At 40.7% G+C, this 232276-nt stretch overlaps 1 protein-coding gene across 1 annotated transcript; it reads right to left on the reverse strand.

Moving 5' to 3' along the window:
- Positions 1-4908: 4908 nt before the first annotated feature.
- LOC133441472 (chloride channel protein 2-like) lies at positions 4909-176859 on the reverse strand. Its single transcript, XM_061718798.1, is given in 28 exon segments — positions 4909-8167; positions 8169-8270; positions 13095-13181; positions 17824-17928; positions 20076-20114; positions 28391-28417; positions 31571-31645; positions 32137-32207; positions 35600-35714; positions 37927-38117; positions 41925-42058; positions 54833-55046; positions 59224-59334; positions 60202-60271; positions 69387-69542; positions 73835-73919; positions 76040-76141; positions 78976-79060; positions 80185-80310; positions 80586-80664; positions 83740-83763; positions 89084-89161; positions 93118-93251; positions 96946-97074; positions 97291-97422; positions 108253-108303; positions 123104-123254; positions 176593-176859. Coding segments are annotated over 28 exon segments (3009 nt in total). The 5' UTR covers positions 176644-176859; the 3' UTR covers positions 4909-7882.
- Positions 176860-232276: the final 55417 nt, after the last annotated feature.

A 232276-nucleotide genomic window follows, 5' to 3' on the forward strand; every position in this document is an offset into this window, starting at 1 on the left:
TGGAACTTATCCCAGCTCATAACAGGGGAAAGGCAGGGATATCCATCCTGGACAGGTCGCCAGTCTATCGCAGGGCCACATATATAGACAACCATACACACAAACACCTTGGGACAATTTAGAATTGTCAATCAACCTAAAATATATGTTTTTGGACTGTGCGAGGAAGCCGGAGGACCCGGGGAAAATCCACACAAGCACGAGGAGAACATGCAAACTCCACACAGAGAGTCTTTCCGGGCCAGGAAGTCGAACCAGAATCACTGTGCTCCCACGTTCAGTAAATCATTATTCATAATGACTTTTGTCAGTTACTTCAGAGATTATTGCGGGTTCTGGCAGCAACAAATGTGTTTGTCTGACACATATAACTAGCAAAGTAACATCTCTACTGATAAAAACCACATTGCACTATGTATATGTCTGACTTTCTGTGAATAAAATACAAGGACCAGTTATAAATGGCATTATTATTTGAATGTTTATTTTTCTGATGTTAGTAGTGGTCTGGTTGGATTCTGAAATTGGGGTTGGGGAGGATGCTCAATGTTTGAGTGATTTCTACGGTGGCCGACAAGGGCAAACGCATATGGGCTCAAATTAATGCCATAAGTATTTTGTATCTGTAAATAAACTTTGTACTTGTAGAAATATTTTGTGCGTGTGCAAAAAATATTTGTACTTGCAAAAAATATTTGTACTTGTAAAAATATTTTGTGCGTGTGAAAAAAATATTTGTACTTGTAGAAATATTTTGTGCATGTGCAAAAAATATTTGTACTTGCAAAACATATTTGTACTTCTAGATACAAAGCTACAAACCTTTTAAAAAGCTACAAACTTTTTTTACAAAGCTACAAACTTTTTTTACGAAAGCTACAAACTTTTTTTCAAAAGCTACAAACTTTTTTTACAAAGCTACAAACTTTTTTTTACAACTACGAGTTTTGGCACTGTTTTGACGTGCCAAAACTAACAGCCAATCAGCGATCTTTGGCACGGGTTTCAAAGGGTTTCTGGAGAGCCAATAAGATCATTGCATCGCCTACTGACGTCGCCGCCATATTGGATGTGGCAAGACTGGGCTGCAAACTAATACAAGTAAATTGACTTATTTTCATAAAGCGCCTTTCTACAAAGAAATGTACGTTTTACGTCTCATTTATTCATTCACACACGCACTAATATACTTGGGAAACAGTTAGACACCAAATATAATATATTTAATTTTCTCAGATGGCAAAAATAAGAACTTTATTGATCCCACACAGGAGTAATTCATGTTATATCAGCTATAGAGAACAAGGTAGTGCCGAAAAACAATATATATATCCCCCCTCACAAAAATAGAGACATATTTTTTTATCAACAAAACGAATAAAAAAAAATTCAAATAACAAAATAACATATTTGAACCATTTTTCAGACAATAAAATAACAATAACATAAAATGTAATGTAATGTATAAAGATGTAAAATATGCTTTGTTAATGAGAGAATATGTTTCTGTATTTTTCTTATTTTTGTGAGGGGGGATATATATTGTTTTTCGGCACTACCTTGTTCTCTATAGCTGATATAACATGAATTACTCCTATGTGGGATCAATAAAGTTCTTATTTTTGCCGTCTGAGAAAATTAAATATATTATATTTGGTGCCTAATTGTTTCCCAAGTATATTAGTGCGTGTGTGAATGAATAAATGAGACGTAAAACGTAAATTTCTTTGTAGAAAGGTGCTTTATGAAAATAAGTCCATTTACTTGTATTAGTTTACAGCGCAGTCTTTCCACATCCAATATGGCGGCGACGTCAGTAGGCGATGCAATGATCTGATTGGCTTTCCAGAAACCCTTTGAAACCCGTGCCAAAGATCGCTGATTGGCTGTTAGTTTTGGCACGTCAAAACAGTGCCAAAACTCGTAGTTGTAAAAAAAGTTTGTAGCTTTGTAAAAAAAGTTTGTAGCTTTGTAGAAAAAGTTTGTAGCTTTTGTAAAAAAAGTTTGTAGCTTTGTATCTACAAGTACAAATTTTTTTTGCAAGTGCAAATATTTTTTGCAGGTACAAATATTTTTTGCACACGCACAAAATATTTCTACAAGTACAAATATTTTTTGCAAGTACAAATATTTTTTGCACACGCACAAAATATTTCTACAAGTACAAATATTTTTTGCAAGTACAAATATTTTTTGCACACGCACAAAATATTTCTACAAGTACAAAGTTTATTTACAGATACAAAATACTTATGGCATTAATTTGAGCCCATAAATGCGTCTCAATTAAGGAAAACGGCTTCAAGTACAGAAACGATTCAAATTCACAAACTCAAAATGAGGTACAAAAAGAGGAACGTGGTGCAAATGAAAAAACGTGCTGCAAAAAACAAAGACAAATGCAGCATCATCAAACGCGCTGCAAATAGAGAAACGATGCAAAGCACAAAACAATATAAAACAAGAAACCATCTTCAAAAGAAAAACGCTTCATAACCGGTCACTACAACCGGAAGTGCTCCAAACCTGCAGGGGGCACTCTTGGTTTTTTGCAGCACGTTTTTTAATTTTCACCACGTACCTCTTTTTGAGTTTGTGAATTTGAATCGTTTCTGTACTTGAAGCCGTTTTCCTTAACTGGGACACATTAGGCCGTTGCAGTGCGTTTGGCCCTTGTCGGCCACCGTAGATTTCCAACATCAGGGGGTTCTCCAAAACAAAAGTAACCTCTTGCACATACCTAATAGTTATAAAGTATTATTTACTTCTCTCCTAAGCTACAACTCTTGGTACTTTTTTTTTCCACACTGGGTGCTAAATGCGAGTGCTGACACAAATCAAAGAAGCATTTTTTTTTAGCTCGGATTCATGTGTGATAATGTGAGAAAAATTACACCATGTCCTGGGCTGCGTGTGTAGTACTTTCAAGTCATCTTTGGAAATGGTAAAATCCAGCTTGGAGCTCAGCTTTACCAACACATTAATCTTGCTCGGAGTACAAGTCTTTGGAGAAGTTGGTTCATGGGAGCCGTCGGCCATTGCTGCTGAGGCTGAGTGAGTGAGGGAGGCTGCATTTTAATAACTATTCTGGCAGTGACACAGTAGCGGGGGTGTTGCCGTTTCCGTGTACTGCGTATTTATGCGTTTGTGGGTTCAGTGCTGAACTGAAGCTGACGCCTGAAGCAACCAACCAGCTGTTCATATGGATCCCGGGGAAGCCAATAAATAATGCAGTGGAACGCATTACTGGTCCTGGAAATGTTGCTTTTGACTCTTCAATGGCTCTCTACAGTAGTTCTGTGTTGGTAAACAAGTTGCTTCGTTTTAACATTTCTTTTTTTCCATAATCAAAAAAAATAATGCATCAAAAACAAGAAGATACCATCTTGTCTTTATTCCTTTGATTGTAGTTTTTTTTCCTCTGTTTTACAGAATATCAGCTGGGTTTCTCTTGAGCTGGATTCTGTTGAAGAGTCCGCAGCACTAAAATCAATTAAGAAATTAGTGGGGAAAAAAACTCAGCCTCAGCACTGGTTTATGCCACCCGTCAGCAAAGTTTTTAACAGAGTGCTTGTTTGAAGCATGATTAGTCACTACTGAGCGATTTGTGATGCTCCAGTGTTTTCATCTTTAACAAGCCCTGAAGGCTCAGAGCTGCACTGAACAGATCTTTATCGTCATTGTTGCTGAACAATCAACATGATCATCATTTGGTCCTTAAGTCTAAAAATCAGAGTAGTATAACCTCAGATGCACAAGACATGACATACTGGTGATTTATTAAAAGCAACAAAAAGGAACTTCTGTCATTTTTAGCTCAGCAGTTTACACTATAGGAGTGGAAACTAACAACGCTAACATGTGTTTGGGCTCTTGTTTGATAACCCTCTTTTTTCCTCTTCAGTAAATACTTCTTACTCTATTACCGGTAGTTGCTTCTGTCTTGTCATCTGTGAGCCAGTTTCATGGCTGTTGATGTGTGATTTAGTGCCGTAAAGTGATAACCAGTCATTGCATGAGATGACCAGGATCGGAGAACAAAGTTACTTTGGGTGGTTTTTCGCCGATAGCTGGGACCGAAGACCGCACAAGTAAAACACTTCTTACAAATTAGCAAATATTAAACATTAATATTCTCGTAACATCGTTTTTTGTGGCGCTTTTGTTGTGGAGGAGTTTTGGCTCACTGTTCTTTAGACTATTGCTTGTCTATTGAAGTAGATATGAGTTTAACATGGCTCTCTTGTTGAGGTCTGGACTTTAACAGCCCATTGCAACACCTTGATTCTTCTCTTCCAGACATTTTGGCTTAGTATTTATGAAATAAGGACAAATGGTGCAACAGTTCGTCTGTGGTTATATATACAACCTCCAATTCCCAAAAAAGTTTGAACAACTTTTCTAAATAAAATAGGAGTAAGTAAATGACTGCTTTATTTTTATGTACATTTTACACATTGTCCCAACTTTTTTGGGAATTAGGGTTTTTACCCAATTTTATCACCTGAAAAAGATCAGATAATTTTGTTATACCTGGTATGTACAGGACATCCTTATAACTGAAAAACATACTTTTTTGATGAGTGTAAATGTTGGGGAAATGTAGTGAAATGTGGAGTCTTCCCTCTTGTGCAGCCTGGTTCGAGTCAATGTTAAGAAGGAACTTAAAGTGATTTGTTTCTGGATGTATTCGGGATGTATTCTGGATGTTTCTGGATAATTTAGGTTAAAATGAATTAATCTGAGTGTTGTTGTGGCAGTTCTGTGTGCATCTATCCACAGGGAAAACCAGTTAAAAACAACACAACTGCCTGGGTTCTTGGTTTCCGTCACTGAAAGGAAACACAGGAGAGAAGTCCAACTGTGGAACGACCGAACACCTCAGATAGAAAACACTCTGAAACAAAGTTCTTGTTAAAATTTTATTCATCAATGGTGTACAAAAACAATGTTTTGATTTTTGAAGTGAAAAATAACTGGGTCTTGTTCGACTCGCTTGGGTTTGCAGACATGTGCAGTCCATAAGGAGTGGATAAAAGATACAACTCAACAGCTGATTTGAGGATCTGTTCTAATCAAAAGGTCCTCTGAATCAGGAAGAGGACAGAAGGAAGCATAAAACTGACTGTGTATAAGGGGAGGGAGGTTTGTACGAGAAGGCCAGCTACAGTCCATGCAACACATTCACCACAGAGCCTTTTAAGAAAGTGTCCCACAAGCTAAAATAAGGAGTCATTTTTTCCTCATGAACAAATAAGAGTGCAAAAAGTGTTGCATTTTTTAATGCTTATTCTAGTGAGCTTTTATGGAGGCATTTTGAAGACATTTGGAGTTATTCAATTTATCAGTCACGACTGTAGCTCCTGAGTGAGCTCCTACTTCCCCTCATATACATACATCTTTTTACTCTTTTCAGGTTTCTTTACAAAAATAAGGTAATCTTGCATTCATGTTGGAAATAAAAACACGATTACAAAGTGAGATGAACAACTGTTATTGCACAAAACGATTACCCACAAGAAGATCATCAATAAGAAGACATAAAAAATGTATCAAGTCTCATTCTAATTAATACGGACTGATAAAGATGCATCTACGTCACGCTGTCTGGGAATGGATGAGATGAAACGATGTGAAATGTCGGTGGCGAGTGGAAAGGATCTGGCAAAACAATGAAAATCAATGAAAAGCACAAACAAATGAACAGGACTGAATCAGTGGATAACGTTCTGTACAGAGGCTGAGCAGATATGGCGGTTGCTATGGTGACAAATACACACCACTATTCATCCACTTACAGATGTGTGTGTGTGTGTGTGTGTGTGTGTGTGTGTGTGTGTGTGTGTGTGTGTGTAAAGCGCCTCATCTGCGTGGATATGAGCAGAAAACCAGTCCCAGACACTTGGGTGTCGATCACTAATAAAAACGAGGCACTTGTGGATTGATCAAGTCAATAACTGACCACAAACTGGTGCCTTCAGGATTTACTTCCCTTACATCACCCTTTACATTTCTCTTGTTTTGGCATCAGCTAGCCAACTGAAGCAGTTACTTTTAGTGTTATTTGCATTTTATTAATAGTAAAAACATTTCAACAACATGAACCATCGACTTCTAAATCATCAAATGCGACAAAAATAGAACACATTTTATAAAATAAACCTCAAATCTAGTTCGGAAAAAGGACAGGATTGCGTAATACATTAAATTAGGATGATTTTATATTGCAGCAATAGTATTAAATATATTAATCTGTTAAAGTTTTTGAACTAAAGACCCCGTTCCCAGTTTATAAATCAAGCAAAGAATCAAGATCACTGGTACGTGAAATATGTCCCAGAATGTCAGAAAATATAGGCACAAAATAGCAAACATATGTCAACTTTGTTCATTTAGGCCATATTTATGTCATTTATCTGCTCCATGTGGTGCATTTTTATCATAAACAAATGCCACATTAAGACTGCGGTGCACATTCTCCGTGCTTAATTCTCTCATAAATGGAAAGGAGTGACCAAAAATAGGTGTTTAGTCAAAATAGGTACAAAAAAAAAGTGTTAAGGACCAGAAAAGATGGAGGGCTGGAAGAAAAGGAAAACAGACCAATGTTTTGCTGTCAATAAGCAGAGAATGTGCTGATGAGCCAGGAGCATCATGGGAGACATGAATACAGTCATTTGTGTGATCGATCATGTCAGAAATCAGAAACCACACTGCTGTTTAAAACAATGCCTCAAGATTCCGGTTAACTTGGTTGATGATGTTGGGCTGCAGCAAGGATTTAAAATGCTGCAGAGGGTTTTATTTGATAAAACCTCTTCAGTCTTCGCTCACTGTTCTATCATTTCTTAATTTCCTTAATTTGGTGGAAATCTGACTGGTTTATACTTCAGTTAAGCCAAATCATTGGTCTACATTTATCTGTTTGCATGTCATGATTCAGAACTGTACATATAATTGATGTGGCCTCTTGCACCGTCCCGTTATAACAGTATCTGTTTGAGTTGCATCTCTGAAACAGGCTAGTGAAGGTTAGCTACCATGGCGATTAAAAGCTGGACCCAGAGGAGCTGGTTAGGGACTGATGTCTTCATTCTTTCAGCCATCTCTGGAACACGGATGGAGCGCTATATGTAGATGTGCAGGAAACCTCCACTTTTGTAGTGCGTCACTGCTGTACTTGTGTGCATTTATATGTGTTGCCTTGCATTGCACATGGTTGTAGGTAGCTACAGTATTAAAGTAGTGCACATTATGAAAAGAAAACGGCATATCTGATGTTGCTGAAAGGCATGTCTGCTTGCATAGGCTGCACTTTCAAACTGACCATTAAGACTTACAGTAAAAGAATGAGCTTATGAAGAAAAACAGACATGGAGAAAATTACACTGAACTTAAATATCTGTCCCCTTACAACTCAAATGTTGTTAGTGGGACAAAATGTGTCATTTCCAGTCAAACCTGACCACCTGGTCAGGTTTCAGATTAGTCACATATGAAAAAGAAGATTGAAATTTGTTCTAAAGACAAGAAAAACATCCTATTAGTAATGTGCTACCCTCTTCTGTTAACACACACTCACATGTTCACAGTTCATACATTCACACTTCCATTACATGCATACACTAAACGTGTTACGTCTCAACTCTAAACATACGCAGGCAAAAGAAAGGCTACATAAAAACATCCCTTTTAAAAGAAAAAAAAGAAACCCAATCCCAGTTTTGGACTCAACTATTGGACTTGGACTCCTGTCCTTGAATCCTAAAGGTAAATGACAGACAGCAGGGCACTGGTTGTGCTCCGTCCTCCGTCCTCCGTGAGGAGTCTCTGGCTGGGTCAGTGCAAGAGTCTGGGAGAAAGCACTGGGTGGGCTGTTTAATCAAGGGAAGTGAAGTTGAAGAAGGTGGAGGAGCAGATGAAGAGGTGAAGAGGAGGAGGAGGAGGAGGAGGGTGTAGCAGTAGAACTCTTCAAAATCATATCAATCCTTAACCCTGAGGATGTTTGCATGTTGTGGCTTTGGAGATTAAAAACCTCAGTTTCCTCTTCCTCTTCCTCCATCTGCAACTTTCCCTCACTGGGACTTCTCGTCCGACTCTGACGGGGTGTGTTCCCGCGGCAGCGACACGTTCTTGTGTCGGTCCCACAGCTTGTGGAGCTCGGTGGCCTCGTTCTCGCTGCTGCTGGTGCCGCTGTCCCTGAAGCTGGCCAGAGGCGGACGCACCTTCACGCCCTTCACCGTCACCGAGCCCTCGATGGCTTTGCGGAGCTGGATGGAGAGAGACAAGGCATTTGAGAAAGAAGATACTATTAACACGACTGCAAAGCTCATTGGGCTCCTGCACATTTTAGAATTGCATGCAAACTACACTTGCTCAGGACTACTACATCACCTCAGATGAAGACGGAGGCATTTACTTGCTGTGACTGCTTAGATTGCTAAGTCTTCATTAGGAGGAAGCACTTTATTGATATAGCCAGTGCTTTAAGTGGACAAAAATAAGTGCCGGTACTCCCCTTATTCAACTGATGTCAGGTAAATTAGGCGGTGGGTAACAGCAGATGATTAAGTGATATATTTAAATACTAGGACATTATCCTGATTTTTAAAAAGAAAATTGTTTTATTGAAGTTTCAAAACAAAGATTCCAAACAAGATTTTATCATATGGGGACAGATAATTTGTGCTGAGTACAAATAATATAATATATTACAAATAATAGCACTGACCAAAACAGCTGCAGAAATACTGCAGGAATGACATAGCAGCAGTTAAATGCAGCCTTCTGTAAGCTTTAAATATCCACTGGGCTTACATCAAATACATCAAAACACAACAATAAAAAACACTTTTCTGAACTTATCAATATGCCTCTGTCCTTCACAGGATAAGTAAAATGGATCACTGCAAAAACAAAAAATCTTAACAAGAATATTTGTCTTATTTCTAGTTAAAAATGTCTTATTTTAGTAAAAAAAAAATCTCATTGGACTTAAAACAAGACTCATCACTGGAAAAAACATCAATTTTCACTTGTTTCAAGTAGATTCTCACTTAAAATAAGTAGAAAAATCTGCCAGTGGAACAAGATTTTTTTGCTTGCAATAAGAAGATAAATCTTCCCAATGGCAGATTTTTCTACTTTATTACAAGTGAAAATTTACTTGAAACAGATGAAAATTGTCAAATAAGTTATTTATCTGGTGTTATTTTTCTGGTGATGACTCTAAATGCTGAAATAGCAGTAAAACCACATTCATTTTTATTTCAGGGGGGATGATTTTGACCGTTTTTATTTCAGGAGGGGGGGGGGGGGGGGCTTTCTGGCACACTCTCGACTCCCGGGACCTCCGTAAACTGATTTATGGTTCTGCGTTACACCAACGCAGAACCTACGCCGTATGGTACGCGGCGTCGCGCACGTACGTTGCGCGTCGCCGCGTACCATACGGCGTAGGCTCTGCGGCGATTTAGCGCGGAACCATAAATCAGGCTTTACGAGTGAACGCTGCGTACCGGCCCACTGAAAGCACTGGATATAGCCATATACATTCCTCTACAATGTTTTATTTTGAAATATCAAAGCAAAATCTGGAACAGTAAGAACAGCTACAGTTATTGTTATGTGTGCTTACCACACCATCTTCATTTATAAAGCACCTTGGGCTACCAACTACCTCCTCGCACTGCTGTAAATACTTCCACACTCATGTGAATGCTGCAATCACCCATGTACATACTGTAATTCAAATCTGTGTAAATCATATAATCACATCTCATCTGTTCGTGATATATATATTGTCATTCATCCATATCTGACCTGCACCTTGTAACAACAGTTATTTATTAATCAGCACTGTGTACATATACATATGCCCTGTACTTTTGACATGTGCAATGACAATAAAGTTGAATCTAATCTAATATAATCTACGGTGGATCAAAGTGCTGTACAGTTAAGTCAATAAAGAAGTATAAAAATCAAAACATAATTATTGAAAATAACAACAATCAAAAGTCAGTGCTTGAATAAGAATTTACCAACAGGGTGGTCAACCGAGACATCCCAGCAGTATCTGGCAGCAATCTGCAACATTCTGATTTCTGGTTTTTGTTTGTCACCATTTTTCTTTTTTTGCCTCTGTAGTTGAAGATTTATGGTGAGAGGCAGCACTTTGGCCCAGGAAGTTGCATAAATGAAGAGGCAAACAGGCACACAAACTACAAGCTTGACACTTAAGATGATCTACATTTTGGACACATTAAATGAAAACTATCTGTTTGTATTTTGCCAACCAGGCAAAAAACCACCAAACAAAACCTCTCAACTCTCTTATCTTCTTATATTGTACATAGTCTACAAATCAAAAACTGCTACTACTGTAAGTATTTCACTTCATGTCGCCTGTTTTTGCAAACTAATATTTGTGTGCTAGTTTTGCCGAATGTAGAAAGTGTGGTATGCAGTATACGTACAACTGCAAAATCAGGTGTGTAAAAACACCTGGAGGGTTTTCAATGCAAATTCAAGTATGTAACAGTCCACTCTGCTTTTCCATACTGTATCCTAGATAACCAGCGTGCAGCAATCCAAATCTAGATGACAGTTCTCCACATAATGATTTACTTAATGTTTCCAAAGCCAGAAGCTAACCATGAATGCCATAGAAAACCACACATTACGTTACTTCTTATAGTGACATACTATGTACTAATCGGGAATACACAGCTTGCATGATAAGGGATTTCAAAAATGGCCATAAATACATGCACTTAATACCTAATTCAATTAAAATCCCTCCTTAATGGCCGCTCGGTGGCGCAGTGGGTTAAGCAGCGGGCCATATACTGACGCTACAGTCCTCCTCCTGCAGCGGTCGCGGGTTCGAATCCAGCCCGTGCACCTTTGCTGCGTGTCTTCCCCATTCTCTCTCTCTACCCCTTTCCAGTCTGCATCTCCAATAAAGGGCCACTAGAGCCCCAAAAAAACCTTTAAAAAAAAAAAAAAAAATCCCTCCTTAATTTAAGTGGATATGAACCCTCATGTGCATGTATGCCATATCCAACAGTAGACTACAAAACTGTTCGATAGTGTCACTCAATAAATGCTTAAAATTGCTAATGGCAGATTTATTTTGTTGTTTGTTTTGTTTATTGTCCATGTCTTTGACATCCAGCCCTGTGAAAAGATGTCATGATGTGATTTATGCACATAGCATCTTAATTTGCCTTTATCGCTCTTATAACTGGAATCACTGCCTGTATCACCAGCAGTGCTGTCATTTCACTACAGACACACACACACCACCAAAAGACCTTTCATTTGTCATTAATGATTCGCCTTCCCTATTCCTGCGATGCACAGTGACAGACAAAAGGCTGTTGAAAATTGCCGTCTCTATCTTTTGCTCCGGCCTGCTCTCTGCCCCGGCTCCTTCTCCTTCGCTCCGTTCTGCATCATCAACAACTCAAAACCATTCACCCTTGGTGAATTGCCCAGGAAGCAAAGAGGGGCATTGTTGCTGAGTGCAGTTCTCTGCCTCCCTCTGACATTTAGGCTTTTTTGTTCTGTGCTCTACAAGCAGACGCACACAACAAAAGCAGATAAAGCCCAGCTTCTCCTAATCTGCCTGTCACACAGACACTGTTGTATTACAGCAATCATTTTTGCACTGCCTTCTTTCTCGCCCATAACAGGTAGGCCGATTTTTTTCATTGCTGCCACAAGATCTGCCATGCCATAAGCTTTCACACCATTCGGGGAAATTACTATTTTGAATTGTGACCAGTCCCTCAGTAATTCTGCCTACATGGAGAGCAGAGTGAGAGGGGAGGACGGACACTTGAAGGAGTTTTGACACAGTTTGATACTGCTGCATGTTGCACGCAAGTTACTGCATGATGGGTCATTACATTCATCAAATTTAGAGTTAGCATTTTTAAGATTAAACATATTTCAGTGTGAAGGTCATATATATAGTAAAAATAAATAAATAAAACAATATTGGCACCAGTAATTTAAAAGAATTACATAAAAGGAATCCTCCCCCGTACAAACTCCCTGTTATATCATGACTTGAGGCAGATTTGAGTGACCTCGACAACATGCAGAGATGATGTTTCCTTTGTCTTGGTTGCTCCAACACAGTTTTAATACTCTGAAAATCCAGATAACTTCCTGTACTCGCTCATCAAAACCTTAGTCTGAGGTATTTTTAATCAACCACATCCCTCCGACTATGTGGGTATTATTTGTTCCCGACAGCCACGTTGATGTCCTGTCATAAATGCTCTATTTTCCTAAATAAGGCACCGTGCTGTACATTGCGTACTAAGGCAGAATTGAACCTTTTTCTCTCATTACTGCAGTGTCCAGGTGGCATAGAGGCTTCAGAGCTTAATGAACTTACAATCCTATTTCTGGGTTCGTGTTTCTGCTAACGGACGAGAAGTCCAAGTCACTCCGACCTTATTTTCGAGTGCACTATTTTCTTTACCTCAATCTCATTTCAGAAAATGAATCCTAGTCTGAAATAGAAAATGCTTTGTGCGTCTTTGCACTGGATTGCGAATTAAAAAAAAAAAAAATCCCACCGTAATGCCACACACGGGCCTGAGCAATCTAAGTCATCATTAATCCATTCTTATTTTATGTATCTAAGTCTTTCAGGCTAAGAAGAGTTCCTAGCCTTTTTATTTAATAATTATGTACTTATTTGGGAATAAAGTAATCCAATGCTGTGTTCACGTGTTCAGCCATCTGAAGAGGTCCCATAAACGTGCTTCCTAGATGGATTCTAGATTACATCCAGCCTTCCCTTAAATCAAAACTGGGTCTCAGTTAAAAGCTCGGCCTGCTGTAGCAGGAACAGGACAGAGGCGCAAAAAAACCTCATCATTCCAGAGACGTACCACATTTAAAAAATAATCAATTTATTGACATAATCGTTCAGTCTTTTAACAGTTTCTGTATTTGATTAAGAGACATGAAACTGATAATGTTCTGTATGATAAGATACGGTAGTGAAATACCTCCCCATCCCACCAACAACATAATATCAAAAAAACAATGAAAAAACAAGAGGCTCGTACCTCTTTGAGGGAAACTACCCCGATGAGACGGCCGATGCTGGTGACGTAGGCGTGGTCCAGGCCCAGCAGGGAGAAGATGGTGTGAGTCTGTGGGACAACATCATGTTGGGATTAATTGGAACATTGAATGGGGTTCTGACTTGAAAGAGAAAATTAAGCTTTGTGAGTAAAATGCACCATTGACTTTAATTATCCATCATTAAAAGGTTAATTCAAAAGTTATTCACTGAATTAGACACATTTTCATCAGAACAGGTCACAGTGGGAAATGTGGCACAGGAACATAGAATATTCCTATTTAAAAAGAAACATATCCAACCAGAATTTGTGAAGACCTGCTGAAAATGTGTGTTACAAAACTCAAAATGTGAAACTCCAGATAGAAAACTGAATGAGTGGTCCACACGGCAACGGCTTGAAAGCCAAGAAAATTCATTTTTTTCCCATCAACTTCATTGTATTTGTCAAAAAACTTCTCATTTAGAATTGTGGGCCTCTAAAACAATAAAAATGATATGCCATATTGTAATGCTGCCACTCCTTTTCATAACACACACATCTTTTTATAAGACAGGTCAGAGCTGCTGGTAGGCAGTCCTGCACCGGCATCCTCTTCTTTCTCAACTATTATTTTGTATGTAGAACATATTCTTAGATCTTATAATTGGAAAAGAAATGCATGTAAAAGATGTTACCTTGAAGCATGCGTTGGTCTAAAATCTAAGGTACTGCATTATTGATGCCATCATAAAAAAGTAACTTGACCTTTGCCAAGGCAAAGTTGCAGTTGTATCAGTGCACATCTCCAACTGATTGGTGGAAACAGTTTGGATGGACTTAACGTCTCTGCACATGGCATCAATTTCTTTGAAAAAAAAAACAAGAAAAAGGTGTGGGACTCACGCATCTTATCACAGTAAACAGTTTAACAATATCGTAGCCCGTCACAGTGAATTCAGAGGCCAGAGGCCACAAGGCTGTCTCTGGACAGTTATCATAGGATCTCAGATTTCAATTCAATTCAATTTTATTTATATCGTTTATTACAACAGAAGTTGTCTCCAGAGACCCAGAACATGACCCCCGATCAATTATGACATAAACTATGGCAGGTAAAAACTGCCCTAGTGGGAGAAAAACCTTCAGCCAAACAGTGGCAAGAAAAACTCCCCTTTAGGAGGAAGAAACCTGGACCAGGACCTGGATCATAAGGGGGGGCCTCCTGCTGAAGACCAGCTGGGCAGAGAGAACAAACAGACAGAAAGAAGAACAGAGAAAGGAGAGACACAGCTAATGGCTAACTGGTGCACTAGGAGGATGACAAAATTTGCATAGTAAGAGCTTAAAGGGGACCTATTATGGCATCTAATACCTATTTTAAACAGGCCTTGAATGTCTAAAAACCAGCTTTTGATTGTTTTTGCTAAATAAATTAGAAATTCAGCCTCTGAACCATGTCTTTATCTTCCCAGTCTCTAACCTCATTATCTATGCAGGATTCTGAGTGGGCGGGGCTATGATAATGAGGCTCTGTGCTGATTGGCTGCCTGAATGACGCGATACACCGCTACGAAAAAATGGAGGAAGCTCCGGCCGGCGGAGTTAGTTGTGGGAGTGATTTCACGCATCGTTCCTGTCGTTACATAACGACAGGAACAGAATCTGAACGGCTCGTAGATCCACATCACACTGGACGGCTCATCCGGGCGGCTGTACAGACACTGCAGAATTTGGTTGCTTTCCTCCTTCTCTGAGTTGGCAGGCTGAGGGGAGACCACTTTATATATGTTAAAGCAAGAAAAAACCTGTTTTTCATAATAGGTCCCGTTTAAGTGCCAATCGTCAATATAGCTCTGTATTGCAGTACTTGTCTAGAATGCAATCCTTTGTCTATGTGCTGATGTATCAGCTATTGATGAATGATTGCCCTTCATGCAGTGCCATCGGAGGGATGATTTTCTCCCAGGTTTATTGACAAAGTAGAGTTACTCTGCCAAACTTTGTTCTTCAAAGACTCTTCTGGTGTTGCACTTTTTTTCCCTTTTGCATCCTTATCACCACTAATTCCTAATTGCCAACTAATATGTCCCAACTTTGTTTTAAATATGTGCCAAGCAAGCTCAAAATGCAAAACTGTATGTACGTTGATAAAATAAATGTAGTTGACAAAATAAAACATGAGGGAGAAAATAAAAAGATTGCGCACATTTGTTTCTGTGATTTTCTATATTTGCAATTTTAGCCCCATCAGTAGCCTACTGTATTTACTTCTGCATTAATTCCACGAAGGTCAAATACATTACATTTAATCTGATCTACAGGGATAGAATAACAGTTGAGGAGAGAGACTGTGCAGCTGGAGTGAAAGTGAATAAAGGGAGAGTCCATAACTTTGGTGCTGCCTCAGAGAAAATGTCATGGTTGATGCCAACTGGGCTTTCGATTTAAAACCCTTTTAGTGTTTGGCGAGACCTTCTCCATTTGGGACATTTCAAATTGATCCATGGTGCCAAGTAAACAGAAGCATTGCCAAGGAAAAGATTGTTCAGCGTTAGGCCATGGCCAACTGTAATGTAATTTGTCAAAGAGGTTCCCAACACACGGATGCAACTGCTTATCTGAGGACGTTCACGTCTTTAAAAAATGTGTCCATTGATTGAAGAAGCTGCAAACAGAAATATACAATCATCTAATCAGTGTTTTAAATCATCAGCATCCATAGTGCCACATGGTTGTAACTGGTGTTGTCTATTTTAATCAGAGTGTAGAACTTGGCACAACAGAATGGAGATCTTGGGAAACTTGGTCCTCATCTGACAAAGCACTGCCAGTATGTCAGCAACAGGTGCCAAAAACATTATGAGACATAATGGCAGTTTGTCACATCTGTTTCCATCTTCCATTAATACTACTACTCACGCCACAGTTTTTCAAATTCCTGTGGGGTTAATGTCTGGATTACACGGTCAAAATGCCACAAATATCCAGTCCAGCTGCTCCTTTTCCGACCATGTCTTCACAGCTCTTTACACAGCGGCTGGCTGTGAAGGGAAGAGTTAGACACTGTGGCTCTTTTAACATCAGTTACACAGGTTTATGCAAACCACTTCTGAGTTACAGCAAATGTGGAATGATAGGAAGTTCAGCAGAGATAAAGATTAGCAAACATGCTCTGATGTTTAACCTTGCAGCAAGAGGAAAGCTATGACAACAGTTTCACAAGGTTTTTTTTTCTATGATGTTATCCTGAAAGTGAGAGTTTCCCTGAGCCCTGTTAGCCACTGCTTAACAAAAAAAGTCCCTGTCAGCAGTGACTGGAGGAAGGTACTGTTGCGTAAATATAACCAGACAGATTTGTCCTTTGCTAACGGACCTGCAGACATCGACAAAATTCCTGATCATAAATAGTAGCTAAGGAGAGAACATTTCCATGAGCACACATGCCTGCGTGCAGCAGTAGAGGCCGCGGGTTGAAAGGGCTGAAGGAGATTGTGCGTGGCATCGGTTTTTGGCAGTGTGCAGCGGCGGGAGGGGAGTGAGATGGATCGGTGCAGGATCCCTCTCTTAAATGTTTAAAGAGCATTCACACAGAGCCCGGAGGAGGCTGGAGAGAAGACGCCGCGTTATGAATGGAGGACATTAGGTGCTGCCATAGCCGCTGGCGAGTCACCGTTCTTTGTGGGTTTCTGGTTGGGCAGAAGTGAGTCTCAACAGAGAACAGAACCTCCTCCAGGGTGTAAAAATGTGCTGCAGTAAGAAAACTAATCAACGCAACGCGACGACCTAAAACTCCTTTCTTCGTGCTGTACTTTCTCTTTCTCCTTCACTCTACAGAAACAAGTGTGTGTGTGTGTGTGTGTGTGTGTGTGTGTGTGTGTGTGTGTGTGTGTGTGTGTGTGTATGGTTGTTTTCATTTCCATTGTTTAGATGCTATTTAATGTCTCTTCACCCCACAAAAGCGATGACAGTATATGGAGTATTATGATGTTGAGTCAGTATTGGGGCAATGACACTGGCCTCAAGTAATATTAAATCTTATTTGAGAGAATTCGTGCTAATCATTTTCTCCATCTCTGAGCCACTTTCATTACAGGACACTTCCATTTACAAGTATAAGGCTCAAATGCATAAACAGTATAGATACAACACACAACTGCATGCAGCCAGTAACTCGTGGGTGATGTTTTCATCAGATTCCACTAAAGTGATTAAATAGCTTAGAACTGTCGACATAGTTAAACGCTAATGCCACTGGATTGTTGAAAAACTGAACTTGCTCCACTTCAACCTGGACACAGAAGATGAGATCTGGTTAAGTTTGATCAGAGCTCGAACTTTGTCAGAAAAAAGGTGAATTTAAGCACACCAACACAGATAATAAAGATGTCTGTTTAGACAAAAATACCACAATAAAAAAACTCAAACCAATTAGAAAACAACATGCCAGTAGCGTGGAGGTCTATTCCTCAGCTCTGTTGGCATCTTTCCACAACACACATCCAGTCACGACCGACTGAACGAACAAAGTTGACTCCAGTTCTGTGGACACATCTTCTCCAGCGCAGATCGAACTATACTTGAACTTACCACCATCTGTAACCTGCACAAACTTGGATCCTTGACTGTGTACAATACATACACACAATGTGTTGTGCAACACTGTCCAGCAATGACAAGGCACATTTGTACAGACACAGACGTTAGGCTTCAGCTGGATCTCTGATCAGACCTTATGCAGTGACGTGCGCTCCACCAGCTGGAATGGCGCAGGGTCTATCTTGCAGTTGTTGAAGTTGACCTGCTCATCAAGCTGCTTCTCTTCCCACTCTGCGATCTGCAAATCACACAGATTTTGGGGATGACTGGTCATTTGCAAGAAAAACAGGGAACAAAAGCAAAAAGGCTTTGACTACCAGGGAGGTCTGACAGGGCAGTGTGAGTCACTCAGAGGAGAAAGTATTCAATATTTCAAACAATGATGTGAAAAGGAAAAACAGAAAAAGAAAAAAAACATCATATCCCTTTACGAGCAACAGATGGTCCGAGGAAAACAGGACGACACCTTTGAAGACATGAATGAAGCCAAACAGTGATAAAGGAAAGGTGAAGGGGAATGAGGGAGAGAGACATCAACAGCAGAGACATGGCAGATGTACAAAAGCTGAAAAAAAAAAAAAAAAAGGAGTTGGAAGGGGAAAGTGTGAGGAATTTATGGATGACAGAGAGGAAATGAGAGGTGCTTTTGACAGATGAATTAGGAATGATGTCATATCCCAAAATACAAGAGTACAGAGTAATCGACCTATCTGGCCTCACTGAGAAACCTGAAACGTCGAAGCTATCGGACTGTAACGTTATCAAGTGCAAACTGAGATTCCAAGAAGACAAATGTAGGTCTCAAGGCCCATCGGATTGAACATATACAGCTGAATGAACCCTACTAAAAGGTATTTTTAGTGAATCCAGCATGAATGAATTGTTTTCTGTGCTTCAACAAACTGCAAAACTGCTCAAATCTGGCAAAATTAAATCTGTAATATTTCTATCACCTTTTAAGTGAGGACTGAACGTGGATGAATTAGCTCTTTTAACAACCTCCATAAAGGTTTGTTAAGGTTAAAGGCACAGGTATCGTGATACACTCATGGTACCAGGGTGTTTTTCTTTCTTTTTTAATTGTATTGATAGAAAAAAGATGAAACTTGAAAAAGACGAAAAAAATAAAAACAAAAAACCCCATTAAAATAGATGTTTGGACTATGAAACCTGCATGACATTTTTAAAGGGGGTGAAGTCATAGAAAACTTGAAGCAACAGAATCAATAATACAATACCCATGATGCAACTGGAGAGCATCCTTTTAGAGTCTCTCTGCCGTGGGAGCACTCATGAGATGAGAATCCATTTGTGAATGGATGAAGTGAACCCCCCTCCCTCCCAAAACCACTACCTCATGTCAAATCGCTTTTGTTTTGTTGCACAGAAGAAAGAAACCCTCTACTGTCATCAATTAGTTAAAACCTGTTATGCAAGAAAGCAGGTACAAGTTTGAGATTGGCAAATATGCAAAAGATTTCTGAGGGGACAGCTGCTGCAGGGAATTGCACTCATGCTGACAAACCTGACTAAGTACAAGAGATGTTACGTCATTAACACTGTTATACAATATTATTTATTTACTTACTTTATAAGGAGGTTTCGATTTATAAAACATACTTTTTGATTTACACTGAAGTACATTTTAAGATTATTCCAGACTGAGTGCTTATGCCACAGTCTACTGCATCAATTACTTTTACCATAGAAACGTTTGGGCTCAACCTACGGAAGAGTCTTAGGGCCATGCAGGAGAAAAAAGATTTGTGAGGGGAAGATTTTTTTTTATTGTGCACACAAAAATGTCGAAATGTCGAGATTAATGTTGAAATACAATTTCAAGAATAAAATCGAAATTTCAAGAATAAAATCGAAATACAATTTGGTGAATAAAGTGGAAATGTCTCCTCTGGTCCATCAAATCCAGTTAGCAGAGCGACTGACAGCTATGCAGCAGCAGCCGTAACTAACTAACTAACTACATCCTTGGAGTGGAACGTTAAGGGTACGTTTCTGAAGTTATGCAACTGCATATGTGTTTCAAATCAATATCGTCATTCAATTTTGACTTTTTTCCTCAACATTTCGACTTTTTTCTCGAAATTGTACTTTTTTTTTTTTCTCGAAGTGCATAATAAATAAAAAGTCTTCCTCCTATAAAATATTTTTATTTTTCTCCTGCCTGGCCCTAATACTCTTCTGTACTCAACCAGTGTATAACTGAAGCTTCCTGCAATAAAGTATTTGAGTCCGTATTTAAATATCCTTGATGACATTACTATGATCATCATCTCAGCGTGCCTTTTTTTTTAAAATGCCTGGCTAAATAGGAGCTTGCACTCTTGTAGCTTGTGTTGTGCTCTCAGGTGTAGCGTTATGTCATACCTCTCTGATGGTCATGTCGTCCTCCACATCTCCATCATCCTGTTGATGAAAAGCAATATGAGAACAGTAGGTACTCGAAGCAGTGATTCAGTGAAGATGCCACAAAAAAATTGAAAGTAAATGGTTGTCAAGCAACAGCACTCACCGAGTTATTCTCTTAAATTTATTTTTGTAATTTCAACAATACCTCCACACTACATCTGTTCACAGAAGGCAAACTCACACACAATTGCCCATGCATCACATTATAAGTGTTATGCTGTTTTACCGTTTCCAGACAGATGGACAGGAATGGGATGGGCGACTAAAGGAGCGACTACAGTACGTGTAATGAGTGTGTGGGATGTGATGTACGAGATGTCAGAGCAGATGATCATTATGATGATGAATCTGTGGCAAGCTCTGAGTTCACGGCTCATAAGTGACAGACTGGCGCCACAGACACCGTTTCATGAGCTGGTTTCAAACCAGCAACCTTGTGTTTTGCAGAGGGGCACAGGCACAAGGATGAGGACGTTACTACAGCATGTGTGGTGAAATGAAGCTTCAGAACATTTGGTTACATGCTCGAGTACCGGTGTAACACAAGTGAATGCAGGAGAACATGTGATTGAGAGAGTGAGTGGAGGGCTGATGGGAGCCCAGGGCTAAAATATACTCATCGCTGTGGCAGCTGACCTGTCGGTAACCCTAGCAACTGTTGCTGTAGGACACCGAGAGATGCCCCTCTGAAGCGTTACGCAAGCACAAGCCAGATGTGCCGGGAGTTTATTAGACGCAGCGAACACGTATAGTCAAACGTTCACACAAACAAGCACTTTGTTTCTGCCGTCTCGCCGATTATTCCGGCTGACGCACAACACAAGGGCACCCTGAACGTTCACGTGGCTGTTCCCGGCTCAGACGGACAGCAGAGGGCAGGACGATGGGGAGGGTTGCTGTGTGGGACGTGTTTGTGTCAGTTTTTACAGAACAAGCCATTCTTTTTGTGGAGAAACACAGAAAAGTGAGACTGTGAATGCAAAATAAGTGTTTGTTAAGGAGTTCGTGTTCCTTAATAAGAGTGTGTGTGTGTGTGTGTGTGTGTGTGTGTGTGTGTGTGTCAATAAAGTCAAATTGCTTCAGAACATTAAAATGGGGTTTGCATGATTCTCTAAGTGCATGCTTGTGTGTGTGTTGTTATGGAGAAGTTGACCTAGAAAGTTTCAACAGCGTAACTGGACAGATTCTACTGCATTGACAGCATCAGTACAGTAAATAAAAGTGCTGTTAGTCTCTGAGTCTTCCTCACCCACTGCTTTTTCATGTGTGAGCAGGTTTTACTTGGTCACAGAATGGGGGGATGGCCCTCATATATATATATATATATATATATATATATATATATATATATATATATATATATATATATATATATATATATATATCAGTCTCTCCTTTGTCACACCTTGTCTGGTCTAACTCTGGTCTAACTCTGGTAGTGGAAAAAAGTGGGGATCAGATTTTATGCCTTTCCGGAAAGTGGCTCTTACATACAGTCATCGTGACCAGCAAAACGGGGAAATCGTCTCACATAAATACATCCATGCACCGATGGCAGAATGATATAGTAAAACCCACCAGAGCAGCCGCCTCCCTCACGGTTCTGCAGGCTTTGACACGATCACTTGGGCCTTTATTGTTGTAAAGAGTTACTGCTTTGTTTGGTGACTGACCACAGTCTCATAACTCTTTGGCTCAAACATCGTCATGTCTGAACTGCATTCAGTGGGAAATGGAAAGTTTCACTTTATGATTTCCAGCTACGTAGTAAAACAAACAAACAAACAAACAAACAAACAAACAAACAAACAAACAAAAAATCTTTAAAAAGCTGTAAGTAATCTGTAAGTAATATGATAAATAGTGAACTCATTACACTGGAAAAATGATATTAATAATCAGGTTAACATAAATAAACAGTATTCTCTGAATACAAAGTTTTACACCTTCTACTTTTAATGAATAAATTCCCTCTCCTCAGATATTTGTTGGCGTCAACATCAATATATTTCTCCTATACAGTAGTTGTAGTATTAGTAGTAGTAGTAGTTTAGAGGTTCACGAGTACTGGCTAATCTAATTCTATTGCTCAGCTCCACACTTCCAATAGTATACCTCATCTAGGGATGGATAAACGGATATTTTACCACTCGATTTAACACAGATCAGTCATTTTATGAAATTAGTGTTCATATTAAAAGTGTAAAATGACAGTTTAAAATAGATAAAATGTATCCATCTTCAGCTATCTAAAAAAACAAAATTCAAAATGATTGTTTATCCTGTTGGTGTTGATTCTTTCTCTCATTTGATTCATTGTGGCTATGGCAATCCTAAAATGCTTGAAAAAAAAGGAAATGGACATATTTTCTTGTTATTTAAAAGAAAAAACAAAATAAAAACAAGAAAAGAAGTCCACATTGAAGGTTTTCAGGATTGATTCTTACACATTATTTCCAAAAAGTTCGGAAATAATTTTAAGGTATAGGTTCCCTCTCCCTTGGCACCACATTGTTAATATCCATCTTCCTCTATTTAAATGTTAATAGTTTTTCCTTAGTTGCTAATCAGTCAACATTTGCAACAAATAACCCCAAATCAACATCTAATCCAAGCACCAAGTTCTGCACTTCCTGTGGCATGCATCGGTTCAAAAAGCTGGTAGCCATAGTTAACTTTGATTGACATAAGGGGGGTATGTTCCAGTCCCGGGAGACTTGATGCTGCACAATATGAGACAAAAGAGGCTTCAAAGAGGATAGAAACCTATGGATGATGTTATGGATGGGATGTCTAGATATTTCTACAGTCCATGATTGGATCTCCCATTTACTTGTATGGTACAGTTTAGTATTTTAGTTAAGCCATGCGCAACTTTCCATCAACTACAATACATAAGCAGGAAATAACTTTCATGCCAGTATTTTGAAACTTGATTCATTATGTTTTAGCTATTATTAAATCCCTCTCTAGGAAACAATTTTCAATAACTGATAACAGATTGAAAAAATTCTGGCAAGGATTTGATTTGGTATTAAATGTATTAATGGGGAAAGATGCATCTCAGAGCTGGTAGTATTTACAGTAAAATAAATGACTGAGGCATATCTTAACGACCTGATCTAACGTTTTATTTAATTAAGCTAAAATATTAAAAATGACATGTTATAGTAAATGTCAATGTCAGCTTTATTTATAGAGCACATATAAAAGCGTATGGCCAACCAAAGTGCTTTACAGTAAAGAAAATCCTCATCAATAAAAACAACAAACATTAAAATAAGACAAATACAATCCAGTAGGGGTGGCTGCTCAGCCAAACGCCAAGGTGAACAAATGGGTTTTAAGACGTGTTTTAAAAATGGAGAGGCTATTGGCAGACGGCGCAGCGAGGGGCGATGTGCTCCACAGCGTGGGGGCCACAACTGCAAAAGCTGGATTTCCTCTGGTCTGCAATGAGGGATGGATGGACGTCCAGGACCATCTGGTCAGCTGACCTATGGGCTCTGGAGGGTTGGTGCACCTTAACAAGGTCAGATGAATAATCAAGGGCCAGTCCGTTAAAAGACTTCAAAGACTTTTTTTTAAAATTATCGTAAAGTGCTTTGGTTGGCCATAGCCTTTTATATGTGCTATATAAATAAAGCTGACATTGAAAAATAAAACAGATCTTAAAATCAATCCTTCACCTAACCTGAAGCCAGTGAAGTGAAGAAAACACTGTGTGCGCGTTTCTTCATCCCAGTTAGGAGACAAACTGCTGCATTCTGAACAAGCTGCCGACAGTTGAGTTCAGACTGGTTGATGTCGACGTACAAGGAGTTACAATAATCCCAGCGCGATGTGATAAAGGCATGGATAACCTGTTCCAGATCAGCCGGCCTAAGATAAGGTTTAACTTTGGCTAGAAGCTGAAGCTGCAAGAAGCTACTGTAGCCTTGACCACAGAGCTGATCCGTTTGTCTAATTTAAACGCCCCATTGGTAATAAAACCAAGATTCCTTGCCTGTGATTGTATATAAGGTACTAGTGGGCCAAGGGGAGCTGGTAAGAACCTGGACCATGTCAGGGTGACCAAACAGGACAATGTAAGTTTTGCTTTCATTTATTCTTAAGAAATGTAAGTCCATCCATGTCTTAATATCCCTCATGCAATGTATCCGTCCCCTTCACTCCCGTCCTGGTCAATATGCTTGAGTGATTAAATAGATATTAGGCCTCAAAAATATGTATATACACTACTTCAGGTTTTTGCTATGGCATTGATATAAAGCTCTACCTCTTACCCACATATGCTCACATCCGACTCCAGAAAAGTCAAGATGCCAGGGGTGTAATGCTGAACACAAGATCTAATCAAAATGGCAATTACCAAACAATTTACTACAGTCATCATGGTTGAATCCATTTTTTATAGAGTCAATCCTAGTAGAGTAGACTGGAGACATTAGAAAATGGCTCATTACATTGTCAGGATGACACATTCCTCCACAAACACATCAGAGGAAAGAAGTTCACACATTCAAGAATGATCTCAAGGAAACACAAAATCACTCCAAGCAGTAAAGAGGAAGGACTGAAGTGGCAAAAAAATAAATAAAAATAAATTAAAAAAAATAGCCCACAAGCCATCATAAATAAAGCATGGAGGACGCAAGGGTGGGGGGAAATAATGAGAAAAACAGTAAGGAGGGGCTGGGCAGCATCAATTTTCTGCAACACACTACTGATGTAATTTACCCATCATCAATATTTCACAGCCTGGGTAGAAGGATGGAAAGGAGGGAGGAGTATGTGTGGACAGATGATGGAGACATAAAAAGGAGGAGGATCTTAGAGATCTAGTAAAGATGGATGTGAAAGTGATAAACCTATCTGAAAAAAAAAACTACAAAACAATCATCCTGCTGTCAAAGGATGAAAGAGCAGAAGAAAGGGGTGAACAGAAGTAATAAACTTGAGCTATTTTTTTTGCTGCAAGGGTATAACTTCAAAACCAAGTGGGATACAAAAAAAGAAAGATGTGTTGGTCAATATTCTAGCTTGGTCCCAAAGAGCCTCCACTAATTCACAGCAGACCTGTGAACAACAAAGCTGTCAGACTTCTGCTCTAGTGCTGTGAAATGTTAATGCCTGATTACAAAAGGAAACAACCCCATGAACTAAGTTTACTATAAACTAACACTTTTAAATGTGGGTTTATTTACTAATTAGCTATTTGCAAGGCAAGTACTAACAGGTTTATTGATCCATGTAACACATACAAAAATGAACTGCTCCCTCTGTCCTAGTGTATTTGACATGACCACACCTAACTCATCACTGGACTTTTATTCATAACTTATTCTGGCAAATTAGAAATCTTCATTGCCATCTCCTAAACGTTTTAGACAACAGTCGGTAAGGCACAAACACGTCATTCACAACATTTTTCAGTAAGTTCTGTAAATTGATACATATGATATGTTTTCCACCAGCTTCACATTTTAGTTAAATAGTTTGGTTTTATTGGAAGGTATTCAGAAGTCTCAATGAGGATAACTGCTTTGGTTTTAGATGTGGGTTGACACATCTTATCTTTGCCTCAAATGACCTAATTAAATGTGCAGATGTCAATCAGAGATAGTATAGTGTCTATTGTGCACTGACTTTATTGACTATCCTATGACATTTTAACTGAACTAGGCAAGTTTCTTCAAGCTGTCAATACATTGGAGAAACTACATGTATTTTAGTTAACTTAAAAACTTTAAACTTTTTGGTGAATACGAGCAATCAGAGAAAATATAATTGATCAAATAGTGATTCCAGTTAGATGGACATGGTTTAAATTAATTAATTAAAGAACAAATCTGGTGATGTGTTGTGCATTTTTGACTTCAAATGCTGGATTTTCCGCTGATGGGGATAACATAAACCCTTTTTTAAAGATGTTTAGATGTCCCTTGGTTCTATAATCAATGAACAGGCCTAAAGACAAAATGTCATTTTTCCAAATACATTCAAACACACCGTGGTGAATCAATACTGAGATTCTAATTTCAGTAAACTGAAAGCAGCAGCGTACGTAGCAGTGATGGCTTTTAGAGGTTTGCATGAGTGTGACCATCGATGCAGCAGCCCATCCGGAATATCCCTGCTTTTAAAGCAGAAGATGTGATGCACTCTAAGCAACAACTGCCTCAAAGACAGACAGACCATGTAATGTTCAGCTCTTCAGCAGCTGATGTATGACATATGCATTTTGTTGTGATTAATCAGTTTCATTACGACATTCGAAAAAATTTGTTTCATCATTCATCTCAAGCTGAAGTTAATCCTGCGTGTCACAGTCTCTGTGGTACTTGGGTACCACACTACTCACTAGAGCACACTGATATCACGTCTCAGCACTCACAGTTTAGACCACATGTGTCAAACTCAAGGCCCGCAGGCCAAACCCGGCCTGCCATAACTATTTATGTGGCCCTCTAGAGATTTAAAGTCATGATTGTCTAATCAAAGCAGCAGCTCTCCATCATGCAGCGACCTTAAGCACCGCCACAACCGGCCCTTTCAGGTCCTTCATGATCTTGATGTGGCACAAAATGAAAATGATTTTAACACCCCTGGTTTACATCCTACAACAACTGAAGGGGAAGTGCTACTGTAAGAACAGTGTTAGGATACAGAAATGTCCCTGCTCTGTTTATCATTTACCAAAATCTATGTCATTTCAGAGCATGGCTGGATATTAGAAAATTGACAGTAGATTTAATGGTAGGTTTGAGTATAGTTTCAGGGGAGCTGTGAATGATCAACAACATTTCTGCTGCAGACATACCCTTGGGGGGATACGTGAAAAAATGTATGACATGGCTGTTTTTTTGAGTGACTGGAAATAAATATATAATTGGGTTAATGGAGACCTTTCATTGCTTCAAGTCTAAACCCAGTAGTCCGAGCAGAATTACAGACAATAAGAGCTGAGAATCTGCAGCAAGGTGTTGTGGGATTGTTCTTTGTTTCAAATCAAAGTGATGGTGATGACAAATGACGCCTTCCTTCAGTTTCTGTGGTTAACTTGCCATAGATCAGCTATTTTAGCTGACATTTGAGATCATCTTTTGATTTTCCTACTTTCTTACTAAACATTGAATTTAATTCATATTTTGACTGAAAGTGGCGTAAAAGTCCAAATTCACAAGTACACACAGAAACTGGATATAGAGTTTACAATAACATGTAGGCTGTTCTGAGAAACTACAAAACTACTCTGGGGTTTCCCGGGTGTAAACAGTAAAGCTTTCGCTTCACTGTTTTGTGGTGTAACTTGCAACTACAAGAGTGAATCCAATGACAAGAACAGCTTATAAATAGCATCCGTGGTGCAAGTAACAGCATCGTTACATAAAATGTCACCATTTCCTATCATATTTGGGAAGGAGACCGGTTTTGTTCGCTCCTCTGTGTTCCTTTTCTCTGACTCAGGGTTTTAAACAAAGTGTCTCCATTATACTTTTTGAGTTTTCAAGTTCATTTATTCATTTTATTGAAAGTATATTTTTATCCCTCAGATTTTTTTCCCCATTTCTATCACCCTGTGCTGCTACTTAAGTCAGTCCTGGGCATTGCTCCCCTTTACCAACCCCTGCAATGAGCTCAAGTCTTCCTTGTAACATCTTTTCACCAGACAGGGTGGGGCTTCTCTGGCCGGACGTAGCACGTGGAAGGATCACGTTATTCCGGCCAGATCCTCCCCACCCCATCTGGCGCCCCGGCTGGTCAGAGGGGGCATGTGTAGCCCAGGACTGTGTGCATGTTTTTGTGAGTGTAGCTCACATTAGCTACCCAAGGGAACACGGGGAGAACATGCAAACTCCACACAGAAAGGCCCTTTCACCAACCCAACCCAGTTCCACAGTTTCCCCAGGGAGAATTGAACCCAGGACCTTCTAGCATGTTTAAGTTATTTGGATTTAGTTCATTACCAAAGAACAGTTAAGTCAACTACTTGCCGCTACAGTATTTTAAAAGGGTGCGTTTAGTGTAGTTTGGTAGTTTGTCTGCGATGACTAAACTATCTGAAAACATTCAAATTCACCCTAGTAGTGAATTAAATAAGCCTTTGTGTTATCCTCAATAATGCAATGATCACACTAGAACTTCTGTTTGTCATGAGTGACTGATAAAGTGGCTTCAAATACTCAAAACATGTTAAAAAATAGGACGGTAACAAAGCCACACATTTGCAGTTCATGTGTTCATTGTGTTGGAGAAATAAATGTGCTCACCCAAGAGAAACTCTTTAGGCCAGGTTCCTATTGAATGAAATGAGATTATATGTGGTGAGTGTAAAACAAAAGAAATCAGACTATTTTATCAAATATTAATGGTAACAAATGGAATAATATGAATGTTTTCATGAAAAAATAAAGTAGACTACCACCTCTAAGGTTTAACGTATCAGGACAAAGTATCATCTAGTCCTCACCAGGTCTTAAAGTAATCAAAACTTTAGATGAACAACCACAAACATCTCCGTACACTGTGTCATGATAGCAGACTTAAGTTACATTGACCGCAGGCTGTGTTGCAATTCAATCCATCTGCGGTCAAGGAAATGTAGAAATGTGACATGGTTAACAAAAGTCTGGCCCAAAACTTCAATGGCAGGTAAGACACTAAATACTCAAAAGTACTTCACACAGGTCTGTCTTTTTATTCTTCTCAAGCAAAGAAACAAAACAAAAATACATCCCATTAAAATCCCACCAACTATGTCATTGAGGTATAAATCTGGACTTTGAACAAGCCATTCCAACTCACTGATTTTTGACTTTTTCTCTTAGACTATTCTGTTGTATATTTGCTGGTGTGCTGGACATCCATGTCTTTTTTTGGTAATCCAGTTTTTGGCCAAGCTTTTTCTGATGAACTTTGGCCTCACATTTGACAGAGTTCATGTTCAACTCAGTCAGTACGGTTACATGCACGTCTAAATCGAGTTATTGGATACAATTTAGCCAAGGATTAAACTGGAGCTTCAGAGAAATCCAAGTACACATGCACGAGAAGACAAACGGATTATAGAGTGAGGTGCGTTCGACTCGTACTTTCGTGTTGGCATTCTTCCGGTTCAATTAGTAAACAAGCACGAAGGAGGACAACAAAATGTGAAAATATGGAGGCTAACAATGCAGCAGTTCTGTAAACTTCGTACATACAAAGCCTGATCATGTTGCAGGTAAGATGCAGCAAAGTCTCCCTCTTCTTCTTCTGTTACTGTGTTGTTGTCATGCTGTGACTGTTATTATTCCCGCTCCCTTCTGGAAGGGGGGGGTCCCTAGTCACTAGCTCGGTTCAGCGTGGTTTGCGTATACATGCTGGAATAACTCGGATTAGGACGCATTATCTGGCACTAAAAGCTCGATCTCCAGAGTTCGCCTTCAGTTCGGCCCGGCTAAGGTGTAAACATGGCTTTTAAAAATTCGAAATCGGTCGGATTAAGGCAACAGTTTGACTTTCTGTTAGTGCATGTAAACGTACTAAGTGCTCCAAGATGCTCCAGTCCTGTAACATGAACATCCTTCCCGACTGTGCTTGACAGTGTTTGTGCTGATAAACTGTGTTTAGTTTTCACTGACCCGTGCTCAACATTACAGACAAACATCCAGTCCAAACTATTCCCTGTGTTTCAGTCATATGCACATTTCAAAACCAAACCCATGCCTTTATGTTCTTTTTAGAGGAACAGGCATCCTCCTGACAACCCCTACAGAGACACTCAACACTCTTCAACACTCAACATACTTACTAAAGTCTGTTGCTGTAGCTGTAGGGTTGTTTTTGCTATGCTTTTGAACGCCGCACAGTCTGACCCCTATGCGTGGGAAAGATTGGCAGCTTGCTTTAAAGTATTTTTTCTTGTGAATAATCTTTCTTACTTTGAAATGAAAAACTTCACATGGTTCATTAGAAACCCTTCCTTCAGCAACCACTGCTAATAAGGAGTCCTAGCTTGTGTCGGCCCTCCCTGCATCCTGAACAGTCCACAATAGAAAACACAGTCTCTCTGCATGTTGCTTAGTCTTTGTTAAATAACATGGTTGAATATGTCATGGGTTGTTGTCCATCTTAAGTTGTAATTACCACATTTTAAGACCTGGTTGTGAACAGGTAACTTTTTAAATTATCTTTGTGATTATTTTTATTAATAATAATAATAATAATATGCCCTGATACTTGAAACATCAGAACTGATAGACTTTATTTTTTCTAATTCCTGCATTTACATATAATGCATGATCATACTGATACTGATTTTCAGTAACTGATGTTTGGTGATGCCTCATTTTTCATGCATAGCTGGGTGATCTGGTGTCGTGGAATCATTTTTCTTAATTTGTATTCATCTTTGCTTGATTCCCTGATTGGCATGCATCAGTGATTGTGTAATTGACGGCAGACTAATTCTAAATTTTTAATGATATTTTACAATCTTCCGGACACTCATGCATCATGCTTTCACCTGAGCTAGCTGCAGAACGCTGTCGTTCAAATACCATCCTGATCCTAATGAAGAGATATCATGTTCCCATTCTGGTAGTCAGTGATGCATGTACAGAGGGATTCACCCCAACATGGCTCTTCTCTTCCCCTTCCTCTCCTGAATCATTCATTATCTGAGCAATTACAGCAGCTGAAATGGGATTTTTGGATCACTCCGGAATAAGGCGGTGCCTGCTCCGGAAGGAGATCACTGATTGGACACGTTCAGTTACATGGCTGATGATGGAAAGAAACAACATGCTTGATTGAACCATTTCATTTCTGCAGAACACTTGACCACAGCTCAACCACACCTCGGGTTATTTGATGAACCAATTGACCTTTACTTCATATAACAGTCCTCAAATCATGGCTGTTTTAGGTATTTCATAGAGAAAAAATAGTTTGAACAATCTGGATCATTAGAAAGGTGAAGCGTGGTATCTGATGCTGTGCAAACTGTTGCCAGCATTGTTTTTTTTTTTTTTTTCAGTTCAGTTACTCCATTAAAATGTTCAAGGAATCCAAAAGATGCATTTTTCAACCAATAATGCAAGTGCATTTTGTGGCACTGGCATAAGTGCTGGTATTTCAGTGGTCAAGGGTTCTCTATAACCTCTACTGGCTGACAGACCAGTGGAAACAGGACAAGCTGAAGGGAGCTGGGCTTCATCTGATCATGTCAGCGAGTAGGGACATGAAAGGTCAGTGGTCAGGTAAGAGGTAAGACAAGGAAGAAAGCGTTCTACGGCTTTTTGGCACGATGACACAGACGGGGCGAGCCTGGCCCTGATCACAGTCCATCGGCAAGTGGAATTAACCTTGGAATGGAATGACGACGTGACAGCTGATTGATTGGCTGATGAACCTGTTGCAGGGAGTGGATTCCAGGCATTCAGATAACCTGGATCCGTGACTCTTACCACGACGGATATCCGGACTCGTTTGGACGACCTCCTGAACTCAGGAGACACGGGACTGTCCAGATTGTTGTTTTTCTTCCAGGTTGACCAGAGACAAGCATACAATGTTAACAATCTCACTGTCAGCTTGACTTTTCAAAAAAAAAATAAAATGACATTCGAAAACCTTAAAATCCAACTGGACCAAAGTTCACTGTAGTGGTGGGAAAAAACATTTGAAATGTTTTTTTCCCTTGATGAATCAACCTATTAGCAAAATGATACAGGATACAAGGCTGAGATAGAGTGGAAGAGGATAAATACTGAGGGTGCTTGAGCTGTGTGTGTGTGTGTGTGTGTGTGTGTGTGTGTGTGTGTGTGTGTGTGTGTGTGTGTGTGTGTGTGTGTGTGTGTGGGAGGTGCTGTACTCTACAGTGTGAAGGACTGTATGTGAGAGATAGCATCGGACTGCGTGGGTGCACAGAATGTGTGAATGACAGGCGGCGAGTCACTTTGTGTACGTGTGTGATTAGTGTGTGTGACAGTGCTGTTGTTGTCGGTTACAGTCGAGGAACCGGCTCACTCACCTCCGGGGTTTCTGTGTCTGGACTGGCACAGAACAGGTCTTTTAATGCAATGCTTGAGTGATCTTGTGGACCTGGAGGAGAGACGGGTGGAAACATTCAAAATCAGTGTTACATACTCTTCTCTAGGTGCTTACATTCTGGTGTTTCTTTGGGGAACATTTCCCCCTTTCTGCTGGTCACAGTGCCTTTATGTAAGAGCCGCTTTCCAGAAAGGCAAACAATCTGCTCATCTTTTTTGGGGTAAATAAGGAGAGTCTGCTCACGTATGTTCCATAGCCGAGGGAGAGGTGTGGGAATTAACCGGTAACAACGCTGGCCACGGTTACATGTTTTTTTAATTCAGAATTAATTATTCCGAATTAAATAATTCAGAATTAAACTATTTTCCTTCGAGTTTACATGGAAATAGTAATTCCGAATTAAGGTTTACTTGGAAAACACGTTTGATCGTCTTTATCCAATTCCTCTACAAGTCTGGGGGTTGGGAAGGTTCTGATTGGATAGGGGGACGGACCAGAAGTTACGTCTACCGGAAGAAAAACAAACTTAGCCGCTTAGCCGCTACAACTTTGAAAAGCTCACAATTTTTATGTTTCCTGTTTCCATCTGTTCTTTTAATTATTTCCAGGTCCTCCAAGCTATTTATTAAATAAATGGTCTCTGCTCTTGACCAGCGTTTACTGCTGCTGCATCTTGAAACTTTGTTTGGAAAACCAGCCCAGCGTGGAATATAAGCGTCATGGAGACAGACGGGCGAGGGAACGAGCAGAAAGAAAGACTGGAATTAATTTAAAGAGGAATGAGTGTAAACATGATCGCGGAATTATTCTATTTGGATTTAAAATCGGAATAAACCAGCCACTTACTTCGGAATTAAGTTTAATTCGGAATTAGGTGTTTACATGGTAATTTTTACTCATTTTAAATCGGATTTAATTTTAATTGTGAATTAAAGAGGAATTAAACTTCCCATGTAAATGCACTCATTCTACGTTTGCTGACCGCAGTCATAAGCACAGAGGAGCCGCACTTTGCTCCAGGAATGAGCAGAGTTGGAAGTTAAAGCCCGCTCACCAACGCAACAGCAGCTGGTGAGGAAGACCTGGACACGTCCAGCTGGAGGAGCCAGTCTTTTCATTTACGGAGTGACTATTTGCACCAGGGTACAAATAGCAAGCCCCACCACCAGCTGAGCTATTCACACCCTGCTGACAAATGAAAACAAATGCGTTGCCCATGCGCATGTGCACCAACGTGTCTGCAACAGAAGGCGCCTTTCTTCTTTTTTTTTTTTTCACTTGCCCATGTGCATGTGCACCACTCTCAAATTGGAACCATGCCAAATAATAGAGCCATACAGCATACATTGATATTGGTAGCAGGGTGTAAATAGCCTAAGCCTTTTATTTATTGTACTGATGCTGTACATGCAGCTGAATCCGTCTCGTTACACTGTTCAAACCTACATTTTCTAAACTGGTTTTATTACTTGTTTTATACTTTTATTGTATATTGTGTTCTAGCGTGTTTTATAGTTTTAAAAACGGTTTTATGTGGTGTGTTCAGCACTTTGTTTCAGCTGTTTTTCTGTTAAAGTGCTCTACAAATAAACTTGAGTTGAGTTCCAGGTCAACTTCTCCACGGATCAGCACGTCGCTCACACACACCGTCACTGTCCTGCCCATGCGCATGCATGCCTGCACACGCTCTGCCCGTTAAAAGGACGTGTCACTCTTATAATATTCAAAGAATTGACAGTGTCATCTCCTCCACTATGATTTTTTAAATTATTTATCTACCATGAACGCAATGAATGTGACAGTACACGAGGTCTGGTCACAGTTTCTATCCGGAAAGGTTTTGTTATTATAAGGACACGTTCGCAGGATTATTCCCTTTTACTTGGGCCAGTATGTTAAAGCCAATGGAGTAAAATTGGTAGCCCAGTTTTTACGGAAATGTTGCAGAACACTAGTACGTAAACGCCTTCTTCTTAGGAGTAATTTTACATGTTCCAGTCAACATGTTCCTACTTTTCCAGTATTTGAACTTCCTTTGCGGCATGTTTCCAGTTACCATAAATGAAGTGTGTCATTTGTAATTATAGTTTTTTGGAGTGATTGACCCTCTTAAATGACCACATTAACTAAATATGCTGTTTATTTCACTCTTAATACAGTGGTATCAATTTGCATTAATTTTGCAACATACATGTACATTCAAAAATAAAAATATAAAAAAAATCAGGAATTTGAACACAACTACCACCAAACAGACCTGTTGTATATCAGAGATGATACAATAAGGCGATTGACCAGCTGGTCAATTTATATGATTGCATAAAGTATGAATGATTAGTGAATTGCTTTTTTGTTGCCTTTTTGTCCAAAATAAATAAATAAAATATAATTTACTGGTTCAAGGGCTCCATTTTTTTCCTTTGTAATCAAAAGGTGGTGCCCCAACAAGTTTATTAAATTAAGTAGGAACGCTACACTAATAATGGGACAATGAAAGATTTGTTTTGTCCACACATTTTCCCCCCTGGCCTGGCAAATTTTTGCGAGAAAATAATCCCACAGGATTACCTGTTGGCCTCATTATCCACTTATTCTCACAAACTGGTGGGGCAATTTGGGTATTTTAGGAAAAAGACAATATGTCTGTAATCCTGGGGTCATTGCTGCTCAAGACTATTGATTTGAAGACATTTTATATTATTCTTTTAAATACACAGAAACAGGTAAAGTACATTTTATTGGTGGCAGAATGGTGTTGTGATTTGCACTCTTATTTCAGCAAGAAGCTTTGCAGTTTGAATGTCAGCTGAGGGCCTTTCTGTGTCGAGTTAGTCTGTTTTATTGCTGTCTGTGTGGGTTTTCTCCTGGTACTCCAAACCCATAAACACACCCGTCAGGTTGACTGGCGATTCTAAATTTACCGTAGTAGTGAGTGTGCAAGGTTATTTATCTTGTTGCTCTCCGTAGAGCACTGTGATGGACTGGTGACCTGTCCATGCCTGATAAATACAAAGGCCACTTATGCTTAGTGTAGTTATTCCATTTCTTTTTTTATTAATTTTTTGGACTGAATTCTATGCATATTGAAAGCTTTGCTAAAACTGATTCGGTAAAACCATACACACGTGCATCAGGTTTATTATCGCTGTATTAATTTTCCCCTAGTAATGGCTGTTTGATGGACAGAGCAAGGTGGACTGCACAAGACAAAGCAGAGTTGGGAACTAAAATAGCTTTGACATCATCCGTCTTGCAGAAAGAGAGAAAGCAAGGAAGAAGAGACCATGGGGTGCTATATTATTGGTGACATGGAAGTTTGAAGACAAAGGGGCCATTACTTATGCTCCTCCTTGAACTATTAAATTTCCTTTTCCTTTAATTGCCTCATCTATCTATTGCCATGAAACTCTTGTCTACATGCTTTTTGCAGATATGTTACTCACTGGTGGGGAGTTCGCTGGGTCTCTCCACCACACTAGCTGGTCTTTTCAGTGCAGGTTTGAGAGGCTTCTGAGAGGGTTGACGAGTCGGACTGAAGGAAGACTCATCTGTCGAGATCTGTACACACACATAACAGACAGACAATTAAAACATAGCTTACAAAACTAACTTTTGCTAAAAAGATCAACTTCTCAGCCACCAACAATATTTCATGTATAAGGGCATTCAAAAATGATCTAGTTTAATAAGTACAACAAGAATTGGCATATTACAATGCTTTATTTGTTTGTTTTGTGTGCTTGGAAATATTGTCCTGTTACAAGATTTAATTGTGTCTGACTTTCAGCCATCAGACAGATGACATCACAATTGGCTCTAGACCACTTTTATTCACAGAGAATTCGATGGCACTGTGGCTGTAAAATAAGCCAAGTCCAAAGCACAAATCAAATGTGGTGAAGAAGAAGAATGAACTCAAATATGTAAACAAAGAATGTAAAAGGAGGCCAGTGGGAAATGAGAGAACAAAAAAATTATCTAATGTTGACCTTGATGAGCAATGCCATTACATCAGTAACTTTCCTGGCTGGTGTTGCCATGAAACGCAAGTGGGAGAAAATTCAACTATCAAATATCACTGATACATAATTCTTACTGGTTTGTGAAACTAGTTGGAAAACATTCAGCAACATACATATAACCTTGTGTATTTAAAAGTGTCTTAAAATTCCTGATATGGTGACATTTATTCCTTTCAATTTAAAGTGTAATTGCACTATAGATACAGTGGTGTTTCTGTGGTGTCATGCTAAATATCAAAGCAGGTAAACTTCTGTTTTCCTACCAGTGACTGACGGGTACAAATTTAATGTATTGCAGTTTTAGCCTTTCAAATAATTAGATGAAACAGAGTGAGAAAGCAAGAGGTAAGAAGTGAAGAATAAAAGAATAAGGCAATACAGACAAATGATCCTCCCCTCAGCTCTTTGCTTGTGGGTATTTTATTTATTCATTACAAATTGATGAAAACTAAATTAAATAAATCAAGTTAAATAGCGAAGAAACTGGGCAAATCAATAGTTTGAACTGGAATCTTACATTAAATGTGGTTGTTAAACACACTGTTACGGCCGCTGCCCTTTCCTCCTTTATGTTATGTATTAATCTTGTTTTCTCCCGCTGCCTCTGCCAAGCTGCACAGCTCCTCCCTCGTTGCCTTGATTGGTGCGGCCTCCCGGCTCCTGGCAGTCCATCCCTCCGATCACCTGGGTCCCTGATTGGTGCGGCGTGTCTGGGGCTGGCCAATCCCAGCCGCCCAATCAGGAGGTGAACACCTGAAAAGCTCCGTTTGGGACAGCTCGCCTCTGTGTGTTGTGCAGAACTTTGTGCTAAAGATAAACTTTGTCTAGCAGCTACTGTGTGGTCCTTTGTGGCTGGGTTTTTTTTGTTTAACCTGTGAAGTGTGGCCAGGGTTTAGTTTGTGTTTTGTGTTGTGACTGATTTTGAGTTCCCACACCTAGTAACCTTTATGTTAGAAGCTCTAGGTGCAGGGGTGCTGTTTTTGTTGTAGTTTGGTTTTAGTAAGTGTAGACAGCCTTTGTTTTCCTTTTTGGTTTTTGAGTTAGTTGGGGTTATCCATTTTAACTCCTAGAGAGTCCTCTTTTGGTTATATTTGTTTTTTGATTTAAACAGCACCCAGCGGCCCTCTTCCTTGGTTTGTTTTTTCCTTTTGTTAACCGGTATTCCAGCATTTCTGAGTAGTAAATAAACTACCTTCCCTTATACCAACTGGGTTTTGTGTTGCTTCCCTTTTCCCCTGCGAGCCGGGTTGTAACACCACCTACAGTAGCATTGTCTTTCTTCACCTTTGTTTGTGATGGATATTTACATAAGAGCTATTTTCCCTAAAAGCATTATCTTCTCAAGTCTCTTCAAGAGTAACAGAAAAATAATTGAAACAAGTTTGGCCAGACGGAGAGTTTCACAGAGAATCCAGTATGTTATAGTTTACAAAGACTCGCTTGATGATCAATGGATCAGTCATACTGCTCATATTTACCTGTGCAAAATACTGCTCTACACTCTTATAATGACATGTCTAATCCCAACATTTCAGGCCACTTCTTTGCACAGCTTTTCAAACTAGGAAGAAGCTATTGGTTTGGTGGGGTGAAATCATCTCTGGCAGCTGATGACATTTGACCACCACAGCTATTAGGGCACTCTTCTGTTAACATAGTGTACAGTATTAATGATTCATTTGGTCTTGGACGCAACATATAAATGGTTCAGAGGGAATTTCCAGTTACGTATACAGCACTTTGCTCACCTGGAAGCGGACCTCCTGGCTGCCCCGGTGGCCGTCATCCTCGCTGCCTGTATTTGACACAACGGACAGGCGTTTCTTCTCCGTGACGGCTCGATCCCTGATGTACTGCAGCCGCTTGGGGCGACCGAGTTGCAGGGAGAGCAGCGACTGGAGCTGAGTACGCTCGATTGAGCCCAACAGGATCATTGACTCTGGGAAAGGCGTCAAAGAGAGAAGGGTAGAGGTCAGCACAGGAGGAACAACAAGAGGATAAAAAGGGTGAGGATGAGGGCACATTTGTGGAGCAAGACTGAACAAGAGAAGGAAACAGGGTTGGAAAAGGAGAAGGTGAGGAGAGCATACAAATCTGTTTTAGGAAAGAGGAATGAGTGAACACGTGTAGGAGCACTGCAGAGTGCTCAGTGGTGTTAGATAACAGAGCCCAGAACGCAGAGGAGGTTCAGGGATAGGAACGTGTGTGTGTGTGTGTGTGTATGAAGTTGCTTGTTTTAATTGCTTTTGTGACAGTTCATGCTGATTAGGTGTTTTGATAAAAGCCACAGCTAATTGTTCCTGTACAATGACGTTATTGAGAGAGTACATCATTTGCACGTCAGTGAGGTGGCCGATGCCGTCGCCGAGCTGTACCTATGTAGGTCTGTCAATCCATCTCTCTACTGAGCACCACCAAGGTTGGCAGAATTGGTGTTTGCTTCCAACTGAAGGAAGGGACACTTAGTCCAACAAAACCAAGTGAAGACATTATCGACACAGACACCATTTTTACATCAGTGATGGATGTGTCTTTTTCAACTAATCAGCGAGAAATTCAACTCTTAAAGCTGCTGTTTGATGTTTTCTGACAAAACTACTCTCACAGGTGTCGGGAGAATTCCGCATCACATTGCATAGTTTAGGACCATGGACAGTGTTTGTTTTGTTTTATTTTGGATCCCCATCAGCAGACGCAAAACACCAGCTAATCTTCCTGGGGTCCATGAAGATTAAAAGTATATTCACATAAAAGTACATTTACGTCATATAATACTTTACACTTTAAATATATGAATACATAAATAAATACAATTATATCACTCCATTAACCCCCCCCCCCCCCAAACATTGTGTATGTTTTTACCCAAAAGGAACCTTTTTAGTTGCTTTTTAAAACCCTTCAGTTTCAATTTTATTTGTATATTTTTAGTAAGTATTGTGTAGCTCACTCCCACCCTACTACCAGCAAAAACTAGCCAAAGTAAAGGCCCTGTCACACTTTGGCGGTTTAGCCAACGTACCACGATGTATGAAAAACTTGGTGAATATGCTGGCATAGGTATGGCCTAAGAGCACGATAAAGCACTCTGGCATACACAGTACTACGGGGGTGTACTGGAAACCTTTAGTGCATACACAACAGTTCCTGAAGTGTACCAGGTAATTGCTCATAAGTCCTGCATATGCTGGCCATAAGCCACACATGCTCACACACGTTACTTGTAAGTTACTAATAAGTCTACATACGTTGAGATCATTTCTAGCCTACCCAGAACTTATTGTTATCCTGTGAGTAATGTGCTCTGAACCTATACGTAACTTACATCGAACTTATCTTCAACACATATTGGCATATATTGATGCATTTGACGTGTCCATCCAGCTCACTAACTAACTCAGAATAAAGCAAAAACGCCAGTAATTTCTGCAATCCCCCTTTATTCTGTTAAACACACTTAAACTACCATTGTCTGTCTAAACCTTTGTTTGTTGTAACTGATATTAGTTTGGCCAAAAGGACAATTTCAGAGAAAGCAGTATGTTTTATATATATATATATATATATATATATATATATATATATATATATATATATACACACACATATATATATATATATTCACATACATACATACATACATACATATATATATACACATATATATACACACATACACACATATATATAAAAAGTAGGAAGAATAGGGTTGTGCTTTTGTATCCAGCTCACTCTCTGAACTGATCTCAGAATAAAGCAGAAACTCCTCCATCATCTTTGCAAGATTACATCCCAACTACACAGAGTCACAAAAGACTCTGATATGCCCATCTTTGGCTTGAGTTGAATCATTGAAAAATGTATTTGGATGCATCCTTGAATCAGTTTGCACTGCCTCAATTAAATTAACTGTACATCTCACTGTGCCTTCACTCAAGATGATTTCAGAACTTGTTGTTTTGAAGATCGAAAGCCAAGTGTTAAATCTCATTTTTAAGTTGATATAGATGAGCGGATATAAAGTTGTTGAGCATGAATTACTGTATATCTCAGGATTTAACATTTTTTAAATAAAGGCAAATTTTACGATAGAATGTGTGAATGCATTTAGAATTGGTGTATGAGCAGAAAATATGACACATTGACACAAACACTGTGTTCTTTTCAAAACAAGTGAGCTTGGATTTGAACTTTTTTTTAAATGAAAAAGAATGTAGAGGAGAGGTCGAACCATAGATACAACACGTGGGGTTGCTGGTCAGGTGTTTCACAGATCTTGAAAGAAAGCAGGGGCAGGTAGAGTCTGATGTAGGTTTTCCTTGAGAGTCCTCACTTGGCACATCTTCACTTAACTTAAGCACATATCGACTCTTTAAAGGTATTGTGACATCATTTTTAACATGCTTTTAACACTATTAAAAGTCTTGGCCAACATCCCTCAAATGTGTCTAAAAGAGTGTAACAAGAAAAACTTCAATCTAGTACTCTTTTCCTGGCTTTTTATTAGTGTTTTTTTGCGCCGTGAAAAACGCTTCCTTTCCCCCCTTTCCTGTCAATCATTGCTCCGCTCCTCCTCCAAACCTCCTCCTCCTCCAGCCATACGCTCACAGCGGCGTCAGAGAGTTAAGCCGAGAGCGACAGGCGAAGCATGCACGGAAAAGCAGCAGGGCGAACCACAGCAAACAATCATAAAAATAAAGGCATGTAAATAAAGTGTCCCCTTATCTTAAGTCCAGTCAGTGGCCGCGGGTCTTCTTAGCAGTTTTCCTCCGGTGATTAGAACAAAAGAGGCTCTAAACTGCTCCGTGTTAAGCCTGATTTATGGTTCCGCGTTAAATCGACGCAGACCCTACGCCGTAGTGTTCAGCGTACGGTGCGCGTCGCCGCGTAACCCTACGCCGTAGGCTCTGCGTCGGTGTAACGCGGAACCATAAATCGGCCTTTATGGTGCGCTGGAGAGGAGAGGAGGCAGGGAGCTGGGTGGAGGGGGCGGTGATTTAGCGGGCCGTTACGTAACGGCCCGCCAGCAAACCAGGTGCGCCGTTTTTGCATAGTTATGCGGAAAATCCCAGAAAGCACACAATACACTGAATGTTAAAAGTTCGTTGTTTTTTGGGTGTAATTGATGTCAAGACACCCAACAAAACACAAAAAATCAAGAAAAATGTGTTTTTCATGTCACAATCCCTTTAAAGACATCGGATAAAATAAAGCCAGTGACGGCTCCGTAAAGTCTTATTCCCAATCCAAGCCTAGTGAGGAAAAAAAAAAAGACTACCACTTTTAAATGATACCTCAGGATGAGGACCGACGATTATTTTAGCCATGAGTGAACCGGTCTCATTGCTGTAAACATACAGTAAATACTGCAGTGACACTGGTGCATAATTCTGCATGATGGATGCGCCGACACTGCTGGAAGTGAGCTATTAGCAGGGGAGGAGAGTTCAGAGACCATAAAGCTTTCTTGGTTTGTAACAAACTCGCTTTCTGCATCAGAAGAATATCTTTCTCGGTTTGCCTCTCAGTTGTTGTCGTATTTCACTATAAAAAGCAACAGATCATCACATTTGCTTCCGTGCATCAACATTTATGAGGTGTACAGCGCAGTAATGTGTGGCCTCTTGTACAGAGGTGCTGCTGGAGAGATAAACAATTAGGCAACAGTTATGTTGGCTAATTTTCTTTTTCACATATGTATAAATGTCTGCTTTAAACAAGTATGATGGGTGAACTTGTGCCTCACCGGCTGATTCCACTAGTGCTAGAGTCTTCAGGTTCCCCGTCAGCAGGACGTTATGCAGGTCTCTGTAGCTGCAGCTCAGAGTTATGTACCGTACGTTCCGCACCATAATGTCCTCCACTCGAATGTTGTACTTCCTAACATAAAGAGACAAAAAAAAGCGGTCAATGAAAGTTATCATGGAAATTACAGAAGCTGATGACTTGAATGAATGAATGAATGAATTAATCTTTATTTCGGCTTGTACAGAACAAGATGAAAAGGAAGAGAAAAAAAAAAAATAAAAATCAACATTTCTTTTGCCGAAAAGGTGTAGGCTGAAGCCGTAGCTTATAGTGCCTACCCTTTTTTCTTTTGATCAGCAAAAAATATGAGACATTATCTTTTACTCAGTGAAAACAAACAATACATAAAGAAGAAAAAAAATAAATAAATAAGTAAGACAAAATATAAAATTGACATTTCACATCCTAGAATGTTTTTGATAGTATACTTTATAATTATAGTGTTTTATATTTATTTACAATATTTTCTTTAAACAATTTCTTAAACTTGACGATAGAGCGACACATTTTTAGGTTGTTATTACAACTATTCCAAATTTCTTTTGCCTTAACTGATGTACATCTCTTTTTAATATTTGTTCTTGCTGTCGTCAACTCAAACATGAGTTTCCCCCTCAGATCATAACAGGTTTCTTTTATCTGGAACAGGTCCTGAATGCAGTTTGGAAGCAGTTTCTGCTGGGCTTTAAAGGCAAATAAAACAGTTTTCTGCTCTACTATATCATGGAATTTTAAGATATTATATTTAATAAAAAGATTATTTGTTGGTTCATAATAGTCGGTTTTATTAATTATCCTTAACGCTCTTTTCTGTAATAGAAAAATAGGGTTTGTATTTGTTTTGTAGGTGTTACCCCATATCTCCACACAATAAGTCATGTATGGAACTATGAGTGAGTTATACATTAAAAACTGTGCTCTTTGACAGAAAAAATAATTTGTTTTATTTACTATTGCTAGGGTTTTAGACATTCTTGATTTTACACTATTTATGTGTGATTTCCAGTTAAGTTTATCATCAATTATTACCCCCAGGAACTTATTTTCATATACTCTTTCTATTTCCATACCACTAATTTTAATTGTTATATGATTATTTTTTTTTCTAGTGCCAAAAATGATGAACTTAGTTTTAGTTAGGTTTAATGATAACTTATTGATATCAAACCATGCCTTCACATTTTTCAGTTCTCCTTCCACCACATTCAGCAGCTGTTCCAAATTCTTCCCTGAACAATAAAGGTTTGTATCATCAGCAAACAAGACATAATTTATTATTTTAGACACTTTACAAATATCATTTATATATAATATGAACAATTTAGGACCTAGCACTGAACCTTGTGGGACACCGAAGGTGACTCTTTCTAGTTCTGATTTATCATTATTTAACTCAACATATTGAAATCTGTCATCAAGATAACTCTCTATCCATGAATTGGCAATCCCTCTGACACCATATCTCTCTAATTTATTTAATAAAAGTTTATGATCTATGGTGTCAAATGCTTTCTTCAGGTCAATAAACACCCCCACTGTATATTCCCCTTTCTCAATAGCAGTTGAAATTTCCTCTACTAGTTTCATCACAGCCATTGAGGTGGACCTGTTACCTCTGAACCCATATTGATTATTGCTCAGCAGATTGTGTTTTTCTATGAATTTATCGAGTCTATTGACAAACAATTTTTCTATTATTTTTGAGAATTGAGATAATAACGAAATTGGTCTGTAATTATTAAAAAGGTGTCTATCTCCGTTTTTGAAGATGGGTATTACTTTGGCGGTTTTCATTTTATTAGGGAAGATTCCAGTTTGAAATGATAGGTTACATATATAGGTCAGTGGTTTTACTATGTTTACTATAATATTTTTAACTAAAGACATATCTATATCTGTCCAATCAGCAGACCTTTTATCTTTGAATTTATGCACAATATCAAGTATGTCTATTTCTTTAACTTCACTTATATAAATTGTATAATAATTTCGTTCAACTAGATCTACTAAGCCTTCCTTATTTGCCGGCTCCACAATCTCATTTGCCAGGTTATAACCCACATTTGAGAAGTATGTATTAAATTCATTGACTATTTCCTTTGGATTATTTACTGTTGTTTTTTTATCCTTCGTAAAATAATTGGGATAGTCTGCTTTGCCCTTACCTTTCCTAATTACACTATTTATTACCTTCCATGTCCCCTGTGTATTACTCCGATATTGTTGCAGTAATTTATAATAATGCTCTTTCTTCTGAATTCTTATAATTTTTAATAATTTATTTTTATAAGTTTTGTATCTATTTTCGGTTTCTTTCGTTCTATGTTTTAAAAAGTTTTTATATAATAGATTTTTCTTTTTGCATGCATTTTCAATCCCCCTTGTTATCCAGGGGTTATTTTTGTTCTTGGGCTTTGCAGCTTGTTTTCTTAAGGGACAGTTCTTGTCATAAAGGTCCAGTAATGTGGCTAGGAAAGCATCATATGCTTTGTTGGGGTCTTTGTTAACATAGACCTCCTGCCAGTCCTGCTCACTAAGGTCCACATTAAGGGCTGCTATAGTTTCCAGTGTTTTCAATCTTGAAAGGTTATAGATGTTTTGCTTGGGTTCTTTTTTGGCCTTGAAGAAATTATGTAAGATGGCAAAAACGGGAAGATGGTCACTGATATCATTCAACAGCAGTCCCCCTGTTATTTCAATATCAATTTCATTAGTAAATATATTATCTATCAAAGTTGCTGAGTCTATTGTGATTCTGGTTGGTTTTAGTATTATAGGAAAGAGGCTACTGCTATACATTTGATTTATAAAGTCTATTGTTTTATTATTTCCATGTGGATTTAGAATATCTATATTAAAATCCCCACAAACTATATTCACTTTGTTATTATTTATATTACTAAACATATCAGCTATTTTATTATTAAATCTATCTAAACAAGTACCAGGAGTTCTATATATGCAGCTGATCATTATATTTTTAGCTTTTTCGTTAATAATTTCAATAGTTAAGTATTCTATAAGATTTTCTATTTTATTTGACATGCTTTTGACCATTTTACATTTTAAAGCAGTATCAACATATATTGCAACACCTCCTCCTTTTTTACTGTCTCTATTTGTTGTAAACATCTCATAGCCATCAAGATCCATATCGTAGCCTTTGTTGTCATCAAGCCAAGTCTCTGAAATTGCTATAATGTTAAATTTCTTAAACTTCCCAAGATATTTTTTAATTTCTGTGAAGTTTCTGTATAGGCTTCTGCTGTTGAAATGCACTAGTGACAGGGCACCTTCCATGTTGACATTACTAATAAATTGTTCATCTGTATAGTATTCACAGTTATTACTCATAGTATTATAGAAATTATTGTCTGGATCAAGATTTTGGTCAATACCATAAAGTTTGTGCTCATTGCGATCAAAGGTTTTAAAATTCAAATTTTCATATTTACTATATAAACTGTTCACATTTCCCTCTAAGCATGATGTATCTGTGTCTGTGTCTATGATTTCTCCATCCTCCACTCCTCCAAACGGAAACAAATAATCCTCAACACAAAACGCCATAATTACTTTGTATGGGCAACAATTGCTCTCCGCACACACAGCCTTGCAGTTTGTTCCTTTTGTTCACAAGCAAGCACACACATACGCACACACCAGAATCAAATAACCGAATGGACAAAATCAACGCACACACGCAAACATGCTCACACACACACATACCAGAATCCAGAATCCCCCCACAAAATAAACGAAAAAACAAAATCAACAAACGGCTTTCCTTAAACTTAAAGTCTGAGCCGCCATAAATCAAACACAGCCATGAATGCATGTCATTGTCCTCTGAGAAGAAAAAATATAGAAAAAGCATCCACTTCAGTTCGATACAAAAACATATCCATAAACAACAAAAACAGCACTGTCTTTCAGTTACTGTCCGTGCCATCAAGGCCAAGGTCCTTAAAATAAGGATAGGAAGCCCAAAACATTGTCTAGAAAGCCATTTGCGAGACCGGTCAAGTGGCAACGCAAGAATAAACCCGCTCCAAGCAGGGCGGGAATAATCCATGCAAAATATATTAAAAATCCAAGGAAAAAATACTCCATACAAAAAATGAATGCAATCCATGTCATGAGCATCTTCTCTTTCGAGTGGTAACTCAAAAGAAAAAATAGATAGAAAAACTAAAAGAGTGGAAAAAGGATCAAATAAACTTAAGTGGAGTTTCACCATATTAAACTCTAACCTTTGAGTCACGGTATAAATCTGGTTCCTCATTTGAACCGGGCTAGATCTTGCAGCTCTCTTACCGTGATCACCTTGCTTTCTTCGGGTGTAGATCCCTTTGTTTTAATAAAAACTTTGCAGTTTCTTACCCACGTAGCTTGGATTTTTTTCTGTTTCCACAGGTAGCGGGCCTCTCGGGCGATCTCAGCGTTCTTTTTTGTCAGATGTTCGTTGATGTACACCGCGGTCCCCTTCAGCAGCTTGCCCTGGCGTAGCAGCTCTATTTTGTGTTTCCTACTTACAAAGCGTATGATTATTGCCGGTTTGGCTTTGCTGTCCTTCCTGGGGAGTGTATGGCATGTCGCGATGCTATCCTTCTGGATGGTCATATTTTTCCCTTCAAAGAAGTTTATTATTTCGGTTTCCAGCGTGTCCTGCTCTTCTGGACGCAGCTCCTCGCCTTCTTTGGCTCCTGGGAGCGTAGCTGCTGTTCTTGCGTAGGATCGATGCTTTGTCTCCAGCCCGCTTATAATCAGATCCTCCATTCTGGAATATTGTTCCAATTCATCAACTCTTCGTTCCAGACCATTGATTATTTTGTCCTTTTCTTTCAACTGAGTTTTTAGCTGCCTGACTTCACTCACGAGCTCCAGCAGCGTAACTTGCTGTTTAGCTACTGAGCTCATCTCTTGGGTCAGGTAATTCAGAGATTTTTTTATTTCCTCCATATCGTCTTCAATTGTGCTCGTGACGGTAACTGATTGACTTGATGCTTTCTTTGGTGGCATCTTGTGTTCTTATTTTCGTTGCTTTTTAATTAACTTTTTACCAGTAGTTCGCTCCGTCCACGGCGGGTTTTGATCTCCGAAAACAGCTGATCCGTCCAACAGCTGATCCGTGTGACGTCAGCCTTAAACCACCTGCAGCCCGTCAGCTCTCCGGAGAAGTTACAGAGCGGCTGCGAGTTGCTTAAAAAAGAAGATGCATCCACCAAACTATTAAACAGCATTTCCATGAATAGTCTGACTAAATTCTGCTACAGCAATGTTCATTTTATTTTATTCCCTGAGGAACTGTCAACTAGGGCTGAAACGATTCCTTGAATAATTCGAGTAATTCTATTACAAAAAATGATCGAGGACTTTTCTTTGCGTCGAGGAATCGTTTAATTTTGCCAGCTCAAAGCAGGTATTTCGCCCAGACTACGTTTAATGCGGCACAACGCGCTGACGTAAAGGAAGAAGAAAGAGGAGGCGGATACGTTTGATTTTAACTAAAAGAAAAGGCAGAAAATGTCAAAAGTGTGGGAGCATTTCCAGCTGGACTCCAAGGCAACACTGTTGCATGTCTCACTGTAAGAGCGCTAGCAGACCACAACAGTACTGTACGTCCTCAACGCTGCAGCATCTCCACCAACACCCTGTTTACTCCCGGCACGGCCAAATTAAGTTAATGTAGCACTAATTAATGATATTAACGTTACGGTACCTTGCTAACGTCAGCCCTGTGGAGAGCTAGGTTTCTATTAATTATGACGACTGTCGATGCGTGACTAACTAATCTGTAAAAACAGTACACAGAGCTGTAGAGTGATGAGGGTGAAAAATAAAAACGTAATAAAGCTAACTGGGTAGTTTTCAATTTTAGCTCTGTAGTCATTGATGGATAAAACATCAAGTAGCGCTGGGGCCTAATGTGTTTCCAATACAGCAGGTCTCAGAATTTTATTTTGAACACTGCCAAAACTCAAAATCTTATCAAGACTTTAACTTAAAACTTAACTAGAACTTAAAATTTGCTTGACACAAATGAAAGTTCAATTGAAACACGTGGGAAAAACACCTAACCTTTTAAGTTATGTGTTATCAGGTGTAATGGCATTTTTAGGTTAGAAATAAGAACATTTCTTGGTAAGATCCTTAGTTTTTTGAGTGAAGGCAGTGAATTTGGTCGGCTAGTGTAAGTTCAGGGTTTTTAAATGCACAGCAATGAACCTACTGTATTATATAATTTAGTCTTAGTGATGTCAATTAACATCTAATGTATATTTATAATTGCTCTTTAACTAAACAAAAATATGTTTTATCCGATTACTCGATTTATCGATGGAATTTTCAGTAGAATACTCGATTACTAAAATATTCGATAGCTGCAGCCCTACTGTCAACTAAAGTTATTCTAAGTCTCATAAAAATGTCATACTGTAGATCGATAACTTCTTCCCCTTTTCAGACAACAGTGACAGCGCTTCCTTCATTTCAGCTGACCGGTCACTGTTGGTGCGTCATCCGGATGTCGGCGCGTTGACGCCACGGCCATGTGTACCTTAACTGTATGTGGGTGACATTGTGTGAGCAGCTCTTGCCTCAGCAGAACTGTACGCCCCAGTACACCAGTCGTAAACACTCAGATTTCTCTCTTCCTGCTGGACCTTGCCAAAACCTGCAAACATGACAGCAGCCGCTCGATGGTTTCCGCTGCCAAGCCCGCACCTGTGCCAAGACACGGGATCCGGCCAACCCTCCACTCTTCCTTACGGCGACGACGACTTAATACACTGACCTCTCTTGAAATACAAAGGTAAATTGATGACCATTCTTCCCAGGGTCCGACTCAATACATATAATGCAGTAGGCTGGTCCAGGATGCCTCTTAGGGAAATGAATGCTTCCTATAAATATAGTTCTGTACAACAAACTACTGGAAAATGAATTGAATCTTCCTCAGCAGTGAAGGGACAGATCACCCATATGATTAAGCAGAAGTATCACCTTATATTCAGTGACATTGAAACTGTCCAACTGTCCAAAAATTACTTAATTGGATATTTTGCAAATTAGATATGAAGACAGTTGGGTTTATTTGTTTGAGTTTTGAGACATTATATAGAAAAGTAGCATAAAATTCTGTTAGTGGCGCTTCTCTTTGACACCAGCTTTAATCTTTTACTTGGATAAGCTCACGAAAGAAAGAGGAAAAAAAGAAAAACGTAAAAAAACAACCTTGAAATGGGTTCGTAGCAAGGTACTTAGGACTATCAAAAATCCTGATCCTGGAACAAAATTTTGCTGGTGAATATTTAAAATTTTAGTTTTGAATACTGTGATTAAAGTAAACTAAATTCCACTGGTCACTGTAAAAAAAAAAGAAAAAAAAAAAGCAGTGAAATTCTTGGGCCATTCAACTTAGGCTAATTAACTATGCAAACAATAAACTTTCATCATTATCACCACTTCCTTTAAGCCTGTGATAGAAAGAAAAAAAGCAGGAGTGATAAAGACATTTAAAAAAGCCAGCATTGGCAGCCTAACCTTTAACGTGCTATTGAATCTGAGAAAGTGATGTATATGAAAGACTGTGAAACGGCCACACCAACGCCCAAGGAGAATTTCTGTTGAGACGATGAAATCCGATTGGTTGAATCCTAACTGAACCTTTTCTCCCTGTAATTGCTGGACAAAACATCTGTGCAAAGACTACGCCTAATTTGTGTAAAAGTGAGCTGAGGCCTCAGTGGTCTGGGCCCGTTGTTCCAACATATGAGCTGGATCAGGTTGATATCAGAGTCTTCCTCAAACTGGTCAAATTTTTTGTTCAAACTATTTTTTGGAGTGAGGAATTGCAAGTGTTTATGTGCAGCAGGTGACACATGTGAAAGTAATATCTGTGAATGCAAGGAGGATGAAAACAGAAGAAGGGAGAAAGAATGTAACAAAAGAGTTAATGTGAGTAATGAATCCCATCTGACTAAAATAGAGGATGAAAGGGGAGGAAACGGTTTCATAAATGCTGCTGTAGATAGATACAGAAATATGACCTGCGTGTATGTTCATATAGTATCTGCAAATGTTGCACATAAATAAAAGATTCAAAATCAACCTGTACTCAGGTCTGTGTGGGTGAATGTCTGAACAAATGTACTGACCATTATGCGAGTGTGTTGCAATGTAGGCATGACGCAAGTGTCCATACATGTGTGTGGGGAAGGTTGCGTGGGTGGGAGATGGATCTTTTCCAGCGTTCAACGTGGATGGGGGGGCGTTCCTACCTACAGAGCCTTATTCCTGCCCCTGGCCCATGCACACATCCTCCTCTTTCACTCTCACGTGCTACAGTATTAAAACACACACACCACATGCACACACTTATGCCGACTGATGAAGAGTGAAGTGACAGAACTGCAGAGAAGGGATGGAGGAGAGAAGGAGCTTTGTGTGTATCAACTCAAGTTTGTGGTGAAGCCGATGTATTAAAGATGAATGTTTCAGACTGATCATGACTATTTACATGATGCAAGTTGAATGTTTAATTCAAAAGAAAATCTCTATCAAATACACAGAACCTTCTGACCATTATTTTTAAATCACATTTATGCTTCAGCATATTCTACCATTTTGAAAAAAGTCATAATGTGATCTGTGAGGACAAATGAGCATGTACTTGTAGAGTAAAAGTCAAAGAGTAACGGATTAACCCTAGTATTGTATTGATTTGATCTATTATGAAGTGCTTGTATAATAATTAGGGCCCGAGCACTGATAGTGCGAAGGCCCTCTATTGTATCTGTAGGAATTTTTTTTTTCTCGTTTTTCTTCCGACGAAAGGAGGGCCTTTTTGCCCCCCTAAACGTGCCCCAAAAGTCACCAAATTTTGCACGCAAGCCAGGCCTGGTGAAAAATGTGATATTTCATGGTTTGCATTAATGGGCGTGGTGTAATGGCTCAACAGCGCCCCCTAGAAAACTTTGTGCCTCAAGCCCCACAATACGGTTTGACGTACATGCACGAAAATCGGTACACACCTGTATCATGTCACAACTTAAAGAAAAGTCTCTTGGCGCCATGGCCGAAACCAAACAGGAAGTCGGACATTTTGAATTAATCGTGTAATTTTGGCGCAATTTATGCCATTCCCTCGGCAGTTAATACGGCCCGAACCGTAACGTGCACCCAGGTGTGTTATACATCAAAATGTGCGTCTCCATCCTGCGACGACGCGCATTACTTTTCTCAGTCAAAAGCGTTACCGTGGCGACGCTAGACGCCAAAAAGTGCGCCCCCCCCTCATTCGATTGGTCCATATTTGATAGTTTCTATTTTCTGCCATAACATTTGAATGGTTGGACATAAAGACTCGTGGCTGGTGTCATCCGCTAAATGTCCAGGCCTGAAGAATCTACATGCAAGTCATACAAGCGCTTCCACTGCAGCACGCCTGAACGTGCGAGGGCCCGTTCATCGCTGCTTGCAGCTTTAATTATGAATTACTATTACTAATTTACTGCAGTTTTTGGAGGTCAGGGACAGGGACATGAAATGTCAATCCCTCATAGAGCAAGAAAACTATTAATATAGCCTCTGTTATATACACACTTCTCCAGAATTCAATATAATTAACAGAGAAGATGACAGATGGACAACTTAAAGGGGACCTATTATGGCATCTAATACCTATTTTAAACAGGCCTTGAATGTCTGAAAAACAAGCTTTTGATTGTTTTTGCTAAAAAAATGAAAAATTCAGCCTCTGAGCCATGTTTTTATCTTCCATTCTCTAACCTCATTATCTATGCAGGATTCTGAGTGGGCGGGGCTATGATAATGAGGCTCTGTGCTGATTGGCTGCCTGAATGATGCGATACACCGCTACGAAAAAATGGCAGAAGCTCCGGCCGCGGAGTTAGTTGTGGGCGTGGTTTCACGCATCGGGGCCAACCTATGTAAATTGCATCCGTCGTTACGTAACGAGGCAAGAATAATCTGAACGGCTCGTAGATCCACATCACACTGGACGGATCATCCGGGCGGCTGTACAGACACTGCAGAATTTGGTTGCTTTCCTCCTTCTCTGAGTTGGCAGGCTGAGAGGAGACCACTTTATATATGTTAAAGCAAGAAAAAACCTGTTTTTCATAATAGGTCCCTTTTAATAAAAGTGCTTGTATTATGGCGTGGATAATGCTATTTGTGCTGCAGATGATTCCATTGCAATACAGTGAGCACATTTGCAGCTTGGGAAGGTTTGCAGCCATGATGAGCTTGTGAAATGCCTTATCTAGAACTGGTTCCACACATTAAGGGTGGGAATGACACAAGTGCCACATTTCTTGTTTCAAAAAATAGAACCACTGACATCAGCAGCGATGGAGGGGGCTGCTGCAAGAAATACTGAACCACCTTATTATTACCTTTAACGGTTCAGGTGGACCAGTCGTGACAGCGTATCTGTATGGTACTCACCAAACACCAATAGCTGATAGCACTTTGTTTCATCTCATTAAAAAAGTGAGGAAAAGCTATGACCCGATCTGTAAATGTACTGTATGTCTGCACTGCTTCTAAAGAGATTTGAAAATTAACCAGAGCTGCTCCACTGGTATTTTTCACAGGATCACCTGGGACCATCTCCTCTGTAGTGGATACAACAGTTATGAATGGGGCCGTTTGCAAATCATCTCTAGCACTTTCTGGACCGAGCTCTCCGAGCCCAGCACTATCAGAATGAAAGAAGCATATTTATATTGAATATTCTTGGCTGAAGGTGCGGCATCCTGGAGGAAGGTCATCCAAATAGCTCTATCCAACTGAGAAGTGTTCTGCAACATACATCATTCAAATGGTTTTTCTTTATCCATATGATCAGCAAAACATCTGTGTTTCTTTCCAAGTTGAACACTTTTAAAAGATGAAAAAGGGAATCTAGGTGCATATACACCAGAGGTTAATCTTTAAAGAGAGGGTATGAATTAAATAATACTTGACCATGAACAATTGTGTAGCAGGTGCCTTTGATGAGTTATATGATCACGACATTGCATGAGCTGCAGATAAATGATTTGATTATACAGATTCCTTCTCTCCCTCATTCACATCAACAGCACTTGCACATAGACACACCAGACAGGTGAGTAAGGATGGAGGGGCCATCAGGTTATAGCCGACTACAATGAGAGGCAGAGGACAGCAGAGTGGCAGATGAGTAAGGGACGAAAAGATAAGGATACAATGGACAATAAGGATCAACTGAGGTGCTGGTGTACGTGAAGTAAGAGACAGAAACCAAACTCTTCATGATACGGTCTCTGATCATGACAAATGTGGTTTATTCCTCCATTTTCTTTCCCATACCTACAATATTTAGACAACATTTTTGCCAACATCCATAACGATAACTAATTAAAAAATGTTGACGGATTAGAGGAGCTCTGAGGAAACTCTGTATTTAGTTATTCCAGTCAGTACTCTGTGACATCATAAATTATATGGGCAATTACAGGCCATCTAAATAGTGAGCCAAGTACCGTCAGCCTCATTTATCCTTCTGTACCTCAGATGTAAGGTACAGATAATAAAGTGAATTTAGATATTTTGTCTAATTTAAGTAGCATCTCAAAGTATTACAGAAGACAGTTCAGTTCTCTATACAGCACCTGTATACAAAACTGATAAACTTGCAGAGCATACATAGGAACAAACCTATTATGTGACTATTTCAACTTCAAACCAGTGAAGAGTAATTTTAAATCAGGACTTCTTCCTGATATACCAGCTCTTCAAAGGAAAAACAGTTTAAATCATTGCCAATGCTTTGTGAAAGCAGCAACGGCAAAAGGCCTGACATGAATAAATCATTGTCAGCATGATAGCTTGTGTTTTTTTAAACCAAAATTACAGTCATGCAAAAAAGAAAGTTCACCCTTTTTCTATTCTAAGGTTTAATGTTTAAGGACATTTTACAAAATCATTAAACCTAAGACCTGGTAAGAACCAGATATTTTTTAAGTTAATACAACATCAAAAACGGTGTCAAAATGTATGAACAGTGTGTGGGAAAACCCAAGGATGCTCCCAGCTTCAAAAGCTTCAACCTCAGCCTCAGCAGCTACTTGCAGCCAGTATGACTTTGTCATACTCTGGCACCACTGTGAGGGAAGTTTTGCCTAACCTTCTTAATATATTGTACAATTTAGATTTTTGGGACTATGTTTATATTACGGAAGAGTATTAGGGCCATGCAGGAGAAAAACATTTTGAGAGGGGAAGATTTTTTTTTATTGTGCACTTCGAGAAAAAAGAATAATGAATGAATAATGTTGAAGTACAATTTCGAGAAAAAAGTCGAAATGTTGAGAATAATGTTGAAATACAATTTCAAGAAAAAAGTTGAAATGTCGAAATTAATGTTGAAGTACAATTTCAAGAATGAACTTGAAATTCCGTGAATAAAGTCGAAATTTCGAGAAAAAAGTCTAAAGTCGAAATTTCGAGAATAAAGACGAAATTTCATCTTTATTTTGAAATTTTGACTTTTTTCTCGAAATTGTACTTCAACATTAATCTCGAGATTTTGACTTTTTTCTCAACATTTCGACTTTTTTCTCGAAGTGCATAATAAAAAAAAAAATCTTCCTCTTCTAAAATATTATTTTTATTTTTCTCTTGCCTGGCCCTAATACTTTTTCGTATTATATTTTGTAATTTGCACATTTAATAATGCTTAAAACTATTGAGGAAATTATGGGTTAATTTTTGCATACAAGAAGAAGTGTTATTACATATGGTTGCGTATGCTGATAAAGGTGTGGCAGCATTTCCCCATCATACATTACTCACTCATGGTGGCCCCAGCCCAGCTCGGGGAGGTAGGGCAGCTTCTTGATCCTGATGATGGAGTCGTAGAGGGAGGGCTGCAGGGACTGGGCCACGGCGTTGGCCAGGATCACGGCGATCATCACCGGCAGGATGTGGGAGATCTGGCCAGTCAGCTCGAACACGATGACTGCGGTAGAAACCGTGTGGGTGACTGCTCCTGACAAGGCTGCTGCACCTGTGGGTGGCGGAGAGGACGACAGGACGACGGGGTGAGCTGAACAACTGAGCCACATCGGAGTGGAGCATTTGTTCATCCCTGTTTTTCAGGTTTCTGGTTCTATCGGCAAGATCTTTGTAGGTGTTTCAACAGCAACATTAATTAGTATACTAAATTAATTTCCTTGAACAAAAAAAATGTTTACTGATCATATTTGATGATATTAAATGAATGGAACGTTATGTTTCTGTAAAAGGTATCAGTTTATGGAACAATCTGGATACAGAAGCCAAAGAATGAATCAAACATTACATTTAAAAGAATAATAAAAGCCAGTTTGATGAAGAAATATCATGATAATTGTTAAGTTAGGTGGGTTTTCTTTTTTTTCCCCTCTCTCTTTTTAGGACCATTGTCATATTTTTTCTTTGAATCGAAAAATAATACGACTATCTGTGTTTGACGACAGCTATTTTGTGTTATTTTATAACTTTGTTGTACTTTTGTTTTTGTTTTTTTTAAATTACGTTTATTGGAAAGTGTTTTTTTTTTAATTGCGTAATTTGTTTTTTTTATTATTACATTAATTGAAATTTGATTTCTTAGGAAAAAGGGACAGTTAAAATAAGCTTAGTCTTCTTTCTGTTCCTTTTCATTCAAGGAAAGAGATTTGTTGTAATTATATTGAACTGTTTTGTTTTTCTTTTAATGAATGAAAGAAAGAATAAAGATGTGTTTTTGGTGATGAATACCAGCAACTCACAATCTTCACTTGCTATAAATTGATTAATCAAACCTATCCTAATTATAGTGGTTTGAACAAACACCATTGTGGATTTTACACTCCATCACTTTTGTATCAGACAGTTACATATATGGGTCTTCCCAACATGCCCTTTCTGTGAGACTGATGCTCTGTGATATCGAAAATATAGTGACAAAATACAGTAGATCATTTGTTTGGTGCAAAAGTGACAAATAAATCTAGTACTGTGCTATGAAGTTTGAAGTGTTTTAGGAGGTCAAAATTGGCCTGTTTCCCTCAAATAGCAATGTCTCTATAAAGCATTTGAAAGCTATTTCATTTAACAAGAAAGAGTAGCAGTTTGTACATGATGTAATGTGTCCATGGATATCTACTGAAGTAAGCATAAAAACCAGCTATGGCAGCTCTGTGACCTTGTGTAGTACTGCTGTTTTCATCAAGATGAGACGAGTCAGAGCAGTATCTATTCTATCCTCAGTCCAACCGGAGGACGGAACAGCAGCCCCAGTGAATGCATTTTTCTTTTACGCAATCAGCCTTTTGTCAATTGGAAGGACAAGCAATCAATGAAGTGTGACCCATGGGCTGCTGCAAAGCTGAATTAATAAATAGAGCCTGTCATTTAAGATTTATTTTTTGCCTAGAACCTCTTACTGCATTTAGACTTCCGCTCACACAGTTTATGACATCACCTCTCCAGGACTCCTGGAGAAATCTGAGATCTGCATACCTTACTGTATCAAGCAGGTTGGTAACTCGAACAATTTCCAGGTCAGTCTTAGGTGTAGCGATCGCAGACACAAACACTATTTCCTCCCATTTCCATGTGCAATAGAAATGATATAACCTCCATTATGCTCGTTGATAAGTCCAATATGTTTATTTTATGGGCCAGTAGAACAGGTTTACATGCTTTAATGTTCAAAAAGCATATTATTCATGTAAAACTGCTGGTGCAGTACCTTGTATCACCTTCTATCCATCTCTAATAAGGAATTCAAGGCATCATTACTATTTTCCAATGTGCAGACTGTGGTTAGTTTTACAGTCCGGTTACACCGCTAGCAACTTGACTATTTCATAGCCATGTGAGCTGAAACCTGGGAAGCAATGCAAGATTCTTGATCAAATCATGTGCACAAATATTTGTACATACAGAATAATGAAACCAAAACAGAAAACCAAACTTAAGTCGATGATATCAGTTCACTTCAAGATCCTGAATCAGCGCCCAGTTGTAAGTTTCCTCAAATACATAAATTCTCAGCCAAGTAAACCAAACCACATTTCTCCACACAAAACCTTCTCCAATATGCCCATTAGATAAAAAAATAAACTATTTTCCAAGTGATTTAATACCAAAGGGAACCTCAGCATTTCCAAATCAATTTCTCCACTTAAGTCTTGTTAAAAAAAGAAAGAATGACTTAAAGTGTAATCAGAGCACACAAGCAGCAGCTCAGTGAGCCTTTATGCAGAAATCACAGAGAAAATGGATGAATCCAATTATAAAAAAAAATTGATTAACACTGGATGAAATGAAAAACAAACTGTAAAGAATGGGAAGATTAACATAAGGACAGACAGGTGAGCAAAAGGAAAGAGATGGTGGATGAGAACACTGACCACGTTTACATGCAGTCAAAGTTCGGGTTACGGTCAATATTCTGGTTACTAAAACATTCTGAATAATCTGTTTCCATGCATGAGCAAACAGGGTTATCCCTGTATACATGGTAATTAATCATTTGGGATATCTGGATCAAACCAGGAGAACGTCATGATGCAATACCAGTCATTTCCACTTCTTCTTCCTGTATCCAAATTCAAAACAACAATAACGGCAGCACGGTGGATAATCGGACCCGCTGGTACTGTTTTGTTTCTTGTCCCTGTAGTTCACCTTTTTCAGCATCTTCCAGCGGAGCTTGATCTGGTCTGGCATTCCTACAAATCCTGCTTCGCTCACCTTTTCGCTCACCTTTTTGTAAATCTCACTATCCGGTACTTTCTACCGTCTACAAATGATAAAATGTTCATATCTTTCATTACATTTATGAAGTGATTAGTCTCCTCCTGGTCTTGGTTTCTCCGTGTTTATGAGAACTTCCTGAACTCAAAAGACCAAGATTCCTTACGAAAAGAACATGCACAGAAAACAAATTCCTGTTCCTTTGGATGGGGATATCCCGTTAGACGTTTACATGACTGAATATTCAGGTTAGAAAAGGAGTAACCCAGGGGTAATTTTCGGGTTTTTAAAAACTGGAATATGAGCAAATTCTGGTTATTCAAAGGGGTTATTGGTGTTTACATGGCCGTGCAAAACCGGGTTATTGCTAATATTCCGGTGAGAAAAGGGTTATTGACTGCATGTAAACGTAGTCACAGTAGTTTCATTGTTCTTTTCTTGTGACTTAATCAAGCCATGTGTGTCTGCCCAACACCCCACAGATAAATGCTGCTGCTTTCTTTGCTCATCCTAAAATTTCATGTTGAGACCAAGCATCCCTTTGAGATGAAAGAGGCTCATCAGAGCGTCGGGGATGAGTCATCATCCACCGTACAGCACAACAAAACATCAGTGGGCCAAGGAAAACAGGCAGCACCAACCTGCATTAGCAGCATTATCATCAGAGCTGTCAACAAGTACCGCTGGAGCAACACCGCATCTCATTAGACACCAAACTTCAGAAAGAATCAGTGAGGGTTTTGAACGTGTGATGGCAGTTTACACAAGTGCTGGTTCAAATGTCTCTGTCCAACCGCAGACATCCCTCATTTCTCACTCATTTAACCATTTCTGCCAATGCATCTTGACGGATCAATATATGTTCAGGATACTTCAAAATGATTAGCTTTTTTACATCCTCTCATTGTTCAGGTCTGCAATAACACCAAGAAGGTGCAGCAGAGATTTGTGTTTAAGGTTTAGGTTCATTACACACTTCACCACACAGGACTAGCATCAACAAATACTTCTTAAGGAAATGCATTTAAAAAAGAGAATTGACCAGGAATACATAAGAACTATCGGTGCAAATTCAACGAAAGCAAGCTGGATGATCTTTCTTACTTGAGTTCAGGCTGACACAAATATTTACTGCAGCTGCATGTCTGTGAAAAAACTTACCAGCACTCTCAAGAGTGAAACCTTTATAGTGGAATTTGTACATTTACAACATTTGAGCCCAGAAACATATTTGCTCCACAGGTTGCCTTTGACTCAGTTTCCCAGGATTTATGTAGTCCTGACTTAGGTTTTGATAATTATGTATTTTGATCAATTTTCTTTGAACATATTTTTTTTTGTTTTTGTTTTTAGAAGTAATAAAAAAGGGGCATTAGTACATATTTGAAAGAGATGCAAGGAAAATGAGCACGTTAGTACATGGAGTGGTAGGTGGACAGGTATCCTCTTTAACATACCAACAACTGCGTAGCCTCCTGGTACTATGGGGTAAATGGTACCGTCCGTGTTAATGCCGTCGGGGAACCAGGCTGCCATGCTTTCACCAACTAGCCGACCAAAGGCCGCCCCTGGAATTCACATACACAAACACACAGAAAAATTCAATCAATACTGGGCTCGTCATCAATCCGTAACCATGTTATGATACTGATTCAACTCACATATTGCCTGGCCTTATAGAAAGTAAGAAAAGGTATATAGGTATAAAATATTAATTGCTACTTCGGCCTCTTGTTTGAAGACGGTGCTACATACCTATTTCAAACACCTAGACTACACTGAGCATCTACCTTTGCTGAATGCAACACTAGGTTTCCACTACACTCAAACACACTGATATGACCTCGCCAGGTGAAGGAAAAGATGCATATTTGGATTACAGATCTGCTCTGATGCACCGCTGCTCACAAGTTGGTCCTGCACTTCAATCATCTTTCTACCTTGGCATTTGTTTTCTTCTTCTTCTTTTTGCCCTGTAAGCTTATATTTACTTAATATTAAGCAATTGCTAACACTTGTTTTTGTTGGTTTCTCCTCAGCTGGTCACAGAACGTCTTATGATAATTATTACAAAAGCCTTGCTCATCTTCATCAACAAAATGATAGTGAGTTTGGATATTCAGATCACTCACAGAACCGAGATTCATGTTCTCAGACTTAAAGCATCATCTTATATAACTTCATCACTATGAATTTCTATTTATTCTGCTGTGATTTTCTGGAGTCATTTTGACATGATGCATCCATATATTCTTGGATTAAGAATGTGTACTTCCTGAGCGTGAAGAATAGACGTTCTTTCCCCTTTTTCCCCCTCCGGCAGACGGTGGGTGTACTATTTCTTAAATAAAGCTTCAAGCTGACCTCTGTCAAACTGAGAAATCTACTCTCAGTGTTTTAATATACACACACACATATTGCTCTTTGCTTATTACCGATGACAAATACAGGCATGAAAGCTCCGCAGGGCACCGGGATGGTGGTGGCTAGGGCAGACATCCAGAACTACAAGACACAAAAAAACAGAAGCAGGTCATCACAGGAGACATAAAAGGAAAGAACAGGGTGGCATTTCAATTAGCTTCAGAGCAGCATCCAGCGTGGCCCTAGATGATAGCCGAGTCCAATCCTGGAACAGCGGCGAGGGGGCGGGGCGCTCATGCAAGGCTTCCTGTTGAGGGTAGATTGAACTGTCACATTCACTCTTCATTTGACAAAGACCCTGAAATAAACCGTGGCTAATGAGCGGCCTCTGCTGATTGGCCAACACCGTGCCAAGCGAGGGGAAGGGGCTGCTAATTAAGGACGACAAACAAAAAATACAAATGTCAGTGCTGACAAGGTGCAAGCGTTATGCTCAGCTCTGCGCATCAATGTTTGAGTACCGGCTTTAGAAAGGTTCAATGAACATGGGCCTTTAAAGATGGGTTTTGTGAGGAATACGTTATAGTAAAACCTAGGGACAGTGATAAAATGATAGATAGATAGAAAAAAGAAGACGTCAAATTCCCTTTAAGCTTCATAACGTAGCAGCGTTCAGTTATTCTGCTCCTCACCGGTGGAACAAACTTCCTGTAGACCTGAGGTCTGCTCCAACTGTAGATCCTTTAAATCAGGGTTAAAAACATTACTGTTTACTGAAGCGTACTCTTAACTTAAATACTTACCTGCTGTACTCTACTGCCCTTACTTTTTAACAACTTTTGCTTGTTATTATTTTACCTCTTTTCTTATCATTTAATTTAATTTTATTTGTTATTTAAGCGTACTCTTAAAATAAATACTTACGATTTTTGAAAACCGTGCAAAGTTACACTAGTGATGGATAAGCCCTGAATGCATTGTGACGTAGAATTGTCAAATTGGTCTGATTCACCGCACGAATCGGCACAGATTACTTTGTAATCCTGTATTTGACCCGGTCTTTGTACGTTTTGACCGTATAGAAACGTAATTCTTGCCATTGTAAGAATGAGACGTGTACCTGCTGTACTCTACTGCCATTACTTTTTAACAACTTGTGCTTTCATTTTATTTGTTATTTACTGTTTAATTGTGTCTTGCCGCTTTTAATGTTGATGTAAAGCACTTTCCTGTGTGTCCTGTGTCTTAGATGGATAACTGTGAGCAGGACAGGGAAATCGGTGTTGCTGCTTTCACATCTGTGGCGGTGAACAAGGAAAATCAGTGGTTGCTTTCAACCAGAGCAGGAACCAGGAACTTACTATACAGAATGAAGGATTTGATTGGAGAGTCCTCATGAAAACATATTACATCATTAGCGTACCGCGAGCAGAGATACTGTAAATCCAAATGAGTGTCTGTTAGGAAGTGATGCAAGTCCCGGGGATATTTTTGTTCTCAGGTGGATAGCTGGTAGTAACGGATCATGGAAATGTTGTCCAATACCACACCTGATCCTCATTTTTATAAATCATGAAATTAAGAAATTAATTTATATAGTCAAGGAAAACTTTATCATAGAACATTTTACTGGGTTACTTAGGAAACTACTAAAACACCTGACGTAGTAGGATTAAATAGCAATAAACCTCTGCTTTAACTTTGTTTCACCATCTGATCAGAGAAATTCCTGGCTGCTGTCACTTCGAAAGGCCTTTTAGTGACACAGTTCCACAACTGTCAATCGACAGCATTAATATTAAAGTCTAAAGGCAGACCCAGTATCCACTTTGGAAAGTTTTGGTGCTGAAACTTCACAACCCAGAGAAAGGTGTATAAATAAAAAAAAAAAGATAAGGGTACCTGGTAGAACATGATAACCAGGCTCATTAAAGAATATCTTCTAGTTTTCCTTTATCTCTTTATATAATGACAACATATTCTGGGTCCTTACTGCCGTGACGAGGACTCATAGCTCGCTCTACCACAAGAATTAAAGCCTTCATTGATATTTTGATTGTAAATTCAACTTGTGACAAACCCGGTCAGAGAAATACAGTCTGAGCCAGTTACTCAGCAAAGTTTATCCTTCATCATATTTGTCTTTTTCATGTATAAGATATATGAATGAGAACCGTACAAGCCACCGCAGCGCCGTCAACGCTGTAATAGTCTCATGGTTTCAAATAGACTTTTTAATTACACTCATTGCTCCATCTCTCTTCCTCATCTCTGCTCCCTCTGCTCTGTCTATAGTTAGCTGTAATTAAGGTTGGCTGCCATGGTGACGTAATAGGCACCCCAAGCAAACACATGTGTGTAGGCGCTCACACACCCCAACACATCTCAACACAGGCTCAGGGACCAGAGTCAGAGCTGAAGGCGCCAGACACACAACATTACACGAAAGAAAGCGTGGGAAAAGAACTTGCAGGAAAAAAAAGAAGTCTGAACAACAGATCCCGTGACAGTTATATTTTTCCTCTTCCCCCCAGCTGAAAAAAACCTTCAAAAGAGTTATGGACTTTTAAAGGATCTGTGCAGCAATAACAGAAGCAGAGGTCAGAATAAAGCAGACCCATACACACATTCATTAAAAGAAAAAATGTAAATTAAAAAAATTAAAAAATAAAACCTCATATCAGTCTATGTTATTATGTTTTAAACCCATCAGGAAAAAAAGGATAGAGATTTACTGTGAAATGTTGACGGCTTGTCTGTTGACGATTCTGCAGTAGTGTTGTTTTTGGCAGCCTGTTTCAATTTTAGTTTTAGTCTAGTCTTTGGGTCAAGCAATTGCTTTAGTTTTTATTAGTTTTAGTCATGTTCATTCTCCTTTTAGTCATGTTTCAGTTGACTAAAAGTCTGAGCATTTTAGTCTTATTTTAGGCAGAATTTTAGTCTCGCTTTAGTCGACGAAAATTGATGACATTTAAGTCAAAAGATTAAGTCAGTCGAAGATTGTATTTAGCCAAATCCATGTTACAATTCAAACAAAGTTATATTTTTATTATATAATTGTTACCTTATAGACTCAAGAATACATTCATTCCAGATACAGAAGACTCTAATTTGAGTTTACAACATATTTATTTTTCTGCATTTCTCCACGTTTTTCTTTTTCGACGACACATTAGGTTTTCTTTTCCACATCTATGTATGAAAGTGTATCCAGAGATGGTTTCTTCTTCTCCCAGCCCCAGAGCAGATCCCCGCGTTTCTCTATGTAACTTTGTTTTAATTGACGTGAATCTAGAGCTCTGCGTTAACGGCATCAGCCTCTAACTCTGCAGCTGCATCTTCTGGATCTGATTCCCCGCTGCAGCGACTGGGATTGAGGACTAACGTCACCCAGCAGAACTAAACCAGAGGAACTACTGAAAACATGGAGATTAAGCATCTTTGGTAGAACATTTCATCTCGTCTCGTTTTGGTCAACGAAAATGAAGACACATTTTAGCCGAGTTTTGATTTTGTAATCTACATTTTAGTCTCGTTTTTATTCCTCTACGATATTGCATCATATATTTAATCATCGTTATCGTCCCATGATCAGCATTTCCGTGCATCTCATCTCGTTTTCCTCAGGTGATAAAAGGTTCGTTGACGACGATATTTAGTCATAATTTTCGTTGACGAAAACAACTTCAGTCTGCAGAGCTAAGTCTGGCTTGAATAAACCACACTAAATGTTTATTTCAACAAAAGCAAAATATTTAGATGTAAAATCTCAAAGTCACGTGCAGATATGAGACATTACAGTTACCTTCCTAGCTGAAGTTAACAGCATTACTCTTTTTTTCCACTTACACTCGTTCTGCCATTACTCTGTGAGCACACTAGCATGGGAGGGGAAGTCAGTATGGCTCTGATAACCTGCAGCACTAGTGCTTCACTCTTTATCTTCTATCTCCGAACGTTTGCAAATCTGCCAGGTGAAAAATGAGGCAGGTTCAGTTAATGATTCAGTCTGCCAGGCATCCACTCACTACAATAACCTTGGTTCTCGCTCCGGAGCCGTTAAAACCTGTGGTGGAGTTGTCTCCTCACAAAAGTTATTCATAACCACAAATCAAGTTTGTAAATGTAGCCTTTTACTGTCCTGAGAATAAAACTGATTCTCTGAGCTGGTGCAGAACTCCTGCAGAATCTGGGATGCTTTATGACCGTTTGCAAGGTTCCCCCTGTCATTTTTTCTTCTTCTCTGCAATCTATAAAGTCTACAAAATCTGCCATGCAAGAAAGATTATTTTCAATTTCTGAACAACAATATTGAACTGACAAGTTTTTACACATCTTATTTTAGAGCACCTCTAAAAATGCTCAGTAGAATTTTATTTTTTACTGAAACCGGGATATTTCGACTATTAAACAGTCTAATAAAGCTTGTCTAATAAATATGTTTCCATACAATCTCTTAATTTGCCTTTTGCAGTTCAACTTTAACACAAAGGTAATCAGTCTGATGGGAGCACTGCTCAAGTGTTTACCTTGTGGAAATCAATGCCCATCAAAATCACCAGTTGATGGCCATACAGAGGCTAGAGCTTTGGTGATACACGTTCAAAGGTAACTGATGTACACACACAGTTTAAAAAGTTCAATTTGAATATCTCCGAAGTGTAATCTACTGTGTGCCATCAGTACCAGTTGTTTATGCATAAAACATGCTGTCTGCAGTTCCAGCTTCCATCATGTAGCTACGGCTTGCTACAATTGGGTGGAGTGACGACAGTCCTGTTCTGCCTCAAGTAATGCCAACTGAAAAGTTTAATATAAAAGATACAATCTTGTTCAGTTCAAAGTGCTTATGCTAAAAGGCTTGTGCATTATTCTACTGGGTTATTGTGATATATGCACTGGCATTTATATGATATGGCTTTTCAAGGTGGGATTAGTTGGGACCACCGTCTTGTATGGGTCACCATCAGCTTGTCATCAATGTGTGCTTACAAGTCTGTTGATTGACTGGGCGATTTGAAAAATAAATTAAAAATCACACAACACTTAAAAGATCATGAAAAGTGATGGCATTGCCAATATGGGCCAGCATTTACTTTGGTATCAGATCAAATCTTGCAGTATGGCACACTTTCAAACCAGATATGGAAATCAGCACAAGTCCACTGAAAACGTATGAAGAATAAAGCGTCCTGAGTGATCTCTCTCTGAATGCATGTAGAGTAGGACTTCATATTGGTATAATCAAATATGATCATCTGTATGAGCAGTCAGATATTTGTATGCATACTATGTATGTGTCATTTATCAGCACTGTCCTCCCCCTCCCGACACTTAAATACACTCACAGGCACACTGCAGCACACACACTCAATTTAATCAATAATTAATAGAATGCTCATTCTCACCCGAGCTTAAGAAGACATTTTGTATTAATTTTGTCTGTACAAAGTAGTTCATTTCCTAGTTTGGATTTCTACTCTTTGTACAGGCCGAAATGTATACAAACAATGCCTGTTACAGTATGTGAAGGAGCTTGCAAAGCAGACTTAGAAGGGATGAAGAGGTTTAAATGGAAAGCTGCCCTTCTAAGCACGTTTGTGGCTCAGAAGAGCATGGACTGATCAATCATTTGATGTGCTTTTACATTAAAATGAACTAAATAGACGAGAGCTGAGCTAAAATATTTGCCCTATCTTAATACAAGTTTTCTACAGCTTTTTTGGGAGGGTTTTGGTCCCAGTTATGCTGGAACAAATTCTTTGCAGCTGTAATGAATCACTTTCCCCGAGGAGTCACATTTTTCCATTTGATCTAATCCAAAGTAACCTACTCACTGTACATTTCATAGAGGGAGAGCACTGTCATCAAAATGCAGAAGGATCTCTGACCCCAGTTTAACGGGAGGCTTCCAGAAACTTTAAGAGGAAGCAAAAGCCTTTAAAAGGAAATAGGAAATAAAGAGAAAGAAAAGAATCATCGGGCACCGTAAAACAAACAATAAAACATAACAAAAAACAACATGTCATGGTTGGACGTTAGAATCCTGCATCAAAATCCAATTAAAATATACTTAATGAACTACATGAATTTTGATGATGACTTTAATGAGACTTGTGATTTATAGAGTTGCTTTAGGCCTACGCTATTTAGAGGAGAAAAGTATTTAATATAGGTAACTCCTATTTCAAAAGTGGATATTATAAGTACCGGTAACACATTTGTACGACAAAAATGCTAGTGGTTGCCTTTGTGAATGAGTTTGAATTCCAGTTACAAAACAAACCAAAGTGAGTTTGAACTCCACAGACCCACAGGCTGAATGTGTACCAGTGAATAACACTCCAGTTTGGTAGCAAAATTCAAGGCACTCAGATGTATGTGTGTGCATGCTATTTAAGGGACAGCACATCATCTGTCCTTCCTTAGTGGCTCTTATTCCACAGTCCCCCCTACTTTCATTCACTGTGTCCCACGGACTCGTACATCCACTTATTCAGAACGACCAGCACACGTACACAAGCATCAGTTTAATAATCCAGTTCCTCCCTGAGAGCTGTTGATGGGTACATAATTGCACACCACTAAAAGAGCGTTTAGCCCCTGTGAGCTTCCTAAATTAGTTGACGCGTGTATGTGATTTCAGGTGCGCCGAAAAGCTGCAAAACATACAAACCTCAGAACCACATTTTGGTGGAGCCGCTCTTTTAGTGGAGAATTTTAAGGAGTGAATAAATTAAAGACTTGTGATTTTTGAAAACCGCGCAAAGTTACACTAGTGATGGATAAGCCCTGAATGCATTGTGACGTAGAATTGTCAAATTGGTCTGATTCACTGCACGAATCGGCACAGATTACTTTGTAATACTGTATTTGACCCGGTCTTCATAATTTTTGACCGTATAGAAACGTAATCCTCCTCAGTTGTGTGAAATAAGACCTGGAAACAGGCATTGTGGCATAGAGTTGTCAAATTGGTTTAATTCACCATACGAATTGTTACAGATTACCTTTGCAATATTGTATTTGACCCGGTCTTTGTACGTTTTGACCGTATAGAAACGTAATTCTTGCCATTGTAAGAATGAGATGTACCTGCTGTACTCTACTGCCCTTACTTTTTAACAACTTGTCCTTTTTATTATTTTACCTCTTTTCTTATCATTTAATTTTATTTGTTATTTACTGTTTAATTGTGTCTTGCCGCTTTTAATGTTGATGTAAAGCACTTTGAATTAACTTGTGTTGAATTGTGCTATACAAATAAACTTGCCTTGCCTTGAATTTTAAATGTAACATAGTATGGAAAATGGACTTAAAGGCTTGAGCATGGAAGACTGAATAGGTTTGGGGGTTAAGGTGTGGTGGGGGTGTGGGAGGGATTGCCTTACCTAGATTGCTGCCGAATGCTAAAACATTTCAGAACTTTTGCTATTAGTGCCAGTTGTGATTTCACAGCCCAGGTTAGTGTCGACCACACAGCAGGGAGGGATGTGTAGTTCCCACTTCGGCTCTCTCTGTGAGGAAAGGTTCCAGCAGAGACCTGGCTCATATTCGCATTCAAAATACATTCAAATACTGCTGATTGGGAAAGGGCAGTTTGTACAGGGTCAAACAGAAGCTGAAAAGATACAACACAAGTCACACCCACAAAATTGTATCAGTTTTGTGGAAAAAGGTACAAGATTTCACCTTTACAAAGAACATTTCAGCATTTTTGACCTGGAAGCCTTTTAAGAAACCCATTTTAAATCACCAAAAAGTGACTAACTGTTACTTCATGAGAAGATGACATGGACCACCTAACACTGTGCACCTTTCCTTTTTCAAAACTTCAGCAGAAGGATTGTGTCTTCCTGAAGTTTCAGAAAAAAAAAAAAAAAACGCAACAAGACAAGATGGCTGGCAAGTTAAATAAAAGAACCATTCATTACCGAGAAGAAGACGGAGTGGGAACCATCTCGCCTCCGAAAATCACTAGGCTGAATTCAGGAAAACCAAAGGATGTAATTAGACGGAGCCATTACAGACTCACTTTGAGTGCTGAACGTGTGACATATGAGATCCTTGGTGCTCCAAGTGTCCATGAGTGTGACAGAGCGAGACAGCGAGGAAGAGGGGACATGTATTTGCCCACAGACTTCAAATACTCAGAGGTTTGCACAGGTGGGTACTTGTCCTGTCAATGTTAGAACAATGTGTGTTTTGTATTGTATAAATATGTCACCTAAAGAAAATGGTATTTTCTGGTAACCTTCTAAAAGAGACAGTCACACTCACCGGCCTCATCACAATCAGAAGAATGAGCCTGAAAACTACAAGAACATATTCCTAAAAGGTCAAAGAGAGGACAAGGACTTTATTGAATGGACACACACACACCAGCTTTTATCAAGAAAAGTTGACCCAATCAAACTCACTTTATGAAAGTAATCAGAACTGGAACTCGGCGGTCCTCTATCTGAGATATGGCACCAGGCAGAAAGCTGAGAGAGACGTTCTCTCCTGCACTTCACTGCAGAACTTTCATATCATCACTGAGCTTATACAACTCTGACACTGGAGCCTCCAGCCACTGTTGGAAATCTATTTTCACCAGATCCTTCTACATTTTCCAGGACTTTGTGCATTTTATTTTGTTTTCAATGTCATTTCATGAAGTCTTTTATCAACTTTATTGACATATGATGAGCATGACATTTTGGGGAAAAAAAAATCTTAAGACGTTTTATCTTTTTATTCAATCAAATCAATCATTTCCCAACATGAAGGCTTTTCGGAATTAAAAGCCAGTAGGGCTGTAACCAACCAAGGACATTTTTGGTCGACTGAAGCCTTCAAATTTCGACTAATTGTTTTTTTTTTTTTTTGGTTGGGGGGGGGGGTGGGGGGGGGGGTCGATTCACTACATATTAAATCGTTTTTGATCTAATGTTTTAGACTGAAATTAATTACACTTTACAGCCTGTCGAAATTAATAGGAGCACTATTATTTATATAAACCATTTGTTTTGTGTTTTGTCATGTTTTAATAATTGACACTACCATTCCGCGGCGAGTATTTGTTTCTGCTTCAACTATCAGTGGGGCTAACCCAGATTTTGCTGAGGCTCAAAGAAATGCCAGAGTGTGAATGTGAATAAATATTTTAGAAAACAACACCATCCCACCGAGAGAGAGAGATTAAATGTATAAAGTAAAATATATTGCAAGCTATATTTAAATCTCAGCATCTTTTCTCGGTTTCCACTCCTACCTTCATGACGATGAAGAGGACCAGCGTGACAAACACGTTGACCTGTGGGTGCTTCCAGGCCTGAGAGTTTCCGATGTAGTCGAACTCCTCAGCGATGCCCTGTTTGGCCCAGGTTCGGTTGTCCAGCAGCGTGACCAGAGACTCCTTCTGTGTCAGCTGCAAATCACAGAAAATGACGTCACAATTGCATGACATAGAAAGAAGATATTTTCCTTTTTTTAATTATTCAGAAATATACAGTACATCATGGAGAAGTATTTGTCCTCATCTTCACAATATGATTGAGCGTCTCTTACTCATAATACACAAAGACAATGTAACATTTCAATGTGATACTTGATCCTTAAAATGCAACAAAGACTTTGTCATTTTCATTAGTCTTCTCATTTTACAGTTACATAATTCACAATGAAAAATGTGTTGGTATCCTTCATCCTTACATTAAAGAAAGGAAAACCCACAATGGTCAGTGAAATCACTAAACTGCACTAAACACTAGGGGTGTCACGGTACACACAAGTCACGGTTCGGTACGTACCTCGGTACAGGGGTCACGGTTCGGTACGGGTTCGGTACGGGTTCGGTACAACGGGAAAAAAAATACAAAAAGTCCCAAATGTATAAGACAAGTTTTTTCTTCCTTTATTTTGATCATAGCATTTGAAAGTTAAAGTTTGTTCAATTGGCTACAAAACTAAAAAGCATCTCTTATTAAAATGTAAAATAAATAGAATAAAACATTTAACTTGTGCATTAGTGTTTTTAATTTTACCACGGACTGGTTTATGTGAGCGCGGGATGGTATTGTAACGAGCTCGAGCACTTGTAATAAACTTGAACCCGGGCTCCTCTATTGCTGCATATGGGCAGAGCCGTCTGGGGGTGGAGCATTCTCCATGGGCCCTTATGATAGTCATTTTAACGTTCAACAACATCATCCTACCATCAAACTACATTAATTCTCACTTTTATTGAGCCAAGCATATAGGCCTATGCTGCAGAAAGCAGAGTAAAGTCACACGCACACACACACACACACACACACACACACACACACACACACACACACACACACACACACACACACACACACACACACACACACACACACACACACACACACACACACACACACACACACACACACACACACACACACACACACACACACACACACACACACACACACACACACACACACACACACACACAAGCCTGTCAGCTGTCAATCACACGGCGCTGAAAACTCTGATAGTCACAGACCGACTCAGTTCCATCTTTGATTCAGCTTAAATACAAAAAAACATAACTGGTCTAAAATGACACAATCTATCTAGATAGATAGACACAGCGGTCTATAACATCATTTCTGAGCTCTATAATAGAGAATAGACTCGGCGGTCTAGTTGACAACAGCACAAGCACATTACAGGCAGCTGGTCAAGACACATTCTGATAAAGACATTATTTAAGAAGGTAACACTGACTCACCAATGGCAGTCGCCTCTTCCATAACCCAAAATAATCCAGGTAACGTGGAAAACAGGGTAACATTCAAAACTTTGTACAAATTTAGTCCTCTTTTAAACTTTAGCGCTAATCTCCTTCACGGCAAATTTGCTGTGACTGTTAAGGCTGATTTATGGTACCGCGTTACACCAACGCAGCGCCTACGGCGAAGGTTGCGCGTCGCCGCATAACCTCGCCGTAGACTGCGCCGTACCCTACGGCGTATGCTCTGCGTCGATTTAACGCAGAACCATAAATCAGTCTTTACACCCAACCCGCTTTGGCTCGCGGCCCCGGTGCGTTCAGGACAGTTGTAAATTAAGAATTAGAACATTTTATCGTTATTATAGCCTACAATTTATGATGATATATGAATTGCACATATATTTATTGATAGGCACAGACTAGCACACATTTAGGTCTGTAATGGAACGTGACTGTTGATATTTATAAGGGAAAAAAAACGATGATTGATTTTTTTTTTTTTTTTTTTTTTTAACTCAGTCAGACGTATTCGCCGTATGACTGCGTGAACCGAACCGTGACCCCCGTACCGCGACGGGACGGGACGAATACAAATACCGTTACACCCCTACTAAACACTAAACTGACCTTTGACTAATGAAAATCAGATATTGCTTTTAAACTGTGCTTCAACAGAATCACTCAAACAAAATTAATGAAACTAGTCCGTACTAAAATAGCGGTACCATAAGTATTTTGTTACACAACCTTTTGAGGCATTCCCTGCAATCAATGTAACGCTCAATGAAACCTCTGATGTGACCTACTGCACCAAAAAGCCCCAGCTTTGTCTCAAAGGACATTTCCCCAGAAGCTTTGTGGTTCGTCTAATATGCATTTTCACAAATTCCAGTCCGGCTTTTTTTATGATTTGTTTTCAATAGCGAAGTGTTCGTCAGTGGTCCACTTTGGCTCAAACAGTGATGGATGGTGCGATCTGACACCGATGTACCTTGACCTTAGACTTCACCTTGCATCTCTTTGGAAGTTGTTCTTGGGCTATTTGTATCTCTTCCATTTGTCATACATTTTCCTCTTGGCCCCTAAACTTCCGAAACGAAATTTCCAGCTGTTTCGAGCTGCCTGGAGATGCTCTTCTGGCCTTTACCTTTAACATGCTGTATCTGGAATGTTCTTTCTGATCTCAGGCACCTCCACCTTCTCTGTCCATGTTTAGTGTCGGGAACACCATGAAACACACTTGACTTAGTGTAACATGGTACTATTTTACCAATGTATTCAACTTGGCCAGTTTCATTTGTTTGTTTTATTAAATGCTTCCATTGAACCACAATTTAAAAGTAATGTTTGGTAAATTATTATATTATACATTACTTCAGTCAGTTTCAAGTTACTTCAGTGACCATTGTGGGTCAAAGGATACTGATTCCAAAGAGACGTTAATGAAAAAGACAAGATCAAACAGTGGTCAGATGAAATAGAAAACACAAATCTCCTGGTGAGCCTCATCTAAATTATACAATGAAAATGTAAATTATACTAGAGACTACCTGTTGATACTCATCCATGTTTGACAGCTGGGACTTTAGAAAACTCAAAAATATGACTTGCTGTGAAATGTTAATCTTTCAGTAGAAAAGGTGCATCAAAACCTGCTGTGAATCTGACAGCATCCATTATTTTAGAGGCTACGACTCAAAGCACAAACCCTTCAGAGTGTCACCAGAAGAAATGATGCATTTTAAGTGTATTACAGGAAGTCATTTGAGATCTATGATCCATGATATCAGACGGGGAGTAGAGGGAGACAAATTCATCTCAGGTTGTGCAAGAGAGAAGTGGTGATGAGGAGTGGGTGGATAAGACGGTGGAATCACAAATGGAGGAGAAGAGAAGAGCTTTTAGGGGAAAGGGCAAATGTGGGCAGATCTTCAAAAGGCCCTGATTCACACTTCTCATTAGGACTCAAGTATAAGTCCCTGTGTGTGTTTGTGTGCATGTCAAATGTATCTGCGTCTAAAGCCAAAAGATGGACAGACGATCCCCTTTCCTAATTCTGATTGAGATGAAGGAGAAGAAGAAAAACAGCATGGACATCATCCCAGGTGCAAAAGGACAGAAGGCACAACAATGTCTTACATGTCTGAAACACAAGGAAATCTGAACCATTGAAGCAATGACACAACATCCAGGTGTTATGTTGAAAATGTAATGACTTTGTAAAAGTTTTGTTCAGCATTAAAAAAAAGCGTGTATCATATTTTAAGCATGTTAGATGGCAACAGGATCATTGGTTTAACTATTTTAGAGTAATGGATAGAAATAAATGGTTTAAACTTGGTTTTGTTGGATTGAAAAGCAAACATCTCAACAAAAAAAAACTTAGGCCTCCACTCTTCACTGCTAATTAACCAAACAATTCAGTCCAATTCATTGACTAGATTTGGGACATCTTAGCTAAGTAGAGTGCATGGGTGTGTGTGGAGAACTGTGGAGACGTATCAAATTTTCTTTATAAGCACGTTTGAAAATACTGGCTATCAAATTCCTAAAGTCTTAATTTGCACATTTGAACACAAACAGTTTAACATTTGTTCAAACTTTTTGGTAATTTGTTGATGATTACATGATGCATCTTATCACACAAAAGTCAGTGCAGAACACATGCGACACGAGTTGCTGACATCTTTAAAAAACCAACGCATATCTGATATCTGCATTGCTTACCAACACAGTGTAAAGTAGATGTCATTGTCAATAAATGGGCCTGGCAACTGACCTGAAAAAACCCAGGGTGTAGAGGAGAAAAACCTGCTTGTTTTCCATTAAAGGACCCGGGTTAAACAAGTGCCAGTGAACCAGAAGATGCAGTACGCAAACCTACTTCCATTGGCCCACTGACACGCTAAATGATATAAGGAGTAGCACGTGCTGAGCAGGTGTGGGGAACCTACCTTTCCAGCCATAAACTGTCCAAAGCCGGGAGGAAACGTTAGTGTTGAAATGAGTAAAGTGACCAGTGCAGGATACAGCAGACGCCTGAATGAGAATGATGAAGAAAAGATGCCAATAAGAGAACAATACTGTACAGACAGGTAAAACAAAACACTAAAAGTTAATTATTGATGAAACTGTCCAATTCCCTGCTTGAAATGTTAGCATTTTAAATTGGCTAAACTGCATATTGTTTGGAAACTGCAAAAAGCCGTATACCAACATGCTGAAAGGAAGCAAATATCCCTCTATCATAAAAGAGTCAGACATACTTTCAATTTCCTATCCTGTTTGTATACTTGGACACAATGAAATATAATTGCAGCTCGACTTGACTATGAATGTACTCATTCACTGGGAACAACAGCACATACAGATGTGGACACATTTGTTGGTACTCTCGTGCTAAAGAAGGAAAAACTCAGTCGCAATGGGTGTGAAATAACTTGAAGTTGAAAAAAAACTAAACTGGCCTTGATGAAAATGATGTGAACGTCAGCTTAACATTTTGTTACTTTTCAGGCAGTTACAGTCAAGTGATAGTGTAAGTCTTCCTGTGACTCCTGCACCTGCACACAGGTATTGTGGCCCACTCCTCATAAGGAAACTGCTCCAACTGTCTCAGGTTTAAATCATTTCCTCCTCAGTCGTCTACTTTGGCTCAAACAGCAACTGATATACTGACCGATGTACCTTGACCTTGGATTTCACCTTGAATCTCTTTGGAACTTCTTCTTGCCTCTTTTGTTATCATTTATATTTTCTGTCTCTTCAATTTCCCATCAATTTTCCTTGTGCAGTCACATCCAGGCGGACTGGCTACAGTCCTGTTGCCCTAAACTTCAGAATTAAATTTACAACTGCAGTCGCAGGAACATCCTGCTGGTAAGAGATGGATTCACAGCCTTGACCTTGAACATGCCTGACTGTATTTACATATGTAATCCGTGTTTAGTGTGGTGAACACCATGCTACCGAACAGCAGAGTGATGACTTATCAGCCTTTAAATAGCCAGACAGACTGACTGACTGCAAGACTGAAGACACTTGGGATGTTACAGCTAAAGAACACACATTTGAACTTTAATGTAAACTTTATTCACTGCCACATCACTCACAACAACTGCATCCCGACTTCTTCCCACTTCACAATAAAAGCAACACAGTTACTGTAATTTAAACTTAACAGCAATGTTAATTACAGGACATACGGAAGAGTATTAGGGCCAGGCAGGAGAAAAATAAAAATAATACTTCAGAGGAAGAAAGATTTTTTTTTCATTATGCACTTCGAGAAAAAAGTCGAAATGTCGAGATTAATGTTGAAGTACAATTTCGAGAAAAAGTTGAAATGTTGAGAAAAGTCAAAATTTGATGACGATATTGATTTGAAACACATATCACACATATGCAGTTGCCCTTAACGTTCCACTCCAAGGATGTAAGTGAGTTAGTTACGGCTGCTGCTGCAGAGCTGTCAGTCGCTCTCCTAACTGGATTTGATGGGCCAGAGAAGACATTTAGACTTTATCCTCAGAATTTCGACTTTATTCACAAAATTTCGACTTTATTCTTGAAATTGTATTTCAACATTAATCTTGACATTTCGACTTTTTTCTCAAAAGTGTGTTTCAACATTATTCTTGACATTTCGACTTTTTTCTTGAAATTGTATTTCAACATTAATCTCAACATTTTCAACATTTTTCTCGACATTTCAATTTTTTTCTCAAAATGCACAATAAAAAAAAAAAATCTTCCCCTCTCAAATATTTTTTCTCCTGCATGGCCTTAATACTCTTCCGTAGACTCTTCTGTAGGACACCCCTAGGTTTAACATTACCACTACGGTCAAATTATTTCTAATCCTTTCTGGGGATACCAACTAATTCTCAAGGCCAGTTTAAAAGTTTGATCTTTTACATTATTTTGTGTCTAATGTTCAATAATCAGTTTTCAGTAAATAAATATCATTTCTTTAAACAGCTATTTTAAGTTATTTCAGTGAACATTGCAGGATTTTCTCTCTTTAATAGAAGGGTACCAACACATTTGTCCACATGCTTATCTATGGTATTGAGTAAACAGTATAATTTATATTTCACATAGCATCCCGATTCTTTCTTACTGAGAAAGGCCTGACTGTGCCCACTGGTTGTACTTACTTTTTCATGAGGAACCGGTTGATAGCCTTCTGTTTCCTCATGAACTGAACAATTAGCCTGTTCAGGTAGACAAACAGCGCACCCCCAAAACCACTGGCAATACTGCAGAGACAAACACAGGAGGGATGAATCCATCTTTTTCAGCCACTCGTCAAAATTAAACTGAAATAAATGAATCAGTTCAAGTAATTGCAAACCAGTACATGAAGTGCAACATTTTGCTGTATTAAGCACCCCCACAGGTTGTACACAGGGCATCTGCCCACAATAAAAACAATGTCAATATAATGAGGCTCTAATGCACTGGAGGCGGATGTCAGTTCTAAGTGCAGATGTGGTGCAGTGAAGCAGCAAGACGTGCACATCAAGGGAAAGAGAAAAGCTGGAGAAAAGAAAGATTGGGGACAGAAGACAAACCAAAGTATATAATGGAAAAAAGAAAAGTGCCAGAATGGAAACATGAATAGTTAAGAGTAAAACAGAGAGCACACTCTCAGATAGGATGTGTGGGAGAGTCAAAGAAAAAGCAGAAAGGCATTTATATAAGCATGCATTTAAAAGCTCAGCGGGAGTTGTCTTTGTAGTGGAGAAATAAAGGGAATAGAGGTAGAGAGGAAAAAAAGATTAGACACAGACAACCTAATGCTTATAAATTTATCTTGCTGCATTATTAATTCCATCAAATACCTTTTAATAAATAATGAACAGGATGATGAGGGCGTCTTTGCCCCTTGGTGCAGCATGAAGAACATACTGCACGGCTCTGCCTTTTGTTACAGATGTACCACAGAAAGGACCTTTTGTCCTCTCCCTGTGCAGCAGTTTAGTGTTCGTCAGATTTACTGACGAACACTAAACGGTTTAAAAAGACGAGCACTGATTAAGAACAAGCAGGGATGAGGGTCGTGGCCAGGTGAAGCCCACCCTGGCAAGAGACAGTGAGGAAGCGTATATATTTCCAAGTACCCAAGGAAAAATAAATAAAACAGAAGTTCTATTTACAGAATCATCTGGGAGGTTCTTTGTAAAAACAATATGAACAGGTCACCACCACTATCATGATCTAATGAGAACCAATCATATCCACTAATTCAACTGAGATCAGAGTGTAAGGAGCGGCCACTGTTGACTCTCGCGAGGCTGAAATTGGCTCTGTACTTGCCAATAAATTAACATCCTTTGGTCAGAAGCTTCGGTGTTTTGTCCACAAAGTATAATACTGTAAATCTGCAGATGTTTGCCACAGTAAGGTTGTGATCTCAGTCAGTGAATGATCTCACTTCTAAAGCTGAATAGTGGGCAACTCTTCAAAGTCATGTCTTTGGCAGCAAAGGAGAAGGTTGGTCACTGTCTCATGGTCATTGAACTATGAACTACTAGGTCATAAAACAGCCATTGGCAAGAGAAGACAGCAACTGAAGATTCAATCCCAAATGTGACTTTTCAAAGACACACACACACACACACACACACACACACGCACACAGATGACCTGGTGCAGGTGTGGGCATTTGCAGAGAATACAACTGGGACTAAGTATTTCAGGGCAAACGTACAGTAGGTGTACAATCCACCCATGCAGCAGCGAGCGAGGAAAACAATGAAAGGACACGGAAGCAGTTCAAACATGAACATGGGATGATCTCACACACAAGCTTGAGCTTTGATATGAAAAGGAATGAAGGAGGAAAGAAGAGGAGGGAGGATGAGGGGGATGAAAAACATTCCTCTCATCTCTCCAACAGCTTCCTGGCAGGAGTGCGTGGTCTCATTCAGGCAGGGACGAGCCCTGGAGCTAAGGCAGGCTAAAATAAGGCGTCCCTCAATGCACTGGGTGGGTGACTCACGCGGGCCACCGCCAGGTAATACTTCCACATGCTGCAGTGACTGGAGCTCCTTAAAACCTGAATTCATGCAGCAGTCAGTACATGGGGATACCCATCAGGACAAGCAGATGCCATTGAACAATCCCTTATTTGAAGCATTATTTGACTCAAAAGTCCAATAATGGTGGTTTTCCACAAGTACCAACTCAGCCCGACTCGCCTCGCGTCGGTTTTGCGCTTTTCCACTAGGGGTGGAGGCGGGTGGAGGCGTGCCGAGTAGATACTTTTTCTGTAACTATTCTGCCGAGGTTCTAAGCGGCCGAGTCATCACACTACAGGCCACCGATTGGTCGGGGCGTTGGAGTCAGACGTCTGAGTCAGGAGGAGGAAATCAGAGAAAGAGACTCTGACGGCTTCTTGTTTTATTCGACCAGCAACGGCAGCGCAAAAGTCTGTTTCTGATCCAACTCTGAGGTGCAGATGTTCATAAACCTGGTGGCTGAGGAGAGAATAAAAAAGGGATCTAGACGGAGATAAGGAACGACCAGATCCACCAGGAGCTCTGTCTCTTCAGAGCTGCACTCGGTTCCCAGCTGACTTTTCAGCAGCACAGAGACAAACTAACAAAACAAAAAAAGGGTAACCGCTTGAAGCTTCTCTCACTCTCATTTTTTTAACTTGATATCAAACACAAGCCACAGATCCAGCAGCACATCTATCATCTCCTCCAGGTTCTACATCTTTAGTGTTGTTGTCTTCTTCGTTTAGATCAAACAATCAAATACGTCACAGCAGCTTCTACAACCTCCTACTTCTGATCTGGGTATTGAAAAGAAATGAGGGCGAGGCGAGTCGGGCTGAGTAGGTATTAGTGGAAAAGCGCCATAACTTTCCTTTCCCCACCCCTCCCCTCTCCTCTCCCCACCACCCAACGTGGTACCAGTTTCCTACCCTTTTCAGACAAGAGGTTTTATACATGGCTGGCAATTATGAATGACGTCTTAAACTGACAGATTGTCAAAGGCCTTTGTGATGTTTTTGTTCCTTCTAATATTAATGGATGTGACACATGGCTACTGTACATTTAAAGAAACAAGAGCAAACACTCACCCAATGACAGCAAAGGCAGGGAGCTCCTGGAGGTCAAAAGGGAAGTCTAACCGGAAACGGGTTTTGAAGAGGGCCGTGATGGTCTCTGTGGAGAGAGGAGAAGGACAGCACCAGTTAGAGTAGAGCAAACTAATGTTACATCTAACTGTTAGCAAAATCACCATTTGAGGTCCAAAATACAGTCTTGAGCTCAGATATGGTGCAATGTCCAAGTATAACCACAGGTCAGGTTTTGTTTCTGATTAAAGAGAAGTAATTGGAGGGAAAAAGAGATGCAAAGAATAAAAGTCTGGAGTGTGTGTGGTTTTGTTTGTTCAATTCTTTGGGCTTCAGTGGGAAAAAAAAAAAGTTCATCTACCACCTCTGTCATTCCCACCCTGCTGGACGGACGTGTTTTCACGCACCAATTGTCTTCAGTTAACTGCTTTCAGGAGCAATTCTTTTGTGACTGACAAGTTAAACTGGTTGTAAAAACACTGCATTGTCCAGACGTAACGAGAAGGCCAGCGGGCAGGTAATACAAAGCTCAAACATCACATTGCATTTGTTTATGTTTTTAGAGGCTGAATACAAGACTGTTACTTGTACAGGTGGATATGTTTCATTAAGGTTTTCAAGCTCAGTGTCTCTGATTGCTACACCGATAGGGAAATCTTACATAAAGTTGGATTCCTTTAACAATCCTGCATATCTAAATGAGTGAATTACTTAGAAAGTAACTAACTTTTTTTCATTACATTTCCCAACAGCAACAACCGGGTATCTTTGTCTTGGAGTAACGCTGCTCGTCTTGTCACAATGCCATGTTCTGTTGGGAATATCTGCACCCTGGCGTGATTCTTTGGCATGTTGCCCCTCAGTTACACCTTTCTGTAAAGCCATCACATCCACTCATGGCAGCAGCACTCCCCTACAGTCGCGGCATCAGCAAGTAGAACAGCACTTGGTTTCACAAAAACTGCTCGGAAAAGACTAATACAAGAGCAATACGTTTTACCCGACCTCCGAACTCCCAAGTTGCCAATCTGATAGAATCTGTGACAAGCCAATCCAACCTGCAGGCCCCAGCCCACAAGCCCATAATGATCTCATTCTGACCAGACACTTCAGTACACAACCGAGACTGCTGAGGACCTTCCACTGTACAGAGAGTGTTCAGGATATGGTGAAAGAGAACAGTGTTGCCTGTCTGGAGCACATTTATTTTACCTTCATCTCTATTCCAGACAGCCAGTACTCTGAAGATGAATGCACTGAAGGTAGCTGCAAAGAAACCTCTCCAATAGTTCCTCACAGCAAAGAATGTGGATGTTACTTCAATGCTGAACAAGACACCTGGAACATACGAACATCACAAAGCAGAGCACTGTAAATTCAAGTCAAAAGATGAACCTCATGTAAAATCTTGAGTAAATAAGCAGACAAGAAGTATACAGAAAAACAATTTAATATTCACCCAAAACCCCCCTCAAACATCAGTGGAAGGGTGACATAAATTGCAGTGACAAATAGGCCAGCATACATTATGTTATGTAATATTTAGCATATTTTTCCAAAAGAGTATTTCCCAGACTTCAGTTACTACATTGTTTTCTTCCCTGAAGACTCACCTCCAATGGGGGCGGCAAAGCAGCACCCTACTCCCACTGCACAGGCTGCTGCCAGCATCTCAATGTTCCTTGACTCATTCTGAAATGCACAACACACACAGTAGTCAGTAATGTGTGTGTCTATGCTGGTGGGTCAGTTTGTGCAGGTGGTGTCATGGTCAGATGTAGCATTATGTGGAATAGCTCCACTGTTTGCCATGACAAACCGTGAGGATTTCCCACTCAAACAGCGGCAGCTACCATCCACACTAAGCTTTTGACCATGTGATAATGACGTGCCTGTATTGGGTGCGCCATTATACCCAGACTGGTTCTGAAAACAACCAACTGCAGGTATAATTCATTATGTGAATGAGGATGGATTTAATGAACCAACTCATCAGAAAGCACAAGTATATAGCTGTTTTAGGTCTGGTGGATAAATACGATACGCTAAGGCAATGCCTCCGTGCAGCATCACTGCAAAGAGTAACCAATCAGTTATGAGGGGTGGTAGTAACACAAATTACATTATCAAAGTAGAGGTGATAAAAATGTATGAGAATCGAAAAAGAGCGATTAAAATGGAACCGTGCAGAAACTGAATTTGACCCCCCCAATTCAATTCAAGTCAGCTCAATGATACATAATCAAATCTAATGGGACATTCCATGTTGCAGTCACTTTCATTGTCTACGTTTATTCAGAGTCCTTATAGGTGGTTATTGCTGTGAGCAGGACAGATCTCCTGCAGCTTTTTGTGTTGCAGGAGATCTAAAGAAGCCTCTGTTTGAAGACTGGAGGAAAAAACAAATTACATATACTGTATATGTACAATATATAAAACAGAATGAGCAGTAGGTGCTAAATAACATGAGTGATGAATGTAAGGATAAATCAAATGAACAGTGAATGTTTAAAATAAAATGAGCACCGACTATCAGAACAACAGGGACACATGTCAGTAAAGTTAATCAAATCAACTTTTTAATTCATTCATTCATTATCTTTTAGTTATATACTGTCTATTTCTAATTTTCACACATTTCAATCCATTCCAGTTTTCATTAATTTTTTGTTACTTTCTCCTTTTTGTCACTTGGGACACTTTAATTAATTAATAAAAGTATTTTGAATTTCACCCATAAAGCTATGTCCTTTCAAATGATGAATTGTGATGATGATGAGTTGTGAATGATACAACATGGATTTGATTTTATGACATCACTGGTGTTTTGATCATTTGAGATATACCAAAACACATGACGATGTATCACCTCAGCTTTTAGTTCCCCATTTTTAGTGCTCTATTCTTACTTTCACTCCTCATATGCAGTGTTTTGGATTTAATTTAAAACGGGGTATAACACATCTTGGACCTTTGCGGAAAGCGTAACATCTGCACGGAGCTCCGAGGCGTCAATGGTGCCTCGATAACAGCAGGTCTTTGCTGAATAGTTTTCAGCTGGACAAAAAGGTATTCTCCCTTCTTTTAACTCCAACTTACTTGCCAAAGGTCAAACGTCTTCTGTAGTCACACGGCAACTGGCGGACGCTAACACTGAGGTAGTGTTTTCACTGAGGCAAGAAAACACAGATCTTTTATCTCAACTTCCAAAAAGTGAAGAAAGAAGCAGTGCTTGTTTTTTAAGCCCAGTAAAACAGAAATAAACTGGGGTGGGATTTGCCAAATCCCTCGATTCCCCTCTGTTCCTTTGACACAGCCATCGCTCACCCTCCATGAGAGCAGATGTAGCCTTGTTGAAAAGCATCTTGATGATGATGATCATGTTTCCACAACATAGTTGAAAAATAGCATTGTGAAAGATGTTTTTCAAATCTATTGAAGAGTTGGTTGTAAAAGAAGAATCACACATTGTATGATGGATCTCCATTGTGCTTAGGGTCAAGAGGGATGGCTCATACACTTTAGTAGAGACTACCAGAAGGTCAGATGCTTATCACACAGTTTTTTTTTTCTTCTCTGTTTTCCAAACACTAGATTCAACCCTGGGCTACTAGCAGATTGCCTTGTCTCCAAATTCAAAGATTAAAAACAGCCTTCTTTATAAGATTTCCAATGCTGAATGGAACAGTTTCTGCTCCCACACCCTTATCTACCACCTACTTGGCAGATATCATCATCCATATTGACCCCTAGGTAGAGCAGGAGCAGTACCGGGCTGCAGTGCTCTCGTCATTGAGGCATATTGGGCTCACAGTCCCACCAAAGACGTGTGCAGCTGCACGGCACAACCAACCAGATCTGAAGGGCTGCCTTAGATCCCGTCCTCCGGACGGAGCAGAGTCAGAGAGCATTTGAGAGGATTAAAAAAGCTCTTTATGGTGCCATGATTCCCTCACCCATCTCTCTTTCTCCCTCTCTTTCCCACAACACACCAATGTGTCAGACAGAGGGCTGGGGGTGGGTTTGTCTCAACAGTGGGAAACATGATATAAAACAGTGGAGAGGGAGCAAGCCAGCAGCCGTTTATGCCCCCCTTGTTTTACAAGCCGGAGGGCAGGTAAGGTGTTTGCACCATGCTCCACTGCAGTGGCTCCAACGCATGAAAGATGGCAATGCCTGGATGTTATTGTTGTATTTGGCTTCGCAGCATTATAGTTTCAAAGTGGTGCACGGTGGGGGAACATGGAGGTGTGGGGTTTCTGTTCCGCTGCAAGAGGAAACTTGGAACAGTGTCAGGAGGAACTACTGGAACTTAACAAAGCTGGAGTATTTTCCTAATGAGTTTCTAACTCTAATCAGTAGCTTGTACAACTATGTACAACTATGAAACACAAAAGCAAAACACTGCTACCGTAAGCAGAAATGATCCGGACCAGAAGGTCTTTATCGTAATTGCACTTGGTAATGAAATGAAATGAAAAGATTTACTCCCTTGTGGCTGTGCATTTCATAAATAAATAGATAAATAAATACACACACATACAAACAAGTCGGTGCTTACAATGCAACATAAGACAGGGTCTAGCCCATCTTATGTAATTCTTCATCTTTCAGAGGAAAATGGTGCATCTCTTTTCAGATGAGGAATTGAAGTATATCACAATGCAAGATGGGGTGAAAAAACAAAAACAAACTGAAAAAATCTGCTTCACAGAGTACCAAGGGAAAGATAGATTTAGTCTGGGGGGCACAACCGAGTTTTCCTACCTTTGTTGCCAGGAGACTGGTGTCCTATAAGCAGCATGAGGGTGGTACAGAAAAGTTAGTGCCTGTTTGATTGTTTGTGAATGTCTCTGACTGTGATATGGCTTCAACATGGCTCCTTTTGAACATTTAATCTGGTGAAAACATCCAAACGGACGACAGTAACTGAGAACTGATAAAAGACTTGTATGACATTTTTGCTTTCCGTCTTTCAATTTTGAAATACTGAGTATTTAAGTGTCTCTGTGTGATGTCTTGTTCCAAAATCAAACCAAAGTAATTCCTTGTGTCTGACATTGTGGTGAAGCAGTGTTCAAAACCTTTAGATTCTTTAGAGACTTCAGCAGTAAGGAGCATGATTGGAAACGTGTCATTGAATTACCTGAAACCCAACAAGTTCAGGATCCTTCAGGTCGCATGGGAATTAGAAACAGAGTTAAAGTAAAAGACAAAGAATGGTAAAACTTGTTTGCACTAGCATTTGTAATTTTAGCCTTTACTACACTCAATCAACACATTTGATGAAACATTATCCTCTGTCTATCTATCTGCAGTATCTATAGGGTAGGTGAAAGAGTGACAGAGAAGTACAGGGGGACCAAAAAGAACAGGGATGAGATGGAAAGTGGGGGAAAGTGGGGGAATTGTAGAGACGATGAGGGTTGTAAACTTGCTGTTGTTGCATTAATGCTGGTTGAGAAATGTTTGTCTTTTCCAGCAAAAGAAGATTACAGTAAATACAGGCACTGACCAGCAAGAAAAGGCAGAGTATTTCTAAAACGCATTTTTAGCTAATATTTCATCAGCATAATAATTAATAAAAAAAATTGAGTTTACAACATTTTTCCGCATTTCTTCCCATCTTTTTCTTTTTCAACAACACATTGGGTTTTCTTTTCCACATCTATGTAGGAAAGTGGATCCAAAGATGGTTTCTTCTTCTTCTCCCAGCCCCAGAGCAGATCCCTGCGTTCCTCTATGTAACTTTGTTTTTAATTGACATGAACCAATAGCTCTGCGTTAACGGCATCAGCCTCTAACTCTGCATCTTCTGGATCTGATTCTCCGCTGCAGCGACTGGGATTGAGGACTAACGTCACCCAGCAGAACTAAACCAGAGAAACTACTGAAAACATGGACATTAAGGATCTTTGTCAGAACATTTCGTCTCATCTCGTTTTGGTCAATGAAAATGAAGACACATTTTAGCAGAGTTTTTATTTTGTAATCTACATTTTAGTGTCGTTTTTATTCCTGTACGATATTGCTTTATATATTTAATTATCGTTGTCACATGACCAGCATTTTCGTTGCGTCTCGTCTCGTTTTCCTCAGGTGATAAAGGTTCATTGATGACGATATTTAGTCATAATTTTTGTTGACAAAAGCAACTTTACTGTTTTGCCAGGAGTTCCTTTATTTTCATGGGAGGTCCCCCAGCAGTCTTGGCCTATATAAGCACAAATCAGGTATGTTCAGGGCCCCTGAGCCATCCCCAACTAACCTATCAGAATAGTAGGTTTTAGGCTGAATCTAAGTAGAGCTGGTGTCTGCTTCCCGAACACAGACTGGCAGCTGGTTCCACGGGACAAGCACCAGGGGCCTCATGTACGAAAAGTGCAGTGCACAAAAATCATGCCTCTTTGAAAATGTGCGTACCGGCAAGCACATTTTGTCAGATGACAGTGCCAAACAATAAAGTGGTGAAACTCGCTTTCATACACCGAAATATGTTCCGCTACATCTCAAGTCAAGAGTGATCTAAAAAACAATCTTCTTTTGAACACGTACAGCCGAACAAGGGAAGGAAACCACATCGAATTTCATTTTCCCACAGAAATGCCCTGAAGCGAATGCCACACCCTAAATCCAAAGTAAACTGATAAGTTTGCTCTGCTCATGTCACGTGAAGATGTTAACACACATCAATGAGTGATCCGTTGTGAGGAACACAGTCGTCCATCACATGAACAAATTAACTTTCATTCTCACTAAGAGGAAAACAGTGTTGATGATCATAATAATTGAGAACAAGTCACGTGAGATTAGTTCCACATTGACACGGTTAGACAATTACATGGTGTTTCCTATACAGTAAATGACTGTTTGCAGTGACTCTTTTTTGCTGTTGTTTTTTTTCCTTTCATTTCACGTTGATTATAATACTGGCAAAACTTCTGTTTATTTTCTGGCTGAGACATCTCAATTGTGCTGCTTCCAAAGGCATTATAAAGCAGCCCCACTGTTGCTCTCTTATGAGAATGATGACTTCAGAACCATCCTCCATGTGCAGTGAGACCCGGGATGCATTTATATCATCATCTGCATCGTTATTTTTTTATACATAAAGCAGGCTGGAATGACAGGAGCCCTTTTTCATCTTTCCACCTTCAGTTACTGTATGATGTTGATTCTTAAAATAAAAAAAAAGGAAAAAAAAAAAAAGAGTGTAATGATACACTAATGCTCATTTACAAACATTTACAAACCCACAGCTGTTCACAGAACGCAACCACGGGAAGGTATATGGGTGAAACACCACCATATTGCAATGCGGTCAACACAACCACACAGTTTTCTATTATGGCTTAAACCTAAGAAAATACCACTAAATACATTATTTTTCCTGGCTTCAGCTTCTGACAGCAGTCTAAAGCTCACAGTCAATGTTTTGTTTTTCTAATTTCCTTGTTTAGATGAGCAGGTTTTCATGGGTATTTATACTCATTATCATATTTAAATGTATCTACCTACATGTAAGTGAGGAGTGTCGCGCTCACGCATCCACATTCTTGAAATTAGTACGCACAGTTTTAAGATGAAGATGAGTTTTAACATTAAATCCACGCAACTTACGAAGATGAATCCCCTGAAAACTGAAGATTCTACCTCCTATTCTACCTTTAGAAACTCTAGGAACCACAAGTAAACATGCTGCCTGAGAATGAAGTGCTCTACTTGGATAATAAGGAACAATGAGCTCTTGGTATGATGGAGCTTGGTGATTAAGAGCTTTACAAGTCAAGAAAAGAATGTGAAAGTCTATTCTGGATGTTGTAAGTAGCCAATGAAGAGAAGCTAAAAAACTTGAGAGATACAGTATGATCTCTCCTGTTAGTTCTTGTCAGAACCTTAACTGCAGCATTTTGGATGAGCTGGACGATTCAAGAACCCTCAATAGATGCTGTTAAATCACTGCCAAAATGCCTGTCATTTGATCAAAATAATAATTCTCTGTAAAAACATATTTTACCCATTACAGTTTTTAATCTTTAGTTTTCACCACATTTTGGATACAGATGGGGGAGGCTTTGAGTCCCACCGCCCTGTACACTGCCTTCAAACCCTGCCAACCATCATTTCATCCCCCAAGAGATGTGCTCATATCTCATCACAGAGACAGATGAGTCGAGACTCAAACCCCCCCCAGCTCCCGCTGGACAAAAAAGAGGGAGAGAAAGAATAAGGAGACGATGAAGGAGACTCTCCAAACTCCTCGCAAAGAAATCCTCATTTCTCCCACATAAATTTGCATCTATATTACAGCAAATCTCTGTGGGAAAAGTTAGAGGAGCAACATGAAAAATATGCAGTTTGTTGACAAATGTAAAGTGTTTAAACATTTATAAACTGCTTTATAATTTTGCACGGACCCTTGAATACAGGAGATCAATGCGTCAGAAAAAAGGAGAAAAAATGTACATTTGGTGTCTTAGTGAAAAGTTTTTATGATGAAAGAGAGGGTGATGTACTGTAATTACAGTATAACAACATTAAGATCAAACAAAAAGCACTAGTCAGAAAAAAATCCTGGGAATTACCATAATACCCAATTATGGTCTGTCAGTGATTGTTTAGATAATACTCAAAAAGATAAAGCTGGCGAGACAAGAACAGGCAGGTGAAAGAAGAGTGATGATGCCGTTTCAGACAGGTAAAGTCAACAGGGGACTACAGTAGTGATGTGGCACAAAAGCAGGATTCAATAAAGAGTTTTGAGGAGCAGAGATTAACAGAGGATCTTTATTCTGTCAACGAATGGACATGCAAAATTGGAGCAATGTTTAAGAACTATGTTCTTCAAATAAAGACTGGAAGGGATTTGGATATTCTCCTCATTCATTGCATAATGTCAAACAATCCAAGGAATCTGGAGGAATTTCATTGCATAAAGGACAAGGATGTCCGCAAACTTTGATCCCTTAGATACCATTGAATCAAAGCCATCATTCATCAAGACCTGATATAACCACATGGCCAATATCTCCAACAGGGAATCTTTGATAAAGAGGATTCTAATATGGAGCCTGAAAAAATGATCTCCTGTTTGAAGGAAGAAACAGACAAAATACCTACTGTGATACTTCACTGATTGCTATTCTAAACCCCTGCGTACCTTTTAGGTTATTTGAGAAGGAATAGCAATATTAAAGAGTGGGAAAAGTCTCAAAAGCCTTTCACTAAATCTTTTTTTGAAAAGTTCTGCAGACCTAAAATTAAAGATACATATTAGCAAATGGAGAGAACACCACTTGTCTTGGGTTCATACAGAAAAGAAATGCACGTCAAACGAAGCATAAAAATTGCTGAATGATTCTGATTCGCTGGGATTATAGTGGTCAAAAAAAGTCCAGTTATGAGAATGGACTTGTTTCAATAAATTGCTCCATTCAGCTTCTTCTGTTTATATCAAATTCAAAATAATTCGTTTTTTCAAGAGCTATTTTATAGACCAAACATTTGACAGCTTTGTTTTTATTTTTTCTACCATTTTCAATTTAATTTAGGACATAAATGATCAATTCACTTACATTTTACACCATATCCAGACTTTAGTGGAAACATATTGTAAAAGATGATGGGCTGGCTAAAGAAATTAAATATTTAGTCAAACACAGGCCTCAGCTACTCTCAGTGAGAAAGCTGTCCACACAGCCTTTGCTCAAACCTACGGAATAGTATTAGGGCCATGCAGGAGAAAAAATATTTGAGAGGGGAAGATTTTTTTGTATTGTGCACTTCCAGAAAAAAGTTGAAATGTCGAGAAAAAAGTCGAAATGTCGAGATTAATGTGGATATACAATTTCGAGAAAAAAGTCTAAATGTCTCCTCCGGCCCATCAAATCCAGTTAGAAGAGCGACTGACAGCTATGCACGCAGCAGCCGTAACTAACTAACTTGACTTTTTTCTCAACATTACAACTTTTTTCTCGAAATTGTACTACAACTCTATTCTCGACATTTCGACTTTTTTCTAATACTCTTCCCTACAAACCGCATTAGGAAATTGTGAGCAAAATGGAAAAGGTGTAACAATACGAGTCAGTGCAAAAGAAGCAAGTCTTACCTCATATATTCCTCCAAACAGAGACATGAATTTGCTGAGGAGAGCAGCACACAAACTGGCGATGTGTACAAAGGGACCCTGAAAAATAAAGACACAAAGCAGGTGCAATCACTTCAGGTGGAGCAACCGTCTGGCCTCCTGTTTGCTGGGAGCAGGCGACAGCTCATTGAGGCACTTTGAAAAGACATCAACGACTAGATAGTCTGCAGAGAACATTAAAATTCAGAGCATGGGTTTGAAACGGGAACTAACAGGATTAAAAGTGAGAGCTTTGGACGGGTGATACAGCAGCATGAGGACGTTAGGAAGCTGCACTGGATCAAAACTATGAGTGCACAACTACAATTGTCTGTGTTAGGGTGTTGGGAAATATTTTTCCTGCTGGCATTCTGGACTGACAAAAACTTAAGTTATGAACAAAATCGGAATTGCAAAGCAGGACAACAAAAGAGAAAACAAAAAGTCAACTATGGATTTGCTTACTTTGCTCCGGCCCAAGTTATTATCTTTCCGTTTCTCCAGATATTAACTCAACTGTCCTTTATGACTCCTGAAATTTATGCAGCAGGTTTTTACAGGGACTTTAATGTTAATAAGATCAGGATAGTTCATTTATTTGAGCCTATGGTGGGCTAACTTTTATGATTTACTCTTAGCAGTATTCAGACTCACTGTTTTCATCTACATGCTCAACCTTTGTACAGGTCAGGGTGCAGTATGCCGTTAACCCATGTCTGTAATACTCATGCATTTGCTGCATTTGCCTCCTGCACTACCACAAAGGATTGCAGAATAAGTGAGTGACAGGGCCATTTGAGTCCCAATGATGAGCTCTCTCACAGAAAAGGCACTTCATGAGGGAGATTGAAACCTTGCGGTACAATCTTCTCGTCAGCACACCCCAGTAATGCCATATGTCGCCAAATACTGAACCCCAACACTTTGTGAATGTACATTTAAGTTCTATGTGCTGTATATAAAGTGCACATGTATAAGAAGCAGCACTGTAGGATTGCTTGTGTGATGAGTGATTGAGTAAAACTGCAAAGGACTTTGAACAGTATAATGACTTCATTTTATATCAATATTTTTTTAAGAATAGGACTGCAGCCAGACTGTGGCTGTGAGCCCCATGGTGACCAACTCAGTCTTTTTATACAAAACTATACAGCTTAAATGGCCACAGGTACTTTCACACTAAAAGCATTAGCTCACCCAAAACCAAGTTGAGCTTGCTTTTCTGCTTGACGTGGTTCATTTCCTCTGCTGTGAAGGACTATTGGTGCTTTTCCACTAGTACCTACTCAGTCAGACTCGCCTCCACTCCACTCGGTTTGGTTCTTTCCCACTAGGGGTCTAACGTGCCAAGTAGATACTTTTCTGTAACTATTCTGCCGAGGTTCTAAGTGGCTGAGTCGGCTGGATCTGACGTCATCACACTACAGGCCACCGATTGGTCGGGGGGTTGGCCAATCAGATGTCTGAGTCAGGATGTAATATAATTTCAAGAGCGACTTGCGGCTTCTTGTTCATTTTTTTCAAAGAACAATGGCAGCACAGAAATCTTTTCCGTGGTCAAATTCTGAGGTGGAGACCTTCTTAAACCTGGTGGCTGAGGAAAATATCCAGAGAGAGCTAGATGAGGTCATGAGGAATGAAAAAATATTAGTGATGCACCGATTGTTCGGTAACCGAAATTGTTCGGCCGAAAATGGCAAAAAAACACTTTCGGTGTTCGGTGGAATAAGTGGGAAAAAAAACGAACAATTAATAACGGCGTTGTAATAGGATAAGGAAATAGACTGGCCGCTCCGTAACTGTTGCGCAGCACATAAATCGTTGGCCAACCAAAAACTAACCACATAAGAATTTAACTAACATTCACCAGCAGGTGGAACCAAAACAACATAAATCAATCTATTACAGGTGCGTTTAGATGAGGAAATCAAACAGCGAAGAGCGTGGAGTGAAGTGGTGCGGTGCAAACATGTCAGCAGTGTGGAAGTATTTTAGAGTGGCAAAGAATAATACAAGAATGGCTGTTTGCAATGAATGTTCTGCTCAAATATCTAGAGGGGGCACATCTGCAAAGTCTTTCAGCTACAAGTTTGATTTATAATTTGAAATGATAAAAAACCCTGAGCGCTTTAATGCATTTTTATTGTTTTAAGGCCTATGTTACAATGTTCAGTCAGTTAAGCCTAACATAAGCTCAAAGATGGCCAAAACATTTATTTTGCTAATTTAAGTTATTGTTCTTTGCTGGTATAATGTCTGCTGGAATATTTAAAACATTTTCAGTTTTTTATGTTCAACAAATGTTTTCTACCTTGTAATTTTGTAAAAGATTTTTTTCTTTTAAAAGCATGCCTAAATCAAATTTATTTGATTTATGCAGTGGTGAAAAAATTGGCAAAATAAATGAAAAACTGCGAAGAACCATATTCGGTATTGTTCGGTATTCGGCCAAGTGTTTATTATCATTTTCGGTTTCGGCCACAAATTTTCATTTCGGTGCATCACTAAAAAATATACAACAGGAGCTTTTCTCAGTCCATGTCTGCTCACGGCTACAAACTGACTTTTCAGCAGTGCTGAGACAAACTGAAAAAGTTAAAAAGCGATTATCGTGCGGTGAAGGACCACAATAGCCAGAGTGGGTCTTTTTCGTCTGTGTTGCACAATCAAATACGTGACAGCAGCTTCGCTCCAACCCTCCTACTTCTGATCTGGGTATTGAAAAGAGACAAAGGCAAGGTGAGTCAAGTCGGGCTGAGTAGGTACTAGAGGAAAAGTGCCATATTTTGGTCTGGAGCAGCACAGTGGGTTATTGGCTAGTTGCCTCAAAGCAAGGAAGTTCCTGGTTTGACTGCTGGACCCCGGTAGGACGTGATTCTAAATTGCCCATGGGTATATGGGTGAGCGAGCGTGTTTATGCTCGGTTCTGTATGTGTGGCCCTGCAATGGACTGGCGACCTGTCCAATGTGCACCTGTTTGAATGAGACACCAAAAAGAAGTGCTCTTTATTCCAATCTTATGACTGAAAGAATGAAAAAAGGAACAAAAAAGTGCATTTAAAAGACCAGAATTATATGGTTTGGGGCATTAAATGAAACATAGATTTCCAGTTTAGTGGGATTAACACTGAATTAAATCAAACAGTGAGTTCTGTGAGATTAATGCATGTAAAACCCTGTTCTGTTTCTTCTTCCTCTTTTTTTGCTATTTATTAGGGATTTGAGCCCATTAAAATGTTCCTCTCTTTGCTTATTGGCCTTAACCCCGTTTCACTTTACAACTGAAGCTTTTATCAAGAGTGGTAAACAGAAGCAACTAAAAGAATCATCAGTATAAAGAAAATGCGCTAGATACAACATCAATATAAAAATGTTAAAATATCACATGGGGCAAGCAGTATAACAGTACATTCCACAACAGAGGATCTTCTTGCTGCATTTACATTTTTGTTTATTCTACAGAGACATCTGAACAGTAGGAAATGAGGACAATCTTTCACAACCTGAACCGAGATATTTAGATTTCTGAAAAGTAATGGAATCAAGCTGAAACCCGACATGTTTGTTATCAAATGATTTGGAGGAAAGGAGCAGGGTTTAAAAGCACCCCAAGATAAACGGCTATGCATGAGAGAAATACAAAGACTGACCGGGAACCTACATTCCTTTGAAAAGGAAAAGTTTAATTGCAACTGAAATCAAGGGTATCCATAATACATTTAAGTTATAAATTATGAAATCTACATGAATTTATGCATTAAAGCCTGCAAGACTTCATGATGTTTTTTAAATATAACTTTGCAAGCAAATACATATTTACTGAAATGTTGTTTACAACTATAGAATGGGTTTTTTTTTATGAATACATCTCTCATTCATTCCTTTTTTTTAAGCTATGCTGCCCATAGTTTCATATAAAATCCTTTGGTTAATGTTACAGGTTCAGACCTAGTTACATCTAAATGTTCCTCTCAATGTGCACTTGGCTGATTTGAGTGGATGCATGTGAGTTTTACCTCCTTCCCCAGGGGCATGCCGCTGCCCAGAGCACAGGTCAGGCCGATGACTTTGGCCACAAAAGTTTTGAAGGTGAGGTATTCCTTCAGCACTACACCTCGCAGGATAGTTTTCATCTCTGGAATACCAGATCCTGCAGTGAAGACAAGATGCCGACAGTCAGCATTGAGAGAAAAATCAACATTTACTCTTCCCAACTTTAAATATTCCTCACCACATGTGTACTGGAGTAGTAGATTCACTGATAGTAGAGTTTACCAACCTGAGTAATTTAGACTGAACAGAGTTTGATTTAAATTCTCAAATTCAATACCCAAATAATAATAAATGCAAGACATCGCCTCTTTTTCCAAAATATTTACTATTTAAAGCCTGATCTTCTTCAGTACAAATACATTAAACAATACAGAAAGGAGAAGAAGCCGCTTGTGAACCCGTTGGGATTACAAGTGATCTGATCTTCATTCAAGTCACAATAATAAATGTGGTTAAGCTGATACCACAGAATTGTGATTTCTCATGCATCTATTGAACACATCCAGTCAGCATTCACAGCGCCAGCGGAAACGATAAGTGAACATAGAATTAATGACTTCATATGAAAGATAATTGAACTCTGCAGTTTGCATAACTGGAGGCAGATTATAAAATTAGTTTAGAGATGTGGTTAAGCGCTATTTTGATAAGACATATTCTGAGAAGGATCTGCTGGTGTGAATCACGCTTTGCAAAAATTTGATCTATGAAGATCTTATGGACATCAAGAGAAGTTTATACAGTGTGCATAATTCTGGAAAGGGATATAAAGTTATCTTACAGTTCTTAGACATTCAGTCAAATGAAATTGAGTTATATGGGGAGAATACTGAGCTCTATATGATTTACACACGGTACAGTTTACCAACAGTGACACATTATCCCAGCAGTGAAGTCTGGTGGAGGGAGTTACATGATTTGGGATTTGCTGCTTTAGCACCTGACCACTGGCCATCAGTGAGGAGAGAATCAAGCCCCAAGTCTGACAAAATAGCCTGCAGTATAATGTCAGAGTGGCTTTTCTCCAAGTAGAAGTTGGGTGACACAGTGTCACAAAGACATTGAGCACAAAAACAACTGAATGTCAAGATGAGAGACAACAAGTGAGTAGTCAGGGATGAATAAGATTCATTCAGAAACAACATCCTCCTCTCCTGTCCCCAGTCAAATAGACCTCCCAGCCTCCCTGGACCCGGGGCTTCCCTGTCACAGCTCAGCTGTCTCATCTACCACCTCAGCCGTAGGTCCTGCTGCTGCTCCATCATCGTCTCCTACCACATCAGGAGACGCTGGGCCCCGCTCCACTTACACTCCCTGGAGCCTGATAATCCCACATCATGGAAGCCCCTGGGCAGATTTTTCCTGGGCCACCTGAATAAACAACTAACCCTAGATTCACACCGAAAGCATCAAAAAAAACGCCTGCAGAGGCTCAGGACGCCTGCATCGCTGCTTACTAAAGTCTGCAGACGCCTGCAGTGGGCGGGGCTTCAAGCTGCGCTGCAGAACCAGAGGGAACAAAGTGCATATAGTTTACATATATCTATATATAGCTGCACATCTTCAGTTTCCTATTTCACCATGGATCACACTTTGGGAAGCCTTCTTTATATTTTAGCGTTATTTCCGCATAGAAAACCGTGAGTTTGATGCTCCTTAACAAGGTTGGTCCGCGGATCAACAGCAACCATCAGAACCGTTGGTCCCGGTGAAGCTGCAGTCTGTCTGCGGTGAACACTGACACACGTCGTCGTAGCAGATTTGGTCATATTGTTTAAACTGTGTTTTGTGATTAATAAGCAATTTTTTTTATTATTATTTTGCGTTGGATCGACGTAGCAAATAAAATAGTTCGGACCATCCAGCTCGTCAACCATCAGATACGTGTTTCACATGAGCAGTTCAGGTAAAAACGGCAGTCAAATCAGAATAAATGTCAGTTTGCTGGATGAAATATATGAATTCCTGATAAAATAAGTTTGTTAGTGCACAGCTCTGCTTCTGTACGCATGTGAATGAGTGTACGTTTGTGTGTACATGAAAGTACAATCTGCATTGAGGCTTCTTGCTTCGGGAATCCCGGTCTGTGATTGGACGCTGCCTCTGCGTCGCTGCTGCTCATTTGCATAAAGTTGAGATTTCTCAACTTCAAATTGACGCTCTGGACAGCTCCAATGCCTCTCACATGGCGCTTTCATAGAAGATGAATGGCAGCCGGACGCCTATGCCCGTGACGCTTTTGGTGTGAATCCACGGTTATTGACATGGGGTTGGTGTTGAAGATGCTATCGTAGACCTGCTTCAATGAACCCACACTCATCTGGATGAAGCAGGCCGCCCTGTGAGGATCATGTTCCTCCATGTTTAACACCATCCAGCCTGCATTACTACGTAGGAAACTCCAGAAGATACAGGTGGATGCATCAAAAATCACCTGGCTTACTGACTACCTGACAATCAGACCACTGTTTGAGAGACTGAATTGCCAAATTCAGGAACCGATGATTTATATTAAATTACTAAAGAATTATTAAATTCTTAAGGAAATGATTCAGTGGGACATTCCACAATGACCTTTACTGTGATTCCCTTGAGTCGTTTTTTCACGTTTATCCCACTGGTAGTGATGCAGTGGACAGGACTGCAGTGAATGACACTCCCCAGGGACTTTCATGATCGTACAAATACCTTGTATACAGCTCGCAGCAGCACACCCACATACTGGCTAATATTAGGTGCCTCAGCGTATTTGCTGTCACACAGTGCTGCACTCACTGATTTTCCAGACTTCTTGGCAGGCAGCTTGGGAGCAAATGTCATCAAGTTTGTGTTCTTAAATAATACAAACTTGAGACGTGTGGGAAATTTCAGGGCTACAGCGCATGTGTGAAAAAACTTTTGTGTATATCATACCAGATTTGACCCTAAATCATTTCCTGGATCCGCTACAGAGATGAATTGAAAATTGTGATTTATTACCTAACTCTAAAACTATACTGACTATAGGGACCTGAGAATTATTTTACATATTTTTTAAACCTTTCAGTCATATACTAAGTATGAACCACAAAACCAAACGTAACCAATATGATTTAGGAAAAAGGCCAGATCCTGACTTAAGGAACAATAACCCAATGTATACTGGCAGTTTTTATTACAACATCTATATGTTACCCCTAGCTCAGATTATGGAACACCACAACATTTCCTACCATACTTATGCCGATGACACACAGCTCTATATTTCAGTGTCACCACATGACTACAGTCCCCTGATCTCATTGGGTAACTGTATTCATCAAATCAATTAGTGGATGTGCCAGAATTTTCTCCAGCTAAATGCAGAAAAGATCATTTTGGGCCCTAAAAATGAAAGGGAAAAGATCAGCGCTCACCTTGGCTCCATGTCATTGACAGCTACAAATCAAGCCAGAAATCTTGGTGTAATTATTGACTCAGACCTGAACTTCAACAGCCATCTAAAAGTTTATCACTAAATCTGCCTATTACCACCTAAAAAACATTGCTAGAATTAAGGGGATTCTGTCTAAACAATCATTTTATTTCATTTTATTTGTTATTTACTGTTTAATTGTGTCTTGCAGCTTTTAATGTTGATGTGAAGCACTTTGAATTACCTTGTGTTGAATTGTGCTATACGAATAAACTTGCCTTGTCTTGCCGGGTTCATGTGGTTATAATAGCATATTGAGTGTTTATTTCTATCAAAGGTTAAATGCATAGATGCATGAATGTCCTGAGAGCATGTTCCACTGTGTGTGAGTTCATACCAACAGCTTGTGGGGCAAGGATCTGGGTAAAGCCGGCAGAAAAGGTGATGAGGACTACAGGGTAAGTGACCCAAGCCAGATACTGCAGGAAGACATTGCTGTCCAGACCCCCGTACATCCACTTCTGTGCTGTAGGGACACACAAAGCCAGGCCAGACATGTAAGCCAGAATCACATGAATGCAGCAGCAGGGACCTCCAGGGAAGGAAAGCATGCGCATTTTGAAGAGCTGATGCGCACACTTGAAGCACTAGACAGAAGATACATGTGCTAGCATTTTGGTGTCTCCAACACCGTTCTCCATTCTGAATGCATAATATCTCATTCTGTCATTGGCTTCCTCACCTTGAAGGCAGATGGCGATGCAGAAGTCGACCACCCAGCTGACCAGGGCCATGACCAGTCCCAGCAGGATGAGGAAGATCCAGTCCTCCCCGACTCGAGATATCAGGAACTTCTGACAGCGAACTGTGCAAACTACAGGGACGCCAGGAAAACACAACGTGTTAAAAGGAAGTGCATTGCCTATATATCAGTTCTGTTTCCATTCAGATAGTGAAATACTAAGAAGAAATAAATACTCCCAAATGCTATATGATGGATAAACAAACAGATCAATCTCAACCGCAGGCTCATACACGCAACCCGCTGAAACTGACAAAGAGGCTACAGGACTGATTAGGATTTGAGAATGTGACTAACAAGAACAACAACAAGGTCAGTAATGCATAATAACAACAAAAACACATTTGTTATGCTCCTTGTGCAAACATGATGCTTTTGCAGTAGCAGTTATGACAAAAAAATGTTCACAAAATAAATCATTACCGTGTTAATATGTTACCCATACCAGAAGAGACTGCGGAGGAAAAGTTATATTAAGTCATAAGCAGAAATTACTGTATAGGAAATTCCAAGAACAAAAGTTATAGCAAATAGAAATACGAAAAAATAAAAACACAAAGCTTACACACAAATACACACCACAAACCCAGTGTCCGAAGCACATTCATATCTGTTATACTCACCATTAAGCAAAGGAAAACAATACAGTGTGAATATAAGTCAGTTTCAGTTATAAACTGTATGATATTTGGTGTGAGGCATACGCAGTTACTAACCATGACTAATGGCTAGGTCCGACCATCAGTTTGATGATGACTCATTGCAAAGTGCACATCATGGTTTATATTACCCATTGTTTACCCACACTTCCTCTCTGCTCTTCCTCCAAGGCCAATCCATATTTCCCATATTCTCCCTTGCAAGTAAGTGAGACTCACAGCTTCTCTTCTCATAGCTCACAGCCAGTGTGAAGAACAGATGTTTATGTAACTTTCAGCCTGTTTTCTGCCCACAGCTCAAGAATACAGGGCTGAACGTGATCAGGACATCACATTCATCACATTATGAATTGTACAATAACTGAAACTGTTTTATTGAGGTTTATTTACTTAGGTTTTAAAATACACCTAAGAAAGTTGGCACATCCCTTAAACAAACAATGAAAATTATGTCTTCAGTCAAAATTCACATTTACTGCTCTTTTGTTTTATCCTAATAGTAAATAAAAATCAAAATTCTTTAAAAGAATTTACAAAATGTCTCAAAACGCTCCTAGCTCTCTGTAAAGGCCAGAACCATATGCTTTAAAATGGCAAACAGGATGCAGTGTTCACGGGGATCAGATCTTTCGCAGACCTATTCAATTCCGACCCATGTACAACGTCCTACACTCACATGACCTCGTCTTCAAATCAGGCGCTGGGTTAGCGAGGGATACTGGTACACAGATTTTGACTTGACTTCCAACAATTACTCTATTTTCAAATACCTTTTTCATCCTCCACATCACAGACCAAGTTGAAGTTTGTTCTACGATCGTCTAGGGAAGATTGGGCCTAGTATTTGAATTGTGAAGTGGCTGAGAAGAACTGTGTCGAACTCACCACGGCTCCATTAGCTCTGGCCTCTGACTAATTCAGTCTTACACGGAGGGCTTTATTCGTCTGATTGTGATAGGTGCCACACAGCTGAGGCTTCACTAGCACATCCATACTCATACTCAGCTCCATGACCTGGCCATCTCTGGAAGCTCTTCAAAACCCTCTGAACTACCACAATGTAAGCAAACTGATCAACTCTAAGGAATGGTGGTAGCTAACAAACTAATGAACTGGAATCTACCTTCCTTTCGACAATGCATCCAGAAGATGGAGTACTACTATACAGCTTGAACAGCTACCGTTGCACAAGCATGGCTAAAAGACAGGATTTGAAACCATCTAGGGGCAATTTCAGAACATTATCGGATTACTTGACTAACATTGTGACAATCAGCGAAGCCTTTGGGGGAGAGGGTTCTGTTGCTAACTCAAGCTCCTCTATCAAGGCAACTCGGTAACCATGTTCCGTAAGACTTCTTAACCACATCCATTTCTCCCCCTCTCATTCTCTTTGTCTGTCCTATTTGTTGTAAAAAAAAAAAAAAAGAAGATAAAATACAAAACAGAAGGAGGGGAAACAAATTGAGCTAAAATATCAAACTGTAAAGATTTTTAAAATCTCTGATTCACAGACGGGGATAAAAAAAAAAAAAAAAGATGCAGACAATCAGAGAGGCCGGGAGGTGAACGAGAAGTGCTGGAGAAGCAAATTGCAGAAACACATAGATGCGAGCGTTCCCTAATTAACACCTCGAGGAGCCGTCTCGCACACACATGCTAGCCAAAGCGGTGACAGGCGCTCTCTCAAGCACACACACACATTTTCCTTTGCTTTCCATCACATCGCAGACACTTATGCAACTAGTTGAAGAGAGGAGCTTTTACATGTGTATATTTAGACTTACATGATGGTGTTATATGTGTGTGTACATGCGTCATCTCACCCACGGGCTGGCTGTGTTCTCGGACCCCTTCTGTCATCAAGACACTAGTCCATGTAAATGCATGCTTGTGTGTGTGTCTAAGATCATGGCGAGAATGGGCTTTTTTGTACTTCTAGACAGCTTGTTTTTTTTCTACCAGACAGTAGCGTGATCTTGTCTCTTTGAAGGTGTAATTTAGTTAAGCTGAGCGTGTGCTGGTATTGCTTTTTTCCTGTGTGCACATCCTGCAGAATCTGCCGTTTTAACATGTAATGGCTAAGTTTGACTATCCGGAATTAACATTACAGATATCTACAACTGCATTTTGACTACCGGTAGTCCTAATTACATTGTGATTAGTCAGAATTGATATCTGTAATTACATTTTGACTAGACAGAATGGAAGTTAAAGATATCTCCAATTTGAAATATCTCAAATTAAAATTAATTCCAAGATATCTATAACTTCATTATAGATATCTACAATTAAATTATGACTATTCGTAATTCCAGTTTGAGATATCTACAACTTTCTTCTGACTAGTCCAAACTTCATTTAAGATAACTAAAAAGGACGATGTAGTTGAATTGAGGGGAATTAAAGATATCTTGAACTGGAATTATGACCAGTCAGAATTAAATTGTAGATATCTGAAACTGGAATTACAGCTAGTCGTAAGTCTACATATATCTGTAATTCACATTGCGGATATCTGCAACTGAATTTTAGATATCTGTAATTAGAAACCCCACACACATGAATGGCAAATGTCATTTGTCCTCGGCAGAATGACGTTGTTGATATCTGAAATTACAATTATGGATAGGAAGAACGTAATTGTAGATATCTGAAATGTTCTTTTTGACTAGGAAGAATTGAATTGCGGATATCTGCAACACATATCCAGTCTAGCTGTTAAATATTAAAACGGTTTGCCATAAGATCCAGCTCCTGCAGAACAGTTGCCGTCTTTATTCTTCATGCATGCAATAAGCAGCATGCTACTGTCATTGCCTTCCGACTTGCATCTTGTAATCACCCTCCCCACTCTACTACCCCCCCCCCCCCCCCCGCTCCTAATCACATTCAGCCTCTGACTTTACCTTTAATCTCCTCCTCTCGCTCTCATGCCTTATCTCCAGCCCTCCACTCCTCCCTTCCACAGTCATTTCTTTCTTTGCACTCTCATCTTTCTCCCTCCACTTCTTTTCATTCTTGCATGCCCTCTTGCTGACTTTCCTCACCAAAAGACATAATGCCCACATGCCTGCGGGGACTCATTTGGTTGCCTTGGATACACAGTGCATCTAACATCTTGGACTGGTATTAAGAAATTGCATGCAAGTGTGGGTACATGCTTCGTTTTTCTTTTAAAAAGCCTGTGACTAAAATAAAACCACTCTTGCTGATGATAAAAACTTAAGAGTATTCCAGAAATTTAGCAGTCAATATCAACACCGAAGTAAACCAGGGTACATGATAGAGACGCACTGAAAGAACAAGGAAATTCTCCTGTTGATGAAGACTAGATGTCTTTTAAACTTCACATTAGCAGTTTGTAGTGAAAACTCAACAATTTAGATTAAAAAAAAAAAGACATACTTGGCTTTGTGTTTTGACACTAATGGCACTTTTCCACTAGTTCCTACTCAGCTCTACTCATCTCAGCTCGGTTCGACTCAACTTGGCCTGATTTCTTTTCCATAACAATTCAGCACCTGGAGCAGAAGTAGGAGCGATTGTGTGATCTAAACGAAGAAGACAACAACACTAAAGATGTAGAACCTGGAGGAAATGACAGGATGGGGCTTAGTTACGTGTTCTGAAAGATTTGTAACTGCTATTTTAGTGTCTCTCACGGGGGAAGGACCGATGTCCTTCCCCCCGTCAGCAGCACCAGCTGGAAGCTCAGAAACATGCATCTGTATCATCAGTGAAGGCCAGAGAGCCACATGAGTGAAAATGACAAATTAAAACTAAATGTAAACGTTTCACTTGAAGACAATCAATGTGTATATAAACTGAAATCATTTAAAATAAATACATGTGCTTTAATTCCCTTTTGTGTTTTCATTTAGGCTCTATTATAGGAATTACAAACAAACATTACAATATCAACAAAAGGTCGGCCTGTCAGGCTATGAGCACATAATTGTAGTTTGTAAGTGGTTGACAGGTAGTTATTTTAGATTTATTGTAAACCTGTCTTAAAATGTAATCCTGGACCTCGGTTGAGCTGGTGGGACAGCGGATGGCGGAAAATGTACCTTATTTTTAAATCCAAAACTTGACAGGTATGAACATTGCCTCGGTAAAAGTTTGCTTTGGTGCTTAATGAGGGTAGCTGCATTTTCAGAAGGCTCCAACTGCAACATCTCCATCTTGCTCTCCCCTCCCGTTCTCCCTGTTAATCTATTAATTAATCTGTCAATCCATTCCTCCTATGCACCCTTATTCATGTTGATGTGTTCTCTATGCTAATGAGATGTAAAGGGCGGTGATGTTTATGTAAATGTTCTGCAACAGTCTCTGCCTCGGTCCCAAGCGAGCAGACAAAGCGTCTTGTCTTGCGCTCAATCAACGACTGTTGCAGCAGCGGTCTTACGGCTGCAGCGCCGTGTCTTCTTAATGAGGTGTAATGGTGCACATGCACACAGGCTGGCACTAATCAGCTAAGTTATTATGCAAAAACAGCTTGGTATCCCCAATAAACTTGGGATGTTAAGGATGTGTGTTTAACATTTCCTTTGGGAGCAACATTGCAGTCCACAAGCCCAAATGCTTAATTTTTCTCAGCTAAAAAGAAGCACAGTTAACAATATAAAAGTATTTTCCCATTAAAGCGGCACAGATGTTGAGGAAGCAAATGAGGTTTCTGTTTCAAAATTACAAGCAACCATTTCCCTCTAATATACCTTTTGGAATACCATATTTCATCGGGAAAACACCATGGCACAAAATAATCTACAGGTGAAGTTCTATGTCAGTGTAGCCCATAATAAAATGAGAAAATTAAAACAGGAAAGACCCATGGACTGCTTATTGTAAATCTTTTAGAAAGGTTTTGTTTCAGGGTATACTTCACCTTTTACGTCTTTTACGCCTGGGTGGGGCTTAAGTGATTCCCACTAGGGATGGGCTGTATGGACTAAAAGATTTATCACGATAATTTCTGGTATTTATCCCGATAAAAATGACGATAAAAAAAATACCAATTCAACTCCACTTTTTTAACTATAAATCTATCACCACATTCAGTCTTTGGAGCCAAATCACTGCTCTAAAAGAATACTGCTACTAAACTACACCAATGGGAATTTTTCATTCTTTCTTTCACGTACGTTGTGCATGGATTTAACTCAGAACCATAAATCAGCTTTACACAAAAACGTCATCAATGGGAATTTATCCTTTTTACCACGAGATGACAAATTCTTATCGTGGGGAATTTTTTTGACGGTATATCGTTGTAGCAGGGTGGATGCTACGGGGGCCCGACCGAAGGATGGAGAGGACACGGCGTTTCGTGCAGACCCTTCTTTATTTCACCAGTTTCACCAAAATCACCACACAGTGCACAAGCATGGCACAGCAGCAGCTTCTCAGTCTCCCACCTCCCCAGCTGCAGTCTCCCAGTCCTTATCAAGGCTGGCAGAGTGGAGAGGCTGATGGGACACACCTGTTTCCCATCCACCTGAGTGGCTGCAGCTACTCCACTCTGCCACACACCCCCAACGACAAACTCGAGCCGGGGTCCCTCCGGCCGAGCATACTCCCCCCCCCCGCCCCCTCGGAGCGGGAGAGGAACCCTCCGGGCTTCCCGGTCGGGGGGTCGTCCCCGGCGTCGGCCCGACCAGCGCAACGGTCGGGGGGGGGCGACCCCGGCGTCGGCCCGGTCGCCGTGGACAACGCTCTTCTGGCCGGGCCCGTGGTGGCCTCGGGCCACACGGTGCGCCCCGGACCGCCTCCTCCGTGGTGTAGTCCTGCGCCAGCTGCCGGTCCGCCTCCGGGACCGCCTCCTCCTCCTCCTCCGCAACGCAGCCCTGCTCTGGCTGGTGGTCCGCCTCCGTCCCCGCCGTCGCTGATGGCGGCTGCGCCTCCGCAGCCGCCTCCCCAGCCAACTCCGCCTCCGTCTCCCCCTCCGTCTCCGTCTCCGCCGCTGACTCCATCCCCGGAGCCGTCGCATGGCGGCCCGCAGCTTCTGCCTCACGGCCTCTCAGCTGCGGCGCCACCAGCGCTGCCGCAGCGAACCTCAGACGGGGTGCAGGGATGGGTCGCTCCGCGGGTCCCGTCGCCTCGGGAGCCGTCGCTTGGCGGCCCGCAGCTTCTGCCTCCCGGCCTCTCAGCTGCGGCGCCGCCAGCTCCTCCCGCGTTGCTGCGGCGGCCCTCAGACGGGGTGCAGGGGTGGGTCGCCCCGAGGCCACCAGGGCTTCTATGGCGGCCAGCTGCCGCTCGCCCTGGTCCCGGAAGGCGGCCGCCATGCCCGCCATGGCCCGGGCGAGCGTGTCCAGGGCCCGCTCCGTGCCTCTCTCGTCCATTCTTCGGGCCCCACGTTGGGCGCCAGATGTAGCAGGGTGGATGCTACGGGGCCCCGACCGAAGGATGGAGAGGACACGGCGTTTCGTGCAGACCCTTCTTTATTTCACCAGTTTCACCAAAATCACCACACAGTGCACAAGCATGGCACAGCAGCAGCTTCTCAGTCTCCCACCTCCCCAGCTGCAGTCTCCCAGTCCTTATCAAGGCTGGCAGAGTGGAGAGGCTGATGGGACACACCTGTTTCCCATCCACCTGAGTGGCTGCAGCTACTCCACTCTGCCACAATCGTGAACGGTAAAATATGGCCCATTCCACACACACACACACACACACACACACACACACACACACACACACACACACACACACACACACACACACACACACCTACACCTTAATGAATGCAGTGGAGTCTTAGGGCAACAGTTTTTTTTTTATCCCCTCACTGTTTCAATGAATTCCCCAAACTCTTGCCGGCCTAGAGTCGTTGGAACCTAAAAGTCAGCCAGATTCTCCCCGACCTACTGATTTCTGAGGTCACCTCCACTCCTGGAACAATGGGTTCAAAGGGAATCAATAATCACACAGGAAGCAAAAAGTACAAATCAATAATGTGCAGTGTCTTTGAAGAGTTGCTTTAATGTCAATACCCTTTATTAAATATGCTCACATTTTATATTTCTTTCATGGAGATTTATTTTTCAAATTAAATTCATATTTTACAGCAAAGTAAACCAGCAGCGCAGCTGGCCAACCAAATTGGGGGATTTACTGGTCGAGAATATTTTTTTTAACAGTTTTATAGCTAATTTTATCATTATTTTGAGTGGGGAGCACCTTAGAAGTGTTTTTAAAATAGATATTTTTATACAGTTAACCTGCTATAAATTGCTCACACTGGTCATAAAACCAAATAAAGCTGGATGGGTGTGTCAAAGGGGCTCTTCATAAGATCTTAAAGCCATTCTGTGCACAATATGAACATAACAAACTAAATGACCATTATTCAGTTGATATTGCTAAACAAAATATCATCAGTTTGCATTTTTAAAAGTGTATTTGAAAACTGAGCTTTTATGATCGAGTTATTTCATCAGTGGGTCAGCAAGAATTTACAAATAAACATAATGTGTTTATTACAATCTTGTAACTTGTAACAGAGGTTCATCTTCTAGAGTTTCAAACGAAAAGCAGCGAGAGAAAAATGCCAAATATCATGTGATCTCAACCTTGCGGCTGTGTGGACAAAACTCTGAAGGTGAATGTTGCAGAGTTGCAAAGTTTTCAGATCTCATATCACGAGGTTTCACTTTCTTTTTTTCCCCCAAACGTAATGTGGTGGAAGAACAGTGCCATATTTGAAACTCTGAAAACTGTTAAGATTTTATGAAATTGTTTAAAGGTTTGAAGGGTTTTTCTATAAGATTCTACACTGGTGGTTGCAGTCACTCCTTTCTTTCCCTGCAGCTGGCTCCACAGATGTGGGTTCACATACAAAACACCCCCTTTTTCATTATAAATACCACTGGATCGATCCATGTGCATTCCTCTCCTACCCCTGTGGTTTTGGAAAATAGTGTGCATGATATAATAAAGCTTGTATCAACACTTTATTCTGTTGGTTTTCTCATGGTGTACCAGACAAACGAACATGCGGATCTTTCAAAACGTAATGCTTGAAAAACAGCAAGGGTGCAACAAAAGGTTTGGATCTCGGAAACTGAGGCTGATACTCTGTAATATGCATGTTGCACTTGTGAAAAATAAAAATGCAAGTACAAAATTATGCTTGCAAAGATTCAAAACCTTTTTCTGGAGTTTTAAACATTTATTTCTGGTTAAAAACTAATTTTCAGTTTCAAATTATGGCAGTATTCACACCTCATAGATGCACACCCATCCAGCTTTATTTATAATCAAAATCATTGACACATGTGAATTTCACCATTTTGAGCTACTATTAAAACAATAAAGTGTTTCTCTAATGCCATAAAAACACTGACCCCCTCAGTCTATTTCAGCTTAGTTAAAGACAAGTAGATAGCCATATATTAACAACCTTTTAAATTATATTGTTAACTCCACTGCACAGAGTTAATGTAATTTGAAACTGATTAAAAAAAGACTAGCAAACCACCAAGCTAGGTCATTTTAACATCATCATAAAAGGTCTTCAATGCTGCAGTTGCCTGCAGCATAAAATAGGCCAGCATTAATTAAAGAAGGAGAACAGTTTCACAGTTAGTATTTTGTCCTTCATCAGGAAGGAATGGGCCAGCCCATAATCACAGAGGATTCAACCAGACATGAGAAAAATCTGAATAAACTTGCATCATTTCAAAAGTTATTGTTTGAAGGAATTATTCTGTTTTATGATTCTAAGTAAAACCTCCAACATCAGTGATGATGGTAATAAATAAAGTTGCTCTGAAACTGGGATGAGGGCACTAAATTAGGGGCAGTATGATTCTCCAAGGGGCAACAAAGCTAAGATAAGCAGACACTGTTGGTCAAAATAACAGTCCATCAGCACAAGGGTGGGTAAGTTAGACTGGCGTTAAAGCATGAACTTCCTCAATGTGTGCAAGTATTACAGTTTAGACTGATCACACGGGGGAGAGGTAAGACATTTAATTTCCTGGAAGGCAGCCTTGTGAACCATGCTGCTGACACTCTCTCAATGCTTCTCATTCTATCTTTTTACTCCTTTTTTCTGTCAACATTCATCATGTATTCTATCCATCCTGTCTCGAGACCTTTGCCTACCAAGGCCCTTTCATCTTTTTCTTAGTTTTTCATTGTCAACTTTTCCTTCTCTTCATTTCACTTCCAATCTTCCTTCCATTCCTCTTCTGCGTCAATTCATTTCTTCTGTTCTTTTTCCCCTATAGTATTCCACTGTTACCTCCCTCAAAACACCCCCCCCACACACACACAACGCTGTACCATTGCAGAGTCAGCACTTCCATTCTGCAGTCCTCTGCAGGCATACAAGTGTGCTGATTTACACTTTTACACCCAGGCGTAACTAGTTTGTAAAGCATTTCCGCAGAGAGTCCAGCACCTTTGCTGTATTCAGAACTGACACCGTATATATGTTCATACGGTATATGAACCAAAGAAAACCCAACATTATCCTTGCAAGAACAAGTGCAAGTGTTTTCAAGTTACATAACAGAGAGAACAGGAAAATAGAGATACTTCCAGTAGGAATAAGGATGTGATGCATGTTCTTACTGTACATTGATCATCATTCTTGTCTGAAGCTTGTGTTGCCTAATCAGAGTCATTCATCTCCCCTTTCTCTCACACAAAAACGCACAGCTGCACACGCAGAGCTCTTTATTGGTTTCCATTAGGACTCCAGGCTGGCTGTAATAAGGTTAGGCTGGTACAGTTGCTCTCTTTTAGACACAAACACAGCAGAATAGAAATAATATGCACACAAAGGAATTTCTTTTCCGATTATTGTTGATTAATAATATGCCCAGAGCCAAGTGTCATTTTGTTGTTTTGCTAACTAAAAAGAACTGCTGGACTGTTTTCTTTGCCCACAGACATAAGACATACAGGATTGTACAGACAAAACCAAAGAATGAGCTTATAGAGACTGCATGTTATACATACAGCATGAGTCGTATAAGTGAAGTCCATTTCCCAACATGGCTGTTAAGTTTGCAGTGACATTTTTTAATAGGATGATAGCATTAATGCATTAAAAAGCAAAGGAGACTTTTCTTACGTATTAAAAAACGGCAGCAACACTTAATGACTGCTTGGTAAAGATTAATGATAGAGTAGTACAGCTGTAATACCATAAAGCTGAGTTTGAGCGCTAGGTGGTGGGTGGCACAGCAGACTGGGAAAACAACATTTTGTTGTTTGTTTATTGGTTTACCAGAAATAAAGTCCCGAGCTGGAGCCTCCAGAACATACGGGTACCCTGATCCTAAAGAACAAGCAGATCATACAACATCGTTATACAATGCAGAAGAAATGCTCCCCTGTGTTTGCAGTTCACCACAATCCCTGCTTCAAAACGGAAAAAAAGAATAGTTCAGGATTGATCCGGGCCTTGCGTAAACTCGAGGAGCAGAACAAAAAGGAATAAGAAATCAAGGGAATATGAATGAGGGGAAGAAGAAACATGTTAGAAGAGTGATGCTAATGTGAGGGAACAGACAACAGATCAAGGGGCATATTCACTATGCACCATGAAAACTCCCTTTTGGAGTTACTGTTGGTATTTGCAATCAAAGAACATCGGTAAATTATTGGCTGAAAGATACATAGATAACGTTTCTGTTCACGGTGAGCATGGTGCTATGGTCATAGCTTAACAAAATTGTTTAATCTTTGCGTCATTCTTTAATTCATCTGCTGCTCTGGACACATTCACCATCTCCATTTATGATTTGATTGAAAACATTCTAATTTGCCCAGCAAAGTAATTCAGCCTAAACAAGTTGAATTCATATTGAAAAGAAAGAAAATAGGACAGATCCCCAGGAATAATGTAGAATCTTGATCACCCCCAGGCAGCACCTTGTGTGGTGATTAGCAACGCAGTCCCCAGGCTGGATCTCAGCTGGGCTCGTTCTGCGTGAGGTTTCCATCTTCACCCCATGCAAGTCTAAAAGCATGTAGATTAGGTGTTTTGGTCATTCTAAATTGTCTCAGTGGAAGCGTGCCTGATTATTTGAGTCTGGCGTACACCACGCCTTAGTCGATGACAGCTGGGATAAACTCCAGGCCCCACTTTGTTGCTGAACAGGAAGAATCCAGTTGAAACAGTGAATGGGATTGTGAGCTTGCTGGCTAACCAGTGAGAAATGGAAAATGTTCTTTATTTCTTTATATGTGAAACTGAGGGCTGAAGCCCGGAATGCAATAATTTATCAATTCAAATATATTCACTTGATGCTGAGGTCTCTCACTAGTGCTGTGCTACAATAATAATAATCATCAGTATAGTAGACAGGTTTCCATGTAAAGTGCTTTGTTTAGTTTTTCTTAAAAGATGCTTCTCTTCTCCAAAACACCTGATTCACATGATGGATCACTGTCGGCTTGTGATCAGGGTCAACACATGTCAATGACTCTCCAATGTCAGTCGGGAATTTGGAGAAAGGAAACATCTAAAACAAGGAGAACAGTCGGTCTGAGCGTTGAAGAACACGGCTATTGGACAGTCATGCCTTCAGGTTTGACGGACAGTTATTAAAGTCTAATTTACTTCAAAGTTCATTTAAAAACAAATGACATTTAAAACGAAAGAGGTGGAACTGACTGATCAGCACCATAAATACACGAGCAATCACTAAATGAAAGATGCGTTCAAAAGGAGGGCTGCCTTGTGCATCTCCCACGGATACACTTTCCTTCAAAACGATGACAAGATAAAAGGTTTCCCCCTTTCATCCAGGTCCGGATACAAATCTGCAAAGTATGGAAAAATGTGTACGTGTTGCGGATTGCCTCCGGGCTTACTGATGATTAGAGAGTCATAACTCAGAACATGAAGCTCGGATGGGGGAAGAGAAAAGCACACGCCAACACTTACATTTCAGCTTACACTCTGCAGAGGAGAGGGAGGGGAAGAAGTGATGGATTGCTGACCAAGAGGGAAGTGAAGAGAGCAGAACAAACAGAAGAATTAATGAGGGAGAGGTCAAAGCAATGAGAGAGGGAGAGATGAGATGCAGAAATGGAAGATATGATAAGGGATAGTGAAAAGGAGAGGAGGAAGAAAAGGGAGAAGAAATGCAGGTCACAGGACAGGAAGCAGGGGAAGTTGAGAGAGGAAAGGGCAGTAGAAAGGATGATGGATTAGCAGGAAGAAAGTTAAGGGAGAGAAGGAAACCAAAAGCTTCTGAAAATAGTGAGCTGAAAAACATGCAGATCGGAACAAAAAAAGGGGGGGGTGCAAATTGACTTAGAAAGGAGGATAGCAACTTTTCTGCCTTTGAAGTTTAAAAACACCCAATCTCCATGTGAGAGACATCAGCAGTAACAAATATATGCCGACACGTTATTCCCAACCCTGAGGCAGGAATAAAAGTTTGGTTCCAGCATTGCAGCTGCATGGTTCCAGCTGTACCAAAGCCTGTCGACAGCAGAGACACAGGAGACGGTCGTACTGCGCTACCATCAAACTGCAGTTGCAGCACGGTTCTGCTTCCTCTCTGACTGTTGAGCTATACTGCAGCTTTATCTCCCCCTGTCCATTCTTCTGTATGGGAAAGGGTGTCAACACTTTTGACTGGTAGCATATACTTTCAAATTCACAGCCCAAATTAGTCCTGATACTGTACCAATGACTTACAAAGAATGACAACATCTTATGTAATGATATATTAAATTTAACCCGCATAATATATACAAAGTGTATCTTTGTTTTAATATCAACATGTGCAATATTAATTCGACAAAAACCACACACACACACACACACACACACACACACACACACTAACTGATATTTAATATAAATGTCACTTTATCTATACAGTATATAGTTTTATAGCCTGTCAAACAGCGGTCTAAATCCAAGCTCACGTTCCCTATTAGTGGGTGAACAATCCAATGCTTGGTGGATTTGGCTTCACAATGGTTCAAGTTTGTGTTTCTGGAACTCTTTCACCTGACTGAAGTCGGTGGGTTTGGGTTTCCTCCTTAACGTTTGTTGTGTGAAAACCACAATAAAATGTTTGAGACATTTAAACGGCAACTTATCTTTTATACGAACAACAGAATTTCTACACAATTACCAACTAATATTTTTTTCCTTTGCAGTAAAGAAAGGTTTCAAGCCTCATTTGCCCTCTTATAAAATAATCTTGACCCCTCCCCATCGAGAATTATATTAAAGCCTCATTAGGTGATTGACAGTTTTTGAGAAAATTAAGCTTTACTCTATGCTAATTTGCATACATCAATGCATACATCCACACACTCACCGGTCACTTCATTAGGTACACCTTGCTAGTACCGGGTTGGACCCCTTTTGCCTTCAGAACTACCTCAATCCTTCGTGTCATAGATTCAACAAGGTACTGGAAACATTCCTCAGAGAGTTTGGTCCATATTGATGGATTTGTCGGCTGCACATCCATGATGGGAATCTCCCGTTCCACCACTTTTCAAAAGAGCTCTATTGGATTGAGATCTGGTTACTGTGGAGACCATTTGAGCTGTGAACTCATTGTCATGTTCAAGAAACAAGTCAGATGAGATGATTCTTTATGAAATGTTATCCTGCTGGAAGTAGCCATCAGAACAATTGTACACTGTGGTCATAAAGGGATGGAGTGGCGTTGACACAATGCTCAGTTGGTACTAATGGGCCCAAAGAGTGCCAGGAAAATATCCCCCACATCATTACACCACCACCACCAGCCTGAACCGTTGATACAAGGCAGGATGGATTCATGCTTTCATGTTGTTGACGCCAAATTCTGACCCAACCATCCGCATGTCGTTTATTCCAATCTTGTGTTTTCCAGTTTTGGTGAGCCTGTGCAAATTGTTGCCTCAGTTTCCTGTTCTTAGCTGACAGGAGTGGCACCTCTGCTGCTGTAGCCCATCCACCTCAAGGTTCAGCGTGTTGTGTGTTCACAGATGCTCTTCTGCATGCCTCGGTTGTAACAAGTGGTTATTGAGTTGCTGTTGCCTTTCTCCTCTGACCTCTGGCACCAACAAGGCAATTGCGCCTTTCTCTGTAAACCCTAGAGATGGTTTTGGGTGAAAATCCCAGTAGATGAGCAGTTTCTGAAATACTCAGACCAGCCCGCCTGGCACCAACAACCATGCCACGTTCAAAGTCACTTAAATCACCTTTCTCCCCCATTCTGATGCTGGTTTGAACTGCAGCAGATTGTCTTGACCATGTTTACATGACTGAATGCATTGAGTTTCTGCCATAGGATGGGCTGATCAGATATTTGCGTTAACGAGCAGTTGGACAGGTGAGTGTACAATACAAACACACGGGAAGGTTCCTCGTTCAACTCCCAGCATGTGTCTCTGCATGCTGTGTCAAGAAGGGCCATCTGACATAAAACCTACATCATGTATTTTCTTCAGTGACAAGAGCAGCAAGTATATTGATTAAAAATTCTAGCATAGTGCCAACACAGCATCAGAAGCCAAGCTCAAATGTAATCCACGACACACCAGCCAACTACGTTCAAAGTCCATGCAGACTCTGATGAGAACAGTTCCTCTGTAGATGTTGGTCTGCTCACCAATATTCCAATCTGCCATGCCCTACTCAGTTGAGAAAAAAAGCTTTCATGATGAGCAGCGTGGCCAGTGAGAATTGCCCTGATTGTGTCACAACCAATCATGCTTCCGTTTAGTTCAGGTTGACTGGGAAAGTTTGAAAAGCCCTATATTTTTACTCAGACACATTGCATAATCCTGAAAGCTGATATCATGTCAAATAAAGGCTGTGCGCATAAGATTGCCACAACATTCGTAACTCTTGATTTGAAAAACTGGCAGGGAAGACGCTGCATCCAAGAGGAAAGCTTCATCCAAAGAACCTGATGTGATGGACTACTGGGAAGCAGCACTGCCTGACCACCAGAGGGATTCACTGTCACTTTTATTTTAATTGAGGTTGAGAAAATGTAATGACAAAAACGTTTTAATTAAATGCAGAATTTAAATGTAATCTTGTGGTAAATAGAACCCGTTAGCATGCATCTGATGCTTCCTATCGATAACGGACAACCCTTATAATCCAACACTGCACACCTCACCCTACGGATGAAGACGTTGCTTTTGAAAGGGTTCTTGCTGCAGCCACGGGATAACAGAGAAACGCTCATGTAGACTCAAGGGACTTTGGGAGAGATGGAAGAATTTTAAATATGTCACCATCTGATTACTCCTAGCTCGTGGTGTTACAGGTGCCATTTTTGCTTCACCTGCCATCCCTGATGCAACAAACTCAAGAGAAGCAAAGCACTGCAGCGAGCAACTATTCTCTTTGCTGACACACATTGGCTCTGCGCCACAACCTCTGTAGTAAAAGCAGTGGAAAACAGCAACACACACACACACACACACACACACACACACACACACACACACACACACACACACACACACACACACACACACACACACACACACACACACACACACACACACACACACACACACACACACACACACACACACACACACACACACACACACACACACACACACACACACACACACACACACACACACACACACACACACACACACACACACACACACACACACACACACACACACACACACACACTCTACTTGAGTGGCAGAGAATCAAATATTGATCACGGGCCCCAAGTCTCCTTGGTTATTTGATATAGCAAGTGAAAGTCTCATACCTCTCCATCACACAGATACACACATGCGAAAAGACACAAAAAAACAAACAAAAAACAGTTAAACACTGCATGCTTGGGATTGTAACATTTATAACTTCTTGGTTGACGGATGACTGTGAATGATGCCCGGAAACCCTGCAGTGCATCAGCTTGGGGGGAACCTACCCACACAAAAGCAGAACACACATGACCCATGCATACATTTGAAAAGCTAAGTGCATGTGCGGTTGAGTAGAATTAGTTCTTCCATTGTGGGTTGAGTTCATGTTGCAGATCAATGACAACTTGTTAACGGGGAAATATTTTACTGCATGAAGCTTAGATTTAAATATTAATGGACAGACATCTGTAATGTGGATCGGTTTCAAGCCTCTTTTTCCCTGTAATGCAGCTCACCACGTTGTAAATGGGAAAACAGGCACACAAAAAAAAAAAAATGAGTGGCACAGGCCCACCTTATGTCAATCAAGGTTAGCTGTGGGTACCAGCTCAGTTCAGTTTCATTAATTAAGTCAATGCTGCTGGGGGAGAAAATGTTATTTCTTCCTTGATTATGCATGTGCATTTGAGTGTCAGAACATCTCCCTTGGCAATTCTCTGTGCCTAGAAACCCATCAGGTGATTTGTCTGGCCTGACATCCCAATCCAGCTTTTTAACATTCAGAATGCAGGGGTTTTTGAAGGAGTGTGGAGACGGCAAGAATGGAGAAGAAGTAAGGCATTTAATGAAGATAGAAAGAAAGAGGAACAGTGTAAAAGAAAGGGATGAAGACAAGAGGATGTGAACAGCTATTGGTCGCTAGGCGCCTGCTGGTCACCATGGCAACCCGGTGGCGCCATGCAGGGCTCCTGCTGACATCACACCTGTTGAGTGAAACCTGTTTGTGTGCCATCATGGAGCAGTTAAACAACAAAGCGGTGCAGGTGGAGTGAGAGAGTACAGGAGTGGAGGTGGTGGGGTGAAAAAGGGAAGAAAAAAAATCATGGACAAGGCTGCGAGCACAGACCATTTGTGCACATGTGTGTGTGTGTGTGTGTGTGTGTATGTGTGTGAATTCTGCCTCTGGGGTCCTGGGTGCCATGAGGGAGTCTGTGACATCAGCAGTGAACAGAAAATATGGAGCCTGCAGACTGTACATGCTAATGAAAGATAGAGGTGACACCTCCAACCCTTCCACCCCCTCCACCATCTACTCAAGGAAGCAAGAAAGAAAGGACAACAGAATCAGAGTAAGAAAGGAATAAAAAGAGCAGATGGGGTTGATGTACATTTGTTTTGGCAGTTCTCATATTACTGAGCCATATGTGGCTAAATAAAGCTAGACTGGAAGTTAAATTGTTTTTTCGTGGCAAGTTACTTTCTGACCGCGCGTACGTGCGCATGTCCTTGTGCGGGAGGCCAAGTACCTCTTGTCAACTGAATATTTCATTTCCAAACTCTAAAGTTCATTACACTGCACATTTGCCCAATATACACACACAAACCGCAGTAATGTCATCCTGGGTGCAGTGTAATATGTACCTGCAGGAATTCAATTTAAAATGGTCAGTTTCACATTAGACACAGTGTCTTTATACTGTCAACCTTTGAAATGAAATAATAAGCTCAGGTAATTCAACTGTCTCACATATAAGTATCAAATAGAATTAAATGACTTTTGCAGCTACACAGAGAAATTCTGAGGCAAATCTGGGATAAACCTCAACTCAACATTATTAATAGGGGGAAAAAATAAGTGCAGTGTTATTTGGATGTAGTGAAGCAGTATGAACAGGCAGGCTGGCAAGGCAGAGATGTTCCCCAATGTTCACAGACTGACACATACGCTCATACGCTCTCACACACACGCACACACACAAAGAGAAAAGGAGGACTGCCAGGATCACACTCCTTCGTGGGGACCTTCAATTCACTACCACTGATCTTCCAAATGCAGCCATTGAAGTTCAATGCTGCACTCTGCTGGCCGATTACAACAGTAAGTCTACACAAAACACTCCACAGTGTTTGGAAAAAACAAAAGCAAGACATTGGGGAATATACTGTACATGAGTCATTGTTGCACTCATTTTTTTGTCTTTGCAAATCGGAAAAAAAAAAAACCAAACACATATACAACTGAAATGCCAAGTAAATGAACACATCACTGAATTGTTGAACCCTGGTGCCTCCTACGTGCACCTATGTGTATTAATGGAGTCTGACACCGAATTAACCCCTCACACTCGTTGCTGTGTTCTTTGGGCCTTTAATAAAAGTCAAAAGATGTTCAGGGACCCACTCCCGACCGGCTGCAGGAAACGGCTAGTGTAGGAAATGTCACAGGAACACGCCTTCCGGGTGTAATCAACATTAGCTGTATGGGGGCTGCGCTGCTGCCGATGGACATTTACAGTACAAGCAGAACGTCGCAATTCACATGTTTCGGTGGTGAAATCAGAAAGTACAGTGTGCGTTTAGCCGACACTGGGTTGGTATAAACTGAAAGTTACTAGTCACTGGCTGAGTAGACTGTCAATCAGAATGCTATGCCTCATAATATTGTGAAAAAGATTAACTTCCCTTAGACTTGTCATGAAAGTGCAATTAAACCAAAGCAGTTGTCTGAACCAGACTTTAAAATGTGTTTAATTACATGAGGACATTTAATTGGGCATTATTTTTGACGTATAATAATAGAACAACCACCATTTATTTAGAGCAAGCATAATTGTCTGCGCCTCCAGCTGCAATTAAAAATATATGTGTCTTTGTTCACTTTTATCCCACTATTATACTGCAAGCTTACTAATAACCTGATAGCCTTTAATGTATTTTCAATAAAACCTGCACAAGGTATATATGTGATTTCCACAGCAGAGGCAAGGCAGCAATGAGGTAATGTCTTTAATGATGGGGGTCAACCCAATCAAATCGTGAAAAAGAGATATTTCCCCCAGCCTTTTTCAAACATGGGACTCAGGATGATTAAAATGACCATGGAACCATGTATTAATGGATAAATAAAAAACCTGCTGTAAAGGACCTTGTAGAGGGTTAAAAAGGTTTGAAATCATACATGAACCAGTCGAATAAGAGATGTTTTGGTAGACAGAAAGAGGCACAGATTGAACTAAGTATATTGAGGTAGGTTTGATTTGAACATTCTGACTCTTCTTCACAACTACATAAATACGTTGACGTTATTAATAAAATCACAAATATGGGCAATGACTAATCCAGATAAAATAAAGATTCTCAGATTAAGTCATTATTATAGTTAGGTTCATGCATAAGCTTTAACTCTATTCTTATTACCAGAGTTATCCACTGCTGCAAATTGCCTCAAGCGATTTTCTTCTCCATGGTTTCAGAGCAGGTCTACAGTCTAAATGCTCTAAAAGGGATTTAATTTAGTCCTCTTATCGTCAGATATTTGACTTGAGAGGCTTTAATCTCAACTCTTTCCTGACACATGTACTCCTGTAGACCACCCATCTTCTCTCTCACGCTCTGTGAAGCACAGCATGAGGGAGATATTTCTGTCCAAAAGCTGCAAAGCAAGCTTTTACTCAATCAGCTACAGTTAGCAAACTGAAAGAAGTCTTTATGAGAGCAATTTTACAGCAAGTCAACTGTGACGGTCAATTTTTCTAACAAGATTCTCTGATCTTGAACAAGTCCTTACCACCACCCCCCAGTCAATGTGCTCTGCAGGACCAGAGCCTGCCTCACTGAGGAATGATGCATTTGGAGTGAAGTTTGTAGAGCAGAGGTAGTCGAGCCTCAAATTAATAATTTCTAGAATTCACAGGTGGCAAGTGAGCATTTGGACTTCCTCAGATCTGACCTGATTTTTTTAGAAAAAAAAGATACCCCGCTTAAAATCACACCAGTTCAAAGATATAAGATATATCATTGTGACATAATTATACATTAACAAAACATTGCATTAGTTCTTAAAGCCATCATACTTTAGCCCTTTAATGAAGTAATGAAAAAAAAGGGAAAAGGCTATTCGGTCATTACAGTTATAAGTACCTGATAAATATATCAAACACTGCCAGATGCCTACACAAAGACAATTAACCACTAAAACAGTTAACACTAGGTTATACATTTTAGTTTTGTCTTCATTCTAGGAACATGGTTTTGCAGGATTTTATTTAATCAGTCTTGACTGATAAATGCTGGGCTTGATTTTTGTAGTTTTCAAGTCATCATCAAATGAGATGTTTCATGGCCTTACAAGAATAACACTAATACTAATAATAATACTAATAATAACTAGAAAATTTCACGAAATTTTGACATGGGCATGCCCTACGGCCCATTCGACCCCTCCAGCTGCTTTGGTTTAGGGCTGTAGTGGTTGTGTTCGGGGTGGTTCTATGTCAGTTTGAGGTGTTTACAGTTGTATTGCATTCATTCCTGTGCTCCCAATAGTTATTAAAGGTGTGCGCTTTTTGGCGTCTAGCGCCCCCCACGGTGACACTTTTGACTGAAAAAAGTAATGCCCATCGAGGCAACATGGAGACGCATCTAACGATGTATGCCATGCATGGGTGCACGTTGCGGTTCAGGCTACATTAATGGATAGGTTTTTGTTTCACCGTGGTAAAAAAATCCCATCCGAATGAATGGGGCCATTTGGCATGGATTTTGACATAAAATTTCCTTAAATCCCAGCTTCATGAAATTTGAATATGTTGACGGCCACAGCGTGCCGAGTCGGGGAACATTTGTACGATGTCTCTACGATAATCTGTCGCCTAGCAACAAGCGTCCAAAGTCAAATGGAAATTTAAAAAAAAAATGAAAGGTCAATATCGCAAAAATTTTAATAATTGGCATAATGAGCTTGTACGGCCCGTTAGTGCCAATCGGGCCGAGTGTTTGAAAGTTTGAACGATGTCTCTACGATAAAGTTCGACCGAGCAATAAGCGTCTGAATTTTTGCCTTTTTTTTTGCTTTATGGCATCTAGCGTTGCCACGGTAACACTTTTGACTGAGAAAAGTAATGCCCATCGAGGCACGATGGAGACGCATCCAACGATATATGCCATGCATGGGTGCACATTCCGGTTCGGGCAGCATTAACAGATTGTTTATTCACATGGTCCCCCATACAAATGCATTGGTTTTTGTTGCCATGGTAACAAGCCCCATAGGATAGAATGGGACAATTTGGCTTTAATATCTCAAAAGCTGTAAACGACAGCGTAATGAGACCTCAGTATGTTGTAGTCCACATCAACCTGAGTCTTTTAACGTTGGAACCAAGTCTCTGCGATACCGCGTTGCCGCGCAACAAGCATCCGAAGTTCCGTTAGCATCAAAATGAACAATGTGGAATATCTCAAAAACCGTAATAGCAAGCATGACGAGACTAAAATATGTTGCAGTACAAAGCGTCCCGGGTTGGTCAATGTTGTAATGATGTCTGTACGATAAACCGTTGCCTAGCAACAAGCGTCCAAAATAAAAGTGATTTTTTTTTTAAATTGAAAGTTAAATATCGCAAAAACCGTAATAACTAGAATGATGAAGTTGTATGGTCCTTTAAAGACTATCGGGCCGAGTGTTTCTAAGTTTGAACGATGTCTCTACGATAAAGTTCGGCCGAGCAATAAGCGCGGGAATTTTCGCCTTTTTTTTTGCTTTTTAGCAACTAGCGTTGCCATGGTAACCCCTATTACTGAGAAAAGTAATGCCCATCGAATCACGATGGAGACGCATCCAACGATGTATGCCATGCATGGGTGCACGTTGCGGTTCGGGCCGTATTAATGGACGAAAAAAAGTGCGGAATAATAAGAATAATAATAATAATAAGAAAAGGGAAACCTTTTCTAGATACTAATATATCGCCTTCATTTTCATGTTTTTCCTCATTTTTTCGGCCGTGTTTTACTTTTTGGGGATTTTTTTTTTCCACATCAGTGCGGGGTCATGCTGTACACCCGCTGGTGCGCAGTGGGACTTTTGCGACTTTAGCATGCTAGCAGCATTGCCCTTTGGGCCATTCTGGACGATTGCAATATGGTCATGCCACTACTTGGCATGCCCATAATAATAAAAATAATACGCTCAATTTTCACCCACCATTTTGTTTATATCAGTTGCTTTTAGGGAATGGAGTGAGTCTCTCCACATCAATCAACCCTAATTATTTCCCAGGTTGTGACTCTTTTGAAATGAGTATTACAGCTTGGTTTTACTCACTTCCAAGATACTGAAAATGCAGTACTATGTGATGTTGGGTGGCTGTAAAAACTGGATGCAAATCAGAATGTCATTCCCCCTCCTGTGATGTCACACCAACCTGCAAGTCTGAACAACTCAATCACTGATAGGTTCTCCTGCCGAGTTTGGCCCAAAACAAGTGATTTAATTAACAAGTGTTTATTCTGGGTTTCTGGAGTGACTGCCAACTCAAGACCTCAAAAACAGACACTCAAGATAAAAAAAAAAGAAGTGTTTATTCAAATAATAAATTGATCTCAGCCCATTCAGTGAAAGTTCACACTGTTAATATGGCACCAGACTACAATTCACAGCAATATCTCGTGACTGAATCTGCTCCTCTGCTGGAGACGCTTGTTCCTTGTGCTGCTCTGCTGTTTATTTTAGCCACATCTGGAGCTGCTGGATTAAAGGGGTCTCTCTCTCTTAAGGATTTTTGAACTTTATGGCATTGTTGATTGAATTCTTTCATACTAATTTGTTTTGGTAGTATTTGTAAGTGAACGCCTCAAAAAGAGTGAAATCAAAGTAAAAATTACCCAACTTCTACAGTACAACTACTGATGCGCTTGTGAAACTAACTAAAAAAAAAGAACTAAAATAATCAAAATAATAAAACAACAATCTGAAATATAAGACACATATAAAAACCATTAAAACATTACAAACAACTCTGGAGTACAGACGATAGGAGTAGGCCTGTGTAATTCCTAAAAATCGATTGGTATATCGTCTAAAGATAGTCTTTAAATATGTTCAAAGGTATGAAAACATTTAAGTTTTCAGTTATAATTGCATAAATTGTCTATATTTCATTACTTTATATACTGCCTTAGGGTTACATTTGCATAAAATACTAAAAACCAAATTCTCAAGAATTAAAAACCGAAATAGACCGAAAAAGGAATGTGGGAAGAAATAAAAACCGATTTCATCCGTCTCTGTTTGCTCCCTGGATCTGTTTGATAATTCTGCCCCACGATGTTTCTGAAAGCAGTTCTATCAGCATTCTGGGAGCTGATTGGTCCTTACAGCATCATTAGCTGCAATACTTGCTGTTGAATCTCAATATAATACCAGTATTAATATGTTGCAGAACTACAGTCATATAATTCATGCAACAGCTCAAAAAACAGTTTTAATAACACTAACCCCAATCAATATCGGAATCGAATCAAATATTGATAATCGATTCTGAATCTTAAGAATCGGAATCGATTCTTGACATTTGAATCGATCCCCAGCCCTAGATAGGAGACCACTGCTGGGAGTAGCGTTCACTGCCCTAAACTCACAGCAAAAAAAAAAATTGACGATAAGACTGTGTGTGATATGTGAGTGAGGGTGTTTGTTTAGCTTTGCCCTTTTCAGTTGGAGAGATAAGTGTGTGTTGTCTGGGGAACATCTCTCATACTTCAGGCTATTTGCTGGAGCACTAATTAATTAAATCACTAATATTTTGGTGAGTCAATACATCTGAACAGGATAACAGGGGGTGGTATCTGCCAGTAAACGACACTGAAACTCCTCACTGAGATGAGAGCAAAGGACACACGCACCCAAGCACATTTGCTTATTAGGAAAATGGTGGGTGCAATGATTTACTAACAACAGTAGAGGGCTCTCCAATTAAACAGAACCAGCAGATGCACTTGATAGAAAAGATGCATATGCTTCTTATCATTAGTGGCGCACTTCAGTTCATGGAATCTCTTTTTAGTAAGACATGGATACGGTTGCAAAAGCAGCCGATGGCAGAGGTGATAAGGCCCAACTCAGCTCCAGCACTCTGGTACTGTGAATATTTCCAACATCACACAGACAGCAATTACATTTCATAGCATCTATGCCACCGCTCTTGCATTTGAGAACTCTGCTAAAGTGATGAGTTGCTACTGCTCAGTAAGAGTAAGCATTTACTGAACTATATCAATTTATAACAGGTAATTTATTAGTTAACTGTTTTATATGAAGCAAGATGACACAAGTGGATAAAAATCCACAAAAAACACACATACCATGTAAAATGAGGTAAAGAGATGAAAGAGGGGTATAATGACAAGGAGTATCAGTACTAGAACTACTTATTGTAAATTTAGTACTGCAGGACTTTATCAGGACATTCATTTTCTAAATGTGCCAGCGACTTTTCACTGACATTTAATCATAATTAATTTCTGCTGGTCTCCCATGTGTGTAACACAGTCCCTGTTGCACACAAGGCCTTTAACCTTCTTTATACACTCAGAATTCTAATAATGCACAATTCCTTAAGAGCAAATATGTGAAGGTTTGATAAAAACTAATTATTTTCTCCTTTTTTATGTTTCTGATTAAGTTACCTTTTCAGTTACATGTAACTTGCTGTGCAGAGGGAAAAAAATAAAAGTCTTTATGAACACCATTAATTTGATTCAACAGTAATATGTTTCATAGAAGAAACTCAAGGATCAGGACTTTAATCATTTAGTCCCATTTTGTGATTTTTTTTTTTTCTAGAGATATGCCACAAAAAAGATGTACGCCATGGAGCGGAAATAATTTAGTGTTTGTTGTGAGTGACAGAGGAAGGAGAAGCAGTTGTCATAACAACAGGTGGGCTCAGGTGTGTGCGGGCACCCGCCTTTCTTTGTCCGCTCACTTTGCATATGGCTGTCGCATCAAACTATTGCTTTTTTTTCAAAAGAACAGATCTTTCAGATGTTCCTATGACACATCGGCTCAGAGTTTCTGATTATAACATTGTGAAATTGGTTTGAGAACAGAAAAGAACTATCCATTTTACCATAAAAACACTGATGAAAGGAGAAAAACTTTTTTGCCAACCCTTCCACAAGTTTAAACTTGAAAGACTCAGTTTCATAGAGATCAAAATGTAATTCATAAGAAAGAGCAGAGTGCACCAACATGTTGTAACATAGTCACATTTTAAATAAGAGTTTAATTCTAGAGACCGAGGTGTTCTCAAATGAAGCTTCAGTGTGTTCCAAATAAAATCTGAAGGGAAATCAAGTCCCTGTGTCACCAATTTTCTTTCATGGCATGCATGAAACAAACTTGTTTCAATGTTGCACCACCAACTCTGAAGTACAATAAAACCATATGTGTGAGTTGAATAGATATTAGTAACACCTACGGCGACACTTGGCGCAGCGTCCTTTCTCATACTCCAGCAGCTCCAGGGCCCGGTTCCGCTCGCTGACGGAACGCCTCTGCCCGCTCTCCCTCAGGCGAGCGGCCTCCTCTTTGGCGTACACCCCAAGTTCCTGGGTGTAGCGCCCATACATCTACAAGGAGACAGAGTCACACTTGAGTTTCAAAGAACAGGTACATTCAAAAGGCAGAGCCCAACTTTAACCTTCTGTACCTGCACACATGAAACAGAGAAAACAACGTACCCCAAAAATCCGCTGTATTTCAGTTTGTTTGGATTTTTTTTATTTGTTTTTAACAGAACATTTTCTCCAGTCAGTAAATACATAAAAATGTAAAGCACTTCATTTATTCATTTTTTTTGAAAGGTGTCACTAATAGCGCTTTTCCACTAGTACCTACTCAGCCCGACTCGACTCGCCTCGGCGCTTTCCCACTAGGGGTCTAACGTGCCGAGTAGATACTTTTCTGCATCTATTCTGCCGAGGTTTTAAGCAGCTGAGTCGGCTGTATCTGACATCATCACACTACAGGCCACCGATTGGTCGGGGGGTTGGAGTCAGACGTCTGAGTCAGGATGTGACATCAGCAAAAGAGCGACTCTGACGGCTTCTTGTTCATTTTATTCCACCAGCAACGGCAGCGCAAACGTCTGTTTCATGATCCAACTCTGAGGTGCAGATGTTCATAAACCTGGTGCTGAGGAGAGAATTAAAAAGGGATCTAGATGGGCGATAAGGAATTACAAGATCCACCAGGAGCTCTATCTCTTCATAGCTGCTTGCGGCTACCAGACTTTTCAGCAGCGCCGAGACAAACTAAAAAAAATTAAAAAGCGTTGCCGCTTGAACCTTCTCTCACTCTCATGTTTTAACTTGATATCAAACACAAGTCACAGATCCAGCAGCACATCTATCATCTCCTCCAGGTTCTACATCTTTAGTGTTGTCTTCTTCATTTAGATACACAATCAAATACGTCACAGCAGCTTCACTCCAACCTCCTACTTCTGCTCCAGGTGCTGAATTGTTATGGAAAAGAAACCAGGCCGAGTAGAGCCGAACCGAGCTGAGATGAGTAGAGCCGAGTAGGTACTAGTGGAAAAGTGCCATAAATGAGATACGGTAACGAATTAGCACAAAACAACTCGAGTGAAGGGAACGGGGGATCCTCTCCAAACCTCAGGAGACTCCTCTCGACCTGGAGCAGACTCCAGCCCAGGTCCTTCCTAGATGATTGAACTTTTATAACCGTACTTCTAAGGGATAGCCTTTGGAGGAAACTCATTTCAGCCACTTGTATCTTATTCTTTTTGTGAAAACCCACAGTGTATGACCACAGATGAGGGCAGGAGGAAAGAGCAACTAATAAACAGAAAGCCTCGCCTTTTGGCTGAGCGCTATCTTCACTACAGACCAGTACAGGGTCTACATGGCTGCGGATGCTGCACTTATCTCCCTGCTGCTCCATACTCAGCTGCAAACCACTTCTGATGAAGTTCAACTCTCACCCGAAACAAATCTGACAAATTACCGACAATAAGGACCAAACTCTCTATTTTCTATAGGGCCTGAGTAACCCATAGCGATGGACCCAGTACCGCATACTCTGGTGTACAAGAAAGGATGCTGTGCCAAGTAGGTGCCAAGTAGGAATGGAGGCATGGAAAATGGCCCATTTGTAAACAATGTCCCCCATCTCCTTGAGATGTGGTTGAAATTCTGCCAGAGGTGGGAGTTACAGCTCTTTTTCACAGGTTCTTCTGGCAGATGTTCCCAGCAAACCCTCACTACAGGATTGGGCCTGCCAGGTCTGTCTGGCATATTCCCCCACCATCTGATCCAACTCACCACCGGACGGTGATTGGTTGACATCTAAGCTCCTCTCTTCACTCTTCACTGTGCCCATCATCCCAAAAAAAGAATATCTGGACTTAGACCTTAACTATCTTTACTTTGCTCCAGTCTAATTTTTAAGCTCCCTAGTCAATTAGCTCTAATTAACTTAAGGGTAAATCTTATCATTTCCGTTCTCAAATCCATCATCCTGTGAAAATAATAATAAATAAATATAATAGATTGTGTATGTGTTAATTACATTTTACAAGGTTTGTATATTTAATAAACGACCTGTCTGTGTCCGAATCTTACAATAATACAATACACTCAGTGGACAAACCTCGACATTAGCTGTGATTTAAGCATGCCGATTGCACACAATGACAGTAAAAAGTGTACGTCAAGCTGTAACAGACATATTCAAAAGCTGTGGAGTCAGCAGTACATGAGACAGGAAACTGTTTTGTTCAGACAACTGCTACACCGCCCATAATATTCTTGGGCGGGGGAAAGAAACAAGCGGACTAATCATTTCCTCTTGGCCATCCATCAGAGCAAGGTTTTTAAAGTCAACTCAACGGGTCAATCAAGGCTAACAAGGCTGATTTCAGCAGCCAGGAAGATGCTGATGGGCAAAAGTTAGGCATTAATAAAAGCAGGAACTCACCAATAACAAGAAAATGCCTAACACTTGAGTAATGTCTTCTCTGACAGTGCATTAAAAAAAAAAAAAAAATTAAATTAGGAAAGCAATTTTCTTTGTTTTTTATTTTTCTCATTCTGAATTCAGACTTAGTTGGGGTTTTTTTTTTTTTTTTTTTTTTTAAACTGACCAACTTACCACTAAATTATAGTTATACCGTGGCTTTACCCACCTACATTACACTTATGCCTACATCCAAACCCTGTGCTGTAATATCTAAACTGTATCAACCCATCTGCAAGTGAGAGGGCGAGAGTGTGCAAAACTATATTTAGTCACGTTTAACAGAGTACACTGTACACTATAGTCAAACTATAGGTTTTCAGTAGATATGTAGGAGAAGCATAGCAGAGGCTGACTTGTCTTCAGCTGCAGGGCTCAACTGCAGTTTGTTCTTCTTTCGAAATTGTAAAGCACATACGTTTCCAATGCTAACAGTGCTAATGGTCAGTAGTGATATACTTGCGTTATTGCCTTTGGTGGTTTTAATGAAGGCAACTTAAATAAAATAACATTTAAATAACATTAATCCTAATAAATGCTTCATTATTCCAATTCAATAACTGGGTGTACATGTACGGGTTTCAAATTGCAAAACTATAACGGTGAAAACATGGGATTGAAGACATTTATGACAATAAGAATAACAGAGTGGTCAAATCAGATTGTGAGAATACATCCCTGGGAGGAGATTCTCCACACAAGTATAAAATACTGCCCGGATCACTGCACATGTTTGCAGGCCAGAGCCTCAGGAGCTGCATCCTGACCTGTAGTCCCATCCTCTGATCACCTCAGTGTATGCTGTCTAAACCTGTTAATATACCTGTTAATCACCCCAGTAGTGCACCACCTAACCATTTATCAGTAATATGTACATATAACTCTTCGTTCTCCAGCTGTACCCGATAGTTAATACTGATGTATCTTGTCTTTTGTACCTCTTTTTCTGATTTCTCTTTTCCTGCTCTCCCCGGTTGCCCTTCAGCAAAAGGGTCCCCCCTTATGATCCAGGTCCTGGTCCAGGTTTCCCTCCTAAAGGAGAGTTTTTCTTGCCACTGTTTGGCTTAAGGTTTTTCTCCCACTAGGGGAGTTTTTACCTGTCATTGTTTATGTAATAATTGCTCGTGGGTCATGTTCTTGGTCTCTGGAAAGCGCATTAAGACAACTGTATTGTAATAGACGCTATACAAATAAAATTGAATTGAAAAATTTCCCAACATAGAAAGTACTCTTTTTGCGAATTGTATCCATATCAAGAGTGCTTGGCATTAAAACGTAACTGCAACTAAGATGACTCAAGTTCTACCAGGTTCAATTCAGCAAATTCCAATACTGACCACTTTAATAAAAGAGGACAGATGTGCCTGATCGACAGTAGTCAGTGTTTCCCAAGGACAATCTTAAAAACTGCACAATGTTGTAATATCTAAATATAAAACCCATACTTTTTATTCCATCTATGAACTGGATCTTCAAAAGCATTACATGTCTGTAATGTTAGGCAAATGTGGAACACTGCATCTAACAATTTTCATAACCTTCAGAAACAATCATGTTGTATCAGTCAGTCTGGCACACCTACACATTCATTCTGAATAGTGCAGTGTTTCCAAATCTTTGAGTGTTGTATATTTGAAATATTTGTTGAATAGTAAGTTGAATACTTTGAAAGCCTGACTGAAATTGGTAGTTTTACCTCAGTTTTCACACATCTTTCTCCTTCAACCCCACTGGTGTTGACATTTGAAAAGGGTATTAACCATATGTAGTATTGTACAACTTTCAATTTCATTTTCTCAGGTAAGAGGCTTTGATTGTACTTGTATATGTATAAATATAACTAAAATCAGTTTAATATTGTGTGGCTACAGGTTTTGAATAAAAATATATGACGAGCAAAAAATTAAAAGTAAAAGATCAAAGCTGGACGTGCACACGTCAAAGTAATCTCAGTGAACACAAGGATTTATTTTCTTTGGTTGGTTTCTGCTCAAGTTAATGCATCACATACACAGCCTTAATTTTGTCATTTTATTCCTTCATCAACTTGTCTTTGGGAGAATGTAGCAGTAAATACATCATCTTGTTAGTTCATCAAATATTAAAAAACAACATTTTGTTACCATCAGTAAACACACTATAATGAGGCACTATGAAGTATGTTTTTGAAGTTTTTCACTGTGAGCAAAGAACAGCAAAAAAAGAAAAGAAGTTAGTCTTTTTCTTTTTTGTGGAGCAAAAACAAAAACATTTGAGACAACCAACTTAATCCAATATCTGAAACCACATCACCCTGCTGAGCATGCTTAATGTCCTGCAGCTAACAAAGGCTAGGAGTTGAAAATAAAGCCATTAGAGCACACAGCCTGCAACCTCTGCCATCTTTCATAGAATTAATAACAGATATTGATTTAATTTAAGAAGTTACATTTATTTAAGTGGTTCAAAATAGTTCTTGGAAAGAAATTTTGTTATTATTTGCATTAAAATCGAATGAGAAGTCCCTGTCCCTGGCTTTGTTAAACAAACAAACAAACAAACATACGATATTTTCCCACACAATCACACTGTAGTTTAGGTTTATCCAAGTTGATATGGCAGTATGCAAAACACTAACTATTAGGACTTTACACCCAAGGTTTATGGGTTGTCTTGTGTAAATGAGAACCGTTTCATCATTTTTCTTCATTTTGTTGTCAAAGTTTCTGTTGTAGATTTGTAGTTATACTTGGAATCATTGTCCTGTTGTATGAGACAACTTTACACTAACTTAAGATCTACAATACTTCAGTAGACAAAAAAGTTCAATTTAATTGACAACTGCAGGATTTTCAAGTACGGTGGCTACAAAATAAGTGTAAATAATTACTCGTCAACCACTACATTTGCCAGGCATTTCAGCTTTTAATGTCTTGTCTGAATTGTCCCAAATGTATCACTATGCATTGTGGCTAAAAAATAAAATAACTTTTTCTCTTCAGAATGTGACTTTTAAGTCACATTTAAGTTTAAGTCAAGTTAAGTTGCTCATTGTTATAGGCAAAAAATGCAGATCACAGTGCAGTGGGATTGGACCTACTGTCAAGGAAACAGATGTTCTTTTAAATGTTCATAATAAAGCTCTGAAAATTGTGGAAAAAAGTGAGTATAAAAGGATTGAACGCAATGTTGAAAAACAGGAAAAAAGATCAAGCAGGAAAACACATTTAAGGAATGATCTCGAGTTTCTGGCATCAAATTCCAACCACTGTTCAAACCAAGATGCCATTCTGCATGGCATTCTAAGCCACATGCAGGATCGTCAACTCTGAGTTTTAATTAAATAAGGGGACTTCAAACGTGACGAAAACCCAAAAGACCCAAAAACAAGAGGGAAAAAATAGGCCTTCTCAGATGCACCCCCTGACTGCAACTTGCATCTGACCATAGGAAGAAAACAAATAGACCCATCCAGAACAAAGTCATTACTGCTTGACAGCCTATCATTATGTTGAGTATAGTCAGAAAAAGGGTGCTTGGCTGATCCTGCATGCCTCGGTTAACTGGTCCCATATGAAGGGGTTGTCCTGCACTCAATGCCCTGGCCATGGGGAGCAAGGAAGAGGGCACAGGGGGACTAACCGTGTCATCTTCATATATAGGAAGAACAACATGTACTCCATTTAGATGGACCATTTGGAGGAATAAGATTAGGTGTCATTTCAGTACTTTTAAATGGAAATGATTAAATGATGTCTAATACCTGGTATTCATTTTTCCTTAACTCATCTGTTCACAATTCACAAGTCAATATTGTTACATGCATTTACAGAAAGCTCACAAGTTTAGAAGCGAAGACGGATTATTAAGGTTGACGTATAGTTGGAAAAACTAGTACATTTTACCTGTTTAATTAACTAAACAACAAATGAAACAATAAATACAGACACATCCTACTGTATCTTGTTTCAATGCTGTGTTTACAAAGCTGTTGCTGTCAAAGATGTTTCATTTCATGATGTTTCTTCTGCTGTGTCTCCAATGTGTTTTGAAGTGTCAGCTTGAATTGTTTTTGCTGTAACTGAAAAAGAATCTCGTAGGCAGAACCTCTGAAGGAGTAAAGAGGGAGAGGGTGTATGGTGTGAGTTTTAGTTTTAGTTTGTTTTGTTTTTTTTGGGGGGGGGGGATTGTGGATTGCTTCATTAACCCAGAACTGAATTGTAAGGGATACAAGGATTGACAAGATTACAGATAAGTAGCAGAGTGAGGACCCCAAGAAACAAACCCTTAATGGGAGAGGTAGAGGCACACACAAACGCTCATAAAAACTGGCCTCGGTCCAAGGAATCAATCCCAAATGACCAGCACATGTCACTTCAGCTAATGAGCTTCAGGACAGTGTCTGCACATGTGCACACTGTTGTGCCGTAAATGGTGAAATAAAAACTGCTTTAAGAAAGGAAAAAAAAAAAAAAAAAAAGCACATGAGCTTTTCTTTTCTCTTGATAGTACAGTTTCCTTTTGAAAACAATTCATGAAATAACAGATAGAGGACACAGCTCAGCACTGTTGTTTTTTGCATGGTCTTTTTTTTTTTTTTTTTTTTTTTTAAATGAACATCTGAGTACAAGTGTGTCAGCACTTTTGAATCAGGAGGAAGGAAAGAGATTTGAAAGAATCAGGGTGCAATTACTCTAAAGAGGGCCCGTTTGAGGACATTGAAGAAAATCAGCTGTGACAAAACAGGAATAGAAAGGAATTAAACGGGGCACATTCCAACTGAGCCCAGTGAGCTTCCCAGTGAGCTTCATGCCCCGTTATAGGCGAAACACTAGAATCTCACAGTATTTAATATCACATGGAGTATCACCTTCATCTTATATTAAATGTGATTCTGCTTTAGATGTCGCATTTTCTGGCATATTTTTTGTTTTTATTTATTTTTTCCTTTTGTTAAGCTAACTACACTGTTGTCAAGGTGCTAACATAACAGGTGAATTTGCATCTCCAGAACCGCCCCACTTTCTAGCTGTTCAGCTGAACTGTAGCCTGGCTGTGAGCTGCTCCCATGAACTTACATTCTCAAGAGTTATTTTACACACAAGCACAATCGATACACAGATGTTGTCAAAGGTAATTCCATCAGATGATGCTGCATTTGGAAACCACTGAGTTAAAAGTTAAAAAAGGACAGAGTAACAGCTGCTTTGTGCTTAATAAAAAAGACCAATGACAAGATCTAGAAAAATAAGCACGGAGGAGCGGGATGAACAGGATCTACAGTAAATTCAGGATCTCTATGGGGAAGCCCTGGAGGCAACCAGGGAATCTTGTGTGCTTGTGCCAGGCTGCCATGCCAACGCTTTGGGCCTCTCTCACACTGACCCAGAGCTGCACAAACAGAAGGAAGAAAAGGAAGGATGAATGGATGGATAAAACATGGGCATGAAATCTGCAGGTGAGTTTGAGGCAAGTACTATAGCAGGGATGTATAGACTGCAAAGTGGGATAAAAGGGGATAAGAATGGGTTAATGCACTTGCAAGAACTGTGGGGCTTTAGGACATTTTGACCCGTAAACACAATCCAACCTAAAATGTGAACTGAATTTAGATTTTAACTGTGCATTTAAGCAGAGGGAAAACGAGGGAAAAAAGATAAAAGGAAGCAGGAAGAAAGAGACTGCAGCTGATGACACGAGAAATAATACTTGTGTTGTCTGAATTTAAAGACAAACACAGGTAATCAACACAGCACGCAATTATGCATTCAGTGAAATTCCAACACACTTTCCCTACATTAACCTGAGCAAAATGTCACTTCTGCCCTGCTCTTTGCTTTTATCTTTCTCCATCATCTCTCTCAGTTGCATGTTGAACACTGATGTCATGCAAAAGAGACAGCGCAACTTCAAACACTACCCCTCTGTGGTTGTTCTCTTGCTTCAACCGTCAGATCTACTGCTTGCAGCTGCACATTGACATTAGGGCCACGTCTTAAACCGCAGAAACGAGTAAAGCCGTAGACACTGCTGCACTGATATTAGTGCAAGTGTGTGCTTGTGTGTGAGAGCAGCAGGTGCACTCGCCTGTTGCTTCATTAAGAAAAACCCATATTTACTTGGGCACATTCAGCACTGCTGGCAAACTGGACTCCTGCTCCTTCCAAGCACTTCACTTTCATCAACCTTTATCCCTCCTTGAAAAGTTTAAAGCAACATGCAGTTTTGGAGGCCACTGCTGATGGGAATTGGCTCTCTTCCAATTAATTTGGCTAACATTGCATGACCTTAAAGCTGGAACAGACTAAGCTAATTAGTAAAAAAAATAAAATCAAATAAAAATGATCCAATATATAATTTCTTTTTTTTTATTTTACAAAGTTATTTATTTTGTCATTTATATTCGGCATATACAGTACAAGGTAACAGGTGAGACTGAAATGTTCGGGTCAGTTGTGTATTTCACATTTTATTTCAATACTTTTCTGAAATATTATACAATAGCCATAAATCTTTAGGGAATCCAAATAATGAGATTTCACAAATAGATGCACCATTTTCTGAAGTATCCGCCTCCATTTCTTGTCTTTTTATTGGCTTCTCCCAAAATCATCTGCATTCAGTTTTTGTTTTATTTATTTGTTTTGAAGGACCCGGATAAAACAGCAGGCAGGTGAGGAAACACAAATGAACTTCTAGCTACTTAAGAAAAACCTGATTTTGAGATGGTGGTTTGTATGTGCAGAAAAACCTAAACTAGCTGGGACATTTCTGTGAAGACTTTGCTCAGTCAACCCATGCTTGCATGGGTTTTTCCTGGGTACTCCAGCTTCTTCCCACAATCCAAAAGCACACATGTCAGGCCAATTTAAAAGATGTTTTAAATATATGAATACATACAGTAGATACAGTAATGGTTGCATATAAACTGCCCACCACACCATCCAAAGGCTGGAGAACCCCATCAGACGGTATCCCTGGTTTTCCCCAATTATCTTATATTTATTTGCCAGGCAATCAGGCATGGACTGACCATAGGGCATTCGGGACAATTCTTGATATCCCGAATCTTAAACATTTTTTAATTAACATTTGGATACATTTTTTTTAACCACATATTTTTTTTATAAAATGTTTTTTTATAAATTCACTCACTCACTCATCTCACTCATCTTCTCCCGCTTATCCGTTACCGGGTCGCGGGGGCAGCAGCCTCAGCAGGGATGCCCAGACTTCCCTCACCCCAGACACCTCCTCCAGCTCTTCCGGGGGGAGTCCGAGGCGTTCCCAGGCCAGCCGAGAGACATAGTCTCTCCAGCGTGTCCTGGGTCTTCCCCGGGGTCTCCTCCCGGTGGGACATGCCTGGAACACCTCCCTAGGGAGGCGTCCAGGAGGCATCCGGTACAGATGCCCAAGCCACCTCAGCTGACTCCTCTCAATGTGGAGGAGCAGCGGCTCGACTCCGAGCTCCTCCCGGGTGACCGAACTCCTCACCCTATCTCTAAGGGAGCGTCCAGCCACCCTGCGGAGGAAACTCATCTCGGCCGCTTGTATCCGCGATCTTGTCCTTTCGGTCACTACCCAAAGTTCATGACCATAGGTGAGGGTAGGGGCGTAGATTGACCGGTAAATCGAGAGCTTCGCCTTTCGACTCAGCTCCCTCTTTACCACGACGGTCCAGTACATCGACCGCATAACTGCGGACGCTGCACCGATCCGCCTGTCAATCTCACGCTCCATTGTTCCCTCACTCGTGAACAAGATCCCGAGATACTTGAACTCCTCCACCTGAGGCAGGACTTCTCCACCCACCCGGAGAAGGCATGCCACCCTTTTCCGGTCGAGAACCATGGCCTCGGTCTTGGAGGTGCTGATTCTCATCCCTGCCGCGTCGCACTCGGCCGCAAACCGCCCCAGCACATGCTGGAGGTCCCGGTCTGATGAAGCCAACAGGACAACATCATCTGCAAAAAGCAGAGATGAAATCCTGAGGTTCCCAAACCGGATCCCCTCCGGCCCCTGGCTGCGCCTAGAAATCCTGTCCATAAAAATTATGAACAGGACCGGTGACAAAGGGCAGCCCTGCCGGAGTCCAACATGCACCGGGAACAAGTCTGACTTACTGCCGGCAATGCGAACCAGACTCCTGCTTCGATCATACAGAGACCGGACAGCCCTTAGTAGAGGGCCCCGGACTCCATACTCACTCAGCACCCCCCACAGAATGGCACGAGGGACACGGTCAAATGCCTTCTCCAGATCCACAAAACACATGTAGACTGGTTGGGCAAATTCCCATGAACCCTCGAGCACCCTGCGGAGGGTATAGAGCTGGTCCAGTGTTCCACGACCGGGACGAAAACCGCATTGTTCCTCCTGAATCCGAGGTTCGACTATCGGCCGTAATCTCCTCTCCAGTACCCTGGCGTAGACTTTCCCCGGGAGGCTGAGAAGTGTGATCCCCCTGTAGTTGGAACACACTCTCCGGTCCCCCTTTTTAAACAGAGGGACCACCACCCCGGTTTGCCACCCCAGCGGTACTGTCCCCTTCCTCCATGCAATGTCGCACAGGCGTGTCAGCCAAGACAGCCCTACGACATCCAGAGACTTGAGGTACTCAGGGCGAATCTCATCCACCCCCGGTGCCCGGCCACCGAGGAGCTTACGAACCACCTCGGTGACCTCGGCTTGGGTGATGGATGAGCACGCCTCCGAGCCCCAACCCTCTGCTTCCTCAGTGGAAGGCATGTCAGTCGGGTTAAGGAGATCCTCAAAGTATTCCTTCCACCGTCCGACAATGTCCCCAGTCGAGGTCAACAGCTCCCCACCAGCACCATAAATGGTGCCGGCAGAGTACTGCTTCCCCCTTCTGAGGCGCCGAACGGTCCTCCAGAATTTCCTCGAGGCCGACCGAAAGTCCTCCTCCATGGCCTCCCCGAACTCCTCCCAGACCCGAGTTTTTGCCTCCAAGACTGCCCGAGCCGCGGCCCGCTTGGCCTGCCGGTACCTATCTACTGCGTCAGGAGTCCCACCGGCCAACATAGCCCGGTAGGACTCCTTCTTCAGTCTGACGGCATCCTGTACTTCCGGTGTCCACCACCGGGTTCTAGGATTGCCGCCACGACAGGCACCGGAGACCTTGCGTCCGCAGCTTCGAGCCGCCGCGCCGACAATGGAGGCAGAGAACATGGTCCACTCGGACTCGATGTCCCCCGCCTCCCCCGGGATCCGAGAGAAGCTCTCCCGGAGGTGGGAGTTGAAGATGTCCCTGACAGAGGGCTCAGCCAGACGTTCCCAACAGACCCTCACAATCCGTTTGGGTCTGCCCGGTCTGTCCAACCTCCTCCTCCGCCAGCGCATCCAACTCACCACCAGGTGGTGATCAGTTGACAGCTCAGCCCCTCTCTTCACCCGAGTGTCCAAGACATGCGGCCGAAGGTCAGATGAAACGACAACAAAGTCGATCATTGACCTCCGGCCTAGGGTGTCCTGGTGCCACGTGCACTGATGGACACCCTTATGCTCGAACATGGTGTTCGTGATGGACAAACTGTGACTCGCACAGAAGTCCAACAACAAAACACCACTCGGGTTCAGATCGGGGAGGCCGTTCCTCCCAATCACGCCTCTCCAGGTATCACTGTCATTGCCCACGTGAGCGTTGAAGTCCCCCAGTAGAACAATGGAGTCCCCAGTTGGAGCACCATCAAGTACTCCTCCCAGGGACTCCAAGAAGGCCGGGTACTCCCCACTGCTGTTCGGCCCGTAGGCACAAACAACAGTGAGAGACCTATCCCCGACCCGAAGGCGCAGGGAAGCGACCCTCTCGTTCACCGGGGTGAACTCCAACACATGGCGGCTGAGCTGGGGGGCTATAACCAAGCCCACACCAGCCCGCCGCCTCTCACCCTGGGCAACTCCAGAGTAGTGGAGGGTCCAGCCCCCTTCAAGGAGCTGGGTTCCAGAGCCCAAGCTATGTGTGGAGGTGAGCCCGACTATCTCTAGCCGGTATCTCTCAACCTCACGCACAAGCTCCGGCTCCTTCCCCCCCAGCGAGGTGACATTCCATGTCCCCACTGTGAGGGTTGATGTCCAGGGATTGGGTCGTCGAGGCACCCCGCCACGACTGCTACCCAGCCCACAATGCACCGGCCTGCCATGGTCCTTCCTGCGGGTGGTGGGCCTACTGGAAGGCGGACCCGCGTCGCCGTTTCGGGCTGAGCCCGGCCGGGTCCCACGGGCAAAGACCCGGCCACCAGGCGCTCGCCTACGAGCCCCGACCCCAGGCCTGGCTCCAGGGCGGGGCCCCGGTGACGCCGATCCGGGCGACGTAACGGTCCTTGATCTTTTGTTATCCATGGTAAGCTTTGTGAACCGCTCTTAGTCTGGCCCGTCACCCAGGACCTGTTTGCCATGGGAGTCCCTACCAGGGGCGAAAGTGCCCCCGACAACATAGCTCCTAGGATCACTCGGGCGCACAAACCCCTCCACCACAGTAAGGTGGCGGTTCAAGGAGGGGTTTTTATAAATTGTTACATTTTTTTCAAAGTGTTATTCACTCAGTGTGACTTTTGCAAGAAGAGATCTGCAACCTGACCTTTGCCCGACGGAAGCTCCACCTTGGGTTTTGGCAGAGTCCAGCGTATTTTTTAAATAAATAATTCCGGATTCTGTCAAGTCACCATCTCACTTCTCCTTCATTTTATTTTTGTTATGAAATGTTATTTAAATGTTATGCTTCTACTGAAGCATTGATCAAGCAGACTAGCAAAAGACACTCAGTCTTCAGCATTCCTGCAAGTAGCAGCAGCAGCAGCAGCAAGAGAAAGTGCAGTGCCCCCAGGAGAGCAGCGGATAGAAAGGAGAACCGCGCTGAAGTTGATTTGATCCCTTTTCTCCATAACTTATTTAAAAGTGAGAATGGAATTAAGTGGCTGTGATAATTGAATAGAAACAGGCCAAGTTGGACAGTAGTCACATAGTTTCCCTTTTCACAGGCAGAGAATGTCAATTGGGTAGTAGCTCAAGTACCATTTTCTTAATATTGCTATTTTATTATACATTTTAAATTATTACTCCAGCAGATTATTATTTCAGCAGAACGAAAGTTTGTTGCAGTGAGTGAGTGAGTGAGCGAGAATTTATGGTCTTTGTTTTCAAATAATGCTATAGACATAGTGTCCAATTTACCATATTAGGCAACACTTTATTTTAAGGTGTATATCTACATTAATGTTTATGACTGTCACCAAGTGTCATTCGATTTTTGTTTTATTTACATTTTATAATGTCCTAACATCTTTAAAACTGGGGCTGTAGCTGTTACAACAATGTACCATGTGAGAAAACCCATGACTTTGAGGACTTTTGTTATTATATCTAACTTGATTTATTATCAAATCTCAAGGAAATGGCCATTATAATAATTTAACACATATTGTTTCTAAAAAAGTCTGATCCAGAGAGCAAAACCAATCTCAGAAGCAATGTCATGTCAGCAAAGAGTTGACAGTAATGGACATCGGACTGGAGGGAATCTAAAAACGGATTAGGTAAAATACAAGACTTTTGGTGATTGTGAGATGGCAAGTGGGTGAAAGAAGGTCTCTGCAGTTTCTATCATGAAGCACTGTGAAAGTCTTCCAGAATATAGCTTTGTATAATCACACCTGATGGAACAGTTATAAGCCCATAAAAACATAGCTGACCCAAATAGAGAAGCAAAATATGGACCCATTCTCCATAGTTTACACTTGCACTGCATTGGTAATTGTAAAACTTAATCCATGAGAATACATTGTCTGATCTGGGTCACTTTTGCACACACCTGAAATTCAGAAAGAAAGAAAAGAAGAAAGCGTTTTCAGGAAGTAAACTGTTGCACCCAATAGATCTACATGTTAGATCTTGCCAGAACTTTCCAATAAACCTTGTCACCCCCTTTCGATTTGTTCCAAAATGGGCATTTGTTCAACACCTCATTGTGGTGTCGCTGAAAGCTTTCTTTGTTTCCTGCATGCGTGTATTTGTTTCAAGGAAACTTGACTGAGCTAATCTCATCTCGCATGATGAGGCTCAGGAAGTTAAACCTCTAAAAAAAAAAGGGGGCTAAAGTCATTTTTGCATGTGTACATGCATGAGCCTCTGTGCTGATTGGAGATTGGTGCAATTACAAAGAGCCCCAATCTTTATCTGAAATTCAACATTTAATGTGCAACTTGAATTATTTAAGCTCTCGTTCATAGAGATACTGTATACCGACTCCAAAGCAGGGAAACTATTTCAGAATGCTTGAACGCAGTCTGTATAAATCCAGTGTGTTATTACTTCATCTTCTCAAAAAACATAATTCCTTGTTCTACAACTCTGTTTTCATTGTATTTATCCCATTCTTGTAAGGTTTACCTCTCTTCTACATTTATTCATTGGTCTTGCCTTTATCTTCCATTTGCAAGTCATACCTACCCAGCTCTGCTAACAATCTCTCATCATCATCTTAGCGTCAGTAAACAGCAGTCACAGCTCTGCTGTAGAATCAATTTCTGCCATTTAAAAAAAGAACAACTTAAATTTCATAGCTGTTCGAGCAAAAGTTGTGTTAAACATATTTATGTCATATCACTTTTGCACCAGTCAGTCACTTGTATTCTATTTGAAAACTCCACGATACAGCTTTGGTTTGAAGAAGTATGAAGTTAAGAGGTTTGAGTTGTTTTAGAAGGGGGAGACTCTCCTCTATTATTCTCATTCTGAGGAGCTGGTTGCCTTGCTACCCTAAATCTCCAAACAGAGTGAACTGTAACCTCTGTCTACTCAGGCTAAGATACCAACCATTTTTAAGTACTTTAGCCTCACTTCCAAAGAGAATATGCACATATATACCACCACCCCTACATTTTTCGGCCTTTACAAATGAAATAGTTGATAACTACAATCCTCACAATCCAACTAATAGGCAGGTAGTGAGAGACAATAAGCATTTGGAAACTATCCTGCAATATTGAAATGTTGAACTAAGGCTAGGTGTTTTTAGATTATATCCCGCTATTATCGCTGGATGATGAACGCGCTTTTAATGTGCGTTAGGTAATATAAATGCAGGGCGTGGTATTTGGCAATGCGAGAGGGGATCTGCGTTTTTTGGCCGGGTTCCTGTTCCTCATCACCTGCTTCTTTATTTTATAAAATAATACAAAGAAACTCCCCTGGTGGTTTGTACTCAGATTACGTGATCAACAAATCCCTCCCTCAACCTGCCGTCCCACATTAGTTCTGTTGACATTAGACCCGAGACCCGTGGAGGAGACTTATCCGCGGGTCCAGCTCGATACGCCTCCCTGTGTCAGTCAATGTAAAAAGGACAGGCGGCACGCTAGACCCACGTGTTAAACGTGGGGCTGCTAGAAAGGGCCTGCTAATAAAATATGGCCACAACACTTCTCCAAGTATGTTCCCATTTACCCTCCCGCGAAGTTCAATCTAGAAAACTGGCTTCCCACTGCAGAAGCAATAGTCATCGATCTTTGGTGACCACCTAAGGAGTCTCCCCTTTCTCTTCATTTACCTCCCCCTTATGAATTTCATCCATTCCACTTCCCAAAGACCCCCTCTCTTCCCCCCTTCTCCTCACAGGTTGGCGTTAATCATCCCACAGTAGGGTGGCTCCTAGATGTGCACAGTCTGAACTGTAGCCTCCAGTATTTGGTAGATTGGGAAGGATATGGCCCAGATGAGCAATGCTAGGTCCTGCTAGATCTTCTGCTTTTTCCTCACCTAGGTTTTTAAATCACCACGATCCAAATATCCCAGGGCAAGGGGATGTACTGCAACACCAGCCTCTCTCCAAGCTGGGATTTTCCTCTCCAGTTGCTATTCTACTATATTTTCATTTTTAGGCCTGGTGTGAAAGGCTCCAACTGAAAACCATATCCACTCGGCTCAGCTGTTAAAACCAGTCTCTTGCTTCCAAAAGCTGCAGATCTTAGGATTCGCTTTTCTTTGTTAGTTTCATTCCAACCCTTATTTAGAACAGGCTTTCGCACCTAATTCGACTTTGTTTAACTGCCAGTTCTTTCTCCTTTAAAAAATGTACACTGGGCTGTCAAGATCTTTGTCCTAAGCATGTCTCTCCTGATTTCGAGCCCACCAACCTTGAAAAATCTCTGCATAGAAATCTGGCAAAACCTAACTTAAACTCCAGATATTTCCTCAAACTTTCAATAAATTTCACCTTTAACCAGTGTAGTCTGTGTGTGGCACTCTTTCATAAACAGATCTGTTTTAGAAATGTTTTAACGGCCATCAGTAGCCTGTCTCAACCATGGAGGTCAGAATCTGTTCATGTTTGATTTTTCATAGTTTATCACCCGTTTGAGAATCTTTGTTTATTAATCTGGCATAAGAAATGACTCAAAACTTCACGTTTTGCTCAAGAGTTTGATTTTTAATCAAGATTTGCAGCACCTCTAACACACACACACACACACACACATAAAATGGCTGCCTTTCCTTTTCTTTCATTAAATGATGCAATGGTGTGCGTCAAATTGAAACATTCCTCTAAAATGAGGAAACCAAATGTAAATCTATCAACCACACTCAACACAACTATTATATGTTTAGGATTTCAGTAGCACGTGAACTCAGGAAGTGAAAAGGACTTTTCACTACTATTACCATAATGGGGAGTAAAGCTGATGCTGCTTCATGCTGATGGCAGCATAATTGTCTCTCACATACACGAAATGATGAGACATTGTCTAAGACAGCCTTAACTTCATCATGGATATTGAGAAATTGACCTAAGATTGTTCTGCCTCACACAAAACACTGTCCCTTCTCCTCGTCTTCAGTATGGAGTTATGTGTGGGTGTGTGAGAGAGACTGCAGCTGGTGGATTCTCTGAGCCTTCAATAAACCTTAATTTTATTATTCATCCTCTCACCTGGACCAGTATCCAACTTTCCCACAAGCTACCCCCTGCCACGCTCTCCTTCCCACACTCTGGAGTCCTGTTTATGTTATGACTCTCATATTTCAGGGTCTCTCGCAAAGCACAAGAGCATGTTTTCTCATGATCTCCCCAACTACCTCTCTGAAGGGTTCCAAACACTTGCTACATCAAACTCCCGCCATATTCTCTATTCCTTTGTTTTCTAGTCTCCTTCACGATTCCTTGCGCACTTTATTCCTTCATTTTGTTGGAAACAAAGTACATGGGTACATGAGTACACTTCTTTATCCCCCCATTTTCTTTCTTGTTTTTTTCCCCCTTTAACAGTTTTTTGTGCATTCTTCTTTCCGGACAGTTATTGTCACAGCTGTGTTTTCTCATTCAGACGTCAGTGATGAAGTTTTGCAGGACAGTGCCCCCCCGTGTTTGTCTGCAAGTCGGGGCCGGTACAGGGCAGTGCCATGGCAGAGTCTTCCCACGTCCAGACTGAGCACGTGCGAGAGACGGATAGAAGGAAACATTGTGTTTCACTGCCTAATACCCCTCCTTTATTCTCTCCATTACACTTTATTTCCTCTAAAAGGGACTCTTATCTTCCATGCATAATTTTATTTTCAATTAAATGTCACCATTTAAGATAAATTCTGTGGTGCGATATTGATGTCATTAACTTTATGGATATAGATATTTCTTCCCTCTACTCGAAATACCACCATCACCTGACTAACATACAGCTGATCCATAATGCAGCAGCACGAGTGATGGTTAGTTAAACTGGTTTATAGTTTTCAAATATTTATTTCATTTTTCAGTTTATTTGCTTATTTCGGTTTTATTTTAGTTTTTTTTTTCCCCCAGTACGGCTTTATTGTATACATGGGCTTAAATAATATTGTTAATTTCATATTATGTAAATAATATTAAAAACCATATGCAAATATGTTGTAACTTTAGCTTGTATAGTTCCAAAAAAGTGACAGTTTGAATTACATTGTTTTGACTCAGTTTGTCCCATGAATTATCACCATAATCTGATGTACGTACAATTCGGATTTTAAGATGCATGATGCCTTTTACAGTTTTCAGCGAACTATTTTGATTTTAGTTTCATTTGGATATCGTAATATTGTATTGTATCGTTACTCAAGTATCTTGATGTGTATCGTATCATGAAGTCCTTGCCATTACACACCCCTAATACATACATATACACACTATGGGTGGGGGTAAATTATTATTTTTAAAACGATTAATCTGGGGATTATTTTTAAGTTTCACACTTAAATACATATTTTTATCACATAAAAAAAGTCTAACCACATGCGTCATCAAAAGGCAATTATGCAACATAGAAACCTTTCTATGGGGGATAGAACTAAAAATAAACCGTTTTCAGTAGGAATCATTTACCAGTGGCACTTTAGCTTCTGCTAACCAATAAAAAAATTAACGTTTTTCATGACGGTGAACAGAGTTATGCCCAGAGAATATCAGATGAGCTGAAGCATACCATAATTTGATTATTTGATGTTTGTTTTTGCAAATATTTTGCTTTATTATATTTAGGCAATTATTATTGTCCAGCCCAAAAAAGACAAGGCGTGCCTCCGCTTTAAATGCTCCAACAAAGCTGTTGTGGTATGCCAATTCCATTTTGTTTTGTGTGTTTGGCGATCGATGACAAAATATGATGTCAACGTCATTGACGCATAGCTACAGGCCTAACATACACACATTATATTAAATGCACACAGACATTCTTTTTTTTTTTTTTTTTTACCTAAAAAGCATTGTGCAATTTCTTTAGATTAGCTGTGATTTACTCATTCAGCCTCTTGTACCATTTTTAGGTATCCTAAAAATGGTTTAAACTTTATTTTGAGGCCACAGAGTACAAACTGAGGATTTTCTTCCTCTTTAATTTTGACTCGGCTGTCGGCTTTTTCCGCTGAGCCCTTCATCTAATGGGAATCTGTCAGCCAGATCTACTTCCCCACTGACACGCTTGCTGCAGTGCCCTCATTTTCACTCTGTGTGTGGGATGAATAGTAAAGACAGGTGGTTTGGCTGAAGGAGAGCATATTGTGATAAACCCCACCATAGTGGTATACGTTTAGAAATGTTTCTGCCGTCACGGTAACAATATTAGATACTTTTACAGACCAAAATTAACTTCATTGTGAGTGGATCTTTTATACAATATTTTAGGGTCCAAGTTTGTTACAATACACCAATTGACAATCAATATCAATACATTTAATAACAGCCATGAAAAGAATGTTTTCCTTTTTTTTTTTCCCATCAGTGATATCATCCCACATAAAGTTTAAATAAATGAAACACTGAAAAACGGGGTGGGGGAAGGGGGTGTACCATGTATCATTACATTTAAATGTAGTTTCTGAAGTATTAAGGGTTTGAAAACTAAGTGATCCAAGTTACAATCAGTTTAGCAATAAAAACTGAATTGTTAACACGCACTCTTACATGACAGACACCAATCCGTCAGAATTTGGCAGCTGTGCTGGCGAGTTACCATTGCTAGCAAACTGTTACCAATGCTGTTTCCACAGTAAAATAGTGTCCCATCACATAGAACACAAAACTAAAGGGAACAATTTAAATGATATATTGGTCAAAAAACAGAACATACTGGCAAAGTACCAAGTGGTCATTATTAGTTTAAAATGCAGACCATATGAAGAGGACACAATGCTATATTTTATGGTGCACAAATACGGTGGAATAGTAAATCATGAGGGAGGTGAAAGAGACACTATTGAAAGTAGAGAGGCAGTCTTACACTAAACAATTTATGTCTCCTTCAAATTAAATTTCCAAATAAACACCCACTCACTGTCCATTCATCAGTTTTTTTTAACAACGTCCAAGGAGCCTTGTCCCAGTGGAGAGATGGATGTTGCCAGACGGAGAACATTTATCCATTATCAATCTTTTATCAGCCTAGCTTCCACATACCATCTGGATCATCAAATCTCCTGCCTAAAATTAATTGAAACGAATTACCTTCTTATGGCATCAGATAAGGGATTAGTGTCCATACTGGTTCTACTGGAGCTCAGTGCTGCTTTTGACACTGTAGATCAGCATTTTACGGCACAGGTTAGAGCATGTTGTTGGGATTAGATAGACAGCTCTACGTTGGTTTAAATCATATCTATCCGGTAGATTCCAGTTTGTTCATGTACATGAGGTTTCTTCAGAACAGTTGACGGTCTGTTATGGTGTTACGCAGGGTTCAGTGCTAGGGCCAATCTTGTTCAGTTTATACATCCAGCCCTTGGGAAGTAGAATCCAGAATCACAGCATGAATTTCCATTGCTTTGCTGATGATACGCAGCTCTATTTGTCTATGAAGCCGGATGAAACAGAACCGTTAGGCTAAACTTCAGGCATGTCTTCGGGACATCAAGGACTGGATGTCCACAAATTTTTGGCTTCTAAATTCCGATAAAACAGAGGTTATTTTTGGTCCCAAGCATTTTAGGAAGGGATTAGAATGGTAAAATGGTAGGAGGCTAACTGGTGCTATTTTAGATCAGGATTTTTCCATTTAAACAGCATATTAATCAGGTTTGTAAAACAGGGTTTTTACATCTCTGTAATATCACAAATATTGGGAACATCCTCTCCCAGAGTGATGCTGAAAAACTAATTCAGGCTTTTGTATCTTGTAGGCTAGATTACTGTAATGTATTATTAGCAGGATGTCCAAGTACTTCTCTGAATATCGTCCAGCTGATCCAAAATGCAGCAGCGCGAGTGCACGCTAAGCTTAGCCGCCTAGCGGCTAACCGGAATGTAACAATGGGATTGTTTATGTTGTTTCACACGGATGGCTTCAGGTGAAGCACCGCACATGCGCAGTTGATGTACCTGCGATGAGACTTTAATAAAGTTCCATGTGAGTAAGGGTAATACTCAACCATCCAGTTTGTATAATTAAGGAAGATAGAACAAACTGAAACACGGAACAGCTGGCTGAGCAGCCACGGCCTGGCGGCTGCTCCGCCGCCAGGCTGCACACTCACCCGGGGAGCTCACCCTAGAGTCACTAACCAGTAACTACAAAAACAATGAAGTATCGGTGTGTGGTATCAGAGAATTTTTGCGAGTACGAGTATATGAGAGCAGTATCGGCCCCATCGGTATCGGGGCATCCCTACTTAAAACGTTTTTGTTCAGTAAAGCCTATAGTTAGTGTAAACTCTAGTGTGTTAAGGCCAGTAGTCATAGCTGCAGCTATAGAACAAGACTATAATAGTTTGTCTGAAACATGGCTTCGTTGTAGATATGCTGCTATAGAGCTATGCTGCAGGGGGACACAACAGGATCCACTGAGTGGTGCCCCTCACCCCTTTTGCTCTCCTCTTTTCTTTCTTTAGATCAACCCTCAGTAATTAATTAGAAGTGTCTCATCACCATAATTGTTCTCCATTGTTCTTGTAGTTTGTTGTGCTGGTCTGCCCCCCCTTCTGATCACCCCACTGCTTGCTTCCACCTGTCTGTATGGATGTGTAGTGGATTCCTGCCAACATCACCACTTGCTTAACAAAGTTAGACTACAGCATGTAATAAGAGCAGCTTTGGTGGTGCACCATCCACTTAAGACAGAGATGGGCCTGAATAATCCCATTTCATAACCCAACCAATCCTCATATATTGATCTGGCACCAGTGTTGCATGGCCATGTGAAAATGATTCTGGGCACACACTCCCCGAGACCTCCACCCCTTACTCACCAGGGTAAAAAGGAATTGGATGCAATGAAATTGCTTCACATTACTGCCACAGTAAATCCATTTATCTGAAAACTACATCAGTGCTATTTGAGATTATCAGTAGCTATGTTTGAGGATTCATTGGCTAAGAAAGCATGTTTTTAAATCACATGAGGTGGGACATTTGTATTCTAAATTTATGAAAATAAATTAAAAAAAAAAAAAAGGTAATTATAGAAAGAAAAGAAAAAAGTGACAATTATAAATGTTAACTAAATGTTACAAGATCAGAATTAATTTTGGGGGAAAAATGAATAAATTAAATTAAAAATAGTTTTACATACATACAAGGCATACAACAGATGCCAGCACTTTTGAAGATGATAACATGGAATGCAACATCTGCAAAGGTTGGAGTCCTTTAGCTACACCATATTTGAGGATTATTTCCCAATTGCAGATGTTTCGCAAAGCGTGAAGACTATGTAACTCCTCGTCACTTTAAATTTAATTTGTTTTAAAGCACAATAAAAAAGGCATTTGAATGAATTCAAAGGCCAGAGTTTTCATACAGCAAATTTTATGGTTTAAAACCAGGTCAAGATACTATTTGCCTCTTATCCAGTTGGCCTCCTACCATCTTTGTGGTAATGGGGTAAAACAATCCATGTGTAGTTGTAATGTAACTGTATTATACAAGTTTAGTTGTAACAGCCATGTCTCCCACTGAACCGGTCCGTTTAAACAACAACTTTGCAGTTGCCTTTGAATACACTCCAACTTGAAAGAAACAAAAAAGTATGAAGGTCACTGACGTTTGCAGGAATGAATTGCTGATTAATGATACCTTTCTATTTTAAAACAAGTAGGTGTCACTTGTAAATGTGCACACATACAGTAGCTAACTAAATTAATCAATGTCCTTTGATTTAATCAGCAAATCCTCACTATTACACATCAGTGTGTGTGCGTGCGAGCTCGTGTGTGTGTGTGTGTTTTGAATATTGAGTTGTCAGTGCCAGTGGTTTGGAAACCTCATTGATCGTCTCTTGTATCCCCTAAGATCGTATGCAATATCCAAGAAGCAGTACATTCAGACGCGCACGCACGCACGCACGCACGCACGCACGCACAAAACCGTTTCATTGGTTCCTTTCATCTTACTAAAAATGTCTATGCATCATGTCTTCTGTCCAAACATACCAGGCTTAGTGCATAAACAGTTTGTTGCTTGATGTGTTATTTTAGAGAGGCGTGAATTGTGTATTATGTGAACTTAAGAGACACTATTAAAACATAACAAGATGATTTAAAATAACTTGTATAATTTGCTTAAACGCTATTATTAGAATGTATTGTTACAATAAATGGGGACTAATAAGGTAAAAAGGTCAGATGCATCGCCTGAGAGACTGGATTGGAATCTGTCTTCAGTCTCATGAGTTATGATCAGTAAATCCATACATCAGTGGATGCAACATATCCACTTTTTTTTTCTGCTGTTTTCTCGTATAGTATCATGCGTATAAATGTTACACGATGATCAAAGCGGAAACCACAGATTCTAAGGAAACAGTCTTGACACATGTGAAATGAAAACACAATGTTCTGGTTTTCATGAATTTAAAGATTACATTTAACAGATTACAGTGAATTTGGGTCATCCATATGGGTTGCATCTGGTTGTGACAAAGGGGGTAGGCTAATCCAGAAAGAGATATAATTGAAGCTCTTCAACTGGCTACTGGGGACGGAACATTTCCCCCTTTTCCCAGTCCCGGTGCTTGTATGTAATAGCTGCTTTCCAGAAAGATGTCAAATCTGATCATCTCTTTTTGGCACCTCCCATTGTAGACAAAAAAAGTGTAGAAGAAAAAAAAAAAAAGGAGAGGCCGCTTGTGTACTATGTAAAAGGACATCCTCCCATTCCGTAGCCGTACGAGTAGTGTGAGAATTTCTAACAACTTTCTGATCATGTTGTATTGCCAAAGAATCAAAAGACCAAATAATCAGTTGCAGTTTGTCAGGGTTTTGACACTTCCTCCCAGTTTTAGTTTCAGTTTCTGTCCTGCCCCGCCCCGCCTGTGTCCCATCTGCCCTGATTGTGTCCGCACCTGTGTCTCGTCTTGTCTCGTTATCCCCTCAGTATATCTTGTCTTGTCATTCCTTGGTTCCCTGTCGGTCCGTACTGTTCTCTCCTCCATGTCTCCTCGTGTTTTGGTCCTGATCCTGTTTTTGTATTTATCCTGCTCTGCAGCGCTTTGCTTTACCTTTTTGGATTAAAACCCTTTTGTTTTTGAGAACTCCTGACTCCAGCCTCCCTCTGTCTCCTGCACTTGGGTCCTTTACCAACCAAACCATGACAGAACGGACCGACCATATGGACCCAGCGGGAGACTACCTCACTTTTATGGAGTTTTTGCGCCAGGAGGAGTATTGGAACCCCTTTTGGGGAACACGCCTGGCTCTGGGTGGGCCCAGGAGCCTGCAGGCCCAGGGGAAGCGACGGCGTCAGCGCCAGCCCCAGCCTGTTCCGGTGGGGGCCCTGGACGCACCTCTTCCTGTTCCCGAGGTGGTCCTGGACGCATCCCAGACAGTTTCCCCCTTCTGGGGAACACGCCTGGCTCGAGGCGGGCCCAGGGGTTCTCAGCCCCAGGGGAAGCGACGGCGTCAGCGCCAGCCCCAGCCTGTTCCTGCTCCAGCGGTGGTCCTGGACGCATCGCTCCCTGTTCCTGCTCCAGCGGTGGTCCTGGACGCATCGCCCCCTGTTCTGGCCCCAGTGGTGGTTCCGGACGCACCTCTCCACGTTCCTGTGGTGGTCCCGGACGCACCTCTCCACGTTCCTGTGGTGGTCCCGGACGCACCTCTCCACGTTCCTGTGGTGGTCCCGGACGCACCTCTCCACGTTCCTTTGGTGGTCCCGGACCCCCCTCAGCCAGCTCCGAGGACCCGTGTCCCCCCTCAGCCAGCTCCGAGGACCCGTGTCCCCCCTCAGCCAGCTCTGAGGACCCGTGCCCCCCCTCAGCCAGCTCCGAGGACCCGTGCCCCCCCTCAGCCAGCTCCGAGGACCCGTGTCCCCCCTCAGCCAGCTCCGAGGACCCGTGCCCCCCCTCAGCCAGCTCCGAGGACCCGTGTTCCCCCCCAGCCCGCCCTGGATGTGGACTGTGGGGACATCTGGGATCTGTCCCTTGAGGGGGGGCCAGCGCCCCGGACCCGGGTACCCCCGCAGCCGGCACCTCGGACCCGGGTACCCCCGCAGCCGGCACCTCGGACCCGGGTACCCCCGCAGCCAGCGCCACGGACCCGGGTCCCCACTCGGGCAGCTCCGGGGATCCTCTGCCCCCCGACGCCGGCTCCCCGCATCCTGTCTGCTCCTGTTCCGGCTCCCCGCATCCTGTCTGCTCCTGTTCCGGCTCCCCGCATCCTGTCTGCTCCTGTTCCGGTTCCCCGCATCCTGTCTGCTCCTGTTCCGGTTCCCCGCATCCTGTCTGCTCCTGTTCCGGTTCCCCGCATCCTGTCAGCCCCGACTCCGGCTCCCCGCCTCCTGTCAGCCCCAACTCCGGATCCTGAGGCGGTCCCGCAGTCCTCTGTTCCTGAGGCGGTCCCGCAGCCCTCTGTTCCTGAGGCGGTCCCGCAGCCCTCTGTTCCTGAGGCGGTCCCGCAGCCCTCTGTTCCTGAGGCGGTCCCGCAGCCCTCTGTTCCTGAGGCGGTCCCGCAGCCCTCTGTTCCTGAGGCGGTCCCGCAGCCCTCTGTTCCTGAGGCGGTCCCGCAGCCCTCTGTTCCTGAGGCGGTCCCGCAGCCCTCTGTTCCTGAGGCGGTCCCGCAGCCCTCTGTTCCTGAGGCGGTCCCGCAGCCCTCTGTTCCTGAGGCGGTCCCGCAGCCCTCGGTTCCTGAGGCGGTCCCGCAGCCCTCGGTTCCTGAGGCGGTCCCGCAGCCCCGTCAGGTTCCCGAGCCCCGTCAGGTTCCCGAGCCCCGTCAGGTTCCCGAGCCCCGTCAGGTTCCCGAGCCCCGTCAGGTTCCCGAGCCCCGTCAGGTTCCCGAGCCCTGTCAAGAATCCCCGTCACGCCCCCCGCCAAGACCCAGGCCTAGGCCTCGGGGACGCCCCCCCGAGCTCTCTCGCTGGTCGGCTCGGTCCCGAGGGCGGCCCCCGGAGCTTTGGCCGTGTGTGGCCTGGGCCCTCCTCCAGGCCCCCTCCGCCCACCCTGGGTTAGGACTCTGGGGACATCTGGGATCTGTCCCTTGAGGGGGGGGTACTGTCAGGGTTTTGACACTTCCTCCCAGTTTTAGTTTCAGTTTCTGTCCTGCCCCGCCCCGCCTGTGTCCCATCTGCCCTGATTGTGTCCGCACCTGTGTCTCGTCTTGTCTCGTTATCCCCTCAGTATATCTTGTCTTGTCATTCCTTGGTTCCCTGTCGGTCCGTACTGTTCTCTCCTCCATGTCTCCTCGTGTTTTGGTCCTGATCCTGTTTTTGTATTTATCCTGCTCTGCAGCGCTTTGCTTTACCTTTTTGGATTAAAACCCTTTTGTTTTTGAGAACTCCTGACTCCAGCCTCCCTCTGTCTCCTGCACTTGGGTCCTTTACCAACCAAACCATGACACAGTTATTCAGTATGAGATTATAATTACAAGAAAACACTCATTAAATTTGCTCAAAGTGGCATGAATATTTTTAACCATTCCTGCTTTCCATCCACAGTTGTTTGACAGGAGATACTCTTCACTTCCAGCTTGAGGAGGTGCAGCAGTTTCTATTTATTGTGCTGACACTGTACATCTAGCTGAATATGTCAAGATACACTGTTCAAACCTACCCAGTCAACTTCACCACACATCAGCACGCTGGAAACACGCAAACGCACACACACTATCACTACCTCGTCCACCCCCCCGCGTCATGCATGCTTACACACACAAAGCTCAGCCTGGGTGGCAGAGCTCAACCATGGCACTCATAACAATACAAAGAAAGCTGATGGCATCGTCTCCTCTGCCATTACGTTTTCTTTTGATTTACCAGCGTGCACATGCTCGCAATGAACGTAATAATTCAGGCACACAACGCCGGGTCGCACTTTGTTGTTGAATGCCAGGTTTGTGTATGTAAAGACATACATTTGTGGGATTTCTCTGTTTCGCTTGGACCAGTAAGGCCAATGGAGTAAAATTAGTGGACAACTTTTATGTAAATGTTACAGAATGCCAGTATGCAAGCGCCTAAAATACATTGACCCTGACATTATGATGTCCACCTTCGCAGAAGAAATTCACAGCCTGCTATCTACTAATGGTATGGTGGGTTTGTTCCACGTGGCCAACAGGCTTGCGGATTCCAACCATTTTGTCCAGTTTTGGATTAATGATTTAGGGTGAGTCAGCTCCTCTAAAGTGGCACTGGCCTTCAAAAACAAGCTTTAAATTGGACTAGTCTATGTTTGAGCCAAAGCTCAACCTCTGAATGTTGGCTGCATAAAGATTTGGATTTGACTGAATGAACATATCCCGTCCAACATGTTATCAAAATGATCCACCTCAAGTTAGCTTCTATGATAAAACAAAGTGTGTTGATCACACCCAACTTACAAACTTTATCCAAAGGATAATGGAAATAACAAAATCGATTGAAAGATGCAGCCACCCTCTCCTTGGCCTGAAACTGACACCAGATTTGTACGGCTTAGTCGTGTAAGAACCAGCAGAGAATCTACAGGGTCATAATATAACACCTTAACCCACAAGTGAGCCATTTTTAGAAATCAATCTTTGACAGCTCTTTTGTTGATGAAACACCTATTTCTCAGCTTTAAAAAGAACCCAAACAAATATGACTTAACACACATTAACAAAAGCTACCCAATACGTGATATTTAAAAGACTCCAGAAGCCTTTGTATTTATAAGAAAAATAAATTATTTCACTCGGACCAGTGGTGATGTTAACATCACAATGCTTTCTGCGTAACGATGTATAATGGTTGAAACGCCTCGGGTCACTGGACACTCTGGTTAGGTAAATGTGAAGTTTTTAATATACGATTGTATACCATCATATTCAAAGTTGGTAGTATTGATGCAAGTGTCTCAGCTTTGTCTGATAACATGTTTCTTTACAAGCAAAAGCCACTGTGTTCCAAGAAAATCAGCAGACTTTGGATTGAGAGCAATGTTCATGATTGAAGACTTGTTCAAAAAAGAAAAAAATGCAGTTATTGCAATAAATCTGAATCTGTACATCAGCACAAATTCATCTGTGTAACCTCTGAACATATATAAAAGCAAGCACATTTGTGACTGTACAAGTGCTAATCTGACCATCTTTCATGTACAGAAGCCCCTATATGTTTTGTCAAGCAGACTTTACTCTCCATGCTTGCGTTGGACTCAAAAACTAGTAGATGGTACAGTATGTGGTTTTAGTGTATAACAATAATGAAGGTGTGATTGACCACCACAACTACATCATTCACTCAAAATTCATTAGTTGTGTTTAAAAGTTCATCCAATGTTTAAAAAAAAAACAAAAAAAAAAACAACTAGGTTGACACTGGAAACAGATTAGTCCTTTAAAGCACGGAACGTTAAGACCATAACATAATGTTTCTAGAATTAGTCTAACAGTAAGGTACGGACAGCACTTCTGCCAGTGCGTGAGCAGGTCTGCGTCTCCTGCTATAGCAGGAGCAGCACTATGTAACTTTCAAAAGCTGACCTGCACCTTCCCAGCTGCCAATCAAAACATGACATGGTTTATGGCATAAATCACGTTTACTCGTAGAGGAGTCGGAGAAGTTAGCACGCTGCTAACAATAAGATAAAGCTATGCAACTCCTGGCAGACAGGAATGAAGGGTTCAAAACAGGTGAGATTAGGAAGACGAAGAATAGACACTAACAGAACAAGAGCCCAAACACGAGTCAATACTGGACCAACTTACATTCACTGGAAACTGGAAGAGACAAAAGACTACAGGACTGACACGTAATTTTGCCTCTAGTGGACTAGTAATAGATGTATTTCTCAATTTCTATATCTTGTACTAATGATTCTGATTGATATTACACTGGGTTACGGCTGTTTATTTAATCACTGATTCCCAGTTTTATGTTTGTAAATGTCTTTATTAGAAAAGTTAATGCCGCCCGTTTCAACAGTAACATGCCTGTCGCTATTTTCAGTTCAGATAAGTTCAGTTCAGATAATATTAGGTTTTTTCTTCTTTTTTTAAGTCATCTCTGAGTTTGTAGTTAAAGGAGCCGTCTGTAAGAAATGGCCAAAACTGGTACTGCAGTCACTTTCAAAATATTGTTGAGCGGCGTGTACCCTCCCCCTCCTCCCCCCGACCAGAGGTTGCCAGGTAGGCTGCAGAATGCAGCAGGAACGTAGGCTGCCATGGCTGCGATAATTAGAGCCGAGCTGGCAACCCAGTAGGGGTGGGTTAAAAATATCGAAATATCGATATTTTATCGATATGCATGTGTAGGAACGATTATCGATACATAAATCCAAGTATCGATTTTAAAAAAATATTTTTTTTTTTTTTTTTAATCCCGATTTTTCCCCCATTTTATCACCCAGTGCTCCTACCTAAGTCAGTCCTGGGCATTGCTCAATCTACCAACCCCGGGAGGCCCTGCACTGAGCTCAAGTCTAGGGCTGCAGCTATCGAATATTTTAGTAATCGAGTATTCTACTGAAAATTCCATCGATTAATCGAGTAATCGGATAAAACATATATTTGTTTAGTTAAAGAGCAATTATAAATATACATAAGATGTTAGATGTTAATTGACATCATCAAGACTAAATTATATAATCCAGTAGGTTCATGGCTGTTCATTTAAAAACCCTGAATTTACACCAGTTGACCAAATTCCCTGCCTTCACTCAAAAAACTAAGGATTTTACCAAGAAATGTTCTTATTTCTAACCTAAAAATGCCATTACACCTGATATCAGACATAACTTAAAATGTTAGGTGTTTTCCCACGTGTTTCAATTGAACTTTCATTTTTGTCAAGCAAATTTTAAGTTCTAGTTAAGTTTTAAGTTAAAGTATAAGATTTTGAGTTTTTGCAGTGTTCAAAATAAAATGATGAGACCTGCTGTATTGGAGCACATTAGGCACCAGTGCTGCTTGTTTTCTCCATGAATGACTACAGAGATAAAATGAAAACTACCCAGTTAGCTTTATTACGTTTTTATTTTTCTGACATTTTCTGCCTTTTCTTTTAGTTGAAACTGTAGCGGGAACAGAGGTTTATGTACCGGGTAAAGGCTGATTTATGGTTCCGCGTTACAACAACGCAGAATGGTGCGCGTCGCTGCGTACCCTACGCCGTAGGCTACGGCGTAGCCGTGGAGAGCCTGCACGGCAGCGCAGCACCGCCAGCCGGACCGGCGCTCTCCGCCCTCGCCGGAGAGCACCGTAGGCTCTGCGTCGATTTAACGTGGAACAATAATTTTGGCTTTAGAGGGGGAACATAGGAGAACGGACCAGAAGAATATAGCGTGGATTAAAAATAAAAGTTAAGCACTGAACTACATTAGTCTCCCGTCTGGGCCATTGCAGACTGCCTGAGCATGGCATGTTACTAAAACCAAACCTCTTTCTTCCCCCTTTAACGTGCGCAGCGCATGGATGTACGGCGAAGCGTCAGCGTGTTGTGTCGCATTAAATGTGGTCCGGGCGTAATACGAGGCTTTGAGCTGGTGAAATTAAACGAAAAATAAATAAATAAATAAATTAAACGATTCCTCGAGGCAGAGAAAATTCCTCGATCATTTTTTGTAATCGAATTACTCGAATTATTCGAGGAATCGTTTCAGCCCTACTCAAGTCTCCTCCTTACTTGAGGAGTGAGCAGGCTGCTTCTTTTCACCAGGCAGGGTGGGGTTTCTCTGGCAGGACGTGGCGCGTGGAATGATCATGTTATTCCCTTATTGTACCCAGAATATCGATATCGAATCGTATCGGAAATCGTATCGTCTTGGGACCTAGTGTATCGGAATCGTATCGGGAGGTCAGTGATGATACCCAGCTCTACAACCCAGATGCCGAAACAATACTGACTTGGTGATTGGGAGATAGGTGGAGGGTGGAGCTTCAGGCCAAAACAAAAAATGACAACATCAACATCAGTTGAGGGCTGCAACTCCTCTTTTTAAACTGGAATATCCTGGCTTGAGTGTTGTTGTCAGTGACATAAGTATTTGAAATGAACATGATTTTTAAATGTCTGTTGACATATCGGGGTCATCTTATGATTCGTTTTATTATTGCTCTTACATACAGCTCCTGTAATAGTTATCTCATAACTGACTAAATTGTATGTTCAATTGTTACACAAATGTGGAATTCTTTGAGGCTGGAAACTATGAATAAATAGTTTTTTTTCCCCTTTTCTTTTGATATTAACTAGCCAAAACAACCTCCACTTGCATCTCCATCCTCCTCTTGGTGTGTGAGAAACAAGGTGAGCCAGGTGATACTGTATGTGATTTACAGAGGTAAAAACTTTATTTTCCTGACTTTTATATCTTTTCCGCCGTGGTGGCAGCTGAACTACATGAGGGTTACTGCATCATTACTGCCGATGAAGCTGCCAATTGGATTAGTATACAAGTCCTGATTGTGAATATAGTTTTTCCCCTCTTTCATTTTATTATTGATGTATTTTCAACTCTATAACTCGGTGTTTATTTTCAGTGTCAACATGGACGAGCGGTGGATGAACCTGTGAAGAGGAGTGTTTTACTTCTCTTCAGCAACAGTAAGTTACAGATATCAGATGAATTTCAATCACAAATGTGTTGACTTGTAGTTGCAGGACTGCAGCTCTGAGGTCCGATCACTCATTATTAAATAACTTTAACCATTTATTCTGTGTCTTGAAAAAAACTGTCCACTTCCTGTTACAGTTCAGTTCCACTGAAGTCACTAATGCATGCCAGTTAGCCGTTTACCTGTATAAGGCCATTCTTGACACTGATGCAAATCAATGACTAACGGTGTAGTATTAATGGAGTTTTCATACAAATATTTGCACACTTAAAAAGGTATTATATGCAACTTCTGAGAGCCATTGCAGACTGCCTGAGACTGACATGTTACAAAAACCAAACATATCCGCCGCCTCTTTCTTCCCCCTTTAACATGCGCAGCGCATGGATGTACGGCGCAGTGTCAGCGCGTTGTGTCGCATTAAATGTAGTCCGGGCGTAATATGAGGCTTTGAGCTGGTGAAATTAAATGAAAAAAAAAAAAAGAAATTAAACGATTCCTCGAGGCAGAGAAAATTCCTCGATCATTTTTTGTAATCGAATTATTTGAGGAATCGTTTCAGCCCTATTTGATTTATTTGTTAAAATAACAATAAAAGACAAACTCAGTTAATTCCATTTGGTGGAGGTGCAAACAAATCCGCTCCTTACAACATAGCAGTGCATCTTTTAAATTAACTGCCGTATTTGTGACAGAACTGACCAAAAGAGGTTCAGATTTACCATTGGCAAGAAACCTATTTTTTACTCTCCAGTAACTTATTGTTTAACCAAATAAAGCCCAGTAGTAGTTTTAAAAAGAAGTTTATAGTCTTAAGTCTAAAAATGTAATTTTGGGTGAGTCCGATGCAAGTTGGACAGTTTAACAATAACTTCACAGATCAGTTGAAGGATGGTTGGAAGGACATGAGGGCTTTTTCTTGCATCAATGCAAAGGGGTCTTTAAGGTTTCATGAAAATGAAAGCACCTGTTTGTTAAAAAAAATGTAATAAATAAATCATGACAAGAACAACAGCATTCTAAATGTACGCCTAGGTCAACAGCCAAAGGAAATCCATGAAGCTCAAATAGTTATCCTCCGGACAACTCTGTTGTTTTCAGGAACTCCCTGCGTCACTGTTACATAACTCAACACATTCAGACCTGGAACCTGTTCATTACAATCACAATCTGATCCGCTGGCCTTGGCATCAATAAAAGCTGATGATTAAATTAAAAACAATTCCCGTTTATCCACTTTTACTGTTGACAAATAAAACTTGTGTGCAACGATTATAGTCGGGTGAGTTAACACTTTAGTGGTTCGAAAAGCCTCTAGTGACACAGTGCCATGCCGCTCCTTCGATCTGAAGTTACTGCCTGGTCAGAAACAGTGAGATATTAACAAGAGTTAATCTATATCAGTCAATGCACCATTACAGAATGTGATACCGTGACCAATGTCCACAGTCATATCTGTGCATATGAATTTGTAATACTGAACAACCTTGGTGTTTCCAAGGGTTTGGAGTTCTGTGTTTGTGTAAGATTAATACTTCACATCATAGTGCAAAGCCAGACAATGTACCAGTTATCAAAATTCTTGTAAGGGTGGTAGAGTATTTTCTTCACTTCACAGATCTCACATACTTGGGCTGAGTGCAGTGTAGCAGAAGCATTGTCCTGCGGCACTTCGTAGGAGCTAAACGCCATCGGGTTTTCTTCCCTCACAAGAGAGGAGGGATGAGAGGAGAAGGAGGGGCATGCAGAACTGCTGAGGCATGGGCAAAACTTATTAGGGAAGATCGATGGCTGTGTGCTGCCAATACCAGCAGTGGGAGAGCAGTGAGGATGGAAGGGATAGAGATGAAAGCCGATAAACCACACTTGATCCAACCAACCAGATTATAGAATGCAAACATCCATGCATATAGTGTACATTCACAAGTACTAATTACCACTGTCTATCAAGAGTTGGTAAGATGGTGGTTCACTGTTAACCTTCAAAGTTTAAATGTCCCAGCCGTTTTTGGTATCATTAATACAATGCCGTTCTAAAAACACAACAATACATTACATAGGGGGCTTTGCCTCTGAATTATCAGCCGCTGCCTATTTTCTCAACAGCAGTAATGGCAATCACAAAAATGTATCAAAGACTAAAAATATTTGAGTCAATTTTCTTAAACGTGGAGATTTTCTTTTATTTTTGTTTTGAAGAGAAGTCTCACAGGACAAGATACAAAGAGAGGTAAGAGAATTCTACTTATTCAAAAAACAGTCAGTCATCAATGGAAATACCAATCCTCCCACAGTGTCCCACCTGGCTTGAACTTTCAGAGATTCGATTTTCTTTTGCACAAAAATGTAATGGAAATGTGACTCATGTCTGCATGAGATATGTTGTTTATTTTTAATATTGCAAGATATCATGGTACAGGATGTGACCACACCCCTACCTACCAGTATCGGAAATATTTGCAGATGCTGCCAAAAATAAGGGTTACATTTTTACTTCAAGGCACGATGTTATTTTAGGCTGGAAAATCCCACCGTGAAAACTTTAACATGCTCTTATGCAAGGCTGTGGTTATCAGACTAAAACAAGAAAAAAGATGGTAAAAACTGTACAATTATTCGTCCTAAATGACCAGCCCCTGTTATTGAAAACACAGAATGTCACTGCATAACTGAACATCGGAAGCTGTGGTCATTTCAATAAAAATCTAAGACTGCTCTATATTTAATGATTATTCTTTAAATAAATAGTGAGATACGTATTTAATAAAATAAGTAACAAGTAATGAAATAACAGGTTTGCAACATTTAAGACACTACCAGGAGAAAGTAAATATAAATGGTGGGGGGGGGGGTAAATGAAAAACTTTCACCAAATGCATTACTATTATTCAAAAGTTCAAAAACTCTGAAACATTCATTTACACTGAATGTTTCAATTATACTTCTCCTGAAAGAAGATGAAATAGCATGAATTTTATTCTCCTGCCTCTGGGTGCACAAAAGTAAATAAATAAATAAAAATCAATAAGTCGTATGAATACTTGCAGTACAGATTGTATACAAGCAAATCCATTGGCTTTGTGGTTATGGGGCGTACATTTCTAAAAATGTGTAATCTAATGACAGATAAAAGCAGCCTCTATCTGACTGGCAGCAGAGTGAATCATAGGTCTATTGCGTCTTTGAAATTCACCCCTACACCCTTGTCTGGGCCTATAGAATTGTTTCACACAAAACTGACCTTTTCAATATCCGTCTTTTGTTAAACATCTTACCCAGGTTGCCCAGGGGTGGCATCAAGTGGCAGTACAGTCTGAGCAGTACAAAGGGGCTCATTCTGCCATAAAGCATCTCTCTCCCGTGTGAAACTGAGCAGAGAGAGCATTACATCAACTTGTCTGCAGCCTCTCTGTTCGTGAGGCAGGCATGTCAGAGATGGTTAACACTGCAGTAACTGCAGGAAGAGGAAGAATTGGGAAGCTTGTTTTGGACACCCACTGTTACTAGTGTGTGTGTTACTGTGTGCACACAAACATCAGATATAATTACCGTATTTTGCTGACATAGGCACACCGCATTATAAGGTGCAATATCAGTGAGCGGGTCTATTTTCATACATAAAGGCACACCGGGATATAAGACGCATGATAAAATGTATATAAAGCTAAACAAAAGTCAGGTAAGTTGAACTTTATTCAACTCATTCACAATAACTTAGAATATTCGGTTGTAACAAATACAGAAAAATACACTCACATTTTAAATCATTCGTCTTCCACAAATAAAAGTGGAAGTGGTAAGTGTCGTAGTACATCCTGTTCTCTGATTGGTTCATCGTTGCCAGCGATGGCAGACATCTGAAGTTAGTGTGAGATTGAAACCACGTTGTATTCCAACATTTGATTATAACTGGATTATGATACAGATTTGAAAATTGGGTTTACGCTAAAAACCTTACGTTGGCGTGACATCGACATAGTAAGGTAATATTGACTAGATGGTGGATGATGGTTGCTTGCCAGCGCTACATATTTAGTTATCTCACGTTGTCTGATGTTGCAACCCGTATCAAACCAAGGACCGACTTTAATACAACGTCCCTGTGTCAGCTGGGAAAGGTCCGACGACTAATCAAGCGGATTTTTGAGCACATAAAACTGATTTGAGGTCAGAAAGCCCAACAAACGTCGTACACCTGATTATTAGGCGCACTGCCAATTTTTGAGAAAAATGAACACAGCAGTTCACATATTAACTCATCAGGTTGTCCTTATGTTTAGGGCTGAAACGATTCCTCGAATAATTCGAGTAATTCAATTACAAAAAATGATCAAGGAATTTTCTCTGCCTCGAGGAATCGTTTAATTTATTTATTTATTATTTTTTTTCCGTTTAATTTCACCAGCTCAAAGCCTCGTATTACGCCCGGACCGCATTTAATGCGACACAACGCGCTGACGCTGCGCCATACATCCATGCGCTGCGCAGGTTAAAGGGGGAAGAAAGAGGCGGCGGATATGTTTGTTTTGTAACATGCCATGCTCAGGCAGTCTGCAATGGCCCAGACGGGAGACACATGTAGTTCAACTTTTATTTTCAATCCACGCTATATTCTTCTGGTCCGTTCTCCTATATGTTCCCCCTCTGAAGCCAAAATTATTGTTCCGCATTAAATCAACGCAGAGTCTACGCCGCTCTCCGGCTGGCGGTACTGCGCTGCCGTGCAGGCTCTGTTGCCACGGCTACGCCGTAGGGTACGCCGTAGCCTACGGCGTAGGGTACGCAGCGACGCGCCCCATTCTGCGTTGTTGTAACGCGGAACCATAAATCAGCCTTTACCCGGTATATAAACCTCTGTTCCCGCTACAGTTCTCACTAAAAGAAAAGGCAGAAAATGTCAGAAAAATAAAAACGTAATAAAGCTAACTGGGTAGTTTTCAATTTTAGGTCTGTAGTCATTCACGGATAAAACAAGCAGCACTGGTGCCAAATGTGCTCTAATACAGCAGGACTCATCATTTTATTTTGAACACTGCCAAAACTCTAACTTAAAACTTAACTAGAACTTCAAATTTGCTTGACACAAATGAAAGTTCAATTGAAACACGTGGGAAAACACCTAACATTTTAAGTTATGTGTGATATCAAGTGTAATGGCATTTTTAGTTTAGAAATAAGAACATTTCTTGGTAAGATCCTTAGTTATTTGAGTGAAGGCAGTGAATTTGGTCGAAATGCACAGCCATGAACCTACTGGATTATATAATTTAGTCTTAGTAATGTCAATTAACATCTAACATCTTATTAGGGCCCGAGCACCTTCAGTGCGAAGGCCCTATTGTATCTGTAGGAATTTTTCTTTTTTCTTTCTTTTTTCTTCTGACGAAAGGAGGGCCTTTTTGCCCCCCTAAACGTGCCCAAAAAGTCACCAAATTTTGCATGCAAGTCAGGCCTGGCGAAAAATCTGATATTTAATGGTTTACATTAATGGGCGTGGCAAAATGGCTCAACAGCGCCCCCTGGAAAACTTTGTGCCTCAAGCCCCACAATACGGTTTGACGTACATGCACAAAAATCGCTACACACCTGTATCAGTACACAACTTAAAGAAAAGTCTCTTGGCGACATGGCCGAAACCGAACAGGAAGTCAGCCATTTTGAATTAATCGTGTCACTTTGGCGCAATTTATGCCATTCCTTCGGCAGTTAATACGGCCCGAACCGTAACGTGCACCCAGGTGTGTTATACATCAAAACGTGCGTCTCCATCCTGCGACTATGCGCATTACTTTTCTCTTTCAAAAGCGTTACCGTGGCGACGCTAGACGCCAAAAAGCGCGCCCACCCGTCATCTGGTTGGTTCAGACAGAAAAAACTTTGCGCCTCAAGCCCCATAATACGGTTTGACGTACATGAACGAAAATCGGTACACACCTGTATCATGTTGCAACTTAAAGAAAAGTCTCTTGGCGCCATGGCCAAAACCGAACAGGAAGTCGGCCATTTTGAATTAATTGTGTAATTTTGGTGCAATTTATGCCATTCTTTCGGCAATTAATACGGCCCGAACCGTAACGTGCACCCAGGTGTGTTATACATCAAAATGTGCGTCTTCATCTTGCGACTACGCGCATTACTTTTCTCTTTCAAAAGTGTTACCGTGGCGACGCTAGACGCCAAAAAGCGTGCCCCCCTTCATCTGATTGGTCCATATTTGATAGTTCTCCAAAAGTCACCAAATTTTGCACGCAAGCCAGGCCTGGCGATAAATTTGATATTTTATGGTTTGCATTAATGGGCGTGGCCTAACGGCTCAACAGCGCCCCCTAGAATAATTTTCTCTGCCATAACTTTTGAAAGGTTTGACATAAAGAGTCGTGGGTGGTGTCATGGGACTCGGTATTGAGTCCTTGACCATAATTGGTGAAAATTAGCCCTGCCCCTTCTTCGGATTGGTTGTCCCGATTTTCTGCTATAACTTTTGAATGGTTTGACATAGAGAGTCGTGGGTGGTATCATCAGATTCTGTATGGAGTCCTTGAGCTTCATTGGCCTGAATTAGCCCCGCCCCTTCTTCTGATTGGTTGTCCCGATTTTCTGCTATAACTTTTGAATGGTTTGACATAGAGAGTCGTGGGTGGTGTCATCAGATTCTGTATGGAGTCCTTGACCTTCATTGGCCTGAATTAGCCCCGCCCCTTCTTCTGATTGGTTGTCCCTTTTTTCTGCTATATCTTTTGAATGGTTTGACATAGGAAGTCGTGGGTGGTGTCATTTCTGATATGCCTATGGGGGCGGTGGCCGTGAGTGCGAGGGCCCGTTCATCGCTGTTGCAGCTTTAATTTATATTTATAATTGCTCTTTCACTAAACAAAAATATGTTTTATCCGATTACTCGATTAATCGATGGAATTTTCAGTAGAATACTCGATTACTAAAATATTCGATAGCTGCAGCAAATTTTTCATCCGATTCAATATTTTAAGAACAATATAGGAGAAAAAGCAATACTTTGCAGTACATGATGACTGCTTATAATTAACATTATGGCTGTTGCATATTTCGACATAAAGCAAACAAACCAGAGGATTTAATCTTTTGGGTAATTAAAAATACCTCTTACTGAGATAAGAAAGAGGCCTTTGTATCCCAAAAAGAAAAAGTGACAAAGAGACTAAAAGGGAGTGATTTGCTCCAAGTGGAAGGTCACTGTTGCAAGAGAAGGCTACTTGATTATTGTATCAATTTTGGCTTTCAAAAGTCAAGCTGCTCATGGACAGTATAGTGGATCAACATAATTTTTTAGACCAAAACCTTTAGTTGGTGGGGGAAAAAAAGACTTCAAGCCATATTCAAATAACATTTTGCCTAAAACAAAAAAAGAAAACAAAAAAAAGAAACACTACAAAAGCACTAGGGGTGGAAATCCTTTAAAGTGGAGAACATTTTTTTTTTGTTAGGTGGAAATCCTGTTTTCAGTTGGGGCATCTAGGCTTTTCTTCGCTCCTCTCTCCAAAACACACAATGTGAGGAAGTTTCAGTTCACTTTATCTGTTAAGGGGACGATGGGATGTCAGACACCTGAGCAGTGTGTCGCACTTTCAGTTGAGTGGCAAGCTGGCAAATAAACTCTTTTCCTAAGAAAAGTATTCTTAGAAAAGATTTTTTTATTGTAAGCAGTTACTTTCTAAGTAGCCACTTCTGCCGTACACTTCTGATCTAGCACTAGTTCATCCCTGGGTTTCAGGCCGATACGTCCGATATGCTCCTCAGTTTATGGGTATGCACCCTACTGTCATTCACCAGCTCCCATGTCGCCCCATTCAAGTGGCACACACATTTACTACATTCATTTTGTCTCATGCACCATTTAGTTAACATTTTGAAGAATCTAAAAAAATGATAGTCCCATGTCATGAAATCAAAGAACAGGGTTCACAGTTTAGAAGAGAAACAAATGGCTGAGGGTGGTGGAGAAAAAGACTAGGAATAAAAAAACATTGGTGAAAACATATCAAAGGAAGTAGTCAGTGGCAAAATGGGCGGGGTGGGGCTGTGGGGGGGTGTTAACTTGAGAGATTGATGGGTGGCGGGAGAATCAGCTACAGAATGGACCAAGTTAATATGCCAGTCACACAAAGTCAAAGAGTGCACACATTTTCTATGTGCATGTTGTTCCGTTTTGGAATTAAAACCATATAGTCCATCTGTGCATTTATGTAGGAGGGGAAACATGGGTTGGGGAGTGCAGAGAGGTTCAAAGGCATACAGTTATTTTCCTTTTTGGTGGGGTGTACAGGATGTTGCAGAATATTATAACTTGGAGGGGGAAGAAAAATACCGCCCTCCATTTGCTATGGGATGTTAAATTTAAGAAAAAAATTCAAACACTGCCTTTCGTCAATGACAATTGATAAAGTGATGAGCCTTTCAAGAAATCTATTTCATTTCTTAGAGTCATTAGATACAAGGACAACTTTAACACAGAATATTGAACTCATTTATCAGCCAATACTGTTATTTATTAGCATCAAACAAAGAGGACATTTTGGTTGTAGTTTAACTTCTCCAGTGAATCAAAGTTTGCAATGGGTGAATGCTTAGTTAATATGGGCACGATTTTCTCTTCCCTGGGGTAAGGGTGAAGTTGCAGTGAGTAGACGTGTATTCAAATTATCAGAAGAGAAGAAGAAAAAAAAAACCCTACATATGACAGGACAACGGAATCCAAGTAGAAGCAGATAGTGTTATTGAACTACTATGATCTGATTGGTCTCTCAGAGTTATGCTTCATTAGCACCAATACAACGGAGCTCAGTGCAGGGATGTGTATTTGACAGGCTTCTCACACTTGCCTGCTTGTTAACAAAAAGGCCAAGTACTTGTTAGTGTGTCACACACAAGGACTTTTGCATTTGCATCCGTGCCCACTGATAGCCAGCATTTGATGCAACAAAGCACCTTCCATCTTGCTTTCCAATTTGTCAGTGAAGGGGCTGCTGTGCCTCAGCTGCCAAATGTGAAGCTGATCAACTGTAGAGGCTAAACACTGCCAAGCCTCTGTTTAATTACACTCCACTGAGGTTAAACTAGCAGTAATTAGAGAGCAGGCAATGGAGGGGGAAGTCTACAGGAGATCTGGGTTGATGAACCAAGGATGGAGCTGGACATCAATCTAGTACAGCACAGTGATTTAAAAGAAAGATACAAGCTGTGTTTGTAAACCATTTTATAATACTAATTAGAGCAGTAGTCAGACTTATGCATGAGCACAGTTTATATTACTGGCAATATCTTATTCCCCCCAAAAGATGAACAAGCACATGTATTTAAAAAGAATGTGTGGGCAAAGATGCATTATTTAACCGTTATGAGTGGACACTGCCAATCAACTAAACACCCTTTGCAACCAGAAAATGGTTGTTTGTGGCTGTCTGACAACAAAATAAGGAAGTTAAGAAAAATTGTGTCATTTTGAGGATAGAGGAGTGATATCATAGAATATAACGAAGCACTGCCTCTAATGGTTCAAACATTGAATTATTGTTGAAGTGTCAAGCCCTTGCAAAATGCTTATTGCAGAATTATATGTTTTTATTGCTACGTCAACAAAGGGATGTCATCAACATCGACCTTCCGGGGTTGTGAGCACCGACCCCCTGACACTCATGATAACTAATCAGCATGGATACTTAACCTTAGGATGTATCCTGATGACACAGTGTGGATGTATAAACAAAAGCAGTCATGCATAATGTGGAAGGACAGTGGCGAGAGAAGAAAAAAAGGAAATTATCCAGACAGCCACACTTATCACTGACTGTTCAAAAATGGACAGGAAGGAGTCAGTAAATCCATTTTTTCCCCCTTTTTTTATTTTAAATTGTGACAGAAATCTATGTAAGCACTTCTTAGCCAGATTTTTCCTGCACCTAATCAAAACAATAGATATGATAAAGGGTATACACGGAGTATTCAAATGTGGGCATTTCATAGTTTCTTTGTGTGTTTGAATTGAAACCATGCATAAGTACCATTAATTTCACCCCCAAAAACAATGTGCTTAAAGCAACAGGACAGTTTTGACAGTTGTGAAAACCCTGGAGACTGCAAGGCTCAAATTATTGTAGAAATACAAGTGTTAGAGCTTTTTGGGAACAGCAAAGCTTGTGTATGGTGAGGCCATGACATCACTCACTCATGCAATCATTGCCTCTCTCTAATCTTGTTGTCTTTCTTCCCATCCAGACTGGCACATCTGTAGCCGGTATCCTAAGCAATCACCTGTGACAGCCAAGCTGCTACATAAAGGATTCAGGCGCAGTGTGCCAGAGAGATGCAGACCAGGCCTGGAGATGACTCTTGGTTATTTTTTTAGGTAAGAGTTGGCCTCCGTATAAGGGGTGGCCTGGGCCCCCCCTCGTTTTCCTGCTTATGGCTGGCAGTGTAATGTACAGACTGAGAGGTGCTTGTTATTTTGTTGGTTTGCACTTATTTCTAATAATTCAATTACTTTCAGCAAGTCAAAGCAAGTTTATTTGTATAGCACAATTCAACACAAGGTAATTCAAAGTGATTTAAATCAACATTAAAAGCGGCAAGACAATTAAATAGTAAATAAAATTATAAGAAAAGAGGTAAAATAATAAAAAGCACAAATTGTTAAAAAGTAAAAGGCAGTAGAGTACGGCAGGTAAGTATTTAATTTAAGAGTACGCTTCAGTAAACAGTAATGTTTTCAGGCCTGATTTGAAGGAGCTGACAGTTGGAGCAGACCTCAGGTCTACAGGAAGTTTGTTCCACCGGTGAGGAGCAGAATAACTGAACGCTGCCTCACCTTGCTTGGTTCGGGTTCTTGGGACAAACAACAAACCAGATCCAGATGAACCTCAGGGGTCTGGGAGCTTCATAGGAACTAACAGATCCAGATGAACCTCAGGGGTCTGGGAGCTTCATAGGAACTAACAGATCCAGATGAAGCTCAGGGGTCTGGGAGCTTCATAGGAACTAACAGATCCAGATGAACCTCAGGGGTCTGGGAGCTTCATAGGAACTAACAGATCCAGATGAACCTCAGGGGTCTGGGAGCTTCATAGGAACTAACAGATCCAGATGAACCTCAGGGGTCTGGGAGCTTCATAGGAACTAACAGATCCAGATGAACCTCAGGGGTCTGGGAGCTTCATAGGAACTAACAGGTCCAGCATGCATTTTGGTCCAAGACCATTCAGTGCTTTGTAGACCAGGGGTCCGTTTCACAAAGCAGGTTCAACAAACTCTGAGTCTAATCCTGAACTCTTAGTTGATCTACTCTGAGATCAGAAACTCTAAGTTTTCGGTTCCAGAACAGCGGTTTAGAGTTAACTTACTCAACTGTAAGTAGTTTCACCTGGAGTTAAGCGCGTGCGCCACAACTATCAAAAGCCAGCATCAATTGAGCCCCAATTCGACAATTCACCATGGCAACCGGCGACAACAAAAGATCCACCTACTTTTTTTCAGGATGTCCCTGTGATATTGTTGCACTGACATAGTGAATAAAGTGAACAGAATGAGTTAAATTGCGTTTGTCAGATATGCTTTTTCTGCTCTCTATCTCTGCCGCTTGCTGTCCGTGGTGCAGAAAACAGATGCGTATTGCGTAAAGGCCCATTGGCTGAATTGACGCCACTGAGGGAGGAAACAGAGAGAAATTCAGGGTTTATTGAAGAAAACCTGCTAGCGACCAGGTTAGGTTCAGAGCGTCTGTTACTACGGTAACTGACCGAGAGCTTAAGTTACCCATCTTTGTGAAACAGGCTAGAGTTACCTCTCTTTCTCTGGTTTGAGTTACCTCCCTTTGTGAAACGGAAAACTCAGAGTTTCCCTCATTTCAGGGTTAACAGACTCAGAGTTTTCACTAAACCTGAAAACCAACCAACTAACTAACTAAACTAAACCAAAAAGTTGGCTAATAAAAATCAGCAAAAAACTGCCCCACTCAGAAATCAAAACCAGGATTACTTCATGTGTGCATGAGATTATTCCTTGCTACCACTAGTGGACATTTGGGCCCACTTGAATAATTATTCTCCTAAAGTTAATTCCGGTTCACTCCAACCAAGGACTTAACAGTTAAGGGGTGGGGACCAGTGAATGCATTGACCAGCTCACAATTTGCTGCTGCCACTTCTTCTAAAAGGGGCTTTCCCTTAATGTGAGAGTAATCAAACTTAAAATGACATCTTCCATGCATTGTGCAGTCCATGGCATACAAAACAGGATTTCTTTAGCATGCACAACTGTTTTCTTTTGTTGTCGTTTTTGATGTTATTGGCTGTTGGATTGCTTCATTCGGCAACCACAAATGATGAATTTGTCCAAATGAATAATGTAACTTGTAGAAGAGTATGTTATATTGGGCTGTAGACATCAATATGATGCGAAACTTGTGGGGTTCTCCTTGTTACTGGTATGTAGAAACAGGCAGAAATTTGAGGTTGGGCAAACAGTGCTAAACGTTTTGCTAGGCCCCCAACATTTAGTCTTTTTTGAGAATCCAAAGTTTTTATAAAGTAATTTACTGAATGGTTAACATAAGAGAGCTGATTAATAAAATGTCAAAATAAGTTTTGAGTGCTTTAATAGCATCACTTTAGCATGTTTTTTTAAATCACTTAATAGACAAAAGTTTGTTGTTCAACAAACATCCTAATTTTATGCCTATCAATTCATCAAATTATGACTTTGGCAGTCATGACAGACTTTGCTTTCTGCCGAAGGGTTTTTAACATATATTCAAATTCCTCTTCACAAGTAAGGAAACAATGAAACTGACTCACGCTCTAAGTTTAAATTATTTAAGTCATGGAAAGCAGAGCTAATTGCAAGTTTTGAGAAAAACAATCCAGGTAAATCTGCTACTACTAATGGAAAGACACAAAACAAAACAAAATTTCTTCGAATAATATTAAACCACATGCTTCGGACAAGGTGAATGGCTATAAATAGCTGATGGAAATGTGACTGACTGCAGTCTGGACCGTCGTCATAATACTTCTACATCAGATGTTTACAGTAAAAGCAACTTGAGACATGCAAAATCCCATAGTGGACAAACACACAGCTGATAATGAACTGAACATCCACTGATGTGTCAACGTTGACTTTATGATGGCATGCAGTCACCTCAAAATAACTTGGCTTCCTTTGTTCAGACTATATCTACCTGCTTGAACTGGTGGAGTTCACAAAGAGAATACTTAAATTTCATTCATTTCGGAATTAGGCCAAAATAGCAAAAGAACAATACTTTAGCAACTCAAAATCATTGCCATGGTTTGGAATTTGTGAAATGGGAAGGTGGAGTACAGAAAGGATACTTTACTTTTCCTGTATGTAAATCATCTAGCATATACAGTAGCCAATTATCAAAAATCAAGTTATCAAAGCTTGTATATTAACGATTGCAAAACCATCACGTTATACAATTCTGTCTTTCATTACAAAGTCGAGGAGAAGCTTCCAGTATCTTCTTGTGTGTGTGAAATAAAGCAAACATAACAGAGGCCTTGTGTAAATAGAAATGTGTTGCATCTTTGACTATACGTTTTTAAGGCTATCATCAAGCTGGGTCCATAGGACACTGGGAGGGAGGGATCCCCACCCCCCACAAAAAACAAAAAAAAAATCTCACTCCAAGCAAACTTTAAAACTGCTCATGCTTCAAATCCTCCAGGCTCGTCTCGTAAATGGTTCCAAATAAAAACAAAGGAACCTCCTCTAAAAAGCTGTTGCTTTTAGGATTGAGTGCCTGAATTCCTCTCATGATGTCACAGCTGGTTTTCAAAAACTCCTCTGTAGCTCAGCATTTACATGGTCGAGAGTCTTACAAAAGTTATCCTTGCTGGTGTCACTGTAACACTGTAGACATGAAAACTGTGTCGTTAAGAGCAGAGCACACACGGGGGGGATTTGCTTCATCAACCTCTTAAGCAGGGATTTAACCAGGTATGACATCTCTTTGAGCACCATGTCAGAACAGCCACATCGAAACATCAAGCAAGTCACTTCCTGTTGCCACTATGAGTATGAATAAATATGACTTCATGGACCTGTTCAGGGCTGGACTCTGATGATACACAGAACGTCTGAGGCCTCTGGGACAATGTAGGACAGAGTAAAAGCAATTTAAATGTTGATGGCGAAATGTTCACAGCAACGTCAAGGGGTGAAAACTCAACAGCTCTGCAATGTAACTTCAGCAAAGCCCTTACATGAAACATGCCAAATATGAAGTTGATCCGATGAAATGTATGGCAAGCGTTTGTTTAGGTAGGAGGTCGGCAAATCTCAAAAATCAGCCCAAAAATCACTAATTCAATTCAAAATGGTGGACTTTCTGTACATTTAAGAATATGGGTCCTTGAGACTTGTCCATTTACATTAGACTACCAATTTTCGTGTATGTAGGTAAATCTCAAAAAAGGGGCTCGCTTTTTTTTAATTTTCAAGGTGGCACTATTGAGCCATTTTTTCCTGCCCATTTGAGGCACCATTATCATATAAAATCTTTCACCAGACCTGATAGGAGTACAACATTTGGTGAGTTTTAGAGTAACAAGTAATAACAACAATAAACAGTGCGATTGCAGTAGGGTCCTCACAACTTTGTGCTCTAATAATAAGGGTGGGGGGGGGAGGCTCACACTAAACATTAGATTCACACTAAAACATCTTTGACTCTTTAACTTCACTTAATCTTGTCATTTCCAGGTGATATGAATAAGATTAAGATGTACATTTAATGCAATTTGTATCTTTGGAATGTTCTTCAGTTTATATCTTTGAAATGTTCTCCAGTTTATATCTTTGGAATGTTATCCAGTTTATTTTAAGTCCTGTATTGATCTCACGCTAATGAGTTATAATGATTTAAATCAGCACTGCAGAGGTTTATCACTGAATCAACATCAAAATTCCACGACGGGGGATGAAATAATTGTATAGTACTAATCAAGAGGCACACCTCAACACTTGTAAAACAACCTTTATGTTCGATTCACTGACACATCAAACTCATTCTTTCCATCTCTTGGTGATAAATAATCAACAAGGACCAGGCTGTGTGATCAATTATTTTAGAACAAAGAGCAGCAACCCCACCTACCCACACACACCCTTTGGTTTTTCCTGATAACACAGGTCAATGTTTGTTCTGTTGTATTGAGTGTTATGAACAACTCCTCAGTATGACACTAGATTATTTTGCATGAACCTCAACTGAGGAATCCATCATGGCTTTTTGTGCAAAGTAAATAGGGGTGGATAGGTACTATTCACAAAGAAAAAAAAGGCTTAATCTATTGTAATAAAAAAGGGAAAACTCTGTTAAGACCTTGTGATGCTTATCTGCAGTTAGATCCCCATCTACGTTACGCAAACAACTCTTCACACATTCAAAAGAAAGGGTCAAGGAGTTGTTGACCTGTCTGGCCAAAATAAAGAGGGACTTTACACACAAGTAAAAACAAGGTTGACAGAGCAGGTAAAGGGAAATTTCCACCATGAACCAAAATTCACAGAGCTGAGACTTCACAAGAGGAGCAGTTTGTGCAAGTGCAAATGTTAAGAACATGAAAATCATTAAAAATAATGAAAAAAAAGGGGAGGGGGGTGAGGTTGCGGGCCTCCCAGGAGGAGATGGGAGTGGTGAGGGAATGATTGTCCATGTCTCTGTCAGTGAGTTTATGTGTGCAAGGGTTTCCTGTGATGGAAGATGCACCAAACTTTGGGGATCCATCAGCAGAAAGTCAAAAAACAAAAAAATATTTGGGATAGACCCCTGTGACCCTGTAAAGGAAGAAACGGATATAGAAAATGGATGGATGGATGGATGATGGATAAATGGGTGTCCATTGTCTAAGCCTGGGTTTGGGGCTCTCTACCGCTGGGCCTATTGAGGGGGTTCCCTCTCTCCGGGCCCGTCTCTGGTCCCCCTCGCTGCCCTTGCAGCTGGGCGCTCCTTTGGCTCTGGGGTCCTTGCTTTCGTTAGGGCGGGTGCCGGCCCACCGACGTCGACGGTTGAGCTGGCCCCGTCTCTCCGGGCAGGCTGGCCTCTCGCCGGGTGGGGGTTGTTGTCTTGGAGGGTGTGGACCTCCTGGCCGCATGTTCGACCCATGGCTGGTGCTCGGCTGGGTCCCAGTCCGTCACCGTGGGTTTCCTGGCTGCTTCCTCCCGTGGTCATGGGGGCTCCACCAGGGCCTGCTGGGAGGGGGCGGGACTTGTTGACTTGTTGTTTCCTCTTGCCTCTTCTGGTCCTCTGTGGGGGGCCTGGGTTTGGGTTTCTTCCTTGTCGGCCTCTGTGTGGGGGGGTGGGGCATGCAATACTGCTTTTTGTCATCAATGAATTGTATGAATCATTTTCAAACTACATGGAGGCAGTCCTTCGAGCTCATGGAAGTCATACAAGAAGTCTCTCACAGCTACACTACTTAATTCACTGATGTTATGAAACATAGTTTTGTATTTGAAGTAGATGATTTGTTCAATTTTCACATTACTTAATGTGGGCCACAAAACCTTTGTCTTGCCAAAATCTGACAGTTCATTAAATGATCAATCTTTCTTCAATGAAGCAAATTTATTTTCAAGCGCAAAATAACAACAGCCACACCGGGTGAGACGATGGTAACATGAAGGAGGTCTGATGATCAAAGACTAAATGGAGATGGAATATGAAAGGCATCAGGTCTAGATTTCCCAACAAACATTGCAAGTGTGAAGGCAGACTGATGCCATGCATTTAAAGTGCACATCCTTCTGCACTAGTTTATGAAGTGTAAAATAGTATCCAAGATAATTCATCTCCACTTACCAAACTGATGAATCATATATGCTCTATACAGTTTTCAGTGCCATGGTGGGAAATTCTGCTTAAACATGAAAGTGCTTGAGTTCAGGTGGAAAATGTATTCTATTTGGAAGCTGGTTGAAGTGACACAAAAGGAACTTTTGTGATTTTTAGTAAGAGAGGTGTGGAGGTTAGATTGCTATTGTAACATTGACCTTTGGGTGGACAAGAGACCATCAGAGCTGGACAGCACTTCCTAAGAGTAATCAAATATTCCCTCAAATGAAGCTGAAACTCACATTTCAACATTCTAAAAACACAAAAAAAGAAAGAAAGAACCTCCCCATCACATTTCCCATGCATTGATCCTGAGGATGACTGGTCAAACAACATTAAACCTCTCTCAGTTCAAAAGCATAAGGCGTTTAGTAAACTGAACATTTGACAGTGTCTGATAGATTATTCAGAAACTTAATCTCCCATTCCTGAACATCCTGTCTGTTAAAAAAAAAAAAAGGTTCAAACAATTTGAGTGTGTGCACCAATTGTATACATTCGGGTAATAATTAAAAATAATTACTTTTAAAATCAGAGATAAAGCAGATCTCGGATCATGCAAACCTTATTTGAATTTCCGCATACACGAGTCACTAGAATTGAATTATTAAAAGAATGAAACTAAAATGATGAAGATTTAATTTATGATTGCATTATAGTTCAGAGAGGCACTGAGGAATATGGTAAACTTTTCGGTTTAATATAACATTTGTTCAAGGGAATCTTTGGTCAATATAATTAAAGAGACGATTTTGGACAGCAATAAATGAAAAGCAGATAACTTTGACCATAATTTTAGGAAAGGAATTTTATGATATATAAAATATTTTCTATATAATAAATCATGTAGAACATAAATATAACTATGAATTATGTACAACGAAACCCCTACAGAATTAGACGGGTATGAAACTGGAAAGTTAAGCATATTTATTAAAAAGTTCTGAGGAAAAAAAAAATAACAAATTGACTGTTTAATTTTAACTTTATATATGCCTGGAAACTTAAATAGTCAATAACAAGGCTTCTACGATAATACAAGAGCTTGAATGTCCCATCTTGTCCTTGGTTTTTCCATTATTTTACAACACATGCCCAAATGATTAACCAAGAAACTAATCAACATTAAGCAATAATAAATAACAGAGTGTCAGCATGTCTTGAATAGTTCATCTTTTTTACAATCTGAAACACAGACTATTGCTTCAGTTTTATAAGCCCAGTGACTATCAAAGATATTTTGAAGATTTCCTTTAAAAACTTGCCACAGTGCACCAAAACAGTCTCTGCAATACTATTCATGACCATCATGGCGATACGCAAACTATGAAAGAGAACTTCAAAAAAGGGAGTATTTACATTACACATGTGTGAACATTGCAATTGTCAAGTTAATTATTAAAGCTATCCATAGTTTTACAATTCTACTGGGGTTGTTGTTGATACTATTGTAAATCAATTAAAAAAAAATACCTTTGATCACATGAAAGTGTAACAACCAGGCTAATATGACCATAAAACTGATGCCTGATTATTCCTTGCTATTTTTGCCTACTTCGTGGAATTTGCGAACAATGAATACAAGAATAAATCTGACTTCAATTGCTGACAGAAATTACTTAAATTTCAGCTTTCTTCAAATGCAAATTGATGCTGCAGTCTGATGTTGGCCAACAATAAGTTAAGATTGTTTTATTTTGCAAGTGCTCTGCACTTGCAACTCTACCAGCATTTCTGTACACCCAGCTTTTCATTCTCTCTCACAGCCAAGCTACACTGGGCTCTTTGAGCATCCACTGCCCACAACAAAACCCACACAACCATCACGACTGCCAGTATCACACAAAGACACCATGTTACTACAACCCACAGTGAGGAGATGGAGGGAGCAGAGAGAGAGAGAGAGAGAGAGAGAGAGAGCCCATTTATGTTAAAAGAGGTTATTCTCACTCTGCAACTATTTTTATTTGATTCTATTTTCATGTTTTAACCATATTGTTCTTGCAACAACAATCTGAACCGAGTTTAACACAAAACAAAAGAAGTGGTGTGGATGGATTTTTCTTTCTTTCTTAGGCCCCGTTTACACGTAGCCGGGTATTTACAAAAACGGAGGCGTTTTCATGCGTTTTGGCCGTCCGTTTACACGGAAACGGAGGTCAAAGTCACCAAAAACGATCATTTCTGAAAACTCCGGCCAAAGTGGAGATTTTCAAAAACTCCGTTTTCCCGTTTGCGTCTAAACGGAGGAAAACGGAGATTTAAGCTTCAGAACGTCACATTATGCACCAGAAACTCACCAGCGTCATGTGTGCGACCTGTGTTTACAATTAGTTTGGCCACCGTCAATATTTTCTTGTATTTTACCTGTTTAATATTCTAAAGTCACACTTAAAAGTAACTCCCCCCCCCCCGTCCAGCCTCCTGCTCATTCAAGCCTGTGAGCGCGTCAGCCAGCAGCATGAAGCCTGAATTATGGTTCCGCGTTAAATCGACGGCGTAGGGTACGCGGCGACGCGCAAGGTACGTGCGCGTCGCCGCGGACCCTACGCCGTAGGCTCTGCGTTAATGTAACGCGGAACCATAAATCAGCCCTTAACTGGAAGTTACACACGTGTAATTTGTTGATGTTTTTCCAGGATTCTGATTGGCTTGCATGACGTTAAGAGCGTTTTCATGCGGGTCCGTGTAAACGAGGATTTTTTTGAAAACGTAGAGGGGAAAATATCCGTTTTTGTAAATACCCGGCTACGTGTAAACGTGGCCTTAATTTCAGAGGGCCGGAGGGCCAAGCACGGGACCAGGCAGGGTGACGGAGTGTCCACTGCTGAATCAGCGGGACAAGAGTTGTGCAATCACTCACACAAACACACACAGATTAGTGGCACACAGAGAGGGGTGCTCTTTCCAAAGGACCTTTTTCAAGAAAAAGGAAAAAAAAAGGGTCCAATGAAGACTTACAGTTGTGGTCCCCCCCTAATTTAAAGCCTCTATGTCACTGAATGGGTCCCGCTGGCCTATAAAACTAGCCTCTTCAAAGAGCAGATTCTTGGGGATTGACAGAAGTTTTGTCAGGAAACATTTCATTAGACACATAGTTTGTGTGAGAACTTTTAGTCAAATCCTGCGCTTTATCATAAAAAGGAGCATACTGCAAATCTGGAGACCGTGACCTGGACATGTTTGTGGGCCTTGTGACATAAAAGGGAGCAACTCATAATAATACTAACTAGATCCAGTAACCATGATTCCCAGTCTTTGCTGCCTGCAGATCTGTGAATGTGAGCCAGTGCACAATTGTTAGATAACATGAGTTAAGATGCTACAAATTACATTATGGTTAATGAGTCTTGTCTAACTTATGAAATTCAAACAAACGGTCACTGTTCACACATGTGGGCCTTGATGGCTGGTACTTTACTGTACACCTGAACAACTGTCAGCTGCATCTCATCTTACAGCACATTATGTCCACCCAGCAGCTCATCTGAGAACCTCACAATGAACAGATCTATTGTCAAATGGTGGTGGCACATCTGAATGGAGCCTATACATGCTGAACTCCTAGGACATACAGTTATACCCACAACGGTACCGTGCATGAGATAACATTGTACTGGTTGCTTGTAAAAGCTGTTTAATTCAAGCAACAAAGCAGAAATATCATTGTTTCTGAAAAACATATCTTAAGAACATGACTTGGAAGGTTGCATCACAGTAAATGAAAGCCTTGGAGAAAAATAAATAAATAAATCTGTGCAAACGGTTGGAACGATGTTGAAAATCTTGCAAATGTAAGATCATTCTGCACTTAAATGCATTAAAAATGATTCATGCATGCACATAACAGGATGACAGGTTGGAAAAGTAGGTATTTAAATAGATAAATTAAAGTATGATGGGTGCAGTTGGATGTTTACTTTAAAAGCACATGCTCAAAATGAAAAATAGGAATTTCCATATACATGTGCTTCTACAATATATCGGAAATTTTCTTGGAGTTAGGCCAAAATGTTGTCTTATAAAAGGAGAGAGCTACCTGCATGCAAATCCAGGTGTTATGACAACAAACAGTTTTACTTCCTATGCTGCTGTAAAACTGGCAGTGGACACATGCATGGTGCTTTAGCTTAGATGTGTCACCTCATGTGTGTGTGTGTGTACTGTATAAATGTTTCTGTGTGTGTGTGTCAGAGAGATCATTAAATAGGCTACTAAAGCCCATTTATTCCGGCTTCCGCACATGTGAGAGTAAGTTGGTTGAATTTTCATTTAAAATACGATTCATTCCTCTTGACACCAGATTTACCCTAAAGATAAAGACCCCAAGCGAAGTGTGTTGAATCCCAGCAGCATGCCGGTCCATTCGGCATATGCAACGACAGCTAATTCTTCCTTTTTATTTCAACTTTTTAACAAGTTTGTCCGCTTTGCCTCGCTGTCGTTTAGGTGGAACCAGATGTTTTAGGCAGTGGCGGTCTGTGGTGAAGTGTGTTGAGTCTTTTCCTCTCCGCTGTTAAAGAGCCCGACAGGAGAGAGCCGTGCACAAAGTGGACAAAGTTCAGCTGCGGCAACAAGTGGAGACTCACCAGAGTTTGCTCATACTGCAGCGCCCGGTGGTCGGAGCCGTCCCCCGCCATGGCTCCGCCGCGTCTCCCCCGGCCGCTCTATCAACGCTTTCAGCCTGAAAGTGACCGACGACCCGGCGGCGGCTGCGGGTCCCAGCACTGGACGGAGCCTAAGTGCCGGTGCACGAGTTGACTGAATGAACTCCGGCTGCAGAGTGCGTCCCGGTTACTGTAAGAGCCTTCATTTTATAGTCTCAAGTCCTCGCTAAGGAGCAGGGAGCGAGGCGGGACTTGTGCGCTCTGGGCTGGAGTCGACACTCCCAGCAGGAACTGCTGTCAATCACTCCGGAGAAGAGTCGCTGGTTCAAACGCCTTCAGTACGGAAGAGTAGCAGGGCCAGGCAGGGGAAAATGAAACTAATATTTTAGAGGAGGAAGATTTTTATTTTCATTATGCACTTCGAGAAAAAACTCGAAATGTTGAGAAAAAGTCGAAATGTCCAGAATATTGTTGAAGTACAATTTTGAGAAAAAAGTCGAAATGTCGAGAGAAAAAAGTCCAAATTTCATGAATAAAGTTGAAATGTTGAGAAAAAAGGCGAAAAGTCAAGATTAATGTTGAAGTATAATTTTGAGGAAAAAAAAATGTCGAAATGTTGAGAAAAAAGTCGAAATGTTGAGAAAAAGGTCGAAATGTCCAGAATACTGCTGAAGTAGGCCTATTTTGAGAAAAAAGTCGAAACGTCGAGAGAAAAGTCAAAATTTCGTGAATAAAGTTGAAATGTTGAGATTAATGTCGAAGTATAATTTTGAGAAAAAAGTCGAAATGTCAAGATTAATGTTGAAGTAGGCTATACAATTGAGAAAAAAAAGTCGAAATGTCGAGAGAAAAAGTCGAAATTTCGTGAATAAAGTTGAAATGTTGAGAAAAAAGGCGAAAATTCGACTTTATTCACGAAATTTCGACTTTATTCTTGAAATTGTATTTCAACATTAATCTAGACATTTCGACTTTTTTTCTCGAAGTCCGGAATAAAAAAAAATCTTCCCCTCTCAAAACGTAGGCTATTTCTCCTGCATGGCCCTGATACTCTTCCGTAATAAAAATATCATACAAATCATATATAATTTGATGTATTGACCTAACTCAGTGGTCCTCACTCCTGGTCCTCGAGAGCCGCTGTCCTGCATGTTTTTGATGTTTCCCTGCTCCAGTAAACCCTGATACAGATGACTGTGTCACCAACAGAACTGTGCAGACCTGGAGGAAAGATTGGTGATTACTACTAATTAGAATCAGGTGTGTTGGTGCAGGGAAACATCAAAAACATGCAGGACAGTGGCTCTCGGGGACCAGGAGTGAGGACCACTGAGCTAACTCAATCAGATACGTACAGAAGAGTATTAGGGCCATGCAGGAAAAAAATAAAATAATATTTTAGAGGAGGAAGATTTTTTTTTTCATTATGCACTTTGAGAAAAAAGTCGAAATGTCGAGATTAATGTTGAAGTACAATTTTGAGAAGTCAAAATTTCCTGAATAAAGTTGAAATTTTGAGAAAAAAGTTGAAATTTCGACTTTATTCTTGAAATTGTATTTCAACATTGATCTCGACATTTCGACTTTTTTCTCGACATTTTGACTTTTTTCTCGAAGTGCACAATTAAAAAAAAAATCTTCCCCTCTCAAATATTTTTTCTCCTGCATGGCCCTAATACTCTTCCGTACTTCATGGACCGGACAAACTGCTACAAAAGAATGTTTTGCTTTGGAGGTTTTTGTTGTTTTTTTCTAAGGCAGTTTTCTTCATCTCAAGAGCAGTAATCCACCACCAGACCTGTCAGTTTTGGTTTGCACTTAAGTCTCTTCTTGTCAATTCTTTATTAATATTTGTAAGAAATATATCCATATCAAAAACATTATGTTACAGTTCAGAAAATCATAACTACAGCACAAGACATGCTTTCAGAGGTCCTTTTTCACTGCCAAAAAGAAAGACAAACTATGGGAAAAGAACAGTGATGTACAGAACTATGTCTGCATGGAACCCACTTCCCAAACACTTAGCAAACTATTAAGATAGATAGATAGATAGATAGATAGATAGATAGATAGATAGATAGATAGATAGATAGATAGATAGATAGATAGCTTTAATATAAATAAATGAATATTTATTAAAAATGGTTATTGGTGCAAACTATAACTATACATTGCTTGAATTTGTTGATGTTATAAAATGTATTAATATGTATTGTTTTATTTATATCTAAATATTAAATGGAATTACTTTTTATTTTTTCTTTATTTTATGTTTTTCCTTTATTTTCGGTTTTTCCTCTCTTCTTTTTTTTATATGCTACCTCTTTAGGTTTGCTTTTAATTTTTTGTTGTAATGTGTATTATGTGTCAGACCCCAGGAAGAATAGCTGCAGTTTTTCTGTAGCTAATGGGGATCCAAATAAAAACTATAACTGTAACTATTCTGTTAGTATGTTGTTCAAGACTGTGGGCGTACAGACCGGAGTTTTGTCTGGGTACTCCAATTCCCTGGTGGCTATAGCTCAGAAATACATTTTAAAACCACTCATGATTATAAATTGTGTGCGTGTGCACATACTTGTGTACATGCATTTATGGTTGTTTTTTTCTCTGTTTGACCCTGATATGGATCGGGTGACCTGTCCAGTCTTTTGCCCTAATGTCACCCAATGACAAGTCAACACTAACCAGCAACAATATAATTCCCTTTAAAAAAATTAAATTAAATTTAAAAAAAAAAAAAAAAAGATGGTGCTCCTCTGAGTGCGGCGTAGCGTAGCTCTCCAAGTCAGGCTTTATTTTGTTTTTATCTTTTCATGTGAGGTATGTGAAAGCTAATGTTAAGTTCGATCGGGAGACTCCTCTTCGTCTCGGAGAAGAGAACCAGAAGGGACATTTTGACACAAATGTCCTGGACTCCTCGGAGATGATACGCGCTGAGTGTCGCCGGGCCTGGCTAAAGCAGGGGGCTTGCCAGGCGACCCCGAGGGCCGACATGGAGGTGTGGTGGGCGGGGAGGAGCAGAATGCAGCCTCCGCCAACGGGCTAGCCGAGGACAGCTAACTCTCCCGGTGATACTCTTCGCCAACGTCCAATCTCTGGCTAACAAGATGGACGACCTCCTCAATCGGCTGGCTACACAGCGGTGCATCCAGGATTGCTCTGTAACACTTTCTCTAGTGTTTTTCGGGTTATGCAAAAAAAATTAAGAATATACAGACTGCACAAGGTCCTAGAAACCACAATGTGCTCGTTTATTATGAAAAACAAACAGAAATGGTTACTTCAACTATTGGCTTCTGTGTCACACATGACAGCAAGTTCCAAACAACCCAAAAAAACTGTTACTGTCGAAAACAAAACAATAATGCACAAAAGTAAAGCGCTGTCCCAAAATGCTGCTCCATGCCCATCATTTGGCTGTTACATATTCGCCCCCGGTGAGACAAAGGCTGACCTCAGCCGTACAACAGGAAGTACAGATATCACTCAACATGCTGTCACACATAAAAAGGGGCATTGCGTATTTAAGTGGACTCATACCAGACATATATGTCAGCAATAAATCCAATTAATATTTGTTGAAAAAAATTAAGAAAAACTCAAATACAGTTTATGTATCAAAAACAACATGGATTCCCTTTTGGGCTTTTTTGTCAAACAAGAGCAGAACTTACAATGTCACAAACACCAAAAATGACATTTTAATCAAAGGGTTCATAAGTACCATATGACTACTACTCAATGGCAGGTGACAACACTAACTAGAAAACCAAAGTGAGAATAATCATGATAATGCTCAAGCAGACAGCCACGAATAGAAGTTGCTGCATAAAGCTTCAACAGTTTTGATGGGTGTAACCCACATTTTGTTTCGGGATCAAGAAAGTACAAGAGACCATCTTGCATAACATACACGAGTCACAGTCAATGTTACGGTAGTCACAGTCCTCCAAAGAACGAAGTAAAGGACCAGTTGCAGGGCCCTCTAGCTGCAGTTGCCGCACATGAGGCCGGTCCGTCAACAGCATAGTGGGTAGTGTATGGAGGTCTAGCCCCCCTATGACAGCATGCCCAGATAAAGAGGTCCATGGGAGCATTGACAGCATGGAGGGGATTACGGCACAGTGTGTCCAGCACTTTGTTCCGGTCCCCAGGCTTGTGAAACTGGCTCACATGGGCATGGAGCAGCATTTTGTGACAGAGCTTTACTTTTGTGCATTGTGGCCGGGTGGAGAGGTTGACGGGACACGCACCTGTGTCCCATCCACCTGAGTGGCTGCCACGCCTCCACCCGGCCTGCCTTTATAAGGCAGAGCTGGACAGCAGCAAAGAGGTCGGAGGAGCTGCTGTCATTTTTGTGCACTGTGTGTGGGGTGTTTGTGTGTAAATAAAGGGTCTGCACGAAGCTCTGTGTCTCTCCGTCCTTCGGTCGGGCCCCCGTGGCACGCACCCTGCCACATGCATCATTGTTTTTTTTTCTTCAGTAACACTGTTTTTTGGGTGTCTTGGAACGTGCTGTCATGTGTGACACTCAAACTTACAGTGAAGTTACAATTTCTGTTAGTTTTTCATAATAAATTAGCACATTGTGATTTCTACGACCTCATGCAGTCTCTTTATTTTTTGCGTAACCCGAAAACACTAAAGAAAGTGTTACACTCCGTTCTATGCTTCTGTGAAACATGGCTCGGACAAAGAACCCCCGACAAGGCCATAACACCGGCAGGCTACGGTGTGTACAGAGCCAACCGCAACGTGGAGGAATTTGGTAAAACACATGGGGAGGAACAGCGATCCTCGTCAAACAGTCCTGGAGCTCAGACAACAAGGTGATATCACAGTCATGTTCTGAAAACTAAGACTATATGAAGTGTAGGCCTTTCTACCTGCCCAGAGAACTGCAGTGCATCATTCTCATAAACCCCCCTTGGCTAACAAAGAGACAGCACTCAGAGAGCTGCACACTATGATCAGAAGACATGAGAACTCATACACAAATGCTGATCTAATTGTTCTAGGACATTTCAACCACTGTGATCTCAGGAAATGCCCCAAATTTCATCAGTTCATCAATTTCCCCACCAGGGATGACAACACCTTGGACAAATGCTACTGCAACATTAGGGAAACTTATGCTGCTGTCTCCAAGCCACATTTTGGTAAATGTGACCACCTTGCTATCCTGCTGCAGCCCACCTGCATCTCAAAGCCCGCCCCATCACAGTGAAAACTGTGAAGATGTGGATTGAGGACCCACTGGCAGAACTGCAGGGGTGTTTAGAGGCCACAGATATGGACACTTTTAAGGTAGCCAAAGATGACATACATGAGTATGTTGCCACTGTTAGCAGCTATATTGACTGGTGCACTTCAATCTGCATTCCCATCCAGACTATTTGTGTGTTTCCCAATCAGAAGCCCTGTTTCAATGCGGCTGCACGTCGTAAGATCAGAAACCAGTGTGCAGCTTTCAAGTCAGGGGATAGTATGGGGTACAGGCATTCACGTTATGAACTCCAGAAAGCCATCCAGGCTGCCAAGAGAACATACACCTAAAGACTGGAGATAGGGAGCTGTGATAGGGAAAACACCACAGGGAGCATGTGGCAGGGAATCCAGTCAATTACCAACAGTTGAAAACAGAACTGGGATCTGGGACGCTGCTCTGCCTGACAACCTCAACAACTTCTATGCCAGGTTTGACCAACAAAACAGATACCCCCCTAAAAAGCCCCCTGTGATCCAGAGGAGAAGGCACTTCAGCTGACACAGACAGGTCCTTGGGGCTCTGAGGCCGGTGAACCCCCGTAAGGCAATGGGACCCAACCGAGTGGCACCAAGAGTACTGAGGACCTGTTGTGGAGCATCTGGCAGGGGTGTACACTTCAACTCCTCTCTATCACAGGAAAATAGTCCCACGCACCTTTAAGTCATCTGTCATAGTACCGGTCCCTAAAACACCTAACCACAATGAACGACTTTAAACCCATGGAACTCACTTCATTTGCTATCAAGTGTTTGGAGAAGCTGGTCCTCCGACAGCTAAACTCTTTGATGCCAGACACCGTTGACCCTTTTCAGTTTTCCTCGCTGACACTATCTACCCCCTCCCACATAAACGTGTAATCCAACCACCCCTCACAACGTGCAATACTTACAAAAGCAAAATGTGCAATAAATTTCTCATCTTAAATTACCTTTTACCAGATATTTAACGGTGATTTGCATCTCAGGGTATTACGTTACATTAGGATATTGTATTGTTTGTATTATATGTACATTCTTGTTTTTACTTTATTGTATTATATGCACATGTATGTAATTAAATTTCTGTTAGTACATTATTGTTTTTGCTGCTGCATTTCTGTTTTACTTATCGTATTTATGTGTTTTTCAGACTCGTCTGACTTCGGGAGAACGCACAAGAATTCCAATGTACCTGTACTGACAAGGGTGTGTGGCGGACCCTAATCCAGCACAATGGCACCGAGTGTTCAGTAAAAGTCTTTATTAAAGTCAACCTAACAGCAGGCAATAGAGCAGAGTTCAGTCCTCAGGATCGTGGTAACGCTCAGAGTGGCAGGAGAGCGAATACCAGAAAACTGCTGGTGTGAACGCTGAGTAGATGTGGAAGCCGGAACACAGGAACTGAAACGCCGGTCAGTCAGAGGAATCGGCAGGCAGCCCAGGGAGGCAAACAGAAACCAGAGACGCTCAGGCAGATCTCGTGGTCGGGGACAGAAGGCTGAGGTGATTACCAGGATGGAGACAGGTGAACAGGTCGGGGAAGGAAGACTGAGGTGATTACCAGGACGGAGACAGGTGAACAGGTCGGGGACAGAAGACTGAGGTGGTTAGCAGCACGGAGACAGGTGAATAGGTCGGGGACAGAAGGCCAAGGTGATTACTAGGACGGAGACAGGTGAACAGGTCGGGGACAGGCAGGGTCGAAACTGGGTGATCAGTCCAGGGAAAACCACTTGAAAGTCAGGAATGACACAGGAACAATCTGGCAGTGACTGCTTGGGAGTGGAGTGCTTAAATAGAAGCCATGGGCGGATTGCATATATGGAGCATGTGTGGAAGGCGGGAGAAACCATAGTGACATGAGGAGGCGGAGCTGGCAGGTGAGTGAGGCAGGTATGGAGCTGGAGTGGATGTGACATGTACTGTCTGGTACCTGTACAAATGGTAATAAAACTCTATTCTACTGTTTAATCTCCAAACTCACATGTTGCATTATGAGTTGCAGTGTCACAACCCCAAACCCTAACCATAACCATTGTTAATCTTATAATTGTAATAGAATTTCATAAATACAAAACATAAAGGGTTAGGAGTGGGTTAGGTGAATGAAGATCTCTCGATCTTGACCCCCCTTCATCACCCGACGACTGGGCAGTTAAAGCGGAAGGGTTAGGGTTGGGAGAATGAAGATAGGGTTAGGGTATGGGTATGGTTATATGGGTATGGTTAGAGTTAGGAGTCAGGGTTAGGGGGGGTTAGGGTTGGGGCACTGTTCCCTGGAATGGGAAAGATGGTTTATGGTCCATCCAGACCTGGCGTGTCCCGTACATCTGTTCCCATCTGGGTTGATGGTTGCGTCGGCCTCTGCAGCCATAACTGACAACCGTACTACCATCCATCATCAGACCTGTTTTTTTAATAATAAATGTTTGAATGAAATCACAAATGAATAAAATATAAATATAACAAGAGCTGCTTTCTAAAAAAAAGGAAAGAAATCCACTATATGAGGTTTTGGGAAAAATTTAATCATTTTAATGAAAAAAAATTAACTTATTTTAATGAAAAGAAATAAAAAGATTTGTTATTAAATAAAATAAACAAATAGGTGTTTTTCAATCAAAATAAAAAACTAAGGAAGGTATGCCTCATAAAATCGCAATGTTCCTCAGGCTTGGCACACAGTAAAACTGTAAACAGTTTGCTGTCTAAAGTGGCTGGGGAGAGAGATGTTGTCGCTCCGAATACCAGAAGCAGAATGAGCTCCGCCTTTTATACCTTCTTCTTTTTTAATCATCTTTTTTTACCACTTCTCAGATAATCCAAATGATTTAGGGCCCGATTTACTAAGATCCTAAATAAAGAGTACTAAATTGCGTGTGCACTGAAAAAGTTTGCGCGTGCTGTTGTTGTGTGTTTTGCGGGTGATCAACTAAGATTGCGTGCGCAATTGATAACAGAAATCAAAATGAAATTTGACGAGTTGGAGTTAGAGATATTAGTGGAAGAGGCAAATTGTTGTGCTGTATTCAGCACCCCTGCCGTGAAAAGCACCCCCTCGTATATTCAATGATAAGTAGACCAAGAAAAAAAACAAAACACTGACACTTCAATATATTTATATATACACACTCACACAAACACATACTTAGGAGTTTATATTATATATATTTACAAATATTATGGAAGACAACACAGTAAGCAGGCTATTAATTAATGACATCAATAACCATTTACCCGATTTTCGTTATCTGTGACTGTGATTGTGGGAAAGTATGACTATTGTGGAATCCATGATCGCATTTAAACATGAATCATTAACACAAAACTGGACGCTAAACAGAACATGACACGGAATGAGAATATCATTTTTGTCAGACGAGGGGGTGCTTTTCACGGCAGGGGTGCTGAATACGGCACAACACCGGGGTATGACAACTGCAGAACAGGCGCACAATAAGAAACGCTTTTTTCTCCATGAAAACACGTGATTTATTTATTATCACAAATAAAAAAATGAATGTGCCTCCTGTGGCAACCTTTTGCTGAATAATACTCGATTTAACATTCAAATAAAATATTTCTCCTTTTGCATGTGGAGATTAGCACCTTCCTTTCGAACGTATTAAATACAGACGCAATCACAATCCCCGCAATAACTTTCAGGCTTGGTAAATCTCATTGCGCGTGGTAAATGGACCAATTTGCATCTTCCCCTCCCAGTATTTAGCGATTTCTGGCGGGTACGCCCCATATTGATTATTCACCAGGGCAAAAGTACTAAATGAATTGCATGTGCTATTTTGCTCATTTGAGAGGCGCAGTCGTCTTTGCACGCTATTAGTAGATCAGCTGGCACTTTGGTTTGCGGGTGCTGTCAAGTTTGCACACGTTTTTACACACGCAAACCTTTAGTAAATGTCTTAACCCCATGAAAACTAAATGAAATATAATAGTTAATTTTTAATTTAAACATTTCAACCTTGTTTTTAATAAAAATCAATGTAATACTTATTTTAAATGATTCCTTTTTTCAAAATCAAGATCTGTTAACCTTGTTTTTTAAAATAAAACTAATTCAAGACATGACATAATTCAATACCTATTTTAAAATTAAGATCTTTTAACCCTGTTTTTAAGTAAGATTAATCTAAAACCTGAATTTTAGACAATGAACCACACTGGGGTTAGATATGAGATTGGGATTAAGGTTAGGGCTAGGGTTCGGGTTGGGTTTAGGGTTATGGTTGGGATTAGGTTAGGGGTTAGGATTGGGGAAAGAAGTCTGAATCTCAAAAGGAGCATAAGGGCCACAGTCCATGTGACCCAGTACGTATTGCAGTACACGGCTGTGGTGAGCCAGCTCCAGAACCATTATAAAAAGTGATACACAGTAAGATTAGCACTGTCAAGGTGTACATGAATGAGTGAGCAGTTGTTATGTACAATAGCATGTTGTACGGCACAAACTAAGTCAAAGAAATGTAAGGAAAAAAAGCCGCACTGCATTGTGGAAAGGGTGGAATTTTATAAGGGAGGGTGTATCAATCACTCCTTAGCTCTGCATTGCCAATGTTGCAGAATAGAAATAAAGACATAGGAAGACATAGGAAGCAACATATGAGCAGGACATCACTCTGCTGAAACACTGTGGCTATATGTGACCACCTCTGAATATGATTTGAATGATTAGATTTCAATGTGTCTTCAAATTTATCCTGGAAAATGTATGACTACTTAAAGTTTTCCAGGGGTAAACAGTGCCCAAGTGCTAGGGCTTTTGAGTTGATAGTCATTGCAAGCACCCAAATATTTTCTTTTCAAACTCAGAAAGAAAATTGCAAATTAATTTTGTCACTAATTACTTTTTTTGGGTCATTTATAGCATTCCTATGGCCGTGTATTAAGAGTTTCATGGCAATATAGTTTATACTTTAAACATGAAGACATTTCCATGCAGAAAACTACTCTGCCAAACGGAATTCAGTAATTATCCAATAATCATACTTTGCAAATATTAGTTGTTCTTGTCTTTGTGTGAGATTGTGAGGTTGGTTGTGAATGAAATGATTAAACACTCACTAGAGGGATTGCCATGACCGGTGACCCCTTGAGTGCACTCTTATATTTTAGTCTAACCCAGTCATTAAGTAAACATCTTTATTTGCCAGAATGTTTTGGCAACATGACTCACTCGTGTATGAAATATCACATTTGAAAGATTATGCCTTGAGATAAAAGTCTGAAAAAATGCTGATCCCTGGTGGATCCATGAGTGATCAGATCTGTGAGCCCAAAATCTTTTTAACTGTTTGATGGTCAGATATTTTTCATTAACTGATGGCAAGTCGAGCGAAGGGTAAGCCCGCTGTTCTCTGAGGTCAAGCTGCTTCTTAAATTAACCTGTCTTCAGAAAGTTCATACTGAGAAACTGAAGTGTTTGATGTTCTCTTGCAGTGATGTGAAACAATAATAGGGAGTCTATTCATAGCTGTCAGCAGGGACTTCAACCTGCACCGCTATAAAAACGCATACTTGAGCCCACATTGAAATGTGTGTGTGTGTGGGGGGGGGGGGGACAGAGCAAGTTAATAATTATATTGGTACTGCTTTGTCTGATTTTTGTTTGAAAGTGGCAGCCTTTGTCTTTGAGACTGAAAGTCCCATTCAAATCAGATGTGATGTTTTAAATGTTTGTGTGCAAGCTTGTTGCACTAGTTCACCGATGCACCAGTGTTTGGTCCAGCAATGACAAAAAAGTATTTTAATTAAAACTACTGGAAGAAGTCTTGAAATACATACTTTTTCAAAATTTAAATGAAAGCAGAGGTGATGTAGAATAGTTTGTTTGAACAGACCACTGCACAGACCACTGCAGGTAACCAATCCAATCCAATCCAATCCAATCCACTGGGCATTGTTATGGTAGGGACTGCCACTTTGAGCATTTAGTTGAAATCTGTAAATATTGCAGAGGCAAATGGTACTCTGCTAGCAATTTCATGGTACTGTGCTGGCATAATGCTGCCTAGAGCTGCTGGTTTTCAGTGTTATGCAAGGGTTCCAAGACTAGAGGTATGAGGCCAACAAAAGTCCAAAATGACTTTTATCCAGATCTGTGTGATGGAATTCACATAAAAAGAAAGGTTGTTAATGTTTGTCAGTGTATTGTCTCATCCCTGTCTTTGACCGAGTCCAAAATACAACGGCAGAGAGTCGACCTCACACTAACCTTCACAGATGCAAAATCTATCTCAGGTCATGCAGAGTTCATATTGCACTGGCCAACCACTTTATTAGGTATACAAGGTACACCTAATATAGGTATACCCATAATACTTAATAAAGTATACAATGTGGAAAAAGGTTGTTTTTTTTTTAAATGCATGAAACATGATGTTTTGAAAATCACTTTGAGCAGGTCAAATTCCAAATCTAACATCAGCAACACATTTTTAGAAGGGTTTTACAGACGCCTCAGCAAAACGTGTTAGAATTTCTGGATTTGATGAACAAAGCTTCGAATTACAAACATTTGGAAAATCCAGGGACATTTCTGTACACAAAAACAGAAAATCAAAAAAGAATAGCCGTGATCTCTGGTTCTTGACGTTACAAACACACAGTTCTGTCGTATCAAGCAAAGCCTGGCCACAGCAATACTTCTGGGAACTGTAAGTGATACGTTTCTTTGCTGCATCTAATGTACAAATGCAAGGCAAAACTACTGTTCAGATGATGAAATAAAAACAAGAGTAAGATCAAGAAATGCTGCCACCTGAGGTTTTCATTGACGTCAGAAAGATTTTATATTTTTAAAAGCTATTTTGTAGAAACAGGAGGCCAGCATAATTCCCTGCAATATCTCTCTTCCCTCCTCCAAAGTCTGTTTATTTTACTTTTTTAAAGAACATAAAGCATACAACACCCTCTGCCACAAAAAAGTAGACACATGACAGGCATTGTTCCTGTAACTATTTTAATACTAAAACCCAATCTTGCAAGTCAACCAGACCTTGATTCTCCAACATTTGAGCCATATATTTGCCAATTAGTTGGTAGAAACAATGAGCTATCGTCTGGCATAAAGTACAAAGGCCATATTTTTCCAAATGCTATACCCTCATCTAATTTATTTTTCAGTTACCCACATTACACATCACTGACATGTCATGAGCTGAAATGTAGACTTTAAGAGTCACAGGAAACTTTAATTTCCTCGTGCTATTTCATGTGAGGTGATATTTTCCTAGTGAAAACACAATGTAAATGGAGTGTTAAATGCTAGATATTCATAGAATGACTGAAAAGAAATGCAGAATTAAGTTTCCAGAGTTTTTCTAGTGCCTTACACAGTCATTTGATCTTGTTATCAGATGTAACAGAACGATTAGCTAAACTTCAGGCATGTCTCAGGGACATCAAGGACAGGATGTCCACTAATTCTTTGCTTCTAAATTTCCATAAAACCAAGGTTATTATTTTTGGTCCCAAGCATTTTAGGAAGGGATTACATGGGGTTGCGATGGCTTCCAGTGCAAGTGTGTGAAACCTCAGTGTTATTTTTGATCACGATTTGTTATTTAAACAGTATGTTAATCAGGTTTGTAAAACAGCCTTTTTCCATCTCCGCAATATCACAAATATTAGGAACATCCTCTCCCAGAGTGATGCGGAAAAACTAGTTAATGCGTTTGTATCTTCTAGACTAGATTACTGTAATGTGTTATTAGCAGGATTTCCAAGTAATTCTCTGAATATCCTCCAGCTGATCCAAAATGCAGCAGTGCGAGTGGTGACAGGAATCAGCAGGAGAGACCACGTCTCTCCAGTGTTAGCGTCGCTCCATTGGCTACCTGTAAAACTCAGAACCCAATACAAAATTTTATAACCTGCGTATAAAGCCCAAAACGGCCTTGCTCTGCGATATTTGCCAGACCTGAGAGTACCTTATGTTCCTAACAGAGCTCTCCGTTCTCAGAATGCAGGTTTACTCGAAGTTCCTAGAGTATCCAATTGTAGATTTGGAGGACGGGCGTTCTGCTATCAGGCACCATTACTAGCTTCTCTTCCTGCTCTCGCCGAAGGTGAATGCTTTTCTTCTCCCGGTCCCTCCCTATCTGCCCTGCTGCTGCTCTTTATCTTGTACTGTCTTGTCATGCTATTGGAGCCTCCCTTTTCATATCTTCCAAAAATTTCTAAAATCATGGAATGGGTAAACTGGTCTCTCAATGCAATTGCCCAAATTTTCTCAACAAGAACACAGCGCAATGGGGAGCCTTCTTGCCTCGACGGGATGTTTGCTGCTGGATACAAGATGGACTCCTGGAAGAGGTGGAAGATCGTGTGTCTACCCATACTGTCGGTTGAAGATGTTGAAGATGCTTACAAATTACTGATAACAGGATTTCTGCTGTCGGGTTACCTGGCATATCGACAAACTCGGAAAGTGTCGACAGCTATTCTGGCCCTTTCAGAGCTGCATGACGTGACTGAAGGGATAAGCTGTGCGACCAACACTCAGACTCAAATGTTGGGCGAGCAAAATCGCAAACTGGATATGCACATAGGGCCAGTTGTTTTAATCTGGATCAAAGTGATCCGGATTTGGAAATCCCATTTCATGCTATCCAGGATCAGGTAATTTCATGCCGGTTTTTCAAAGCAACATTGGATTGGATCACCCTGATCCAGATACACAGTTTTCAAGATGACCAAATCCGGATTACCAGTGCTCTAAATGGGACAACATATCACAATGTGGCCTACCAGCTATGTAAAGAACGACAGGTAGAAGAGCCAACATGGGGTCACTTTAAGTGTATTGTCTTGCACAACATCGCTACCAGGAGCAATGTCCCTCTCTGTGATGACGTTTGTGATGCACCTGAGCCTGTTGAAGAACCAGACCAACCTCTGGCGTTCTGTCAGAATGAGGGACTGACTGGACGTGTAGTAAGGGAATCAATAGTTAGGAATTATTTTTGACAGGTTCATCTCTGATGATTGTTTCTTTGATATTAATATATAGTGATGAATTACAGAAAAATGTAATATATTATTTTTGTTTGTTATTGAAATCTGTTTGGGGGATTATTTCATGGTGACAAGATAATTTTTATTTTATTTTTACTTCCTCCTGAAATCCACCTTGAAATCCTACCCCCTGTTGGGATCAGAATAATCATGTTTTTTTGGATCAAAGTTTTCCAAATCCTACTGGAAAGTTTTGAACAACACAAACTGAAGGTTTGATCCAGATTAAAACTAGGATTGGATTACATGATCTAATCCGATTTCAGAATCCTTCTTTCCCTTTTGAACAACCAATTTTCAAACTTTGATCCAATCCGATAACCAAAATCCGATCAGATTACATTTGAACAACCCATAATGATAGATACACTATCATTATTCAACGCCTTCCCTGGCTCCCCCCGTACCACCCCTTCTAACGCAGCCACCAGGCTGGAGAGTCGCACCATGAAGGCTGTGATAACTTGGATGGCCTGTGCCGGGACCCTCCCCCCTCTCCCCCTCCACACATGTAAGTCTTCATTATGATGTTAAAATTGTTATGAGTACATTGCTTTACTGGTGCTGAGGCATCTTTCCTCCTTTTCCCCAGTGTCATCCTTTCTCAGCTAATTGCACCAGTGTATCCATGTCATATGTTGTCATCTGTTTTGTCTTTTTTCTGTTCTCTTGATGGGTTGCACTGGCAGTAATTTCACTGTGCCAGGATGCTGGCTCTTTGACAAATAAAGCTCTAAGTTAATCTATTTACTATGGAACCAATTTCCAATCTGGGTTGAGGAGGCTGACACCACCTCCTCCTTTAAAACCACCAACCTTTTCTCTTCTGTACATGTTTGCAGGCCAGAGCTTCAGGAGCTGCATGCTGACCTGCAGTACCCCCTCTGATCATCCCACTGCTGCTTCCACCTGTCTTGCATGGATGTCTGGTAGATGCCTGCTGACATCCCGACCTGCAGCCCCCCTCAGCGTAAAAAAGGAACATTAAAAAGGATCTTCTTGCTCCACCTACAGTATAGCTTGCAATGCAATTAGCAAGAGTTTCCCATGCTCACATATGGGAACTGGATGTGTTGTAGTGACATCAAGTGTTGCTGAACTGAACTGTAAACTTCCATGATTTACTGTGGCAGTATAGCAAAATTGCTGAGCTCTGAGCTTCACTCTCTAGAGTGGAGCTCAGAGTGGAGCTCATTGCTATCAAGTTGGAAGAATCACTACAGTGTTTCTCTTTGCTCTAACAACAAACAAAATAATCTGTATTTGAATTTTCATTGTTCTCCAACATGTGCTATATGAGATTGCCGGATTATGATAATTCGAATGAACAAAGGTGCTGTTTCAAAATCCTTCTTGAGAGCAACTATGTATGCCATAAACATTTTAACCAGGATTTTACCTGCCATTGTTGAGTTTATGTTTATTTAATAATTGCTCAGGGGTCATGTTCTGGGTCTCTGGAAAGCGCCTAGAGACAACTTTTGTCGTAATAGATGCTATATATAAATAAAGTTGAATTTAAATATAATTGAATCTATTTAACCTCTAAAGGTATAAAATGTGTCCAAAAAGTGGTGTTTGTCAAGGTTTCAGTGGAATGATACCAGAGAAGCACCACAGGCAAAATAGCCTATTTCTCCTTTGGCAGTCATTGTATACACATCTTAGAAAATACACAGAAGATAACAGATTACAGATGAAAATTAGCAAGCCAAAAAGAAAGAAATTGATCATACCGAAACAAAACTTTGATGAACACTGGAGTGGCATTCCAGTGGTGGAGAGAGCTACGGTATTGTTATCATACTGTTAAGTCTAAATTGTCTCTGATGTAAGTATCAGAAAACAGCCCTATTTATACTGTTTAAAAATAGATTTTTAAAAGTTATCTCACAGTAAACAGATCTGACTTTTGTGGAAATAATGCAACTTATTTTTCGAGGTTATAGCATAAATCTAGTTTCATTTATCACTCAGAATTTGCAACACACATCTGCTCTTCAACTGGAACACATAATCCAGTGCGTTTTCAGTCAGTTTTGTGATCTTTAATCAATTCACGCCTGTTTCATGATTCTCTTTTTAGAATATTAATGCGTGCAGAGTGGATTTATGTTTTACTTTGATCATTCTGAATTCTCTTGTATCAGTGGAAAAATCCCCCTTTAACAATGACCGAAACTAAAATGAGAGAGATGGAAAAACACCTAATGCTGGATAAATGCCGCATTATACAAGACTTAAGTATGCAAACCTTTAGACAAATACAGTCATCAAAGCCTGGAATTTCCTTTTTCCCCCCTTTTATTTGATTACTAAATCTATGTTTGTAGTATGGACAATGCATTCACTGAGCTGACCTAATACAAAAGCCAACAGCTTTTATTTGACTATGACACAAATTGTTTACTGAAGGCCAGCAAGTGTGATAAATAGAGCCCTGAGGGTAAACGCTCACAGAATGGTAAGTTCTACAGCGGTTGAATGCATTAAGGATCATTTTTATTTTAAAACATAAACAATGCATTTTGTTGTCTTCTAATATAGTTTTTTTGAATAAAAAACCTTCTGTGCCACATAAACTGCACGGCACATTACATTGAGACCAGGTTTCAATAAACTAATTGATGAATCAAACACTCACTAAGTGATGGAGTGTGTTTAGCAGCAGAGCTGGCACAAGAACGATAAGTCAAGAATGTAGATGAGCATGGGGGCACGGTGGCGCGGCTGGTAGTGCAGCCGCTTCACAGCTAGAAAGTCCTGGGTTCAATTCTCGCCGGGGGTGGTGAGGGCGTGTTAGGTTCCCCCATGACTTCAGAACCCACACCCTGGGTGGGGTTGGTGAAAGGGCCTTTCTGTGTGGAGTTTGCATGTTCTCCCCGTGTTCCCATGGGTAGCTAATGTGAGCTACCCTCACAAAAACATGCACACAGTCCTGGGCTATACATGCCCCCTCTGGCCAACCGGAGCGCCAGATGGGGTGGGGAGGATCTGGCCGGAATAACGTGATCCTTCCACACGCTACATCCGGCTGGAGAAGCCCCACCCTGGCTGGTGAAAAGAAGTGGCCCACTCACTCCTCAAGTAAGGAGGAGACTTGACCTTCCGGGGTTGGCAGAGTGAGAGCAATGCCCAGGACTGACTGACCGGATTATCACCTGCACCAAGTCATCTGACCACATCACCCTTGTTATCATCCAACTTCACTGGCTCCCGGTACAACACCGCATCCACTACACAAACCTCCTCCTCACTTACAAAGCTCTCCACCATCTCTGACCTCCTCCAGGAATACAGCCATCCCCCTGCACCCTTCGCTCAAACTCTCCTGGACTACTTACCATCCCCACATCACGCCTCAAAAGTCACCTTTTCAAACTGGCATACTCCCTCTGACTGCACCCTGTCTCCGTGGCCACAATATCAGTTAATGTTGTTTGGATTAATACTGCTTGTCTTCATTTTATTCTTGTTTGTCATGCTTATGTTGTATGTTATGCTTACGCTTATATGTTATGCTCTTATTCTTGTAAGGTGACTTGAAAGGCGTCACCAAATAAAATGTATTGTTATTATTATTATTACTTAGTCAGTCCTGAATAGTGGCTTTGTTTTTGTGAGCATCAAGTTGATCACCTTTAGTGACAGGAGTCCTTCATCTGTACCCACCTGCTGACACATTACTCCTTTAACACATACGCTTTAACATCCCACAGTTCAATGTATGTAATGCCTTTTGATTTCTGTGAAAGACCAATTTTACTTCCTCCAGCAGGTTATTATGCTACCTGAAGACTGCTTTTGAAACCTCTTTTCATTTCTCTGCATCTCGGCAGATGATGGGCCGTCCGCTCGATGGCAACTAGTTTAAATGTTTTGTTGTGAATAACATTTCTCACTTTGGAAAGATGGACTTGTCATAATGTTGTAATTGATATCTTTTCTTTTTCACATTCTCTAAAACATCCCTGAATGTGCCACATCAGCAAACTTCTGCTTTCCTATACCTGCCCAGGCTTGCTGTACGGTGCAGTGGTTAGCATTGTTGCCTCACAGCCGGAGGGTTCCTGGTTTGACCTGGATACCCTGGATGCCGAGATTTTAGGTTGATTAGTGATTCTCTAGATTGACAGGATCTGGAATGAGTACATCAGAGGGATGGTATGTTTGTTTTAGTGATAAAGTCAGAGAGACCAGATTGAGATGGTTTTTATATGTACAGAGGAGGGATAGGAAGACCAAAGAGGAGACATATGAATGTAGTGAAGGAGGGCATGAGGTTAGTTGGTGTGGGAGAACAGGATGCAGACGGTAGGGGTAGATGGAAACAGATGACTTGCTGTGGTGACCCCTGAAGGGAGTGATTCTTAGTTCTCTGTTTTCTAATCTGCTTCATTTAGGTTTTATTCTGTGATTGGGTTTTCCTCTGCACTGTGATTTGCTTTAGCTTCTGTTTATTCTGTTTCTGTTTTTAAGTTCCTGTTTTGTTCCAGGAGTATTTCTGTGTGAAGCATGTTCTCCACATGCATGTGTGGGTTTTCTCCAGGTGCTTCGTCCCTCCCATCCATCCATCCATTATCTATGCCCGCTTTATCCCTTGCGGGGTCACGGGGGTCTGCTGGAGCCTATCCCAGCTCATTTCAGGTGAGAGGCAGGAGTTACACCCTGGACAGGTCACCAGTCCATCACAGGGCCACATATAAACACACAAACCATGCTCACAACCACACTCACGCTCACGCTCACACCTACGGGCAATTTAGAATCACCAATTAACCTAGCGTGCATGTTTTTGGACTGTGGCAGGAAGCCGGAGTACCCGGAGAGAACCCACGCAAGCACGGGGAGAACATGCAAACTCCACACAGAAAGGCCCCTGCCGGGCCTGGGAGTTGAACCAGGAACCTTCTTGCTGTGAGGCAACAGTGCTAACCACTAAGCCACCGTGCTGCCCCCTTCGTCCCTCCCATGGTCCAAAAACATGTACGTTGGTAAGTGTGGGCATGTATGGTTGTTTGTCTTCGTGTGGGCCTGTGATGGGCTGACAACCTGTCCAGGGTTTACCTTTTGCCTTTGGTGAGCTTGGATAAGCATTGCAATAAGCAGGATCAGAATATGAATACGGAGGAACTGAATTGAACTGAATGACTGTCACAGGAGTCAGAAGAACATTATCAGAAAAGTCAAGTCGGGATACGCTTATCAAAGTTGGGTTTTAAGGGACAAAAGGGGTGTAATGTAATACAACCACTTTGGTAATTCACCTATAATAAAAGGACTTGTAAATTAGGCCAATTTCTCAATTAAAACATTTTCTATGTCGTAACTTCACCTGTGCCTGTGCCGTATTCAGGTATACCATATTTAAAGACATAAAATGATTAGCCAAAATCTAGGATGATCAGCTCATCCCTAGCGCGAATCCACATAGGACCAAAATACAAGATTGTGATCTGTTTTGCCGTTTTAATACAGGGTTCATTTCGCAAGTCCTCCAAAGAGGAGAGAGGGCAGCCCACTATTTTTTGGGCTGTATTCACCATTGTAGAGCCTTTGATGGGGCTACCGTGCTACTGGTATACCACACACAGATGCAGTATGTCAGTATGCTCTATGGAGCATTTGTAGAAAGACACCAGCAGTTTGTCCTTGATATTGTTCAAGGACCCTCAGGAAGTCTTTGCTGGGCCTTTTTTGTCAGCCCAAAGGTGTTCAGGTTCCACGTGAGGCCCTGCTTAATATGGACCCTCAGGAAACAGAAATCAGCTACCCTCTCCAAACAGTCTCCCCTGATGGTTAGTGGTGTAAGGTCCATTTTTTTCTTCCTGTAGTTTATTATGAGCTCTTTTGTCTTTGAGGTGTTGTGGAGCAGATTGTTCTCCCTGCACCACACTGACAGCCGCTGCACCTCCCCCCTCCAGGCGGACTCGTCACTTCCTGAGATGAGCCCCACCACTGTGGTATCATCAGCAAACTTCACAATGGTGTTACGGTGATGGACAGAGGTGCAGTCATGTGTGTACAGAGAATAGAGCAGGGGGGTCAACACAGAGCCCTGGGGAGAGCTAGGACTGAGGCTGAGGGCAGTGGATGTGTGTTTCCCCACCCTCACTCTCTGCTGTCGACCAGTCAGGAAGCTCTTAATCCACATGCAGGCGGAGTGAGGGTGACCCAGGTCCCCTAGTTTGTCAACCAGTCTCACAGAGGATGGTATTAAAAGCAGAACTGTAGTCCACAATAGCATCCACACATAGACCACCTGCTGCTCCAGGTGTGACAGAGCAGTATGGAGGGCTGTGGTTATGGCGTCCTCTGTAAAAGGGACCATGAAGTGCTCTCTACCCTTATATCACTTGCTTTGTAGGGAATATATAAAATCTTCTCCCGGCCTGTAACCTTGTCGTGGTGGAGAGGCTTGTGTACTCCAGTGAGCCTGAGAGCTATGCCGGAGGGGAGTTACACCCCTGGCAGGTTCAACCAAACCGGACAGGTCAAGGGAGAGGAGGCAGATGAATACAGTCCCTGTTCCTCCAGGTTGGGGGTTGGGCATGGGGTTAACTACCCCACCCTGTAAAAAAAGCGTGAGTTACAGAAACGTTGACAAATGAAAACCAAATCACGCACCTAGTCGAAGAAGGTGCCCCAGCAGATGGGACAATGACGCGTCCCAGCCAAACCCGCAAGGGCACTGGGAAGCCGACACACCTTCTGACGCCAAGAAAATCCATTCCAATGGGGACATGGAACATCAGAACTATGTTCCAGGCTGGCAAGGCTGCTACAGTCGCCAAAGAAATGGAGCGCTACAACCTCTCAGTCCTGCGCCTGGCAGAAACAAGATGGACACAGGCGGGGGAGGTCAACTTGGCCAGTGGGCAGTCTATCATCTATTCAGGGCATGAAGAAGAAGGAGCGATCCATATAGAGGGAGTTGCCATCATGATGACAAAAGAAGCTAGAAAGCCTCTAACTGCATGGAAACCAATTAACTCTTGCATCATCTCTGCAACCATCAACACCAGCAACAGGAGAGTAAAAGCACACATAATCCAGTGTTATGCACCCACCAATGACACAGAGGAAGAGGTCAAGGCTAGGTTCTATGACAGTCTAAACCACCTACTTGATAGCATAGGACCCAGAGACCTCGTTAACCTGATGGGGGACTTTAACGCCAAGATTGGAGGCCAAAATGAGGGATACGAAGCAGTGATGGGAAAGCTTGGAGTAGGGCAAATGAATGAAAATGGCGAGATGTTTGCAGAGACCTGTGTAAACAATAATCTAGTAATTGGAGGTAGTGTATTCGCCCACAGAACAATCCACAAAACAACCTGGGTGTCACCAGACCATGTCACAGAAAACCAAATTGTATCAGCAAGTTCAGAAGAGCCATGGAGGATGTTAGGACAAGAAGAGGGGCAGAAGCAGCCTCAGATCACCATCTCTTGGCAGGGAAATTCAAGTTAAGATTGAAAAGATATCAAAGGTCTAAAAGTCAAAGAGCAAAATACAACACTGAATTTCTCAGCAATGCTCAAGTGACAGAGCAGTTCAAGGATACCCTCTCAAAGAAAAACATAGAGCTACAGTTAGGAATGAGGGAAGGAATGACAATAGATTAGGGTTGGGATCACTTCAAAGCTGCTTGGAGCTCAACTTGTGACGAGGCCTTGGGGAGAAGATCCCAAAAAGACAAGGAATGGATAACACCAGACACCCTCAACATAAAGGGCTGAGTATGGTTCTGCGTCACACACACGCAGAGCACACGGCGCACCCGTGATGGCGTCACGAATCGTTCAGACTTCTCCGTCTCTCCATTTGGTCGCGGTGCAGTACCCCCCGCGGCCACTAGTTAGCGATCTTTTTCTGAATGGTTTATCCGACTTTTTCCGGTCACAGTAAATCAAAGAGATAAGGACAACTATTGTGCAAAAAACAAAAACCAAAAAAATCACATATAAACGAAGAAAAGAGCCCTGGAAGTTCACTACTGATTCAAACCGGAAACCGAAAATGCTTTGCTTTCAAACGAACCAATCACAGCCCTCTCTGTCTGCGTGTGGTCGGCGTCTCCTCGACGCGTAGTTACAATTTTCGGGAGGTGCACGTCACTGACGGCGCATGTGACGGCGTGTCCTCTGCGTGTACAAAAACCACACGCCGTAGGCACGGCGTCGTTTTGACGCAGGACCATAATTCAGCCTTAATTCAGCAGAGGGGAGAGCTGAAAGAAAAAGTGAACAATTCAAGAACCAGAGCAGAAAAAGCCTCTGCACAAAAGGAGTACAATAGGTGCCATAAAGAGGTGCGAAAAAACATCAGGAAGGACAAGAAATCGCAGGTAGAGAGGCTAGCCAAGGAGGCAGAACTTGCAGCAGCTCAAAGGAACTTGAAGGAACTGTATAACATCAAGAACGGCCAACTGCTTTCAACCCCGGAAGAACAGCTCGAAAGATGGGTAGAGCACTTCAAAGAGATTCTGAACAGGCCACCACCAGCAGAACAGCCAGATATCCCCAAGGCCAGGATACCACTTAGAATCAAGTGTGAAAGACCAACAAAAGCTGAAATAAAATCTGCAATCAAGCAACAGAAAACCAACAAGGCTGCTGGGCCGGACAATATTCCACCAGAAGGCCTTAAAGTGGACATAAACACATCCATCAACATGTTCCTCAGCCTCTTTGGGAGAATCTGGGAGGAGGAAAATGCACCTACAGAATGGGCAGAGGGCCACATAGTGAAGCTACCAAAGAAAGGTGATCTAAGGAAATGTAACAACTACAGAGGGATCACCCTGCTATGTGATTCCAAGATCTTAAATCGGATCATTCTTAACCGTCTCCAGGAAGCTGTGGATAAGAGGCTCCAAGACCAGCAAGCAGGTTTCAGGTAAGATCGCTCATGCACAGATCAGATAGCAACACTACGTATCATCATTGAACAGTCAATTGAATGGAACACGTCCTTGTACATCAACTTTATCGACTTCGAGAAGGTGTCTGAGAGTCTAGACAGGACAACACTATGGCAGCTATTGGTGGTATCCCCACCAAGATCAAAAACCTAATCAAAAACTCATATGAGGGAACCTTATGCAAAGTTATGCATGCAGACCAGCTTTCTCAGAGCTTCGAGGTCAAGACGGGCGTCAAGCAGGGATGCCTGCTTTCACCATTCCTGTTCCCCCTGGCAATCGACTAGATCATGAGGGAAACAACTACAGGCATGAGAAATGGAATCAAGTGGACAATGTGGGATCAGCTGGATGATGTTGATTTTGCGGATGACATAGCTCTCCTTTCACATACACATACACAGATGCAAGAGAAAACGGACAGACTCTCACAAACTGCAATAAAACTCGGTCTCAACCCAAATATAGCAAAAACACAGGTAATCAAGATCCATGCCAAAACCGACAACCCTGTCCTTATGAACAACATTGCTCTAGAGGAGGTACAATCTTTCACCTACCTAGGCAGTGTTGTGGACATCACTGGAGAGACAGATGCTGACATCAAAAGCAGAACAAACAAGGCTAGAGTGGTGTTCAACATGCTCAGGAAGATCTGGAGCTCAAATAACATCTCCATAAACACCAACATGCGCATCTTCAACTCCAGTGTGAAACAGGTGTTGCTGTATGGAGCCAAGACCTGGAGGACAACAACACTCACAATGCAGTTACAGACATTTATAAACATCTGCCTTAGGAGAATCCTCCACATCTGGTGGAGGGACAAAGTAAGCAATGTGGACCTGTGGAAAGATAGGATCCCATTGACCTACAAATCCGGAAGAGAAAGTGGAATTGGATTGGTCACATCCTCAGAAAACCGGCGACAAACACCACCAGACAAGCGTTGATGTGGAACCCCCAATGAAAGAGGAAACAAGGTTTCCCCAGGAACAGCTGGAGAAGAAGCACCGAGGCAGAAATGGTAGAGAGCGGCCTCAACTGGGGAGATCTCGAAAGAACAGCTAAAATTCGAGTGAGGACATTTGTAAACGGCCTATGCACCCTAGAGGAGCAAAGGGCTTAAGTCAAGTAAGTCAAGTTTGTAGGGAATATGCAATGACATTTGCAGAGGAGAGGAAATGTTTTTAATAGGGTGTGAATAATTTGAAACCAAAATGTAAGATTTTTGATTTGGCATGACACTCTACATGCTGGAAGATGTTGGCTCAATTGTACCTGCATGTTCAAACCTCAAACACTGTGTTTAGTTTCTAATTATTTTCTCATTCTTTTTCATCCATTCCAGTGGACAAATCAGCATTAGTCACAGTCCCCTGTGAGCACATCAATGCAATGAGTGATAGACAGCACTCTCTGAGATGTGTTTGATAATAACAAATGACATAAAGCTCCTAGGCTATAACATGTCAGCAATCCAATTCAAAATTTTTTGAAATGGAAATGATATACACTTATTAGATACACACCAACAAATGTCTTATCAGCCAATCACATGGCAGCAGCTCAATGCATTTAGGCATGTAAACATGGTCAAGACAATCTCCTGCAGTTCAAACCGAGCATCAGAATGGAGGAGAAAGGTGATTTAAGTGACTTTGAACGTGGCATGGTTGTTGGTGCCAGGCGGGCTGGTCTGAGTATTTCAGAAACTGCTCATCTACTGGGATTTTCACCCAAAACCATCTCTAGGGTTTACAGAGAAAGAAAAAGAGAAAATATCCAGTGAGCGGCAATTCTGTGGGCGCAAATGCCTTGTTGGTGCCAGAGGTCAGAGGAGGATGGTCAGACTGGTTCCAGATGATAGAAAGGCAACAGTAATTCAAATAACCACTCGTTACAACCGAGGCATGCAGAAGAGCATTTCTGAAAACACAACACGTCCAACTTTGAGGCAGATGGGCTACTACAGCAGCAGAGGTGCCACTCCTGTCAGCTAAGAACAGGAAACTGATGCAACAATTCACACACGCTCACCAAAATTGGAAAACAGAAGATTGGAAAAACGTTGTCCTGTTTGATGAGTCTCCATTTCGGCTGCGACATGCGGATGGTTGGGTCAGAATTTGATGTCGACAACATGAAAGCATGAATTCATCCTGCCTTGTATCAACGGTTCAGGCTGGTGGTGGTGGTGTAATGGTCTGGGAGATATTTTCCTGGCAAACTTTGGGCCCATTAGTAACAATTTAGTATTGTGCCAACGCCACAGCCTACCTGAGTAATGTTGCTGACCATGTCCATCCATTTATGACCACAGTGTACCATCTTCTGATGGCTACTTCCAGCAGGATAACGCTGTGTCATAAAGTGCGCATCACCTCAGACTGGTTTCATGAACATGACGATGAGTTCACTACTCAAATGGCCTCCACAGTCACCAGATCTTAATCAATAGAGCACCTTTGGGACGTGGTGGAACGGGAGATTCCCATCATGGATGTGCAGTCGACAAATCTGCAGCAACTGCGTGCTGCTATCATGTTAATATGGACCAAACTCTCTCAGGAATTTTTCCAGTACATTGTTGTATCTATGCCACGAAGGATTAAGGCAGTTCTGAAGGCAAAAGTGGGTCCAACCCGGTACTAGCAAGGTGTACCTAATAAATGGGCCGGTGAGTGTATAAGTTAATACCATATAACTGACCAACAGAAATCCAAAGAGGTGGAGAGGAAGAAGAGGAGAGAAACGAGAGAGGAGACAACTGAAAAACAGCTACAGTGATGGTGAAATCTTTTTAAAATGAAAAACTGTTACCTATCACTTTATTTAGGCCACTTCACACATGTAGCTTCTCATCCTTAACAAAGCAGAGACACTTCTTTTCAATATAAAATGCCTGTTTGAAAGCCACTGGCTATGGGTTTTTTTTTTTACCTCTTTCCCACCCTTGTCTGCAAAAGATACACCCCCTCCAACTCACAGCTCAGAATGAAAGAATAAAAGTGACACTTTAAAAAGAAAAAAATGGCCAATAGTTCCACATTTATAGAGAGCGTGTTACATTTTTTAAGCATTTACCCACTCCTGAACTATTTCCAGCTGTTTACTGTGAATGATTTTAATTAGTTTGAATGTGTAGTCTGAGCGTGTGCAGCAGGCTTCCTGTAGGTCCTCGATCAATTCACTTTCTCTGGAAGAAAGTTAGGGAATACATCACTCAGATGGTATTTTGAGGGTCATGTGCAAGAATTTATGGATTAAACAAAAAAACAGCCTTCCAGCATATAAATGGGTTTCTTGTAAACATCAGCTCAGGTGTTACTAGAGATGGAGTCCTTCTTTTGTTCTGGAAAGAAACCTTTTCATACGCAGGAAGACGTAAACACAATTTTGATATTACACTCACACACACACACACACACACACACACACACACACACACACACACACACACACACACACACACACACACACACACACACACACACACACACACACACACACTCTTATAGATCAAAGATGCTTTCTTTCTTTCTTTTACCTGAATCATCTGAAACCTTTTAATCCCAGTAAAGCCCAGTCAGCACCAGCCCCCAAGGTCACTGCTGAATGTACACGGGTAGATGCTACAAAATCCAACCAGCACACTCTGCACACGCTATCCTCATTCACAGAGTCAGCAGTCACCTGTTTGTACTGGTGCTCAGTGACAAGACATATTTTAAGTAGCAGCAAGTTGCAACAGAATTACATTTCTCTTCCCCTGACCTTGCCGAAAGTTTTACTGCAGATCTCTTTGATGATTGCTCAAAAACTAAGCCAATAAGACTAAGTTCTTGCTGTTTTCAGAACATGCATACTGTTAAGAAGGAAGAGGTTCAGAATGAACATTTACTATCGTCATGGGCATCGGTCAGAATGCATTAGCCATGGAACTTTACTTTCCAACAAGAGTTTATTTCTCCAGATGCAATCATTTCACACTTTGAATGTTAAAGTAACTGTGACTATGTATAAGAAAACCTGTACAGGACATATTTTATTAAGAGAAGACATATTGCTTTAAAAAAAACCTACTTGATTTTAAAGCAAGCTGGGCTGGGCTGTGGCGGGCCTCTATGGGCAGGTGGGAGTGGTGAGAGAATGATTGTCCATGTCTTTGTCAGTGAGTGTATGTTAGTGTCTCGCCGGGTGGGGTTTGTGGGCCTGGAAGGCGTGGACCTCTTGGCCCCGCGATTGGCCCATGCCGGGTGGCTGGTGCTCGGCTGGGTCCTGGTCCGTCGCCGTGGGTTTCCTGGCTGCCTCCTCCCATGGTCATAGGGGCCCCGCCCGGGGCTTCCCTCTGTTGCCTGCTGCCTAAAAATCACCCTTATTAAGCTACTTTTAAAGAACAGTCTAGGCAGGTCACTTATGAACAGCTATAGGTCAGTTTCAAACCTACCCTTTCTTTGTAAAATCATAGAAAAAGCTGTCTTTCAACAGCTGTATAACATCCTAACACTAAATGACTGTTTAGACGTTTTCCAGTCAGGTTTCCGGTCACAGCTCTAGGAAAGGTCCTTAATGACATCCGGACCTATACGGATAGTGGCAACATCTCCTTCTTGGTCTTACTGGATCTCAGTGCTGCATTCGACATTCAACATCTTGAGCAGTTGAAGAACTGGGTGGGACTTTCTGGCACAGCACTTGCCTGGTTGAAGTCCTATTTAAAAGACAGCAACTATTTTGTTTCTTTAGTGCTAGGATCTCCAGTGGGCTGGATCCACTCGCAGAGACACAATCGAGAGAATCCATGAGTTTCAAAAACAAAATCCTCTTTATTATAGCCAAGAACAAAAAGTGCTGCATTGAAGTAGGGGAAGAAAAACACAAGTAACAAAAGAAATTCTCTTCAATGCAGGAGAGAAAGAATGGTCAACATAAAACTCTGTTTACGCAGGCACCTCTAGGATCTGAACGGTGATCAAAGTACCACAATGTTAAGGAGATGGTTCACTTGTAAATAACCTGGGAGGAAGTGATGCACACTGGCTCAGACCGAACACATGGAATTATTTGGCGTCAAACAGACGCCTCAGGCAGTCTTTTAACACTCCCTGAATAAGAGCTGCAGGTGTGGGAATCAAACCACACCTACCAGCCACCTTCAGGGAACACAACAAAAAAGGGAAAGGGAAAATATAATAACATGAAAACAGAAATCAAACATTTAGGTAACTACAAATGGGAGTTAACAAAAATAACGTGGAGTTCCTCAAGGTTAAGTTCTGGGGCCTCTGTTGTTTAACATCTATATGCTCTCACTTGCTCAAATTATGAAAAAGAAAAAAAATGTGTTACCATAACTATGCAGATGACACACAAATCTATACAACCATCTCGCCAAGCGACAATAATCCAATTCAAACATTGATCAAATTAAAGAGTGGATATGCAGAATTTTTCTTTCAGTTAAATGAAGACAAAACAGAAATAATAGTGTTTGGAGCCAAGGAAGAAAGAAGTCAGCACTCAGCTTCAAGCATTAAAGCTAAAAACAAATAGCCAAGCCAGATATCTGGGAGTGGTTCTGGACTCAGACCTGAATTTTAACAGCCACATTTGGAAAGTAATCAAGTCGGAGGCTCGGTGGCGCAGCAGAAACACCTTCACAACAACATTAAAAGAAAGTCAAGAATACTCTGGGGAGTAGTGTGTATCATTGTCAAAAACTACACTTAACAGACACCTTCATGTATTTTAAATAACGGGTTTACAAAGATGCAAATGCTGCTAACATTCAAGAATGAAAATATCAGATCGGACTGTGCCACAAAATGTCTATAAACGCCTCTCGTGTTCTGGATGAGAACCTTGATAATGGGAAGAGAAAAGTTTGGAGAAGAAAAGGAACAACTCATGATCCAACACACACTACATCACATGGAGGCAGTGTTATACCAAGGCAACGTATGGCTGCCACTGAAATGGGCCCTCATGTGTTAATTGATTATGTGACTGCTGAAAGAAATAGCAAGATTAATTCTGAGGTCTATAAGGCTTTACTCTGTGTTTACATTAAGATAACTGATAGGTCCAATCACAAAATAAAATTCTTGGGATTGGATTGAATAATTAAGGCGTTAGCTCTCAATTTCCCAGGTATCGGTCCAATAAAGTTTCTCTAACAGGCACAAGAATGAGTCTGCTTAAAAGAGATGGCACTCAAAGGGTCTGCTGTCAACAGTTAAGAGCCATACAACTGAGGATACCCAGATGTCATATGCTCTCTGGATATTATATTATTATAATATTGGGGGGTTAACAATCATTCATAATCAATCATATATATGAACATGGAAACATTTGTTTTTAATCATCCAACAAAGTTCAGCTGAATCTTTTGGAGGCAAGACAATTTTGACCAAGATGTGTAAAATGACCCCCATGAGTCACAAGTTTATTTGAATCAGTCCACTCTGCTGTTGTCCTGCTGTGGTGGAAAATTCCACTCCCTCACCTTCTGGCCACACCTGCCAATCAGCCCCACCTGGTCCCAGCTACATCTCCTTCCCAGCCACTTGATAAGCAGCTCCAGTTCATTCACTCACTGCCCGATTGTTGTAGCATCATGCCTGAACTTCCACACAAGAAGAGCCGCTTTGGCTGTTTACCTGCTTTGAGTATAAATAAAGATCACTGTTACTGCTTTCTGAGAGTGGCATAGATTAAATCACTAAAAAACTGAGCAACTTGTAAGACTTTAAAAATAGCAAATTTGCATTTGGTTTATAGAGACAAATTTCAGTTTTATTACCAAGAAAGGACTTGAAGTAGACTGGTAAGAAGTGTATTTTATACATTTTCCACCAAAATGCATGGCAGTGTATGGAGAAATTTAAACAAGACTTTTTGGAAACTGTTTCCATTATAATGAATCCTCTTGTTTGTTTTCCCATCAGAAAATGACACCTTTGGGAGATGCTCCCAGATGATGGAGGGATGTCTGACAGTGGAGAAGAGGATTTCCGTTTCTCCAATGACTGATTCATCAGTTTAAATATCATACAAGATTTATATTCTTGAAGGACCTTGTTGACATAACGCACAGGTACAGGACCTGTGCGTTTCCCCCCCCAGCTGCACGCAAGGACTGTTTACCTGCTTGAGTATAAATAAAGATCACTGTTATTGCTATCTGAGAGTTGTGTTGCATTTGCAATCCAAGGTCACCTCTCCATTGCTTACTGGTTATTTTAACATCAAATGCACACAGAAACAGTCCAGGGGCCTCATTTATAAAGCTTGCGTGCACACAAAACAGGGCTTGAAAGATGCGCACGCCACCTTCTACGCAAAGGTTGGGTTTTTAAAAAAAATAAATAAAAAAAACGACCGGAAAAATGTGCGTCTCTTTACGCAAACTTTGATCCTAGCGCACAAACATTTTGAAGATATCGGAACTGGCGACGCAGACCAAGCCAGATGTCATACTTTTAATGTCATCACATATCAGACTTATAATATAATAGCGCTGATCGTGTCCCTCTGTTTGAAGCACAGCGTCAGTCAGGACGCGGCTCAAGACTGTGGGGATGACAGTGGACTTCCCGGTGGAGAACCATGGCCTCGATTCTGGAGGTGCTCATTCTCATCTCTGGCGCGTTGCACTCGGCTTCAAACCGCCCCAGCACATGCTGAAGGTCCCGGTCCGATGAAGCCAACAGGACAACATCATCCGCAAAAAGCAGAGATGAAATCCTGTGGTTCCCAAACCGGATCCCCTCCGGCCCCTGGCTACGCCTAGAAATCCTGTCCATAAAAATTATGAACAGGACCGGTGACCTAGGGCAGCCCTGCTGGAGTCCAACATACACCGGGAACAAGTCTGACCTACTGCCGGCAATGTGAACCAAACTCCTGCTCCGGCCATATAGAGACCGGACAGCCCTTAATAGAGGGCCCCGGACCCCATACTCATTGAGCCCCCCCACAGAATGGCACGGTACACCGGCGTAGACTTTCCCGGGGAGGCTGAGAAGTGTGATCCCACTATAGTTGGAAGACACTCTCCGGTCCCCCTTTTTGAAAAGAGGGACCACCACCCCGGTTTCCCACTCCAGCAGGATTATCCCCTTCCTCAATGCAATGTCGCAATGGCATGTCAACCAAGACAGCCCTACGACATCCAGAGACTTGAGGTACTCAGGGCGAATCTCATCCACCCCCGGTGCCACTGAGGAGCTTACGAATCACCTCAGTGACCTCAGCTTGGGTGATGGATGAGCACATCCCCGAGTCCACACTCTCTGCTTCCTCAATGGAAGGCATGTCAGTCGGATTGAGGAGATCCTCGAAGTATTCCTTCCACTGTCCAACGATGTCCCCAGTCGAGGTCAACAGCTCCCCACCCACGGCATAAACGGTGCTTGCAGAGTACTGCTTCCCCCTTCTGAGGCGCGGAATGGTCCGCCAGAATTTCCTCGAGGCCGACCGAAAGTCTTCTTCCATCGCCTCACCGAACTTCTCCCAGACCCGAGTTTTTGCCTCCAGGACTGCCCGAGCCGTGGTTTGCTTGGCTGCCGGTATCTATCTACTGCGTCAGGAGTCCCACAGGCTAACATAGCCCGGTAGGACTCCTTCTTCAGCCAGACGGCATCCTTTCCTTCCAATGTCCACCACCGGGTTCTAGGATTGCCGCCACGACAGGCACCAGACATTAGCGTCCACAACTTCGCCGCATTGACAATGGAGGCAGAGAACATGGTCCACTCAGACTCAATTTCCCCCGCCTCGCCCGGGATCTGAGAGATGTTCTCTCGGAGATGAGAGTTGAAGACTTCTATGACAGAGGGCTCAGCCAGACCTTCCCAACAGACCCCCACAATATGTTTGGGTCTGCATGGTCTGTCCAACTTCCTCCTCCGCCAGCGCACCCAACTCACCACCAGGTGGTGATCAGTTGACAGCTCAGCCCCTCTCTTCACCCGAGTGTCCAAGACATACTGCAGAAGATTAGATGAAACGACAACAAAGTCGATCATTGACCTCCAGCCTAGGGTGTCCTGGTGCCACGTGCACTGATGGACGCCCTTATGCTTGAACATGGTGTTTGTTATGGACAAACTGTGACTAGCACAGATCTCCAACAACAAAGCACCACTCGGGTTCAGATCGGGGAAGCCGTTCCTCCCAATCACGCCTCTCCAGCTATCACCGTTATTGTCCACGTGAGCGTTGAAGTCCCCCAGTAGAACAATAGAGTTCCCACTTGGAGCACCATCAAGTACCCCTCCCAGGGACTCCAAGAAGGCCGTGTACTCCACACTGCTGTTCGGCCCGTAAGCACAAACAACAGTGAGAGACCTTTTCCCGACCCGAAGGCGCAGGGAAGCAACCCTCTCATTCACCGGGGTGAATTCCAACATTGCGACTGAGCTGGGAGGCTATAAACAAGCCCACACCGGCTCGCCGCCTCTCACCCTGGGCAGCTCCAGAGTAGTGGAGGGTCCACCCCCTTTCAAGGAGCTGGGTTCCAGAGCCCAAGCTATGTGTGGAGGTGAGCCCGACTATCTCTAGCCGGTATCTCTCAACCTCCCGCACAAGCTCTGGCTTATTCCCCCCCAGCGAGGTGACATTCCATGTCCCTACTGAGAGTGTTTTGGTTCAGGGATTGGGACGTTGAGGCACCCTGCCACGACTGCTACCCAGATCACATTGCACCAGCCTGTCATGGTCCTTCCTGTGGGTGGTGGGCCTACGGGAAGGCGTTTCGGGCTGAGAGACACATGAAGGAATTTTTGTGAAAATACAGAGAGCCGAGGAAAGGAAGATGATGGTGAATAGAATAGAAATTTCCCTAGGAAAAGGGAAGGCCAAATGTTTTTGGCTGTATGGATGGTTCCTTGCTGTTGTGCTGGAAAGGAACCCCAGTGCACTGAGCTAATTAATGCTAAACCTATTGTACAGGCTTATGAACCCGTATTATTAATTTCACTAGTACATCAGTTTCCACGAAGTGTTAATACTTGAGCAGTTGGCACAACAATATTTGGAGAACCACTTAATCAAATTTTAATAGGGCTTGAGCACTGACAGTGCGAAGGCCCTATTGTATCTGTAGGAATTTTTTTTTCCTCGTTTTTATTTTTCTGACGAAATGAGGGCAACTCATTTCGATATTTGATAGTCCCTATTTTCTGCCATAACTGTTGAATGGTTTGACATAGAGAGTCGTGGGTGGTGTCATCGGACTCGGTTTTGACTCCTTCACCTTAATTGGTGCAAATTAGCCCCGCCCCTTCTTCTGATTGGTTGATATGTGATAGTTCCTATTTTCTGCGATAACTTTTGAATGGTTTGACATAAAGACTCGTGGGTGGTGTCATCGGACATAGTTTTGAGTCCTTGACCATAATTGGTGCAAATTAGCCCCGCCCTTTCTTCTGATTGTCGATATTTGATAGTTGCTATTTTCTGCCATAACTTTTGAATGGTTTGACATAGACTCGTGGGTGGTGTCATCGGACATGGTTTTGAGTCCTTGACCATAATTGGTATAAATTAGCCTCGCCCCTTCTTCTGATTGGTCGATATGTGATAGTTCCTATTTTCTGCCATATTTTTTGAATGGTATGACAAAGAGTCATGGGTGGTGTCATAGGACTTAGTTTTCAGTCCTTGACCTTTATTGGGGAAAATTGCATGCGCGAGGCCCGGTTCATCGCTGCTTGCAGCTTTAATTTTGGATTTATTTTGGTCTGCTGCATGACAATGACCCAACACAGCAGTACCAATTTACCACACCAGTATCAACTGTGATTCAGCCTGAAGTTCTGTTTGCATTCACAAGTTGTTCCTGAGCTCATGTTAGTGGTCAACATCACTGGATTAAGTATGTCCTCAGCTCTGACCATTTCAGCTCTTCTATGAATCAAGGTGGTTACATCCAACATGACCACACAATCATGATACACACTAATTTATACACACCCGACCCTGCTACACACACACACACACACACACACACCAATACATTATCAATAACACATGCAACATCCACCACTGTCTTCTGTCCGTCCTTCTTTTTGATTTTCTCTCTTGATCTTTGTTTTATACTCTCTTCTGGCATCTTTCTTTTGACTTCATTTTCACATTTTTGGCTTATAGCAATGAAGTTGTGAAAGAATCTTGTTAAATGCGACCATGAGAGCACAGAATCAATAAGTAATGTGGAGTCTATTGATTATCAAGACATGTAATTTAGACTTAACAGCCAATATCTTTGCAATTTAACAGTTCTTGATGCAGTGCGAATATCATTGACTCTGTGTTCTATTTCAAAATATGTTTTAAATGTATGTGTTTTTTTTATTTAGTCTACTCAATTTGCCAAAAAAAAAAAGCAAACACCAGAATATATGCCGGACACGTGTGGGAGCTCTCACAACTTCGCTCTCACAACTTGTAACGCCTGAGACTGAGGTGACATCAGGAGTGGCCAGTATGGTCATCCCGGCCACTACTGCTTATGGGAATGTGTGAAGATCCAGCACTTCTGGAAGGATGTTATTAATTGTTTTGTCAGAGATGTTTAATGCTAAAATCCCCCTAAATGCCAAACAGTGTGTGCTTGGAATAAGAACTTCCTACAAACGTCAAAGCAATATACAGTTCTGGACTTTGGACGTTTTCAGGCCAGGAGAGCTCTTGCACTATGTTGGAAGAGTATGGATGCTCCTGCATTTAGAATGTGGATAAGGGAGCTTTCTGGCTGTATTGGACTGGAAAGACTAACGTACATTGCTATGGGAAAACGAAAGGACTTTGTTGAACTCTGGGAACCATATGAACATTATGACAGATGAAAGTGCAAGGTTTACCTAAAAATAACTTATATTGTGGAAAATATCATCTTTTTATCTATTTTATTTTTATGTATCTACTTTTGTTTAATTTATTTATTTTATTTATTTTATTTATTTTATTTTTTCCTCCCCGATTGGTTAATTCAATATAATTATTTATATTTCAATTGAAAATGCTGCGTGTATGTGTGTCTATGTAATGTAAATGTTGTATGTGTGAAAAACTAAAAAACGACAATAAATATTGTGAAAAAAAATAAATCCCAACCACAGTTTAAAAACTGCGAAGCCTGTTTAATACAAACCCCTGCACAGATATGAGGCATGCAGACGCGAACCCACTCACCATCCTGCCCCGGGACCCCTCCGGGACCCCTCTATTCCCGCAGAGACGTCCTGAAAGCCGCTCCAGTCACCTGCTGCTCTCCATCCCTCAGCCTCCGCGCACCGAGGCTGCAGGAGACGGGGATGCGGAGAATGTAGGACAGAATCCTACAAGTTGAAAGACAAAGTTCGTCCAAGGCAGTTCATCAGTTTCAACAGTTTATCCTTCGAGAACTTGATGGCTGCTGCAAAGATTCCGCGGTGGCTATGGATGATGAGACCAGTCCGGATCCTGTTGCTGCTTCCAGTAACAACGGAGCTTGAAATTCTATAGGCTGCAACAGCCCCAACTACTTCCAAGACAAAATTAAATAACCCTTTGATTGTATTCCCAAGTGAAACGGGTTTAGAATTCCGTGACAGGACGCGACAAGTGTGTCTATGTCCCTACGTGAGAAAACAAACAAAACATTGGAAAGATGCTCTTTTTTAGACATTCAGCAGACAGTAGGCGAGCCTGTGGTTCCCGTGTGTTGCAATGCGGGTGCAGCAGCCGCAACCTGGTCCTGTCACAGATTCACACGAACAGACGCAGAAACCCGCCCGCTTCCACGCGCTGCTCCAGATGCGCAGCCACCTGCGTGAGCATCTTGTGAATTAAGTTAAAACGACCTGAATCGGCCACTATATGATTTAAGAGGAATATATGTCTATCTATGCGCATCAATGTGCAGCAGCAGATACGCGGATGTTTTTAAAGCCTTATCAGTTTTTGCCTTGCACCAACATCACAACATCTTTGGAATCCGTCATTCATTGTAATATCTAAGTGGTAAGGAACACCCCTCTAATTTAAATGTTCTTAAAAAGATACTAAAAACAAATTACTATTTTTCTCAAAATTAGGGGGATGCATTGAAATAAGGAATAGCCTACATTTTTCTAAACTATAAAAGATCATCTTTGGGCCATAAAATACTTAGTTATGCCCCCTTAGTTATGCATTTCTCACGCTGAAAAATCACTAACGTCACTAATTCCAACAGCCCATCTCAAGGGTCAAAGGCAGACTATGCTGCTGCACTCCTACAGGTCAGAGCAGCTGTCTGCTGTCAACCTAACGGCCAATCAGAAAATAGATTTTTTTTTGGTTGACTGCACAATCATCGCCTTGTCATCAAAGTCTGCACAAGTTTTAATGAGACTGTCATCAGGGTGTGCTGAAGCAGGGAAACATCCAAAACATGCTGGACACTGTGCCCCGAGGACCAGGGTTGGTAAACACTGACTTAATGCAATTGTATACAGACACCTGACAAAACTTTTTAAAGTAAATCTTAAGCCTTTTTCTTGAGTCTGTGAAGTGCTGCTTACTGTACATGTTCAATTACATTTTATTTATATACTCTCACAAAAATAAACAGACGCACTGTTTTAATCATACTCTCAATCTCGTCCTCGCATACAGTGTTGAATTTAACAGTGTCAACGATCAATGCAAAATAGGAGGCATTATTTTAGCAGAGGTTTTTGTCCGATGAAGCTATTGCTAAATTTAGGGAGGCCGTCGCTCATACCACAGTGGAACATAGTGAAGCAGTGACCTAGGTTCTACCTCTGCACATGTTGATATCCTTGTTAGTAACACTGCAGATTTGCTGAACTCATCTTTAGATGCAGTTGCTCCTTTGATTAAAATAAAAAGGGTCTCTAACCATAGGGCTTAACGAAGAGCTTAACTCCATAGGATTCAGATATCTGCACGTTGAAACAAAAAGTGCGTAAAATGGAAAGGAACTGCTCTAGCAAGCCTGTAGACTCCTATCGTGAATGGAAAGATAGTCTAATTGTCACAGGTATGGTGAGGACCCAAAACCAGCACAGGCAGTCGGTAATTACCTTTATTATTCACTGAGTCCCTAATTTATACGGTGGCTGGGTGAAAAGTCTTGGTTCACACTGATCTTCTGCAAGATCAGAGAAGGAGTGAGCCTGGTGTCGCTGACTGAAGGCAAAGCCAACAACTGGTGGATTATTTAGCTGGCAGACAGGTCCAGTGGTGAGCTGCGTAGCCACAGAGCTGAGCAGGTTTGTAACCAGGAGGGAATAGGTGAAACTCGTGGTCAAAGAGAGAAGGCTGAGGTCATATCCAGGGCAGAGACAAGGCAGGAGTTTGGTTATAGCCAAGGTCGACAACAGGTGATCATTCCGGGGTAAAGTGCTGGAAAGTTAGGCATGACACAAGAACAATCTAGCACTGAGGCTGAGACAGGAGCAGGCTTAAATTCAGCCAGGGCTGTTACAGGTGTGGAGTTGGCCTGATGAGGAGGCATGGCTAAGAGGTAGAGTGGAGCAGACACAGGAGATGAGCAGACTGTGACACTAATAGTATATAAAAAAGCCATTCACAAAGCTAGAACAGCTTATTATTCATCGTTGATAGAGGATAATAAATGTAACCCACGTTTTCTTTTTAGCACTGTAGCCAGGCTGACAAACAGTCACAATTCTGTTGAGCCGTGTATTCCTGCAGCTCTCAGTAGTGAAGACTTTATAAGCTTTTTTAACAGTAAAATCATCAGAATTAGAGAAGAAATAATAATAACTTATGTTCCTAGAATAGAGCTCTCTGTTCTCAGAGTGCAGGTTTACTTGTAGTTCTTAGAGTATCCAAATGTAGATCTGGAGGACGGGCCCTCTCCTATCAGGCACCAATACTATGGACCCACTTTCCAATTTGGGTTAAAGAGGCTGTGGCAGTGGTGTTTACAGACCAGCTTAGATTTGCCGCCAGCTGAAGACCAAGGAACCTGTAGCTGACCACTCTCTCCACCTCAGACCCCTGATGTTAACGGGCTGCAGAAGTGGGGCTTTCTTCCTAAAGTCCATTATGACTTCTTTGGTTTTGTCTACGTTGAGGATAAGGTTATTCTCCTCATCGTAAGCAAGCATGTCTTTGATCAGACCCCTGTACCCCGACTCGTCCCCACCTTTGATCAGACCCAAGATGTTTGTGTCATCCGCGTACCTGATGATGACGTTTTCGCCCGGGGTGGAGATGCAGTTGCTGGTGTACAAAGTGACAAGTTAAGGGCTGAAACAGCAGCCCTGTTGTGACCCTGTGCTGACTGTGAGCTCAGCTGAAATCCTGCCTCCCTTCCTCACCACCCGTGGTCTGTCCATGAGGAAATCCAGAATCCAGTTACAGGTGGTGGGCGGGACCCCCAAGTCAGTTAACTTTATAATCAGTTCACCAGGCCGGGTGGTATTAAAGGCTGAGCTATAGTTGAATTGAATTGAATTGAATTAAATTGAAATCTTTATTTCGAGCATGAAATAATTATAAAAACAAAAAAAACAATTTACACAAAACATCAGAGAAAAGAATACAAATAAACAGTCATTAAACAAAATCAAAAGGAAGTAAACCTTCATGCCCGAAAGGTCCTATTTTACTTCAATACAACATAGAAAAAATAAAAAAATAAAATAACAACAAGCTTTATGTTATCAAAAAAATATACCTATTATTACATTATTACAAATATAAAAATATTACAGCACTTCATTACAATATTATACCTGAGCATTCTAAATATATATATATATATATATATATATATATATATATATATATATATATATATATATGTGTATATATATACATATATATATATATATATATATATATATATATATATATATATATATATATATATATATATATGTATATGTATATGTATATGTACATATATATATATACATATCTTATCATAAACAATATACCTGAGCATTATAAGTATTATAAATATTATACCATCATTACTATGCCATATACATATAGAATCCCAGTCCCTATATACTACAATACCATAAATTACTATACATTAATACAGCGTATATTGCCTTTCCCAGATAATTACTACGGTATATATCAATACTAACTATGAACCCTATAAATGTATAAAAAATATATTTAAAAAAATAATTATATACCTTTATATATTATACTATATACAGTAATACTAATAATATACAACAATAATTATAATCATTATTATAGCCTATATACCATTTTATATACGTACATTATGATGAATCCCCACACAATCACTACCTCATGTCTCCTCTTCCCTGTATTTGGCATGAATAATTTCTTTGTATTTGCTTTTGAACCTGTAGATGGTTGGACATTGTTTCAGCTCCTTACTCAGACTGTCCCATGGCCTCACTCCATTGTTTGAAATGCAAAATGTTTTACTTGTAGTTCTACATGTCTGTATTTTTAAATTAATTGCTTCCCTTAATTCATATCTCCCCTGTCTTTCCTGAAACATTAGCTGTAGTTGTCTGGGTAAAGAGTTATTTCTGGCTTTGTATATTATTTGTGCAGTCATTAACTCTGCAATATCGAGCAATTTTATTATTTTGGATTTAATGAATAATGGATTGGTGTGTTTGAGATGTCAAGGAAAAGCATCCTGACTGTGGTCTAGATGTTGTAGTGCATGATAGACGGCCATGGCCTGTATCATCCACTGATTTGTTGGGACGGTACGCAAACTGTAGGGGATCAACTGTGCCTGGAGCCGGGGAGTCAATGTGTGTGCATACCAGCTTCTCCGGTCACTTCATGGCCACTGATGTAAGTGCCACTGGTCTGCAGTCATTCAGGGTGGATACGTCAGATTTCTTTGGGACTGGTATATTGATAGAGGACTTAAATATGCGTGGGACTTCAGTTTGTTTTAAGGATAGATTGAAGATGTCGGTGTGCACCAGCTGATCAGCACAGGCCACACCATCCGGTCCTGCAGCCTTGTGGGGGTTCACCTTTTTCAGAACCCTCAGGACCTGTGTACTTGTCGACAGGAGAGTGGGGTTCTTGGGGTCGGTGGGAAGTTTAGAGGGAGAGTCTGTTTATTTTGTCAAATCTAGTGTAAAACCTGTTAAGACAGCCAAGCAGTTCTGTGTCCTTAGCCTCCGTGCCATAGGCGTCGCTACCATAGTTAAAGTGTTTTGAGGCCCTTCAGTACCTGTTCTCATGTTTACTGATCATGTTCAGATTATCCAGCGCAACCTCTTCCTTGGCAGAGGGAGGGATGTACACAACAGTCACATAAATGCAGTTCTCCGGATAAGAAGAATGGCACATCAGGGTTAAATATTCCACGTCCTCAGAACAGAAGCGTGAGATATCTTTACAGTCAGTGCACCATACCGCGTTTGTGCTTCGGCCTGTTGCAACCATGAAGTCCCGGGTACTGGCATTGCAAGTATTTCAGAGAAGGAGTTTAATACACGTGAGTCAAAAATAAACTCTGACTCTGCTGCTCGGTGTCGCAGTGGGTTAAGCAAGCGGCTCACATACTGAGGCTACAGTCCTCCTGCAGCGGTCGTAGGTTCGAATCCTGGCCTGCGCACCTTTGCTGCATGTCATCCTCATTCTCTCTCTCTACCCCCTTCCTGTCTGCAACTTTAATAAAGGGCCACTAGAAACACACAAAAAAGAAAAACACACAGTTTGACTCTGAGAGCTCCACTGGGGAGCGCCATCTTCAATGCAGTACTTCCTTGAATGGCATCAAGACATCACAGGCTGTTTACTTTCTTTTTAACGGTCCATACACTGTATGCTGATAACCTACAACCAGTGTGATCACTGTGGTAGAAAGGATAATATTTGCATTATCTTTCACATAATCTAATTGTGATTAAAAGGTGGGAGTTGTGATTATCCAATAGAATGAGACAGATTCTCTTTAATGCATTTTGTATTTTCCACAAAATTCTTGAGGAAATTGATATAATGTGTGTCCTTCATTCACCCTGATGGGGTTTTCCCCTCCTTTGCAGCCGCATGACCCGATGAGGAAGAAGCGTTTCCTAAAATACACCCTTGGAAATATAAAATAGGATAGAAAGCTCTTCCCTATCTCTGAGATGACAAGGATGATGAGAGATCCACCTCTCTAATCAAGAGGTCCCTAATGGAACTGCTTATATCCCTGTTTGATGTCTGGTGACACCTCTGTCATCCATGTTCCATATGGAAGAAACCTGTACTTACTGTCACTTTAGCCTTTTACATGAAGGCGCAAACATTGTTTTTGCCTAAAGATGTTGCTCAGGCAATGTTTTGGTTTCTGGCTTTCTTTTTTAAAGACTTCAAGAATGTCGTGAACCAGTCAGGGCCAACTTGCTGCATCTCTAACTAGGAGTCCAGTAATTTAATGGGATTCACAATAGCAAATTCATAGGCACATTTTTTTACTACTTTCTGTGTTAAACCAATCTACATTCACCGGCCACTTTATTAGGTTGTTAGTACCGGGTTTGACCCCCCTTTTGCCTTCAGAACTGCCTCAATCCTACATAGAATAGATTCAACAAGGTACTGGAAATATTCCTCAGAGAGTTCATATTGACATAATAGAATCATGCAGTTGTAGCAGATTTGTCGGCTTCACATCCATGATGTGAATATCCCATTTCACCACATCCCAAATCTGCTCTATTGGACTGAGATCTGGTTACTGTGGATGCCATTTGAGTAGTGAACTCATTGTCATGTTAAGAAACCAGTCTGAGATGATTCTTTATGACCTGACGCGTTATCCTGCTGGAAGTAGCATCAGAAGATGGTACACTGTGTTCATAAATGGATGGACATGGTCAGCAACAATACTCAGGCAGGCTGTGGCGTTGACACGATGCTCAGTTGGTACTAATGGGCCCAAAGAGTGCCAGGAAAATATCCCCCCCACCATTACACCACCACCACCAGCCTGAACCGTTGATACAAGGCAGGATGGATTCATGCTTTCATGTTGTTGACACCAAATTCTGACCCAACCATCCGAATGTTGCAGCAGAAATGGAGACTCATCAGACAGGACAACGTTTTTCCAATCTTCTGTTGTCCAGTTTTGGTGAGCCTGTGCAAATTGTTGCCTCAGTTTCATGTTCTTAGCTGACAGGAGTGGCACCTCTGCTGCTGTAGCCCATCCGCCTCAAGGTTCAACTTGTTGTGTGTTCACAGATGCTCTTCTGCAAACCTCGGTTGTAACGAGTGGTTATTTGAGTTACTTTTGCCTTTCTATCAGCTCCAACCAGTCTGGCCATCCTCCTCTGGCACCAACCAAGCATTTGCGCCCACAGAACTGCCGCTCACTGGATATTTCCTCTTTTTCGGACCATTCTCTGGAAATCCTAGAGATGGTTGTGGTTGAAAATCCCAGTAGATCAGTTTCTGAAATACTAAGAACAGCATGTCTGGCACCAACAACCATACCACGTTCAAAGTCACTTAAATCACCTTTCTCCCCCATTCTGATGCTGGTTTGAACTGCAACAGATCGTCTGGACCATGTTTACATGTCTAAATGCATTGAGTTGCTGCTATGTGATTCGCTGATTATATATTTCAGTTAAAGTGGCCGGTGAGTGTATAGTTCAGGTGATTTGGCCAGATACTCAGCCAGCTCTCTCCAGCACTGCTAAAAATATCTGTAAAATATCTTTTGTTTGGATAACCGACAGTACATCTAACTCCCCCTTGCCATACTGTATATCCCATCGTGGCTGATCTTTTTGTAGTATCTGCTGAGAGAACTCAACAGTATATTTAAGTCCTTTGCTCTTTACTTCTCTTCTGGTCCTTCACCTGTCTTTCTGCCGCTATCATAATCTCTGCTGATGTCTCTCCATTGTCTTTTTTTTCTTGAATACTGCCTGATCATTTTGATCTTCTTATCTCCTACAAAAAAGAGGTTTCAATTGTTTCCAAATGGAAATTCATGTTCGGTAATAGTAAAAAATATCTACAGTAAAAAGAACAATCATGTGTCAAATGTTTGTACACATAAAGTAATACAAGTGTTTCTAAAATCTAACTATATTGGTCTAGGTTTAGACATTATATGTGGAGCAACCCTGACAATAGTGTGCCAATTTAAGTAACTTTGCCAACTTACCCCACACATATTAGGACACACCTCTAACTTAAAGTATGCTATCACCAGTTACCACAAAATTTACATGAAAATAAGGTTGTCTATGTCTCTATCAATTGCACATAATATATTTTCTATGTCCCTGTTCATGACAACATTTGTGAAGTATGAAATATTCAATTGTATTAACTTTTTTTTTTCTAACTTTTGACACCAAAAAATAATAATATTGTTCTCACCAACAAAACAAATGACCTCCATCTGTTTTGAAGTTATAGGTTAGTTTAATTAAGAAAAGTGTACATTTTATGTACCCTTTAGTGGCATAGATGGTTTTACCAGCCCCAGTCTCCCTTTTTAATATTGTATATCAAGATCAGTTTTATCCCTAGCCGGAGGATGCTTGTAGATTAACACATACATGTGGGTGGGGTGAGCATCATGTATAGCCAGTTTCAAAGAAATACAATATTAGGATGTAAAGTTTTGGTTGGTCTAGGTGTATTTTTCATTATCTTTGTTTTCAACTATTTTGTTAAGTCTTGGTGTTGGATTTTTTGAGCTGTTTTAGACGTATGTTTAATGCTTTCAGTTAAATAAGGGACCTTTGTCTGCTCTTCCTGCCTCTGAGGCTCATGTTATTGTCCTCTTCATTCATGCCTCATCTGTGAAATTAACTCATTCTCTGGACACCACATTACTTGACATATTTACGTTGTATGATGCAGTCCTTGGTACACATCTCTTTCACAGTCTGGAGTGTGTAAAGAAGTCTTGCTTCATAGTGACAATATTTTATACCCAGACCTGGTTTCCAGGGCAACAAGCCCCCCCCTTTTTATTTATTTATTTTCTTAACCACCACCACTTTTTAACCACACCCTTGTACAGTCTATACATACCTATGGTAGTTATATGTATAATTGTTGTTGTTTTTTAATGACCTTATGAAAGGGTCTCATAGTTGGTTTTCTCCCCTCCATGTCTGTGGCAAAGCACTGGAAAACTGCAAGACAACATGCCTTTAATAATATTTTTTTTTAAATCACTCAGAAATGTAGGAATCAACTCAAAAGTCTGAGTGGAATACATTAATATTTAAAGTTGATACACCTTTTTTTTTCTTTTGAGTTTTACTCACCACACCATACATGCGGTGTGACTAATTAGGGCTCCAACTGGTGAAACTGCTGGATTGTTGTTGTTATAATTATAAACATTTTACATTCGTGACCCTAACAGGCCTCCAGGTGGATTCATAAGACTTTTTTCTATTTTTTTTCTAAACCATAAAAATGGGAACAAAAAGAAAATGTATATACCTTAAAATGAATGTTAAAAAAAGAAAATGCCATTGCACACTCTGCTGGTGGAAAAACATATTTCCGTGGATTAACCCTATAAATGCAGAGATGAACTTTTACAGTGTTAACTGCTAGCATTTAACAGTTGTATAACTGGGAATCAGTGAGGATTACATTATTGGGTAGTGTAGCATAAACTATAAAATGATTTTAGATTTGATGGTTTGTTAGAGATGTTCTCTATGGACACTGGCAAATCAAACATATCTTCTTTAAAATAAGACGAAGAAGGTGATCCTTTTTTAGAGCCCCGTGAGAAAAGAAGGATATGCACCAATGCTTGTAAGTGAATCTTCATACTTATTTCTTATCTTATCTGCACGATGTAGTAATTTTCAGTTCTGGCCCTATGAACCACAGTCTTTGGTGTTTCCCTACTAATGCACACCTGATGCTAGGGGGTAGATGCTGTCTTTCTACATTGTTAATGGAGGATAACCAACACATTTGATGTTTCTGAATTTAATTTTATTACACCAAAATATATATTAAAAAAACAAGACAAAACAAGTGGGGTAGCTATAAATTACATGAGCAGCACAATAATTTTGTGGCTTTTCCTTTTCTTAGTTGTGTATATGAGTCATGTTTTCTTGCAGAGTTTGCTGTTCCTGAAGCGATGCCTTCTCCACCTCCAGCAATGGGAACAAAGTGACCACCCTTTTGCTGAGTCACTTTTTGATTTAAAAGCATACGTCATCATCTGCTTGTCTTGCTTTTCTTTTATCAGAGTACAGTGGATGTATTTGAAAATGTGTGTCTCCCTCCGGCCCAAGATTTCTACTCATGGGATTTGCTGTTAACTGTGTGTCATACCCAAATTTGATCTTTTGCAGTAGGTGTGTATATCGTTCCTTTTATTCACCACTGCTGAAGGCATGCCCCGTGTGGGGACTTTCCTCCTCTTGGGTTTTGGGCGATGAATGAATGAGGAAGGCACAGCATCAGGTCTTAACCTGAAGTGGCCTTTTTTGGAGTTTGTGAACTGGTTGTCCTCAAAATGTACCTTTTGTGATTTGTAAGATCTGTTTACACAGTATACGTTAAATATAATTGAAATGTCATTATTGTTTATGCTCAGTAGTGTGATGGCCTTAGAAATGTTAATAAGCAACTGTCATGTCACCATGTCAACATCATTTACATGACAAATTTTTCTGCTATTGCAATTTCCTTTTTCTCTGCTGACCATAGCCAGCCATCTTTTACGTCGGTCCGTGTCCTTGGGGAAACCATACATTTGATGGCCTCCCTCCAACCAATTAGTGCACTCAAATGCTGCACAGCCAACCATGATATGATCACTGTTCTACATACAATAATAAATGTTAAAAAAAAAAGCTTGTCAGACCTCAAACATCACATAAAATCACTAAAATTTTTCATTTACTCACATAATAATTATGCACACTAATAGTTGCCCAATAATTGTGCACATACAGATATTCTCCTAATAAAGTCAAAACCACACTTTATATATTCAGGTTTGATTATTATTAACATTTCTGATTGACTGAGAGCACTGCAGTTGTTCAATAATAAAATTGAACCTCAAAAATACTACTTGCCTAATAAATTGTGCAGACAGTGTAGAGATGAATACTTTGTAGTGGTGTGTATACTTAATTGACACTTTTATTTTGTTGCCATTGATGAATATATAGACATTAAGATAGTGAATTTAGTGAATGCTCGGATGCTAGATTACTCTTTCTCACTCTTCTTTCTGTCTCCCACAGGTTTGGTTGATGTGAACAGAGGATATTGCTAAAGGATATTGTAATAACACATAACACACATAGGGCCTGATTTACTAAAGGTTTGCATGCGTAAAAACGTGTGCAAACTTGAAATCACCCGCAAACCAATGTGCAAGCTGATCTACTAACAGCGTGCAAAGAGGACTGCGCCTCTCAAATGAGCAAAATAGCACACGCTATTCATTTAGTACTTTTGCCCTGATGAATAATCAATATGGGGCGTACCCGCCAGAAAGCGCTAAATACTGGGAGGGGAAAATGCAAATAGGTCCATTTACCACACGCAATGAGATTTACCAAGCCTGAGTGGTGAGGATTCTCCACATGCAAAAAGGAGAAATATTTCATTTGAATGTTAAATCGAGTATTATTCAGCAAAAGGTTGCCACAGGAGGCACATTCATTTTTTTATTTGTGATAATAAATAAATCACGTGTTTTCATGGAGAAAAAAGTGTTTCTTATTGTGCGCCTACCTTGTTCTGCAGTTGGCTCTAGCGTGTCATAGCCCGGTATCCCAGTTATCTGCTCCTCGCAGAAGGTGAGCTGCACCTGCTGCTCGATGCTGGTTAGAGTCATCTCTTCCGCAGGCCCTCCACCTGTCTTGTTTGCCGAAGTTTTATTAAAGGCCACTTTTTCTTTAGTTCTTCGCCTTATATCTTGCCACCTTCTTTTAACCTCATCTGCTGTTCTTTTTGTCTTACCAACTGCATTTATTCTATCGCAGATTTTCTCCCATATTGCGTTTCTTTTGGTAATGTTTAAATTTCTTTGCTGTAGTTCATGAATGTGTTTATTTGCCTCTTCCACTAATATCTCTATCTCCAACTCGTCAAATTTCATTTTGCGCTTGCGACTATCCTGCTTTCCATCCAGACTCTCCATGGCACAAACCGTAAGACACGCAACACCTCATTTAAATACTGAGGTTTGCACCTGTTATCAATTGCGCAAGCATTCTTAGTTGATCACCCGCAAACCACACAACAACAGCACGTGCAAACTTTTTCAGTGCACACGCAATTTAGTACTCTTTATTTAGGATCTTAGTAAATCAGGCCCATAATGTACATTTTTATCCTTCAGAACTGAAGATTTGGACTTTATAACCAGCTCAGCGGAAGAAGTGGGGATGGAAGAAAAAAGATATTTACAATCAATTCATGATTCTTCAATGATGTCTACTTCAGATGTGGACGTCAACATTTAGGGTTTTCTTTTTTTTTTTTTACCTTGTCTGCACACATATTAATGATTGATACCATGACGGTAGAAACCAAAAGTATATATATGTGCATTATTACTATATTTAATATATATACATATATATACGCACACATATGCGTACACATACATAAATATACACATACAAACCCAGTGTTTTTTTTTTTTTTGTTTTTTTTTTTGTTTTTTTTTTGGGGGGGGGGGGGGGGTGACGACATCCACTGCCAATCCAGGAAGCAGGAACACACGGAGACACACGTCAAGCACTGGAAATCTGCAACAAAAAACCACAAACAAAGCACGAAACCGGCACGGAGCCAACCAAAACAATAACAGCAATCTAAATCTTGAGATCTGAACATTTAGGGTTTTCATTGTAAACAGTTAATTATTGAAACAACTGTTTGATTCCAGGTATTTAGATTTGAAATACACCTCTTTGAATTATGTTAAGATATCATGATGGAAAACACATCAAAAAATAATACTTCAATCTAAAGATTAAAAATAAAGCTTCAAGCACAAAATAAAATCACAGTCTTACTTCTGTTTGCCTGATTCAGCTTTGAACTGAAACTCCCACAGATCTGCAGCATGAAAGAAAGGTAGAAGTTAGCAACAAAAGACTATTTCTATGTGCCCCAAATATACGTATAATATTTAATACAAAAAGCTTTCTTCTTATTCAACTCTGTCTCTGATGATCAAACCACCTGGTATGTCTCCAGTGTTGATTACATCAAACAAAATATTAAACCATGTTTAAGTCTTATTTTTACAGGCTTATATATTTATAGGTTATGACAAAGGATATGGGTTAGCTTTGTCCTAAAAAATGACATGGTTTGATCAAAATATCAACGAAATATGGTAGAAAAGACTTTGTTTCTACTGTTTTACAGGGTGGCTTCAGCACATCTACTCCTCTCCATCCCCATCCTCTGCAGTTTGTGCAGTTTTTGAGCTGCCTACTTGAGAGGTGCATGGACAGATTTATAGTTATTGAACACTAGAGGCAGCCAAAGACACTTTGCGATAAACCTGTTTCATGACAACTCATGCAGCTTTGTCATATTATGTTAAAATCATATTTCACTGTTTGCTTGTCACTGAAAACAACAAGTAAACGGCACAGAGTATACTCTTTATGCTGCTCATCAGGCAAATGTGTAGCATTAGGATTCACATTTTTCCTTAAAACACTTTATCTTCCAAACAAAGTCCACAAGCTGAGTGATCATACGCTTTTCTCAAAAGTGGCATCGACAACAGTGCAGCTCAGAAGTGCTCACTTGACACAAGAATTTCCACCTAAAAGTGCCTTTGATGAACTATCAATACAAACAGAAACAGCTGCAGCTGCCCTATCAGAGCTGCAGCCACGACTAACAAAATCACTGGAATATTGTCTGTATCTGATTTTGTTTGCGTCGGAGGTTTTCTTTTGCTTCAGTGTCATCACATATTAAATTTTTACCGTGGTTGATATAAACACACCTTTTAGTGGTAAATCCCGGGGCTGGCTGGTGACAATGCGGATGGCTGGATCCCAATGAGCAGCTTCCACTTGAGCTGGATCTGTCTGCCCTGGACGTCTCCCAACTACATTTCTACAATTAAAGTACACAAACAAAGATTTAGAACACAATGCATATTGTGGATAAATTCTCAAATAAATTGTGAATAGACAATAAATCTGATGAGGTGGTGGTAAATACAGCCAGTATATTATGTCACAGTGTTTGATTTCCCTACAGACGGCAATGAATAAAAACACACTTCAACAAAGTAGTGTTGGGTTAAAGGGGCCTCTTTGTCGGGCTGTTACCTTGTTGAGCCGAGCGGCGGCTTCAGCTAAGATGCTTGTGAGGATCCTGTCAGGATCGTGATGCAGTGTGGAGAAGGTCATGCAGGTGTGCACAGCATTTCTTAAAGTCACAGTTAAACACTTCAACTGAAAAGTGTTTTCAAGAGATGTCTCAAAGAGTTTTTTGAATTTTTGTTGTGGTGGATAGAAGTGGGCAGCGAAAGAGGTGTTAAGTCTTACCACCGTTTTGGGAGATTTATTCAGAAACACAAAGCGCAGATGCTTCAAACATCAGCAAACATAATCCCAGAATCCTTTTTCTGCTTCATTGCTTCATCTAGAGTTCTCACACCTCATCTACTTTTTCTGCGATATTTCTTGTAATGTGTCAGCAAAGCAGAAGGTCAGGGCTCATTTCTGCTTGCCCACCAGCTGCGCTCACATTTCTCACAATGTCAGTCAGCAGGGCTGAATCTTTCTTTGGTTCCTCATCAACACACGCTTCTTTCAGTTACTCTCCTATGTGCTTTCCTCTGTGGGATTCACTTGGTCTGTAAAAAGGGACTCTTTAACGCCCCAGTCTGGAGAAATGTGGAGGAAACGTCATCGTCACACATAAATCGGTTGCCTGTGACATCCAGGCATCAGTTGCTAATGCTGGTCACTCTGTATTTTTATAGCTGTTTCTTAACATCATATTTTATTTTGTTGTACAACTCTAGTAAACAAATGCTGCTGTTTTGGTATTTCCTACCTTTGCTCCATCTTTATCTTGTCCCGATAGAGAAGCTATTGGCCTTTGCTGAGTTGTGGCCAAGATGAGGCTGGAACATCTTCTTTCTACTTTAGCATTTTCCTTACTTGTGCTAGCTGAAGCTTCCAAAGCCTCCTCATGTCCCGTGCAGTGTTTGTCATGCCGGCTCAGGGAGTGATGAAATTTATAGTTTCATCAAAATACTTTGTAGCAGTTCTCCAGACCATTGAAAAGGACAAAGTTTTGCCCAGTTTTTCATTCATGTTGAAAAATCAAAATTGCTTCAGAGGGTCAAATTAAAGGTTAGTGCTGCTCTGTGGTATGAAGTATGTAGAATGTAGTGGCTTTCCTGTCTAGAACGGCAGGCTGCGCTCCACAGTCAGCTGATGGGATGTGGATGCAGATATACAACGTCTGCTGCAAACACTGAACTACATGAACTTTGTCAAGCTGAAAAGTCTGCTCTTTCCAGTCTTATACACATCAGATAGATAGATAGATAGATAGATAGATAGATAGATAGATAGATAGATAGATAGATAGATAGATAGATAGATAGATAGATAGATAGATAGATAGATAGATAGATAGATAGATAGATAGATAGATAGATAGATAGATAGATAGATAGATAGATAGATAGATAGAAAGAAATGCATCAACATTTGTCCCAGTTTTAAGGAATAAAATCCAGCTATGTTTACTACTGCTCACATTCACAACAAGATTCATCAGTTTAAATAATTTATAAAATTGATCAATTAAAGACAGCATTAATTTAATTAGTCAAACTGATTAAAGTATCAAAAAGAAGGATTATTTCAGTAGTAAAATTCATACATGAACTGCAGTAAATAACAGCTGGATAGACTATTGTCAGCAGACCCTCCTAAAGCTCTGTATTTTTTTTTAACTTTAAAGTAATCTACAGTCCTAATCAGATTCATCTACAATCATTCCCTTACCTTCATAAAATGTTAACATTACTAAAGACAAAGTTTTTTTTTGTTTTTTGGTTGTTTTTTTTTTGAAAGAGAAAGAAAAAGTAGTTTAAAAAAGGAAACACATGAACATTTGTCCCAGTTTTAAAGAATAAAATGTCTTTAGGAGGGTCAGCCCTCCCTAACCCGCCCTCTGACAATGATCCATCCAGCTATGTTTACTACTGCTCACATTCACTACAAGATACATATGTTGAAATAATTTGATTCAATTAATCAATTAAAGAAAACCATTGAATTAATTTGTCAAATTGTTTAAAGTATCAAAAAGAAGGATTATTTCAGTAGTAAAACCCATACATGAACTGCAGTAAATAACAGCTGGATAGAATATTGTCAGCAGACCCTCCTAAAGCTCTGTATTCTTTTACTTTAAAGTAATCTACAGTCCTAATCAAATTTATCTACAATCATTCCCTAACGTATATACAATCTTAACATTACTAAAGACAAAGTTTTTTTTTGTTTTTTTTTTTGTTTTTTTTTGCAAGAGAAAGAAAAAGTAGTTTAAAAAAGGAAACACATCCACATTTGTCCCAGTTTTAAAGAATAAAATGTCTTTAGGAGGGTCAGCCCTCCCTAACCCGCCCTCTGACAATGATCCATCCAGCTATGTTTACTACTGCTCACATTCACTACAAGATACATATGTTGAAATAATTTTATTCAATTGATCAATTATAGAAATCAATAATTGAATTAGTCAAACTGATTAAAGTATCAAAAAGAAGTATTATTTCAGTCGTAAAACCCATACATGAACTGCAGTAAATAACAGCTGGATAGAATATTGTCAGCAGACCCTCCTAAAGCTCTATATTTTTTTTACTTTAAAGTAATCTACAGTCCTAATCAGATTCATCTACAATCATTCCCTAACCTTTAAACAATCTTAACATTACTTAAGACAAAGATTTTTTGTTGTTTTTTTGTTGTTTTTTTGAAAGAGAAAGAAAAAGTAGTTTAAAAAAGGAAACACATCCACATTTGTCCCAGTTTTAAAGAATAAAATGTCTTTAGGAGGGTCAGCCCTCCCTAACCCGCCCTCTGACAATGATCCATCCAGCTATGTTTACTACTGCTCACATTCACTACAAGATTCATCAGTTTAAATAATTTATATAATTGATCAATTAAAGACAGCAATAATTTAATTAGTCAAATTGTTTAAAGTATCAAAAAGAAGGATTATTTCAGTAGTAAAACTCATACATGAACTGCAGTAAATAAAAGCCGGATAGAATATTGTCAGCAGACCCTCCTAAAGCTCTGTATTCTTTTACTTTAAAGTAATCTACAGTCCTAATCAGATTCATCTACAATCATTCCCTTACCTTCATAAAATGTTAACATTACTAAAGACAAAGTTTTTTTTTGTTTTTTGGTTTTTTTGTTTTTTAAAAGAGAAAGAAAAAGTAGTTTAAAAAAGGAAACACATGAACATTTGTCCCAGTTTTAAGGAATAAATTGTCTTTAGGAGGGTCAGCCCTCCCTAACCCGCCCTCTGACAATGATCCATCCAGCTATGTTTACTACTGCTCACATTCACTACAAGATGTTGAAATAATTTGATTCAATTGATCAATTATAGAAAACCATTGAATTAATTTGTCAAATTGTTTAAAGTATCAAAAAGAAGTATTATTTCAGTCGTAAAACCCATACATGAACTGCAGTAAATAACAGCTGGATAGAATATTGTCAGCAGACCCTCCTAAAGCTCTGTATTTTTTTTACTTTAAAGTAATCTACAGTCCTAATCAAATTTATCTACAATCATTCCCTAACGTTTATACAATCTTAACATTACTAAAGACAAAGTTTTTTTTTGTTTTTTTTTTTGTTTTTTTTGCAAGAGAAAGAAAAAGTAGTTTAAAAAAGGAAACACATCCACATTTGTCCCAGTTTTAAAGAATAAAATGTCTTTAGGAGGGTCAACCCTCCCTAACCCGCCCTCTGACAATGATCCATCCAGCTATGTTTACTACTGCTCACATTCACTACAAGATACATATGTTGAAATAATTTATATAATTGATCAATTAAAGACAGCAATAATTTAATTAGTCAAATTGTTTAAAGTATCAAAAAGAAGGATTATTTCAGTAGTAAAACTCATACATGAACTGCAGTAAATAACAGCTGGATAGAATATTGTCAGCAGACCCTCCTAAAGCTCTGTATTTTTTAGTTTAAAGTAATCTACAGTCCTAATCAGATTCATCTACAATTATTCCCATATATATATATATATATATATATATATATATATATATATATATATATATATATATATATATATATATATATATATATATATATATATATATATACACATGTTTAAGTATATATGAATTTTATATAGTAGTAAGTATATATGAATTTTTTTTGCTCAAAAAAGGAAAATAGAGCTGGAAAAAAGCAAAGCACATCTACAATCTAACAAGTTATTAAAGAATATTTTTTAACTCTGTAAGATAGAAACTATGGACATACCTAAACCAACTTATCAATGTTAGAAGTTTTTTTTTTTTTTTTTTTTTTTTAGAAAGAGCAGAAGAAAGGAAAGTTTTCCACTCCACCAAATAAAGAAGAAAAGACTGAACAACAAATGGAAGACTTCCAGGCATTAGCGTGTGTGTGTGTGCATGAGTGTGTGTTGGTGTGTTCAGGTGGACAGCTCACATCTCCCGCGTGTACGGAGAGTCAGTAACCCACTGCAATGTTGCTGCCCTCATCTCCTCAACCACAGAAGATGGCATATCACGAAGGTTGTGAAAGACTAGAAGCGAGGACGGATCGGGGTGATGAGGAACCTTCAGGGACAAAGAGGGAAAAAGAGAAAACTTCATCCACGCCGTTCACACTGATGCACTATGATAAGATACACTGGTGTGCGATCAATCAAACAGATGCAGTTTGTGACCAACAGAAGGGCGTGGAGCAGGTGCAAGCTAACATTTCCACATCCAGATAGAGAACCCACCAGCACAGGTCCGGTCTGTGTCCCAGACGTGGACGGCTGAGGGTCGTCATCACTCTCGTACACTCTGCTTTCTGAAAGCTCTTGTGAGTCCGTCGAGCTGCTCTCCTCATCCCAGAGTCTCTGGAACAGACACAAATTACAACATCTGATTTAGTTCCTTCATCTAAAGTCCGTTCAGACTGGTTCTCTACCAGAGGTAAATCAAACTGGGATATATTGTTTCTGCTTAACAGGAGAGCATAAGCAGGTGAAAGGTAACATTTAAACATCCAGATAGAGACGTCACCTCCACAGGTGTGGTCTGTGCACCAGAGGTGGACGGCTGGGGGTCGTCATCACTCTCATAGACTCTGCTGTGTGGAGGATCCTCTGAGTCTGGAGTTGAGCTGCTCTCCTCATCCAGTCTCTACAACAAACACCAACAAAGGCACAGATTCAAAGATCTGATTCACTTCCTTCATTTAGGGTTCTTTCAGAGAGCTTCTGTTCTCTACAATGTGTGAATTAAATCAAACAGGGAATGTTTTGTTTCCGCCCAACAGGAGAATGTGAAGCTGCTGAAAACCAGCACCTGCACCTACAAATGGAGCACTCACCTCCACCAGTCCGGCCTGTGGAGCAGAGGTGGACGGCTGGGAGTCATCAACACTCTGAAAAGCAAAGCCAAAACCCAGTGGCACCGCCACCGAGTCAATATCGGTACGTGACATCTGATGCGGGTCGTAAAAGTAGAAATGCAGCTCTGGCAGATCCACATCAGGGTCAGGGGTAGCCTTAAGAAACAAAGAGGGGAAAAGACAGAATAACAGAATGGTTCAGCTACATCATTTAGACCGATACACTAAACACAATACGCGTGTGAGAGCCATCACATTGATGCAATGTTTTGGACTAAAAGAAGAGCATGAAGCTGTTGAAAACTACCATTTTCACATAAAGATGGAGCATTCCCCTCCAACTAAATGACTTTGCTGCACTCCTATCGCACCTGTCTACACCCTCTACTAATACAATACTCATGGTGGATTTTAACTTTTATATGGACAATACCAACGACATCCTACCTCGTCACTGTGGAAGCCTATCAAATCAGAGGGATGGTACATGTGGTAAAATATCTCCGGCTCTTGCAGATGAGGGTAAGCAGAAGTCTAGAGAAACCAAAAGAGGAAAGGACAGATCATTCAGAATGGTTTAGCTACACCATTTAGGCATTAAGATATGGCAGAATACAACATGTAACTGATCAATGTAATTGATTTGAGAGCAACAGAAGAGCATGAAGCTGCTGAAAACACTCATGGCCGTAGTGATGGAGCACTCACCTCCACTAGTGCGGCATGTGGAGCAGAAGGGGAGGACTCGGGGTCCTCATCACTCTGATAGGGACTCTGCTCTTCATACTCCTCTGACTCTGCA

This window comes from Cololabis saira, chromosome 4 (assembly GCF_033807715.1).
Source record: "Cololabis saira isolate AMF1-May2022 chromosome 4, fColSai1.1, whole genome shotgun sequence".
Taxonomy (NCBI): domain Eukaryota; kingdom Metazoa; phylum Chordata; class Actinopteri; order Beloniformes; family Belonidae; genus Cololabis; species Cololabis saira.